At 39.0% G+C, this 229,267-nt stretch overlaps 20 protein-coding genes and 3 long non-coding RNA genes across 27 annotated transcripts in view; 10 read left to right on the top strand and 13 right to left on the bottom strand.

Annotated features, from left to right (window-relative positions):
• Positions 1-10,734: 10,734 nt before the first annotated feature.
• On the bottom strand, positions 10,735-11,450 carry LOC128261610 (dynein axonemal light chain 1). Its single transcript, XM_052995392.1, has one exon. The coding sequence runs from the start codon at positions 11,362-11,364 to the stop codon at positions 10,816-10,818; it is 549 nt and encodes a 182-aa protein (XP_052851352.1). The 5' UTR covers positions 11,365-11,450; the 3' UTR covers positions 10,735-10,815.
• Positions 11,451-31,426: 19,976 nt separating this feature from the next.
• Positions 31,427-94,610, top strand: LOC128261396 (uncharacterized). Its single transcript, XM_052995076.1, has 7 exons — positions 31,427-31,911; positions 56,237-56,879; positions 91,089-91,300; positions 92,520-92,655; positions 92,732-92,988; positions 93,049-93,220; positions 93,973-94,610. Exons 2-7 carry the CDS (start codon positions 56,831-56,833, stop codon positions 94,098-94,100), a joined length of 954 nt encoding a protein of 317 aa, XP_052851036.1. The 5' UTR covers positions 31,427-31,911; positions 56,237-56,830; the 3' UTR covers positions 94,101-94,610.
• LOC128261397 (uncharacterized) lies at positions 32,869-33,799 on the bottom strand. Its single transcript, XR_008268255.1, has 4 exons — positions 33,576-33,799; positions 33,412-33,514; positions 33,167-33,354; positions 32,869-33,105 (listed from the first exon to the last, which is right to left on the bottom strand). It is a non-coding gene; the product is annotated as an uncharacterized LOC128261397 (long non-coding RNA).
• Positions 34,700-36,441, bottom strand: LOC128261394 (uncharacterized). The gene is made up of 5 exons (XM_052995073.1): positions 36,241-36,441; positions 36,084-36,188; positions 35,629-36,027; positions 35,071-35,402; positions 34,700-35,007 (listed from the first exon to the last, which is right to left on the bottom strand). Exons 1-5 carry the CDS (start codon positions 36,279-36,281, stop codon positions 34,766-34,768), a joined length of 1,119 nt encoding a protein of 372 aa, XP_052851033.1. The 5' UTR covers positions 36,282-36,441; the 3' UTR covers positions 34,700-34,765.
• LOC128261398 (uncharacterized) lies at positions 36,573-37,146 on the bottom strand. The gene is made up of 3 exons (XR_008268256.1): positions 36,917-37,146; positions 36,798-36,865; positions 36,573-36,730 (listed from the first exon to the last, which is right to left on the bottom strand). It is a non-coding gene; the product is annotated as an uncharacterized LOC128261398 (long non-coding RNA).
• Positions 52,752-54,503, bottom strand: LOC128261395 (uncharacterized). Its single transcript, XM_052995075.1, has 3 exons — positions 53,867-54,503; positions 53,153-53,448; positions 52,752-53,094 (listed from the first exon to the last, which is right to left on the bottom strand). The coding sequence occupies exons 1-3, from the start codon at positions 54,409-54,411 to the stop codon at positions 52,889-52,891; spliced, it is 1,047 nt and encodes a 348-aa protein (XP_052851035.1). The 5' UTR covers positions 54,412-54,503; the 3' UTR covers positions 52,752-52,888.
• On the bottom strand, positions 72,044-74,018 carry LOC128261393 (phenoloxidase-activating factor 2). The gene is made up of 2 exons (XM_052995072.1): positions 73,759-74,018; positions 72,044-73,708 (listed from the first exon to the last, which is right to left on the bottom strand). The coding sequence occupies exons 1-2, from the start codon at positions 73,978-73,980 to the stop codon at positions 72,614-72,616; spliced, it is 1,317 nt and encodes a 438-aa protein (XP_052851032.1). The 5' UTR covers positions 73,981-74,018; the 3' UTR covers positions 72,044-72,613.
• On the bottom strand, positions 78,679-81,436 carry LOC128263343 (uncharacterized; the record flags this gene model as incomplete). The annotated part of the gene is given in 4 exon segments (XM_052998367.1): positions 78,679-78,824; positions 80,711-80,935; positions 80,938-80,958; positions 81,367-81,436. Coding segments are annotated over 4 exon segments (462 nt in total), but the record flags the coding sequence as incomplete, so codon positions are not given.
• A 919-nt stretch (positions 94,611-95,529) lies between the features above and the next one.
• Positions 95,530-100,406, bottom strand: LOC128262003 (uncharacterized). The gene is made up of 3 exons (XR_008268305.1): positions 100,282-100,406; positions 95,647-96,522; positions 95,530-95,589 (listed from the first exon to the last, which is right to left on the bottom strand). It is a non-coding gene; the product is annotated as an uncharacterized LOC128262003 (long non-coding RNA).
• LOC128262002 (retinoid-inducible serine carboxypeptidase) lies at positions 97,554-99,010 on the top strand. The gene is made up of 2 exons (XM_052995995.1): positions 97,554-98,558; positions 98,620-99,010. Exons 1-2 carry the CDS (start codon positions 97,592-97,594, stop codon positions 98,916-98,918), a joined length of 1,266 nt encoding a protein of 421 aa, XP_052851955.1. The 5' UTR covers positions 97,554-97,591; the 3' UTR covers positions 98,919-99,010.
• On the top strand, positions 99,550-101,856 carry LOC128262001 (retinoid-inducible serine carboxypeptidase). Its single transcript, XM_052995994.1, has 3 exons — positions 99,550-99,739; positions 100,341-101,252; positions 101,522-101,856. Exons 1-3 carry the CDS (start codon positions 99,664-99,666, stop codon positions 101,815-101,817), a joined length of 1,284 nt encoding a protein of 427 aa, XP_052851954.1. The 5' UTR covers positions 99,550-99,663; the 3' UTR covers positions 101,818-101,856.
• A 2,316-nt stretch (positions 101,857-104,172) lies between these two features.
• LOC128263260 (uncharacterized) lies at positions 104,173-106,014 on the bottom strand. 2 transcript variants are annotated; one of them, XM_052998170.1, is made up of 5 exons: positions 105,719-106,014; positions 105,606-105,662; positions 105,160-105,558; positions 104,597-104,907; positions 104,179-104,496 (listed from the first exon to the last, which is right to left on the bottom strand). In XM_052998170.1, the coding sequence occupies exons 1-5, from the start codon at positions 105,796-105,798 to the stop codon at positions 104,288-104,290; spliced, it is 1,056 nt and encodes a 351-aa protein (XP_052854130.1). In that variant the 5' UTR covers positions 105,799-106,014; the 3' UTR covers positions 104,179-104,287. The 2 variants fall into 2 exon arrangements, with proteins under 2 accessions (XP_052854131.1, XP_052854130.1); XM_052998171.1 differs by lacking the exon at positions 105,160-105,558 and having other exon boundaries at positions 104,173-104,496.
• A 7,393-nt stretch (positions 106,015-113,407) lies between these two features.
• LOC128263256 (alpha-2-macroglobulin) lies at positions 113,408-119,706 on the top strand. The gene is given in 10 exon segments (XM_052998165.1): positions 113,408-113,566; positions 114,608-115,798; positions 115,865-116,126; positions 116,183-116,408; positions 116,465-116,485; positions 116,553-116,615; positions 116,680-116,788; positions 116,847-117,307; positions 117,310-117,956; positions 118,529-119,706. Coding segments are annotated over 10 exon segments (4,080 nt in total). The 5' UTR covers positions 113,408-113,507; the 3' UTR covers positions 119,570-119,706.
• A 7,610-nt stretch (positions 119,707-127,316) lies between these two features.
• Positions 127,317-130,823, top strand: LOC128263257 (aminopeptidase N). 2 transcript variants are annotated; one of them, XR_008268425.1, is made up of 5 exons: positions 127,317-127,925; positions 127,982-128,137; positions 128,189-129,545; positions 130,029-130,253; positions 130,315-130,823. XR_008268425.1 is itself a non-coding variant. In XM_052998166.1 (4 exons), the coding sequence occupies exons 1-4, from the start codon at positions 127,420-127,422 to the stop codon at positions 130,134-130,136; spliced, it is 2,127 nt and encodes a 708-aa protein (XP_052854126.1). In that variant the 5' UTR covers positions 127,317-127,419; the 3' UTR covers positions 130,137-130,823. The 2 variants fall into 2 exon arrangements, 1 of the variants encoding a protein (XP_052854126.1); XM_052998166.1 differs by having other exon boundaries at positions 130,029-130,823.
• Positions 130,824-139,369: 8,546 nt separating this feature from the next.
• LOC128263262 (uncharacterized) lies at positions 139,370-139,902 on the top strand. The gene is made up of 2 exons (XM_052998174.1): positions 139,370-139,528; positions 139,601-139,902. The coding sequence occupies exons 1-2, from the start codon at positions 139,421-139,423 to the stop codon at positions 139,766-139,768; spliced, it is 276 nt and encodes a 91-aa protein (XP_052854134.1). The 5' UTR covers positions 139,370-139,420; the 3' UTR covers positions 139,769-139,902.
• A 3,161-nt stretch (positions 139,903-143,063) lies between these two features.
• LOC128263263 (basic salivary proline-rich protein 1-like) lies at positions 143,064-143,585 on the top strand. The gene is made up of 2 exons (XM_052998175.1): positions 143,064-143,222; positions 143,292-143,585. Exons 1-2 carry the CDS (start codon positions 143,115-143,117, stop codon positions 143,457-143,459), a joined length of 276 nt encoding a protein of 91 aa, XP_052854135.1. The 5' UTR covers positions 143,064-143,114; the 3' UTR covers positions 143,460-143,585.
• Positions 143,586-145,294: 1,709 nt separating this feature from the next.
• LOC128263261 (mitochondrial import receptor subunit TOM40 homolog) lies at positions 145,295-145,990 on the bottom strand. 2 transcript variants are annotated; one of them, XM_052998173.1, is made up of 3 exons: positions 145,820-145,990; positions 145,737-145,763; positions 145,295-145,706 (listed from the first exon to the last, which is right to left on the bottom strand). In XM_052998173.1, exons 1-3 carry the CDS (start codon positions 145,964-145,966, stop codon positions 145,530-145,532), a joined length of 351 nt encoding a protein of 116 aa, XP_052854133.1. In that variant the 5' UTR covers positions 145,967-145,990; the 3' UTR covers positions 145,295-145,529. The 2 variants fall into 2 exon arrangements, with proteins under 2 accessions (XP_052854133.1, XP_052854132.1); XM_052998172.1 differs by having other exon boundaries at positions 145,295-145,763.
• A 7,734-nt stretch (positions 145,991-153,724) lies between these two features.
• On the bottom strand, positions 153,725-156,407 carry LOC128263258 (tektin-4). Its single transcript, XM_052998167.1, has 3 exons — positions 155,853-156,407; positions 155,073-155,347; positions 153,725-155,009 (listed from the first exon to the last, which is right to left on the bottom strand). The coding sequence occupies exons 1-3, from the start codon at positions 156,210-156,212 to the stop codon at positions 153,887-153,889; spliced, it is 1,758 nt and encodes a 585-aa protein (XP_052854127.1). The 5' UTR covers positions 156,213-156,407; the 3' UTR covers positions 153,725-153,886.
• Positions 156,408-156,569: 162 nt separating this feature from the next.
• Positions 156,570-158,163, bottom strand: LOC128263259 (uncharacterized). The gene is made up of 2 exons (XM_052998169.1): positions 158,007-158,163; positions 156,570-157,945 (listed from the first exon to the last, which is right to left on the bottom strand). The coding sequence occupies exons 1-2, from the start codon at positions 158,008-158,010 to the stop codon at positions 156,732-156,734; spliced, it is 1,218 nt and encodes a 405-aa protein (XP_052854129.1). The 5' UTR covers positions 158,011-158,163; the 3' UTR covers positions 156,570-156,731.
• A 17,086-nt stretch (positions 158,164-175,249) lies between these two features.
• On the top strand, positions 175,250-176,950 carry LOC128261428 (phenoloxidase-activating factor 1-like). Its single transcript, XM_052995123.1, has one exon. It carries the CDS (start codon positions 175,264-175,266, stop codon positions 176,905-176,907), a length of 1,644 nt encoding a protein of 547 aa, XP_052851083.1. The 5' UTR covers positions 175,250-175,263; the 3' UTR covers positions 176,908-176,950.
• A 1,336-nt stretch (positions 176,951-178,286) lies between these two features.
• On the top strand, positions 178,287-180,301 carry LOC128261471 (uncharacterized). The gene has a single exon (XM_052995186.1). The coding sequence runs from the start codon at positions 179,261-179,263 to the stop codon at positions 180,083-180,085; it is 825 nt and encodes a 274-aa protein (XP_052851146.1). The 5' UTR covers positions 178,287-179,260; the 3' UTR covers positions 180,086-180,301.
• Positions 180,302-202,021: 21,720 nt separating this feature from the next.
• On the top strand, positions 202,022-202,988 carry LOC128261427 (uncharacterized). 2 transcript variants are annotated; one of them, XM_052995121.1, is made up of 4 exons: positions 202,022-202,253; positions 202,316-202,516; positions 202,662-202,676; positions 202,797-202,988. In XM_052995121.1, the coding sequence occupies exons 1-4, from the start codon at positions 202,059-202,061 to the stop codon at positions 202,821-202,823; spliced, it is 438 nt and encodes a 145-aa protein (XP_052851081.1). In that variant the 5' UTR covers positions 202,022-202,058; the 3' UTR covers positions 202,824-202,988. The 2 variants fall into 2 exon arrangements, with proteins under 2 accessions (XP_052851081.1, XP_052851082.1); XM_052995122.1 differs by lacking the exon at positions 202,797-202,988 and having other exon boundaries at positions 202,665-202,718.
• A 25,037-nt stretch (positions 202,989-228,025) lies between these two features.
• LOC128262376 (uncharacterized) overlaps positions 228,026-229,267 on the bottom strand; it is a 5,413-nt gene continuing 4,171 nt past the window's right edge. The window contains exon 3 of the mRNA XM_052996580.1: positions 228,026-229,267. This exon is cut by the window's right edge and continues 1,811 nt beyond it. Within this exon, the coding sequence (XP_052852540.1) occupies positions 228,181-229,267 (1,087 nt within the window). The 3' untranslated portion in view covers positions 228,026-228,180.

Genomic DNA, 229,267 nt, shown 5'->3' with positions numbered 1-229,267 from the left:
TTAACTCCCATTTATTGATTATTTAAAGAGTTATTCATTTGGCATAGAAAGTAAATTTGCAACAATAATTAAATGGTAATTTATAAAAGAGTTTGAATAAAAATTTAATATTTTTAAAATTGTATTTGTGTTTATAATAATTTCACTAGCAAATTAAAATCTACGCCACTGTTGTGTATTAATGTGTGGCCTCAATTCCTATGCGTGTGCTCATTTCGAATGCGCATTACAACGGCAGCAAGAACATCTGCAACAGTATTTTTTAGCCTCTCGTGCCGTTCGGCATGTCAATTGAAATGCAACCAAGAGTCGAGCTTTTCAAGCCAACCACCCATTCGCTCTAATCCACACACACAACCGCATTGCCTGGGTGCAAATTAAAAAGTGAAAAATTGCATACATGGCGTATGTGTAATATTTTTATTTTACTTGGCTTCTAATTAGGCAAGTCAGCTGTCTCGCTTTGACATTTGAATTTCGCTTTTAACTAATTTGTTGCCGCCAGAAGGAGATCCCTTCGCTGATTAATGCGCTCCGTGCATTTGGGCCAAGCAATGACAATGATCCACCCACAAGCGGCTTTCAACGAATGTGGGACAAGAAAATTGCAAATATTAGGTCTAATGTCCAAGGAATGGGGTTAGTTAATGTGGCACATGTGTTTCATTAGGAAAGTGGAGCGAAGCTTGACTCTATTTCTGTTCGCTGTTTTGTGTTTAAATAGGGTTGTTACTTAAACAATTACAACTAACTCCAACAACACTACTCAAATTTAAGTAAACTTACATTTCACTTCTAAAAAATCGATCTCAACTCAATTTGTTTGATTGCCAAGGTGGCTTAGATCAAACGAGCCAAATTCGGGCCACGTATTTGCCCCAGCCCCACACACACACAATCAAATAAAACGGTCGAGCAATAATTGCGCGTGTCGTTTGCTAACCAAAAACGAAAATCCCGTCGTGTGTGCGCATCGTACCTGTTTCTCATGCGAAATTAGTTTCAAATGGTTACCACTAATGTGCAAAGCAGCCCGCACAGACCATTCATTTTCCCGGTTTTTGTAGCCTCGACTCTTACCCACATTAACGCCTTTTGATCTTCTACTAAAGGTGAATCACTTTCTTTTTGAGGGGATTTCAAACGCAACGCTTTAAATTTTATAGTTTAAAATAGTCGAAAGTTTTTGTTACTTATTATTATGATTAAGAGATCTTAATAAATACTTATATTTTAATACGAAGGCTTTCTAGTTATTTTTAGAATATTGTTTTTGTTTACCTATAGGTCGCTTATTAAATTAGTTTAAGAAATACTTACCCCTGCAGCAACACAAAAATTAGAATGGTAAACGATAACTTTCAATATTCCTTATTATTATCTACATTTATCAACATGCTTTTTCCTGTATAATAACTTTTTAATAAAAATACATTAAGAGCTCCTTTTTAAATTTATGGCAGCTATTTTCAAAGTTTTATTGCGTCTGTCCAAATGAAATTTAATTTTATTTTCCCACTCACTAAAGATGATGTTTTTCTAACGCACAGTGAATTGTCTTCTTAAAAAGTAAACAAAACCCTTTTTCCCGAAAGAAAGAGTACTGGCACTTCCACCTTCGCTGCGACAACAGAGATATTCACTTTATCTGCGTTTTTATTGCCATAGCCGGCTTTATTATTGCCGTTTAGCGATTTTTTATGGGCGGGACTTTGGCTCTGTAGGCGGCGGCATGCGCTTTTTATGGCGTTGCATATCCTGGCCACAGGATGGGAGATGGGTGGGAAGTAAACGGGAGTTGGTGGAGGTCATTTGTTTGGGTCCGCTAGCTTTTTGAAAGCCATAAAAATCGAATGGCGTCGGCGGCATCGTCGGTGGGCAGTGAAACCAATCGATTTGCTAAATTGCAGTGCAAAGTACAAAAGCATTCACACTGAGTGAGGAGGCTGGCTGAGTTAGGGAGTGGGGCGGCCACATGTCCTGTCTTTTATACGAATGTCCTGTTGCACCGCTGTGGCTCGATGGTTCCAGCGGTTGAGCTCGGCGGTTGCACGCACCAACAATCGGCCAAATGGTTGAGCCTTCCGTTTCCCCAAAAATATTTATAAATACTTAAATTTGTGTTAATTAACCAAATAGATGGAAAGCCGGCGAGGGGCGGACTTTAGTTTGAGCCAAATACTTGGACTTGCTCAAAACTTTTAATTGCACTTTGTTTGGGTATTGCATGGAAAACTTATCATTAAAATAGTTGTTAAGCTTGTTTAGTTGCCCAAGAAAGTGCAGCAGCTTACTCTTTGGCGCTTGCCAGAAAATTTTCCGGATAAATAGTTGCCCCTAGAGGGTTTCGATGGCAGAGAAAATTTTCTTTGGCAGGCGAAAATTTTCGATTTTAATGAAGGTAAGGATGAGCATAAGACATTTAACATTTTTCTATTTTCGGTCTCAACATGCAAAGCGAAGTCCAGGTGTTGAGTAATGTTCATAAATGTGACAAGTTTGGTAGTTAAAAGTTCTCGTAAATGAGTTTGTCATTTTTATTTATTTGTTATTGAAAACCTGTGCCCCAAAGAAATTAAGCATACTTTACTGCAGTTCAAGCTGCATGACTTACCATCTTAAAATATTTTGCTGGGGCATACAATTGAAACCCTGAACTACATTCCCGAACTATGGGCGCTTTTCAAAAATTTCCCTTTTCATTACATCGCTCGGACCCGGCCCTTTGACATTCCACTTTTCCAGGCCAACAGCTGTCAGATTCATTCCAGCTCTCCGCTCCTCCTATCAGCATATTTCTTAGTTCATCCGACCACAAAAACCATCTCATTTAGCCATGAAAATCTCAGCTGCCAGCAGCAGCAGCAACAAATACGAGAAGGCACCGGGAAGAAATAAGCAGAAAAAAAGAAGGCATGACGACCTGAGCCGTATCCTTTTCATTTTCACCCAACCACAAAGCACATTTCGCTTTCATTCCATTTTAGAAATTGTGAAAGGCGAACCGAAATGAGAATGATGAAAATGCAACTAATTCCTGACGGCTTACGGTTATTATGAGACCGCCTTCTAGGGCTCCCAGTTATAATAATTCTCCTTTTTATTTTTGCGCCCGAACAGGCATTAAATCGAAAGCGACCGCAGCGGGGATTAACCTTCAATGCCACCCCTCTGCATTGAGCTTATTTAATTTTTGTGCTCTAAGCCCAAAATCTGGGCGGTACCGAAGGGTTAAGGTGGTAGAAACTGGGATTTGTTTTCGGTGCGGGCTTTAGTGGAAATTTAATTAGTTGCAGGAGCTCAACAGGTTTTCGGGGAAGAGGGGGCATTTAGCCGACCATAAACCCGACTTGGCCCCGACTAAAGCGCCGCTCAAACTGCATAAATCACCATTCAAATTAGAAATTAGTCCAAACACTCGCACACACGCACTCGAACATCACTTCTAGACAGACCAGGCCACTTGGCATCCAACCAGGGCTGATCTCTCATCTCGCAGCAGCTCAGCTAGTCAGCCACTCAGCCACTCAGCCACTCGTCGGCACACTCATTATTGAGCTCAAGTGCAAATTAGTGTGTTTGCTAGTGGGTTATTAAGGCCTCCCCTGGAAACCCCGACTCCAACTTGGCCTTTTGTTATGCTAACTAAATGAGTTTTCTGCCGCTGCCATACACGTTTCGGTGTCTGTTCGCCTCTGCTTTGCGCCTGCAGTAAAACTTTAGTGTACAAATTTCGTTTCATTGTTTTTCGAGTGCGCAACAACAATCCGAATAAGTGTTAAGGGCCTTTAGGATAGTTCTTCTTTTTGCATTTTGTTTTTCCTTTTTTTTTGATATGGGAGGGTCGGAAAAGTTTTGCAATTAACATGAACCGAAAAAAAATAATCACCGGAACAGCCTAAGAGGCTCAAAAGAAGCGAAAAAATATGCGCCGACCACGCTCTACCGCAATTACCACGTGCCAATGCCTCGGGCCTCAGCGCCCAGCACTAAACATTGGTTATAAAAAATTAATTAAAAACAATTAAAGCGGCAGAAGAGTAGAATTCACAGATAATAATGAGTGGCATACGGGGGAGTCAGCATAAAATCACCTTAATTATGTTTTCGCCAAACACAAAAAAGGGAATGCTTAACAATATGCAAAGCGGCAAACCAAAGCGCGTCATCATAAAAATTCAATCAGGCCGCAAAGCAAGTGGCAGGAAGCTCTGAACCCGAAAAAAAAAATAAGAAAAAAGTCCAGAAACCGAAGGAAAAACACCCGAAAAAATCGCGCCCAAAATGACATTAATTTACACATCAGCGAAGCGCGTAACAGGAAGGCGGAACGAGGAATGAGGAATGAGGAATGAGGGGAGTTTTTGGGTGCCGAGCGGAAACAGGAAGTTGCACAACAGCCCGGCGACAAGGAAGTAGGCGGTCGACATCCCGCGTCCAGATGACAAAGCGGGCAATAAAAAACAATCAGAACGGAGCATTGGGAAAGTCCGAAAGAAAAACAATTTGTTAAGTATCTTGAGGGCAAAAAATATGGGTTCGCAATTCTGCGGAAATAAACTGATTTAGTAGGACACATAGCTATTAAAAGCTTTCTTTTATCTGTGCTATAAAGTATTTTTTTTTTGTTCATTTAAGTTCAACGCTTTACTTAAGTTTTAAAAGTTTACAATACCTGAATTTAAAAATAAAAGAATTTCAAAACATAAATCGGTTTTAAAATGGGAACGCACCAATTTAATTCAGATTAATAAAATCGAACATGAAGTTGGAAGTAAATAAATAAAATCGAGTTTAATAAAGTAGAAAATAGTCTTGAACATTTGTAGTTAAAAGCATTTCAAAGTCTTTTTTTTTTAGTTGTTTTAGTTGTAATTTATTATACATTGTGCTTAAGTAAAACCAACACTCCCGAGTAGAATAATATTTGCAGGACCAATAGCAGCTCCGCCTAGGGCGAAGTTATGAAAACTGTTTAGGTGAATGTCTAAGCAAATCAAGTGCAGGATAATGGCAGGATCAACGATGGCCGAAAGAAAATCAAACTGCTTGTCCACTAATCTCAAAGGCCAGCCGCAAGGCGAGCAAAAGGCAAACAAAATTGCCAACAAATGCTGAGCCAGATTTTCACCGAATTTGCATAGCAATATGGACAAGTGGTTAAGGATGTTTGCATTCGTACGACTATCAAGTGTGCCTGGGAGTATGCATAATTGAATTTTATAACCCGAAAGATTGTTATTGCTGGAGATTTGTGTGGTGAGCGGCGGTGAGCGTTTCGTCTGCATTTTGCAATTTCCGAATTCGCAAATTGTCAGCCGAAGCCAGTCGCCTGGGTCCTTGGATTCTCCTTAATCTGTATTTGCTTTGCTGCCTGGAGAGCCAAATTCAAATATTTCCCGAGCTTTTGTCCAGAATATTAAATTGGTGCGGACCAAGACGAATTATCAGCTCGGTGACAGTCTGTTGTCAGTGAAAACAAATTGTCCTCTCCGATTGTTCTTGCGACACAACAATTAATCACAGCATTAATAACAGTTCCAGCTAGAGATGAAGACAATCTCTCTCTCGAAATTAATGCAGAACTGTGTGAAATTAAATGCCTTCTATGCACACTAGGCATATACGCAATGCCGGAAATTAAACATACGCCGTGCGGCAGCAGAAGGATTGTGAGACCCCGGCTTGAAGCGGAAGTTAATTGTTATGCGGAAAACATAATACGAAAAGAGGAGCCTCGGGCGTCGACAGGGGGCAGCCAAGTCCTGCCCAAGATGATGCACAGCATAACAAAAACTTTAATATTTAAATATGAAAAACTATTTATGTAAGACGCATAAACAACAGAAACAGACACACAAAGGATCGGGCCAGCCCCAGCAAAAACAAACATACCAAATGGAAATTATGAAATGAAAGCCTCGGCATCTAAAGACCAGTAGATTCCCTGGAAAAGGCTTACGACTAAGTAAAACCAAAAGCGAGTTTGTTGTCTTACAAAAAATAATGGTCCGTTTAGTAGTATAAGCTTTAAAAATACATAAGCAATTTGATTTTCAGGAAACTACATTATTTGGAAGCTAGTTTAAACTGTCTCTCTTCTTCTCCAAACCAAAATGCTTTTCATGTAATATTCCTAAAACAGACTCAGAGCTGCTTCACTCGTTCGCTTTCATCTTTTACACAGAGAAAAATGTCCACTAGAAAAAGCATATTTTGTTTTTGAAAAGCTACTTATTAGTAAGTCAAATATAAAGTTCGGTCAATTACAAAAAAAACAATATGTTCTTCCATTAGAAAATTTAATAATCTTTGATTTTATGTCAAAACATCATTGCTATTTGAAGACCAATAAATCTAGCTCCTATAGAAAACTAATTAAACAATGCTTTTTTCCCTTCCTAAAATGTTGTTATCTTTCTCAGTGTACACTCTTTACTTCGGACGAATGCAAAATTTGCCATCCCCAGGCTAGAATGCCATGCCCCATTCTTTTTTCAGCCGGGCCGCATCTTTTTGGTGGCCACTGCGCGATGCGAAAATTTTAATTTATACATTTTTAGCCACGTCTGTATGGGTGGGGGCCACGTCTGTGTGCGTGCGACTTCCTGTTGCAAAATGGAGTTTGCTGTATGCAGAAGTTTGCACAACTTGTTTATGATTTCTCATGTCAAATATGCTGGTAAAAGTGCCTCGATGAGGGCGTGTCTGCAGATGCAGTTGAAATAAGTATCTACAAGTGGAGGCTGAACGAGATGGTTTGCTCGTGCCTCTATTTCGCACTAGAGAACTTTTTGATTTACTATCTGGGTGTGCGTTTGCATATGTACCATCTTGTGCTGCATGCTTTAAGGCGCCGGAAGTGCAGTTCACGCTGCCATTTGATGGAGGAAGACCCGCCAACAACCATGTTAAAAATATACATTTGATGTGCAAAGTTATATGATTTCAATTTCATGTCAATGGCAAGAGCACACACTTTAAGTTTTATTTCTGGTACGATTGAAGTGAAGCTTTTCGTATTTAATACAAAAGTCACCAATTTCAAGTAGTTATGAATGTTGAAAAGCTATTGATTTGGGGCGAACATATGTATATGTATCACAATCGTTGCAACCGAAAGCTGAATCGCCAAATGTGCTTTATTTCTCATTAAATCGCTGCCTGTCTCAACACATTTAAAGTCTAGACAGTCAGTCATCCAATGCAATATCATTACCATGTTTGCCTTTTTTTTGCCAGCTGGAGAGAGACAGGCGGGCAGACTGCCGCACAAACTGCAACTTCAAACCAGAAAGTTTTTATGATTGCTTTTTTTGTTTGCATTAAATACACTTTATGCAGGGAAATCTTTTTATGCGCCTGAAAGCACGCTTCAGTATAATTTGCGGTCATGTTCATTGATCTCCTGGGAAGCATTAAAATTTAATGATTTATACAATGTTGCAAGAGGGTGTGTGGAATGGACGGTTTGGGGGCCCTGGGGCGGACGCAAATGAATTTATGTTATGTCTCTGCTGCTATTTTGGTTTAAGGGTTAACATTGTGAAATTAACAACAATTTGACTTATGCGCGAGGGAGAACCTCAAACGCACACTCGCATGCACCGCACCCATTCACGTTTGGTAACAATGTCTGAAGCCTAAAAGTATGCTAAACAGCCAGCAAAAGTCATAACTCAGCCTCAGCGGAGGGCCAAGGATGTGGGACTTTGGGCCAAGAGAACTTGGCGAAAGGTGGAACGGCTGGCGGATGTGGGCTGCAACTATTAATCAGGCTTTAATTGTTTTTGTGTGCGTCGCTCGGCTACATTTGTGGTGCCAGATAGACCAACACACACACACACATACACACACACACAAACTCCATACACATGGATCCTCGCCACGAGGACCTCCCGCTCATTGCCCGAGGCCCCATGCATCATGTGGGCCGAAATCTTTTTGTAATCTCTGGCATTTGTCTGGATTTTTCGTAAAGACTTTGAATAGATTTATGCTCCTTTGACAGGCACAAGATGTGAATGCGAATCTCTGGGAGAGCAACCGTCTCACACGAGGGAACGGGCGGGCTTAAAGTGTCTTAAAGATATGCCACTGCCGAGCAAGAAATCACCCAAGAAAATGTATGGTCTTAGGGGAGCAGAAAATTAAGTGTTTGAAAAACTAGCAGAACTAGTCAAACAGGTATTGAAATCATTTTTTTCTAACTAGCATATTATGATATAAGGATAAGTGTTTTACCTTTATATTTTTTTGGCTTATCTTCGCTTTCATAAATTTATTAACAAATTCTTACTTATTTCTTAAATTTGATCAGCTTGTCCAAGTAGTGCTTTTAATTTTTAAATGACTTTTAAACTTGCAATAGAAAATAAAGCTAAATTCAAACCCTGTAATTTAGGGAAAGTTAAATTTAATGTTCCTTTTTTCCACCTGCCTTTCCGTCTGTTAACTCTCTTCTCTTTTTCTCTCTCCTGCTGTTTCTTATCATGGTTGGGGCATAAATCACGCGTTTAGCTTGCCAAGTGGCCTTTTCGACCGTTTTGCGTTTAACTGTCGTTTTGGCCACTCTTACGGTGGCCGCCGCAACTGGCCAACAAGGGCGAACCAACATATTTAGAATATATGGCAACACTTTGGCAACACCGACACAACCCTTGACCACAGCAAGTGCAAAAATGTGAAAAATAAAACCCGGCCCGCAGCACAAACACAGACGATTGCTCAACCACAGCGCAAAAACCACTCCAAGTTTCGCACAACCGCCCACACTAACATATCCGTGCGGGATTGTTCGGGGAAGAGAGTGTTGTAGCTCGGTTCGGTGTTGTCATTGCCAGAGTTGCCAACGACCAGAACAACACGGCCAGAGCTGGCCACACAAACTTGTAACGTAAATTTTGTATAAGCCCTCGCAAACACACACCCACAAACCTTTTCGGCATTTGGCATTAAGATTGCTCTCACAATATTTTTCAATCGGTCGGGGAAACAACGATTGTTACATTTTAAAGGTTAAATTCAATTAATTTGAGGACAGCTTAAATATTAGTATTTGTTTGGCTTGACGGAGGAAGTGCATTCCCGAAAAGAGATAATGAAGTTTCACGATTTATTACTCCCAGTCAGTTCCCTGTTTTAAAGTTTAATATTTGATTTATAAACCTAAAAGAAAACCATATTTATTTGAGGCTTTTTAATATAATGGCAACAGAAATATCATTCAAAACTTTCTCTAATTTAAAATACCCAATTTTAAAATTTTATTGAATAAATAAATACAAATCAATGCACAATGAATTTATAATACCACAATTTTTTGTCTAATTTACTGAAGCTCCGAATTGTTAAATTGCATGTTAAACGAAGTTTTCTACTACTATTTTAAAACAAGTTTTTATCTTCATTTTGCTCGCCTAATCAGCCAAGCGACAAGTCTGGCTGCCAGAAAATATTTTTGTGTGCATCCAATTGTACAATTGTCTCGTTGGCTGTTTGTCTGCCAAAATGTCGAACTATGGACGGCCTTCATGTTTACATTAATATTATTGTTTATCAAATAACAACAGCACCAGCAGCAGCAGCAGCAGCAGCTAGAACAGCAAGAACAGCCATAATGGAGAAGTTGTTAAATCGAAAAGACATAAAAGTATCATTAAACTTTCGTGTCTGGCAATTGGGTTGGTTTGCATGGGTTTGCTTAGATTTTGGCTGGGATTTGGCTGCCGTTTTTATGATTTTATTCAACGTTTTTATCTGGTGTCCTTCGGTTTGGCAGACAGAAAATTCACATTCGCATAGATTTTGTTTAGTTGTCTGTTTGCCAAAAATATATGACCAGCCGCCATCTCTCTCCATTGACTTTGTTGATTATTTATGCACAAAAACAAATGCCATGTGCAGACAGAAAGCACAACTAGGCAAACCTATGGATCGCCTCAATTGTTTTCACTTTTTCTTAATATTTTTGTTGGCTTATGTTTCAGTACTAAAAATGTATTGTTTGTTGATGGATTATGTGCTATTGATTGAAATAAATCCTGTGTTCTTATTTACTTAGTCAGCAAGTAACAACGGGGTTTGTTACGAAATATTCAATAAGCTTCTTTAGTTTTTTACTTTAATTTTAGAACTAACCACATTTTTGGGGACAACACGCCCCCAAGTAGCAAAGGTTAAGCTCATTACTTAACAACTCCAGAATATGCAAACAATGCAGTACACGAAAAACAGGAGCTCAAACTTGTTCAACTTAGAAAACAAAATACACAATAGTGAAAAAAGATTTAAAGGTAATAGAGCTGGCGATACTCTTCTAAAATACTCAAAATATATTGTGCTTCATTATTATGATCAAAACTAAATTCCAACGATGATTAGAAAGCCTGATTGGAAATCATAAAACAATAGTTTGATTTACTTTGTAATTTGTAAGAAACTCAGATAAATACTGCGGTCAGAGTATTCACATTTCCCTAAGCAAAAATATTTTGCAATGGGTTAAGGTTAGCAGTCTGGGGCAACAAGAGACAGCAAAACAATGGAGCTCATCAGCAGGAACAGAAACGCATTGAAAATTGGAAAATGCCTTTACAAGCCGTGCCAAAGCGAAAAATAAGAAATTCAATGGAAAAATGTTTTCTGCTCAAACGCCTAACCTATCACATACGAACAGCCGTCGAAGTAATCCTTGATTTTAGCCCTGTATTGTTGGCAGTGAATTAGTCGAACACTAGTGTCAAAGGTTCTGCTCGACTTTTGCCTCCCCTTTATTTTGAACATAACAACATTGCAGTGCGTAGTGTTTTCCTTTTAACGAATGACTTGTTCCCCGTCGAGCTTCTTCAGATTTGGTAGACGACGCACTGCCTCGGCGGTAAAAGCAGCCGGTTCCATATTTTCGCTCAGGATATTGCCAGTGAATGTGATTTCGATGAGGTTCGGTGGAATGGCCATGCGCATAAACTCCACCCAGTCCTTGATAACGTTATTGGATATATAGAAGACTCGCAGGGCCTTCATCGATTCGATGGGTTTGATCTTCTCGATGTTGTTGTAGCTGACCCACAGTTCCTCCAGAGTTTCAGCCAACGGTTCGATGCCATTGAGAGCCTTTAGATTGTTGCGGGCCAGGCTGAGGACCCGCAGATTCTTCATTCCTGAAATTCCGCTAATTTTCTCAATCATGTTTGACGACAAACTGAGCTTTTGGCACTCGGTCAGACTGTTGAGAATCGGATCCATTTTCTCGATCGGTGGATACTGGAACTGGAGACCAATATCTGTGGCGGTGCTGGCCGGCTGTTTATTGCGATCCTCCCACTTGGCTAGGGCATCCTTCAGGCTTGTGGGCTTCGACATGACTAGTATCGGCTTGACTTTCTATTCTCTTTTAATGTTGAGTCAGGAAATTTAATAGTTATGGAATAAAATTCAAAGTAAAATAGTTTTTCAGGGCCTCCTTTTTTCTCTTTTATTGCTTAATTCATATAAAAAGGTTATTCCAATAAACAATTTCTCGATTGTAAGTTTTTTTTATGAAGTGGTGTGCCGAAATGGCTAAATCTACTTGTGCCAAAAATCGTAAGTTTTTGCATATAGAAGTTTTTAATTCTTATTCTCTTAAGAGTTCTTGCACATATAAGTTGTTACAAATAAAACAATTTTATTTAATCAAATTACAAATTGTTGATGAGATAAGTTAATAATTGGTTTCGTATTATTACTTATTTACAATTACGACAATGTTGAGTAAAGCAAAGAAGAAGTTAAACTATTTCATGTAAAGTGAGTCTTATTTACTCGCTGTCTTCAAAAGCTTAAAGTTTTTTTTTTAAATTTTTGGTTTTTATTTAACATCATATCAACTTGATCCACCTGTGAGAATCAAGTAGCTGACTTCCCAGCCCAGGGGTAATTTATTTATTTGCGCATGTGCCCGCCGCTCCCCAGTCGCTGTCTGTTCGCCTGTCTGGCGCACAATGATAACTTCATTGGCCCGAGCCTTTGTTCTGGGCGGGATTGGAGACTGGGCTCGAGTTCGGGTTCGAGCTGCTCCCTATTGTCATATGCTACCCTTCGCTTATTTGCTGCCTCTGCGTCATGTTCACTGGCAATTGTGGGGGGAAACGAGCTGCTTTGTGTCAGAGGCCTTCGCGGCACTTTGTTACACACATTTGAGGTGATAATACAGTTCACATTTCGCCCCAAGGGGCTGACTTTTTTGTTTTGCTTCTTTTACTCGAAACCTTTCTGGTCCACTTTAAATTGTACACACTGTTTTGATTAAATATTTGCCGCAGCTGTTATCGGGAGTGTAGCAAGCTATTTTTTGGCAATAAATTATTGAATTTATTTGTCCGAATATCGTCAAAGAGAAAATGTTTAAATTGGGCCAAGCGTTTTTATGCTATTTTTCTTGATAATCGTCCAGAAATTGGTAAAAACATATTTGATTTCTTTCCGCTATTTTCGGTTTTATTTTTTGTAATTCAAATGAAATTTGTGCTCTCATAAATTGCGTGTTCAATGCGGCAGAACGAACACCACTGAAAAAATATATAGACAGCTAGAGGGAGCTGGGGTGGATGGGAAATCAGTCGAAATTGCATGCAAAGTCTAATTTATGAATTGGCCCAAGGCAAACCAGCGATGAGAGGTGCTCCGATGAGTAGGTATCTATGGTTGGCAAGTGGAACATGTCAGTGGAAGGGCGTGGCCAGCTGTCAGACGAAAGCCAAAAAAATGGCCGGAAAAATTGGCCAACGAGGCGGCTATTTTCATGTAAGTATTTGCGATAAAATTGCCGAAAAACGTGAACTAAGTGTTCTCAGTGTCTTACAAATGTGCCAAGCTGTCACTCTCAATGTTTTTTAGATCGTGACTGCTTTGATCCTGGGAAAAATAAAAATATTATGACTTATACTATGTTTTTAAGAGCAGGAAAAGTGAAACAAAACATAATTTTGTAATATCTGTGAACGCAATAATAGGAGTATGGAAGAAAATAATTAAGGTTTAAAAGTCCCGATGAAAAGGACTTTTTTTTCATTGCAGTCATTTCAAGTTCCTAGCCATTCTGTGGCCCAAAAATATTTGTTTATTTTTCAGACCAATGCAGTAAAACCTTACCTAGATTTTGACAGCACCCAAATTTAAACGTAGCATTCTAAAATGCATTTGACCAATTAAGCAGTGTCCTTCTCTCAGGCAAAAAGTGGCTGAAGCAGGCTGGACTCCCATCTGACCATTGGGACACTCGCATATAGCACTTTGGGGGTGATGATGAGGGCAGTGCGGTGGCGCCAGGAGCCACAACATGTCCTGTCACCCAGCGCAGAGCTGGACGTGGACATGCGGTAAATGTTGCAGTTGTTGACAGTCGTGTTTGTACTGTTTAGTTTCAGTTAACAAGGCAGATGGTTGCTGCGAGGGGGAGTAGTGCGTAAAACTAGCCAAATAGCTAACCAACTGTCATACATTTTGTTTAATTTTTTCCAGCCCGCCATTTGCCAAATTATTTGTCTTTGCTGCCCTTGATTTGCATGTGATAAAACCTTAAATCCTTAAACTTCTGTACAAAAGTTTTTGCAACAAACTGACAGACTTTCCTATTTTTTTAAAAATATTAGACAATATTGATTTGTTTTTGTGCAAATAAATTTCGAAAAAAGCATTTTAAAATCGGTTTTTGTATAAAAACCCAGAGATATAATGGCCAAAAGTTGGAATGTCATACATCGTTGAATTCGTCGTGAAATTTTCAATCAAATGACTTTCTTTGCTAAAAATTTTCAATTTGTCGAATTTTTGCCAAAATTAATGATGTAACCCGTTATTAAAAATGCGAAAATTGGCCATAAAATTAACTTATGAAAGAACGCTTTAAATTATATCCAAAAATCTTTGTTCCCCTTTCTTGTAGCATTTAACTCGTTTAAAGTTAAGTTTTAGTCCAAGAAACTATGCCATAAGTGACAAAACTCAACCAAGGACACCTAGTTTTTGCTGGTATCTCGAGTTTGTGTTGTTCTTGCCGTAAAACTTTTATGTATGAAAATATTTTTCCGCATAAAACACCTGGCTATACTCAGGCCGATATTGGGCGGGAAAAGGGGACAGAGACTGCAGAGTAGCACAGAAGCTTTTGCATATTGAAAACTTTCCCATTGGACAAACAACATGGTGGAACATTGTCTGATAACAGAGAGGTTCCTGTCGAGTTTTCCTTTGTTCGCAGGTTACAGTTTTCTCGCGCAGTCTAGTAAAGTTCTATACATTGTTAAGCATATTTTGAAAGCCTTAAATGAATAATTACTGCAAATGGATGCTACTTTGCAAAGCGCAGAGTTGCAACTTCATTAACATCATTGCCGTTTTGTGACACATCGTATTAAATTGAAAGCTTACACCCTTTGAAAGTTGAGTTCCATATGAATCTTACGAATGTAGGCGACAGTTTAATGGGTAATCGATAAAACAGTTCGATTCGCATTCAAAGGCCTCTGCAGCGTCAATTGGCAAATATTGCCCAACGTAATTATCAATTTCAAGTGCAGTCATCGAAGCCTTTGTTTGCTGCAATCATAAACGTCAGACGACTGTCTTGGCCAAAACGGTAGTCCCTCGTCCCTGGAATCCTGATGACTCAACCGGAAGGACTGCTTGTCTATTTGTGGTTGTGTAACTCAAAACTCGATTGCATGCGCATGAGTATGAGTGTGTGGGAGTGGGAGTGGGTGGCTCAATTGTCGGATGATATATGAAATTTCGGCTTCTCCCCCTTAGCAAGCTTGTATCGATTGGGGAATTTGTGGAGTTCTGCAGCGAATCCATTGAAGAAAGAGCCCAGCCTTGCAGTTTCCCCCCCTTCAATTAGTGTGTTTGTTTGCTGTTGCGGTTCGAAATACTCCATCAAAGCCTGGGTATTATCTTGGTTAGTCCGAATAATATTAAGGATGAGTGTAGACCAAGACAATCGCTTGTTATAGCCAAGATTAATGTTAATAATCAAAATCAAAATAATCATGCATTGTAAAATTGAATATTATCCGACAAGGCTTAGTTGATTAGTTGGTATAGATTGCCTGTTTATAATACATAATTTACCTCTATGCAGCAAAGATCTTTAGTGCCAGTATTTCACTGTGAAGACTTATGTTGCTATGCATTTCTTAAATAGTAGTTTTGCACTATGCGGATATTTTTCACTGACACCATCGTTTTAAAAACTTACACTGTTTGGGTGTGGTAAAATTAAAAATGCCTATAAATATTCCTGGTCAAAAGACTTTCAAGGATTCACCATTTATCTACTTATGATAACTTACATGAATATTTGAACCATTACAAATATCATTCATCATTTCCTTCTAAAACATGATTTGACTATATGCTCTGCCAATTGCAGCTGCATGATGTGACCCCAATTCATCTTGGTTTTGCTAATTTGATTACGAGTAGGAAACAGAAAATTAATGCAGCAGGACCCATCGTCTTATGGCAAAATGAAAGGCCTGCAGGACATGACTTGTGTGATGTGTGGAAAATGCGGCAGGGCAAACATTTTATAATTTGCTGCAGCACGACGCAGCGCATAAGTCAGCAGAAGTCCTGGCAGCAGGAGGCGAAGGGTCAGCGAAGTGGGTTGAGGACACTTACTAGCCGAATCCTGCAAAATGACAGGGAGCAAAAACAAGGACAGCCGCATCAGCCAGCCTGCATGCGAACTTTGCTCCGAGTCCTTACCGCAAATGATTTTGCAGCTGACAGTTGTCCGTTGCCATTTGGGGAATTCAGTGTTAATTATGGTCGTAATAAGTTATATAACATCAGGCAGTAGGCACTCAGCCCGAAGACGCCACAGCTTGACATTCAGTCAGTCAGAGGGACTGAAATGAAATAGATTCCACACACCACAATAAATCGTAGTAAATGTTCTGTGTTTAGGTAAGCTAACGGACCGTAGACCGTTTATCCATCAGCACTCATGACTGTGAAATGTCCTCACCTCAAAGTTTGTCCCAGTTCCGCATTTGAGTCCTTAGCAAATGGACAGGTTTATAAATAATCCGGTTTGGTGGATATCGAACCTGCCGGAAATATTTTACAAAAAATCTGTCGAAGGGAAAACTTAAACAGCCAGTCATAAAAATAGACTGAATATTACTAATTTGTTGTCGCTTAAAATTATATTTTCAAAACACTAAAATGTTCCCGGATTGTCTCCTGAATTTCCATATTTCTATTATGTATGCAACAAAAATCTTTATTTAAAAATGATTAAAATAATGTGACAGACAAATATGCAACTTTTTTCAATTTTATTGTTGGCTAACGGCTATGTGTTTTACGTTTTTCTCCACCGCCCCAATAAAATAAATAATATTAGAAAAAAAACATTTTTTAAAGAAATGAAATAAAACTCCCCAATGTTTTTTCGTTTTTGCTTTAAATTTATGAAAGTTAAACAATAATTAATCTGCTAATATTTATTCTACCTTTTTAATATTCTAAAGATCCGTTAACGCTCCAAGTTCAAATTTCATTGAGCCCATAGTTAAAGTCCCTCTTTTATAAAAATGCACATTAATAAAACTCCAAGGCTAAGTACTAATAAGATATCGACACCAAAGGGTCACGAGGAACCTTTGCTCGACACTCAAGATGGGTAGACCAACATTTTCTAACTGCAATTTAATTGCGTCTTTTCATGACTGCAAAATATAAAAGTTGTTCCTCTTGTTTCCTGGCACTATGCCACCGCAATTACATGCAACTGTCTTCCACTTAGCTGTTTAAATTTACATGTTTAATTCACGCCCAGCTCCTCTCATCGCATCGCATCGCATCGCATTGGCTCGGCATCGTCATCAGAGACCTCTTCAAAGTTGAGAACACTTAAGACCTTTACGCAAATCGCTTGATAATTACTTAAAATAATCTGCAGACAAGTAACCACAGGCGAATGCAATCCGGCCCAGGGCCACGCCCACTCGCCCACACGCCCACACAGACACGATGGTCTAAGAAGTCGTGCAAACAGAACAGAACTCGTGAAGTACACAACTGGGGAGTGGTGATGTCCCCAGAAATAAGGAGTGCAAATGATTCCCCTAAAAAAAGGCAAAAGGCAAATCCCTTTTCAATTTCCCTAGCACGTTTCAGCAGCCAACAAAAAGGACAAAAGAAAGGAGGCAGGCGATGTCCCCGCTTCATTCTCCAACCACTTTTTTATGTGTGGAAACTCGAAAAACAATTAAGCGACAAGTGTCTCAATTTCAACGTCACTTACAAACATTTTATGCACCGTTCTGTGTCTGTGGGTGTGTTGGTGTACGGTTGTGTGGGTGCATGGGTGTGTGCAGGACATAAAATGCAAAAAGTTTTTACCCATTGAAAGTTACGTGTCGAGGAGCAGGATCACAGAGACAACCAGAACCAACTACCAGGGCACACCGAAAAAAGTTAGAGAAAAACTTAATTATTTGTGCCTCTAAAGTCCTTCATGGAGATCTGTGTGTGTGTGTGTGTGTGTGTGTGTGTGCGTGTTTGTGTGAGTGAGTGATTGTGCGAATATGCGCATAAAAGTATGCAACGCATTTTAATCGAAAATGTCTGCAGAAAATGTGGGCACTATTCCAAGGTTCCAGATGGAGATTTTACTTGACGAAAAAACAGACAGTAAAACAATGCATTCGTTAATGGTTTTAATTAAAAATAAAATTAAATTATTACCAAAAATCGGACAAAAACTTATATTTATAGAGCTAGTCACAAGCCGTATGTCATATTGTTTTTATACTATAATTTGATAAGTTCGGAATTAGCATTAGGGTTATTAATAAACTTATATAAATATTTTGCATTAGTTTAGAAAAAATGTTCGTAATTTTAGAAAAAATTGCCTTTTATATGAGCGTTCGATAAAAAATTAAGAAAAACATGACCTAAAACGATTCTTAATTAAATGTTCCTAGAAATAAGGCACTTTTGTATTATGTTTTACTAAAATAGAATTAATATCAATAACCAATACCAATAATATAATAGCTAGCTTAATGGCATGATTTCTTATGTACAATACACCTACTTGAAGAATTTTTTACCCAACGCTTGGGATTAAATTCCATGCGCCCCCAAATATGAATTAAGTTTCGGTTCAAAAATATATATTTATTTCTATTAATATCGTAGTACGTAATCTATATATTGGTTGGCTTAATGTCGTGATTTAATAAACATGTTTTGCCTTCTTGAAGTATTATTTACCTAACGCCCAAAAATGAATTAAGTTTCGGTTCGAAAATATATTCCGCTCATAGAAAATTTGTAAGTCCCCCGGCATCACCGAACGAACTTCTATGCGCGCCATTCGCTAAGACAAATCCCCTGGGATTATGTGATTTCTGCCCGTAAACTCTGGCAACAGCAACAAAGTGACCCGGAAATGCTGAAATCTGTTGGCCAGGCCACAGATTTCGAAGAACCCGAGACGCCCACTGATGGACACACAGGGCACCTCAACCGGAACACCACGGCGCCATCGGGAAAACCTGCTGTGCGGTTCAGGTGGGCAATTCAGGTGGGCAGAACAGGTGCCGACCTGGTCAACCAATTCAGGAACGCCGCACACACACGGACATTCCTGCCAATCGCTTTCCATTTCGTGTTAAATTACACATTGAATCGGATTGCGGCAGCCGTAACATTGTGGCCAAAAGGGAAGGAACGAAACTGCGGTCGTCCGGGGCGGCCCTCAAATAGGTTTCTGCGGTTTTTTAATCAAGTTATTTGCCCAGCGATGGAGAATCGGAGATTTACCAGGCAGAGAGAACCGAAGGCGTCGGTCCAGCCAAAGTCGCATAAAATAAATATATTCCGATGGCAATTTATTAAATGTTTGCGCAAATAAATCACAAATGTTTTTTCCAATCAAACTTTTTCGGGGCCCACACAAATGTCTGGCCAACAAATCTTCTTGTGGCCCTTTTGTTTGCCGGGCATCAAATTTATTGCGTTAATTCGCATGTAAAACATTTCGGCGCACATTTTCTAAGCATTTATCAAGCGTTTTATTATTGACAGTGCTTGGCCTGCCATTTGCCAATATACATATAAATATCTCGTCTGCAAAGGCTAAAGTTTTCGCTTAAAATAAATACATATATAAATTATATTTATGTTCATCTTGGTCAGCGATAAATTTGGACTTGAGTTGAGTTTAGCGTAAGTTTTGGGTTCATAAGTATTAAATAATGTATGGCGTTTGGCAAATTGAGATTTGATTTTGATTTTACTTTAGCCAATTGGTTGGAGGGCAGAGGTCAAGGGTCAGTCCAAACTAATTGACTTGGTCGATGGTAATTCAACTTATCTGGATTTTGTGTCTGTGAAATATTTTCAATTAACTTGCTGTCTTAGAATTTTGTTTGAACAGTTAATTCACAAAGATATTAAGAATTACTTTATTACTCAAACAAAGAATAGTGTTATATTTCTTTATAAACAATATTTTTAATATTTTATAATAGTTACAAATGAATTTATTAGTAATTGAATATTTTTTCATAGCATTCTGGTGCCCAGAGATCAATACAATGGAGCCACGTAAACTTGTGGTATATTCATTTTCTGCTTACATGAAACAAACTCAATAAATTCTGGTTGTTTTTGGGATCCGGGATTGGGGCTGCAAGGGCGTTGTTACAAAAATTTCTGAACAAATTGAAAATTCCAAAATTTGCTGAGGCGTGCGAGCAGAAAATGATAGAATCTACGATGAAATGCACAAAAAGAAGGGGCGGGCATTAGGAGGAGCAGCCGAAGGAGGATGCACACGCAACCAGCATATATCCGTAACTCCTTCTGACATCAACTGCACAAAGGTCATGGGGGCGGTGAGCGGTGGGCGTGGTAGTGGGTGGTTTCGCTGGATGGGTAGTGACACATTTGGCGTGGCAATGGCATCAAAGTCAAAAGCTACATTCGCTGCCGAGCGGATGGGGAGGACTGAACAAAAGTCAGTTGGGAAAATATTTTGTCATGTCATCAGCGGCATCAGCAACTGAAAACTGGCAACTGTTGCAACGGCCATGGCCACCAGCACCACTGCCACTGCCACCACCATCGGCAGCTGTACCACAGCACCACCCCCAACCCACACCCACACCACCACCGTGCAGACTTCTTCCTCGAATCGCTCCACTGCTTTTCTCTGTCGCCGCCAAATGTGGTTACAATAATTTATGCACTTGTAATGACTGACAACAAAGCGTTCAAGAAGCCAGGAGTCGTCATCCGAGAAGGACCCAAAAAAATAACGTGAAAATAAGAACTTTTCTTTACCGTACCGAGACTTCAAGTACCTTTCTTTTTTAATAGCAGATCTGTAATTCATTAATTCATTCAGTTAAGTTTTAAAGTTATAGCATTTTGTACACTTCTTTTGTTAGAATAAATACTTGTATTTTGTTGGGGATTTTTTGAATTTAGTCTTGTACTTTTTTTATTTTAATTGAAGCCTATAATAAAGAGCAAAATTACAAAACAAATAAGTGTATTGCATAAAATATGCAAAAACTCTTTCATTAATTTTCGACGCGACATATTTAAAAGATTAAATAGATATATTTTTAATAATTAACCTGATTAGGATTACATAGTTTTTGCTTTTTTTTTTGATGATCAATCAAGCTCGAAATATCTTTAAAACTAACTTATGAAAGGGTAAAAAAATAGTTCATCCGCAGAAACGAAGGACTCCGGACTCAAAGCTTCCATTCGCTGTCAGTTGCGGCGACTGACGCGCAATAAAATGCGTGTCATGTGTGTGTCGTCACTATGCCACGCCCCCTCCCATGGCCGGCAGTGGGCGCCACGTTGAAGGGTTGCCGTTGCCCTTTGCCGAATGCGCGCCGACGGTTTCGGAATCATCTCTACAACTCTGAAACGCTGCTGCTCCGGCTGCACTTCAAAATTAATTTAAAATTTATAGTTGGCGCTATTGCGTTAAACGATGTTGCGGATAAACGGGGATGAAAGGACGAAAGGACGTAAAGGAGGTGTTTGCAGGAAGCATCTATCATGGCGTTGAGTGATTTGCGAGTGTCAAAGGAGTCAAGGAGTCGGGACGAGTCGAGCGCAGTCCTTCGCCGCTCATTCGATTTATGTTAATGCACGTCGACCGGCTTAAAGCGTTGTGGTTAAAGTACTTAACCCACGAAATCCGGCTCCAATGAGAGATTAAATTGGAGTTTTGCCCATTAATAATAATTTTATATAAACAAAAATTGTAGAAGCTTAAATCAAACTGACTTAAAGCCAAAAATCGAACATTTCGCTCAAACTTACAAAAAAAATTTCTCATACGCCATGTATACCGAAAAAAGTTTGTATGACTATCACTTTTTTTATAGGCAAATTTAATTTGTATGTGTTACAAAAAATTTAAATTATTGACTTGTTTATTTACATAGATATAACAAGTATAAAAAAAATAAGCACAGTGTGTGTTATTTTACGAGCTCTGAAAAAAGTATTTGGTAAAATATTTGGTATAAGACAACAATGCCTGCAAAATATTGTTTTTTAACTGATTTATTGCTAATCCTTTCAAAATATTAGCAATTTTACAATTTTTTTTTTTTAAACAAGTTGCATATATGTATGGTATAATTCATATACATTTTACCAACTTATAGTGAAGGCCTTTTGTGTTTTTGGACACATTTTTGTAGGGCAAGGTTTGACTTCGCTGGGATTTTCATCCTTGGTACTCCCGTCGATCCTTTCACCAGGCTCGTTTTAATCCCCAGTCCTCCAGCCAGCGTTTATTCCACTTCATCTGGTTCTCGTGTGCGCTCATATTCAGCTCGTTTGTCAACACTGTAAGTGGGGTAATTTTCAATGTAAACGCATCGCCTACAGCAGCTGCTTCTCGTTTCCGAAAGTAGCGTTGTTTTAGGGGCGTGGGAGACTTTAGTTTGGGCGTAGGCCTTAAGGGCGTGGCCCCTGCATTTGCATTGTGTGGGTGGTTCTGGGTGGTGGTGGGTGGTGTGTAGCGTTGGCTGGCGAAGGACGTCGTCGTCGCGTATGGCAATTGCATTTAAAATGCACCGTGCCACGCCCCTTAACCTTTCTCCACCGCTTGGTAAGTAGGCTCCGCTCGCAGTTGTCGTTCTTGTAAAGCTGAGCAACGTTTTTACAGTGCCAGCAAACATATTTCTGCCTCACCCGCTGCCAACCGACCCACTCAATGTTTTCCTCTGCTCTGCTAATATGCAAAACTCACTTGGCCCGAGTTTCTTTCTTTTCTTTTCTTTTCTTTTATTTTTTTTTTGTTTTGTTTCTTTCCTTTTTTGCCACTTTTTCTTTTTTATTTCGTTTTGTTTGTGTGCGTAATAATGCCCACTAATTGTAAACATCGGGGATAAAGACTACATAGATATTGAAAAATCTAAAACAATATTCATTTTCTTTTTTTTTTCCATTTTCAAATTGTATATACACAAAAAATTCACATTAATAAAAATAAACTTCTGTAATGATTTAATATAATAGTCATAAGCAAGAAGTGAGACTAAATTTTTCCTTTTTTTAAGCAATATTCAATATCCGAATTGGCAATTCGGCTAGAGAATTTCAAGCACTAAAATCACTAGTATTATGTTTTCAAAAATTTCTAACGCAGTGGAAACTGATTTACTCTATTAAAAAAGTATAACGTTTTTTAACCGTATATTGTATATTGTTTTAAAGAAATCTTAAGTAATAGCTTATTAAAAAATGTCACTATGGGGTAAACTAAAGCCGAAAGGAGCCAAAAAGTGTCCTGTTTTTTTATTTTCTGCCCTCAAACTTCAAACTAAGCATAAAGTGTTGCCTAATGGGTTTTGAGTGTTTTCGACTACTACAACTACGCCAATAGCAACAAGAAGAACATCAGTAAGGCCAGGAGAAGAAACAGGACGAGAACGGGGAGGGTAGCAGGATCAACGCTGCAATGCATGGCATGCATTTTTTGTTTGCTGCTTGCCAAAAGTTGGTCATTAGCGTTGTTTTCCAGCACTGATGTTGTTTTTGCTGCTGCTGCTGCCACGGGGCAGCAAGCGGAAAAGTAAATAACAATTAAAACAATTTTTGTGTGCAATGCAAAAGTCTCCTAATGACTTCGAGCTCTCTGAGGTCAAGGATAAAAGCTGAGCTGGCTTCTGTTGCCCGGAGTTGTTGCATATTTTCGAATATTTATCGAAAAGTGATTTCCTCTTTCCCCTTGAGATTAATGAAGGAAGTTTGTGGCAGGTTCCTGAACATGAATGTTCCCAGTGCTGGAGTGGATTCCAATTAGCAAGTAGTTTATTTTTGAAACAGATTGCTTGTTGTTATAAATTTAAGACTGCACCGAAAGAAAATATTGAAAGCAAGGTTTATATAAAGATTATTTACTATTTTCTCTTTGAATCAATTATTTTGTTTTGCTGTGAAGAAACAAAATGTTACTCAACATGACTAATAAGTTAAAAAGGTAATCCTTTGACTTTAATTTAAGAAATTGAAATCATACTGAGATACAAACCTTTTACATTATTTACGAGTCCCTTTTCAGGAAAATTTATATTTTGACCCGCTGCCGAATCGTAAATTAAACAATTCTATGCGGCGCAAAATGCCATACCAATCGCATGACCCTCGTCGAGCCACAGCCAGCCCAAAATAAACATTAAATTTCACCTTTTGCCTCCGATATGCATATAAATCTATTATAATCACTTCGACGCCACAACAAATTATGATTGAGAATGTCCTCCAGCCCCGTGCGACGGCGGTATAAATCTCCTGGGAAATGCCAACCCAGGGCCCCAAAAATAAGGAAGAGGAAATGTCAGGCCAAGCAAAAGATCTAAGGGATATGGTAAATCAAGCAACATAAATCATTTAAATGATTACAGCTTAACTTTTGACGCTTTTGAGCGAAATTAAATGAAGGATCAGTCCGAATGGCACGGAATGGATTGGGGTGGGTGGGGGCTTTGGCAAGCCAAGCCATCATAAAAATTATTTATTTGCTTTGAAGAACCAGAAATAGGAGCGCCAGCAGAAATGTAACCCAAATCTATGTAAGTGAATCAAGAGAAATCACTTAAGTATATTTTTATGCTGGACATGCCGTCCGGAATTACAAATACAAGGCGGCACGCACGCACGCACAGGAGAAGGAACACAACCACAACCAGAACCAGAGCCCGAACCAGATCCTGCAACTGAAACTGAAGCTGAGGCAGGACGACGGCAGGACCTCGACAGTCTGACGGTCGGTCGGCGGTTTTGTGTGGCTGTCATTTGCCCCCGGGGGCTTTCGCCGATACGAGGGGAGGATTGAGGATTGAGGATTGAGGACTAGGGATTGGGGACTGGGGACTGGGGACTTTGGACTGGGAGCCAGGAGAAGAGCCATCAAAAGGACATCAACACGTAGCAAATAAAAGACATGCCACAAGGATATGGCGGCGCTTCTTCGGATGCTCTTTGGCCAATGCTACATTGCAAAATTATTATGATTTATATGGCCTTTGGGAATGCGCACTAAAACACACTAGCACACTCTCTTTTGGCCGAGAGCGGAACAGCGGGGACAGGCTACATGGGACAGACAGTCCGACACTGCCGACACTGGTGAGTGTCGCACAAAGGATTCTTGGCCCGGCCAGGATACGTAGTATACTTTCAGGCGAGTCGTCGCATTGGCCGCAAAACTTTTGCCCGCTGCGACAAAATAGGAAACTTTCTTGGCATAATTCTTTCTATTTTCCTTTCCTTTCGCCTGTCGTCGTGCTTGCCTTTCTAGTTCCCGCCAGCGTCGCTTTTGCCTTTCTACGAAATTAGGTTAACACTGACGAATTAAGGACATTAGCGTCATAAAGAAATAAGTAATGAAAAGAGCAGCCAGTTGGGCATTTTTGCCGAGTGCGTAAAGCGCCAAAAACAACAAGAAAACAAAAACCAGAAAGTTTTTCTGCTTCTCGATTCAACTGCAGTCCAGATTTCAAAGGATTTGTCGGACTAAAAGAAAACTAGGCTGTGGAAAAGCGTGATGTGAGGCTAGGTTGCATATAATTTTATATAAATAACTCGACAATTGTGACATAATTTTATTTTTATTAATGATATCAAGTACATTTTCTAAGTCATTATAAAACACATTTAATCCTTATTACTGAGATGATTTTAATATATTTAATTCGTATAAGAAACAAAAATAACAATGTATGCACTAAAACAATCTGATAAGGACATTTAGATTTGTAAGTTTTTATTCTTTGTTAAATACTTTAAAACTTCTTTATAATTAGTTTTGACACTTCACTTTTAGACAATGTGTATACTTATAGCTATATAAAAATATTTGTATATTAATTGGAACTACTTTTTCTATCTTCCTTTAATAAATATTTTAATAAACCACTTTTCAAGTGCGCTGTTGGGCATTTTTCCACATCCGCTCGCCTTCTTATCATCACGCCAGCCAAACAGCCTCCTCTGCCGTCTGCACACGCATATTTTCCAGCTAATAAAATATTGATTTATTTAATAATTCCCCAGCAACGACGATTCGCTTGTCAATATTTTGCAAATTTGTGTTGCCATCAAGCCCGTCGAATGCCGCCTGCTGCCCAAAAAAAAAACCCCGCCCCGTTCCGCTCCTGTCACCAAACACACACACGGCTTATAGTGGCCTCCGGCAGCTGCCACACCCCCTGTCCCCGACGCCCATCATCCAACAAGATCTTCTGTTGGCCTTCGTAAAGTGCTTTTTAAAATCCCGCCCGGAGCATTTTGTTTGTTTGCATCATTGGCAGCTGTTGGTGGCCAGCTTCGTTCTTGGGGGCGAACGGAAATCGAGGGAAGTTCGGGGCTCGGCAGCCGCACAACTTTAAATTTGTTGGGCACCCCTTTCTCCTCCGGACTTTGTTTGTCCCGCTCAATAAAGCATCTTTGACGTATGGTTTACGCCGCCCACGCCCACGACCATGCCCACTTGTGCCCCATCAAAACCCCTTCTAGACTCGATAAAAATATGAGCGGAAGCTTAAGGGTTCAGCCGCAACCTCAAGTCCAGAGTTGTCCCTTGAACCGCACTGGAAAACAAAATCTATTTAATATTTCCGAAAGACACATATATGTCACACAAATCTCTTTTATATTATATTTTGTAATGTAAATATTTTATCTAAAAATAAAGTCTTAAATGAGTTAATAAATATTTTCACAGTTTAATTAAATGTATTGCTTTTCTTTGAGTGCAGTTTTGGCTTGCCTCTCTGTCACAGCAAATTTCATCCTCTCCTTCTTGCACTACATCCCAGCAACTGTCTTTTACACTGTTTATTGATGCTTTTGTTGTAGTTTTCTGCTGCTGCTGCTGTCGCAGACATTTGCTGACGTCTATTATGCCTTTTTATAGAAATTTTCTTGGGCTCTCGAACAGCAACAACTTTCCGGGAAAAGCTTTTGAAAGAAAAAAGGGGTGTCAGGGGAGCACTGGTCTTAGTTTACAACATTGTCTTGCGGTTGCTGCAAGCAAAATGGTTTTATGCAAAAATTTTCCATCTCAGTTTTTTTTTGGGTCTATTTTTGGGGAACTGTTTAAAAGTTTCTAGTGGAAAATTTTGGACATTCCGACAAGGGCCCAGTAATGGGTTATGATCAATCAGCAAACTTAAAATAAGCCAAGTTTCACAATTTGTTAGACATTTTCCCGTTAAAAACTGTATTTTAGCCTACATTTGTTTTAGCAATATATATATATTTGCCAATTAAATGTGCTTAATGTTTCAGTGCATTTACAATTATATGCGAAAAACATTTTACAATTTTCATGGCTATATGAAAGTTATAAATACACTCGAGGTTGTTAATGTAACGTTATTTATGAAGTAAATATTTTAGTTTTCTCTGACATCATTCAACAATAAACTGTGCACAAAATGTTTTTAATTTCTCTGTAATCATCACTTTATCTCTTCCTTTATTTTGCTGCAACGAAGAACGCAATTAGACAACCTAATACCCGAGGCGACCGCAGACTAAACCCGAAATACAACCGAATTTTTCCGCTCCCTACATACCTGACTTCCGGTCCAAGGGATGCAAGACCTGGCAGGACCATTTCCCCTGGCCACAAACTGCAGTCGAGGGACAGACAGACTGCTATTATGGCACACGATAAAAAGTAAATGGCAGAGGAAGGAAGAAAAGGCACTGGCTGGGGGTGAAATAAAAAATCGGAAGCCAAAAGCGGGCGCATAAAAATAGCATTAAAATTGCCACGCGGACATCCGCAATGGACCCCGAACTTCATTTGTGGGACGATTCTGGGATCGGTGGCCAGGTCGTCCTCCGAAACGGGGCGGAAATGCAAAAGTAGACGGAAATGCAAGTGGTGCAAGAAACTCTGCATCGAATTCTGGCAGGGATGGGCGCAAAATTAAATGTTTCCGGAAAGAGTGCCGAAACACAAGCCAACGACAGAACGACAGACCGAAATGGAGCTTCAAACAATTTTATTGTCATTTGCCGGACGACATTTTGACAGTTTATTGCATACACTTTTGCCCCCCCATCCCCCGATGAATGACCCCAGAAAACCACATTTCCCTCCAGTCCGTGTCTAATTTGGCACATCATTTAGCGGCAGCAAATCCCCAAACAGCCTGACTTGGTCACTTGTCACCTCGACGCTGGCGCCTGACATCCATTAATCAATCAAGTGGCTTTCTTTTGGCGGCATATTTTCCTGACTTTGGTCGCAGGACGAGGGCCCCCAAACCCACACGCTCGCTGCGACAATTAGCGCCGAGTTCCATGCCTTATGCGCTACTTTGAAGTGTTTCCTGTTAATGAGAGTCAACTTTTGGTTTTTGGCCTGACTTCCTGGTTGTTTTTTAGGAGCTCTCAAAGCAGAGGTGGCGTTTCAGAGAGGGACGCGTTTTGATTCTAACGTATTTCGCAATTCAACAATAAACAATATCTTCATATATCAGACTATGATGGTACAAGACTGTACATATACTTAGTATTTACTGAGTTTCACGCTTCTATAGGTTGCATTTACAATTTATTTTCTTTTCGGAACAAAACAAAATTCTTGGAGTGAAAAAATTTATTTTAAACATTTAATTTAAACATTTAATATTACAAAGTGTGACGGTGTTTGCATCTCAGGGAGATATTTTAAATTAAAAAGTCTAAGAACTACACAAAGTATAACCCTTTTCAGTGTTATAGGAGCTATATTTTTTGCACTTAAACATGCAATGTTAACTTTTTAAATTTAGTATGAACATAGCTTTAAGCACTCGCTGAAAACTTAGATCGGGATGGATTCTACAGCCCAACCTTTGGCCCACAAAGTAGCTACTCAGCCAGCCCCCTCGCAACGAACTCTGCACGCCTCTGACCCAAGTTGCCTCATCAACTCTCGCTTCATTAGCTGCACACTCCAAAGGCCAATGCCAAGAGGTGAAAACAAAAAGAGCCATACTACACACGTATATATTCGGGAAGAAGCTGCTACTACTTGCAGACAATAAAACAGCGGGATAAAAGAAGCACTGCGAGCTGAGCAGGTCAAAGTTACACAAAAGGAAAAACTTGAAAGGAGGCAGTAATAGCAACAAAAACCACAACAAGGAGCGACAGGAACTGCTGCTGCTTTTTCCACGCAAAGTCCACCTCATCGCAACTGTTGTTGCTGATGTTGCCGTTGTTGCTGATGTTGATGTTGTTGTTGTTGGATGTTCTGTTTCAGCCTGTGGCTGATTGATCTCATGGGAAATTTTGCACAGTTGATGCAACCAACAGCAGCAGGGACAAAAGAAAAAAGTACACAAAAAAAGTTGTGGGAAAAACACAAAATACGTAAAATAAAACGTAAGTTTTTCCCCCCTTTATTGCCACTTCTTTTGTTTCAGCTCTACCGTTTTGTTTTTCATCTCGTTTATTCCTTCGCTGGCGCACACGAAAATTAACTTAATGTCACTTACACTTTAGTGCTTTGGGTTAATTTGGTTAGATTATTGTTAATATCCTTTGGGGTGCTCTGAGCCCGAGTGTTACTTTCTGTGAGAGCGTGTGGCAGTCCTGGCCAAGGAGTTTTCCTTCCCCAGCTGCGCGGCACATTAAGCGCTTAGACTGTTCACATAAAAAATATGCATAGGCGTGGGTCAAAAGTTTTAGGATTGTTTTTGGCAAGAGATTTGACAAACACATTAATATATCCATAAAGAAAATGGTGGTTGCAGTGGTGTGATGAAAATTTAATGTACATTGTAATACATTCCTTACTTTTAAGCCCAAGTTATGTTTTAAAAAATGAGTTTCGATATATATATATATCGAATATATTTATGTGATTGTACAATTTACCATTCTTTTAAAGACCCATCTAATTTTTCTAAGCCCCAAGCAGAAATATGAATACGGCAAATAATTTTAAACCATAATCATCGGCTTTTAGGCACGTGCTGGCTTTAAAAACTTTTCATGGGAAAAGATTTTCCTCCATATTCATAAGTCAATTGAAATTTATGACACAACACATGCCGTCCCACGGCGCAAATACTTTGTTTATCTCTAGAAAAATATTTATATAGGTGGGTTCTAGCACCCACACCGAATTCAGACTTGGCATAATAATTTACAAAGCATTTTACGCTTCGCTTCGCCTGCCATTTGCATTAGCCGTGAAGTCAGTTTCGCTAAGAATTTCGAAGCGAAGAAATAAATATGTTTGTAAATAAGGTAAACATAGATATGGAGGTCCTGTTTTTCTTTTTACTGCTTTCAAGGTGGCTCAGGTGGTTTCTTATAAGGTGCAACAGGAGTATTGTAAATTTCGAGTAAGATAAGATGTGCACTTGACAAATATACATTAAGAATTGTCAAAACAATTAGTCAAAACATGCGTCCCAGTTTTAAGGCACTGAGTGGGAAGTAAGCATTTAAAAGGTTTTGTTGTTCTATTTTTAAAGGAAAATAGTTGACAAATAAAGTGTTTTAGCAAGTTGAGTAATGAAAATAAGTTTGTGTAACAAAAGCCACTGCTTTAAAAGTTGAAAACCCATCTTTAAGCCCTTTAATTAACTGACTTCTTTATGCATTCTTTATTTTTTCGCGCAACAATAAAAAATCGTGTATGTTGTATATGTTTTTATGACAGCTCCAGGTACGGAAGTCCCTCAGCATTTTTTACAACCTCGCACCCTGCCTCCTTGTTGGAAATTACGCTTTCATTTGTATGCAGGGATGCGGTGCCCTTCTATGCGATTCTCATAATTACATTAAGCATATTAAAGCTCGCCAGCCGTCTGAGTCGGTACTTCCCCTACATGTTTCCCTCCGCGGCGCACAATTCGCGGCTTTCCCTTTGCTCAGGGCCAACTAATAACGTGTCATAAAAGATTTTCAGTGCTTCAAGTGGGTGCGGAGTTGGTGGGGTTTGGCGGCATAAGACGAAACATATTGAAGCATCTTAAAACCTTACGTAAACCCACTGGCTTACATTAATTCCTTGACTTTGCACTAAGCGGTAAATGCATTATTCCTAATTAATGGCAATTAATTGAACCTCAACCACGATTTAATTTGCATATGAGAAACAATTTTGTGTGCATATGCGTGTAATGCAAACAACACAAGGTTATTAATTAATGTGCAATATTTTATTTTTTTATTACTTTATTCTTACAATATTGATTTTATACAACTTTTTAAGATTTTTAGACATCTTTCAATAAAAAGAAATAATAACTAGGAATTATTTTTTAAATGCAAAAAAATCGATATGTTTTTAATTTTTAGTTGTTTTTCCAAAATTAGCTATAAATATAAAAACGAAACTAATTATATTGTAATTTTTAGTAATAATGTAAATTAAAGCTGTTATTTTTCCCCCTTTTGCCATGTTTTTACAGACTGTCATACAATAAGAATAAGGAAAATGATTTCCCCTTATTTTAACACTTTTGGGACTTGCCACTGTTAACATAATGAAATAAGACAGAGCAACACAGTTATGTGATATGTAAATAAACTAATAATAAAATAATTGGTTAAAACTAAACAAACAAAATTAGTTGACTTAACTCATTAATTAAATTAAGTAAATATTTTTGTAGCATAATTTAATATTCTGCTAAACCGACAACTGAAACAGTTTTAAAAAATGTTCGACCGTTAAATATCCCTGCGCTCTTTTTCTCTGACGAACTTCGGCACCTTCGTTGAGTTGAGAAAAAAGGTCCTGCCAGAGAGAGAACGAGAGAGAGAGACAGTGTAAAAAGCCGACCAGCCACGAACTTATGTCCTTTCTGGGGCGATGCTGGCGACGATGACGAGAAAAATCAGCAGTTTCATTGATAACGCGCAGCGAATTGGATCTCAGACAAACGCCGGCCAGCTGCACTGTCCAAAAAGTCGTGAACAAGGCTGCAAAAACAAGGAAAAAAAAAACAAAATGCCCAAGTAGAATAGGTTACACGATGCTGTTTGCGACCTCCGTGGCGTATGAGTGATATTAAGTGAAGGCGTATGAGTGATGCTCAGACTCAACTAAATGCTTTTTCCTGGAAAAAATGTTCTCCTTCGGTTGACTCGTCGGTCGTTTTTCGCAGCGCGTGTGTTTAATTATAAAGCCGCATGCGGAGGATTATGCCACTGGCAATAATAACAACGGGAATAATAACAATGCAAATTAATTAAATATCGTGCAATCTGCATGTTGGTATCAATGTTGTGCTCTCTTTAATTAGTTTAATATATAAGAGACAAAAAAAAAACATTAAATGCTCTCATTCCATTTACGAAATCCTTAAAAAAAACAAACAGCCGGCTTTGCCAAGTTTTCAAAAAGTAAGTACAGCATTTTGTAGTTTTTATTTCAGTTAAATCTAGCCGTTAACTTAAGCTGGATTGCGGGTTGACTTTTGCCTTTTGCCTAAAAACTCTCTAATATAAATAGCCTTATTAAAAATGTAAACTTCTATAAACATCCCTATTTACTACATTTCAATTAAGTTCGTATTAAAATTTAATTAAACTGGGAACACCCACAAAATGGCCACTAATTAGTTTGGCCTGCCCTGACCATTTGGCCCCCTAAGACAGGCCTTGACCTTCGCACGGCATAAAAAATTGAAAACAAAACAAAACTCCAGGCTTTTCTTATGTAGACAAAAAAACGCAAGCAAAATAGGGGAATCGACCCAATTAAACTTCGAGCCAAGAGGGCGGGACGAATCAGATTTTTGTTGATTTTTTTTTTTCATTCTAAGCGCCGACATTTTCATTCCAACCTTTTCAGCAATTTTTTGCGACCCCTGCTGATTTATCTAAATACGTCAGGGGCCCGACTCTGTAACACCTCCCACCCATATTTTATTTTGTTTTCCAGCTTCATAGCTATGTTCTTGGTCGATTCGAGAGGGGTTCGGGCCTTGTTCAGTGGTCGCCTTTCGTCCAGTTGGCGTCACATAAATTTATATATATATTCCACCAGCTACCCGCCACGGGGGCTGACAGTGACTTAATGAGCTGCGGAAGTTAATGTGCAACTTGGCTCAGACTTGTTTCCATTTTTGTTGGCAAATTTATTTGCATATTTGGGTTAATTCCGTTTCTCCGTATTTTTATTTTCTGCTGCCATGACTAGCATTATTTTTAGCTATCGCTCTTGCTGTTTTCTTGACCTACTTTTGCCCTAATTAACTTGAACCATTATTTTTTACAGATATTTGAACATATATATGCCTGTATTTGAAATTCTTAAACGTTGAGTTGCTCCGAAGTACAAAAAAGAAATGTTTCAAGTGTATAAGTGTACATTTATTATAGCATCAAACATTTTAGTATTATATATTTCTCCAGTGAGATCCAACAAGCGAGGATTGAGAAGTGTGATTAAACAGTAACGTTTCCAAGAATCCAGTAATTAAGTCTTAAATGTGCCATTTTTGATCAATAGACTACAGGAGAGAGAGGGGACCTTGCACCAGGTTACTCAGAAGTGTACGAAGATAAGTCATGTGGGTGAATTGAACCGCTTTACTAAGAAAAAAAAACAAAGATTAAGGATCTTTAGCATAGAAGGTCAAATAAATATACTTACCGAGATGCCACCTTCCCCGTGTATAAGTTTATGTTGTATTTATCTGGTCAACTCGTTCAGTTTGGGTTTTATACTAAAAGTATAATTCTTGCATCAGGTTACTCAGTAGTGTACGAAGATTAGTCATATGGTTGTTCCAGAGTGTAGAGCAAAAATCACTTAAACCTAGGGTGTATTGAACCGCTTCACTAAGAAAAGAAAAGATTTAGGATATTTAGCATAGAAGGTCAAATAAATATGCTTACCGAGATGCCAACTTCTCCGAAGCAATTACGTGTATAATCTTATGTTGTATTTATCTGGTCAACTGGTTGTTTATCTCGAGTTATATGCTTTAAATATAATTCGCTTTAAATCAAAAAAGAAGTATTAGGACCATTAACATAGCAGGTCAAATAAAAATACTTACCGAGTATAAGGATGTTTATGGTGTTTTGTCTTGGTTTTATGCTTAAAATATAATTCACTTTATTCTTAAGCCTAGCCGGAAAATTAAAATTTTTTAGTAAACCGAAAAATCACAGAGAATTTGGAGCTTCAGTCCGGAGGTGATTCCTGTTTGGGCTCCAGAAACAAACTGAATAATATTGGTCGCATTCACAGTCAGGTAGGAAATCGATTGACAGCAAAAAGCCAGTGCCTACTTGTTTCATTTATTTGAAACAAGTTGAGCCTGGCTGCTGTTCTCTATTCCCAACAGACCTTTAGGGAATCGAGAAAAGGGAATGTATCCGAGAGCTGTTGACTTTTGTGGCCACACAATGGCCAACCCACGAGTTTGCCATATGAGAAAAGAGAGGAATGTGTAAATACATATAATCAATAGCAAAGAAATTTTTTTTGCAAACACGTTCGTTGCTTCTAAGCCAATTTTCTTTTATTTCTACCGTATTTTTTCCTGCAGCTGCCTTTTATCTTATTGCGCTGGCATAGGAGGTGGGAAAAAACTCTTTAATGGAAGCCAGCGACACAATCGAATGTCTGGCAAATCTTTTGGGAAAATTATTCTGCACAACTCTGTGTTGCCCAAAAGTCTTGGCCCCCTGCTCGATCCCCATTTGTATGCTCAAGTTCATTAGCGTCAGTTGGTAAATATTTACCAGAGTTGGCAATTTGTGCTTCGCTTTTTGCGAGGGCCTTTCTTTTTTGGCTGCAAGCAGCAAACATCATTAAATTTAATTTGCTGCCAATATTGAACTTACTTATTCGTGTGTGTGCGGAATAAATAAAAATAGAAACAAAGTTAAGCAGACGAAGAAAGGGCCGTGAAACGTCTGGCTTACAAAGCTCAAGATAGAAGAAAATATTAGGTTCAAATCTAAAAAGATTTCAATTTAAAATTTTTTTTTTTTTATCCAAAAATTTTGAATTACACAATTTTAAATTTATGACTTTCTCAAACGAATGGATAGCGATAAAAATAACTAACTCTGAATCGCTAACACTATTTACAAATTCCACAATTAGTCAGATCGACTAGATGCTAATGATCTTTATTAAAAGATGTGATTTGCCATAAACATTTTTTAAACATTTAAAGTACTCCATATTTTTAAGCCTTGCACTCAATAAAAAATATACAAATCTAAGAATAATTTCTTAAAGATTTTCAAGGTAGGATAAGTCCTCGGTTGTGGGACAAACACACGGTTCTAGTTGCCCAAAAAGAGATTCCAGGGTCTTCTTTGCATTGTGCAGCACTGCATCCAGTTCATTTTTCTTGAATATGGCGCTGGGCAGAATTGGTTCCCCATCTGGATGGTGCCAGTTTTGCATTTCAAGAATAATGCGCCTAATGAAACTTTTTTTGTTGTTGTTTCGCTCCTTTGAATGCTTAAGTCCTGGACATTTTGAAAGATAAAAGAAGCTATTAGTTCGTGTACATATTGAAAGAGTTAACTTACGAAGTTCTTCCACCGCGGAGGCTGCAATCTTATCAAGCTTAACCGTTACTGCCATATCCATCTTCCGATGACCAGCCAGGAACGTCTGAACCAATTCGAAGTGTTCGGGTTCCGTTGCGTTTAAATTCGCAACGGAATAGTTCCGATTCACGCACATGCCCTTGTCATTGAATCCGGAATATGGTACATCGGTGAAATCGACACAGCTTCCAAACGCCTTACGCCCCTGAGCCACCGTTGACAAGGACTTGTTCATTATGTAGCAGGCCTGAGCGTTAAAGTAGCGAAAGCCGAACGTTGACATCAGTTGCTCCAATGTTTTAAGACACATGCTAGAAAGGACGATATAGGAACCTTTATAGCTCTTCCACATATAAACAAGTGCTGAATGTTAAAATCTAAATCTTTGTAAACTAACTAAATTAATTAAGTGATATATTTTTTAAATTTTGTATTAGAATAAAAGTGTTTGGCTTATGGCCGAATCCTGAGTTCCATGATAAAAATTGGTTATTAAACTTTAATAAAAGTTGTTTTTTGTAATATCTGAACACTTACCCCGACTCTTTTATTGTGTAAATTCCTGGCATTAGATCAGATCGCTTCATAAGGTACATATACTTGACCAGAGTGTGGACGAGGTCCTTTGCCAGAGTGTTTTGTAGGGTCTTGAGCATGGTGAGGTCGAAGACGTGTTTTCGCGACCACCAGCCGCGATAAAGGGTCTGGATTAGGGTGGCAGACCTGTCATAGTGGGCCAAAATAGTCGATTGCAGGACCTTTTCGGCCACACTGTTCAGATTTCTTTGGGCCTGGAAACGTCGCCACCATTTCTGGATGACAATCGCCCACTCCTGGGCTTTTCTGAGATGATGGCGCACCAGCCAGCCGCGTACGAAACGCTGAATTGTGCGAGCTGCCTTGAACTGTCTGTAGTCCATTAACACGCTCTGCGTGCTATCAAAATTGGACCTTTTTGAGTTTTCGTCAAATATCTTGACTTTTTGACTTACCGCGTTAGGCTAGCGGTTAGGCTGAATCGACTCATTTGTTCAGTGCCTTCTTCCAGATCGTCAAATTCATCATCTTCAGGAACCATCGACAAATTACTAGACCCCCTTTACCAAAGCAATTGTTACCATTTCTGATCTGTACGGAATGTTGTCTTACCTTGAGAGAATGTAAGATGTATCCACTGTTGGCTTCGGCATTTTGTTTTTTCAGAGACTTTTGTACTAATAAGCTGTGTAAGGTTCGACTGTCTAAATGTTACTAAGAAATAATGCCAGCATCCGAAAGATATACAAGAAAATTTTAAGTCAAGGCTATGGTGATTAAATCAAGATTTAACCAAAAAGTGCAAAGTGCAGATTGGTTTTCAAGGTTGCACTACTGAAAAATTTATTGCAAACCTAGGATACTCTGCGATATCAGAAATTTCAAACTTCATTTTGTTTTCAAATTACTTTGAGTATTTACTTTTATTTTGAATTCCAGCAAAGTGTATAAGTGTATAAGTGTACATTTATTATTTTCGAGCATTGGTATTTTATTATTCCAGTGAGATATTCCCAGTCAAGGATTGATATGTATTCATTAAACTTTTTAAGAAACTTTGCCAGTGGTGTGCCATCAAAGAAAACAAGCCAGGAATTGTGGACTGCAGGAGAGAGGCGATCTTTCGTTGAACTCACTTTAGCTAGAAAAAACGAAAATTATCAGCTTACTCAACATTATACAGTCTTATCATGTTTTGTGTTGATTCTTCCGGTTCTGGTTCCTTAATCCTAAAAAGCTTAAAAAAGGGTATATTATTACCTTTAAAGAAGGATTAAAATATACTTACCAAAGCCCCGATGTAATTAACTGTGTTGAGTAAAATATGTCCAGGCCACCAAGCGCTGACTGTGTCGTTGTCTAGGTCAATAAACGCCAACTTTGTCGTTATTCTATAATGGTTATGTGCTTAAGTTAAAATTCACTTTATTCTTAAAACTAGCCGGAAAATTTTAATTTTTTTTTAATAATACGAAAAAATACTGAGAATTTGGAGCTTAAGTCTGGAGGTGATTCCTGTTTGGGCTCCAGAAATAAACTGAATAATATTGGTCGCATTCACAGTCAGGTAGGAAATCGATTGACAGCAAAAAGCCAGTGCCTACTTGTTTAGTTTTATTTGAAACAAGTTGAGTCTGGCTTTTGGGCTCCATGAACCGGTTATGACTTTCTCCATTATCACCGGCAAAAATATCTGTTTCCGTGCGTAGGGAACAGATTTGTACCAGTTTTAGATGGTATCACTATTGACGGCAGTGCATGTAGTGACGATAAATTATTATTAATATTTTATATTTTTTTTTAATATATGTGTCCAATGTTGATTTCATGATATTTTTTTATTTGTTTACCCACAGTATATTTAATTTGGGCGGATTAAAGCATTGTCAGGTGCAAACTAAAACATGTCTCTTTTTTCTCCGCCCGTTTTCTCCTTCGTCGCCTTCAGCAAAGGACTGTGTTGTGAATTTAATTCATTTTTAATGCCAAGCCGACTTTCTCGATATTCTCTTGAAAGCGCAACTTTGCCACTCCATGCAATCATTTGCCAATGCACTCGAGAGGGGTGAAGGCATTGGGTTGTGCCGAAAAAGGCGGAAATCAAAAGTTAAAATAAACTTCGTTGTCCTTGCCGTCGTTGTCGTTGTCGTTGTAGCTGTCCTTTTTTGGGGAGCTCCTTATAAAGTTCCAGGATATCCGGTTGTTGTCTTCGGTGCTCATTTTTCGTCCTTATGCGACGGCCCCCTCTCCCTGTCCTCTCCCCTTTCCCACCCTCGGGCAGCCCCTGTTCCCCTTTGGTTCAGCTCCTTGTCTCGTTTAATGTTTCATTTATTTGTTTTCTCGTGCCGAGGCACGAAAAAGGACTCAAGGAGTGGAGTACAGTGGAGTGGAGTGGAGTGGAGCCGGGACTACTGGGAATTGCATTGTACTTGGGTCCGCCGTTTTCACTATTTGACGCTTGTTTACTCATTTCCGGTTGCCGCTTGCATTGTGTTTCGTCCGGAGGACATTGCCTCGCCTTGTGGGTCGTCTGTCGTCGGCAAAGACTGCAATACTTTGTAGCCTCCATTACGAAAATGGCTTAGCGTTGGCTCGGCAGCCAGGAAGTCCTTTCATATTTAACAAAGCACCCAGCGATACCCGCGAAATGAAATTTATGCTGTAGGTAGCAAAGAAAAATCGCCAGAAAGAAATATTTATTGGGTTTTTAGACCATATTTGCATAGTTTTATTGAATAAAAATGTATCTTAACTGAAATACCAATTCCCGATACATTTTAATAGGATTTTAAACGTGTGCAGTTGATATTGAAATTTCAATGAAAACAAAACAAATTTTAGTCTTTGCCCCACTTTTATATTTCATAGCCGTATGGTTAATTTGAAAAATAAAATATTAAGTAATGTATGTGCAACTATGCAAATAAATGAGACTCACTTAAAAGTGTCACAATCTCCTTGTCTGTTTTAGTTTATTACACCAAATCTGGGGTCAATTAAATTGATCGCTTTAAGTTGAATTGAATAGGAAATAATTCCAATCCAAATCCGCCCCCTATAAAACTGAAGGCTAAACTTTAGACCGCCCACTCGCCTGCGGCGCACAAATAAAAACTTTGTCGATGCGGTTTGCGCTTCTAATTTGCCCCAAGGCAAAGGCAATCAATCAATATTCATCAAAATGCTATTTAATTTGAATGCAACCGCCTTGCCACTTGACGCCGTCACGTCCTCGTCCTTCGTCCTTCTGCGTCCTTCGGCGCTCTGCCATCACATCAGACAAGGAGGCACGCAACTTTCATTACCCGCCGAACTTGGCGACAACGCGAACTTTGAAGTGTGGCACAGCGACGTTGAGGAAAAGCCTGTGCAAAAGCAGGAGGATCTAGCCTGAAGTGCCTCAGCAAACTAACGAACGTTTCAGCTCAAATTTCAATTTATCAGGCTGCTCAAGTTCCATCTTTGTCATCTGCGCCCGGGCACTTTGCAAATTCTTTGACTGCACTACGAACTGTAGGCCCGGGATGCTAATTGTGGCTGTCGAAAGCTGCAACCGGCTCTTCATTGAACCAAATTCCGCACGCATTTCAATTGGCTTAGGAGAAGACTCTTCGTTAACCTGATTTCGCAGAACAAACAGGGGTGGAGGTGAGTGTAGAGGTAAACATTTCTCAAACTGCATTTGTATGGCCCACACACATATAACGAGGAAATAAAACATCAATTGCGAGCCCTTTTTCTGGTAGCATACTTTATTGGTTCACTGATGAGCTAAAAGAAAAAAGGGTCAGACGGGTTCTGACTCCCAAATTGGCAGCTGTAAATTTGAAGTTGCCCCAGACAAGCCAAATAGGTAGGATTACGTGTTTTGAGCAGAGGCAAGCATTAAGTTAGAGAACTGAGGGTGGAGGTAAGGTTAAATAAATTCAATAAAATGTAAGGTGAGATAAGTACGGAAGGAAATAACAACCTAGTAGATATTAAGCATTTTCAAATAATGTTTCGGACATGTTGATTAAATCTTAAGAAACTTTTACTTTTAGACCATTACTAGCGAATAAAATTGAAAGTCTAGCATTCTAAAAACCATTTTAAATATATAAAAAATGGAAAAGCTTATATTTGTTCCCCAGTCCCAGCACCAAGTATGTATATGTTTGGCATTATACGGGCTCCCAGACCAATATAAGTTTTATTGACTGCACAGACGTACTTGCAACAGCACTATACCCTCGCCTTGACTGCTGGTAACAAAAAAAAATTTAAAAGACCACAAAAAGCATGTCCTTGTGTGGAAAGTTAAGACCACTTAATGCACGCCAAAAGCAGTTAACATGCATATGTATTACTTTGCTTGCTAGCTGTATATAGTATAATATAGTACAGTGGCTCATAAATACCCTCGCACATAGAGCCACTTATGCAGACACACACACACACCAGGACAAAAACAAGGACAACGACACATGTTTTGGGTTTTTGGCCTCTGAGCCTGCTTGAAGGCATCATTCCGAATCCCTGCTTGTGTATGCGGTGTTAATAATGCCTTTGATGTGTGTTAAAGACAGCTTCAGACGACAACAAGCCAAGTACATGGCCAAGCGAAGCCAGTTTCGTGTCCATTGTTGTTCTTCTCGATCTGACTGCTGCAGATGCTGCTGAAGTCTGCAAAATTTTTGGCAAATGTAAACGGAATTGGTAAGCAAACCGGGGTAAGGGAAGCGCTTTGCCAAAAATCGGGCTAAGTGCACTAGATGGTGGCTTTATACATTAATTTCTTCCTGCCTTTAGTAATTTAGGTCACAGCTTTATTCACGAAGGAGCCAAGCAAATCTTCCCAATATGGTTTTTTTTTTGTGGACGAAGAAACGGCATCCATGAAAGTTTAGCTTATAATATTTTTGACCGAAAACAAAGTGCAGATGTGTGAAATATTTACGGAGTATTAAAAACTTTTAAACTAATAAGATGTATTGCTTAAAAAGGATCTGTATATATAAATTAGATTATATTATTATAGATAAATAACTTTAAAATGCAAAGAACCTAATCATCAAAAGATCTTTCTATTTTCGCTTGCTTTTTTAAAGAGCCACCCAATCGCCTTAAATAATTGACCATCAGGCAAAAAGCTTTATAATTCCTGAACCTTTTAAGGCTCAGAAAATCAGTTAATGACCCAGCGACCCTGGTAAAGTCATTAAATATTATATAGACCTTCAACTATTCGCACATAAATAAAACGGTATTCGCGCATTACGTATACGCGGCGTTGACCAATTCTTTTATGACCAGTTCGTCTCAGTCTCAGTTGGTCAGGTGGGCAGTTGGCTTTAATGGTCCGTCGCCACTTTGCCTTCAACACTAAGCCGAAAAGGAAAAGTAAGTCTATTAACGGCAATGACAAAGCACGCGAAAAGCTAATAGAGAGACAGCCCTCGAGGAAGGAAAATAAGCCGCCAGGGCGGTGGCTAAGTAGTTTGGCAAGTCTATAAAAATGTATTAACTGCCGTCGAGAAGGGGAGGCGAAAATAAAGTCATAAAGCGAAGTGGTAAAGCGGGGTGGTGAGGTGTGGCCCACCGACTTGCAGACACAATGGCCGTAATATGATAATCATTGCGTAGGCCCACACACTCGCACTTAGGGGCGTGTGAAAAGTGGGTAAATGATGCAAAACAGACGAGAACCCCCGCCTAGGCCAACAGCAAATCCATTAAACCCTTATGATGCATGAGTACAAATAAACTGAGTGAAAGCCGACAGACAATGGAGATACCATGGGGAGCAGGGAAGGTTGCAAAATAAAAAAAAAAATACAAAAATAAACAAAAAGAAATACAAGAAAAATCGTTGGAGAACAAAAACATCTGGGCGCAAAAAAAGAGAGCGTGTCAAAACATATGCGAAAAAAAGAACAGTAACCTCAAACCGAAGCGGTTACGGCTGGGAGAAAGCGGGAGAAAGGTTCTCGGGGAAAAACAGCCCGCAAAGTGAGCAAACACTTGAGTGAAGTGGTTAGCTGGTTAAAGCGCTCCAGCCACCAACGAAAGTGGATGTGAGTGGGTGACAGTGCGAATGTGAGCGAGGCTGGGCAAAAGTTCACTCAAGTGCAATGCCAAATAGGCCCAGAGGTTCTTGGCTGAAATTATAAACAGATGTTGGAAAGCAGATTAGGTGGATCACGACAGAACAAGTGGGTAAGTGGGCCAAGTGGCTCGCGACTGGGCCAAGATGATGAGCACATAAGACATTTTATTTGCTAGCTAGATACACAATTCGACCAAGATGAACCGACATATTCGAGCCATAATATTTTAACAAAATACCTACCATCCTAAGTGAAAGGAGTGCACATATTTTTCGGAGCCAAGAACACTACACAACAAAACAGAAATAAATAAAAATTGTTTTATTTAGGGCACCATAAATAAATTAAGAAACAAACTAAAGTATACAATGCTATACTGTTCTATCAAATTATATAAACTCATAATTTTTATACCATAGCATAGCTTATCCTTAAGTTTTGTTTTTAAAGCCCACAATAAAGGCCTTGGCCTATATTTGCTAGATTGCCAAATGGCAAAAATATAAACGCCAGACATCACAAGCAAGAAACAACAATTTCAGTTATGCGTTTAAATTGAACGCAATTCAATAATTTCATACTTAGTTCAGTGTCTATTTGAAATGAGACTGAGACACTAAATGTTTATGTTAAATCAAAATTAATTAACACAAATGTGGATTTACTATCGTTTTGAGGTCAAAGCATTCGGACAAATAATGCTGTCAAAATTGATAAATTATTTACGGTCGAGCAAACTTAAACGTCACTTAGTTAACACGGATTAGTTATAAGTGGGGCTTATTTTGTATTTAATATATTCCAAAATGTTTAATATATAATTTTGTGGGCCTTTTATATAGTTAAATAAATAAATAGTTTGGTAAGGCTGGTTTAAAAATATATTTATTTTAAATTCGCCTCAATATCATGACAAAATATACCTGCAATCCAATCTCCCCACCTTGTTTTCTTGTCATCACACAATAACGCCCATTAACTCTCCCTTTCATTGTCAGGGTTTTCGGAACAGCTTTTCCTTGAAGGCTTATCTCATATCCAAGCCAGCAGGCTTAGAATTTCAATATGAAACCGACAAAAAAAAAAACAAATATAGCAAGGCGTTACAGCGGTCCAGATTTCAATACCTAAGTGCATTTTTTGGCATTTTCTACAATGCCAGACCTGAAAGCGACACTGTTGGAATAACAACAATACAATGTAATACACTTCAGCGGCAACAAACTGGTTTGTGCATAAGCATAACGTATACGCGAGAAGGGTTGGAAAAAACAGGAAAACCAGCAGAGAGTTAAAAAGAGATACTTGCATTTGAGTCCTGAGCAGCACCATCGGGCATCTAACTAACACAGGCAAGTTTTTTTATGTTCGAAAAAAAACACCAACAAACACCTAAGAATGTACGTGGCTGGCGAAGAAAGTTTAAATCAACTTGTGGGAATTTAGACAATTTTATAAACATGCATACGACTCGGAGGACTGTGGCTAGATAAATCCGCGTACATATAGACGTACGACCAAAGTCGAAGAAATTGTACCAAGGGAACACATACTTATGTGCACTGAAAATTAAATATTTTACTCTGTTTTATTTCTTATAAAATGGGATAAGGAAAAATTACTCTGTCCAATTCATTAAACATCAAAAAATATAAAATAACAATTAATGCAATGAATAATTGACTTATTTTGATTCAAACAAAATTTTTTTTCAAAATTTTATAGAGTATTATTTTCTGGGGAAATTTTTTCAGTGCTCCCGCATGCACAGGATACATTGCATATAGTACAAATTTAAAAGTAAACCAAGCCGCATCTCATAGCGCTATCTGCGGATGCCTTTCCCACCTTGCCCGCTTTTCCTTGGCCAACCCACAGACATATCTTCTTATTGTTGTACGCTGGTGCTTATGCAAATTCTCGCCCTGTGTGTTGGGACAGCGCCAAAAGGGAGATACGTGCTTTATATATATTCATGAATGTATGAATATCTTGCCTGTATAAACAGAGTAACTGAATAATAATAACAACAGCCGCCGCCATCGGGCGGCGAGCCACGACAACTTGAGGAAAATGTCGCAAGCGGAAAAAGTTTTCCCCATCAGGTAGAAGAAAAAAATGTGAAAAAAATAAATACAGCATTCCGTGGTTTTTCTTTAAAGTTTAAAATGGGTTGAGGGTGAGGGCTGCCTCCCTATCAAAATAAATCATTGTGAATGAGCATTATATTCTAAGCTCTTTTGGGTGATGAGTGAAGTTGGTGAAGCCAGGAACTCGTGCAGGAGTTCTAGGGAAAAATGGGGGTAACGCTACCGTAAATATATAATTACTTAAGAAGTCGGCTACATTACTTTTTAATTAGTATTATTATTTAAGCTTTGATGATAGTAGAACGAATAACTTTATTTTCGAAACTCTTTATGTAAGGGCCATACTGCAAATTGTTGTCAATCTGTCAATGAGAGCGGCTAAGAAAGAAACTAAAAATAGCAGCAAAACACCAGCATATTGTGCTTTTAATTTTCTAACTCGCTTGCCACCAGCCAACAGGTCAGTCATCCGTTGGCGATATCCTTGCGAAAACCCCAACCGCCCAACACCCGCACATTTGCCATTCGGTTGCACATTGGAGCGTGAAACTTGTGCGCTTGTCACAAAAATGCTGCCCGTCAGCTTTCGTTTCGTTCCTTGCGGTTGACTTTACAATAACAACTGGTGATCCAGCTGGAAAACGGAGGTGGGTGGCGAAAATGTCGCCAAATAAATTACCAAATAGAGCAAAACCAAGTTGAACGCATCGAGTTGCCAGGCAACAAACCGATTGCATTTCATTCTTTTTCGCTCCTTCCACTCGACCTCCTGCCCCATTCGCCACATTTTCCCTTGGAATTAGCATTTTGACGTTGGACCACCCACTTTTGGTCCATTGTCTGAGCATTTTTTTTTTCGCTGCGCGTGCTGTTGCCACTTGTCTCATTTCGAGCGCTGTCAAGCTGCAGGAAAGTAAGTGCACAGCGCCATCTTGTGGCCAGCAGTCGAGGTAGCCCCCGCCCACTTCCGTCGACTTCCGCCCACTTCCGCTTCCTCTGGTGGCGACTGCAATGCTGAGTGTATTCCACAAGTCCGCACTTGGATATTGCTCTATTTTTCCATTCCGAAAGTGATTGTTTGTTGCTCTCTTTGTTCTCTCCGGTGAGTTGCTTTTGTTTTCTAATTAATTATGCAGAACTGTGGTAGTGTTGGAAAAGCAAATGAAATCAAAATGCTTCCTTATTAATTCAAGTTTAGTTTGCAACGTTGGAATAATTTCCAATTGTGCTAAAATGTGCCTTAAAACATATAACTATTATAATGAATAAAAATTATTTATTTTATTTGGTTTGATAGTTATATTATATTTTCAAAATATATTTATATATCTGCCATGTTTTAAAATATAAAATTTTTAAAATATTTGTGTAAAAAACTTTAAAAGAAAATTTCTGAAAGCTGGATAAAAAAAAATATATGTTTCGAACACTAAAATCTTAATCTTGAACAAAGTTTTTTAAGAAAAAAAAAAATCCCTCAACTGTCACTATAATAAAATTATTTATTAAATTCAAATAATAATGAGAAATGAAAAGTCTTAAGAAACATTAAGGATAAGCTTGCTTGCGCATAGGGCCCACTGTATCCCTTAAGTTGCCTGATCCTGGACAGGACTTTTTGTCACTTCCGCTTTGTTTTTGTTTGTCGTCTGCTGTTTTCATAGTTCATTAGTGCGCTGGCCCCTCTCCAAAGCCCCTATTTTTTGCTTTCTTTGACCAGGACACTTTTCTTCTCTCGCTGCTTTTCCGTGTCGGGATTTTCCGTAACATTTAACAGCTGCTGTCAGACATTAGAAAAATATTTGCACTTTGTTTTCATTTTATAATTTCTTTTGCGACGTCTGGCAGGCTCTTAACTTGACAGCGTTGCAGTTTCGTTCTGCCCCTTCCACCTTTTTTCCAGCGTTTTTTTCTAGCAACAAGCGGCTGGCATTGATTTTCCTCGAAAGCATCTACTTAAAGCCAGGATGGCTAATGACTTTAAAGTGTATAAAGATAAGCAGCAGGATGCAGGAGCCACTTTCATGCCGGGCAAATGCAGCGCGTACAGGGCGCAAAGGGAGCACAGGGAGCACAGGGAGCAAAGGGAGCACAAGGAGCTCAACGAGCCAGTGAGCGACGATGACGACGACAACTGAAATTTGTTTTGCCCCCATACCGAGCAGCTGGGTGTCCCGACTTGAAGTCCTTGCAGCTCGCCGCCCTCTTCTGGCGGCTGCTTGGGTAAAATAAACGACAGCTAATAATGCGCACAACGAGCAGCCAGGACTAAGGAGCAGGACCAAGATGCAGGAGGGGCAACGGCAGCAGCAAAACCAGGAGTCGAGCCAGCCACTTGGGCACCTATACACTGCACTTCGCAGTGGAACTTAGAGCATTCAGCCTTCTTTGCTTGGTTAGTTCTTTTTCTGCAAGCTGACTTAACAGCAGGTCTACAGAAAATCAATGCCTTTACTTGGATTTATTTTTGATCCATGCCAGCTATTGGAAGAACAACTATAAGAAGCTTACATGTTTTTATAAGTGACAGAATAATGTATTACCAAAATACTTCTTAACATTCATATTCGGGAAGTGTGTACAATGTTCGGCTTAAGTCTACTTTAACAATGTTTTCTCCTTTAATTTCATATCCCCCTTTTTCGGTTAGTGGGCGTGGCAGCGACTTTAATTGGCACACATGACATAAAACGCGGGCGTGACACACTATTCGAGGAAAATGGGGCATCAGTGGGTTAAGGGGGTTAAGGGGCACAAGGAGAAGGCTAGTGAGGACAAAGTTTCTCTCATATGCATAGACACATTTCGAGTGTCGGAACATCCTTCTCGAGAGGGGGCGTGGCGCCTGTAGGCGACTGAAAATGGCTCCCCAGTTGATCTTTTGGCTGGTAGGCAGCAAACGCGTCCTTATGCAAATGAGCCAGAATGTGGCTAAGACAACGGGCCGAGCTCAAGTGTTAAGGGTAGCGCTGCTTAATTTTAATTAGTCGCAGGACTTGTGATTTATTTGATTGTCGCCCCGGCAATAGTTGCCGAATGGTTGTGGGTCAGACCTTTACGCTAAGCCCTCCCCAGTACCACAAAACTCTGGCCCAAAATAGTTTCCCAAGTTGCAATCAATAAATATAAAGTCTGAATTGAGCCAGGGGGATTGCGCGAATATTAGTTGAGAAAACTGAGCTTCAATAAATTGTGCAAAGAGCTTATTAATATTCCTAAGAAAATTAATAGAAACTGGAGGACAGAGTATGATTTACAAAAAATATATTTTTATCCCTAATTAAGTTTCGGAACAAAGTAAATAAGCTGGAGCTAAATATGTGTTACAAATATTAGAGATCTTACTTATAACTTTTCTCTAATCAAAAAATTTTACTCTTTGACTTAAGATTTCGCATGTCAATTAATAAATTGATACCAATATTTTATTTGTATCTCTCGCTATTGTGCGAAAACATGTTTCAAATTTTAAATGAATGTCAATTTGGGAAACTTTTAAAGTTCAATATTTTATTGGTCAGTCCGCTGCAGATTGTCCAGCTGGGTAACATGAATAAGAATATCTGTCAGCAGAGTGGCAGCGGCTACTTTTCATTGTCCGCCAAGGTCTGACCTTACGCCTTAACTTCGCAGGCAGGTGATTCAGTGGGGTTGGGCAGGATCACGATGGCGGGCAGTGGAGACCGCCGAGTCCTGCCCACTGAGTAGTTCTGCTAGTGGCGGCTCCACAAAAACCTGTCACTTGCATTCCCGCACTGACAGTTGGCGTGCAGCTCTGCTGCCACTGACAGATGCATTTATTTATCTCCTCTTTGGTCGGGACACTGGGTCAGGGATGAACCCGACTTTATATTTTCTACTCCCGTTGGCGCAAACTGTAATCTAAACATAGATTTCATTAGCCCAGCGAGTAAATGAAAATTTGTTTAGAAAAATATTTATCTCAACAAGTGAGAACTTGCAAAGCTAAATTAATACCGATGTAGCTCAGAGGAGGGCATACTGGTTTTGCAAAACTATTTAATTATTCTCTTATTATAAGTTGAGTTCCAAATGCGTTACATACCACTTTGGTTCCCCAATTTCCCTAATTAGTGTATATTTTCTCCAGTGGTTGTAAAAATGAATTGTTTTGGTGTTTGCATAGAGAAAAATGTTTACTATGACTTTGCTAAAATGCACGTTTTAAGTAACCGAACCAATAACAATTACACCGTCCAGAAAGTTCATAACATTTTAAAATTTTCTGATTAATTACTATACCAAAGTACAATTCATAGTTTAATTTATTTATTAAGATACCTGATAAGTTGCAATTTACACATTTTGTTAAATTCTCTATGGCATATTTAACTTGCTAAGAACGTTGACATTTATTTTATAATGTACATTAAAACTTATTCAAAGATTTTAATAAATAAGTAAAAAAGTCCTACGTAAGAACAAGGGTTTCTTTTGAAGAGGAATCAAATTATTTATATACTCTAAAGGTATAGGCATGCAAATAAATAAAAACTTATCAGAAGACTGCAATTCACTTTACTTTTCCCACATTTCCAGAAACCCTTTTCCGCCTGTTGATGTTTTTATTCCAGATATTCCACTCCGCCTGCCACTTTAGTTTGCCCAACAGAAGGAAATACAAATTTCTTCGTCTACAAAGGAAATTATAAATAACGATTTATCATGAGCTGCAGTGGCTGTTGCATTTGCCAATTGCCCACCTGAATGCGTTCTCGAGTGTCTCCGCATCCTGGCTGGAAGGAATTGCCTTGGCCAAGGACAAAATCCATGAGCTGGTGGAAATAAATTGCCATTGGCAACGAAAGCCTGGCTTCACCTTTTGTTGCTTGACTCTTCTGTATTTCTCGTATTTTGTGCCAGCCAGACATCAGTTCCATATGCTGAAGTAGATTTGTAAAATGTTTCTGGTCGAACTAAAGGTACTTTTTGGCTTCCCTTTTAAGGAGCTGGAAAATAATATTTAAATTGCACTGCTCGCAAAAGTGGGTTTCGAAACGAACTCGGCACATTTGCCGCTAATCGCTTCCCCACAGACGCATTAACAATTTATCTTGCCTTATTTTATGCGAAAACTTTTCGCCAGCCCCCAGTCCGTGTAACCGCATCTTTCACCTTCTGCCGCCGAAATCGAATCCCCGAAAAGAAAAACATTTGAATTGAAAATCGTGCCGAGCAGAGAAGGAAAATGCCAACGACATGCGCATAATTTCAGCACACACAGGCATCGCTTTCCACGGGGAAAAGCGAGTACGTGAATGCGGGAGTATGGCGAAGGGATTGGATGGGGCGTTTGGATCTGGATATTGTGTCTGCGCCTCGCCAGCCGAATGTGTGCGGCTTAGGTAGACCTTTGGGTCCTTCGATAAGAGAAATGTATATTCGGCGGCTTTGGGGGGGAAAAAGTTTGATCTTCGCTTTGTTGTCCCGTGTGCAAAGGGAACACCAGTTTATAGAGGAAATAGAAAGGTGCACTCTCTTGCAAAAATACATTCAACATGCTTAAATGAACTAAAGCTCTATAATAAAGTTAAGCTATGGAATCAAATAAGATATTTTGATCTACAGTTCCACCTAATTAAGATGACTTTTAATCCCATTATATAGTTGTTTCAACATTTTTAACACGATTTTCGAAAATTCCCTTTTATCCATGGACATTTGCTGTTCAATTTTTTCACAGCTGGCAATTGCCATCGACTCGAGTACAGTTCATTCCAGTTTGGCCCCATCAAATCCAATAAATTCGTAAAATAAAATGTGCCAATAAATTGCTGTCTCCACTATCCGCAAGCTGCAAAACTGAAACTAAAGTTAAATTGAATTAAAATTCAGAGCGCTTAATGTGCCACAAACACACAGGACACTCGCACACACAGTCTTCACATGTCGCAGATTTTTCAATAAACTAAACAATTTACGAAAATTGAAGTTTATCTCAATTGTGCAGCTGTTGTTGACAACGCTCCCTACACTCGACGCTTTGTCGCCGAGGACTCAATTTGGCAATAAACTGGCACTCAGAGCTCAGGGCCGATTGCCCCGCCCCCGCCTCCGCCTCCGCCACCGCCAACAAAACCGATACTATATATAGTATGGTATGGTATGGTATGGTATATATGAGGCACGATCCGGGTCCTTGTGAAGTGGTGCACAAATGCGCTTAGTTGCTTTATTGGTCAAGCTGTTGTGCGTGGATAAAACCCTTTTAGTGCACAATTGCTATAAATTCGCCTGCCCCATTATGTATTGTGCGATGGGTGGGTGCGATGGGGGTGCGGAGGGTATTTTTTGGGGTGGGGAAATGGGAACTTGGATACCCGGCCATTGTCATATGGGGGATGTAGCAGCAGTCCAAGTCGATGATGTCGATTGACGGAAGAGCTTATTTTAATCTCATTTGACAGCCATGAGCGAAGGAACTCAAGCGAAGGAAATCGTGGGGGGAAACTATTCTCAATTCTCCAGTCAACAGCTGTTGCGGGGCGGGTCATTTGATAAACGGACATTTCGCCAGGGTCAAAGGGTTGGCCTGGGGACGGACTAATATAATTTGCCATGATTAAGTTTGAAATTTGCATGGACCGACCGACCGCCCTGACACATTTTGATGACCCAAGCAATTGGTGGCGCTCAGCAGTTTGGTGTTAGTTTATTGTCCAATCGGGTCGGCTGTGGGTTCATCACCATCTTGGTCACTTTCGCACATGGCCTCGTTTTTTGCATAATTAAGACTGGGGTTAAGGAAATGGAGCGAGCGCTTCCGGGATGACCTCTAATTGGAATCCCTTTGTGCCTTCGCATAATGGTCTGTTGGGCAGAAAAATGCGTAAATAAATGCAAATTGAAAGTCTTTAAAAAGGCAAAGTGGGTCTTTTAGAAACTATGCAATAGGATGTTGTTAAGCCATGAGAGGAATAATCATTAAAACATATCTGTTTGGATGTCTTTCTAAGAGGTTTAATGACAAAGGATTATAATTAGCTCGTAAATAGAAAGTTTTACTAATTTCTATGATGTTCATGAACATTGTGCGTTTATATAAATGGGACAGTTTTACAAGCAACTTTAATGTTCATAAAATAGCGAAAAGCATAATTTAAAGATTAGATTTAATTTAAATTCATAATAAGGGTAATTTAATATTTTTAGAGGTTGTTAGATATACGGTTATCTTTAATATAATTAAAAAAGTGGATTGGATCATACAAAACCCAATATTCAATTGACAAACAAGCGAGAAGTGAATATTTTTATTGGGAAACCTTTTTAAGAAATTATTTATTTTAAAGAATACATTTATAATCCAAGTCAATGTGACTATATTAAATATGTTTTGCTTCTGGGACTTACATTATATGTTATTAATTTTTGGTATGAATAGCACAGCATATCAGTCACAGTACCCAAGGCTGATATTCGATCAAAAATGCTTTTTAAAAAGCGTTCTTATAAGCGAGCCCTTGGGACACGTTTTAGATGTCTACAAAATGGGAGAAACTTCAGTAGAGTTGATTTTTTTCCTTGAATTGATGATCCAATCGAGAATCCTGTAAGCCTTCGATTTTTTTCCCCCCACTGTGCAGCTTAATTGCATTCGTGTGTCCGATGAGAGCAGTGGGGAGTAGCCAAAGCCAGGCAAAATGGGTAAAATGGCAAATAAACAGAAGGCGAAGACGAGGAGAGCTGGCAAAATTCATTATGTCCCGGCGCCCCGAGTTAGTGGTAAACGTATGTATGGCAAGAATCTTGGCCAGCTCCGTTCGAGCCAAGCCAATCCACTTCAGCACCTCGGGCTTGTGTTGCGGTTTGGCGCTTGTTAATTTTGCAGTGAAAATTGCTTTGGTATTTACAGTGCACTCGGCCAAAGGCGCATTACGGCACTGCCTCAAGCTCCTTGGGCCAGAGTCCTGCTGCTACAGCTGCTACAGCTGCTGCTCCTTGCCGATTCCCCTGATGTTTGCTTTATGCCACGAGTATTTGCCCTGCCATCGACAGCTGTTAAACATTTTCACGTGCAGTCTGCAACCGAAGCTTGATTGTATTTGCCCTCTCGTCCTGGCCAGTCAAAGTCATCCTGGCATCTGCACGGACTAATCAAGACAGCCACTTAATGCCACAAAGTATGCTACTCGAAATTGTGTAACCCACTTATCTTTAAACTAATTTGTTTCCCAGCTTGGAGTCGAGTCGAGTCGAGTCCCCTGCGATTGCTCTCCATCTGACAGGACCTCAGCCAACAACCTTTGGCGGCTTGTTAAGCTGCTCGATGGTGGGGCATTTCATTGGCAACAACGACGCGACCATAAAACAATGCAGCATAAAAAGTGACCCCCTACTTTTACCGTCTCCATTGCGCAACACGCAAAAGTACTCAAAGCGAATAAAACAAAAGTAACTATAATAAATGTTTGCAAATAAATTGCGAGCTGCTAAAAACGCACAGTCAGCCACACAATGGAGATTCCGGAATTCGTTTTTCTGCTCAATTTTTGTTGCCTTGACATTAAAAAAGTTTAAGCGCTCTGCTTTATTCGTCTTCCGTTGAGGGACAAAATCTGTTTTATGTCGAGGAATTTCTGAAATTTTGTGACTGATGACAATGGGGAATGGAAATCTTCTGTCAGTTTCCCCGGGGCACTTTGAATGGTCAAGAGGAAGGTGCGGCAGATGTTTAAAATGTATCTGAAGGAGTCTTTTTATCTCTGCCTTGTACATAAGTATGTAAATCAGCCACAAATTATTGCCAGAGCCTCTCGGCTTTCTAGGATCTTGGGAATTTCACGTTTACGCCGAAAAACCAATAAAAGAAAGCCATCTCTTCAAATACTTAATTTGTCAAAAATTTTAAATCTGTGAAATAACTTGCACGATTATGAAAACTTATTGACAAATGCAATAAAGCATTTACAACCAAAAATACTTGTATAACTCAACAAAGGTTTATTATAAACTGAGTATCGCTTGGACCAATTAAAAATTTATAGCAATCGAAAAAATTAAGATCGTATATGGAAATAGATTTTCTCAGCACTGTTTGATGTATAGTGCTGAGAAAACCTATTCGCACAAACTATCCATTGCGGTCTTGGGCTTGCAAAAACAACTAAAGTCTTCGGCGGCCGTTAGAAGATCGTCAAGAAAAACCTGAATCATTTTGGGGTCAAATCGTTTCATTTTCTTATGGGCCACAATTCTCCTAATAAAGTCCTTGCAAAAAAGGTTCCGCATATTCTCACGCAGGGCATTCATGCTCTTACGACGTCCTGCGGTTGGATGGTGAACTTTAGTAAAAGTTGGACCCGAATTTAAAGTGTCACTTACTCTTTGAGTTGAGATCGTAGACCTTCTTCACATGCTTATCTCGTAAGGACTTATCGTACACCAAAATCGTTCGCTGCAATCGTGGGCCAATCTTCTTGGGCATGGTGATCTCGGAATTGGGAAGGTTTTCTGAGTTGGGTCCAGGATACGGCGCCATGGAATAGGAGTGGGCCCCTTGGAACTCCTCCCGCCGGTCGTTGATGAAGGCTCGCTTCTTTGCAATGGCCGCTCGAACTCTGCCGTTGTGAAATCGGTAGTCAAAGGTGGCAGACAAGTCCTCGATCTTCAAAAGTAAACTGGCGGTGAAATTATAAGATTAAGGTAAAACATTTATGGGCACAATAAAACACTAAAGGTATACCCTTCAAATTTTAAAAAATTTAGAAAGCGTTATTTTGAACATTTTTGCAAAATATAATAGAAATAGAAAAAGTTTTCTTTTATAAAAATGGATTTAAATTTTCGTTCTTCTTAAGGTTATAAATTAGAGAGAATAACATTTTTAAAAAAGCATATACATATTATAGAAATTAAATTTTATGAAGTTAAGAGCTTATACAATATACAAGCGCCATCAATGGCTTTAATGTTGTCTCTAAAAAATATAAATATAATTAAATGTAAATTAATTTTTAAGACTTTGTTTGATATTAAAGGAACATGAGCACATTTTTGGGGCTGGGCATAAGATTTTTGCTTTGTAGCTCAGCTTACTCAGACTCTCGCAGAGCGTAGATTCCCGGCAGCAAGTGATCCTTGCGCATTGTGCAGAGCTTCCTGAAGAGCGTGCTCAGCATGTCCTCGGCGTACTGCATGCGCAGGGACTTCATGCCCTCGAAGTCCTGGAAGTACTGGCGCGTCATCCATCCGCGGAAGAGGGCCTGGATCTTGGTGGCCATGTCGTGGTGGTACTGCATGATCCGCATGTGCAACAGCTGCTGGATGTGGGCGAACTGGAAACGGCGGACATAGTAGCCACGCCACCACCTGATAACAGTGGTGGCCGCCTGATTTTGGTGGTTGAGACGCCTTCGGGCCAGAAATCCCCTAACGTGGCGCTGAATGGTTCTGGCGGCCATGAACTGTTTGTAGTCCAACACGACTGGCTGCAGGTGACAGGATGGTCCATGGCAGGGTTCGGAAAAGTCCTTCGACTCCTCCCCATCCTCGCTCGAAATATCAGAATCTTCACAAAGCTGTTCACTGAAAAGGTCTGTAGCAGTGGACCCTACAATGTGTGAGGGACATTGTACAAACATAGTGTTATTCCGTATTGTTTTATATTTTTATGTTGTAACGATGTAGTGGTAGTGTGATGTAGTGTTGTGCTTTATGTGTAGTTCCGATGGTATTTGTGAGACATTTGACATTAAATACAAAATATTCCTTGGGTAAGACCTAAACAAATATTCAAAGATAAGGGAAATTTAATATTCGTAAAAATATTTGGGAAACTGAAAGCTAATTTCCTAATTTTCCTCATTTCTTTTCCTTTTTGAATTAATAATAAAGAAGTGAAATTGTTTATCAATTTAATTGTGTAGTATTCCTAAGGATAAACCCAATCTCATTTAATTAAATAAAGTGTTGATATTTGCATTTGAAGACACAAGTTAAATGCAAAACAGTTTTATTGTAATGTTTTTCGTAGTTATTACTTATAATAAATTAATTAATTAAGTATATAGATAAATGTTTGTTTTATATAAAGAAATAAAATAGTCAAGCTTACCATTAACTTTATTATTTAGTTTTTCTAAGAAATTCCCTTATGAAATCTTGACTACTTGACATTATTGCATTCAATTTAGTACCGAAATACACCAAAATATATGCGAAAACCTTTTGCCATCGACGAAAGCATTCGGCCAACTTACCGCGAATAACACTGATTCAGTCAGAAATGTTGGGCTTACTTGACTCTGGTATTTGTGCACAATATCGCTTCTATTCTCGATGATGAGCATTAAGTTCTCCCTTCGCTCCGCCAGTTGGCACACATATCTTGACGTGGATGGGTATGGAGCCCCCTTGCCCGATTTCACCAGATCCAGGTCGCATTTCGCTTTTCCGCCGCAGAAGCCACCAAATATGGGACAGGAACAGCACTCAGAGCCGCAGTCAAGCTGTCACTCAGTCGGGAAAATGTGGCAGAGCGAGTCTCCTTTAAGGCGCATTTGCAGCTTAAAGGATTTACATTGAATACTGAATGCTGATACTTCATATCAGTTTAGTTTTCGTTACGTTCTCGCTCCCTCGAAAAAGAATGGAGAATGGCCCAGCGAAAATCTTCGATTTCCATAAGTGAATTTTCCCTATGCACACACAGGCATGTCAAGTAGGCAACGGCTACGCCAAGACAACGGCAACCATCCGGGCGCCTTACACACATGTGCCGCACTGTCCCACTGGCAGTCGAAATGGTGTCATGTACGAAATGTGAAAATCGTGTTGTACAATTTCATGGCTTGGCTTTTGCCAATTTCCCATGTAAAGTCAGTCGGCTTTTGTGTGGCGCCAAAGTCTCAGTCCCCAGTCCCTGCCACGCCCCCTTTTTGCGGTGGCAACAGCGCGTATTTGGTTTGCTAATGGGCAACTTTGGATTTTCAAATCAGTTGGAAAATGCACTGTGCGTGTGTTTTGTTTTTCCCAAACTCCAAAATCCGATGCAGCTTAAAGCGTCCGTCAATGATTTAGTAGGAGTCGCAGGATTCTCCGGAGTCGAAGGCAGTAAATCCTCATGGGGATATTGAATTTGATGATGATTGGAGTTGTCAGGAGAGGAAAGTGCCACGAAAGCCAATACCATTTGATTAATTTAATTTGTCTTTCACAAAACTTCAGAAATTTGGAGAAAAAAAATAACAGAACATACCCTATTTCAAAAACACATCAACTAAGAACAAAGACTTTTCAATACTTTTATTAAAAATTAAACCAACCATATATAGTCAAAGCGAAGTAAAAATTAGAATCAAATGCAGTTAAATTGCAACAATCTGGTATACTGGTACACAAGGCAATAATAAAATCAAAAAATCCTGAGTCTAATCCTTTTTCCCTCTCTGCTCATCCATTTTTCAGGTTGATTCGGAAGCCGACTGCCGTTCAATCATCGGCCAACAACATTGCGGAGGGAATCGAAGTCATATAAAATACATAGCAGCAAAGTGGAAGAATTGTGGAAAACAGGAAATGAATATGCAAAAAAGGCAGAAGGGATATGAAAAATGCAAATAGCCAAATCGAGTTCAATGAGAAATGCAGCTAACCCGAACGTATTTACACAGTTTCCTATGCAAGGCATTCAGGTGGTTCGGGCAATGGCACACAGGTCCGAATACAAATGCGACTCACTGTCCAGATTGCTAATTGTGGCTGACTGGTAAACCGAAGAAAGCAGGAGCGCCGAATGAAAAATGCATTAAATGCAACCGCAAAATAGAGTAAAAAGTAAAACCAATCAAGCGTCGAAACAGAGGAAATTGCACACACTGAGCGCAAAGCAAAACAAAAGGATGACAAAACCAGTTAGCGAATGTAAAAATTGATTTTTGCGGTCTGGATAGCGGATATTGCTCATATATGACTGTAATTCGCTTGCGAAGGCCAAAGCGACATTAAACATTATTTGATTCATAAATAAACAATTATATTTGCGGGCAAAGGGAAAACAAAATGCGAAGACTCTTCATCATCACCGCTGTTTACATTGCCAGCCTACCAGGTGAGTTTGCTTAAAGCCCAAATCAAACATTGTCACGCCCTCATCAGCAATTTAAGGCCTCACCTTTTACACTTTGACCGCATTCGAGCTTTAATTTAAATGTCCCTGCGCACACGGTTTGCCTGAATTATTAATCGAAAATTATGGCCACGGGGAAAGTTGTTTTCAAATTGAACAGGCAATTTACCACCCACAGGCTGACTGCTCTACCCACATCATTTGCGGTTCAATTATGTTTGCGGTTGCCATTTGTGAAACCGTTTCAACTCCGGACGTAAGCTTCTTGTTTTTTTTCGAACACCGTGACAAATCAAATTAAGTCCTGATCAGCAGGAGCTCAAAAATAAATGAATATGTAGCTCAAAAAAAAATTAAAACAGGTTTTTCAAAAAGTATACTTGTCCTACATATTTGATAGGCAAATATTAAATACAAAGCATAGATTTTTTTTTAGTTGGGGAGCTATTTCAGTTAACAAAATGACTGTGCCAACAATTGTTCGTAATCCCATGGTTTTCATTGAATAACAATCGTTTTACCATGTTTGAAATAAGCCATAGAAAGGGATTTAAATTAAAGACTATTATTTGCAGAAGTTTTTGTTCAGAATTATATAGATCTGGAATTAAAACTACATTGACTGACATTTGACGGGTGTTTTGTCTTCTGCCAACTAAATCCAATTAGTTTTCTTTGGTAGATAGACTTTCAATATGCAATAACCGGCTTTTTATTAAAATTTTGGCTGCATTTTAAATTAATATTTGTGCCTAGATAAGTCATGACGTTAGGGACAACTGTTTGTTTGTCACTCTTCACGTTCCCCCCTTCAAATGCAATGTGATTCGGATTTCATTTCAGTTTTCCGGCTTTTCTCCGGATTTTTTTCCATTCATCTACATCTCCGTTAGGCACTCCGGGCAAAATAGTTGCTGCAATGAGTTGTCGCTTTGTCTGCATTTCCGGCAGCTTTAATTTCGTTTCATATTCCTTTGGCTTGTCGACGTACCATCCTCCATCCTCCCTTCTTCATTCATTCATTCATTCATTCATTCATTCACTAGACATCGTGAGATTGGGGCATAATAAAGTTGTAAAAGAGGCGCTCATAAATCCCCGGCATTTTATATTAAAAACTGAAAGATTCGAGCGGCGATGTAAGCTGAACTTGAAAGTCGTTCCGGCAAATTGAGGGAGCCGACTTTAAGAGCACGGAAGCGGCTGCTCCTGCTGATGCAGGGCAATTCATCACAGCTACTTCCGGTTCCGGTCTGGGCCAGATCTACACTTTGGCTTGCTTTTAATTCGGACTCCTCTTCTTCCCCCTACTCAAACTCCTGTCTGGCATTTGGCCAAGGGACGTGGTCCGGTGCAGACCCACTCAAATTGCACCGAAACAACGGGGAAACGGCGACAGGACCTGCTAAAAACTTCCAATCACGTCTCGCGGATCCTTCACTAGACACGCATTTCAATGGCCAACATTGAGGCGAGCCTGCGAATTGCAAGTGTCTGGGCGTGGAGCACATTTTGAAACAAATGCAAGGCCCAAAAATAACATACGAGGGGGGATTGAGAACCTGTTTTGATATCACATTTTTATTGACTATAAATTTATCATTTTATAGAAAATGTGTATAAATTAAAACTAATGGACAACCTTATTAACTGGAATGAACTTTCTAACTAAGAAAAGAAATCATACTTTTTACATTTATTACATTAACAAAATCTAGTACAAGAATAAGGAAAGTTCACTTAATTAAAATTTTTTATTTAGGGCAATTCCATTTATGCAAACTTATTTTTAGAATACATGTTTAACTATCCATACATATTGTAAAATTATTTAATCTTAATGAAACCAAACCAAACCAAAGAAGGACGAAAAAAGACTAAAAATCTTTATTTCTATTGTATTTGAAGTTAATTTTAATTTTGGCCAGCAATATCTACGTCGCATCTCGCAGTCTCATTCGCTGTGTGCCCCGTTCCGCTTTCAATGGCTTATAATTTCTGTTATTTTTGTTTAGCGTTTTGCTGCCACCCACTCGGGTGGAAATTTTCAGTGCTAAACTTTTGACACCCACATACATACACACGTCCGCCAGCACACACTCGTGCTGTTGTGACACGCACGCGATGCATGTGGCGTCTGCCGGAAATGCCAAGCTCAACGTCCAAGAGCAAGAACAACAAAGCAGGGAATCAACTGTTGGCATGTTGATGTTGACGCTTTCCACCAGCCCAATTGCCACCCCCCACCCACTGGCACCCACAGGCCACCACCCAACGCTTCTGCTCCGCTTAGCTGACATTTTTGCCAGCGTAATCACGATTAAACTGTCAACGGCATACTAATTAGATTTTTATTTTTATTGCGCCATGACAACGCCGCGTGACGTTGTCGCGTCCTTCCGCGTCCTGCAGCTCCCCAAAAGCACCCAACTCCACCCACCACCCCAAAGGGGGCCGGGCTCCTGCCTAGCTACTCATTTCATTCTCTTGCGAAGGGTATTGGAAATATTACCTTAAGAAAATGACATATATGCAAATGTTTTGTTTAAATGATTTAAAATTTATATATATTTTTTTTAAGTTTTTTATATATATATATGCTCCAGAGACAATCAGACCAAATTTTTAGTTTTAAAAGGAAATACAATAAAACGTTTAATAACTCCACATATAGTATTTTGCGCCAAGGATCTACCAAAGTTATTTAACTTTAATGGTAGTGTAATACTATTATAGATGTAGTCAAAAGCTTTACAAACTGACTATAAAATGTTCGCCATTAATTCAACTATGCCAACTAAAAAATGTCCATTAATAGTAGTGTATATAATATTCTGCTTTCTTTAATTCGTTGTTTTTCCTTTTTTTTTCCACTTCTTTTCTGTTGTTGTCATTCTCCGAGGAGCGCGTGCCTCGCATGACCAAGTGACATTGCAGACAATGGGTGTTTGAGGGTGGTGATGGGGTGGGGTGGTGGGGGGTTGACCCGAGAGAGGGTCCTGCCGGCAGGACTCAAATCCAGACCCTTGGCCGGGCACTTTGTGGCGCCTGCTACTTTGTGATTTATGTCTTATCATATTTATGAAAATTATTGTTATTGATGGCATTCAATATTAAGTGAACGAGGAAAAAACAAGCCAAGCCAACCAATTCACATTGATTGATTGAAAGATTGGGCGTAGCATTTTCGTAATTGATTTAAAATGTGTGGCTTCCTTGCGGCATATTAAGTAGGTCAGATGGCAGAAATTCTAGTCTTCAAAGATGGTTTTTGAAGACAACTTGCCGGAGGTTTTGTATTTATTTATAGAAGCCTGAAGCTAAATCAGCACATTTAAACATAACATTTAACTGATTTTAAAGGACCCTATTAAGTAATTATTAATTTAATCACTGGATATATATGAACAAGAAAATGTAATCTATAAAATGAGCGTTAATCTATTTAGCTCTCCATATTCATTCTTGATCAGTACAATTAAGTGTAAAACAAGTGTACAAAACAATGGCTTCCTGTTTCTGCCGCGTAAAAACTCGCAAATCGTATGCCTCAAGGAGTTTTTAATTGTGCTCGTCTTCAAAAGAAATTCGCTGGCTAAGTTCTATGTCCTCCTTAAATTTCTAGACGTCCTTTCTTTCGTATTTCCCCTGCTCTCATTAGTACTTCATTTCTAAGGACAGAGCCCTTCTTTTTGGGCGGGGAGGCTTTTTTTGTTTGGTTTGTTTGTTAGGGTCTATTACTTCCAAGCTGTTGAGTGCGTCATCAAGAAATCGCCCAAGCTGAGTTTCAACTTTAAGCCATACACCTGTGAACTGAAGCTCCTTTCGCCCTTCACTCCCTTTTCTTTGTTTACATTTTTTCAGATTTATTTTCATGAAGTTTCCGTACAGGAAGAGAAATGCTTTATTGTTGCTGCTGGCTGGTGTTGTTGGTTCACTGGACCAAGTGCTAATGCGGCCAGACAATGGGGGCGTGGCATGGCTGGCAAAAACAAAAGCCAATACAAAACAAAAAATGGGTATACACATATATATATAAATATATATATATATATAAACGAGCAGAAGGTAAATTTAATGAAAGGGCGCAAATTGTAGAGAACACAATACCATTGCCAACACATAGTTGAACTGCCAATTATGGAAGTGGAAATGCTTTCCATTAAAACATAAAATAATAATTGGGCTTAAAAGTAAGAAACAAAGCTTTTTGGCTATGTTCGCTTTGCAAAATATTTTTCCAGAAATAAGGATGTTTTTATTTTAGAAGGGATACGTTAGGTATCAAACCCTGAAGCCGTCTATAACCAAGCTCATAAATAAAATACAAGCTCAATAATAAACCCATATTTTACAACCTGTTTTTGAAAGTTTTTTTTTTTATATTAATTGATTAATTACTAAATGGCTAAAAAGAGTACGGACATGATCCCGTAAGCCTCTTGAAAAACGTACATGGATCGCTTTTTTTTAGAAGCGTCCTCCAAAGGCGAAGGAGTGGTATTTGTATGGTCAGCGTGCTTTCCTGACCTAATGATATTGGTACCTCCAAAAACAGTTCGGTATGAGTATTCGTTTTCTAAATCTACAGCTTTTAAGCCGTCACTTGGTGGATCATTCAGAACTTGGTATCGCTGGTAAAATATATACGATGTTGATTAAAATCACAAGCTAAGCAATAAAAGGAGCTGCTCCATACCTTAAGTTCTTCGTAAGCCAAACTTACAAAGAAAAGATTTAATGCAAATTGCATAATAATTGCTATGATTGGACAACAACATGTGCTTATTATAAATATAATTTGAAATAGTTTGTACAAAGAATAAAAATTTGGTTTTAAAATCTTAATTGGACCTGGAGATAAAATTTGTTTGACTATTTTGAAACTATTTACTTGAGTCATCAATTCAATAAATAAAAAACAAGTGTTACAAAATGTGTCAGAGAAAATATATTTTTAGTCCTTATAAAAAACTTTTCTTATGAATCGTGAACATTCAACACCATTTATTCTATAAAATTTATCTGAGCACGAAAACCATTTCATATCAATATCAATCTCAATCTCACATCAAAAACCATAAAAATCTACTCAAAGCCATAATTTGGATTATGAAAAAGTTTTCGCTCAAATCAGCTGAAATAGTTGCACACAGAAGTAAAACAAAATTAAGCAGTAAACATTAAATATAAATATGCGAGGGTCCTCACTTTTCAGCGGATATATAGTCATTTATGTTGATTTTTGTTGAATACGGGAGAATTAGAAGGAGCAAACTTTTCGCCGAGGCAAGTAAGGGCTCCCAATGGAATTGATATCAGCGGAAGCTTCATCACCATCCCCATCATTATTAAAGTGACGTCATATGTGGCCAACATGACGCATGAAAAATAATATATACCCACACACATTTTTGCTTTCGAGGACTGATGCCCGAGTTTCGGACCGAGCTGCCAAACAAAGCCATAGAACCTGTTCCATGAATTTCACATTGCATATTCATAGCTGTGGAAATATTTTGAATAATGTTAAATTCATTTGGAGCGGTGTTTGAGTGTTTTTAGCAGCTTAAAGGCATCTAAAATTCTGTTCTGAGTTCTGAGCTAGGTCAATCAAAATTTTGCTTAACTTAAAGCGGTGTTCGAGTGGAAAGGCTTTGGGCAATCGAGAAAATTGAATATTAATCGCGGAGAAGTGTGGATGTGGATTTGTTGTTAGTAATAAAAATAGTAACAATCAAATGAATAAAAAAGTTTTGAAGAATGAAATGAGATTTTTTAGTCTTCAGTCTCTTAAAAAAACCTAAAACGTTAAAAATCCTTTACGCATAGAATTCACTTAATAAATCGACGGCACATTTATTTGGTAATTTTCATAAAAGGGACTCATGGACTTTTATAAAAATGGCCCTGCCGTGGACGAACCGCCAACACGCCGCAATCGTTTTCCTTCTATTTTCCTTTTTTTATGATTTTCCACAATGAACGCACTTGGCGCACATTAAATAAACCCGCAAGAAGCATTTATCAAATTTTCCTCTTTATAAATGCTTCTTTTTCCTTTGGACTATGACTGTGTAGTGTTTGCGTTCGTTTTCGCTGGCTGGGTGTATTTTTAAAGCATTTACAAAACGCCAGGTGGGCAGGCAGCCAAAGGGCAACAGGCGCGGGATCCTGGGAGGTCCTGAAACTGGCAGGTGGGCAGCGTAATGTGCGCCTAATGACAGCGATGAAGATGCCAAAATGATAAACAGCAAGAAAAACAATGGCAATGCGACAAAGCAGAATCGCAAACAAACAGAAATTGAAAATGTGTTTGGTCATTAGGACTTTAAAGGAAATATGAAATTGAAGGTACTTAAAGAATATGTTTGGAAATTTCAAAAACTAAAGAGGAAATTTATTTGAAAGCAAAAAAGTATATGAAACTAAAGTTTTGAAAATGTATATAATAAGACTTAGAATAATATATACTTATATTTAAAACTACATATATAACAATGTTACCAGTACAATTGCTATCATTTTCATTACTATAATGACTCATCGATTAGGTTTTTATCAGAGCCAGGAGTGCAAACATTTCATTCAAATTCCAAATGATTCATCACTCCAGCGACCTCTTGAACAGCAATCATTAGTATTTGGTTCTATTTTTTCCCGGGCACACTTTAAATGTCAATTAGTTGTCAAATGTTTGTGTGCCCCGATGGAAGTAAAGAAGACGTAGAAAAAGTTTTCTGCATTTAGCTCCAGGAGAGAGCACAATGTCGAAATAATAATAATTTATAACTATCAATGTCATAAGTTCATGACATGCTCATCAATCAAGTCATTGGACAGCTCAACAACATCGTCCCTTTGGAGAAGGGCGCTTTCCATCGAACTCCGGTCCAAAGACGTTGGCTGTCCGAGGCTTTTCCGCCCCCGCGAAAACTTTTCCCGATCCCGCTCATAATTTTGTGTTGCATACTTTCCGCACTACAATTGACAGCAATTGCGTGGCTGTCTGCTTTTACGTGCTGGCTGACGCCTTCAAGTGTTTGGTAAACTTGGCGAAATGTTGCTGAAAACTTATTTCGATTTAACATGAGAAGTTTTGGCGCGCTACACGAATTTTGGAGGTGTCTTTGGGGGCAAAAGAAGTGACAGATACTAGATGAATGGCTTAACTGACAACTGATTGAATTTAATATTGATGGGAGATGCACAAATAGCCGCAGCCTGTAGAATTTCAAGGTATTTAAAATTTCTAGGCTAATTTCCTAAATTAGCTATGGTAAACGATTTAAGGAGTAAAATGCCTTTACAAGTCAATAGGGATTTTTTGTATAGATACCACAAAATAAATAAAAGACTGTAATTTGTCTTCGAAAAAAAATATGGTAAAAGGAGCTTGTTTAAATCAACCCTAGGAAAACATAGAGAATAAAGAATCTCGTATAATGTAAATAAGTCAATATTCAAAGTTAATTAAGGTTTTAAGGTATAAATGCGTGTTTAATTAAATCATAGCTATTATTAGTTTCCGGTGAATAAATTTGTTGTAAATAATCTTACATTAATACATTTACTTTTAACCCTCTTCAAAATTCAATTACCTTTGTCATTGTAGTGTCAAATATTTGGCAGTAAATTTGTTATTCACCTTGACATAGCTCTCTCATATTTTCGTTTTTTTTTAATATTTTTCGGTTTGGCTTTTATATGCATTTTGCATTTATTGTTGTCATGTACTTTCGACCCTTTTCTGCAGCTTGCTCTTTTTTCGCAGCTTATTCAAATTGAGTCAATTTTTTGTTAAATTTCCGTTCGCTTCGCCTTGGCTTCCAGCGCATCTCCGGGCCACCAGTTTTTGCAATGGTCTGCGAAGTGGGTGTGCTCTGGGAACTCCTTTGAGCTGCCCTTAATCCTGGCCAGCAGCGGACACATCAGCCGCACCGGCAGCAAAAGCGGAATGTGTCGGCCCAGAAAGCCAATTTAAAAATGCCAACAATGATTTATGCCCACCACCTTGGCGCCTTTTTTCCTGTTTCGCCCAACTCATGGACACGTGGTGTGAAATAATTTAAATAGACGCTTCGTTCGGCTTTAATTTATGCAATTAACCCATATGCTTAAACCCAGCCTGCCCGGGCGCGTTGTAACTAATAAAAGTAAATGACTTAATGTCCCAGTCGCACACTTTTTGCCCTCTTGCGTGCCTTAACCCCAGAGTGCCAAGGGTCGTGTTATCCGCAAAAGCAATAACAGCGATTGCGCCGTGTAGAGCCTCACTTAAGCTAGTGGTAACGTCTCTATTTGGATTTTAACCGCTCAACGTTCGCCGGCAAAAAGTCATTGACTTCCGGTCTCTGTATGCATGTGTTTGTGTGTGTATGTGCTAACAACATTTGCTGCAAAGGCGCAATTAAAGAACACGACCCACGGACACGACAACAACAAAGTGCAGCAACATAAATGACAATAACAAGGGAATAACAGAGTGAGGAAAAGAGAAAGAAGAAAGTGGACGGATGAAAGGCAACAATTTCAGCAGATCAAGAAGACTGAATTGGGAATACCCTTAGCTGTCATTATTATGACAGAAAGAAATATTTAAAAAATATTTGAATTTACGTTCATTTATTTCATAATCTAACAGAATCTAACATTTAGCAATGATTATAATGATCAATTAAAATTTCTAAAAAATTATATTGTTTAATATTTGTGTATAACGTATTTTTTATTGATTCGTCGTTGTATTTACTTAACCTTTACGCTACTTGGTAAAAATTTTAAGAAACTATAGAAAGATCAAACTAAGTTTTCCGTATAACTTAGCTTATTAATATAAAGAATCTTAGAATAGAGTTAAGTAACTTGCGTCTTAAACTATGTTTTCAAAGCACTTTAAAGCCCTAAAATAATTTTACCTGCTTATGGCTATGTACTTCCTGGCCAAGTCCAAGTCCATGTCCTTGCCGATTAACTCCATAGATGGCAATAGAAAACATCAGCGACAACAATGATGACTCGACAGCGAGGACTCATGATGTTGGCCCTGCGGACGTAGTTTGTTGGTGGTGAATGTGAATGGTTGGTAGTTGCTAGTGCTTGGGTGGATGAGTGGCAGTTGCGAAATGCCATTATAAGCATATGTGCCGGGTCTGGGAAATTCTGGGCGGGCTGCGGAGCTCCTCCTGCTCCTGAAGTGCTTCCGCACTGAGTGAGTTTGCTCCCCGCTAGGCAGATGTGTGTAATATTACGGGTAATATGTTCAGCTCCCTCTCTTTCGGATACTATCTCCATTCCTGATCCCATTGAGGGCCGCCTGACAAGTGGGATACTCCATGTAAACTCGTATTCCCCACTCATCGTATAATGGCAGACCTTCAATTCCCTCACTTTAATGGCATTCACCAGAACTTGTTTGTATTTTGATAACTATTTTACAGCAGACACATGGTAAACAATTGCTGGCTGGCCGAAAATTCACAAAACTGCTGGTCGGTTCATGGGTGTTTGTTTTTCCTGAGGTGCCAACGGCATGATTCAAAAAAATCGTTTACCTAAAATATTTCATCATGCTGTGTGAATAAGGGATATTTTCACAGCAGTCTCCGGCATTTTGCAAATGCTTTGCATGACATTATAAATGTATTTGCATGTCGGCAATGGATATCTGTAAAAGTGGCGGTAATATTATGCAAATGTGTGTATGGTTATATTTCAAAGCACACAACAATTTAAGGACACAGAATGTTTAACCGGCTCTCATGCTGGCTTCAAATAAAAGCATCTCACACCATCACTCGCCGCGTAATTAATTACGCATAATTAATAAATTTAAGCAATCTTATGCGGCGCTTAACAAATAAATCACTCGTCGCAAGACGAACTCAAAGTGCCGCCTCAGAAATTTAATTACACTTTCATCAGCTAATCACACAATTTGCGCCACCACCCGAAAGGGCTTTAAGAAGCCATCACCATCGCCTTCGTCATCGCCAAGACGCAAGCGGCGGCACTCGTAAAAGATGCCATAAATCTGCCCAGGATACGTCACTTGCTCCGGCCCGACTTTGCACTTGATGTGGGAGACCGATCCACCCAGATCCGCACCCCTCAGCGGCATCCAATTATAACTCACGCCAGACGTGATAAATCAATAAAAGTGTCCCAGGCAGGAGACTCATGACGGGAGGTGTTTACTCGCCTGATGGCTTCCCTTGTCGATGTAAATATGCCAAAAAGGGGAAGCATAATGTGACATAAAGTCTGGCTCAAGATTAATCTCTGGCTTAATGCAAAGTGTGGGGAGGCTGCTTCATAGTGAAGTAGTTTAGGTGGCGTCTCAACTTCAAAATTAAATCTTCATGCTTGTCAGAAGGGAATTTTAAATAAATATATTTATTACATTTACTAAGAAAATTCGAATAATTATTATTAATGTTACGATACAATAAAATGTTTAGCACAGAAAACTTGGTTTTTAGAAAACGGTAAAAACATTAATTGAGTGTTTATGTATAAAATGATTCATTTAATGTTTTGTACTTAAAAAAAGAATATTTTCGTCCTGATACAAGCTCAAATTGAATTCATGTCTATTTGGCCCTTACTAACACATCTCCCGCTTCATTCTTCTTTCTCATTTTAGGTAATTGATTGCAAAATAATATTAATTTCTGCGCTCCTGTGTGTCGAGACTCGCTTGAGTGAGTAAGTACTGGCCATATATCACATATTTGAGTAGATGCCGGCGCAGCGAGCGAGGCAAAACAACTACTAAATAATTGTTAATGTATTACGAATAATTTATGACACCATTTCATAAAAAGCAATAATTTTTCAATATCAAACCGAGCGGCAATCGCCGTCCCATAGCAGGGTTTCCAGGGTGATGCACTTGCACAGTTGCAGCTGAAGGATCCGCATCCTCCCTGGTGAATGTGGATGCCGCTGCTTTCGTAATAAGCTTGATAAATAATAAAGTAGCATCGGGAAGGCAGGACCCATTTTGGGGTGAAGGAAACTAGAGGGACGGGCGGTTGCTACAAAGTGAAATTTATCATTTTTCATAGCTGGAAGCAGCAAACTGCATGCTGCATGCTGCACTTTCTTAAAACGTTTCACTCAGCCCTGGAGTTGGGGCTCGGAAACGCCACCCGTTTACATATTTTCGGACTCGGACTCCTTAGATGTCAGCATGCTGGTGTGTTGTTTTTTCGGCTGGGGCCACTGGCAAATGTTTGCGAGCGAAGATTAATTGATTCCACTTGGCTGCATCTAGAGTGTCCCTGCTGGTAACCCTCACAGACCATAAAACTGAGGAGGGTATCGTTTGTGGACGATGGGGAAAAACCGGGCTGGCTCGGGATCTGGCTTTGCTTATGGTTACGCTTCGACCTCGAGTTTCACCACGGTTAGTTTCGACTTATCTTAACTTCGACTAAGAATTCCATTTTGATTTATGATCGAAGTTTTTTCAGGGCTCTGGTCTTTAAATACCTAAAGCACTTTTATATTTCTTATTTGCTTTAACCCTTTATAATAATCGTTTCTAAAACACTTTAATACAAATGAAGCAACTTAACTTACATTAAGATTTTTAAAATAAGTAACTTACTTTAATATCTTATATTTTTATGAAATTTATTTAATGTTGTTTTAAAAAATATGCACATTAACGATTCAATACGTCCACAATCTTTTTTATTGTTACTGAAACTCCGTGTTGATTTATATTTTTGAATAAGTCAACTTAATAAATACAAATTTTTATACACAAATATTTTCTTAACTTTTTTTCACTATTTTCTTTAAAAAAACTCTGCACTCCACTCTTCATACATTTTGATTGATGTTGTGGAAGAAATAATCATTGATAACCAAATTTTGTTTGTGTTCTTCAATCAGTCAACTTATTGAGCATTTATGTACTACATATGACTTTTAAATATGATTTTTATATATAAAATATTATATGCAGTTTAATGTTAACAATAAATTATAAATTAAATCTATTATAAATTATACATTCCATTCTTAGGACATCCTGATTGATGTGTGCACACACAGTTCAGTATGAGTTGCTAATGCTCCACATGATTAAAACTTTATAAATTTTTACCACTGCAGTAAGCTGCAGCACAACAGGAGGGCGAAAAGAAAACTTCGCCAGAACTTGTCACGAGTGCCAGTTACGGGGCAACTTTATGTTGAGGTTGAAGGTTTCTTTGCCTTTGCATTTTCCGGGACTCGGAGGAGTTGGATAGAAGTAGAAGAAGTGGTAGAAGTTGTGCCGGAGATGTGGCTCGGTTTAATGTTCGGCAGTCCCACAGCCCGCACCACTCGATTCTGTTGCGGTTTCGGCAAGGTCCCTTGGTTGTCAGCCATTTTGAAGTGACAAATATATTTAATTGCTTGCAAAAGTTTGCTGCGCAAAAGTTTGCGATAATTTTCTGTTCACTTCTATTTTGTGCGTTATTCGTGGGATGCATGTGTGTGAAATGGACGTTTTTTTAATTGCTTGTAATTACTTTTTCTTTTGCAGACATAATGCAATTTTCGGCACTTCGTTTTTGCACAATAACACTGCTCGTAATTTATATTCGCACACACATGCATTTGTAGGCGAATCCAGAGTCCATCTTAAAAATGCATCAGCCTGCAATATAGTTTCTGCTGAATTAACATTTCATGGCCAGCGTGACTGCTTTATCTTTTTTCCATTACCAGAAACTCAAACGAGAACAGCGTTCCATCCAAATGATTATAATTTAATTTCATTTGCTTTTTAATGTCTGGGGAAGAAGTTTAACTTCAGCCAGAGAACATCTACATATGTAAATGCAATTTCCCAGTAATTCGGCTTTTTACAATACTTTCTGCAACAATTATTATTCAACAATTTGTGGTAAATGAGTAATTCAAAGCAAGTAAGTTATGCTTGCATGGATTTTTCTCATTCAAATGTTACTGATAAATTTGATGAGTTTCCCTGTTTATATGAAAACTAATAAATGTAAATGCTGGCTTAATGCTTAAGAGATCTGAGGACATTGGCTTTAAACAATTTGTAAATGATTTAATAGGAAATTAGATATGAAATATTGGAATCAAAATGATTGCTAGACTAAATAATATGGATTTTATGAATATAATGTAAAAATCGCAAGCATTAAAATGTTTTCACTATGTTAGTCAATCACTTTAATTTGCATTCTGATTTGCTTATTAACTTTTGAACCTATAATAAGTTTTATTTGTTTAAATTCCGATTTATTATTCTAAATTGTTTGTTGTAAAAAAAATAATCCCTTGCATTCAAATTATCAACATAAATTCCTCAGCATTATAGCGTTTTTTACCGATCCACTAAAAGTTATTCCATGTCTGACCTCAGCTCAGTTGATGTTAAACAGTAAAACGCAAGTTATGACTTTGTGACACATTAACGGGGGCAGTGCGGAAAAAAGGCGGCAAAACAAATACATAAATTTCACATTAATGCATTTTTTATGCAAAACAATAATGCCGGTTGAACTATGCGGACCAAGTTGTTGGGGGGCAAAAATCGCAGTAAACACTTTATCGAGGCCAATCGAAATGCCATTTCCACTGAGCCAGCGTGGATTCTCTTTGATGTTGTTTGGCGGGTGGGGGCGTGGCAAATAAAAGGTTTTCCTAGCGCCGGAAATCGTTCCAGTTGGGAGGTGTTTATGGGATTACCCAGGGCCCGATGATGTCGCAGTAGCCGGCACATCACCTTTGCCAGTTGCCTGTTTGTCAACACTAATCTGCTGCCAGCACAGGGACACACTCCCGCAGAGGAAATCGAACTCCTGCTGCGACAACACAATCAATGTAGAAATCGACAAGGATCCGGCTCCGCCCACTCGGCATTTGAGCCGGAAATCAAAATAAACAACAGCAAATCAGTCAAACAAACAAATAAACAAGAAGCGAACTGGGGCTAAAAGCAATAGGGCCGCAATGTGTTCCACATTCGACTGGCTCTGAGTGCCAATTCCCTTTTTCCTCTACCCCCCTTTTTCGGCCAGTTTTTGTGCGTTACGAAATTGGTTGTATCTGGGCTGCGATTTGGGACCAGCTTGGCCCGTAATAAGCTCCGGCCAAACTCGGGCACAATTAGCCGGGTTTTGTGTGGGCCACTGAATCAATAGGGCGAAAGTGTGAGAGCTTTTCCGATATCGGTTAATATTCCAGCAAATATATTAGCAGATTTGCAATGCATAATGCAAGCAGAACTGAAAGATATTGTTTTACGCAAACAATAAATTCATTTCACCCCAGATGAGTTATCACACACACATAATAGCATAATTAGCAACAGAACATTGATGTTGTAGGCTGGGCGAAATAGAATGAATTTATTAAGAAAAAGATAGAATACAAATTAGCACATAAATAGCTATGCAGAATTAATTATTTAAATATTGTATTGCAATATAATTTTATAACAGCCAGAATTTTTAATTTAAATGTTTAAAAGAGGTAAGAAACATATAGTGAATTATAAATAATATATTAAACATTGCTAGTACTGAAGATATATATACACTCAACCACAAAAGATATTTATTTACATATATCGCTGCCGTAGATTACTAATGACATTATTAAGAGCTTATCTCGTTCACGGAACATCGCAAATATATTGTAAGACTAATTCTACGATTTTTAGTATTATAGATTACGTTCATTGTTTGCATGACCACTTGTTTCACAAAAACAACTTTATCACAACAAAAACTATATACTTTTCAGCGAAGTTTATGTTAGGTTCAGGTCAAGTTCCAAACCTTTAAAAAATTGGGAAATCACCAAGCTAATGATAGCAACAAAAATAGGGAACAAAGTTCTAATCCAGTGTTCCGACCTAGAAAACAGTCGTGTTATAGTTGGCGCCATTTGTTGAACTGCACACATAAAAAGTTTGAAACCGCTATTAAAAACTAGAGGACTCTATCATTAGTCCTTTAATTTTTTAAGAAAATAAAAAATATATGAATAAAATATTTATAAAGCGAGCTTTATGAGTGCATAAAACCATGAAGTTCATTTTATTTTCCTCTTATTTGCCTGTTAGTTTTCGGTTTTATTGATTCACAGCAATTTAAACCGGATTTCATAAATTGCCTTTATTCAAATATATTATTTATGCTTTAAACAGTTTCGTCCAACATTAGATTAACAAATACAAAACAATATATGTTTTAGGCTCTAAATACTTCCATAGTGGTTTGTTCACCTGGTGCTGTGTTTTTTTTTCCTTATATCATTTTGTAATACAATATTTTTGTTATTGAATATTTCATTTACAGGCGGGTCACTTCTCCCTGGAACCGTGTTTTGACTCCCAGCTGGTTCATTTCTATCTCCAAAGAAGAAATTGGGTTCTGGGAATCTTCCTGGATCATACCTAACTCCTCTGTCTGCTGCATTACCACCCGCTGTTCCTCCTTCGCCTGTTCCTCCAAGTCCATTTGGCGGAAATTCATCTCTTCTAGCTGGAAAGTTCACTGGGGGTCTCCCTTGATCATATCTACCGCCTCCACCTGCGACGTTACCACCCCCTCCATTTGACCCTTCAAACATACCTGGTATATAGTTATCTCTTCTAGCTGGAACGTTCACTTGGGCTCCCCCTTGATTATATCCTCCGCCTCCACCTGGAATATATTCATTACTTCTAGCTGGAACAATCACTGGAACTCTTCCTTCATTATATCCTCCGCCTCCACCTGGAGTGGAGTATATTCATTACTTCTAACTGGAACGTTCACTGGGGCTCCACCTTGATGAAATCTAATGCCTCCAACTGCGTCAGTACCACCTCCTCCACCAGATCCTCCTAATCCACCTGGCACATGCTCATATCTTGGCCCATTGTCAACCCTAGCTTCTTGACCATCGCCCATAATCCGAATATTTCTGACGCCTGCACCTCGAACATTACCATTACCATTACCTCGACCTAGTGAATTCGCCTGGATCTGCTGCCTAATCCATCCGTTCATTTTGGAAACATCAGTGTAGACTGCAGGGATCGGTTCTCCGCATCCGTATCCAAAGTTGACGATGCCGGCCTGCTCGTACCGCTCGGGATCGCTTTGAAGCGGACAGGCCAGCGGAGCTCCTCCGTCACCCTCGCAGGAATCCTTGCCAATTTCTCCGCCGGCGCACATCAGGCTGTGATGGAGCCTGAAGTCCTTGGTGTAGGGGACTTGCAGTTGCTTCTCGCATGTAAGGCGGTCCACCACCGGCATTTGGATCTTCTTCATGATGTTCATGTAGCTGTTATCCTCGATGGTTTTCTTACCCCAGCCACCGACGAGGCATCGGCTTTGGATGAAGTTCCGGTTCGATGACGGCAGGCAGATAAGATTAATGTGGCGGGTAAGCTGAAGCGGTTTCTCGAGGAACAGAAGGGCCACATTGTATTGTCCATTGTCTGCATCAAACTTAGAGTGGCGCACGATCTTCCTGATGGCAACGTCGACATGTTTTTGCTGCTCTGTATCGGTATTAAGGTCCCATTCACCAGCTCTCACAAGAAGCTGTTGCTCGGACAGTTTCTCGGTCACATGGCTGGCTGTGAGCACCACATCCGGGGCAATGAGGGAACCGGCTGCCTTATATTGCAGGTTTGTGGCATCCATCAGAGCCACCACCCATGGCATCTCGGCCTCTTGGGCCAGCTCCTCCAAGCCCGTAATGGTGAATGTCAGGCCTTCCTTGTTGACGTGGCCACAATCCAGCTGAACCGGGTCATCAGAGACGGGAATTGAATTACCCAACTGCAAGGGGAAACAGTTATTATAAGATCCTACTTCCCTGACCGCATTACCATTTCTGTTAGGGGACAGCAGGTTTCCGTGGTAGGACATCCAAAGTTGCCGCCTTGTAAATGTCTGTACTCGATGATCGGCATTCCATTCTCAGAGCCGATCCTGCAGGACTGCCGTGGCACACACTTCTGATCCATTGATCCTCCGCAAAATCTTGCCTGTACTCCGTTAATGGCCAGGAGCAGGCCCAGGATGGAAAGTAATCCGCGTAGGCGAACCATTCTGGTCGCTGATATTGAACGAACTGTCGGATGCAAAGCGATCGGCAAAAATATATGGCGAGAGAGGTCACACTTCCCCTTGATAAGGCTTGTTGTGCTCGCTTGGCGATACAGGAAGATAACCCCGAGGTGAAAGCACTGTTTCCAATTGTTCTTTTTACGCAGTGAAGGAGACGTTTCCGACCCTATAAAGTATATATATTCTTGATCAGCATCACTAGTAGAGTCGATCTAGCCATGTCCGTCTGTCGTCTGTCCGTCTGTCCGTCCGTTTATATGCAAACTAGTCTCTCAGTTTTAAAGCTATCTGCATGAAACTTTCCCAAAAGTTGTCTTTCTATTGCAGGTAGTATATAAGTCGGAACGAGCCGGATCGGACGACTATAGCATATAGCTCCCATAGGAACAATCGGAAAAATAAATGAAAAAAATTATAACTTTTCTGTTTTTTATTTTTTTGTTTAGTTCTTCGACATTTAGTAATGGTTAAATATTTCCGATTTACGGATTAAATTTCATCAAAGTCGGACGACTATATCATATAGCTCTCATAGGAACAATCGGAAAAATAAATGAAAAAAATTATAACTTTCTGTTTTTTAATTTTTTGTTTAGTTCTTCGACATATAGCAATGGTTAAATATTTCAGAATTATGGTTTAAATTTTCTGTTGAACTTATAATCTAGTTGGGGAATACATATGGCTAATTCTTGGGAATTTTCATGCATTTGTTTAGCAAAAGGTCAGCACTTTAAGTATTAAAAAGTAAGCTAGCAAATCGACATAGTTTCGTTGTTTTTCAAAATATACACAAATAAGTTTGTCACGATCATATAGTTACCATAGGAACAACGAAAATATGTATTGCAAAATCTACATGACTTCGTTGTTTTTTAAACTTGAGTACTTGATGTTTTGTTGTTATCTATATCAAATTCAGCTTGCTATAGTTTGTTTCCCTTCTTATTATTGTTTAATTTTTATAAACGAATTTTGTATCTTCTTCTTGCTGAACTGTTTTATGAAATAATGTTTAGAATTCCATATATGTAACTTTTAGATTTTTAATGTTTAAGTCGTCGAGATACTGCCCTCTTTAGTTCACTAACAAATCACCGATTCGTTTAATATAAGTCGCGCTTTTAATTACGTCAAGTTGGCACGTTGGTCGCCCCTCCCCACTCAACATCTCATTAATTTACAAAATTTCCCGCAATTTCCTTTCCATTCAGCCCTCAACCGCAAACTCACCACCCATCTGCCGCAGTGCAAACGCATTACAATTTTATTTTTATTCAATTTTCGCGCAACGACATCAAAGGGCGGCAAGCGGAGAACAGCAGCGAGTGCAGAACTTGACTTGACTTCGTGTAATACAATTTGCACCTTCCTTTCCGTCGTTCCCCCATCATGCTGCCAAATGCCTTCTTATTTTATTTTTTTTTTTTTTTGAACAGAATTATATTTTTACATAATTTAAGAGGGCGAAGGGAGTTTCAGGCGCGAAGTTTGCTGGGTCAGTTGGCCTTTTCTTTATGGAGGCCTTCGGTAATGGTCTCCCGCTCCTGATGATGTTATTGCGGCAGCCATTGCATTGACCACTAAAAGTTTGCCATTAAAGGGCATGAAATTGTCCCATTTTTCAGCAGTAGCCAGTCGTGGCACAACTACGGCAAAGTGGCACTTGAGTGGCGGCACTTTGAATGGGGATTACTTCCCCGGGTCCACCCTTTCCAGCCTTCCGCCTTTCCCTCCATTTTAAGCGAAAATTATGTTGTAAATAGGATTTTTTAGCTGGCAAAATGTCTTCATCATCAAGTGGTTTGCTCAAGCATCCCCCCTATTTACCGCCCTTCGAATGGCACCATTGGTGTAAAAGCTACTCCTTTTGAAGGCCAGAAAGGTAGCTAAGTGGAAGTGGGGGAAGTGCCTTGGGGAAGTGTGCGAAAATATTGTTTATGGCGGAGAACAAGGGCACATAACAGGTTCTGGTGATGCAACTGCTATCCTAGAAAATACATTAAACCTGTCTGAGTTTAGTAGCAATTGAGGTGTCTTTACTTGCCGGTTAAAAGTTTGTCTTTCATTATAAGTCGAGTTCTAGCCATTAGCCAAAAATAACTATCACTCTACTGGTTTTCAATATAAACGAAATTAAGTCCTTCGTAAAAAAATGGAAAATATATATTGCTATAACTAAAATGCCAACGGTGCGAACATTAATAGCTGTTTATTAAATTATATTTTATGTGTCAAACCAAGTCTTTTTTAGAGCTTCTCCATTTGATTACGTTCCTCAGTTCTTGCCAAGAAAATAAAATTTATAGTGCTTTTTAAATAAACCGGAACATAAACAATGCCACATTACTGAACAGGTGACTAAGCACAAAAATTCGATTATCAATGCTTTCCAAATAACATAAATTCTTTAATAAGTTTCGTTGAAATTAAATTAAAATTGGAACTCCCAATTGACAACCTGCGCTTAAGGCTTACCCCAACGCACTTCATTTGATATTCAATTCCCAAACTTGCCATAATTCTCCAGAATATTTGCATAAATACTGAGCGAGAGATTATCAATAGCCCCAAGGCAATCGGCGAAATCCTTGCGGCCGTATTTAAACTCAAATGCGGCATAATAAGCCAGTTGGAAACTCCGGTTTGGCCAGAGAATGGGTCAGATTTCTCCCGGCGAAAACGTGAAACTGAAGACAAAGCTGGTTGGCTGGCTGGCTTTCGACGGAAAAATCGTTACCAGAAATGTCCTGCAGCGTCATTTGTAGGAACCTTTGGCACTCTGCCCTCTGAGAAAGAGACAGGGCGACGGTCTTAGAGGGAGGCAGCATTAGAGGGAGACAGCCGCTGGCCAGCAGGAGACACTTAAGTCTAATGGTTTTGTCAGCCGCGTCTCCTTCCTTCGCCAGGACATCCACAGACAGCCACTCGCAGGAACAGAATCCGCTTCAATGCGAACCGCCGCTGCACGCATACAAATTGACAATTTTATTAGCACATAAATTAGTAAAAATAATCAATAAGCAATGTGCCAAAAAGCAGGCTACAGAAGAGAAGACGCCAGCAAGTGCGTGTCAATTCGAAGGGAAGATACTCTTTGGCTAGGAAATTGCCCAATTTTATATAAAATTTTTAATCATAATTGCAGAAAAATATTTAAGATGTCAAACTAAAAAAATTTCATTTCAAATTTCATTAGTAAGTTCAGATTTATAAATTAAAATACCCTATAGATATTTAAAAAAATATGTTTTGACAAAAACAAGATTTATTTCATAACTTACTGATAGATTACCTTATTGAATTTTCTAAATTAGTTAGATAGATAGATAAATAGATTAGTTAGACTTAAAGCACCCTTATATAAAATAATTCAGAATTGTTCTATTATTTTTATAATTTTATAAAATATTATTTCTTCGAGTCCACAAAGATGTCACCACTCTCTTTTTTCAAGAAACCCAATGAAAGGGGAGCTAATGCTCAAAATTGGAATTGGTAGCTGGCTGAAATAAATTCAATTTATTGGCTGTATTTATGCTGTGTCCTCGCAACGTCTGGTTTCTCGGGGAGGAAGTGGAATGCCAGCGATTGCAATTACCATGCCAGTGCCAGTGGCCAACCGATATTGAAACCAAAGGCAAAGTCAAGACCCCGGGATGATGGCTATGATGCGAAGACGGGAATATTGGTCAATTAGCAGCGGGTCGGCGTCAGATTTGTGCAACAATATAGGCAACTTGGGATGTCGGCTTATTCGCAATTCCCTGCTTTTATTTCTTCTTTTACTTCGACTGGGCTAATTGCTTAATTCACGAGCACTTTTCCACTGCATACTTTTCGGGGCCCAGTGGGTGGCTGGGTGGTTTTCAGGCCAGGGGGCGTGGCAACCCTCCGCTCAGTTTTTCAACTATTTTGCGCCAAAAAAAAGTTGTGCGACTGCCGACTGCTCACAGCCATGATGTTGATGATGATGATGATAGTGATGATGCTATTGCTGTTGCTGTTTCTCTCCCAGTTGTTTGTTGTTGAGCGCTAATTAACTAGATTTTCGAAGGGAAAACCGTTTGCTAATTTGAAAACGAAATAGTTTCCCAGCCCCTCCAGCATCATTTTCAAATGAAAAGTTATGAAACATGCAGTGATGGTAGATGCGGTCATGAGAGATTTAACGCCAGTTTCGCAATTTAAAGGAACTTTTCCGCCAGACGCGGAAAAATGCACAACTCTGTTCATTACTGTTCATTAGTAAGTTAAAATGATCCAATAAGCATGTAAACAGAATACTTGAATCATAAGATAAATAAGAGAATGCCCTTTTAGGCTTTGCAATTCAATAACTAACATTAATATAACATACAAAAAAAAGAATTTAAAAATCTATATAAATAAATGCTAGAGGTGATATATATTTTTAAAAATTGCAAGCGTATTTTTATAGATTTATTAAGTCACTCAATGTACAAGTAATCAGGGTTCGAAATTGTCCTTCTGACTACCAAACTTATGCTTCGCCATAAATCGAGCTCATCAAAGTTTTAGCGCTCCTTAACATCCTTAAAACGTCCTTAAAATATCCCCCTCCGACTGCAGGTCAGTCGCCTTCATTGAATGCAAATTTTGCCGACTGGCACTTGGCCAAAAAGAATAATACAGCAGACGAAGTGGGAGTGGCCCACTTAAATGGCGGAAATGAAATACAAGGAGACGAGAAACGGAAACGAGCGGGTCGGGTCGGGGATCAAAGATGAGGATGAGGCTGAGGATGAGGATGAGGGATTGGGGGCTCCAAAGAGCGGCTCGCTCCATTCGCTGTCACACTTAACTGAAATTAGAACGTGATTAGATTTCATTTAAGCATTAAGCACAACTGACAGCCAACATGACATCAGGGAGCATCGCGGGGGGCGGACTGGATCTGGGGCTGGGCAATGATATTTTGAGCTGGCAAATTTATTGACAATTAGCCGGCAAGTGTGAGTGGGTTGGTTGGTCGGGGTGGATAGTCAGGTCAGTCCAGGATAGCGAACATTAATTATAACGTGCATAATTAACAAATCTGGCAATCAGTGGGGTGGGGGCTTTAACTCGAAAAGGGATTTAGCAGGACCCCACCCTCACACACACTCACACACACTCACACGCACAAACGCAAGCCAATAATCGTTTGGCCTGAGCCAAGGACGAATCCTGGAAATCAGGGGGCCTTGGCCATTGAGGCAGCGCTAATGAAAGCACAGTCGAGGGGAATTGGTTTACGGGCTGTTCACGCAACTAGAAGTTATTAGTTGAGCTCGGCCCACCGCCTCTCCTCCTTGGTTACTTCCACTTTCCGGGCTAATTTGCGGTATTAATGACAGCAGGCGGGCGGCCACTCAAATAGCCCCATAATTGGCAAAGCAATGCCATATCTCTGTCGTTAATGCAATTGCTATAATCTGAGTGCCACAGCCACTACACAGGACCATTGCTCAAAGTATCTTAAACACTCAAGGAGAAGCCATTCCGAGAAGAAGTTAATTGAGTAAGTTTATTAAAAAATTTAGTGAATAAATAAAGAAAATTATTAAAAAATATTTAATGTGGTTTAGTGGGCCGCATATTATCAGAAACTGTTATTATTTTCTTTCTTTAGTGAACAAAATTAAAATCGCAGTTAATTTCAGTGAAATTTCTGCAAATACGAAAGTTGCTATGTTATCCACTTGAATTTCTCTAAGTAAATTGTGGCACTAAAGAAGCCATCAAGGGCAGAAAGGAGTCGGAACCTCGACGACCTGCATTCCCAATTTTGCACCTGTCGTGGGGGAAACACAACACACACGAGGACACAACAACACAATGTCAGGCTAAACAAACACAAATAGATTAGTTCAAGAGTTCAGGGCGTTGTTCGAACGTTTGGATGCCAAAAGTCAAATTGTGTCAACTGCTGGGGCGTCGAGAAAAGACTGGCAGTGGGAAAATGGGCGGGAAAGATGTCAACTCAGTTGGAAATAAGTTGGTCGACGCGACGTGTGGGTGTTTCTTCGACAAGCTAAACAAATTGCCTACGAGTCGGCAGATTGACGGCTGGGCCTGCAACTTGGACCGGCTTATTGAAATGCCTTGGCTGGAGTTGAAGCTCGAAATGGGGGTCAAAGGTGGGCCAAAGCAACCACATTTGAATTGCAAAGTAGGGAAGTGGTTGGACCAATGCGAGGTGACAGTGCATCCAGAGTTCTGTGCTGATTAAAGATTTTCTTTCGAGTGGAAAATGAATGTCCTGCTCAAAGGGACTATTCACCTTCCCCCAGGGCACTCCCCCCTGTAGTTCTTCAATTACTTTGCATAAATACCAGGCAAACGACAACCTAATTAGCTCACAGACACGGATACATTTCATTAAACAAATGGTCCCTGGTGTATAATTTTAATACGCAATTACTGGCATTTCAACGACACTCAATGATGCCTGATAGCAGACACCATTTCCCCCGCCCAAGCTGGAGCAATAAATTTCATCCGACGGCTTAGGTTACCTTGACTCCTGCTCAATGGCAGGGCTTTAAATTATTTGACAATTTATGCGAAAATTATGTGCGAATCGGAGTCGAGTAACCAGGGTGACTCAGGCGGAAAAGCGAGAGATCTCTTTATTGCCACCCGCCATTAATCAATTGCCTGGGTTGTCATGCCTTCGACTCCTAGAATTCCGACCAGATATCCCACTCCTCTCGGTTCCCCAACTGCTCGGTTTCGTCGATTTCGTAGAAGATCTGCATGGGGCAGACGAAACTGTAGAATTGCCGCAACACGAATAGGACGGACTCCCACATGATCCAGCGATCCCGGAAAAGGAGCACAGGCTGCAGATCGAGCAAATGCCCAAAGATTGGCAATGGAGCTGGGTCAAGACACTCGCCTGGTGGAGCGGGCAGAGGGGAGGGGTGCCGAATAGGAGAAGGCCTTGCCGAGAACTGTAAAAGACAAAAATCATATATTATTTTAGTCAAAATTTATATTGACATGGCATAATAAAACCTTAACTTAGAAATCAAAAGGTGAATAAATTGTTAAATAAATGCAATGATCATTTCAGATTAAAGTAGAATATTATTTTTAATCGAGTTAATGTTAATCAAAAAATCTTACAGTTAATAAACCATTTTTGGTAGATTTTTAATTTGGATTTTCCCAGAACTAAATTTCAGCTTATTTATGTTTTATGAACTGCTATCACTGTTTGGCAATCATTGCCAAAACGGTTTCCTGTTTCCGTGAGTTTCTTCCACAAAAAACAAACAGTGTATGTGTGTCTTTTGACACTCTGCCACCCTCTTAATAAAATAGTAGTATTCCTATGAACAGTCACGTTCATTACTCACCACGTGCAAAGTTTCAAAGTGCTTGTTTAATTGGGTCGAGCGGCTGGTGTTCTTTTTGATACTTGAATTTCAATTTTCGAATCGAGTTTCAAAGCCGAGGGTCGAGCGGTGAGGTGAGGCCTACTACTACTCCTTTGAAACAGCTCACCTCACCGCTCCTGGATTCTAATTGGCGCAGAAGCCGACCTAAAACCGACAACCAGCCACCACAAGCCCTCAATTACACATTGTGGTTTGCTTGGCGGAGCGACTTCCGCTATGGTTTCGAATCGCCTGAGCAATGTCTTCTTTGATAATTTCTGTTAAGTCATTAAATATATTTAACTTTGGCTAAATAATTGGCAAAAACAAGTCAATTGCAACTAGATTTACTTAGGGCTTAGGATAGTTTAAGGTATTTCAGTGGTTTAAAAAAACAGCCTTTGAGTCACACAAATTATGGTTGTTGACAAATTACTTAAATTTCTGTCAATTTTAATCCCTGATAAATTTGTTCTCTTTGAAAAATGAATGAACAAAAAAACCAGTCCCTTATAATCTAACTAAAATTGGCCATTTAAACTCAAAAGCTTAAACGTCAATGGATGCATTTCATAAATGGACAAAAACCCACCTAATTTAACCATTAAAATCGCTCTTTCTTTTAAGCATTATGATTTTTTATCGATTTATTTACCAGTTTTAATTGCTGAAACGCATTGTTAATCCTCTTACAACATTATACCGCCGTTCCGGTTGCGCAACTCGAATTGATGGTTAAGCCCTCTTTGCCGAAGCGTTTTTTTTCCGACGATAATTACCCAAATGATCTGCCAGGACACGCCCAAACACACAGCAGTTATGCGTTTGAAAAACTTTCAGATCCTGGAAAAAGTAGCGAGCAAAAAGTGGATGCATTAAATGTGGCATACTCTTTGGCCGCGTGCAAAATTTTTCCCTTTGCTGCTGAACAAACACATTTAAAATGCAATCAATCGGTCGGGAAAACGATGAGGGCGTGTCGCAAAATGGAAATTAATTGTGGGCACATTTACTTATTTATTAATTGATTTCCCCCATGTTCTGGCCAACGCATTAATAAACTTTTTAGTAGCGAATTTCAGTTTAAGCCCTTCGTTTAATTCATACGCATGTAAATTTGCTTTTGACTTCAAGTAGTGGAATATATTACAGCATTTTATTCTTAAACAATTGAAGTAAATTGGTGAAAACTATATGTTTTTATTTTATATGTTATATTGAATACTATAAAATTTAAAAAAAATATAAAATTTAATTGGCTGTATTGTTTAATATTTCAAAGTGCTTGCATTTAATTATACTTTTCTTTTTATTTATTGAATAACCTCTTTTAAATTTTGTAACCCTTAGGATTTACCTGATTTTGGTAAATAATTTGTCTGTCTCGTTTTCATTTGCTTAATTGATTGGTAAAGCCCAAGGAGATTAATATAAAGAATTCAGAAGTACCATTCTGCCTGTGTTTTTGGTACTCGTCTTAGATTATTGCCTGTGCCTACAGATGGGCAATCTGCTGATGGAAACATTATCATCTGCCCAGCCCGAGGGCATTAGGCCGGTGCTCGTTCATTAACCAATAAAGCTCGCTGGATAATTGCAATTACCATTAACTGCTCTCGAGGCTTCCAAACGCAATCCTCTCGAGCTTGACAGCTACAAGAAAAAACTTTCCCTGCCGAGGACCATCACTTCATCATTCGCCTCGCATCGCCTCGCCTCGCATCCTTCCCAACCAACCGCACACTTTAACAATTATTACCAACCACACGTGGACATGGACATGGACAAGGACAAGGAGCTGAACCTGGACATCGACATCGACATCGACATGGACACGAGTCGTAGTCGGAGCTTGTAATGTGCTCAATTTCTCGCATTTTGCACATCCGTCGGCCGGAACAGTTCCAAGGCGAAAGCCCAGAGATGGAAGCAGAAAGCTGAAAGCTGAATGGCCACCTGCCAGCCATAATAATATTAAACAATATATATAAATCACTCAGCTGTCCGGCGCACACAGTGTCGGGATCCAAAGAATCCCACCCAGAGGATGGTGGCTTCATAAAAATTTACCGCCATAATGCTTATTTTAAAAGTCAATATGTTCGGTGCCTGTTATTTTAACACCCAGCGTGTCCAGGTGTCCCGGTCGCATCCGCTTGTGAAAAGTACGAGACAGGCGACAGGAGCCGGAAAAGCTGAGCCCGGAATGGAGGCAGCAGGAGTCAGCAGCAGGAGCAAAGTGTCAGTGGCCAACGTCACAGCCCACAACACACAACATAAACATAAAGCGAAAAGCCCGGCGAGAAATAAGTTGGAAGGTCCCAGGACTCTTTGCCCTGTCTTTCCCATCCTTTTCCCTTTCCCTTTCCATTTTCCTTTTTGCCATTTTATTTTTATTTTTGCGGCCATCTAAAGCCAAGCGTCACATGTCGCCTGGATGAAAGGGAGCGGCACTTTGTTGTTCATATCCTGCCCTGCCTGTCGTCCGTTTATGTGACGTGATTATGTGCAAAAAGTGCAACAGGCAGCAGGACCTGGACCCGGAATCAAAATCAGCCCACCTGACACCGTGTAAAGTAGCCCTCGAGCAATGCGGATGACGAGGGCACCTGACGGAGGAGGTGTCTCACCTTTGTCGACGGCACAGGCTGCAGGCTCGTTCGGCTTACACGTGATTTTTGCGAAAATAACGTGGAAAGTCGAGATGCCAGCGGCGGCTGTCAACCAAGTTATTCCGGTCAATGTGCTTTACTTTAACCAGCCACAGCATTCCACGCACAGGCTGTTATTTCACTACAATGCGGGCGAATTTTAATTTGTATACCAGCAAAATATAATAAGACCAAAACTAACCAGGTATAAGTAAATTATGAATTATATCAGTATGATAATAATTGAATCTAAAACTATAACTTTTTCCAAAGCATATTAGGTTTAATTTAGCTTAGAATATATATTTTCATGGTGTTAATAGCCTTGACAACAGCTTAAACTTTAAATTGAACTTTTTATCTCAAAATGATGGTCTCTAAACATTAGATTAATTTTCTAGAACCTTGTCTTGATCTTCCCCCACCATTATCATATATAAATAAACGCCGGCACTATAGGAATCGGGCCAATAGCGGGCTGGGAATCGGGCCAAAGGCGGGTGGGAATCGGTTGGAAATCGGTTGAAAAATCGGGCGCATACAAAAATGGAGGCAAACGATAGCCCCACGATCGCTTGCTTATCACTTCTAGCTTTTGTTGAGTTCTCGGCGGTGGTGACGAGCAACTTTTACCGAAAAAAAAACCGAAACCCAACGGCCACCAGAATGTGAAATTCAATTCGTTGACCGGGTGGCTTTTTCGGTGCAACCGTCAGCTATTTCGATATGCTGGTCGCCTGCTCCGTTAGCAAACTATTTAAAATGTTTTAAACTTTTTCACTCGAATTGTTGTTAAATTTTTATATAAACAAAATAAAAACATTTATACTCAGCGGCACAAAAAAAAAACACTTGTTGAAGGCACATGTTTATGATCGAGAAAACGGAGCGTATGAGTTATACGCTCGCTCGCTCATTTTTTCCCCCCATAAATTTGTACTGAACGAAAGGCGTACTAAATTGCCCTTTTGTTGTTGCTCTCTGCACTTAATGCCATCTCTGTTACTCTCACAGTGACAATTACGGCGTAACTGTGAATCCGTAAACTTCTAGGAAATACGGTATTATTTTGTACTAATTCGAATAGGCGAGCAGCGTTCAAAGAGCGTATTGTTGTCATTTTACTGATAACTGACAAATTGTGTGAACGCACACCACCTACATACGTTTGCATATGTGTGGATATATATATTTATATATGCTTTTGAGTGTGTGCAGATAATGCTTTTTGTGCGCAAACGTGTACATATACACATGCATATATTTAGTATATATTTGTTTGGTTAGTATATCTTTGGGGTCTGGCATTGGACTTAATTTGCTTATTGGCACTCTCGCTGAGCTTTAGATTAATTTGTTTAAACATTAGGTGCACTGGGAAAAACTAGTTCATGTACTTACTTATTTTAAAGTTATGAAAACATAGAAGTTAGCTTTAGTTTTAAAAAGTTAAATCAGCTTTAACAATAATATTAGTCTTACGTTTTTTTGCTAATTAATAGTGATACAAATTTATTTCAAAAATATTAAATACAAATTTATATCAAATTTTGATGCTATTTTAAATTTGTGTAATATGAATATACATAGTTTCCAGTTCAGTTCAGTTAGTTCTGCCAAGAAATCAGTTTTTGTTAAATATTTTACTTACAAAGAAATTTGACTGGAATATTTAACACAAAACGAAAACTTTAATTTGGATACCAAATAGGGCTTAAAATATACAAAGTTGTACATTTAAGTTAATTTCACATTATTAGAACTTCGATAAAATGTACACATACGGATTAATTACACATCATTTAGGTCTCAAGTTCTTATCTGAATATTTTCTTCAAGTGCACAGTAGAAATCAGTTTTTATCCAAACCGTAAATGCTGCCACTAGATCACTGAACGCCTGGGATTTTGGATAAATGGTCAGCATGGAAGAGTGGCAATCGAAACGGAAAGTGTTTTCCGAGATTCCCGCGGATTTCAATCGGGAGAAACGATCGCACTCGGGAACTCTGCTGGGGGCGGATCCACTTTGTAGTGCTCGTAGTGCCCACATGGATCTCGTTCCAGCTGTGTGTGTCATAGCTTATCAACTGTGGAACGCCCCGCCCCGCCCCGCGCCTCCGCTCCCCGCCACGTCACGCTGCTCAATTACACGGGCGTTTCCCCCCACAAGTCAACCTTGGCACTTATCCACTCGAGTGGAGCGTGCCAGATGCACTCGACAAACGACTTTCAAACGATTTCTGTGCGCTTGTTACAAAAAGTTTATAATTTCGTATTTAACAAAAAAATTAATGTTTTATGCCGCAAGAGGGAGGCGCTCACTAAAATTTATAAACATTTCCAGCGCTGCTCTCGCTTTTGGTTGCGCGGTTTGATGGCCGACAAATATGAACAAATTCAGACGGTTGCTTAGATGAAGTAATGTATTGAACAATTTGTTTCTCGGTAAAATTATATGCAAAGTTTTCTTCTCACTCAGTGCAGTGAACTACAGATACAGTTTTATATGGTGAATTTATTAACTAGTGAATTAACAATTAAATTAATAAGAACACGTTACGTTAACATTTTCAATTTAAATAAATTAGATTAAATTGGTTACCAAATTATTTTTATATTTTAAGCTTAAGCTAAAGGGCTCTAACAATGTTATTAAATTATTAAACAATTTAAAAAAAAACTTATCTGATTTAATATTGATTTACATTGGTATATATATAATTTAAATATGCCTTAAGTTAAGCATATCGAGTGCGTACTGTCGTTTGATTGCCGATGTCGTCAAAAGTGTGTCAGCGTTTCTCTGCCTCGAAAAACTTGAGCAGCTTGCCTTCTCTTATCAACTGACCCTCCCTTTCGCACTTCAGTGTACCCATTTGCTTGCTTTCTCACTCACACCGCCAATCCGCCGATCGCCGTCTCTATCACACACCCACCACCTCTGCGGTCAACGATCTCCAAAATTTGAAGCCCGGGTTCGTTGACCCACAAAAAAAAAGAAAGCACCACTTTTAGGGTCGCTCGTTGAAATTTCTGGTCGCCTGGTTGACGCAACAGGCGTCTGATTTTTCTTTCAATCGTCGATCGGTGGTGCTGGTGGATTCCGGTGGTGCTGGTGGTGCTGGTGGTGCCGGTGGGTCAGGGACGGGCCCTGAACGTGACACCGTTGGCGGCCGCTCACCTTGGGGCATTGAACCTTGGGCTCCGGAGGTCGGCGAACGCGCCCAAAATCTGGGTCAAGCGAAGAGCAACCGACCAGAGGACAGCGGACCCACTCGGATGAAATTCACTTTCGTTTTTTATGTAGAAATCGATAGCCGGCTTTGCTCGCCGACCAGGCGACCAGACATCCTCAGCCGACGAACCGTATCTGAGTCCGCACTGCGTTTGTACCCGTATCTGTATCTGCGACGCACAGTGAACTTATGATTACGAAAAAAAATAAGGGCAACGTTGTAGCTCTTGACTGGTTGAATTTAACAGTTTTTTTTTAAATTAATAACTTAAGATAATTATAAATATATAAATCGTCTTTCAAAATATATATTCTTTTTATATTTGTTTTATTTTATGCTTAAGTTATCAATTATCATAATCATAATACATATTTGTGAAAGTAATTAATAATATATTTTTATTTAATTTCCATTCTAATTTATATTTTTCGAGCCTACCCACAATTGATAAATATGTTTTTTTTTTGGGTAGAAACATTGTCAATTTAAAACATTATTTAAATGGGCATATATTCTCTTTATTAATGAGCCTAAGTTTTATCCATTACTTGCCGCATTTTAGTATTTAATGGAATATCATCACACTGTGCGTCGGCGGATGAGCTTGTTGGGTTTGTCCGACTGCCGCCTTCACTTTCGCTTTCAAAACATGATCGATAATATAGCGGCAGCGGGTAACAGGCCAACATAATGCCAAGTGGCTCGCACTTCAGTTGGCTGCTCGCTTCTGGTGACCTCGTTTTCCTGTTGCTGGCTTTTCGGTTTCGTTATGTTTTGTTGTTTTTATTTGTGTCGAAACTTAAACAATGGTTTGGGACTGAACGGAGGGAGGATGTGGAAGAAGCGTCCGGGGCAACTCGGTCGTAATGCGGGTCTTAATGCTGTATTTAAATGGCAAAGGAATCTGGGGCCTTTCAGGTTCTAGGGAAAAGAGAGAGAGGGATGGGAAAAAACTGCGCATCTCAACGAACGAAGGGTTTTTATTTGGAATCAGATGAACTTTACACTTTACTTTACCTTTGGGAATGGTATTATTGGCTATAAGACGTGCCATTTGCTCATTTCCCACACCACACATGAACGTTCGTATTTTTCTTTAAATACACTTTTCTTTTTTCTTTAAATAGCAACGTGAAATTAACGACTAACTTACACATGACTCTGTTTATTTTACTTTTGTTAAAAAGCTAAGGTATTAAACATAAGGGAACGAGGATCTACATTCACCTTTTTTTACATACTATATGATATCTCTATGTTAATAATATAGAAACATATTACTGTTTGGGTTTGTCAATAGAATCATTTAAAGTTTAACAACTATTTAGAATAGTTTTTTAAATATTTAACATATATTTACCCCATTTAACCATCAAAACCTCATTTAGTTCAATACAGACTATTTATATTTATAGTTACCTAATCTATCAGTTAGTACAATACTTATTGTTTTTGATTATGGGTACCTACTCTATGCTATCCATTCTAGGTGCCCTTTCAGTGTTTATGGGCTCCTTGCCGATTCATTGTTATTGGAGCGATTTGCAGTTGTTTTTATTTTTTTCCACGCCGAACCCCACTGCTTCTGGTTTTCCAAGGTTTTCCAGTTCGATCGAGACGACGAGCCCAAGGTTTCCTTGAATTAAGTACGTGTGCCGTCAAGTTGGCAGCAGCAACAGCAGCGTTGTTGGCCCTCTTCTGTTGGCCTGGCCAAAATAGAACAGCAACGGTTTCTAAATAGTCTGTCGGTGGATGTTCGCTCGCAGTTCCCCGTCCCGAAAAGTGCGCCCCTCGCCATTCGGCAAAACAAATAGTGCTCTGTTTACGCAAATTTGTGCTGGCCAGCGGCAGGCGGCCGGCTAGAAATGCCGGCCCGGCGGATGAGATTAGTTTTTTCGTACTATTTCGATCCGGCGCCCAGCGATGACAGGCAGCTGCGCATACGGGCAGCATGAAATTTTTATGCTGATATGAAAACAACGACGACAACGCGCTCCGTACGCAGCGAGTGCCATTAAAATCAACGTGAAACAACAATTAGTATTCAAGGTTAACCAGAAACGAACCGCGATCCGGCGACGAACTCAGTTACCAACTGGAGACAAGCAATTGTTTAAACAGACCCCAACGTTGGGCCCCTAGAAACCGGTTTACTGCTTTGTTTTTTTGTTTTTTTTTTGTTACAATTTATAAATAGCTAGTTTAGGATACCTCACCTAGGAACAGCATATCGAGTAATGAATCCTAGTGGCGAAAATGAACTGGTTTTGACATCCTACATTTTATATAAAAGTTTTGAAAAATCAAATTAAATGTGTAGTTTTTGGCTATAGAAATAGTTTCTGTAACGTTACATATGCGGTTTTACTCGCATTTTATATACAGTTTCCGGATGGGATAAACTTTCATTTTAATATGGTTATTGTTCAGTTAGCAGTAGTATTTAGTGGTACATATACATGCTTTAAATTAGAATTTCCATTTTTATTAAGGGCTAATTTTTGTGGTCAAGCATATTTATTAAATTTTAACCTTATTTTTTATTTGTTAAATAATTATTTTTGATGGTAACTTATATTTAATGCTGTGAAACTCTATCTATTTATGAAATGTTAACCATTGATTTTGTTTGTGGTTATTACTATAATATCCTAAATTACTAATAATAAAGTTACGAATAAATAGTAGCATTATTTCTGTATAACATAATTACTTTTTTGTTGAAATATTTTTATCTATTCTCTCAAGTTAGAAGTTCATCCAGGCAATTCTCTCATAAAACCATCACAACTGAGTCCATCGCATACATAATGAATTCAAAGGGTGCCGGCACAATAGAGAAACTTTCCCAATTGAAAATAAATGAGATAAGCAAACACTAGCCACGCACCCATAAATAACCACTCATTCGGTGCGGTCATCTGTGATGATGACAATGAGGGGGTCATTGAACTCGGGCAGCTGCCCAGCAACCTTTGACAGAGAGGGGTGTACCTAAAGTTTCTGGGCCCCGGGTCGGCTGCCCCAACTCGATTTCCTACATGGCAGACTTGTTCGTTGTTGGTGGCTGGAAAAGAAGAACGGCCGGGCCCCTTTTATGATTTACGGCTCTCTCGAGGAGAGTGAGCCCCAACCATCTGACGCGTTCACTTTCGACTTTAACTTTTCTAGGAAGCTTTTTATAATTTGGAGCAGGCGAACAGCTTGGGGCACTTCACTCCAACCGCTGATCGCACAATGGTATTTTATAATCAGCTTTTTGAGTGCGGCTCTTCCGGTTGTCTCTTTCCCACCCGCGGCCCATCGATATGGTCGAGTTTATTTTTTTGGTTTTTTTGTTTTTTTGGTGGGTTTTTGGTGTTTTCATGGTCGGTGACCTACTTTTTATTCATGGCTGACGATATGCGGTGCACTGTGCGAAAAAATAATTTCACAATTCGTTTGAGTACTTCTATTAGAATAAAAAACTTTTAGGAGCCAGTGAAAATTTTTTTATATTTATTTTTTTTATTGTTTTATTGCTTATTGCTACTTGGTTTAGCAATAACTTTTCATAACTTTATGTTGTTCCATTCGACTGTTCAAAGTTTGTTTATTTTTGGGCTTACATTCCATGGCTTGCCCCCTTGTAGGGGCACAGTTTAAGTTGCTGCCGTGCGCATGAAATCCCGTGTAATCCTCCTGGGGATCATAATTAAGCCACAATAACTTGTCATATTTAAGCCGCTCCGAGCTGCTGTTCTCCGCCCTCCGCACTCCGATCCCATGGCAACAACTCATTACACCGCTCCCGTGTCGTCCTCTTTTTCCAGGTCTCACTGTGGGACTGCGCGACGTCAACGTTCGCATCCCGTCCGCCGTAAAGCGCGGCGATAATGCGCTCTTAATCTGCAATTATGACATCGAGAACGACACGCTGTACACGGTGAAGTGGTACCGCGGCAGGCGGGAGTTCTATCGCTACACGCCAAAGGAGAATCCGGCCTGGAAGATATTTACCAAAACGAACGAAATCGATGTCGAGGTAAGTGTTGAGCTGTCAACTAACTAGCTAAGAACTTGTAAATTAAGTAGACAGAGAACAAAAACACATTTCCTGCCTTAGTGTTTGAAATTTATTGTTTCTCTTTATAATTTTTTCGTCAGTCTTTAAACTTTTAACTGCAATTTAATTTCAAATATTTACATTTTAAAATACAATTAACATACAAGAAGAACAAAATAGTCTTGTTGCAATCATTTTTAAAATTAAATGGTTACGACTTTGTACTTAACATAATTTTGTAATAAAACTAATATTTTCAGTTTACTTGTTTAAGTTTTGAAGTGATGTGTTTATCGTAAAAATCCAAATGACTTATAATATTAAAAATAAACCTACTTGGCTAGCAAATGGCTAAGTTGGCAACACTTGCCATATGATACAAAGGCTGTTGATAATGATGATGATGATGGCGTTTATTGAAACTGAAAAACAAAGACAGGGGAAAAGAAACGAAGTGAAAGCAACAGAGTTGCCAGTGTAAATTGCTTTAAATAACTGAAGGCAAAGTGCTGCTGATGGGCTTCTTTGTTGCTGCCGTGCTGTTGCTGTTGCTGCTGTTGCTGTTGCTGCTGTTGCTGTTGCTGCTGTTGCTGCCGTGATGTTGCTGATGGCATTAACGACAGCAGCAACTGCAGCAGCGGGCCTGTGCAAACAATCGACCTGCTTTCGATGTTCATGTGTGCATCCATGTTTATTTTATGCATGTTAAAAAGTTTTAATTAACAATTTTGACTTTTCATTTGCTGCGCTCTTATTGTTGACTTTTGCTGACATTTCGATATTAAAAGCGACGTTGCAAAAGGACACGAAACCGCATGAAATAAAAAGTGTATATTAAAAAAGAGGCAAAGTGCAGCAATGAAGGTTACGCCTATCTTATGTAAGCACTTACGTAAGCGCTGAAAGCCAATAGCTCTTGTTGTTCAACTGCAACCAATAATTTCATCGAAATGATTCAAACCCATTGGCTATTTAATTGAAAATCAAGATTGCTTTCCTATCGGCATTTAATGGAAATAGTGTTCAGCAAAATGAATGCCAAACTTTTGAAATTACTTCATTGAATTTCGTATTATTTGTTCAGTTCAATAATTAAAAAGAGAGAAAAAAGAACTGTAACTTATAATTTAAATCATTTTTTAAGTAAATAGCCTTATTTATATAGCCCGAAATTTCATAAACTTTCAACCTTTTACAGACTACCCAATCGAATGCCAGTCATGTTCTGTTGCGAAATGTACCCACCTCAATTTCGGGCAAGTTTGCCTGCGAAGTGTCCGCGGATGCACCCACCTTCGATACTTCCATTGTGGCTGCCGACATGGAGGTGGTTGGTGAGTAATCAAGGGCTTGTCCCCATCCCCCCCCCCATCCAATTACCACCAACTTACCCCTTGTTTTTGGCCCCAGAATTGCCCACTCAACGACCCATAATTACGGGCATCCATTCGAGATACCGTCTGGGCGATGTTGTGAATGGCAACTGCTCATCGGATTACTCCAAGCCGGCGGCGAATCTCACCTGGTGGGTCAACGACATCCAGGTGCCTCCCAATTATCTCCGCATCTACGAGGTTCAGCGGCATTTGGCCGAACATCTGGAGTCAGCAGTTCTGGAGATCAATTTCGTGGTGACTACGCACCACTTCATCAAGGGTCGCTTGAAGGTGAGTTGGCATTCTTTTCAATGTACAGAGCTTTAAAACAGGCTAAAATTGATTTCACAGCTAAAATGTTCGGCTCGAATACACGAAATTTACGCCCAGGAGAGCGAGAAACTGATCGAGGAGGATAAGCCCAGGATTATGGCCTCGGGCAGATCGCCCGACATGAATATGTATCCTTTCGATCAGGCCGGCGATGTGGATGAGCATAACGAACTGTATTTGATTCATGCAAGTGAGTACTAGTTCAAATGGAAGACTACATTTAAGTCTGGATCGATTTAAAAACGTCAAAAGTATTCGTTATCTAAAAACGGAAAAATTTTTCATAGTGGTTTTGCATTAAAAATATTTTAAATATAAAGGGGTTGTTACAATGTAATTAAACGAAACTAAAGGAAGTACAAAAGAAATAATACACATATGTATAAATAAAGTCTAAGGTAAAAATACAGTATTCAGTGATTTTTCTGAAACACCCATGCCCGTAAGCTTGCTTCAAGCCAATCAATATTCCATTTGATTAACTTCCGGTCATTAGAAGGCGAGCCTTGTCTGCAGTTACTGTTTAAAAATTAGCCCACAGATAGGCAATGGCCACGCCCCAAAAGGCAGACAACTGACCCAAACAAAACCGGTTCTACAGATCTTGGGATGATTGTTTTTACAAGCCAAACATATGCACAGGGGATACATTAACACGCACGCCATTACAGTGATAAACTGTGGGGCATTAAATCAAAGTTAGCGAAAAAGGACCGACCGACCGAGCACCTTATTAGCCCGATTCGTATCCTGGTGTGTTGCGGTCCCTTTGACCGGCAGCGATTTATTAATGCTCTGCGCTAAGCTGGGAGCAATTAATTCAAAGATTAATTTGACCGGCGGGTGCCCTTCCCGAAGCGGATTTCAATCTCTTGCCCCGATGCCCCGATGCCCCGATGCCCCCTTATCTAAGCCAATTTCTTTTGTTTTGTTTTATTTCAGATACCGCTGCCGGACTATTTGCCTGGAATCCCACCCCGTTGGTGCTTCTGCTTCTGCTCCTGCGGCCAAGTGTTTGGGCTTTGGGGAACCTGTTGGAGGTCCTGGATTTCGACAGGGCGGAGCGGTGATAAGCCAAACCCCTGGCAGGAGAGATGGACTTCAGGCGGGACTTTGGACAGAAGGAGAGGAGAACCCCTGCGCGGGCTCGACAATTATGGAACCCATATTTAGCGAATCGAATAGCAAATCAACAGTGAAGGAGGTCCTCAGCATACCGAAAATACCTACTCACATATACCTATACCTATACCTATACCTATTTTAAGGACGTAACTGTAAAGACAAACGCATTTCTATCCCCCCAAGTCAAGTGTAAATAGGCATCGCATACTCACCACACAAAAACTATATATATACCTACTCTCTAAGCGGGATTCTAAATGTTTGCTTTCGTTGGGTTTTGTCGAGGATTTATTGTTAAGATTGTGGTTTCTAGGCAGATTCACTGTTCTGTTCGTCTGTGTCTGTTTGAAAAACTGTACAACTAAAATGTTTAGCTATAGCGATAATTTTAGTACGAACCTAAGTTAAAAAGTGTGCGTATGAAATATTGATGGAAGCCAAATAAAGATGGTTTTATTTGATCACTTATGCGATGTGTGTATAACAAGGCAATGGGTAAAATAGGTAAGGTATTAAAAGTTTAAGTATATCTTTATTTGACTCTCAAAATCTTACCCTTACACTCATTACAATAACTTATTGCGGATGCCTAACTTTCCAAGATTTTCATTGTTTTGCCGTCTGGCTGAAAACCATTAGCAGCATTTATTTTTGATATTTGACTCCCACTGGTAAAGTGTAAAATATGGCAGAATAAAACGAAACGAAATGAAGGGCCAAGTTTGCCAGCCACAACGCAAATGAAAAACTTGTAATTTACGTGACAAAAACAATGCACTGCCAGCGACAGAGAAGGAAATTTGGGAGCTACAATTGGCGGAGTGACATGAAAAACAGCGGCAGTGTATATGTGGATTTGACAACACCCACTGTGCACAGTGGGTTCAGGGCTGGTCGTCCCACCGCTGCTTGCAATTTCGCACTCGAATGCATCTTGTGCATCCCGACCCCTTGCGAAGGATCTGCATGTGGAGGCGGCAGTGGGCGGGGCACTGTTGCAACAATTTATTGTCCATGTGAGTGCGCTTCTGGCAGCCACTGTGCGGGTCTCACATGCACGCCAAGTGTGTTCCGGAAATAAGTTCATGGATTCTTGGAAGTATTACAATCATCCTAAATTTCCTATTTTGAAGTACATTTAATATTTTGATTAACTTACCTTTAAAATAAGTCAATCAATTTTAAATGTTAATATTATTATTGGGCCCAACACAATTTTAAAACTCAACCAACATCAACCTTTCTAGTATAAAAATAGATTAATCCATTAATGATTAATGGATATTGATTATCTAAAAATGATACTGATTATAATTTAAGTTAAATATAAAGTTAATTTTAGTTTATGAGATTTATTTTCTTTAACGTTTTGTCCAATTATGTGGCCTATTTATTCATTTCAAGGAAATTCATTTACGGAAATGTTGGCAACGTCTACATGAAATTGAATTGTAAATTAAAGTTGCGATAAATCCGTTTTTTTATAGTTACCATGGAGAGGAACTGTATGTTGGAACACCCTACTCCTTTCTGCTGGTTTCCCTGCATCGCCGGCATTTGTATCTGCAGGATTGCTGTGCCAGCCAGGCCAATTGCTTGAAAATGACTTTTGGCAGCGGGCAAAAAGCGATCTGAGAGCTGCACGAGCTGCACGGGCTGCTTAATGGACAATCGAAAAGGCATTGAACTGGCAATTTTGGTTTTGCTCCCGTGGCAAATTGATTTCCGTTTGCGGTCGCAACCCAGCGTCAACTGGCCTCCGATGACAGACGCCGCCGCCAGGTGGCGCGCTCATTAAAACTGCACTCCGACCCGGTCAAAATTGGCAGTGGGTTTTGCGTGGTGCCGGGTGGTGCTGGGTGGTGCTGGGTGGTGCTGGGTGGTGCTGGGTGGTGCTGGGTGGTACTGGATGGTGCTGGGATGTGTATCCTGCGAGATGGTTGGTTTTGTGGGCTCCAAACCACTTGCCGTTGTCAAAAGCAGCCAGAACGAGCCGTGGACGAAGGAGCTGCTCGCTTCATAAGCTTTTTTTGCCGTTCTGCTTTTGACTTGCGTGGAACAAACAAACATTTGTTAATTACTTTTCCGGGTGCAGCCACAGAAAACAGAAAACAGAAATCGGATTCATTTACCACTCCTTTTTTTCGGGCTTCTGGACAGCCGGTTCTCTTTTTTCCTTTCTTTTTTGGCACCCACAGAGCTGTCCATTGTTCTAGACGCGTTGAAATCGTAATGAAGCAATTTTAACTTTGACAATTACGACATAAAAACATCGGCGTTGGACATGAAAAGCAGACAAGCTGCAATCGAAAATAAATGTAAATTTTGAGTGGTGGCTGCAAGCGAGATTTCGGAACAACTTGTCATCTGTAATCAAAGAAGAAGTTTACTGGATCAACAGATGACTGTCAAATCTGTAAATCTCATTTTACAAAAGCACCCGAAAAGTATGCTTCATTATATTGCGATTTAAACTTGAGATCCTCAAAGTATGTTTTAACAACTCAGCATCTTTATAACTTATAAAGCCAACAAAACTGTCTGAAAGTTCAAAAACAATTAACTACAATAATTTATAAATATATATTAAGAATAATATTTGGTACGTATTGGTATTTTATCTTAATAAATTGGTATTTTATGTTAATAAATACAAAAACATTATTATTACATATGTAGTTAGTTAAAAAATCAAAATTTTGAAAGCGAAATGACACATTAGTAAAAGGGCATTTAAATACTCTTAAATATGTGCGAAAAATTAATTTTAGGACCGGAAGAAAAGGTGCATTTATTTTCTACAAGAATACTTATAGGAATAAATAAACTCTTTCTTGGTTGTTATATTAACTTGTTAAAGGTAAATGTTTATATTCGTACTTGGGATATGATGCTCCTGCTGTGTAATGGTAAACAAATGAGAGGTACGTAGCCGTGGTCAATCAAATAAATTAAATAAGTAACAACAAAGATACGACTATGAGATACCTTTCATTTGGTGCTTTAAACAAGTTCGATTATATTCAAACATAAATATATAAGTTATTTTTTCAATGGGGTTTTTCTTATTAATCATTAATATAAAAGGGGTTTTGAGAAGTTTCATATTTGCTTCAACTGTGAAATGTTCCGATTATTCAATCATTACTTTTTATACCGATAATGGTTTTTTCTCAGTACAAATTTTTAAAAATTTATTTATCATTATCACTTTTTTGAAAACGAATAAATTGTTATTTAGAGGGTGTTTGGCCGAGTGTGAGCATAAATGAAACCCATTTGATTTTTCTAAAATAAAATACAAACAGATATAGAGCAGCTCTTAAATTCATGGTCACGTTTCATCCAGGTTGGAAAATTGTGTGCTCTCCAGTCCGATAAATAGCCGCAAATCGGATGGCGAAGACTCCAGTGATTTTCGAACCTACCTGTGAGAATGTGGTGCGGTTTCTTGGCGATCGTGTATCTGCTGCTGGGAATTTCTCAGGCCCGCAAGGGATTTGGACCTGGCGAGCAGGACTGGGGCTACGTGGATGTCCGGGAGGGGGCCCACATGTTCTACTGGCTCTACTACACCACGGCCAATGTGAACAGCCACACGGAGCGACCGCTGGTCCTGTGGCTCCAAGGTGGACCAGGTGGCTCCTCCTCCGCCCTGGGCAACTTCCGGGAACTGGGACCCGTGGACTTGAACGGTGCACCGCGGCAGGGAAACTGGGTGCAGCATGTCAATGTGCTCTTCATCGACAGTCCCGTGGGATCGGGCTTCAGCTATGCGGACAACACCACTCTGCTGGTGACCAACAACGATGAGCTCGTCGACGACCTCATGACCTTCATGTTGCACTTTTACAAGTTGCATCCGGAGTTCAAGAGCGTCCCGCTGCACATTTTCTCGGAGAGTTATGGTGGCAAAATGGCCCCTGCATTGGCCATCAAACTGGACAAGGCCATGAAGGCTGGTGAACTGGCGGAGCCCCAAATCCTAAAGTCCGTGACCATCGGTAATCCCTGGATATCAACGCGCCACATCTGCAAGGAGCACTCCAAATACTTATTCGTCAACGGGCTGATCGATGAGGATGGGGTGGCGGTGATGGATGCCCAGGAGGAGCGAATCCTCAGCGCCCTCAAAAAGCACGAATTCGAAAAGGCCACCGATGAGTACTTGAAGTGGTACGAACTCATGGAGAAGCTCACGGGTGAAGTCTACCTGTATAACACACAGACCCACTTCGATCCTGCAGCGGATCGCACTTACGGCTATGGAGATGAACTAAATCGCCTGATGGAGGAGGACGTGAGTAAGGCCCTGCAAATAAATGGCAGTGTCTATGCCTCCCAGGTCATCGATGTGCTCACTATCCTGCACGGAGATCGCCTTAAGTCGGATATTAATGCAAGTACGTACAAGTATTCTCAGTTTATTAACTCAAACCCGAACATCAAATAAAATTCTTTCAGTTCCGCTCCTGCTGAACGAGACCTCCGTTAAGATAAACATTTATTCCGGTCAGTTGGACATTCTGGTGCCCACATCAGCCACTCTGGCCGTGATTAAGGACTGGGCCTGGAACGACAAGTCGGAATATCTGCAGGCCAATCGCACGGCCATTGTCATCGATGACAAACTGCAGGGCTATGAAAAAGTTGGTGGTAACTTCGGAATGTACTGGATCATTAGGTCGGGACATTTGGCACCCGCCGACAACCCAACCGCCATGAACTATGTCCTACACTCCGTCACCGAATATGACAAGTAGTCACTCGAATAGCTTTGCTAGCTAATAATTAATTGTTATACTAAACATTTTTGTTTAATGTACCCCAAATAAACGATCGATTTTGAATCTAATTTTACGCCTGGAAAGGCATCGTCTGCCAGATGCCAGTTTTCAGTATTTTCTGCTGACGTCTCAGCCAAATGCAAAGCTAATATTGTGCTGGAAATGGATGGGTCTTTCGGCTGGGGGTCAATGTTTACTTTATGTCAGTGAACAAACAAATTCGATTTCGTTTAGAGGTCTACTCTTCGGCATTGCGGCCGCAGACACAAAGGCTCTTCTTCTCTCAGATTTCTTTAGTATACTTTTATATGGTATTAAAGGTGTGCATTTTTTTTTAAAACATTTAGTTATGTTAATAAGAAATTAATTTTATACATCTATATATTTTAGATAACTTTGTTTTGTTTGATTTAAAGTTATTTTTTTTTTTTTTTTTTTTTTTTTTTTTATAATTATTATTGTCGCCGGAATCGTTCTCAAGGTATGTATATGAATGTGTGCATTTTAATTGCAGAAGTATTGTGCTTAAACTGATAAATGAAAGGGTAATTTTTCTTTCGATCATCACATACTCTCCTTATTGTTAGTGTTTATCGGAAAACTGAATGTTTTTCCAAGTATAATTAGCAAGCAGCCGAAAGCTGCGTCAGATCAGTGCGCATTTCCCGCCGGAGCAGACAGTTTAGTTCCACTTTCCTTTCCGTTGAATAGTGAACGCGATATGCAGTTCATTTTGAATAAAATTCATATTTGGGTGTGGGCCCTGTGCTTTTTCGTATCGTTGACCTGTGTTCAAGGTGTGTACCATCAAAAAATAAATTGTGTTTGGCACACAAAAATATGTGTTATTATTATTTTGAGTGAAATCAAACCTCACAAGCACAAAATTTTATGCAAATTAACTTTTTTACACTTATTTATAAATTTTTCAGAAGTTTAAGAACCTTGGCTTAATATCTTTTTATACAATTTCATAAAATTCAGATTTCTAAGAAAAAAACTGCTAAAATACAAAAATTGAGAAGTAAAAATAAACATCTGGCTATTGAAATTGTCTATTATGTATATAAGTTATATATAAATCTTAATGTAAAGTACAATGCATTTAATATTGCATGACTTATAAATACAACACTTGATTTAATGTGGGAAATAGTCCCAATTTGATCTAATAGCATTAATATAAATTATTGGATTTTAAAATGTGTTTCCTAAAAAATTAAATAATATTAAATAATTCCATAATTAAATAAATAGTACATTTAAAACTAAAATCCGCAACAAATGAAAATCAAAGCATTAAATATATAAATTTACTTGGACATACAATGTTTCTTACCAGTGCAAATGACCTTGAAAATGATATGCCATTCCTGAGATCTAGTTGTATTTTTCCAGGACGTGTTGGCCTGGGACCCGGAGTGCAGGAGTGGGACTACGTGGAGGTTCGCCAGGGCGCCCACCTCTTCTACTGGCTGCTGTACACCACGGCCAATGTCAGTCACTTCACGGACAGACCGCTGGTGATCTGGCTGCAGGGCGGACCCGGCGTGGCCTCCACGGGCAGTGGTGTCTTCGAGCAGCTGGGGCCCATCGACATCGAGGGCAGGCCACGGGAAAGCAGTTGGGTGCGGCACGTGAACGTGCTCTTCGTGGACAGTCCCGTGGGCACGGGATTCGCTTATGTGGAGGAGCACGGAAGGTATGCCAGAACCAATCGGCAGATAGCTCTCGATCTCGTCCGGCTGATGGAACAGTTTCTTGGGCAGTATCCAGCGTTCCGAAGCGTCCCAATGCACATCTTCTCGGAGAGCTACGGCGGCAAGATGGCCCCCGAGTTCGCCCTGGAGCTGCATTTGGCCAGGAAAATGGGTCGAGTGGACTGCCGCCTGCAGTCCGTGGTGGTGGGCAATCCCTGGACCTCGCCGCTGGACAGCATCCTCTCGTACGCCCCCTTCCTGCTCCAAATGGGCATTGTGGACGAGGATGGATACCGCCGAATATCGCGGCTGGCTGGTGAGCTGGCTGCCCTCGTCTATGGCGAGAAGTGGACGAGTGCCTTGGAGAAGGCGAACGAAGTGCAGGCGGAGATCACCGGCAGCACGGGCGGAGTGTTCCTCTACAACACACAGCGGCGCGTGCACGAGGACGAGGACTACCGGTACGGCGAGGACCCGCAGATGAGCCACTTCATCCGCACCAATGTCACTCAGGCACTGGGACTCGGCAAAATGCCCGTCTGGATGGAGCAAAACTCCACGGTCTTCGTGCGCCTCGCTCCGGATATTTTCAAGCCAGCCACCCATATAGGTAACTAGAATCTTTCATTCTAAAAAAGTGTTTTTGTAAGTATATTGTCAAAAATACAAAAATTACGCTTATACAAAAATTTGAGATTTAAAACTATGAAATTTTAAAATTTAAAATTTTAAGAAGTCTCTTCCAAGCATATCCCTTAATGATAGTATCAAAGTTTGAAGAAATTATTATAGATGGTTTTTTGGTTATCCAGTAAATACCAAAATATTTATTTATTTTATTTAACTCCCCGAACCCTTACCTTAATTTGTTTTCTTCAGTTACCAGATTGCTGGAGGAGACGTCAATAAAGGTGGGGATCTATTCGGGAATTCTGGACCTACTTTGCGCCACCCCGGGCACCGTAAACTGGATCAATCGACTGAAGTGGGGTGGCAGATCAGAGTATGCGAAGGCACCCCGTACCGCTTTCAGGATCGACGGAATGCTCGAAGGATATGAAAAACACGGCGGACGACTCAGCATGTTCTGGGTCTATCGAGCGGGACATCTGGTGCAGCAGGAAAACCCAGCGGCAATGGGATACATTCTGAAATACTTCACTAAATACGGATAGTCTACAATGGCCTTAAATAAAGTTCAAGATTTTTCTAAACAGTATTTTTTTACAAATTAAATATGATCACCGATAACCCGCTTATACAATGCGATTTGGGCAACGAAGGAATAAGAGAACTAATTCGTTAATAAAAATGCCCATGGGCTTTAAAATGTATCACTCATACGTACTGTTGCCCCTTATCAAAAATTATATATTCACTGAGTATGAGTAATTTTTAAAAACTGTTGAAACTGTTACTCACGCCTTAAACTTTTTATTAGCACATCAAGTAATATATATCAAAGCTTTTAGGTTTTTTTTTTTTGACTAATCAAATGAAAAGAAATTAAGATATACACATTAATTTTTCGAAACCAGGAGTATCCCAAAACACTTTGTAATTAAATGCCATAATTCTCGAGCCAAGGCCACAAGTCACCCACATAAGGGCCTCGCCCAGAAGCATCAGCAGCAGCAGCAGCATCAGCAGTAGCAGCAGAAAACAATTCTCTAACAATTTACTCAAAATTAACTGAGTCTCGGTGGCAAACTCCCGCCCAAAGTTTCTGGCTGGGATGCGGTCGGCCGCATCACACGGACAGACATTCGTCTGGCTCAGGCGGCCCCATTGTTGGAACGCTTTACAGGTGCACCGCATCAATTTATTTTCCACACAAAAGCCTATTAAAAGTCTTACACACTTGGGCATTGATGAGCGGCTGGGGAACTTCACGTTTCGGGTCTGGGTAAATGTTTGCCAAATGAAACCACTTAACCTTTTTTTTGTTTTGCTCCTGCCGCCGAAGGAGAAATGATCAGGGCGGTAGTCGGAAAGATGCTACGTTGTGGCAACCGGGACCGCAGCAAAACAAATTAATTAAAAACTTAAAAGTTTGTCTACGGCAACGCCTCAATTGTACGGAAAAAGAGGAATTCGATAAAAGACAAGGAACGGAAGGACCTTTTGACAAATCCCTAAAGACTGACAATTGATTTGGCTTAATATGTGTTCTCCTTTTTTGACAGGCACTCCTTTGATATTCTTTTTGTCATTTTCAAAAAGTTTAAGATCGTTGCTATAATTTTAATACTACTAAATTTACAGATTTTAAAATCAACACCGAAAATACTCAAATGAAAAATTAAACAAATTTTTAATATTTTCATATTTAAAATAATCAAAAACCGCAATGGATTTTCAACTCAAAAAATCTTTAAGCTGAGTACGTACTTTTTGGATTTACTACATTTTTGTATCAGTGAAACAACTGCCTTAATTTATTTTAGCGGATTGAGTGTAGATCAACCCAACTTAAGTATTTCCAATAAGCAATTGTTGTTCATGTTTCTTAGAAAACCACTTAAAGTAAATGTATTACTTTCTATTTTTTAGCTGGGTGAATCCATTCGAAATAATAACCTTTACCTTAGACAATCGGATTCGCCTTGACTAATTTGAATTAATTTGATTTGATGGTAAGGCAATTTGACAATTGATTTTGGTGGCACAGCTTCTTACATATTTAATTTCGTGCCTCACATTCGCAGGCAGCCCCACACTTCAGAAATCACTCACGTCCCTTTGTCATCAACAACTAATTAGGAAATACTTACGGGCGAGAATCGCAATCGAATGGCAAAGGGTCCGCCAGTGCCGAATAGATAGATTGTAATTGGAGTCCATGGTTTTTGTGCTCGCGTTCCACACGAACCGCGCTCCGTCACGTCAGGGAGCCGAGTAATTTTCACACAAGTTAACGCCACATATCGTGCATATTAATTATAGGCAAATCTAATTTGCCACCGCCGCGAACACCCCGTTGCAGGCTCAGCAGACGGCAGTCACGTATGAGGACCCGCTCCAAGTATGCGGATAATGCTCCTGCACGTATGCCACAGGCTCAGGGCTCCGAACAGGCCAAGTTCTGGGCGGCGATGGCTGGGTCATGTGTGGCTGCCACGTCTCCAGGCCGAGGGACGGCTATTGTAGCCATGTCAAATATTTATAGGTAAGCATGCCAAGATTTACCACGCCGCTCACAAATTGCTCCCGTCTGCCGGCTCTTTCTTGGCCCGGCCGAGAGTAAAATAAATTAAATGCCTGCTGAAAACAAAGGAAAATTCTTCGCATGAAAAATGTGGATGGCTGCTGGATGATGTGGGTGCAAAGGCGAAAGGCGAGTGTAGAAACAAAATTAAAGAAAGCAAAGGTGAACAAATAGGTACTAATTAGTAAACAGTCAAAGGCAGATGTTGCCAATTCTTAAGGTTTTGGGGTGGGAACTAAATCACAAAGAGAAGCTGTCCAAACTCTAATTTGGTTTTCTTCGATTACCTTTTTTGGAAAGTCTAGCTCGGATATAGATTTTATGATTTAATAATAAAACATTTGAGTATTTACTGTGAGGTGTAAAAATGTATGCTGTAACTTTGAATTTATCTGATAGGGTATTCTTCGTTTGACCTTCCCAGTTCACCAAAGTCTTCATCGTTTGTCGTCAATCAGCAGATGGCCCACTCTATTCAAAAATCCTTGCATATTTTCCCGGTTGTGGAAAATATTTGGCGTTATATTTACATTGGCGTCACTCCAAATTGTCCATCTTCGCATGCGTTCTATGACATCCGCACAGAATTTGCGTTTCGCAAGCTTTTCTTGAGTGATTATGTTGTTTATCTGCTCTTGCCGTTTGCCTATGAAAAAAGTAAAAAAATTGTGAACCAGATTTACATAATAGTTTTAATTTTTTTTATAAAAAAATGAAGTAAAATGTATAGATGGAACAGTGCTCACGATTTTCAGAACACCGATGGGTTTCCCTTAATTTTTCATCCAACAGAGATTCCTCGTACTCGGCGATAATTTTGGCGTAGCGCTGATCATTAGGTATATCCTTGACCACCACTCTTTCTTCGTCGGTGAAAGGACATAGTTCGTTGAAGTTGGGACCAGCATAGGGTATCTGGGTGGCGAGCCTGCCGGATTCAAAGTGCCTGCGCTGGCTTTCCTTGAGGGATATTCTGGTGGCTACCATCGATAGCACCCGATTGTTGTGGAATCGGAATAACATAGTTGTCATCAGCTTCTCGACTTTCGAAAGGCAGCTGCGAACACATAATTAGTATACTAGACCATTAATATTAATACATTTTTAAAAGTAATTTAAAATATGCTTCGCTGAATTCAATTTTCAATAATTTAAAGGCGTCTAAGGCTATAAGTGAATATAAAATTCAATTTAAATTGCGTACACCAATATGAGTGATTTTAAAATCAAAGTGGTCTGTTTTTTACAGGTTTAACTGTTGCATCCTTAGTCTTCCTGATGAATCTCAGTTTTCGAATGTGATGCTTACTTTGTGTTCCGCAGCGAGAGGCTCCCCGGTAGTGACCCGTTCCGCTTCACCTGATGCAGCTGGAGGATCAGGCAGCTGATCAGGTCCTCGGCGGCGGCGGTCTGCATTCGATGCAGGTTTCGCACGTCGTGGATGCACCGCCTGTCCCACCAGCCGCGGAACAGAGCCTGGATGCGGATGGCCGCCTGGCGGTAGTGCTCGAGGAGCGTGTCCTGCAGCCGCCGATCCATGTGTTGCCACAGGAGGCGCCGAGTCCGGAAGCCGCGCCACCAGCGCTGAATGGTAATCGCAGCCCTCCAGCGCTGAAGGAGCAGCTTTCGGACGCGGTGGCCACGCCAGTGGGATTGGATGCGACGAGCGGCAATGAACAGCTTGTAGTCGATCAAATGCACCGTGGTTCTAGGGGACATCATGATAAACGATTCTACACCTTTCCGCTTCCTCACCTGGATAATTTAACCACGAAGGGAAGGATGGTAGATTCCTCCGTCACATCTTCAATTCTAAGGACCAGAGCGTTAATCATACGAATCACAAGCTTGGTTTACCCCCAACTTACTCCGACTCCGATTCCGATTCCGTTTCCGATTCTACATCCACTTGGTACATGGTGTTGCGGTGCCTTCCCAAATGCATCATCTTGGCTCTAAAGTTTGGTGTTTGTTTTGGGTAAGTGTAACCAGTGTTTTGTGTTGCAGCAACAAATAAAATAAACTTAAGTGTGAAACTCAAGTGTAAGTTCAACGCATTCCTTGTAGTTATAATATTGGCGTATATTTAAAAAGCAACTTTGACTTTGTCAAAATTATAATTTAAATAGAAGGTGTTAAAAGAAAAAAGGAACGCTACTGAACGCTACTCATTCATTGACAGAAACATCAAAGCTCAGAGACAGGGACAACTATATAGATACTGCTTGAGATTTTTTTGGTAAAATGTTCACGGTCACACTGCCTTTTTAACGTTAAACTCAAATTTTATTGTTTTGTTTATTATATTGTGTTTATCCCGCTAATTTGAACGTCTAATGGTTTTCAGTTGTTACCTCTAAATGGTAAAAAATAGTTTGTATAAATTTTTAGTCTCACTTTCTTATTCCGTTTTGTCGTCAACTTCAATGAATGAGCAAAATTGTACTTTTTAAATTTTAAATTTTTAAATTTTGCTTATTGATGTATCGGCCCCGTTGGTATTTTATCGAATGTTATTCTTTTTTACCTAATTCCGTCATGTATTTTACTATCGGTTATCGGGTTCTTTCCATTTACCTTATTCACTGCTCTTTGGAAACGTCATACGTTTGTCTTGCTCGCACTTACGTAAAATCCTATAGTTAAAAAAATAAATGAGCAATGAATGAGATCCACAATGTAGTGTTATTTTCGCCTTCAAATTATTTGATCAAATTTGGCAACATATTTGCATTTGCATATTTTTAGCCGAAGCTCAAGCCAGAAAACGTGTTAATATGTGTCGAGCTGAACACCCGGGAAATAAATTAAATTCACGTCAACGGAAAATCGGTTTGCTTCGAGAGAAAGACAATAAAAAGTCAAGCGAAATTATTTAAAGGTGAAAAGTTGTGTGATAAAGTGGGAAAAGGGGCTTGGTGGCATCTTTGCTTCTTGGCATTCCAACTCAGAGGTGTCATTAGCGCCCACCTTATTTTTGAGATGAACTCACCTGTGCCTCGCTTCATGCGCTCAATCAACTTCTGTAGATTTTTCTATATTTCTTTTTTTGCACTTTGCTTTTTGGCACGGCTCACGTGTGGACTTCTTTATTATTTGCCGAAGCTGCCAAAGCTGTCCTGTCTCCAACGCTCTCGCATCGGCAGTCATGATGTCGGCCTCCCGGTGCGCTGATGTGTGTCGATATTTGACACTTTATTGTGTGCACATCATCAATTTTCAAATTATTGTCAAGTACAGCGAGCGAGTGATGAGCAAGCTATTGAAGAAGTAAGAATGGGAAGGTTTAGTATTAGTTTAAGTACATGATTTGCATACAATAATTATTATCTATTTTAAAAACCAGTTTTGTTTGTTAATTTTGGTTAGGAAAACCAAACCAAAACTGCACTGTAATTCAATTAATTTATTGCAGTTCATGTTTTCTTACTATGATTATTATGATAAAAATATATTAAAGTTAAAATCAAATGAATTTATTTCATTCAAATTGATTTCAATATTATTTTATATTGTTAAGTAAAATATTAACAAATCAAATGGCAGATCAAATACATGCTTAAGCAAGCATTTTTGTTTATTTTTAAACTCAACTCCTAAACATCTACACCAATTTATTTGACTAGTACTCACACAGACATCCGCACACAGTCAGCGCACACTTGGTGTGCCGCAAAGTATGCAATCAATTTTTATAGCCCACATGCAGCGCCAAGCGAAGGAAACAGAAACCGGCAACCTTCCAGCCCACGCCCACGCCCACTCTGGACGCCTCCAAATCCACGGGAGTCTGATGCTGCAATGTTTCACTAATAATTTTCAATATAATCAGCACCTGCGACGCCGCCCAAGCATTTGCACAAATGCTGCTAATGTACAAACATTTGTGGCCCCAAGCGAGAGAAAATAAAAAGTCCTGGGCGTCCAGGATGCGCCCTCGTAATGCCTTGGCGGCGGTAATTCCACCACATGCGGTTATAGCACAGTCTTTAAACGTGTGTGAGTACACCAGCGAAACATCAGCTACTTATATTGCTTCAGTTCAATTGTTCGCATTTTTGGTTGTCAAATGAATCATGCAGGAAATTCAATGCATAGTATAAAGTCATAAATAATAGTCACAGATTAGTTTGCCATGAGAGTAACACAAACAGATTATATGTCATTTATTGATAGGATTTTTTCTTTGTTTTGTTTGTAAATATATCTTAAAAAAATGAACGGGGTTAAATGTTAATTCTTCCCATTTTTCTTGAATATAATATAAGTTAAAGCTTCAGAATTTCCAAATAATTAATTTCTAAAGAGGTTCAAAATTTGAAACAAATTTATTCGCCATTAGCGTGGATTTTATTATTTTAATCATTAAGGAAATTCAATTATTGGAATAAATAATATTAGCAGATTAGCTCGCCATGAGAGTAACAGAGACAAATTATTTGGCAAACATTGAAAAGATTTCCTCAAATCTCATTAAACTTTTTTCTTAGTTTTGTTTGTAAGTCGAAGTCGAGCTTTTGCAAGCGTAAGACGTGTTTTTTTTTTTGTGCATTCATCAAGTGTATTTAAATACAAATCCCAAGGCTTTCGGGAAGCTATCTCACTGTAGGACTATAGTTGTCCTACCTATCTTCACGTAAGCAATCAAAAAGTGAATCAGCTATAGGTGATTCCACAGTTTTTTTTTCACAAACATTGGGCCCCGGCAAATGCTGGTGGTCCACTGATCTCAACGAGGCGATCAGCTGTTCAAGCTTTAAGCTTTCAACAGGTTTATATCTGAGCCAATCAACAGTGACATACCTTGGCTTAGCATCTATCTTGCACTTTATTAATTACTCAACTTTATTTGGTAAAGTTTTTGCTAATTACTAAAAATGGACCCCCCTCTTCAACAACAACCCATCGATCTGAAATCGATGAGGAAGACTGCTGGAGCAACTCCTGCCGAACTACGGGCTATATTACGAGAAAATATAATGGACGGCTTAAAAGCCGGCAGTACAACCAGATGGGCTCCCACAAGCTGCACCACAACCTGTACCGTAACATCCTCGATCTCATCTTCATTGACGTTCTCAACAAGCTCGAATGGCAGTTTGTGTTGCGCTGCATCCAGCACGGGGCAAGATCCTGCTCCTACCCACACACCATCAGGCAACTCCACCCCAGAGTGGCAGCAAGTCACCTCAAAACCTAACAAAGGAGCAGCAAAGAAGAGAGCAGGCACCGCTCTTTCTCCCAAGGTCAGCCATAAGAAGACAAGCTCTACTGCCAACTCCGGAAACCGCTTCATAACCCTAAGCGATGAGGAAGAAATGGACATCGAGCCTACCTCTTCGCAAGCCGCGTTAAACCGCGCCGCAAAGAAGTGTGACGCAACTTTACAGTCAGCAAAATCCAACAGCTCAGGACAAGTCCAAACAGCCGCACCACAAGCCGCTCGATCACCCAAGGTCCCAAGGATTATGGTTCCCGGTGTAGTCAACTTCTCTGCTTTCCGCAGTCAGCTGGATGCTCTTATAGGAGACGCCTACTCCATTAAAGCGCTGAACTCAGGTGAATGCGCCGTTCAGTGCAACTCCTCCGACGCCTACAGGCTCGTGGCCAAACACTTCCGCGAAAAAGGACTTGTTTTCCACCACCACCAGCTGCCTGAAGACAGACCCTTTCGCATGGTAATGAGAAACATTCATCATGACGTCCCATCGGAGGATATCATTGAGTGCCTGCAGGAAGAGGGTCACTGCGTTTTGCGCATCTATACCCCTCGTAACAAGGCAACTCAGCTTCCACTTAACATGAGGTTTGTGGACTTTAAAAAGGCTGACAACAACAAGCTTCTTAAAAACATCACTGCTGTTTGTAGACACATAGTGACATGGGAGAAGCCACGCAAGCAAGCCGGTCCTGTACAATGCCAAAGATGTCAGGAATACGGGCATACAAAAGCATACTGCACACGGCATTACATCTGCAGGGAATGCGGAGAAAACCACCCTACCCCAGAGTGTAAGCTTGGAAAAGACGACCCTAGGTGCTGCATTCACTGCGGAAACTCTCACGCGGCAAACTTCAGAGGATGTCGTAAATATCTGCAAGTCGCATTTAAGCAAAGTCACCAATCGAAGATCACAGCAGCCTCAGAATCGAACACGATTCCTCCAACCCATCTCTCACCCAACGTTGGTAAGGAATCATTTGCTAGTGTAGCCAAAAGGAACCTACCCATCGCACAACGCAGCAACCCTCGCAAAGAGATGGAAATTACTCCCCCTCCAACTCTTTCCACCGCCAATGCCGCTATGGATGCCAAACTGGAACAGCTTTTTATGAGGCTCGACAGGATGATGTCTCTGGTAGAGACACTAATGCAAGCACTCCTGCAGACGCGTCCTTCCTCCTCTACTCTCCACAATGGGTGTGCTTAAAATAGCCTGCTGGAACCCCAATGGGCTAAGTTCGAAAGTTAACGAGGTCATTGCTTTCATAGAGCTACACGAAATTGACATCCTCTTGTTGTCAGAAGCCCGCCTCTGCTCGCGGTCCACCTTCAGGGTCCCCGGCTTTACTTTTCACAAAGCCGATCATCCGGACGACCAGAGACATGGGGGCGCAGCGATCCTCGTCAAGTCGTGCATATCCCATCAACTCTCTTCCACTCTTTCGGAAGAGCACATTCAAGCCGTCTCCATTGAGATTTCCTCAAGAAGAGGGAGGTTTAACGTTGCTTCGGTATACTGCCCTCCTGCTGTCAGGTGGACAGAAGCAGACTTCATGGCGCTCCTCTCCAGCCTCGGAGATAAGTTCCTTGCTGCAGGTGATTGGAATGCCAAACACAGATGGTGGGGCAACAACAGAATCTGTGCCAGAGGCCGGACCCTCAGCTCTGTTCTGGCCAATGTCAATGTCGATATTGTTGCAACTGGAGAAGCCACCTACTACCCCTATCGTGCAAACGCCACCCCCAGTGCCATTGACTTTGGCATCTCAAAAGGCTTCAGACAACAGCAGGTCTCCGTTAGAGTACTCACCGAGCTTTCTTCTGACCACCTCCCATTGCTTTTCCTGATAAATGAAGAAGCTCAATTCTTTAAAGGAGTCCCCAAAATGCTGCCGGCCCATGCAAACATTGCCACCTTTAGGTCCTTCATCGATGCTCACACTGTGCTCAACACACCAATAACAACCTGCAGCGATCTAGATGCATACGTTGATAGCTTCACTTCCACAATTACTGAAGCCGCCCGGAGAGCTACGCCACCTCAGCGCCAATCTGGTCACCCACATACTCGGAGGGCGCCCTTACTAACACCGGAGGCAAGGGCACTGCTGGATCAAAAAAGGCACCTAAGAAGGCAATTTATTGTGTCAGGCGATCCCGATACCAAGCAGCTACTATCAAGCGTTAGCAACAGACTGCACAGGCTGCTAGCAAAAACTCGCCAAAAGAACATCGACACCCTGCTGGAGGGAGCTGGTCCAGACAATTGCAGTGATTTTTCGATATGGAAGCTCACGAGAGGAATCAAAAGACAGCCGCTTGTCCAATCCCCAATACAGAGCCACAGTGGCCACTGGCTGCAGAAGGACTCAGACAAAGCAAACGCTTTTGCTGAACATCTGTCTGCTACCTTCACTCCTCTCCAACTTCCAGACGCTTCGCACCGCGATGAAGTTGCAAACTTCCTAAGTGATCCCATCCAGCCAGCGCGCCCCATTAGGCACACCACGCCGCAGGAAGTCACGCTGCAATTAAAGGCACTCAATTTAAAAAAGTCTCCTGGACTCGATGGAATCGACAATCGAGCGGCAAAGGCTCTTCCACTCAAAGGAGTGCTAGCGCTGGTAAAAATTTACAACGCCATGTTATGCCTGGGACACTTTCCAAGGCAGTGGAAGAAGGCAAGGATCATCATGATCCCGAAGCCAAGCAAGCCACTGACGAAAATCGATTCCTACCGCCCAATCAGTCTGCTATCCACTTTATCGAAAGTGTTCGAGCGGATTCTACTCAGTAGACTTTTGGAACTGCCACAAGTAGAAGGCCACATACCTCAACACCAGTTCGGCTTCAGGAAATCCCACGGCTGCCCAGAACAAGTCCATCGCCTGGTCAACCACATCACCCACGGACTCGAGCACAAGCTGCACACTATAGGCGTCTTCCTAGACGTCAAACAAGCCTTTGACAAGGTGTGGCACGAGGGCCTCCTTTATAAAATCAAGGAACTTCTTCCTGCACCCTACTTCGCCATCCTGAAGTCATTTATTGCCGATAGAACCTTCGAAGTAGCGGTAAGGGAAGCACGATCCAGTTTGGCATACATACATGCAGGAGTGCCCCAAGGAAGTGTACTTGGTCCGTTCCTATACACCATGTACACAAGTGACATGCCAGTTCCGTCATCCACCTCAAACGCTCGTATGCTTCTGGCTACTTACGCTGACGACACGGCCCTGCTTGCGTCCCACACGTCCCAACTGATAGCTTCGGCTGCAGTGCAAGACTGGCTGCGTGCGATGGAGCGCTGGACCAAGCAATGGAATATAGCCATAAACTGCAGCAAGTCGGCATGCGTCACCTTTACTCTTAGGCTTGTCATGGACATCTTCCATACTTTTAATGGTGACACCATCAAAAACACCACTTCACACTGCTACTTGGGTGTACACCTGGATCACCGTCTCATTTGGAACACCCACATAACGGCAATCCGAGCCAAGTGCGTACGCAAGCTCCAGAAGCTCGATTGGCTCCTGAGTTCCAAAAGCCTCCATCTCTCAACGAAGGTCCTGCTGCTCAAAGCAATCCTTACGCCAACCTGGACATATGCGATCCAAATATGGGGCACCGCATCCAAGCACCAGCTAAACAAGCTAAGGATAGTGCAGGCACGTGCTGCTCGACGGGCATCCGGGCTTCCGTGGTACGTAACAAACCAGGCCATCCTAAACGATCTGCGACTTGTTCCTGTGGGCGACCTCCTCAACCAACACAGCCAACGGTATTCGGACAGGCTAAGAACCCATCCAAACCCACTGGCTAGCAGACTGACCGACCCACAATCTCTAAGAAGATTAAAGAGATTCCACCCCAGCGATCTGTCTTCCCGTGTTGTACAATAATTTTGTAATCCTTGTTAACAATTTGTAAATATTTGTAAATAATTGTATATAGTCTAGGTTCATATCCCATATGTACCATATATACCCCATCCTCTAAACGACCGGTTATGTTCAGATGGCCCTGAACGATTCCGGCGACAATAATAATAAAAAAAAAAAAAAAAAAAAAGTTTTGTTTGTGAATAGATCTTAAAAAAATGAACGGGGTTAAATGTTTATGCTTCCCATTTCTCTGGAAAATATAAGCAACTGGGTTAAAGGTTCAGACTTTCCAAAAAATTTACTTCTAGAGAGGTCCAAAAGTTGATAAGAATTATTCACCTTAAGCGTGGTGACCACCCCCTGCTTTTGTACCAATTCCCAGATAAGCCACTGGTACAAACACATATGTATTCACTGTAGATGTCGGGGTATAAAAACCTATATTTCCCTGGGACGAGCCATTGTGTGGTGTTGCTTTGAATTGATCGGTCGCAAAAAATCCAGTGCTCTTTTAGTGAAAAAATACAAACAAGAAACGATTGCAACATGCGGTTGATTTTGATTTCAATTTTGCTGCACTGTGTGTTGTCAATTAATGCCGTTGGGTAAGTACATCAAATATTCTTAGAACTCAACTTCCGGAGGATTAATGCTCAATTTAAATATACATTTTCAAATACAGTTAATTGAAAATCCTTTTTTATTTATTGCTAGTTAACTGACACATTCAGCACACTGAAATTAAATTACAAAGTGAGAGCTTGCTAACATCTGTGTTATTATTCTGCATTTCGATGAAAAGACTTATTTATGAAACTTAAATGGACATAATTGTTCCAGTATTCCAGTAAAAATAAAAGTGTTGTGTAATTATTAAGGTTCTTCCGACCTTTAACAAAAAACAATTTTATTGAGGTAAAGGTACATACATACATTCACACAATATTTAAAAATACTTAAGCACATAATTTTTATACTAGTAGTTTGAATTTTTATCTGCCAGCCTATGGTTCAAAAGAAGAAAATAATAACATTTTTTATAAAGGTCATAACAGTGAATGGAAGTTAATCAAATTGTTGCTGACATAATTTTTGTTGCTTCTGTTTCAAAGCCATATAGCTTAGTGCAATGCAAAATGGGCGCAAATGTAATGGCTAAAAAAAATTTAAAGATTTTTTGTTAATATTGAATCCTCAACGTTAAATTTTTGTGTAGGTTGTCTTGTTCCTCGATATGCATATATACATTTATTGTACATTCATAAATTGAGGGTTTTTACCAGAGAACAATTGCTTGTGATTCCCATATTTCTATATGATAACCCGAAGACCCGATAACGGATGCCATGCGTCTATGCCCGGCGACAAGTAATTAAATTAAGAAGAGAACGTTATCAGTAACTTTTTCTTTGGAAATTGAGTTGCGATTGAAAAGAATAAAACTATTTATTTATGTAAATACATATATTAAATGTATGTCTTTTTCGTAGAACTTAAATTCCGAATCAAAATTAATTTTAACGACTTACAATGTTTAAACTAGTGATAAGCAAATATGATTTTTTGCACTTTATAACATCGCGCTGTCGCAATTTAGTTGCTTATGATTTGCTAAAAAAAATCAATGTTATTTGTTTATTTTGCAGCATTTATTCCGTTGTGGGGCCCAAGACAATTCGACCCTACAGCTCATACAATGTGGCCGTGACCATGCATAGTGCCCCTCGTCCCACCCAAGTGACCGTCAGCCTGAAAGGACCTTCGTTCAGTGAGATGAAGAACGTGGAAGTTGCGCCCATGTCCTCGCAAAACGTTGCTTTCGACATAGCCAAGATCACCAGTGGCGATTACCAGCTCAAAGTTGAGGGTGTTGGCGGTGTTGTGTTCCAGAACTCCACCAGTCTGGAATTCGCCGACGATAAGAACTGGATCTACATCCAGACGGACAAGGCCACCTACAAGCCGAACGACACTGTGCAGTTCAGGGTGCTCTTCGTAGATAGGAACACCAGACCTGCCACGATCGACAAGCCAATTACCATCGAGATCCACGATGGGGCCAAGAACATGATCAAGCAGTGGGAGGATGTCAAGCCAACCAAGGGCACTTTCACCGAAAAACTGCAACTGTCCGATCAGCCGGTGCTGGGAAACTGGACGATGACGGTCAGGATCAAGGACATGGCCGAGGAGACCAAGACGTTTGTGGTGGACAAGTATGTGATGCCTAAGTTCGAGGTCAAAGTGATAACCAAAAAGGATGTGGTGCATAGCCAGGGCTATATTATGGCGACGATAGTGGCCAAGTACACCTTCCGAAAGCCGGTCAAGGGCACAGTCGTCTACTCGATCGAGGGCAGTGGAATCGAGGAGAGCCTGCCCATCGATGGATCTGTGAACGTGGAGCTTCCCTTTGCGGCAACGGCCAAGAGTCCTCTGAAAATCACTGCCATTGTTACGGAGGAACTGACAGACCTCAAGCACAACGGCACTGCCTACGTATCGCTCCACCAGCATCGCTACCAGCTGCAGGAGTACCATTGGCCTACGACCTATACGCCAGGAATAAACTATAATTTCACCACTGCGGTCAAGAATGTGGACGGTACGGCTGTTCAAGGCCTGTCAAAGATGGTTAGGCTTGACGTGTTGTGCTGTCAGGATCGAAGGACCATAAAAAGTGCCTTTCCCCAAGGCATCGCCAAGCACACCGTAATGTTTCCCGATAACTCGTGCCTAAGTTGCCTTGTGACTGCCAAAATCGGGAACGCAGCCGATATCAAGCAATATACGTATAAGCTGAACAAATCACTGCAGATCGAAGTTATTACCAAAAAGTGAGTACAATCAGAGGTGCCACCATGCTTTCCAGTGTACTCATTCTAATATCTTTCAATTGACAGACCCAAACTGAGGCATCCTCTGTCAATCAATGTTGTGTCCTCTAGCTATCTTCCCTACTTCATGCTGGCGATTGTCGCTCGGGGTAACATCATCTTCAGTCGATATATCCGAGTGGAAGGAGGTCACAGGAACAAGACTTTGACATTCGAGCCCAAGTTCGATATGGTTCCTCAAGCCACCCTTGTGGTCCACTACGTTGTCAACGGTGTTTTGTTCACCGACGAGAAAACCATCGATGTCGAGAAGGACTTCGGCAATACGGTAGGACATCTAGTCGAAAGTTTAACCCCGATTAAATCCTTTGAACTCCCTCACAGATTGCAATTTCCGCACCGACAGATGCAAAGCCCAAGGAGAATGTGAGCCTCAGGGTGAAAACCGATCCCCACTCCTTCGTTGGTCTCCTGGGAGTAGACATGAGTGTGGATCTGCTTAGATCAGGTAACAACCTCAACCGGGACCAAATATTGAACAACCTGCTTAAGTACTCGACCGACGTGGTGACCCTAACCAATGCAAATGCCGACATCGGTAACGTCATCTGTGAGTAAATCAATTGGCTTGTATCGCTCTTTCTAAACTAGTTTCGCCCCACACAGTTGGTTGTTACACTGATCCTGGTAAGGAACGATCATATGAACGGAACATTTACTTTACTTCATTTTACTTAATACCTTTACTTATTAGACAACAATGGTTGTACTGTTTCCCCTCCCAGTCGCAGCGTAGATATGAAAGGTCCGGCCGGCGGTAAGATATTTCATACTTATTTTATTATCTACATTTTCTTCTATTACATATTTTTTAATTCCAGGAAAGAACTTACCTCCTGCAACTGCCGTTGGATCATCCAGTGCGCAAGATTCAACTCCACCAGTTCGTAAGCTGTTCCCTGAAACCTGGTTTTTCGAAGATGTATCAGAGTAAGTTTCTGTACTTGGCAGCAGTACAAACAGACAAATATTAACAACAATCTAACAGCGTGGGTGCCAATGGCGAATTTAAATGGGATAAGGTGGTGCCCGACACCATGACCACTTGGATGATCACTGGCTTCTCGCTGAATTCCAATACGGGCCTTGCCGTAACGCGAAGCGAATCCAGGGTTCGCGTGTTCCAGCCCTTCTTTGCCACCACCAACCTGCCGTACTCCGTGAAACTGAATGAGGTACTCGCCGTTCCCGTGATCGTGTTCAACTACCTTGACAGGGCAGTCCGGGCAAAGGTGTCGATGGATAACTCTGAGAGGCAATACGAGTTTATCGAGGCCACCAGTGCGAATGTGACGAAGGAACTGCGGCAGCTGCGGAGGGGAAAGTTTCTATCGATACCAGCCAACACCGGACGAAGCATCTCGTTCATGATCAAGCCCACGAAGGTGGGACTGATCACGCTAAAGATCACCGCCAACGGGGGTCAAGCAGGGGATGCCATCCATGAGATCCAGTGGAGCCCAATGGCGTAACAAAGTACGTCAACAAAGCCGTACTGGTCAACGCTCGAGGGCGCAATCGTCGTAGTGCGATGAAAGGGCTGGGGTTGGGGCCGTTGGAAAAAACTTTTGAAGTGGAACTACCCGATGGTGTTGTAGAGGGCTCAACATCCTTGGTGTTCAATGTGGGCGGCAGCATTCAGGCGCCCCAGCTTGAACATCTGAATGGTCTGGTCCGTTCGCCATACGGCTGCGGCGAGCAGAACATGATGAACTTTGTGCCCAACATCCTGGTCTTGAGGTACTTGGAGGCGAGGAACCTCACAGATGCCGAGGTATCGGTGCCGGCTAGGACATATTTGGAGACCGGCTACCAGAGGGAACTGACCTACAAGCGTAATGACGGCTCGTTCAGTGCCTGGGGCCAAAGCGATCCCGCGGGAAGCACTTGGCTAACCGCCTACGTGATACGATCCTTCCACCAGGCGGCTAAGTTCGCATTCATCGACCCCAACGTCCTGACAAGAGGCCTTGAATTTCTCATGTCCCGACAGAGGCCCAATGGCGAGTTCCCCGAGCTCGGCAGGGTCATTCACAATAACCATGGCAGCCCCTTGGCTCTAACCTCATTCGTCCTGTTGGCTTTCTACGAGAACGAGGTGAGAACTATTGAAATTAACACAGCTTAGTAATTTTTGACAGCTTATAAATTATGATTTTAAAACGGATTTAAAAGAGGCTACCCCAAGTTCTAATTATTTGACTTTAAGGAACTTTTTAAGTACACACCGCACTTTATTTAAATACGACAATTTGTTAATAAACTATTAAAGTCAGAGGCTTAAACTATCATTAAACCAGAAGTCCAGCTCTAGACTTGCTGTTAAAAATCTCCTAAAAACAAATATTTGAGACTATCACCACGACCTTCCTAAAACTAAGTTGTGAGGGAATCTTTTGGTTTCGAAATGCTTTTGTTTAAAAGTTCAGATTTTTGCCCACTGGAATATATATTACAAATAACAAAGCAATTTTTAAATTTCATTTTGCATTTTCCCAACATTAATATTAATATAACTAAAAACTAAATGTCGATTAACGAACTAAGACAAAGGGTAACATTATAAAAGCTTTATCAGATGTTTTACATTTCAGTTGCTCCAAATTGAAACTAGGCAGTTTTTTTTACAACGCGTTCTGACAAATACAACCATTCTTCATTTATCCGCAGGAGACCATGTCCAGATACCAGAGCGTGATCAGCAGGGCCGTTCAGTTTGTGGCCCGGAAGGTGGATGAGTCTAACGATCCGTACGATCTGGCCCTCGCCGCCCTGGCACTTACATTGGCCAAACACCAAAAGGCGGAGCAGGTTCTGACCATGCTGGAAAGCATGGCAAAGCGGAATGGCGACCAAAAGTGGTGGACCAGGTCGGACAATAGTGTTAGCAACGATGTCGAGATGACCGGCTATGTGCTGCTCGCACTTCTAGAGAGTGCTACATCGGAATCGACCGACAAGATTGTCAACTGGCTAATTAGCAAGCGAAACAGCAACGGAGGATTCTCCTCGTCCCAGGACACGGTCGTTGGCCTCATGGCCCTGACCAAGTACGAGATCCAGACCCACTCTCCGATTGGAGCGATCGACATAAACTATACGTTTGGGAACAATCGAAGAACTATACAGGTCACGCCCCAACAGGAAACGAAAGTGCAGTCCCATCCCCTACCGTCAGACACTCGTGATGTGAGCTTTTCGTCTTCGGGTCGAGGTCAAGTTCAAGTCCAACTCTCGTACCGCTTCAACGTGGCCGCCAAGGAGAAGAGTCCCAGCTTCAAGCTGACGACAATGGCCAAGAAATCGGACAACCAACGCCTGGTTCTGGACATCTGCGGCGAGTACACACCCGTTGAAGCCTCCGATATGGGCAAGCCCACGAACATGGCGCTAATGCAGATCCAGCTGCCATCCGGCTACGTGAGCGATCCCGAGTCCTTTGCGAACATCCAGGCCATCGCCCAAGTGAAGCGCGTGGAGTCGAAGAGCCAGGACACCGAGGTTCACATCTACTTCGAGCAGCTGAGGCCCAATGACCGCAAGTGCCTGTCCGTAAAGGCGATCCTCACCCAGCAGGTGGCCAATTTGAGGCCGTCGTGGGTACGTCTCTACGACTACTACGTCATGGAGCGCAGTGCCACGGAGTTCTACAACGTGGACACTTCCCTATGCGACGTCTGCGAAGGCGAAGACTGCGGAAGCGGATGCTAGAATGCTTTAACCAAGTGCATGATGTTGTATATACCTGCATTTGAGTAATGGGTAATGATTATATAACATTGTGTACCTAAATGCATTCAATGTCTTAAAAAGTCTATATCACTAAATAAAATGACTTATTAAAGGAATACTTTCTCTTTTTTTCCAATGTTAAAAAATTCATTCAAAAATGTCTTAAAAAGTTTAATTTATTAAAAATATTTTCTCAAATATGGGCTCAAATATTTATCACTTGTCTTGTGAAACCCGAAACCCATTCTAAATTTTAAGTTTGCTTATGTATCAAAAAAAAATTTAACTTACTGAACCTAAGCTAAGCTAAGCTTAGTTTCAATTACATATCAGCAGAGAAATCATTTTTTAACATAACATGTCTAGTGTTGCGCACTTTAGATAAAGGGAGTTTTCAGATTAGACTAGGCAATGCGATCCACAATCTTCAAGATATCACACTGATTTGCAGATCACGTTTTGTTTTAGTATTGTGCAACAAAAACCTCTGCTTAATACATAAATACAGTAAAACTAAAATGTGAGTCGTCTTTGCGAGTACTGACTCGCTCGTATGAAAACCGCTTGTCTTTTGTTGACAGCAGATAAAAAGATCATAAAAATATATATATATTTTACAAGTAAAATGTACCTACAAATAAACAAATAAATTTGTATTCTAATTGATACAAGGCTTTAATTGACAGCTCTATCATATTAAGCTTTGTATTGTAAATATAAAGAGAAATAAAGACAATCAATTAATTCGTTTTCAAATTAAATCAAATGCGTTAATTTTTTTTAGGTTTATATCTATAAAAGTTCTTCAATTATCACTATTCCGCTAATAAGTATTTTTTTGGCGAGTCTGTCCACTGATTTTTATTTGTTGTGTTGCTATGTTTAGTCAATATTTAAATATTTTTTTCCGATGGAGCTTTCTAAATTTATGGAAGCCTGATAATAATAGGAATTTACATTTCTGAGAAACACGAACATTATTGACAACGCCTTATCAGTGCTCGCTTTCGAATGATAACGCATGTGAGGTCTCGGGGAATATTGATTAACCTCTGAGGTTAATTGCTTGAGTTCTCGGATGAGCAATCACTCAAAGTTATGTGGACCTGGTTGTACTGCTAATGTTATTATTATTATTCAAAATCTTTAAAAAATATATATATATATATATATATATATATATATATATATATATATATATTTATTAATGGACATGTTCTTCCTGTCTATCAAACAAATAATGTTATAGTACACTTCTAAACTAAAACTATAACAAACTATAACTACTGAACTTAAATGTAATTTCTGCTAATAGGAGTTTAAAGCTTCCACTAATACTGCTATGCAAGACTCAAGTGAACGTTTCCCAAATAGGGTATTAAAAACTGTTTGAGTTCCTGCTTCCATTGGCTGACGAATGAGCTCCACTGGGCAGGGGTTGCATCAGTTGACAGCCGGAGCTTCGTCCTTCGTCCTGCGTCCCTTGCCTTCCCCTTGCGCAGTGCCCCTTGCAATTTGAGTAGACGTTTTCTAATAAACATTAAGTTGACATGAAATACACGCCAAACAAATGTAGCAAATGCATTTCAGCCATGAGGGGGGTTGCCGGGTTGCAGGGGCGTGGCTGTGGCCAGATGCTGGCTAATGCCGCCCCTTTCAGACCGGCTTTCATCGCCGACACCGCAGGATATGTTTACAAATTGAAAAATATAGCATGCGACCGAAAGGACGTGCAGCGAGAAGTGGACAGTGGAACGAAGTCCTATAAAAGCAACTCTAATTAATTTATTAAATCCAATTGGTATTTCTTTAAAGTTCTTGAAGTTGTCAATTTAAACTACATTATATTATAAAACACATTCAAATAATACTTACTTGTATTTAAATATCTTTCATGTTTATATTTAAGCACATTAAGTAATTATTTAATTTATGCTTAAAATTATTATATAATATTTAAATAATAAATATTAAAATACAATATTAAAGAAAATTCTTGAAGTTTTCAATGTGAAGTTTTCCATGTGAAAAACCATAAGAAAATGCGACGTTCTAAATGGTTTTCACAACATGATCTATGGATCTCGAGGCACTATGGCCATCTAGGCAAGTTTTGCTGCAGAAATGAGTTGTTACATGGGTCAGTTGGCTGTGGGCAGGCAGACTTCCTGCAAGTGGACCGTCGACGTGCAGCGCGGTTTTCCACGAACACGGCTCTTACATACTAATGCTGGAAACATATAATGGTTTCTATGAAGAATATGGCAAACTGTGCACCGGCATGTATATATATATGCGGTTAAAAATGAATATTTCCTGCATTAAAGCCGCCGGAGGAGGGTAAATCTGACACGAAACATTTGCGTGACAAGCAAAATGTCGGCACATCCGGGGGCATCGGAAAGTGTGGGGTCGAAACTCACGTAGTCCAGTGCATTTCAAAGAGAACCAGGAAAATAATTATAGCCCAAATCACAGTAAGCACAAGAGAAAAGCGCAGCAGCAAAAAAAAAAAAAAAGACGAGCACAAATTAGGAGTGTACACAGTGGTAAAGTAAAAGAAGCCGGCAATGTCAGGAGCATGGAGTTAAGCCGCAGGATATGTTGACAATTTTCTGTACCCATGACATTGAAAGATAACTTTTCTGGTCGTAGGGGTAAAGTTAGACAAGCTTGATTGATTACAAAGGCATAGCACTGAGCAACATGGATATCTTTTCCTTTTAAATTACGTTTAAATAATAATAAATAAATTTCAATTTTGATTTTGATATTTACTTCAGTAGCTTAGATAATTAAATAAAAATTAATCCGAACTGGAAGACAGTGACATATACAATTTATTTCAGGAATCAGAAAATTATTACCCATGGGTAGCAAAGTGCATATAATTAATCCTGGCAAGGATGTGGAAATTAACTGGCGGCCAACCAAAAGACAAAGCTGGCCCAAAAGAACAGACACTGCAGTCAGCAGTTCCAATTTGGCAATGTCGGATTGACAACAATTAAATTTGCCTCCTGTCTGCCGGCGCAATGAGACGGCCAATCAACTGCCGCTTTGCACCTCCGCAGATGTCGACGTCGTGAAATTGTTGACAGAATTCAAATCAGTGCCGCAGGGCAAACTGCACCGCCTCTCGTCAGAGGAATGCCGCCGCTGATGGAAATGATGGAAATGATGATGTCGTTTCGGCAATGTCTGTGTCATAAATGTCACTTTCAATTTCGTTGACTGGCTGGCAGGACTGTGGACTCCGTGGGTTCGATTAAAGCGTGTTTTGAATGGCAAATTAGCTAAACGTTCTCCATCAGCCTTTGAAGCAATGGCAAATTTAATTATGTCAGCGAAGCGCTCTGCATCAAGTCATGTGGCAAAAACGACATGTGTGAGAAATTCAAAAATATTTTCTTCATCTGCTGCTGAAAGGCAAGCAGTTTTTTCGAATTTTAAAACAATTTCAACATAACATTTTTAAAAATTTTGTGTACTTTAATGCAAACTTATACGGACTAAGAATTGGAATAGTAAACACAACTACCTGAATATAAAATCCAACATTTTAGAATTCGTATTTTAATTAAATATAAAATCGTAATGTTTATTACAATCTTACTAAATTAAATTCCTTAAATTTAACATTAAAATACTTAAATTAATATAGAAAATATTGAAATTTAAATATGTTAAATCTGCTGTTTCTTTTGATTAAATAATGTATTTGAGATACTATTCTATTCCAAAATAGACAAATTAAATAATGAAAAAAATTTTAAATTTGCATGTTTAAAATTAAGGCCAAAATGGTAAATATTTTAATTGAGTTTCACGAACTTGGACTTGCTACTTTATTTTGTAAACGTTTTAATCTCCTTTAAAAAAGACTTCTGGCAAATGGGAAATTTTACAAATTTTAAAAATAAGTGCTAATTGTGTAAGTGTTAATAAAAATTGAAATGGACTTAGGCCCATCGAATCATTGTATCACGCCATAAATTGTGTGAATTAAGTGGACGCACAGGACGCAAGTCAAGTGTCAAAGAATTCGTTTTTCCAATCGCGACGGCTCTTCTCGTCCTCGCCAGCATCCGGCACCGTGAATGTCTGGGCCGGCAATGAGTGCTTCCTGCTTCCGGCAAACCGACTGTCTCCAGACAACTGTACAAGCAACTATAACTGTCGGCAAGTTGGCTTTATTACTTCCACACTGTTGAATATGCATATAAAAAGCGAATCGGCAGTGGAGGGCTGCTTTGACGACTAGCGGCACACGCCCACTTTGGTTGGTTGGTTGGTAGGTTGTTCCTTTGTGCTCCTGCCAAAGGCCAAGGCAGCCCATTTGGAAGAGGAGGAGGACCCGGACAGGGACCCCGTTCCGAGGCGGGTGCATTATCACTTGCCAGCCAAGCAAAATATTGTGGGTGCATTAAATATTTTCCCTCTTGCCGCAAGACAAAAGAAACGCTTCACGAACTCTGGGCGGAGGATGGATGAGCTCCGAGCTGCACAAACTATGCGGGCAGGCCTTTGTCTGCGTTTTATATTAAACTATTTATGCCGTGCTCTCCGTATCCTTGGCTCCTGGCCACCGGATCTCGAGGAGTCCCGGCTCGGTGGCGCTCGAAAGCCGAGACTCAAAAATTTACCTACTGCCGCTGCTTTGGGGGCTGTGCGCCACATTTTCACAATTTTTATCGAGCTACATTTTGCGGGGGAATTTATGAAAAATTTGAAACAATTATGTGGCTTTGGCCGCATCGTTCCGGCTGCAGGATGGGTCGGTTGGTCAGTTGGCGCCACCAGAATTTGTTCAGGGAATTCCTCCTTGTCGAAGCAAGGCATACCAAGTATGCATTGATTGGTTTTCTTTAAAAAAAGAAGGAAAAGCTGTCCGAAATACAACCAAGTGAGCAGAATGTGTTATTTTCTAAAACATTATCATTAAATCATTGAGGAATCTAATACTGTTCAACACCTAAAATATTAATTAATTAACGAATACTTATTTTAAAAATTGCTGTAATAACTTTGCTATAAGCTCCGGGAAAAGAAATTGTAAAAGACAAATATTTGCAATTGGCCATGTTGTTAAGACATTTTAAAAATAAGAATTCGTAAACTTGTTATAAGGTTTCTAAAAACCTTCTTATCCAATACCTATTGTATGAAAAAAATTCACAAAATATGTCAAAATATACAACTATTCTTCTAGTTTTGATTTATAAATAGCAGACTTTGAAAAGTTCTACAACTATGCTAATGATTTGAGGCATTATCTCTAGATCCTGTTTTGCCCCGTTGCGGTCAGCTAAAAATGATGGCTAAGTCGGACAAAAATCAACGAACGAAACATTCCGCATGACCGCCTCTTGCGATATAACTGATTCGACTTCCGGTCAGCAACTGTGATGCATTCTGGTGGCCGGAAATGGTGGAAAATGCTGCGGCATAGACAAATTTTCGGTGGCAATTTGCAATGGGCTTGCAATGGCAGTGGTGGTGGGGGGAAAAACTTAATTAGCCTGCCGAAACCCAAAATCCAATTGGATTGGTGATTGTTGCTGGAACCATAGCAAACATTTTCGTGGCAATTGTCTCCAGGGAAAATCGATGGCAGCATCCTTATTTGGGAGTTTGATGAATGGGGCAGTCGGCCAACTTGTGTGTGTGTGCGTGTGTGTTCGTGTTCGCATGTCAAACAATATTGCAGCAGGCAGAGATTAGTTGCTTATTTTGACAGGAGCTGTCAGTGTTGCGTTTAGCACCGGTTCCGGGAAAGCCAGGATCTTGGACCGGGTAAACATACGAAAATATCTGCAGCTCCATTTCCTTTTACGATGGCATATGTGTGTATAGTGGATGTGTGTGCCTTAGCCAGCTGACGATGATGATTCTCATATCTCTGGTGCAGCTAGTGCATGCACTTCTGCTCGAGTGCCCTGCCACATCCGTATCCGCATCCACATCCACATCCACATCCGCATCCGCATCCTTGTCCGCACCCTTGTCCGCATCCACATCGAGCATAGTTTTTCTTTGGCTTCTCTCATTTTTCATGCGCGCCAGCTAAGCTTTTAATTAAATGCAAGAAAATTCAATTTTAATTAAAATTTCTCAAAAGTCTCTGGCCTGGCATTGCATACGGATAGCGCAGCGATTGGATGGGGATGCGGATGCGGATGAGGATGCGGATGAGGACAAGGATGCGGATGGGAGTGCGGATGAGGATGAGGATGAGGACTAGGTATGGGCTTTCGGGTCTTGTCCTGTTTTCGATTCTGGGCTCTTCGGCTCGAGTGTTTGCCAAACGTGTAAAATTGAAAATTAGGAAATCGAATTGTAATGCCACCAGGGGAAGACAAGGACGCTGGGGGTGGGGTTGTGTGCGGGAGGGGCATCCAGATCCAAGTCATCAGGCACACAAAAGCAAAATTGTAAAGTAATTGGAAATGAAAATTCATTTAGGATCCGCATCGGGATGAGCAAATGCGCCGGCAAAGGGCTGAGGGTCTTACACTTTGAAGAGGGCATACGGCATAATCCGATTGAGCTTTGTCATTTCGGGGAGCCCCTCAAATGGACACAGTTCTCAAACAGCAGATATTTAATTTCATGGTATCCTTTGTATTAAGGGCAAATTATCACTTTTCCTGCATTGCAACTAGTTCAATTTATTCGATTTTATAGTTGATGGCTAAAAAAAGCAGTCTCTTAAAAAGAATTGCAATTATACTTTATAAAAACCACTGGTGGAACAGTATTTATAAAGCTGTTTTAAAACAGGTATTAAAGTTATTGAAGTAATTTAAAGGAATAACAAGCAAAAAAATATTATTTTTACCATAAAACTAAAAGTTAATAATTTATTTATTTTAATGGTTTTATTTTTCATGAATCTTAGTTTCAGAAACTTGTATTAGCAGTTGTAAATTCATATATTTGGTAATTATACATATATCTTTAGGAGGAATATCCGTTTTATTCAACAAATCGATTCAGCACAGCTTTGGAAAATATATATGTATATACCCCCTTACCAAACACAAGCCCAATAACTAATCCACACGTGACTGTCAATATTTTGATATTCGCAGAGGGACTGGTGGCAAAGTTTTGAGTAAAAGTTTGTTAGCCTCCGAAAGCCAGCGAGGCTTTTGTGAGCGTTTTGCACATAATTTAAGCGCTCACATCCCGTCAGTCATAAATTACACATATTACATGCACGTATAAATCGCAAACCAGATCCGAATACGTATCCGTATGCGTATGGGTATGGGTATGCGTTCGAGGGTCCTGCTGGGCCCAAAAGTGCGCCTGCAAACTGGGAGCAAAGTGCTTAACATACTTTTTGGCGCAGGACCCACAAACACGCACTCACACAGAGGCAAACAGATACATGGGCAAATCGGGGAACGCACGTAGCGCAAAAAGTTGCAAAACTTCTGCCAGCGCGCAAGTGAAAGCTGGAAAGTAAGTCAAGACGCTGCCAAGTCGAGCTGCAAATGTGACTTTTACTTAGGACACCTCTTTTTCCATCCGGAAAATCTAGGATTCCAGCACCAGTTAAAATGGCCCATTATAACACACACAATTTCGAGGCCTCGGGTCAAGTTAAATGCATTTAATGGATTTCTGTAAACTTAAGATGCCTGGCCATAAGAAAAATATATCCTTAAGTACCACTGTATTCTTAAAATAAAAACTGTTAAAGTAGACAAATCTTTGTTTGTCAGATTGTCTTAGAATAAGCATTGTTACAAAATTAAAAATTTTCACTTTATTTTCGGCGTACCGTGTATAAGTCTTAGAATCTAGTCATTTAGTTCAGCATGCTGATATGGTTATCTGGTGTTCATAAAGTCTACAATCCAAATATTGCACTGCTTCGCATTTTATTCGTTTTGATTGCATTTCAAGTTGCGGGCTCCGTCAAAGTTTCGCTTTATAATGAACCCCGTTTACCGGAAACTATCACTCCCTATCACTATGACATCAAGTTGATAACCCACCTGGATGACCTGTCTAACCTGAGGTACAATGGTTCCGTAAATATTTCCCTCCTTGCTCAGAAAAGCACCAATCAAGTGGTGCTCCATGTGGCCAATGTTTCCATCGAGGGCAGAAATATAAAGCTGTATAGTGAGACGTCGGACTATCAGCTGATGAATGTCAGATTTAATAAGCTTCGTGATTATATGGTTCTAACTTTCAACAAGCCCTTAAAGATGGGCAAGTCCTATGTGCTCAGTATTGAATTCGGTAGATCAATGTCGAGAAAAAAGGAGGACGGTTACTTAGTACTTCACTATATGAATGCAAGGACATCGGAGAAAATGTAAGATATCGACTTGTGTGTTATTCTGATCATAGTTTATTTGATATACTTTGCAGTTGGTACTCCGTGTCTCGTTTTCATCGGAACTTCATAAGGAACACCATGCCCAGTTTTGATGAGCCAGCCTTGAGGGCCACCTTTAATGTGACAATGGGCCATCACAGGCGATTCCAGAGCTACAGCAATATGAATGTTAGAGCTGTGCTGCCAAAGTTAGTAATGCAGTCCCTCATTAGTTCTTAATTATTTTATATTTTTAATAGCCACGAACTTCAGGACTATGTGTGGTCGGTGCATGAAGTGACCCCCCTCATGCCCACCCACTCGCTGGCCTTCTCCGTGAACAATTTCACCTGCCGGTTTACCCAGGCGATCAGTGCGAATCCCGTTCGCATTCGCACCTGTTCCAAGTCGTCGGATGTGCGTGAGACCTCCTTTGCCGCCGAAAAGGCTCCCCAGCTGTTGCAGTTCCTGGATGGGCTGTTGCAGGTGCGCCTGCCGCTGGAGAAGATCGACCAGCTGGTGGTGGACGATTTCCCCAGCTCGGCCATAGATAATTTCGGCCTAATCGTCTACCGCAGCAGGGAAATTTTGCGACGAGAGGATGGCTTAATGAATAGGGCCAAATTGCAGTCACTCCAGCTGATGGCTCACGAAATGGCCCACATGTGGTTTGGCAATCTAATGGGCATTGACTGGTGGTCGGATCTCTGGCTGAGGGAGGGTCTAACCGGCTACTTTGAGGCCCTGGCCATGGATCATTTGCAGCCGGGAATGGGCCGTCGAATGCTGCTACGCTGCCGCGAAACGGCCTTCATGTACGAATCGCAAGTGGATGGCATGTCCTTGGCGCCGCTCTTTCCGCCCGGCAGTCCAGAATCGGAGGAGCACCTGTTCCAGAAGGCCACCTCTCTGATTGGCATGCTGAATGGCTTCCTGGGCAACGTCACATTCTACGACGGACTTCAGCGGCATCTGTGGCAAAACTCCTTTGCCACCAGCACTGCCGATCTCTTCTGGCGATCACTGCAGTTGGCCAGCGAAAGGCAGTCTGCCAAGCCCATCAACTGGGATGTAAGGGCCATCATGGACACGTGGATCACGCAAAAGGGCTATCCACTGGTCACGGTCATTAGGGAAGGCAGAAAGATGATCCTAATCCAAAGTCAAGCGATCAAGGAGAGCGGAACAAAGCTCTGGTGGATTCCAGTCACCTACTTTATCCAACACGAGACCTCCAACGAAGACCTCAAGCCGAGGGCCTGGCTCACTCCACTTAATGATCGCTTGCAACTGGACGAGGAGGTGCCCCAAGATCGTTGGATCCTTCTCAATCTGCGGGCCATCGGCTACTACAGGGTCAACTATGACGAGCACACCTGGAAGCTATTGGCCAAAAAGCTTTTCGATGACTTCCGCAGCATTCACGTCCTTAACAGAGCTCAGATCGTCAGCGATGTCCTTTTCCTGTGGAAGCACGAGCTCATCAGCTGGAACACAGCCTTGAATGTCCTTAAATATATCATCGACGAGGACGAGTACGAGCCCCTCATGGCGTTTGTTGTGGGCGTGACACATGGCCTTTGGGGCGTCTCGCCAGAGAGTTCCATTTACATTGCGGTAAGCCATATGCCAAATAAATTTCGAAATTTCTTAAAAGCTTGAAATAATTAGTTCTCTAAAAATGCTTTATATTTAACAAAGACTTTATTCATACACAATCTGTATATGTAAAGATTTTTGCTACTTTTCAACTAAGTATTAATATATTTTCCTTCTGTTTTAAATCAAACATAGACAAAAATAAAAAATACTTGTATTGTCCTTACTAAATCTTTTTTTTTTTAATCTGAAAATCTTAATTTTTTAAATTTTAATGCAAGAAATAACTATATGTAAAAATTTCAAGTCAGGCTGCAATTTATTTGTATTGGTTAACATAATAGATTGATTGGCCTGTTCTAGTAATTATCATTGTTTCTGAAACTAATCACACTTAATAAAAAAAGTGTTTTTGATATAAAATTTTGAATGAAATTTGAATTGCCTTTTTATTGAACTTAAATCCCGAATGTCTGCTATAATTGTTTGCTTTGCCTATAGAAATGGCTTGGAATTGCTGGCAAATGGTATGCGGAGTTCATCAGTTATACGTTCGACAAATTCGTGTTTCAGGATGTGAGTTGGAATAGCCTCGACTACCCGGACTAGCCGCCATTCCAGCACCACAAACTAATGGGCCAGACCAGATCCACACCCACTTCCCCATCCGGGCTCCTTCTTCTCCGGTGGATGGCGAAATGAAACCGCCATCAATGAACCGCAATTGTATTTGTTTGCAAATAACTGAGCGTTATCTGAGACTATTTATCTTTATCTGCAACAACAGCAGTAGCAGAAGCAGTAGCAGAAGCAGCTTCGAACCGCTCCGCACAATGCCAAAGGACTCGGGAAGGAGCAGCCACTGGGAACTGGGGCTCCACTTACAAGGCGCCAACTGAAATAATGATGCAGGCGAAATAACAATAAAGGCGGTGCCGCGAAGAGGACCGAGAACTCAGAGGACTGGGCACGAATAAAGGACAGTATCAATGCTCCTTTCCGCAGTGGTAAAGACAATGCCAGACCACCCCAAATACTGCAGCAATTTCCATGGCAATGGCGATGCCAATGCAATGGACTCCTCCTGCTTGCCAAATCACTTGAACGACTCGAGGGTTAAAGTCTTTAGATGGCTTTAAGGTCAATGTAAAATGCTAAGAGAGAAATGAATCGATAAAATATAAATTAATGTAACCTACCTGCGGAAAATATTAAGTAAAATTGTGTGATTATATAAATATTTAAAACAAAACCAAGGTCTAAGTAAAGTAAAAAGTATCAGCCAAATGCAGTAAATGGAAAAAAATAAATACAGTAACATTGTGTGAATATAAAAATGTTTAAAACATAAACAAAATCGTTAAAAATGCCAATATCCTTAGCCAGAGCATGGAAAATTGAGGGGGAAAAAGAAAAGCATATTTTACGCTTAATGAAATTTAGCCACAGCCATGGGAGCCAAAAACTCAGTCGGAAGCGGTTTGCGCCTAAAACCATGCAAATTAAATTTAATGGAAAATATATATCCATTTTACGTTTTGGTTATTTTTTCGGAGCCCCCTTTTTTTGGCTCTTTTGGATCGTTTATGGCCAGGGGCAAGACAAATATTTATAAATCCAATTTGCCGCTATGCATTAATAACGTTGTTTGCAGCAACAAGTTGAGGCAGGCTTAGCCGGCAGAACTTGATATTGTGCTCAGAACACAACTATCAACAACATGTTATTAAAGTAAACTGCGAATGTAATTATTTCTTCTATTGTAAAACATTTAATTTTTTTGATTGCCTTTGTGTCAGGTCTTTTCTATGATTATCCTTTTGAGTGGAGTTTTATATGATTTGTATGATAAATTTAAATGTCAGAATCGTGCCGGCGAACGTTTTTTTTTAAATCTCCTTTGTTTGTGGCCATGTTTAAATGCGGAAATTCATTAAGGTTGCTATTTATTTTCATACTTGTTAAATAAAAGGCACCAAAGCGTCCACTTTAAGCGCAATAAAAACAAACAGTCTTATATTGTGTTAAAAAATCAATTATTGTAAAAGTAAGTACAAAAAAATGTCATTATGTGTCAGAGCTGGCCATAATACAGTTGCTGAATGCAGTTGACAGTTTTATAATGACGTTCATTATGGAAGCGGGCAATTAATTTCTTTTAATTGCCCATGTGCAGCCTTGCAAAAGGTAACAGTTGCAAAAGGTCGCCAAGTTTAAGCATGCAATGAAAAAAGATCGTCGAGTTTAGGTATTAATACCACGTATTTTCGGACTTAAAATATATTTTTGCGTTCTCTTACACTTTTTTTAAGGTAAAGACAAAACTTCTGTAAAGTCTTTTATATTATTTAGGAGAAGTGTTTTTATGAAAGCTTATTATATTTATTTACAATCGGGGCAAAGTAGGGAACAAGTTATACCATTTAACATACTTTGTAGCTTAATTCATAACAGCCCTTATGAATACATGAACAGGACATATTTACCCCATTTCAAACTCCTGACAGCTGGTTAACCAGCGGGCAACATTCGTTTGACACATTCTCATCTATCTGCCGGCATTGGAGCACTTAAAGCACATGTCGATTGCCCCCATAAAAAGGACAACGGCAGCAGGATATAAAAACAACTTTCAGCAAATAAACAACCGACACACTGGGACTCGAATCCGAGCTGTGTTGAATTTTTTACATGAATTATGCAAAGGAGTGTGTTCCACTGTTGTGGGCGAGTCTGAGTTCCCAGACTCCCACAAAGGGAATTCTTAAATGGGATTTGGGAAATCACAAGCCGAGCAATGAGATGGGTAGGCGAAATTAAATGGGGATGGCGAATGGCCAAATCAATTTTTTTTTTCGCTTTGATGGCATATCCAATTGCATTTAAGCTTAGTAATATTATATTTGAGGATACTCGCATACGGGTATGCAGCTTATAAGCGCTTACACAGAAAGAAACCTTAAATGGCTTAAAAATTAAAATTCATATTGAAGGTAAGTTTAAGTGCCTTCATATATAAATAATCAATAATATATTTCCACCAGCAAACTCTGTATTATAGTCCTTAGTGCATATTTTACCCCATTTGCATTGCATGCGAGTGCAGCTATTAAAGCCTGGCCAATAAATTCTGGGTGCGTTAACTACGTGAAATCCCATGCCCATTTACTTCGGCCCCACGTCCATCTTTGGCCATGGATCCCCGGTCACCACCTGCAAAATTGCAACTTAACAATGCTTCAGAGGACCGAGGCTCCAGAACTCTCCCTAACTTGGCTTTCGTACCCCATGTGGCAGCGACGCATGCGGCGTATAAATCAATATTGGCAATTTAAAATTGGCTGGCGGTGTATGAAGCCAATATCCGGCAACGCTCAGCAGCTCGAGTGTTTGTGTTGGGTTCTGGAAGGGCGGGGAAAAAAAACTGTTCCGGGTGGCGGCATTGCGAAAAAGAAGTACCCCGTTTTGGTGGGTGGCTGTGCCCAGAGCAGGCCCTTTCAGCTTGACAGGGGTGTAGTTAAAAGGAATTTCATGGGATCACTTAATGATCTCCACATTTGATTAAAATATCTTTAAAAAGCCATACACAAACTATTCAAGTATGATGTAAAATTGTTAGATCCCCCTTGGAAAATGTTTCTGGTACGCCACTTAATCAAGGGACATCACTGTGTATCTTAGACAAACATTATGTGGCACCCGAAACGCTCGTTCGATTTGCGATTTGGCATGGGTGCATGTGTATCCGATTGTACCAGGAGTGGATGTTGTTGTGGAGTTGAGTATTCCGCGAAGTCCATTAAAATGCTAGTATGTACATTTGTGGTCATTTTTTGCGGCCACTGTCAAAGGGGTGAATAAAAAACGAATAAATTCGGGACAGGTGGAGAATTCCGCTAAAGGGTTGGACGGTAGAGAAAAAATCAAAAACGGTGGTTAAAATAATAAGAAATAAGACTCAAATCTCAGAAAAAAATAGTTTTTCATTAAACACAGATATCCTCTTTAATATATCATTAAAAGAAATCAGCAGAACCTGTAAAAAAAAACTAAGAATCAACGGATTAGATTAGAAGAATCATCATTGGAAATTAAATTTGAAAATTTCTTTATTGGTAAATATTGAGCTGAAAGTCAAATAACAAAGCCCACACCCGCGGACAAAACCCCCTAATTATGCGCCAATAAGTAAGCAAAATTAAAATATTATGCAAATTACATCAAATGCGTATAGATCGTTGAAATTTAAACGCTTTTTGTTTTGACTTTTAGCCCGGCAATAGCAGAGCGTAATAAAATTATGACATCATCATCGGCGTCGTTATCGGCAATGCGTCAAAAACAAATTACCCCGGCGATGAGGGCAAAGGTGGTGGGGAAATTTTGCGGCATCAAAATCCTTGTTTACCCACTAAAAATCATAGGAACACCGGGTGTGGGTCTTCAAAACAGTTTCGTGACAGCAACGAGCAAAGTGCGTGGAAAATAAAAATACTAAAACTGCGTTCGCATCTCTAGTTTTATAGTTGTTTGTCTGTTGTTATAATAAAAAAAATTTCTGGGAAGAAAACAGTCATACTTAATGGGGAAATCAGTCGAGCATAAAGTATGGTAAACAGAGATAAATACCAAATGGCCAATGGCACCCACTTTCTACCGAGAAAAATGAATAATAAAGTTTTTGATGCTAAGAATTGTTCTTTAACTATTGGCCAGATATTTATGTTTCAATGGCCGCCAAAAATCGATAAATACTTAAAAAACAAAAAAAAAAAACAAATGCAATCAATGATAATGAACAACCGTTCTGAAATAAATAATCTATAAATGAAATCCAAATATTCAAACGCTGATATAAATAAATCAACATAGTATTATACAGCAATAAGTGGTATAATTATTATTCAATTTCATTTAATGTTTTTTATTGCTCAGACTTTAGTTTATTTGTGGTGTGCAGTGGTAGAAATTAAATAGCTTGAACCCAGTTAATTGGTGCCGTTTTTGTCTGCCATAATGGATGTTCCCGTGGAATATTTTACTTTAAAATCAAAATATTGACATTCACTCCCAAGCACAAACTTTAAGCTTCAATTTTGCACTTTGTAAGGGCGCCAAGTCTTCCGGGTTCAATCCTGCAAGGCTTACCATAATGTTATTGGAGTATAAAACACTTTTCCTAATTAAAACCAATCCCCTCCCTCGCTGCACTTCTGTGTTTTTTTTTATTCCTTTTTTTTTTTGCCCGCCAAATGCTCAACTATCCTTTGGGCCGTGCCAAGAGCTTAACATTAATTGCCGTCTTTCATTTCCCTTCCGTCTTTTTGCACTCACCTGCCAAGCGGCGGAAAAAACGAGGGCCAAGCGAACGTAAAGTTAAGTAGGCAAACTGTAAAAGGTCTGATAAAAAAATTCGGCGAATTGAAATGCCGCGGAGAGAAGACGGCGGAATTGCAGAGCTAATAAAAAAGTTTTCGCTTCCTTTCGAATTAAGTGGACAATCTTCTGTTGCTGCCAAACGCCGGCTTAATTCCAAGCTTTGGGACCCAAGAAATTGCAGCATGCAAATTGGACAATTTTTTGGAAACATTGCATTCATAGTTCAGTTTATTGATTCATTGAGCTGTTAGCGACAATAGATCGGTTACCATTTGATCACAAAAATTAGGTATCGGGCATTTCCTCCAACAAAATTATAGTTATAATTATAAAAATCGAAGATTTAAAATATATGAGGGACACGAGTGCCATATCCCTATAACTATTTTAAAATTTAATAAAATATGCAAGTGTAAGGTCCAAATTAAACCTGCAGTTAAATAATATATGTGTGCTTCACTACATTACATTTTTACAGAAATGTAACTTATTAATAAAGCTGTTAGCTGAACTTGAACATCAATGTGACTAAGTTTGCTTCAACGGAATGTAAGTATGTTTCAAATTAGCTTTCTAATAAAGAGCCAAGATCTGAATCTGTTAATTAAGGCAAATATTTTACGAGAATATTTCTGCCACAACGCATACCGGAGGTAATTTTCCGAATTCGAGTTTTGCTTATCGATTTACAGCCCATTTTGCCAGGATTGCGAGACACAACAGCACATATATATGCAGGTCGCCTAAAGTTGTGCTATTAATTAATTAAATTTTGACTACGACCATGCAATCAGCATCCCATGCCACATGCCCCATGCCCCCCATTCCGAATATACTGCGCTTTTGTCTTTGGCTCTGTCTGGCATTGTCGCTGCACAAGTTCTGGTGCACAATTAATCCTTATTAATTATATGCTGCCTGTGGATTTATGGCAAGTTTTGTTCGTTGGCATTTGGCCAAGACATACACACGCAAACTTACACACACACACACACACACACAATCGAGTGCATTTCTGGGCCAAGTAGGTTGCAATGGTTGGCCTACCAACCCCCGTCATTGATATGCCCCCCGCATCCTCGACAAACCATTTGTCCCATCATAGTGGCCCCATCTCCGACCATCTCTCCACCTGCTGCTCTTGACAGCTGAGACCCCGACAACAAGCCAATAGCCAATGGCCGTTAGCCGATTGTCCGGCAGGGGCCGGCTCACGTCGTTACCTAATCGCAGACAAAGGAGTCCTTAATTGCTCTCACCCGTTCGAATGTGCCCCAACAAACAAGGAGCAGACCCGAACACACATAAGGACAAACATCAATATGGCTTAAATAACTAGCTGCGATAAACAGATAAATGATAAATCAAAAGGGAGATCTGGTAAATAAATGTTCTTTGAGGTTGTAAATAAGTAATATCAGGTTTTTTTTTATTTATTTATTTTTAATTGAACACCTTTACTAAATTCCTTAATTTTTAAATTAAATTTCCACGGACTCAATATTTAAGTTCCACCTTTTTAACATATTTGATAGAACACTTTTTTCTGTTTAAATATATGCAAATAGGGGTAAGAACTTTCAACAACGCCAGCAAGTAACGTTTTATTACATCCTCAATTCCTTGGCGGCTGAATTCCATAAATAAACTCACGGAATGTTTCTATTCGGGCAACTTTTTGTCGCCGCAGGGACTGTCATTAACTTAATGCTCGCTGAGTCCATAAAAGTCACAGATTGTTGCATATCAGCATCTTTGCCTATTATCAGTTGGTATCCTCATAGGAATGCTCTGTGCTAGCAACAAAAATACTTCAATTGAAGTCTGTATATTCTTGAATATTTACTTGGCAGAAACAGAGGTCATTATAGTTCAAAATGAATTCTGAAAATAATCTGCGTAACAACATTTTGTTTTGTATTGATTCTCTTGAAATATAGGTTGCAATATGTAGACAATTAGAGGTGATAAGAATTTTGATTGAACCATGATTCGTGATCTTGTTTCTCAGGAAATGAAATATTAATATATTTCTCTTTCAAAATAAATAATAATAACAAATAATAAATAATAATAAATAAATGCATGCTTTTATACTATTGATAAGGTTTTAGCACTGTGCAAATTAGTAGTCTACAATATGATTACGTCAAAAATATAACTTAAATCACCAAATCACAATTTATATATAGTTCTCTTCTGAAAAACATTTTTTAAGTTGCGGTTTCAAGAAATTTCTTTCATTCACAGTTTTTAAAACGGACTTTCTAGGGAATCACAAAAAGATCGAAATCAATGCTAACAAATAATGTGGTTAGTTTTCGCACATTTCACGTTTTATCCACTTTCCCACGGACTGCGGCCTCACTGATGTTTGACAGCAATCAGAGCTATAAAATAGATTGTCAATATCTGCAGCGGGAGATTGGGTGATTTCTTTTTTATGTGGCCGAGTGCATTTTTTCAGTATTTGTATTTCATTTAAAATCAATTTAGCAATCAGTCAGGCGCATTCTGTTAAACAGTAATTAACATAAATCAATTTGAATACAGCTTGGTTATGTAAAAATGTTTATCCAATGACCTGATGAGTTCACAGACGACATTAATTAGCCCAAATAAGAGAGGTTGGCAAACACAATGTGAGGGGAATATAAAAACGAAATTTATTCATTCAGTTAATTTAAGTTAAGCAAGGGTGAATTCTGGCAAATAATAAAACTAAAAAAGGGTTTCTTTTGTTTTTGTATACTCTTTGTAGTCCTTGGCTATGCTATTTTACAACAATGTAAATGCTTTTTCATCTGCGGCAAATTAATTTCACATTAATTCCAATAAACCTCTAAGCAAAAACGTAAAAATTAATTAAACCACAGCAAACTATACAAATTTCTGTTTCGTCTTTTTAATGAAAACTCCAAATAACTTATTTATGGCCTTGCAAAAAATTCAACACTGATTTTTATGGTATTTTTTGCGCTTCTCTAAATGTGACAATTGCCTCACAAAAACTAAAGCTGCGTAAAAAAATAAATAATTAATTTGTAGAGTGGCATCGTGGTATGGCCAAACAAAAAAACGCAAACAAATATTGTGGGTTTTAAGTTAAGGCCGATAAAATCGATTACGTGTGAAAATGTTGAGGTGGAATACGTGTTAATTATAAATGGTCATATCGGGAGCGTAAGTCATTTAGCTAATCATTTATTTACTTGTTTCGCTATCGTTGAAAAAAATGGCTCTAGTGAAAAAAAATTGGAGAAATAATCAACAAGGGTCATTTATTTTGGTTCGAGACACAACTGCAGATAGTCAATGTCCTGTATTCCACAGTCCCTGCCAGTCCTTCGATACGGATATTCCATTATTCTTGTGCCAGGCAACCAGCTCTCGAGGACCATTTACTTGCGAGGCACACGACCGGAGCCATTAAGTGCAATTGTATTGCGTTTTCGAGACAAAACACTCATCGCCTGTGTCCTCTGCAATGGCACATATATATAGAGAGAAAACATTGCAACTAAAAACCAAAGTGTGAAGATATTGAAAGCCTTGGCAGGCAGGCATTCTCCCACTATAAAATACCCATTGTAAATAACCTACGCATCGGCATGGACCCTCTTTTCTCCTCTCAGCGACTGTTGCTCCTTGCAGATTCTGTTGTTTTTCTAGCCGCTTTCACTTTACACCCAGGCGAATAATTTCTCCCATATACCTATGCATATATGTACTAGATATAGAGGCCAGGAGCAGTGGCGAACGGCAGAAAAAAAATACTTCAAGTGTTCGCAATAAATTCTTTTAAAGCTTTTAAGCCGCAGCAAAAAGGTCTGGTGAAAGGGTGAGCAGTGGGTTAAGAGACCAAAGGCAGGGCTCTGGAATTACTTAAAATGCGCTTTTAGGGCTAAGCTTGAGCACAGCCCCGCTTGCATCCATATCCATCATGGAGCGCTTAGGCACTTAAGCACTTCGGTTAGACCCTCGGGGTTTGGGTTTCAGGGCCATCTTGGAGTGCTGCCTTTTTATGGGCGGATGTCACAGATTTAAGTTCATTATGGCACCGTAAATTATAAAGGGAACAGGGCTTTAACATAGGTAATGCAATTTGTATTCAATTAGAAATGCCATATTATTCAAATTATAACTTAAACAAATGTTTAGTTGCAGAAGCTTTAAAGCTTTTAAATAAAAGTAAATCAAAAATATTGCATTGAAAATGTTTTATGGTTCCAGACATATTCATTTCTTCGAATCAAGTAAACTCATTTCGTTTCATCTTGATTAAATGGACTTAAGCCTTCCACATAAATAGACCCTGAACTGTGATAAGACATTCTAAAAGACCAAGACTTCTGATTTTATTTCTCAAGAAATACAATATGCACTTATTCCTTTTTTCCCTTATGTGCAACTGATAAGGCTGATCGGTTCATTATCAGAATGGTATAAAAGCAGAACAATTCGCAGGCAAAGTCACAGTGTCTTTCAGTCTCTCTCACACCAAAGAACTAAAGATGTCGCCCAAATTCGCACTTGCAATTCTGCTCTTCAGCTGCCTTCTCCTGGGAATCGCAAATGCCCAGCAATACCGGTACCCACAACAAGTCTATAACAGGCCATACGTAAGTATAATATTAATTTCAGATTAATTTACTAAACTTTATACTAAATTGAGCTTTTTTATTCTCTACTAGGGTGTTCGGAATTTGGGTGGCTCAGGCCCATTACCGCCAAACTTCCCCCCTCCGGAAAACGCTCCTCAAACGGCTGGCCCTCCTCCAGAAGCAATGGATTGCTTGCCCAATCAACTGGCCGCCAAAACTCCTGACAACAAGACACCAAGACCCAGGCCCCAGGGCTAGAAACAAATCCGATCTAAAATAACTATGTAACCTTTCAAGCATCAACTCATTATAATTGATTTGGAATGTATTAATTGTAAATCAGCAATTCATTGTTGGTTGTAATAAAAATATATACAAATTTTGAAAATACAGAGTTAAAGATCCATAAAATTCGTATTGTATTTTAGGTAAGACTGTTCAAGTATTTTTTAATTGCCTCAACTTTTTGTAAAATAATAATACAAGAAATATTAGGAAAGTTTTATCAACCAAAAACATTAAACTTTAATTTGGGAAGTCAGAAATTACGCAGTAATTAAAATCAAACATAAATTTTGACTTTGACCAAAAGTTCCACAATCCTGTTTAATCTTTTCACACTTGCCCTCGGACAAGCACAACACACAAACACAAATGTCAAATATGATGAAACCCAATACCCCAGAACAGCGATAGATGGCATTCCTTGACATCAAATTGAACAATGTAAGTCTCAATGCAATTGCCGCCTTTGTGCTTAATTGTAAATATTTTGCCATACACCTGATCCATATATAGTATATTTGTCCACACCGAAGAAAATATGTAGCAATATGATTTATGTAAAGAATATTTCAGAATATTTAACGGCTTAAATTTATGTTCCAGCATGTTATGAAATTTTGTTCTAAATTTAAGTTTTAATATAGATTACACAAAGTAAATAAATACAATATTACTTAATGTTTTCTTAATAATATTGCATGGGACAAATGGAAGAAAAGCTACCTAAAATAAATGTTGTCCCTTCGGGAGTTTTTCTAAGTGAAAATATGTATGCGAACAAGATTGTGTGAAACTTGGAGGACTTTGTTCGCCATTGATTTTGGCCCTAGGTGTTAAGATTACACAAATTGCAATTTATTTGTTTGGCCAACCAAAGCCAATGCAGGGAATCGCTTATATATCTGGCCACATCCCGCCGCCTCCGACTCAATCTCCGTCCCTCTCCTGCACTGATTAATATGTCTTGTGTTTTGTGTGCTTGTGTGATTGTGTATTTGCCTTTGTGTTTATGTTTGCATTTAACTGGCAAACTGGATTGGAATCGCTGCGAAGGACCGACCGCCCGCCCACTTCTCACCTGGGGGGCGCTCACCTTTCGGAACAAGACCGGATTGCGATATGCATGACCTAGACAAATATTGTGCGTTTGCAAGCACTTTGTCATTGGAGCACCTAACCCTACGCTGCACGGCAACCCAATGGACACATTTGTTATTTTGAAATATTTTGTTGATTTTGCCCGAGAAGAGTTGCCAGCAGGAAGGTTTCACATTTGAGGTTTTCATTTGGCTAAAAGCGGAGACGCAAGCCAACCCATTTCTCATTTCTCATTTCTCACTTCCCTTCTTCCTTCTTCGCCGCAGTGAGTGACACACTAATTGTTCGGCTTGTTGTGCCCCGAGATGCATTCACCATTTGCAATTGGTTTAACCTGGCGTATGAGTGATTTAATATTGAATTATGGCTTTTGATTTATTTCGCATTCACAATCTGTAATGGATTTATGTCGCCCTATTCGTTTTCTGCGTTTCTTGTGTCTTCTGTGTCTCTGATTGCCAAAAACGGGCAGAAGAAGAAGGTTAACGAAAATGCCAAAGCAATTGCAGCACATTTGCCGGGCGGCACTTTGCCAAGAAAAATAAAGCTCTTGCCCAGTTCTTGGCGCAGTCACCGAAATTACGGCTCTGGGGTGTGAACAAAATGCAAATATTACACAGCTCATTAAGCCTGAATTGGAATTGGGCATCCACGATTTTAGCGCCTAAAAAATCTTGGCATCGTCGATTTCTTAAGCAAAGGCGAACTTGGTTGGGGGGTAATATTAAATTTAATATTTATAATTATAAATCAGTGAAAACGTGTATAACAATTTGAAGAGTTTAATTAATTTGGTAACATTTTCTAATAAATTTAAAAAAAATATATATAAATCATAAATAAATAAATAAATTGTTTGTAAGGAGAATAAATTTTAAAGAACAATTTTAAATTAGCTAATAACAAAATTAGCTTTGTAAATAGTTTTGGCATTAAATAAGTACAATTTGAGCTGCCGAAACATACATCTAGGCAGCAGCTCCTCAAATCCCCATTCAATTGGCATTCTCTTTCAGCCAGGTTTCCGAGGTCGTCTATTGCGGCCTCTAGTTAATTTATAATGCCCGACTTCAATGTTAATTTACGTTTAATGAATTTTAATTGGGCCCTTCCTAGTCCCAAAGCCACAAACTGCCCGCGCTGCCACCCAACAAAATTGACAAATTACATTCGGTTCGCAGAGTCCCTTCTCTAAAGTGACGGGGAAAAATGGAGTTTTGCCAGGGCCCAGAACATTTTCGTCCTCCATGTCCTGGGCCTTTGCCATTTCGGTTCATTTTGTCGCCGCCGCTGTTGTTTGTTGTATTCTATTCTATTTCATTTTATTTTTGTTTTTTTTTGTCGTTGCTACGCTTGAAAGGTCCAAAATCGCGTTTTCAGTGTTTGTATGTCCGTGTTTGCCTAATCAAAAATTTCAAACACGTTTTATATTGGCAACGCAAAGTCATTTATTCAATTTGCAAACCAGTTTAACGTTGCGTAATCTAATCAAAAAGGTTGCGACTCAACTCGACTCCACTAGCTGCGCCAGTTCAATGCCAGGACAATCCGGGTCTACAAATGTATATGGCTCTATATGAAAGCCGTCATTCGGTAGGCCCTTGGCCGTTTGCCAAAACAACAGCAGCAAACAGCAGCAAGGGGAAGGAGGGGACTTTGGTCGGCCCGCCTGAACTGTAACAAAAATAAACAAAGTACCCGAAAAAGTTCAAATGTTGAAAACTAAAAATAGTAAATGGCTGACGTCACGGAAAACATTAGGGAAACGTAGATTTACAGAGAGAATGACCATATATAGTATACGGAAGGCGGCGCTCTGAAAAGTGATGCAAACATGTTATGAAAGGCATTACTCAATGAGATTTTGTCACGGCACCAGTTTACTGAACTCGGATTAGGCGAAAGTATTTAAGGGATAGGTATGAAATTCACTTGATAAAACAATCTGAAGAGTCAAGCTCAATAATCGGGGACTGCAAATAATAATTGTTCATGTGTTCATCTTGATTAATTGTAAAAATGCAGTTCACATAAATAGTCCCTGAACTGTGATAAGAGATTCCAAGCGTTGTAATTTCTCAAGAAATGCAATATGCATTTATTTTCTTTTATGTGCAACTGATAAGGCTGATTGGTTCATTATCAGAATGGTATAAAAGCAGAACAATTCGCAGGCATAGTCACAGTGTCTTCCAGTTTCTTTCTTACTAAAGAACTAAAAATGTCGCCTAAATTCGGACTTGCAATTCTGCTCTTCAGCTTCGTTCTCCTGGGAATCGCAAATGCCCAGCAATACCGGTACCCACAACAAGTCTATAACAGGCCATACGTAAGTATAATATAGTGTCATTAATTTACTAAACTTTATACTAAATTGAGCTTTTTTATTCTCTACTAGGGTGTTCGGAATTTGGGTGGCTCAGGCCCATTACCGCCAAACTTTCCCCCTCCGGAAAACGCTGTTCCACCGGCAGGCCCTCCTCCAGAAGCAATGGATTGCTTGCCCAATCAACTGGCCGCCAAAACTCCTGACAACAAGACACCAAGACCCAGGCCCCAGGGCTAGGAAATAATTGCATTAAAAGTAACCACTTCCGTTTGACTCTTGTAACTTATTTGCAATGTTTTGAACATAAATGTACATATTTTCGATGTAAAAACAATTATATTAAATTCTCAAGGCACACCATAAGTTATGTTGACTTTAATTATGAAATTGTTCGAAGCTAGGAAAATACAGTACAGGACTGCAAGGTCGACTCCACGTTAACAACATTTCATCCAATATAAATACAAATTAAAATAAACGATACTTCTTCCAGTTTGAAAGTTTTAACAAAATTAAGGTAACGACATAGTCGACATTTGGAGTGCAACCGCATTGTTTTTGAACCTTGTTTGATATTATGTATAAGTGCTAATCAAAATATAACATGCAAACACAAATGTTTGAAAATTATGAATATGCTAATTAGGAAATATACCTTTTCTTTAATGTTCTGCTTTCATTTTCTCCGTAATTCAAAGAGCCCAAATTTATAAGTAGAAGGTATCATATTCAGCCTTCCACATAAACTGTTAATTAAGATTTCAAGAAATTTGATCAAATTTCTCCAACCTTTTATAAAGTACTACCGATAGAGCAATAACTTACTAATAAGAATAAGTTACGGTAATCCTAAGCAAAAAAAGTTACTCATACGCCCCGTTAACACTATCACTTGTAGCTGCAAGTTTATTGTATGATGTCCAATTATTTCGCCAAATCCACTTTAAAATCTTTTTGCAATGGCTTGAGGAAGCACGCTTCCCCCGACAGCGATAAATCGCAAAGCTCTGTCTCCGGAATCGTGTGAATGCACTCGGCAACTGTCTGAAATAAACCCATCGCCATCCCCGCTCACTGACACCTCCCAGAAATAGGGGGTTCCCGCTGTTTCCCATCCCCGATACCCGATCCCCGGCTCCCCTGGACAGACGGACGGTGCCCGATTAGTGCTGCGAACATGAAAAACAGATATGCTAACGTGGCAAACAGCCGCAACAATCGGAGGTAGACCTGCCACGCCCCCTGGCGGTGGGCGAACGGAGGGCAGAGCCAATAAAGTGTTTAACATTTTCGCCCGTACATTTTAATGGGGGAAATGAAACAATTTCGGTGCCAACGACATGCAGACGGTGTGCTATGGGTGATGGGCGGTAGATGGTGAGCTGGGAAGGTGGGCGTGGCACGGCATCCACGCCTATATGCAGATTAAGCGCGCATTTAACAATTTTACGCTGCATACATTTAGGCGGCGGAATCCTCAGCCGGAGTTTCAGTTTCCATTCGCTCGCCACTGCTGTTGCATCAATAAATTAAATGCAGATTTCCATTTTCGCACATGCAAGGGAACCAACACCAGTCCAGCGAATCCAGCGGTTCAATATCGCCACGAACTCGGCAGTTAGGAGTGGCAGGGAAATTGTTGCATGCAGTTAATTATTTTGCACAGGTTTTTGTGCAGTGCAACTTCCACTTGCCCCAAACGACTAATTGAAATAAAACATGCCCGCTTTCCGGTTTAATTAAATAAGGCCCAAAAATGGCACGAAGTTGTTGTTCGACGAAGACTTCGGCTGGCATTAATAAATTTCTTTTTAATTGCTGCGGAAATTGCATTATGCAAGCGAGTGTAAGGCAAAATGTCATTTTCCGATTGCTGTCGTTCGCCTAGCTTTTAATCAACTTGATGTCCCGTTTTCCACAAATCAAATGGCAAATCCCCCGCTCAAAGAGAAAACTTGATCGGAAGGCGTCGAGGAAATTTTTCGTTACCATTTTGCGGCAGGCGTGAAATTTTGGGCAACATGGAACATCAGGAAACCAGGCAGACACTTAGGAAAATAAATATTTAGTAGTCATATTTGGATGTGTAAATGTATTTTTTTGGAAATTTAAAAATTAAATTTAACAGCAATTCGCTGGAAACTATTAAGTTGATTGTTTTGGAACCCCGCAAACACATAAAATATTGAATTTCCTGAAATTTAACATTGGTATTTCAAAGTTTTTCTTTTGAATGTTTATATTTTTACACATTAACATCGTTTTTAAATCAAAAACATTTTAGTTAGAAAATCAGCAAACCTATTGCTAACCAAATCTGTCTTTTTTATTGCCGGCCAGTACATTGGGACCCCCGCAGACATTGCAGCCACCCGATGAAAGGGGTGGACCAAAACCGAGTGGTCCACCTTTCGGAGGAAGTTCGACACCAGGAGGAGGTCCGAGTACTGGTGGAAGTCCGGCGTCAGGAGGAGGTCCTAGAACCGGTGGGAATTCATCTTGGGAGCTCTGTACATTTCCCAAAGTCCGAACTCCGTAAGGCTAGCAAAACGAATATAATACGATTAAAATTTTCATATTAAAGAACATATTCTTACGCTTCTATTTTGAACTGGTCGTGGTTGAGGGTAATGATATTGTCGATTATTGTACGGGTATTGCTGGTACTGGTAGTGCTGGCCATTGGCGATTGCGAGAAGAACGCAACTAAGAAATATAATCGTAATGTTCAATTTAGACATCATCTTCAGTTCAATGGGAGGACTGAAAGACACTGCCATTTCAGCAGCAACTCGGTTTATATTTATATGTTTATAATAAGAGATTTGCAAGTCTTATCATCTTTACTCAGAAAAACGAAAAAAAGTGCAATGGCATTCATGAACATTACAGAATTCTTTGAATTTAATCAGTTTTTAATTATTTGTAATGCACATTTCCAGTAAATCAAGATGATAGCCCCACTTGGAAAATTGTAATTTTAGAGTATTGTTTATTTTTATATTTCTCAGAAGTGCGATCTAAACAGTTTTTGTCTCTCAAGTTTTTTTTTGTATTTTGTTTATGTGAATGCATTACTTATCAGGCCCAAGTAAAGCAATGTACAAAATAAATAAAATAAAAGTGTTCTTATGGAAACTGTTCATTTTCACAGTGCAGTGAAAGAGAGATGTGTATCAGATGAACCGAAATCTGGATAAGGTCCATTCAAACACACACACAGACATTTGGCGAACTCTTGGGCTAACCAAATCCAATTGGCCAACATTCGTATGCGATTTCAGCAACCTAATCTGGTAATGGAAGGGTGAGAATCGAGACCGAAACTATACGTGTGATAAATAAGGCTTTCAGTTGGGAAGGTGGACGATGGGCGGTGGATGCGGTTTCTCTCTTGCCTTAACGTTTTCCGTTTACCTGGCAGCCATTTTGACCAGCCAAAAACTTTCAGCTACCAAACTCCAACTGGACAACAATTTTCCTTTCGCCATTCGTTTTTTGCATTTTTTGTGCAGGTTTTTGTGGTCTCCGCTTTCCTTCGGTTCGGTTTCGTCCTCAGCTTTTAGTGAAATTTGCATTTTGCTTGATTTACGGAAAGATTTGAGGCTATTGCAACGCAACTTTGATGTGTGTATCAATTTAGCCAAGTGTTAAGGTTAAGGATTCGGATTCGGATTCGGATTTGGATTCTGTTTCGAATTGCATTCGTCCGGGCTCCGCTTGTTGTTTGTCCTGGCAAACATTTAGTTATTGCATACTGGGGGTTTTGGAAAGCGGACAATTCTCCATCTATCCAAACAGACTGAGAGTGAAGCAAACGCTGATGGAGTGACCGCACAGATAAGTCAATTGGCATTGCATTTGATTGCAGGCGTTCCGGATGGGGATATTGTGGATGTGGAAGGTTGGTTTGTCTCTGTGAATATCGAACAGGTATGTTTCATAGTTTAAGGATGGTTTTAACATGGCTTTTAGTTGATCAAAACTTGAGACAAAAATATTTATGGAATAATCCTGAGGTGACAAAAAACTTTTTAGCTCTTTAAGATTTAAAAAAAAATAAATATTTTGCATTCGTCCCAAAAAACCTTTAAGCTCAAGAGATATAATTTTTACTTGATTTACGATTTAATTTTTGAAAGACTTAAGACTTAAGCCTTTTTTGAGAAGCTTTTTCAACAACTTTATTTTACAGGCAAAAATGTTTATTAAAACAAAAATGGTTAAATGTAGTTGCAGAATGGCAAAAATTTTCCTCTTAGTTTGGTGGTCCTAATCCCGGTATCCAAAATGGTTATTGCTGCCTTGATACCACGAATGCATCATTTTATGGATGCCCCCAACTCAAAAGCGCATTAATCCGGCGAAAAAACGTGCCACACTTTGTGGCTGTAATTTGCTTGAGCGCTCTCCTAACGACTTTTCTCACAAAAGTCATAACCTGCCAGGCAGACAAACGCAGACGAACGAACAAACAAACAAACGACTTAAGTGCAAACAATTAAAAGACAAACAGCTCAATGCTGGCTCACACCCAAACACACAGGCAAACAAACACCCACACAGTCGAATTTCAGGGCACACATACGGTTGCGCAAACAAGGAATTCGCAGGAGTTGAATTTTTGGGACGCGGCAGAAGAAAAAGTTTTTTTCAGCCGGCTCAAAAGTCGAGCCATGACATCTGAGTCAGAGTTTTAACTTTCGGGGCTTCTCTTTTTTACACCCTTTGTCGGCAGAGATTGTAAATGAGAAGTTTGGCGCAAGAGTTAAGGGGAATTCGAGCTGGGAGTGTTATATGTATGTGGACAATTGCAGGATTAATTGTACACACTCATATGATCTGTTTGAGGATTTAATAAAACAAACATTTTATCGTTTAAATTGTTTAAATTTCACATAAACAATAGTAACAAATTTAAAAGTCTTGAAAATTTATGAATAACTAAACAGAAATTTAAAAATATTAAAATATTAATAATATTTAAATTGTTTAAATTTCACATAAACATTAGTAACAAATTTAAAAGTCTTGAAAATTTATAAATAAATAAACAGAAATTTAAAAATATTAAAATATTTAATTTATTTCTGGTTGAGCTAAATAATCTTTGTTAAAACTATGTACTGTGATATCTACCTAATTTTAAGAATTTATTTCTTATATATTGGTGATTTTAATTAAAGCACATAATCGGTAAGCAAAAGAGATTTTATTCAGATTTATGCAAACAAAGTGCTAAAAGGGAGCTTCTGTCGAAAATATGCTTTGCATTTAAATAGCATTCCCCTTTTACCATTTGCTCAGACGTCTGTGGAGGACATTCGGGCGTAATTTCCAGAGAATTTCAGCCTTTCGTTGTATTAAAAAACCACCTCATTTCACTGCATATATTAAGTGTGTAAAACGTGTCAGAATCTGGGACTGTCTTCCCCTTTTTTATCGTACCTTTTCTTCTCGGGCATGTCATTCAATCATTTCTAGAGGTGGAGCGTCAACAAATTCCTGGTAATAAAATGCCCGACAATCTGCTCGTGCTGGAATTTGGAATTTTGATTTTTCAGGTAACGTCAACACGGTTCAAAGCTGCGAGTGTGAGCTGGGGCGCAGCTAATCTTTTGGCGACCGCCAAACCGCACATTAGCTGGGGTGCTGGGATGCTGGGATGCCGGGATGGTGGGAATGGCCCAGGATGTTCAGCAAACATTTCGGCCTGACAGCGGCCGAAAAATCGTGCATTGCCGATGATAACGTACTGGCCTGGATCCAGCTGACGCAGCCACGTCCATCTACCATCCACCATCCACCGTCGACCATCGTTCCCTGCATATTCACGCCGTATTAGCGTTTGGTGGCCAAGCGTTCCGGGCCTGCAAACCGGACATAGAGCGGCGCATTCGAGTTTGGTTTCGTTTGGGGTTTGGGCTTTGAACCGGGTCCGCAGCTTGTGGTTCCCCTTTGGGTCCTCGGTTGATGCGTTTGACACGATCCACTGATTTCCGGCCCGCTTTACCTTTTGCCACCACCCCAACCTGAAGTGGGTGGCTCTTCGTTTGGCAACTTGCGAGGTAAAGTACGATATGCTAATCGGCTTGTTTGGGGCAGGTGGGGCAAGGGACATGAGCAGGTGATGTTGCCTGCGAAATGCATCAAATATCTGCGGCATTGCTTCACCGGATGGCAATCATATCTGTACGGAGCAGCAGTAAGCTCAGTCTAAATTCTTTCACAAAGAATAAATAGTTTTTTTAATTATCTTGACCTTAAGGACCTTGCAATGGGTTTTTAGAAAACAAATAACCAGCAATATGGAAACTCCAAGAAAAGAAAGCCTAAATACACAAATATTTCTTTGTTATAGAATGATAGAATTTAATTTGATATTAATAATAATGAGCTCGTCAGTTATTGTTTTATTTATTACAAATTTCCTTTTTATTTCAATTAAAAAGCAAGCAAACATTAAACCGCAAAGGTTCCACGTTCAGGCCAACCAAAGATATACCCCCGTAAAAGGTATAAATAATATCTTTTATTAGCATAATGAAGTCATAAACATTGCAACAGTTAACCCGCAAAGTCAACAAGTCAACAGCAGCAGATAAAATCAGCAGTCGCCCACATTAACTTCAATTCTCTCCCTCGCACACACGCACCATTGCATTCCTGCACTTTTGAACCCCCTTTTGAACCCAGGTTTGAAATCCCTCGTGAACCCCCTTTTAAAACCCCTCTTGCGCCCGATAAGCGATCGTACACAAAAAAAAAATAGAAGGAAAGGGTAACCCCATTTACATGCAACGCAGGCAGGGCGGAAACGGAAGTGCCGAGGCAGCTCTGAAATAATATCAAAAATGGCTGCCGGAGGCGGCAACAAAAAGTTGCAGCTGGTCACAAATCATCTTAGGAGCTACGTGCTGCAGCCGATGCCAGTGTTGTAAAATGCTAACGAGCCCCGGCAACCTTTGTTGTCCTCCCTCGCCCACTGCCCCGCCCCTTTTAGCCCATCACCCCATCACCATTATCATCATCATCATCATCATCTTCATCGTCGTCGGCGTACTTGTCGTTTTCGCCGATGTCGTCGCTTTGAGTGACTTTGGCATGAATGCGGAAGGTGGCCGGCAACTAATTTAGCTCCCTTTGCGAAGTCAGCGGCATTTCATTTCCCCGGATTATCCACGGCTGGTGTTCTCAAAAAAATATATTCTTGAAAGGAACAATAAAAAGTATGCTCGAACTAAAATGTAAGCCCTTTTAATCACGACTACAATTTATTGAGAAATGATGTGATGAATGAATTCAAAATAAAGCACAAATAAATAAAGAAAAATTTGCCTAATTTATTATTATTGTTTGAAATTAATTTAACACGATTTTTCCACTATTAAAATATTTTACATATTTGCAAACACAAGCATCTATCAGGCCTGTCCCATTGTTCATTGAAATGCTTTAAAATGTATCCAAAAATATATTGTGATTTCTGGCACTGTAAAGTCACTAAAGAATGCAATGCGAAAGCGTTTCCTGGAATCCCCTGCCAAGGTAAGCGACTTCGTCTCAGTTTCAGCGAGGAGCAGCTGCTGGCACCTGTGTGCAGCTCAGCCAGCAGTTGCAGGCTGCAACTATAAAATACCAATTTACTCCGCATGCAGTTAGTATACTTTCTTGGCAGCCAGGCCCGCCCGATCTCGATTCCGGACCCGGACCCGGACCCGGACCCGAACCCGAACCCGGACCCGAGCCCGGACCCTCCTATTCCGGCTGGCATTACCATTCTCTGGCTCTTTGCCCTGAATCTGGGATGCTCGGATGCTGATGCTGATGCTGAATCTGGGGGAATGGGTTTTTTCGCTTTGCTCTCTGGGTTTTTCTTTTAGCCGGAGCCATTTTATGTATTTTTATGGTAGGTTGCAGCCACTGACGCTGCTGCCGCTTGGCCCGGAAAGCGGAAACCGAAAATTGCTACTTATTATGTTACTAACTTTGTGTTGCCAACACCGCTCGACTCCTTCTGTGCCAACTCCTTGTGTGTTTGTGTTTGTGTGTGATTGTGTGTGCTTGTGTGTGCTTGTGTGTGCTTGTGTGTGGAGCCGGGGCCCGTTGTTGGCTGGTGTGATAATGTCAGGTTTTGTTAAAATTAAATTGCATGTCTTGCTGCGTTGAAGTTAAATTATGGCCTCCCAGGGTCGAAGGTGTGGCATTCAACTTTACATCTCCAACTGAGAATAGTTTCACGAAAAGTTTTCACCTCGAGAGTGGCAGGCATACAACTTTAAACGGGTCGCAGACTAAAGCAATGGTCCATTAAAAAAAACCCACGCAAAAAATCAAACGGACATCAAACAATTTTTTAAAGCTTCAATTTTTTCCGTTTTTGGGACATTTTTGGGTTTTTTTTGCACAGTTTCCCAGCGGGATGGCACAAATATAAAATTTTTTTGCGTTTCGCCACAAACAGTATGCAACAGATTTTTTCTTAGCCACATGGTGCCAGGATAAAAACAGTCGCCCATTTTGGCGAGCGCGCTTCAGCGCCAAAATGTATGCAATGTTTTCCTTTACTTGCCTCTTTTTTTTTTGTAGTTGACTGCGATAACCACACGCTGTGATTTTTACCGGCATTACGAAATATTAACAGCATACAGCAAACATAAGAAAAACGATATTTCCTTTTTAAGACAGCCCAGGACTGAAGGAGAGTAAAACATTTGAGTAATGGCTCTTTGATGCCCCAGAGACTGACTTTGTGGTAATGGACTTGTTGGAAATTCAGATTCGTTGGAAATTTAAAGTTCAAATTACTTGTGCTGAAAGGCAGCAGTTTAAATTTATTTTGAAATATTGTAGGGAAATACGAGAAGACGATGTGAATGTTATATTTTTGAGTAATAAACTTTTAACTTATTATCAAGAGATTAAAATATAATAATGGCATTCCCTAAAGAGTTACAAAATGTTGCCTATTTGTATGACCATTAAAAACATTTTTACCCTAATGTTTAATGTTATTTGGGATGAAGCTTCTGATTTATCTTATATATATTAAGGAATTATTTGTTTTACTTTGTTTATATATTTGCTTAATAATTAAAATTTAACCCAAACAAAATCCCTAAACGATTCATCATCGAATGACTGTCCACCACAAACCTTGACCTTGGCATTAGAAAAAATATGTAGTTCCTCTTAGAAACCCAACTAAAAATGTTTTCTCACATCAACCCTTTGGCAGTCTTGGCCAACATGAAAAACAACACGTTTCCTGGCAATAAATCTTGGTCGACGAGTGTCTTGCACGTATGCGAAAGTAAGGAAAATACGAGAGACAAGACCCTGAAACACACGCAATCCAAGACAGACAGGAGACATGTCACATTCCTAGGCAGTGTTTTTGTTTCGAGTGTATTTAAGGTATGACAGAAATGAATAGGCAAATATGCAACTACAAGGTAAAACGGAAAATAGCCGCAATGAGGCATAACGTTTTCCATTTTCAATTGGAAATTCCAACATGCTGCCACCCAGTTCGCTGTGTAATTTATTGGCTTCCCAGCAGAGTCCCACATGTATTCCGAGTGCCCAGAATCCGATGCAGGGAGATCGGGCCAAAGTGTCCCTACATTTGCTGCTCCGGGGAAGGCAAACATTAACGAATGTTCAACTACCTCCGTATCAATATCAATATCAGCCCGCTGCCCCGCCTCCTTTTGGCCGGGCGTGTATCTCTAAATTGAGTACGTGTTGTTCTAGCTGTTGAACGTGTTTCGGTAAGTACTTGGCCCAACACGTGTGTGTGCGGAGGCCGCCGGGAAACTTCCAACTGGCAACATATTTCTTTCAGTTATATGGATTTCCAAACGTGTCTGATTGCCCTCTAATGGCATTTTATTACATTTATTAAAAAGAACTTAAGAGCTCGGAGGCGAATACGAAAATCCGCAAATTAGATACTTAAATGACATTGTTTTGAAAAGCCTTCAAACGCTCGGGGCGCCCAAAATAAATTGGCGTCGTTTAATAAAAATAATCGGCTTGAAATGATTCATGTTTACTTAGATAGAATGGTAGGACGGATTTTCTTCGTGGTCTTATAAATTATCGACCTTAGTATGTATGTAGCTGCTTAGACTTTGTTAAATGTTTAAATTAATGTTGGAATAATTTGATTAATATTTTAGGCTGCAGAAATCATGTTTAATTAATGCGAAAAATAAATATTTAAGTTAAATATAGCCTAAATTTATATTAAAATTCCAAACCGAAAAAAGTCAAATAAAATATTATAAAAAAATAACTTAAATAAATATTTTCATTATTAAAATAACTAAAAACCTCAAATCAAAGGCAAAATATTTGAATTGTTTTTTTTTAAGCCAGGCTATATACACATTTAATCCTTATTTACATGACAGATTTCTGGGACTATATAAATTATTTTAAGAAATCTTTAGAAAATATAAAAACATAAAATAATAGCAATCATAATTTTTGGTTTAGTCAAAAGGACTACATTTATTAACACATGTAAGCAGTTGTAAATTTTGAATACCCCTTCAGTCGGAAAGTTATTATAAAAGCCCACTGCATTCTTATTGAACACTTGTCAATTTGGACACCCCTATCTGAAATTGAAAAGACTCCACAATTTAGACACCCTTCTAGGATGTGGCAGAGCCACTTAGGGTATTCGCCGAGGGATAATGCGATCGCATTTGCATGCACCGCTCCCGATCGATGAATAAACTGCGCCGCTTCAGCATGATTTCGCGCTCGAGTCGAGCCCGGGAATTGACCATGTCCGTCTTGACCCGCTCCGCATCCTCGAGTTCGTGGAGCAGGGCCGAAACGCTGCTCTGGATGGTGTGCACACCGTCGATGAGCTCCTGCTGGGCCAGATCGCGGCAGTTCTCCACATTGGGCCGATAGCTGCGGTTGTCCATGCGCGTTTGGGCCACCTTCATGGAGGCATCGAAGGAGGCAATGCGCCGCTTCATCTGCTCAATGCGATTCTCCACATCGGCCAGGCCCTGCAGGATTTGCTTGAGGTCGTTCTCGAATCGCTGCACCGCCTCCTGGGTGCAATTTATCCTGGAGGTCAGTGCCTTCTCCACCACATCAGCTTGGCTGCGAATATCCCGGGCCGCATTCATCAGGGTCGAGTTGAGGGTATTCCGCAAGGCCACCGATTTGAGGCGACACTTCTCGCATTCGTCCAGCGTTTCCTTGCTAAAGTGCTCCCAGTACTTCTCGGATGCCTGCTCCGGTGGTTGTCGCACGGCTCCTGGTCGAAACATGATTATCCTGGAGCTGTTGTTCAAGCCCGTATTCAGGGTATCGATCTCGTAGGCCTCCTTCTTGTCACTCCAGTCATATTCCAATCGCTGACGAGCCGTTCGGTTCTCCACCTGCTGGGTGTCAAAGTCATCGAGCGTCTTCATCAGCAGCCTGCGAATCTCGGCAATCAGGGCCAGCTCATTGACCAGCTCTTCCTCCACCTGGTCGCGAACCAATTCGGTATCGGGCCTTGTGGCCCTCTTCTCGATGCACTCCTTTGCAATGGACTCGGGGACACCCAGCACCACCATGGATTTGCGCAACTTGATGCGCTCCACCTCCATGGTGGAGATCTCATCGGCCATCGCCTTGATCGCATTCTCGAGAGTGTTTTTCCATTTGCCAATCAGTTGCGAACGGGTTCTCAGCTTGTCGGTGGTCTCATTTTGCGACTTGGCCACCAGGGCAGAGAGCCTCAGGAACTCAGTGGTCGAACTGAAGCGGTTTCTGTGGAATGGATTTTGGAGGCTTAGCGGGTTTTCTGAAGTTTGTATACTTATATTTACTTACTTATCCGCCTTGTCCAGACTTTCGTTTACGACCTTCACTGTCTCGTGATTCCTGGAGCGCCATTCGTTGGGACTATATCGGGTTATGGAGTAGCGATCAACGACGGGCCTTGTTCCCGTAATGCCCGCCATGGGACTCCAATCCACTTTGCCGGATGCCCAGGGACCAATAGGACCCATCGGCATCAACTGGTCCTTGTGCGGCAGCTCATCGCCCTGTTGTGGCAAATAGCACGGCGGATTTCGCAGATCATCCGCTTCGGGGTCCATTGTGCGCTGTAACATGATTCATTATTATTAGTTCAGTACGACCGTAAACCATAAATAAAATCAAACAGCGGTAACACAGAAATCATAATGGTTTTTAAATCACTTGTAAAAGAGCCTTAAAAGTATTCTTTAAAAAGTAATTCTTATAAAAAAATTTTAGAAAATCCAACCACATCATAAATATAATATAAAATAATACATATTATTTGCTTTGGATTTCATCAATGCAGTTTTAGTTAACCTAAAATATATATATCGATTTTTAAATATTTTATTTATTTTATTTATTTTGTTTAATTTATATCTAAATTAAAACTTAAATAAAATGCATTTCAAAACGAATAGGACACATTAAAATTGGTTTTATTTTACATTAATTCAAATATTTGAATATTAAATAGTGTTCGTATTGTGCTATGTATTTTACGAATATTATGAATTAATACCTATATTATTTAAATTTAAAATATAATATATTGGATTTGTATTACCATTTCATTTTTGAACTTACCGCAAATTGCACCTGCTCCATTCTCAGGGGCCCCTGCGACTGTTTGTACTGTTCTGCCCGAATGTCGGCCATCTGCAGCTGCTGCTGGTCAACTCCCGCCTGAAGGTCGCTTTGCAGCTTCTGATGTTCTTGGGCGGGACCAGTTATGTTTAGCAGCAGGTGCTGCTGAGCGGCCTCATCGGGGTGAGGGGTCAAGGCGACGAGGGCGGGCTGCGGTGGTTTCCTTAGGCGGTGGGAGGGCGGTTCCTCTGGCAGGGGACAGATCAACGGGGCCGGACACGCCGATCCCGGATTTAACTCAATTACCCTGCCCTTGCACTCGGCAATCACCTCCGGCGACTTGTTCTCCAGGCAATTCATCTTCTAACAAATCTTGCAAAACTAACAAAAATACAAGTGAGTTTTCAGGAACTAGTGTGTTTCGTTTGGTGTTTTGGGGCAGACTAAAACTGAAAATTTCAAGCGATTGTTTGAAGGTCACAAACAATTCAATGGGTTGCTGGGTTTCCTGATTGCTGGATTCGGCGTAATGGCAACGGTTACTATTGTATTGATAGAATACATTTTTTTTGAAGGGTAAACACATTATATGCTCATTAATTTTCTGGTTTTTATTTGTTTGATTAGTTGTATTTTTTTAAAAAGCTGTTTAATTTTCTTTTTTAATTTTTAAAGATTTTAATTTTAAGTTGCCAGAGAAATAATGACGATGAATAATGAAGGTTGTCGTCCACTCTAATTACTTTCTCATCAAGAGCAAAATTTGACGTGTTTAACTTTAATTTAAAACCAAGAAACTTTTAACAAGAAATAGAATAATATTAGCACGGGTAGAACTGCTCTAAGCACTATGAATTTAGAGAAACACCGGTAAGTAATCTATCCTTTAGCCATGTTCTGGAAGAACATGATGGAGAACTCGAGGACATTGCTGGGCTTGTAACGCAGCAGATTAAGGACATAGTCCTGCATAAAATCGGCCAGTTGCGAATTGCTATTCAGATATTTGGTGGCATTCTCGTAGTTGAGGGCCTTGAGTTCTCGAAACTTTCGTGACAGCTGTTCATTTTGGCGCCACATCAGCTCCAGTTTGGGCAGAATGGTTTCCTTTCGCTTCGGCGGCACACAGGCGGCGTGCAGGAGATAGTTATAGCCTCGCCAATAATGAAGCACTATCCGACCCTCAGGGGTCATGAAGGTCTCGGCCACATCCTGCAGCTCATCATTGAAGCACTGCTGGGTGAGAATGTGCACGACATTCTTGTAGGTGCGGTAGAAAATGCGCACTACCTTGCGCTCCTTGGAGACGACTAGATTGCACCGCAGGACCCGGCCATACAAGTTCATTGTGTAGTACTCAAAGTTGCCCACAAAATTATTGCAGACCAAGTGGCGCATCAGCAGCATGATGCCTCCGTCCAGGACAAAGATATGATCGCGATCCTTAATGTCGATGCGAGCCTTGAAGCGTTGCACCTCCTCGTTGATCTTCGTCTCGCGAATTGCGGTGAGCATCAAATCAGCATGGTTCCTCAACTCCAGGGTCTTCTCCACCCGCGTGCTATCGATTCGATCGAACTCTGACCTCTTCTCGCAGATCAGCAGGAAGTTGTCATCGTACTTGCCCTTCAGCTGATGGCCACAATCGACCAGGCCCTTGCCCTTCTTCATTTTGCTGCTGCTGAAGATCACGTAGCCATCGTAGGCCTCCTCCACATTCAGACAGAAGCGCCCAATTTGCTCCAGTTCGCGCTCGAAAAAGATCTTTAGGTTCTCGTTCAACTTGCAATTCGTGTTGCGCAGCTTCGAGATGAACAGCTGCTCCTTGAAGATGACCGCCTGTTTGGTGGGCAGGAACTGCTTGGGATTGATGCCCCAGTCGCACACCTTGTACTGATCCTCCGACGGCTCAATGGGCTGCAAAAGGGCCGAGATGATGCTCGACACACTGATCTCGTCCTGGGCATCCAGCTTGTCCAGCTCCTCGCAGGCATCGTTGGCGGCGCGTTTCTTATCCGGATCCCGAAATTGGTCCAGGTCACAGGTCACAAAGAGCGGCGGATCCAGCTTCAGTTCCTTTTTTCCATCGCCATCTATAATGAATTGTTATGTGATAATTGAAGGAGGCCACTTTAACTGTATAGTATTGCTTACCCATTCTTCAAAATCGAAACAGTCAAATTTATGGGATACAACTCTTTAAAATTTCGGTTTCCCTAGTTCTAGCATTCAGGAGTGTTTCAGCGAACAGAGTTTTCAATCACAGATATTATGATTAGCTTTAAGTCATTAAATACATTGTTCGCCTCATTCATTGACGAATTCATTGAAGCTCAGAGACAGAGACAACTATATGGATACAGCTTGAGATTTTTCGGTTATAAAATCACGGTCACACTGCCTTTTTAACGGTCAATTCAAACTTTATGGTTTTGTTTACTATATTTTGCTTATTTTGCTATTGATTTTCTGACCTTATGTAACTCAAAAATATATTATTCCTTTATAAATAAAGATGACTTCTGTTGAGGAGGAACAACTAGGCTTACAGATTACCCACTCACTTAGGGATTTAAACACAATTTTAGTTTAAAAAAATGTAATATTTTTAAAAATAAGACTTTTGTTGGGAGATTTTAACTTAGAGCTTTAAAATACCTCTTACAAGAACCCATAGCCAAGACAATTGTTTTTTTTTTGAGTACCTCTGTTGTTGTGCTGGCCAAGAACTTGACATGGCAATTAGTCGGAGCACCTAAGTAACGCTATCCGGGAAGTTCTTCAAGTGAGCAGTTCCAGCTCTAAAGTGGCCCCAGGGCACCACGATGCCATCAAAATTGGCGCTGCAACAAGCGAAGCAAACAAGAAGAAAGCCTGACATGGCTCCTCAACTAATTGCAAGGCCAACAGCACTTCAGACGACTTAAAGAGCGACAAACAGCATGTAACACAGCCGGAGTTTGGGGGTTGACAAGTGTAAATAAGACCAAAAGGACGACTTTGTGTGTGTGTGTGTGTGGGTGTGTGAGTGTGTATGTGTGTTGTGTGCTGAAACTTCAATGGAAGCGACTGTGGACGGCGAACGAATGGACGGCAAATAAAGGCGTCGCAGGACGAAGGAAATTGCTCATTGTTGTTGCCTCATTAAAAGGCAAGGAGCGTGTGCGAATATAAACAGTTAAAGGTGGAACCCCACACACACACACATAGAAGAAAGGCAAAAAGGGTAAACAATAAATAAAATGACCGGCCTTCGTAAGGCCGAGCAATATTAAATTTGTTATTAAGCTTGTAATTATTTGCTGAGCCGGAAATGTAGGCATCTGCCCGCCGTCTGCTCCTTCATTTTAACAACGCGAATTACGCCCGATGAAAATGAAAATATAAATAAATTATGCAAAAGACAAAGACAATGCGTTTTATTTTCTTTCACTGCCTTCCATTCAGGCTGTAGATCTCTCGTTGTCCGCTTATTTCACAGTCAAGTAAACTTTGAAAGAGAGGATACTCGACAGGACAAAGGAGGCCCAAAGCTTTGGGCGAAAACCGAGTCTTGAGTTCTTTGCCTGCACTGAAAACTTAAAGCTGATTTAATTACCATATATGTTGATCTTTAACTTGGGTCGAGAATTTATGACCAAATAAAATAGAAGATTGGTTTATTGTTATAATTTCATAATGGCATAATCCCAACGTTACTTACAACCATGCATTGCTGACTCAATCATTTTTAATTTTTTTAATAATTTGTATTATTATGTATTTCTTTCTAACGCCTTAAACTTATTAATTTGCCCTACTCACATATCAAATTGATTTTGTTTAAAGTACCCGTTTGATCATCAATTAATTAATATAATTAATGTAATCTCATCAGAGATTTAATAATCGAATTCTCTCAGTGCTATTATTTACGCTGGAATTCTCATTAATTTGTTATGCATTTCTCTCTACGCGTAAATTAACTACAATTGTTTCTGTGCGACGTCCACTTACTTTTAATCTTCGTCCTCATCTCCACACACTTTTCATTCGTTTGGGCCATTCATTGCGCATTCATTTCAGGCCTCGTTCATTTCCTTTGCATTTGTTTTGCATTTCTCGTCATTGTTCGCCCTTTAACCTGCCCCCCCAACCGCCCACTGCCCCGCCCCCTGAGTGCTAAAATAAATCAAATGTACGAATGTGTGTGTGTGTGTGTGTGTAGAGCCAAAAAGGAACTGACAAAAAAAAAGTCAAAAAAAAAACGAAACTAAAAAAGCGAAAACAAATCTTAAATGAAAATTGTAACCGCTGCGGCTGTGCAAAAAGCCATTGGGAAAAGCGCTGGGAATGGGAAAAACGGAGGGAAAAAGGCAGGGCGCGAAGGGGAAAACTGTTGGTAATCTCCAGGCCCACATGTATCGGGCTTGTGGGCTTTGGATTGCGGATTGTGGATTGTGGATTGGGTGGCGGTGGGGGCTTAAGGGTCAGTAATAAATGTCATGATATGAAATTTATTTACGCGCTGCGAAAAACCAAAGCAAAGGAATGCAATAACAACAGAGCCAAGGACCAACGACCAACGACCAAGTACCAAGTACAAGAATCGGAATCGGAAGGACAATGCCACAAACAATCACACTCACATAGGACACAATGCTTGGCCAAATCGCAAAGGACAATTAAAATGGAATGCCAAAGAAGAATGCCGAAGGGCCAAAACGGATGATAGAAAACCTTAATTCAAGCAGGTTATTGAGAAGGCGGAATTATTGCTTAGTGCTTTGCAATTTTTAAAAACCCTATATTCACGTGCCAAGAATATTATGTTTACCTAAAACGATTTACTGGTGGTTACACCAATAATTCGACATTGCAGGCTTGGCAAAACAAAAATTTTATTTATAAATCTAAGATTTGGTTTTTGTTTTTATATTAGGCTGACGGTAGGCTTGTAACACAATTTTAAAGCGTTATACTTTTACAAATTTTAGTCATACTTTAAAAGAAATGTGAAACTATAAGAACAAATTTACCTTTTGTAAATAAAATATTTATAAAAATAGAGTCAATACTGTATAATAATAACGCTTAAAAATAAGTTAAGTTTTATTAAAAATATGCATACATTTTTTTGATTAATTTGAAAAATTAGATAACTAGTTTGGCATTATTGGAAGAAAATATTTCGGAGCAAAAAGCATTCTTAAAAGTCACATGAAACATAGTTTCCAAAATACTATCTCTTACACTTACACAGCAAAAACTACCTTTAACAACCATATTTTACAATAATAGTATTTAAATAAATAAATCCCTCGTTTAACTAAAAGCTTTTCCCAGATAACCCTAAAACAAAAATGTTAAAGTGACTGAGATTTCCCTGACAACTTCCTTCACAAACACACCTGCTATTATACAGGAGACACGCAACAAGAGCCGAACAAAGAAAAGCTCAGCTTCAGTGCTGATAGCAACGTAAATAATACAAATTCTCGCAATTTTTCTGTAATTAACACATCCCCCAGTTAAGCAAGTCACACGTACCATATATCATACAAACTCTTGCTCGTTCGGACTGAATGTCGAGCTGAATGTGGGCAGGATGGGGCAGGAAGGACTTCAGGACCGCTACGGGCATGAAACCCCTGCCAGGTGAGATGCGTTGGGTGGAATGCGATTAGGAGGTGCTCGGCTCACACATAAAGCACAAAAGTGTTGTCAGCTCGCATCGCATTTTTATGAGCTGCTCATGTGAAAGGACATGCAAGCCATCTTCTTGTTATGTCAGTGTTTCGCTCATGTCAAGTTTAAGTGCCAACTCTCGACATATCTTCAAACCAAATTGGCATGCTCCGCTTGTTCCGACTTTTGGCCGGGAAAATGTTTACATTAATTAGGTAATGAGCCATATAAAAACGTTTAAAAGGTTAACATTTTTAGAATGCTAAATAACGAATTTTAAAAAATAATGACATTTATTTTTATAAAAAATAAAATATATATATTTATTAGATGTATTAATGAAATAGAAAAAAGACTTATGTAAATGTATATAATTTGTTATTTTTTATAGAAATAAAATAAATAAATAAAAGTTCCTTTTTACGAAAAAAAAGTTATTCTCTTACAATATAAAACTTAATTAAAACGTTTAGCAATTTTAACTTGTGCTTCATCTGTATAAATAGCTATTATAAAACAAATTAACAACCAAAAACTATATGTTTTGCTTCATCTTTATTAAAAGCAAAAGTGTGTAGGCATTGCTTGACCATTGTAAAACGAACTACTAAAAAGGTATAATATATACAGATAAGCCAAAAGCTTTTGAAATAAAAACAATGGCAACTCATACCCAAACTCTTACATCTTTCGCTTCATTTTGAGATGAACACAAAAACTTTATTAAATAAAATGCAAATTATTTTGCAATTTGATTTCATTATACAATCCCGGCGAACATTATCAAGTACAGTCGCTCTTTGTTTTTCCCTTTTGCCATTTTGCATTGACAAGCAAACAAACCCCGAAACTCGGTAAAAACTGCAGTGCAAATGAAAAACTTGAGGCAAGGCGTTGTATTGTTGGTGTTGTGGTAACAGGTGTGTTGGGAAAACTGAAAAACAAGCGAAAAGCTGCGAGTGCACAGTCTGTGCGAAAAAGTTGATTGTTGTCTGGTTTTGTTTATTTTACAATAATTTCGTTTTTATTCTACTTTTTATATCGAAGTTTGCTCCCAACACTGCCTCTATCTTTGTTTTTGTGAATACTAATTTACATTGTATAATATTCCAAAAATATGGCAAAACGCCAGCATTGTTTATTGATTTTAAGCTAGATGGGTGAAAAGTTTTATTTGCCTAGCAAACTGGATAACAATAACCAAATTTAATGCATGCATCTGTAAGAATTTCCATTTATCTTTATTAATGAACAGATGACAGCCTAAAATAGCCAACACAATAGCCTTACAAAATTGTGAGATGTACAATTTCGAAGATTATTTTCATTCGCAATATGCAGTCAGTCAGCGTCAATCAATTTTACAACTTTTTTAATTATCTCAGGTAATCGACTTTTATAAGGACTATGAAACGCCAACCGAGAATATTTTACCAACAAGTTGATGGGAACTGAAGGCTGGTTAAGATAGACTTATTAACAAAAAAAGGCAGCACGCCAAAAAATATATTAATGAGAACCACGGTTATGATTAAATAATGGGCCAATCACAGACTGTATATGTTTTTTTCTTGGTGTGAGTGTGAATTCACAAAATAAAGCCACTACTTGTAAAGGTAAAGGTTTGATTTATGTTTCTACAAGGTCAAGCGGATGTGAATAGATAGTTCCAATTACCTTTGTGGGTTCCACACACATATGCACCTTATCCAAATCCTTTTAAGGCCTTCAGAAAGGAGCATTGAATAGCGCGCCTCCAATTAAACTCATAAATATGTACCCTTTCCATTCAGTAAATCCGCCACCAAAGTTGTTTAAAAAACTGTTTGCAAAAGTGTAAAGTGAAAGCAAATATATTTGCAAGCGCATAAAAAAGCCATGAAAACTGGCGAGTGACATGTGAAAGGAGTGGGAGGATGGGGTGGGTGGGAGGATGGGAGGATGGGTGGTGGTTGAAAGGATGGGTGGCAGGCAGTTGGGCGTAAACCACTCAAAGGCGCAAATAAATACACCGCCCGCATAGGTGGGCCAGCTCCTTTGTTTGCCCGCCTGTGTATATGTTTGTGTAGGCTCACGTATGCCCATGAATGTGTGTGTTAATTTGCCAACAAAGACACGTACACACATGCAAACAGCATTTAAGAGATTTGCCAAAAGAGAAAGTTCGCACCTGAAAGACATCCCTGGGCTGAAGTGTTTACCCTGTCATTGCTATTAATTTGAGCGCGCTACATAATGGCTGAGTCAATATTTTTCAAACATTTTCTAAAAAGGTGCAAGTCCTTGAAAATACTAAACAGAATATTATGCTTCTAAATACAACTTAACACCATGTTAACGTGGGACCTAAAAGTCGTTAACAACTGGGTTTACTGGTATGAAATATTGTCTATTATAAAAAGCTAATTCTAAATACAATCTTAAATATTATAAATCCTTAGTAGCCGAACCACAGTTAATATTTAAGACTGCAATCATGCACTACAAATGAAGAATGAAAATATTAAATTTTTAAAACATTTTCCTTTGCTCGTAGACCTGCACTCTTTCATCTGAGAAAAAGTCAACAGGCGAGGAAAGAAGCAAATACGCCTAAATTGCGACAACACATAGCCAAATCTGCAGCGGGATAAAATCGCCCCGTTGGCAGGCAGGGCATATCAATCAACGTTCTGAAAAGGACTCCATTGTGCGTTAACAAGTGGCACGTTGTCGGATTGATACACAGGCTCAGAAAAGCTAGCTGAGGAATAGAAAAGCAGGGCAGGGCCAAGCCAAAAACCGAAACCAAGCCAACCATGATGTATCTATAACTGAGCCTTGGCTTTTCCCAACGTTTTCCCAGCTTCAGCTTTGTGCAGAAGGATCTCCCTACAGCTCACAGGCCACATCCAAACGACAGTTGTAATACACCGTAATAAAAGGTTTCGTTTTGGATAACATCCATGTCGATTTTGTGCCTAAATAATATTAGAAAAACAAATAATGAACTTGTTAAAATTGTTTCAAGAGACTAATGTAGTTTTATAATATATAAAAAAAATGTTTAAATCATATATGTAAATATGACAATATGAAGTTTACATAATCATTTTGTTTAAATCATATATGTAAATATGACAATATTAAGTTTACATAATCACTTTCTTTCGTTTTATAAAAATATATTTCTTAGCTTAACATAATTGTTTTATATCTCAATTTGTGCTTAGATTTTTCTTGTTTCTTTTTGAGTGTAAGTTTGTGATTTGCTGGATTTCGGGTTTATTTTTATTCCGTGTGTATATGCCGGCTGCTGCACAAACATCAACAGTTGCGCTGCTGCTTGCAGGTTCCTTCAGATGGAGCTGTAGCTGTTCTCGTCGGCGAAGTACGTCACCGACAACGTGGCCTGCACACACGAGAGTTTGGCAGGACAAAAGATGGCAGAGCGGTTGGGGTTGGGGGCTGGGATCGAAGGGGATGGTGCTCGAACAAGTCATCAGCCATGTACAGGAAGTTAGTTAGGCGGGCCCAGATTCCCATCCGAGAGAGTCTCATTCCCAGTTGATGCTCTGCCAAAATGTCACCAGCGACAAGTTGTTCAAACAGCAAATTACATGCAACCTCTGAGATGGCTGTCGAAAAAGGACGATTTGCCTTTAAAGTCGCCGAGCTCTAGAGATTTTTCTCTGGCAATTCCCCCAACGTGGCGGCATTTCTGAATATGCCTTCATTTTGCATTTTCCACCTTTTTGCCCCAGCTGCATATGGCTGCTATTGTTGGCGTTGATAATACCTCGTGGCCCGCGCTCTCGAGTGTTACTTTTGGGCTTGTTGAGGCACAAAAGTGCACTCGGCTATTGAAAATCTAACAACTGATAGCAGGCGCTGCATACAAAGCAGCCAAGGGAAAAACAACTGGAGGAGCAAGTAAAAAAGACGGGAGCAAATGACGAACTTTGAATACCCTCAGTGCTAATGAAAATTTATTTAGCAAAGAGATTTAAATTTTATAATTAAAGTAAAACAACAAGCATAAAAAATAAAAATTTGCTCGTCATAAATCATAAAAATTATTAATAAACTCATTTATATTTTCATTTAAAATATTTAATTTATAAAGTTTTTTGACAATCACTCTTTTTTATTTGAACTAAGCTAGTTGACTAATTTTTAATATTCTCATAGTTAATATGCTTTTTTTCACATCTAAGCCAAGATTATCCAGCTGAATGACGTTATAACTGGGACTAAAAAAAAGGATAGGGCTCACAAAAGTCAGGAAAAAAGTGAAAAAAAGTCCAGCAAAAAAAATGTCGTGATAGGCAGAAAAGGAACAACAAAGTCTTTGGGGACTTCCACACCATACATAGTCTAACTTCCTTCCTGCTCTTTAAAATGAAAAGTCTTAGGACAAATATCTGCTTGATTCATTCATCATCGTTTGCTGACTAATTGATTTAAGTTTCCTTTCAAACTCATTAGGTTCTTAATGTCCCCGAAGTTGAGAGAATATATGAAAATCATTTTTACTATTTTTGCCAGCAAGGACATGTGAAAAGTTGAAGCAAAAGTTTTCGGATAATTGATTTGCATTGGGAATAACCCAATTTGGGTACACACAGTTCCTTGCTTGATTGCAAAACTCAGAACTTGGAACAGAGATTTTAGGTGTTTTGAAGGATTTTTTGTGCACTAGTTTTTAGATTTAAATGCTCATTATGGCTATTATAAAATATATTTAACTTTAATTTAGATTTACCAGAATAATACAATTAATACTACAAACTAAAAAAAGGCCTTTTGTTGGCTCTATAAATCGATATTTTAAATACAAACTTTGAACTACCTCACTTTCCGCAGCGCATTGCAAATAAACACATCATACGTTTTTATTACGAAAAATGTGTCAAACATTTCTGATACGCATCAGGCAATGTAGAGCAGTAAAAAATACGACAATAATAGCAAAAAACGCAAATTGCCTGCAAAATTTTTGACAGGCAATTTGCCTACACACTTTTCCCCCCAAAATATTCTCGTAGTTCCCTCCTCGTTCGAGTGTTTGGTAACATTTGAAATGAGCAATTTGCACATATTTGTATGACAACATTTACGGCACACACTCAGACAAAGTTGGAGCAACATTAAGTCATAAAAATAAATAGTTGGACGCAGAGAACGACGATACAGAGCAGTTATATTCGAAACGGAGTCAAGGCAACGCCCCATTCGGAAAATGTTGGGGCCAAATGTTGAACTGGACTTTTTAATGCTGATGAGGCTGATCCCTCGCCACTCTCCTCTCTCCCCGTTAAGAGCAAAAATGTTTAAGGAAAATACTGTAAAATGGTGACATTTTCTCGGTAAAACTGGTCTCCAAAAATATTGTCACAAACGTAATTTCCAAGATAATGAATTTGAGAGTTAGAGTTGATAAAAACTACTATTTTTAAATCTACGTAACACTGAACCGTAGAATTTTATATGTTATTAATAAAGATTTCCTCAAGCCAAATTAAACAAACTTTTAACGCTTACTCTGTAAGTTTCATTTCTATAATATAAGTAAAAGAAAATGATTGGTTGTTATTAGTTCACTTTTGACTTTCTAGTTTTATTTTAATTTACAGTGACGCTGTTTTATGAAGCAGGAAACTTTCCAAATACTTTACGCTATAAACTAATAACCAGACACCATCCGTTTTCTCAACTTCTTAAAACTTCATCAATTCATTTACGATATGAAAAGAATGAAGTCAAAATAAAAATCACAAAACAAACTTCTCGATATCGCAGACAAATTAAAAGTAAGCACGGCAAAGTTTCAAATAAAATATGTAGAAGTTTTGCGCTGCAACTAACAGAGTATAGATGGGAAAAAGTAACTTTAAAATAATCCCGTTCGGTCCGACAAGACAATTAATAATCGTCGGGGAATCGGGAAAGCGAGTGGGAAAGTAAAGTGTTTGAGCTGGGATATATAAATTAACAGGCCATGTCAAAGTTGCACTAGGCGATGCCACTTGATAATTTTGTTTTGCTTCCCGCTTAATCGCTCCCCCGAGAACAATGCATCCGAGTTGGGTCCTAGCCAGGTCTGGCGCCTCTTGAGCAGACGGCAATGTTGGCAGCATCACCGGATAACTGTCGAACGAATTGATATTGTTTACTTTTAATTAAAAACAATTTGCTTCGCTGGCTTCTAGCCACAGCACATTGAGAAGGTCCGGCCAGGACACGAACTCCCATCGATGGGTAACCAGAAGCGAGATCCCAGCAATCTCGAACAAGTGCACAGACAAAAATGCATTGCCAGTTATTGATTTCAATTGTAATTATCATGCCACATATATTTCAAATACTACTAATTGTGAAATTATATAACACAAATTGACTGGCTATTTGAAACAATTCTGAGTTGGTAAAAGATAATAGAAGAAGATAGATAAAAGATTAGTACCAACTAGCTAATGAGGCTTTATTTTTCCTCAGTGTGAATACACTTGTCGATCGAAATCGTTACCCGCATTCACTTACCTCCTGGCAAGACTTCGATGTCCGTGTCCTTTTTTGTACTAATGAAAATCAAACTGTCTTTGTGAAAGAGTTGCCTTTAATCGCAATCGACGCTATCTTTGCCTCCAGCATTTCGTGTTATTGCTCCACATCTTAGTGGGAATTTAAAAAAGTGTCGACAAAAACATAACTGAAGAGGAGCAACTACTTTGTATTCAAGACACCCAGTATTTGACATGCAATTGAACAAAGTTTTCAATTTAAATAGAAGCTTATCTTAAAAATATGAATTTGATTTAAAAACAAATTTTTTTGGCAAGACCTTTATACGATTCTATCCCTAACCCCTTAATATTTAAAGCGCCCAACTTCAACCTCCAGTCGCCGAAGAATGTCAAGCAGGAATTCTACATATTTTATGACCATTTCCCGCCGACTTCTAATTAAAAGGCCGACGCCAAGGCCCTAACCCTTTTTAAACGGCTCGAACACAAGTTTTCCCGCCGAAAGTGTTTGGTTGTGAAAAAAATGTACTTAAGAATTTATGTCAAGAAAAGTTCTGTCACCTTCAATGTAATCCAAAGTCTTCGCGAGACTTAACCAAAAAAGTTACTCGTAGTTTTTGGGGAGGCCTATCTCTTTAAAGTTTCACCTGACCAGATATTGTCGCAAACTTTTGCGTTCATTTCAAAATTAATTAAACGTTTAAGGCTGGTCCAGCGCCACTCTTGAATAAGTAAAGTTCGTAGAGATTTCGATTGGCGGAGGACAATGGCAACATTTAATTGGGGTTTTCGATAATAATTGGCCAAAAGCGGCTTAAGGTGTGAATACACACATTTTTGCTGCAAAACCTTTGGCTCGGAACGGGAAAGTTAAGCTTAAAATCCACGGCATTGAGGTTTTTTGTGTGATGGGGCTTTGGTCAACTTATCGCTGGCCAATGGAACTTTTTCGCAGACAGGCGACTGAGAACCATGTACTTATAATTCTATATAGACGTAAGTATAAACTTACGGGTACATTGAAACCAGGGTTTTGCACCCTTCGAAGGGAGTTTTCCTTTGTTTGTCGCAAAATTAAGCGGCTTAAGCAATGAACCTGATTGTGTCTACGTTGGTCTCAGTCTGCGATTGATATTAGTTCTGTCAAACTTATAAGCCAATGAATATATATTGCCAACGTCAGATGAACTTCAGTTACTGACCGATAGGGGATTATACCACAAAATATATATGAACTTTGAGTCACTTTAACATTAATACATGTTTTAATTTCAAGCTTCTTGTTCTGAGAGTGATTAATAGTTTTTTCAGTCCTACAATTTTATTACAAAAATACATTTTGGCATTCTAATGTGTGAAATGACATTGAAAATATTCGTGCATACCTTGCTTACCATCTTTACAAATAGAACTAAAGTTTTTGTACTTTGAGAAAGCTTCTACCTTCGATAATTTAGTTGTAACGTAGATCTTTTTCGGGTGAAACCACGATGAACCAAAATCAGAGATATATGTGCCATTGGGCTTCCACATCAGCTGTAGTTCCGCCAACGTTGGACCAATAAGCTCGCAATTGCAATATTTAACTGACCAAAAGCATAATAGGCATTATCCGAGAACTGAGCGCAATCAAACCATAAAATTAAACTGCAAGCTCATCAAAATATTTGTACATGAACTCGACAATGCAGTTTGATTGATAAACCCCTGCATGGCTGCCCTGGCTGCAACTATAATGAAGTAACTTGATTCCGCAATTTAGGAGCGCGGCGAACCAATCGACAACACTTCATGCAATTTGCAGCAAATCAAACTAAATATTGCACGAAAGTGCTCGGTATTGATGTGCGCCGGGATGTGTGCTTTGCAAATAGTGTGCGCAGATTTTACCAGCAAAATAAATTGCAATAATTATGTTGAAAACGGTATATGGATATATGAATTTGAGGAACGGGAGGGCTTAGGTGGGAATAACCCTTGGCAACTAACGCAAAACTGTTTCAGTTAAATACAATGTAATTATTCAGCCATACAATGCACCCATACACGCACCCATCCGTTCACATACATATGCAATCAGGAATTTCGTAATTATATTTGGGAAGCTGTTAATCACAAAATGCGTGGCCTATGCAAATATCAAAGCCAGGTGAGCTGAAAGTTAGTCTCGAACGCAATTCACACTCTAAATAATTGATGCTCTGAGAGAGGTTAAACGGCTAGCCTATAATGAACTTTGACATATTTTTACTTCAATTCCCTTTGTAAGTCTAAAATATGTAATTATTTAACTTATTTTTATATTTTTATAATTTTTGATCAATTAAAGTTTTCTTAGAAAACAAAAAATTGCAAGACTTAAAAAGTGTTTGATTTAAAAATAACATAACTTAGCAATTAGTTAACTACAATTTTAAGCCTTTCTAAAATTAAAAAAAAAAATACTGTAAACGTGAAAAGAGAATCACTTTGTCATTAGGGTAACTTTGAACCGATAAGCCTTGTGTTTGTATAAATATTTTATCACTTTATTATACAGGGTTCAAATACAGACTCTTTGTAGTTTAGCTGCGGCAATTTGCATATGCTGTTCTGGGCCCGCTAGCTTGCATATTTGGAAATTAACCAAATATGCCGCTGATTTGCTTCAAATTCTGTTAATTTATTTGTTTATTGAATTTATAACGCATTCAATAGCCGCTTGTATGTAGTATAAATATATGAACATATGCTGTAATAAGTAAACGTATGCAAATTAAAATGCCACCTTTATAAACATTTGTTTCAGGCTTGCAGCCTAGCAGCCATTCGTTTATTTGCCTTTGACCCCTGTCATCATTGTGACAGCATGCTTACACGCGTAAAAATTTTAATTAGAAAATCTGTAAAAATATATCAAAAATGTTCACACATATTCAGACAGCTCAGCATACACGAGAATTCCAGTTGTTTGCTGATTTTTGACAAGAAGCCAATGGGATGTCATAAATGCTGACAGAGTAGTCCATTGGTATTTATCATATGCATTTATTTAGTTTAATGAATACAAATGAGGTAAAATTCGGTCTGGTTATAAGTAAATCGGTGATATTGATCTATGAATCTTATTAAATTCAGTAATTTTTGACATAAAAATATGCTAATACTTTAGCAAACTAAAAGTTTTACAGTCCCAACGAAAGAAAACAGAGATTCTTAGGTAACATCGAGCTAATTTAAAAAAATGATTTTCATTTCCCTGTTGTATGTTTAAATAAATAATATTTTAAGCTAAAACAAGATTTATAAAAACAGATGTCTATTCAGTGTTAACATTTAACCTCTTGGCAAACTTAATAAGAAAATATGTAAACTTTTAACTAACATGGAATAAAAAACGTAATTTGGAATGTCTTTAATGTCTTTAATGTCTTTAAATTCTATAGACTGGTAAGTCAAAGAACTCGTTTCGGGTCTTTCCCACTTTCACAACTTGATTAATTCGATATCCCTACCAATCATACCGAAGTCAATTGGCCACATAACCCTCGACGCATTAGGTCGAAGAGCCTGCGACGAGAATTAAGCCCCAGATACCGAAAGGTGTGAAACGGTTATCATTGGCGATAAAGGACTTGCCACGCCCCCAACACGCCCCCTGCGAAATGCCTCCCCTGGGTGACGTGCGAATAATATGGCTGATGCTCTTGCGAAGCTGCCACAAAATTCAATCAATATAATTGCAACACTTTAGCAAAGGACTTCGCCAGGCTCACACACACACTCATACACACACACACACGTTCACATTTACCCACACTTGCACACTTTGATAACTGTGACTGTTACCAAGGCAAATTGCGTAAACAATGTAAAGCGTTTCAAATTTATACCTCGGCCCCAAAAACTTGCCCCAAGGGAACCGGCGGCAACAGCAACTGATGACGAGCTAAAAAAGGAGTAAAAGGACCTAAACATAAACCTGCAAATATGTGTGTGTGTGTGTGTGTGTGTGGGAGAGAAAGTGGGTATAAAGGTGTATCAACAGAGGTAGAAAGGGACCTCAGCGTGTATTTTCGCCTAGAAGTTTATGCACTTAATTAAGCTACTACAGTGCACACATTCGATTGAAAGAGAAATGTTCACTTAGAAAAATAGAGTGTAAATAAAAAATTTTGAATTTTTAATAACATTTTAAAAATTGTATTGCTATATTTTTTTGATTGATTGAAACTACTTCAATATTTCTTTAAAATAAAGTTTTTAATGAAATATTGTAATACTAATATCTGCAAATAAAGAAGCGATTTTGCAAGTGAACATAACTATATATATTTTGTTTTAAAACGAAACGTATTTAGCTCATTTTTTTGGCAGTGTAAAAAGAATATAACCGGAGAAGTAGTCACAACAACTATTTTGTGTGGGAGGGAAAAAGAGTGTCTACTACGCCCGCCTTAAGTTTTCTAGAACAAAGTTTGTCATTTCGTTGGGTGGGCGGAAAATGTGTCGCTGAATTACTCAAAACTCGAACTCAACTTTTCACCAACACACACATGCAATGCAAGACGTGGAAAGTGCGGTGAACTTGTAGCCACAGCTGTGACTTTGAAAATACATTCAATCATTTCCCGAAAGTTTACCCGGACGTGTATTTTATTTATAGTTTTCAACTCATAAAACTGCCCTTCTCTCGCAGTAGGAAATCCAATTAAATTTAAAATTATCAATCAACCGTGCACAATAAATGCTTTGTTGTTTCATGAAGTAAAAAGGTTAACTGACTAATTTGCTTAATGGTCCCAGGTCACGGTGCGATTCACGCCTAATTAATGCAACCAATTTGGCATCATTTTTGTGGGTGTCAGCATTAATTTAATTTTATTTTTAGCGAGTAATAATTCTTGCAATAATTAAATTGCCCATAGAAAGTGTCACAACAAGCGGGATAAATAAATAACATGAATTGGTTTTAGTATTGAATAATAAAATGTAAATAGTAGGTCAAATAAATTCAAAATATAACAAATATGCATGAGATGTTCATAATCGTTAAGCATAAAATGTACTCTGAAACTATAATTATTTATCTACAATATTTTATATTTTTTTTTTAAATATTTTTTTGTTTACAATAAAACATTCATAACATATATATTGATTTTAAGATACTTACATTAAAGCATATAAAGTTGAAATGCCCCTTTAAACGTAATTTAGTTTTCATTCAAACAAGTAATATAATAGAATTTTCTTATAATTTAGGCTAGTAACTCTTATGAAATAGCAAATACTGAGAAGGGAAAATTCCATGCTAAGCACTTTAATTTTTAGATACAAAATGTAGTCCCAATGTATTCGTTATGATTAAAACAAGTAATTCTAATAAAATTGCTAGATTCTGAAAGTATTTTATTGCATTTGCTAGTCCCCCAATGTTGATTAAGGAATGCGAATCGCACGTACGGCGCATTCGCCTTGAACCCTCTGCGAAAGTGCTTCTCGTGCCAGTGTTATTATTTCCTTATTCTTATATAAATCCATTTGAAATGCAACTTTTGCGCTAACGCATAAATCTTCAACACAAATTGCAAACAAGTAGGGCTGGGGCTAAAAAGAAGGCAGCAAAGCGTAGCTGCGAAGCATGTGTTGTGCCTGCGCCACTCCATATAGATATGTACTATATGAAAGTGTGTATCCAGATGCTTGTTTGTATATATTGTCGCAACATCAGTCAGGATTAGTTGTAGAAGTTTACCAGTACGAGACTAGTGTCCCCCCACCCCATCCCCAATCTTGTTTGCCATGCTGTAACCGTCACGCAGAACGCTCCAACATGCTGCCACTTGTACCGCCCATCGCCCACCTCCCACTTGGCCACCACCCAAAACCACCCAAAACCACCCAGAACACCCTACCACCCACCTCCCAGACGCTGATGTTAGCCTTGTCCTTGCGTTGTGTCTTGTCTTGTTGAAGTTTTCTGCACCGACGTTGTTGTAACTGGTTTTGGCTGTTTGTCTTGTCTATCCCATCCAAATGGGTGTGCGGGGAAAGTTGCTCGCATTTTGTTTGCTTAACTCATTCTCGTTGAAAAGGCCAGGGGAATTAGTTAAGCAATTGCGCCGAAAGTTCCTCCAAATGCAAAATTGAAATGTTCCACATAAGCCTGATTCAGAGGCATTTAGAATTGGCTGTCTTCCAGGCAAAACACTTAAGTATAACCGGACTCTCAAATTAAATCTCCAATTTCTTTCTAATATATGCATTTGTTTAAATTGACCATAATCAGCGGATACGATATACGTAATGATATTTTTAAATAGTTCCCTTAATTTTTGTTTGCGGTATGAAAACATAAATCATAAATAAATTTGTGCTTGTCCTTATAGATGAGGCTTGGATATATGGCACCTTAATACCGATACCGAGCACCAAAAAACATGTCGACGTTGCCATCAGGAAGTTCGTGCGCCATCCTGACTTTTCTATAAGAACTGGAACCAACAATGTGGCTCTTCTGTTCCTCCGGAAACCGCTTCAGCTTACCCGCCATATTAACATTATCTGCCTGCCACCGCCGCACCGGAACTTCCTTCGAAACCGATGCTTTGTCAGTGGATGGTGTAAGAAAAACATCGAGGACCACAAGTACATGAACATCATGAAGAAGATCGAGGTGCCGATAGTGGACAGCTTTACCTGCGAGCGGCAACTGCAAGAACCCTACTCCTTTCACTTCAGACTCCATAACAGCCTGATGTGCGCTGGTGGAGAGATCGGCTAGCTTTCCAGCGTTGGCGACGGAGGAGCACCTCTGGTCTGTCCACTTCAAAGCGATCCCGACAGGTACGAGCAGGCCGGCATCGTGAATTTCGGAGCCGGAATCCAAGGCCCGATTCCTACAGTCTACACTGATGTTTCCAAAATGAACGGATGGATTAGGCAGCAGATCAACCTCTTTTTGGAGCAGATCAACCTCTTTTATGTATAAATATATACACTGATAGAAAAATGGAATAATAAAAATAATTATCTGACTATTGAATTTAAAGTGTAATTAAAAATTTTCAAGAATAAGTCATATTTATTCGACAAAAACACTTAACTTAATCTATATACAGTATATTAATTATATACTGCACGGAAATCTGGGTTATCATCTCGGGTCACGTTATCAAGAGAAGTCTGATGTCTATCGCCATATATGTTTTCGCACCCACTTACAGTCGACAGTGTGTTGACAATCAGCAATCCGAATGGTTCCCCTACACGGGTTACTTTTTTACTTTATCCTGGGCCTTCAGCTTACTATTTCCGAAGTCATGGCCAGATTTTGCGGCGGCTCCTTGGAAAACGAGTGTGTGCTGCGGCCGAACTGCAAGATTGGCACCGAGAACGGAAAGCCGATCATAGACTTTCAAGAGCTTCAAGGCGGAAATCGGGGATGTGCCACTACGGAAACCTGCTGTCCCAAATCAGAAGTTCGGAAGATAAGTTCTATGAATAACTGGTACCCATTTCAGCGGAACTGCGGCAACGTCAACAGCATGGGCCTGACTTTCACCATAAGGGGCTTTGATGACCTGGCCCAGGAGGCCGAGCTGCCCTGGATGGTGGCTCTGCTGGATGCCACAAGACTGCAATACAAGGCAGCCGGCTCCCTTATTGCCCCGGATGTGGTGCTCACAGCCACGCATGTGACGCAAAAAGTGAACGAAGGCCAGCTCATTGTGCGGGCTGGCGAATGGGATTTCAATACTAAAACCGAGCAGCAGAAACATGTCGATGTTGCCATCAGGAAGATCGTTCGCCACCCTGACTTTTCTATATCAACTGGAGCCAACAATGTGGCCCTTCTGTTCCTAGAGGGACCGCTCGAGCTATCCCGCCATATTAACATTATCTGCCTGCCGCCGCCGAACCGGAACTTTATTCGAGACCGATGCTTTGTCAGTGGTTGGGGTAAGAAACACATCGAGGACAACAATTACATGAACATCCTGAAGAAGATCGAGGTGCCGATAGTGGACAGATATACCTGCGAGCGGCAACTGCATGAACTTTTGAGGTATTCCTCAGACTTCAGGCTGGATGACACCCTGATGTGCGCCGGCGGAGAAATCGGCAAGGATTCGTGCGACGGCGACGGAGGAGCACCTCTGTTCTGTCCGATCCGAGGCGATCCCCAGAGGTTCGAGCAGGCCGGCATCGTGGCCTTTGGAATCGGATGCGGAGAGGCGATCCCTGCAGTCTACACTGATGTTTCCAAAATGAGCGGCTGGATAACACAGCAGATCGAGGCGAATTTAATTGGGAAGCAGCCGCAGCCGAATTATGGGTGGAAAAACACAAGTATCCGTCAGGGAGATAGACATGCACTAGATGGAGGCAGAAGAAATGTTCCAAATGAAGATGATAAAGCGGCTGGGATTGTACCAAACGATTCCTCAAATAGTGACCAAGAAAATCTGCCCAGTGAAGAAACTGGGAATTATTTTCCCAATGGGGGTAAAGAGCAAGTTGCAGGCGGAAAAGATGTGCATTCGAATTATGGAGACCCTAGACCAACTCCAGTTAGATATAATCCAAATGACGGTCGAGCGAGTGGATATGGTTTAGGTGGAGGCGAAAGGTATCCGGCAAATGAAGACCAAAAACATGTTCCCGCTGCAGGCAACAGATATGAACCAAAAGATATTCCCGGTGAAAACGAAAGACATGTTCCAAATAGTCGCATAGAAAAAGTTGTAGGTGGAGACCAAGAAAATCGATATTTTTCAAATAGTAAAGGTAACCGTATTGTAATCAAAAAATCCATTCAAAAAAATGTAATACTTAATGAAAGTACGAAAACTACAGCGCCGAGCTTACCTGTTTCCATGATACTGATAAAAGCTTAAAACTTTTTTCAAAAATTATCAATAAAAATGGTTGCAAACATTTTCGATTAGTTTTAAGTATTTTTATTGGATGCAAATTATTAGTAAACAAGAAAGCAGCTTAAATATCCTTGCAGCTTTCCAAAAAAGAAAAACATCATGAAAACATCTAAACTTTAAATTACATGAGCATCCACAAAAACCCATTGAAACTATGATGATTCTCTCCCCAATGGTTTCTACATTCCTATGGCAGCTATATGATATCGCTTTCCGATAATAATAAATAAAATTAAAAGCGTAACTCTGAATTTTCTGAAAAAAAATGGAAAATTCCTGAAGTTACAATATATTTGTAATTTTTTCTTTAATACTGCGATTGTTCCCACGAGAGCTATATGATTAATTATAATACCCTCCGCAAGGGTATAAAGACTTTTAATATACAATACTTTTGTTATGGAAAAAATGTTGTGAGCCTGAATAGTAACTCTTATTTTAAATGATATACATGTACGAGAAATAACCTTGAAATCCAGTCCATATTCCAAAGAAGCTTAACCCTCAGTTTGAGCAGCATGGGAACATAAGAATTAATTAGCTTAAAAAGCTAGTTCAAATAACAGGAAGCTTTTGTCGCTCTCGTCCCGGCTAATTGTGGACTTGTGCTGGTCGTTTCATTGATTTATGGCTGCTAATTTCAACGCATGGCGTTCAAAGTATTAAATAACAAGAAGGAAAGCAAACTTCGGCAAGCCGAAGTTCATATACCCTTGCAGCTATTGCATTAATTAAATACTTTTGAAAACATTTAAATTATGATTTACTTGAGTATGTGCTAAAAAAAACATTGAAACTATGATTATTTGCAGCTCAATTATTAGATAGTTATTTTATATATTTTTATTATTTCTATGGGAGCTATATGCTATAGACGTCCGATTTTGATAAAATTTATACCATAATTCTGAAATAATTAAACATTGCTATATGTCGAAGAACTAAACAAAAAATTAAAAAACAGAAAAGTTATAATTTTTTTCATTTATTTTTCCGATTGTTCCTATGGGAGCTATATGCTATAGTCGTCCGATTTTGATGAAATTGAAACCGTAATTCTGAAATATTAAACCATTACTATATCTCGAAGAACTAAACAAAAAATTAAAAAACAGCAAAGTTATAATTTTTTTTCATTTATTTTTCCGATTGTTCCTATGGGAGCTATATGCTATAGTCGTCCGATTTTGATGAAATTTAAACCGTAAATCGGAAATATTTTACCATTACTATATGTCGAAGAACTAAACAAAAAATTAAAAAACAGCAAAGTTATAATTTTTTTTCATTTATTTTTCCGATTGTTCCTATGGGAGCTATATGCTATAGTCGTCCGATCCGGCTCGTTCCGACTTATATACTACCTGCAATAGAAAGACAACTTTTGGGAAAGTTTCATGCAGATAGCTTTAAAACTGAGAGACTAGTTTGCATATAAACGGACGGACAGACGGACAGACGGACAGACGGACAGACGGACAGACGGACATGGCTAGATCGACTCTCCTAGTGATGCTGATCAAGAATATATATACTTTATAGGGTCGGAAACGTCTCCTTCACTGCGTTGCAAACTTCTGACTGAAATTATAATACCCTCTGCAAGGGTATAATAAACTCTAGCCCGCCAAGAGGCTCTCGATCCCGCAGTTTGGCTCCGCCCCCAACATTATCCCCATCGAGCACCCTGCTGAGCTGCAATTTCGGACGAGGCGCCACGGAATATGAGACTGTGGCCGCCCGCCAGACTTTACAAGTGTTTTCCGTCCATTTTATGGACCAGCTCCTTTCCCCACTGGGTCTGTAATGGAATTAAAGGCGTAATGCAATACAGCTGGCAAAGTTTTTGCAGCGGTTATTTCCATGGGCTCTCGTTACTGTTCGTTCTTTTGCCTGCCAGTAGCCGTCGTCGCTTCTCTAGACAGGCATTAAATTTAATTAATATCTTCTGTTTTTTAACAGAGTGAGGTCCTCAAAAAATGTGATACTGTTCGCTGTTGTTTCTTTTGGCGCTTATTGTTATTTAATCTATGTCAGATTGATTCAGAGAATTGATTAAATTTGTTTAAGCCATTACAATTAGTTGCAACCTAATTAGTTAAGTTTCTTAGAGCCGTTTCTGTTTTAGTTTTGCAAAGGGTATTATAATTTCAAAGCAGTAAAGGAGACACGTCCGACCCTTTAAATTAAATTTAATTAAATCGCACACTCTATTTTTAGTTGGCCATGCATTTGCCTTTAAAATCATTAGGCTACAGCTAATCCAGAAGTCTACAGCTCACCCAGAAAGCAAGCTAATTTATATTTTTTCAAAATGAAAAAGATTGCTAAAAATTCTTCAACACCTGAGGCTTCTTCCATTTGTACTGCCCAGCCGGCGGCGACATCCACGCCGACTAACTTAATCCGTAGAAGTCCAAGGTTGATGTCTCTCCGAAGGGATTCGACAGCATCGGGTGACTCGTCTTTGGTGAGCCGTATACCACTAACATTCGCGGGTATCAAGGGTCGAAGGCCGATTCGTGCATATAACACCCCAAAGAAGACCACTCAGAGAGCGCCGAGGACCCCGAATCAACCGAGTTCCCCGGTGTTCCCAAAGATTGTCAAAAAGACAATGAAGACGCCAATGAAGACATCAAACCACTCACCAACCGAGTCTCCCAAGAATTCGCCAGTGAAGTCTCCAAATAAACTAGAGTTTTCTCCTAAGCCAGATTCCCCTGAAGCTGGCACCAGTTCAGCTTTGTCGGCACAACAGAATGGAAGAAAGCGGACTCTATTCCAAGGATCCTCAACATCGACAGGCTTCGAAACGCCCACAAAACGAGCCCGACTCTCAGTTTTAAAAGTGAACATGGTATCGCCTTTCTCCATGAATCGTAACAAGGAAATAAAGTCCGTGGTCGTAGATGGTGATAGCCGCTCTGAAGTGTCCTACGAGATCCCACCCAACGTGGACCAGCAAGTCGTGTTGCCGGAACTTCATGAGGGGCTAGTGGAGCCAGAGAACCAGATTCAGGAGGATTCATTCCCGATTCAAATTGAGGCAAGGGAGTGCCGCGAAACGTCAACCAACACAGACATTTCGATTCCACCAAATGGAAATACCCTTCGTAAGGGATGCAGCATCATGTAAAATCCAAACATTACAGATTACATAGTTGAAATTTGATTCTTCAAAAGCACAGACATTCCGGATAAATACCTTCCCTACTTGTCTCAAGAAAATGTAAATTTTGTTCAGGATCATGAATACATTTAAAAAGAAGAAAACGATACATATCCACCTGATTAACTTGTTACGCAAATTAAAAAATAATCGTATTCTACCAATTCCGGAGAATCGATATGATACCCCGCATTATACTAGTGTTCTTTCGTTTGTTTTTCGGGTTTTCAAATAAAGATTATCATTAGGTTGCAGCAGGCCTCTAACAATTCTCCCTTCTGCCGAGGCCCAGCACTAGCATGATTATATAATCTACACTTTTGCAGACAATAAAGTTCTTTCAGCGCACTTTGTAAGCTGGCGAAATGCACAGAAATGGCATTATCACGTTGCACACAGCTAATTTGCAAGCGAAGGAGGGCGAGGGACAAAAAGGGCGGCCAAAGAGAAAAGAAAACTGAATTATATTTGCACAATAAACTTGGCAGCCGCCGTCTCTCTATATTATTGTGCTGCTAGTTGCTTGTTTGCCTGTGTGTTCACTGGTATCTACAGCTATCTGTGGGCAAAAGTAATAAGATGCCAGTACGCCCGCTTTTGCTAACCTACCAAACACACACTGTAGGAAAAAATGTATAGCATTTTCATTTTAAATACTGATTTTGATTAGGAAAGAGTGGGCTCTTCAACCATTCCGCCACATTACAATAACATCAGAAACACTTCCAAGGACAAACAAAATTTGAAGATATCATGGCCGAATTACACCACTCTCCCTTACATTAATTTCTAGAGCATTTAAAGTATTAAAACAAGTACGATCAAAATCGAATCATAAAATTACATTTGGGAAATACCGTTAATTAAAAAGTAAGCTATGCAAAATATTATATTAACTTACTGAATACAATATAAGTAATTTTCAAGTGTGAAAAATGTTATTAAATTATTTTGATTAACCCTCTTTCGACCAGTGTGGATGGGAAGTAGAGGAAAAAATGGGCGTAGGAACTGCGGTTCAATGGGTGAAGCACTTTTTGGGGCGGGTCTGCTGGGTGCATGCAAAGAAATTTGCATGGATTTTGAACGTAATAAGCGAAATGTGACTGCAAAATCCAATTTGTAATGAGAAAAGTAGTACGAATTGTCTGTGTATCTGTGTGTGCGGCAGCTACAAAAATATAGCAGCATATTTCTAGGCGTATTTATGAGCTGCGCTTAGTTTGCCGTCACATAGCGTGATGATTGTCGGGGGCTTGAAGGGCGTGGCATCGGCGGGGAAAAGTGCGCGTGCTAAAATTATGCAATACAATTATGCGAACAGGCCTGCAACTCAGTGTTTGCATGTGTGCCCTGCGCCTCGAAACGTGACTTGTTTTTGGTAGGCTTACGCCGGCGATCCCCCAATTTGTTTGCGGCTGCTTCGTGTTGTTTTTCCTCGTTTTTTGCTTGCAATGGAACTACAATGGAATTTGTTTTTGCAGCCATGGATAAGTTTTCGGACCATCTGCACACTGGAATTGAAATATGAAAAAAATTAGAATATTTAACTATTATGATCAAACTTGTGAAAGGTTTGGCTTGTTTTAGCCAGCTACATGACCTACTTCTACATATCCTTGAGCATAACTTTATGTTGGTAATCCCAAAATTATCTCGAAATTAGCTTCTACAGGTTCGGATTGGAATCCTATCAGAGAAACAATCTTTTAATTTGTTTTTTTTTTACAGTACATTGATGTTACAAAAGAAAATATGTCAAATTAGAAAATCTTTTTAGTTTACATGACCACGCATCCCTTAAAAAATTTACCATGAATGTTTGCTTTCGGAGGTATAGAAATTTCTGTGTTGGTTGACGTTTCGCGGCACTCTTTTGTTTCATGGGGTTGAATCTGGATTGAATCCTTCCGAATCTCGATCTTTTGCTCAACTTGGGGATTCGCAGGAAAAGGAGATACCATGTTCACTTGCAGATTTCCGAGTTGACTCCGTTTTGCCGGCGTTTTGACTAGAGGACTTTTTTTTTCATTCCGTTGTACTGTATAAGATGAACTAGTTCCTGCTTTAGGAAAACCTGACTTAGAAGAGATCCCTGACTTCATTGGTTTCTTTGCTGGTGAGTTCACTGGAGACTCTACTAGTGACTTCACTGGCAAATTTGGCGTTTTAATTGGGGTCCTCACTGGCGTCTTGACAATCTTTGGGGACTTTGGGGAATTCGTTTGACATAAGTTCCCCGACGAATTCTCAAGGGTCTTGCAAGCACGAATCGGCTCGAACCGCCGTACCAACGTCGAGTCACCTGATGCCTTTAGATTTCTTTGGAGAGTCTTAACCTTGGTGCTCTTTCGTATCAAGTTACTGGGCGTTGATGTAGCCGCCGGCTGGCCAGAGCGTATAGAGGCAGCCCCGGGCGTAAAAGAATCTACTCCATCAGTTTTCTTTAAGCCTGGATTGCCTGGTGAATTGCTAGCAATCATGACCGTTTTCATTTTCAAAAATTATAAAATATACTTGATCCAAGTTTCCAAATGCAAATATATATGCTTATGAGCGAATAAGCATTTCCAACTAGATTCCATTTTTGCGAGATAATAAATTCCACAAAAATTCGTAGTCACAAGCTCATATGAACTTTTTGCTGCAAAATACACTACATATCTATAATTTATATACTTAAAGAGCTCTTCAACAGTGCACAATAAGCCAAAAAAATTGTCATATTTGTTGAAAATTTTAATTTCATTTTATAAGTTCCCCAAAAATACTTGTTATTTAAATTTGTAGAGCTGTAAAACTAAGTTATTTAAGAATAGAGTTCTCATTCAACATATTTTTACATTAAATTTGATCATGTTGTCTTTACACTGCCATTCGTTCGTGTCCATTAAATATAATTTCCAGCACGCGCCTGAAAGTATGCTATAATTCACACGTAGCACAAACAAACTGGCCAGGACCTGCGGTTGCTCCTGGACGGGAAAAAGCCTTCCTGTTTACAATTCATAAGCAATTTCGGACTGGCGACAATCCGAGGCGAGGCTCCCATGTTGGGAAATCAACCTCTGCACCACACGATTTTTAATTATTTTGTTGCATTTTCATTTCAGTTCTGTGTTTTGTTTTGCTTACCCAAATAAACAAGGTCCGTTGGTCGCCTGTTTTTCATGGGGAAAAGAACACAAGCCTCTCAAGGATGGCAAAGCTCCTTCCCTGGCTGTGTGTATTCTCTTTTGTGTAATTACAAAACGTGATTTTCTCTTTGTTTAGTTATCCTCTTTGGCCAGACAACATTCCTCGGTTTATGTTCATTTCTGTTGCCTGTCTTTTCTAGCTTACGTTTTTTTCAGTGGTCAGTGTATTGCTGCAGCTGGAATGTTTCAGAGGTGTCGTAAAATAAAAATCCAATCCATCAATATTTACTGCACGTTTTATTAGTTGCTACCACGTTGATGCCCGATGGCTTAACCCCGGGGCAACTCAAAATCATTTAAATTTGTTTACCCTTGCGTAGGGTAATAAAATGACTCCCAAAAGTTACCCACTCAGTAAAGGTGACCTCTTTGAAATGTATTTTTAATACTGAATATGTATTTCATTTGTATATATTATGACAAATTTTAAATCACATATTGGACAGACCACTAAAATTTGATCCAAAAAAAAACAGTAAAAAGACTAAAAGAAAATGGAAATTTATAAATTGATTTTTGAACATACATCGGTACCTAAGCTTCATTTCAAGCTCAATTTTGTTGAAAACATTTATGGGCGCCGCTCTGTTCATTGCTGTCAAATTAAATCAATCATACGCACTGTGTGCCCAACACATACAGCATTTAACATATCCTGTGCGAAAATCAAACCCATTGAACCGCAAATTCGATGTCAAGCAATTTTATGCCAGCGAAAATCTTTCAAAGTTAATTTTCAACACACGAGCAAACAGAAGAGTGAAGACAGCTACTCAGTAAGGGGCGTTAAAATTGTATGACTTCAACGGACTTCAAAGCGTCAATAAGCAGACAAATATAGACGAATGTGTAGGATTGTATGATTGTTAGGGAGTTGAGGACAGGGGAGGCAGAACATTTTGGCCAGGTGGGCGTGTCCAATGGAAATAGCCCGGCTGTCTGGCAAACAAGCTGACTGATAACGGAAGCTGGCAATGCACGTGTTTACCTCTGGATATTTGCCGGCTCCCATGGAACAGGATGGCCTCGCCACCTCTCGCTCCCTCCAGCTGTCTCAGTCTGTCTCTGTTTGTCCCGCTGCAGGACGATAATGACGACGACGGTGGGCGGGGCAGCTGGGGGCTGGAGAAGGGCGGCAGGGGCTGCTGATGTCACACATTCATGGTCATTTTGCTGAGTCAATCGTTTGAAAAATTTATGTTGCCTTGAAAGGAAAATTTGCCATCATCGTCGTTTGATTCTCAGCACTGCACACAACACAGTGGCACGAAATTATCAAAACTGACTCTAATATTAAACAATATTTATAGTTGATAGCAAAATATTGAAAAAATTTAATAATTTTAATTCTATTGACCAATAATAAAGATTAATTTATATAAAAAACTGTCTTCTTTAAATAAATTCAATATAAATCATTCTTTAATAGACATGGCTTTCAGCTTTTTGTTTGTGTGCTTAAATTAAGTAATCTTTGGAAATAAATATCAAAATCAAGGGGTATTTCATAACAAATAAGCTTTACTTTTTTATAAAATTTTATTGTAGCATATTGAATACAATTGAGCTAAAAAATTAATATTTTACGGATATTTTCTTACGATTTTTAATAGATCTATTAAGAGCACTAGGTCGACGATACTTTTGAAATTCTTGCCATTCAATATGCCACTAATTTTGCGAAAGTTTAACCAATGTGCGACAGCGAGACAGAGGGAGATCGAAATAAAGCAAGAAAGAGAGGGTGATAGTCAATAGATGCGGTTCATTTAACTTGACTGAATGTGCATCGCTTGCTAACCTGGCTCCATTCGCATAGTCTCCTTGACTGTCTGGTCGGATCGAGTTTCGGCCTTTTCGACCATAGCCCCGAACTCTATTCATGTTTATGAAGTGCTGATGTGTGTCTGATTTAATTGAAATTTGATGCACTTTTCGATGTCTGCCCTTGAAGTCAGCAAAAGTGTTTCATTAGACTTCAGTCATGTTTAACCACTTAATTACGGCACTTTGGGGAAAACATTTGTTTTAGGTTGACTTTTAGAAGAAACAAATTGTTTAACAAGCTTTTTCTAAATAAGAAGTAAAGTGTTTTGTATGCACTAACAATTAAAAGTGTTTTTAACAAATAATGCACAAACTATCGTCCCAATTGAACTAGATTTAGTAAGGAAGCTAATCGCTCAAATCAGCCAAACTAAATTTCTTAATTAATACCATAATTTTTATTACCTTACCATAAATTGAATTTTCGAGAACATCAAAATGTAGAAAATTTCTTTTAAATTATATTTTAATCTTAAGTCTACGGGGAGACTATTGTTGTGGTCTTATTGGTTTATTTTCTACACATAAAATGCAGATCATCTCCGTGCAAAATGTAATTACATTCTGTACGTTTCTCTGCTCACAACATTTAAGATTTTAATTTCCCACTCAAATGCAGACAATATCCTCTAAACGCGACAGAGTACCCTTTTTAATGCGCTTAAAGCTGGTCGCGGAACGGGAAAAAAATGTATGTGGGCAGCCAAGTGTCAGCGACAGCCAGAGGCGAAGCAAAACCTAGAAGTTGCCCACAAAACAACAGACCTAACTTTCCACAACCCTTCATAGAATCGCCCCTAACTTAGTAACGAAAAAATGTGCCGAGAAAGTAGAAGAGATGGAGAGAAATATAGGGGGAAACGGCGGGTAAAACTTAACAAGTTCACTTAGAAGAAATTAAGTTTTCAGCATTTATGTTAGGAGAACTGTAAAGAAAAACTTTCTTAATGAAGCGACGACAATGTGGTGAGCAATGAAGAAATGTTAGCAAAAAAAATCGCACTACTGTTGCGCAAGAAGAGCACAAGTTTCCAATGAAAGCATACTAAATGAGGTCCCCCAAAGAGTCACGAAGAGAGAAAAAACTTTAAAACTTTAACCCATTTGGTATGGCTTAAATTATTTATTTATTTTTTGTTTAAATTCGAAATTAACTTTTCAAAACTCCAATTGTTTTTAAAATTTCAAAAACATTGAATTGAAAATGATGATAACAGTTAAACCCTCTAAAAGAATTGTTATTTGTATTTCTATATTGTTTGCGTTATTATAAATATTTTTATTTATTTTTCAGCACCATTGTTAGGAAAAGTAAATTTAAAATTAAATCAATTCTCAGAATCCTTGGCCTTAGCTAAAACCAAAAAAATTTTCCAAACCTTTCCCGCTGCTGTTACACGTCCAATGCTTATTAATTATTTGCCAAGTGCTTTTGGATGGGGACTCATCAATCCATAGCACACCCAAAATTAAGCTAATTTTTTACCCACTCAATGTTTTGGGGTGTGCGAAATGGGTCTGAGTCAAAAAGGTGAGCCCGCCGCCTTGTTTTCAAACTCTTGGTAATTTTTTACATCCGTAACTCACACACACCGACCTGTGGACCTGGACCCCTGAGTATATTTGTGAGAAAAGCAGCCACAGTTGGAAAACTTTTCCAGTCGCTCCCTTTTGCCCCGCAAAGCTGTTTTGGATGCTGTGGATAGCGATTTTCCACTGCTTCCACTCTTTTTTTCTGGGGGGAGAATTTACTCTCTTGAAGATAAATTATATAAGCATTTCCCAAAGGTTAACGTGATAAATTTCCGGCAGCGTAAGCAAAATATCGCCAAAGAAAAACCCAAAGTCTGGCTTCGATCTTGCGGCCGATTTGCAGCAAAAGGACTCGGCGCATATGTGTGTGTGCAAGTGTGTCAGATAAATTGTTTATGTGTCTGTGGGGAAGCGATTAGTGTTAATGGGTTCCTACCATCCATTCCCACAAACTTTCTTAAAAAATGTGTGATTTTTGGCTTTATTTTTTCTTTTTGTTTCCTTTCTTTTTTTTTGGCGATATTGGACTCAAGTTTTCTTTTCAAACACTTGGGCTGCGCCGCGTATGAGCAATCGATAAGTGCACGCTCAGAGAGGATGAAAACGGTTGGACAGTTGGACAGTTGGATAGACAGTCATATGGGAACCAGTCGTACATCGGGATATATATTTTCAATTTCTTTTTCAGCAGAACGCACATAAAGTTTGCCAAGCAATGCTGCCAGTGCCGAGATTGCAGCCGGGCCAGGGATTGCCAGGACAACGGGCAGGACATTCCCAAAAGTGCCCTAGCCATTGTCATTGCATCGACTTTTGCTGGAGTTTCATGTTTAAATGTCAATTTCTCTACGAGCCAAAGTGACCAACGAGCGAGCCACCGACATCCAGTTGTTGCTGCTCCTCCGGATTCTGCTCCTTCTGGTCCTTCTCCTGTCCAAGTCTTTTTTCGCCTGTCCTTGCGCATTTCACAGGCACAGATGTAATGTGTGTAGAGGCCATGGCATATATTTTTTAACGCCAGAGCGTTGGTATGGCTGGAGTTATTTTTTCAATTACTTCATTGTTGATAGCAGGCGGACAGAGGGACGGGAGAAAGTAGCTGAGATTGTGGTCAGTTTGGCTTTGCCATTGTTTACCCGACTCGATTAGGAGTCCAAGGTGTTGTGATTTGTTGGGCCAAGGATTTAGTTGGACAAATATTAAAAACTTGTGCTCGAAGTACGTCGGATGGTGAAAAGTGAGCTAAATAAACTAAGGGGATTTAGCTTAACAAAAACTTCAAAAACATTGCAAGGAAGAGGCAATCATATAAATAAACCACTCAATATAATTGAACTTAAATTTAAAACTTAAAACTTCAGAAATTTTTAAAATTTATTATATGTTGGTTCTTCTTAAAGGCTTAAATATTTAGAATTTTTTCGAATTGGGATACATTGTTAGGACAGTTGAGTTATTATTTAACCGCAAATCCCTTGTTGCCACAGAAACTGTTAATTAATTAAAAATTAAAATTAATTTAAATTTTAGAAAAAAAATTCAAAGTCTACTTTTGGTTGGTTTAAAGTCGTTTAGTCAAAACTTTAAAGGTTTTCGTTGACCTCAGAGACAAAAATAGTACAAGTCTCGATATATTTCCTCAACTGTGTTTTAATAAGTTGCCTAATGCTAATAATTAAAGCAAGACTCTCAGGTCAGTAAGCTAGAGCAACCTCTCCGGTTCCCATAAACATCGAACAACGCCGGACAACCTAAACAACTCAATAAATCAACTGTCGAATGAGTAGCCCTTCCTGTCGCCAGAGAAAAAACTGTAAACAAAACACACAAATGTCAATCCTTTCGCCAGCGAACCGAACTGGGCGGCGGGGCATGGCAATTAGTCCTGCCAGAGTGTCCTGACAGAGTGGGTGGGGTCAAAGGCTTAGTGCTACTAATTTTCAATTTGCATGACACCCAGCCTGCCATCGATAGGCGGTTGATGGTGATCCCCATGACGACGATTACATCGGGCAGCAAAATATAAATAAGTTTGGCAATTTAATTGAAATGGGCCGGGGGGTTGAAGAGCTCACGGAAACGACTATTTTGAATGAATTAAATGGCCGTCGAAAATCTTTATTTATAACAGCTGCGAGCCAACTCCGCTGCCCTCCTGTTCACCGACCAAGAACCCCTGCTCTTCTGTGTCTGCTGGCATCAGAAATATTAAATGAAACGGAGTAAATCCCATTGTCACCCGGTTTCGGGATTCGAAATTGGCAAATAATTGACAAGCTATTTGGGGCGTGTTGATTGGCAAAAACTAATGCCAGCAGGGCGCTACTCTGCGCAGCGAGACACAAGGGCGGCGGGAAATCGATATACATTTGACTGATGGACATCGTGTGCGGGGCCAGCCAGAACAAAGGACATTGGGCAGAGTCGTCAATTTATTGCCTTATATAATAGTTTATAGCTTATGTTTAGAAATAGTTGTATTGTGTATGCAACGTACAAATATATTCAATAACATGTCATTTTTAAGAAATATCTGTGAATATGAACAATGCTTATTAAAAATATTTTCAATTTATTTGTAAAACCTTGAACAAAAACACTCTGAAATTAAAAAAAAATTGAGGATGATGATGTTACCCAATGTTTAAGACAATAAGCATTACAGATAACCGAATATCAAAATAATTTCTAAAACAAGTTTGGTATTAGTGAATTTATGTTACCCAAAAAGACGACAAATAGTTACAAGATAATTGCATGTATCATATAATTGAGGACATATACAATACAAACAAAACTTTTTAGGTTTTAAAATAAATAGTAAAATAAAACACACTCTAATTATACATTTTTATAAAAGAGAAATATTTTAACGTAAATTTACGTTATATAAAAAATATTTGATGAAAATGTCAGAAACCTGAGGTATTATTTAAGGTTCCTTTAAAACTAACATACCCGGCCAAGTTTGTATAAAAAAAGAAGACGTGACAAGACCGCATGAAACAATGTGACATTAAGCCATTTCAACGCAAAGGGGATTTGCTTCGCCCTTCTGTTTCCAGTTTCTTTACTGGCTGATGGCTTTTTTTGGCCAGGACATACAGGAACCAATACATCAGTATATATTCATGTTAAACACATATTCGTAGGTAGTCAGATCCATGAACCTCCCATGGATAAATACGTCTGAGCCGAAGCCTCGCCATGACCATACATGGACCACAGTCCATTGATGCGTTTCGTCTTGTTAAAATAATTGACAGGTGGTCCATGGGCAATCGCCAAGAGAAGCCTTAAGGCCTAAGGCATTAGTGCCATTTATGACAATGTTGGACAAATTGCGGGCATTCAAATTGATTGGCCAGCTGTCCGTGGACAGGTGGTTTAAATGCGGGCTCTAGTGTGGGTATAGGTTTATATGCTAAGACATAATTGAGTAGGATAGGTATGACAATAGAGCCTTCAAAGACATGACAATATTAAATTGTTCATGTCGGCAAATTTAATTTAGGATTTAAAGTCATGTCTATAATTAAAGTGAAGGTTAAAAACAACATATCTCAACAATGCAATCTTAAATTAAAATTTAAACAAACTCTGCAGTATAACAAAAACCAAATATTTACCCAAATGAGTCGAAAAAGTTAACAATGAGAAGTTTTCAGGACAGTGACATAAACGACAAGATGAAACGCTTAGACTAAAGCGAAATCACCACAACATCGGAATCAAATGTTTTCATTGAATTTCATTCGAGACGTGTTCATGCAATTTTAATTAGTTGCCAAGCTGTAATTTATTCAGGGCCACGCCGTTCCATGTTCAATGAAATGGGTGTCCTCTCTGCCTTTTGATGTTCTACGCTTTTCATTTATTTTCTTTTCGTAATAGAATGTTGGGAAACCGAAAAAGAATAAAGCAAAGTATGTAATTATAAAAAAAACTACATTTCTTATTTAACTAAATCTTAATCTTTAAGTATTGTTCAGCAGATTCAAGTGTTACAAAATCTTATAGACTCGCATCAAGAACGTCTCTCAAATTCGTATTTGAAGTTCTTCTTTTTTGCCGAATACACTTTCATTAAGAAATTCAACCCTATTGCCTTCTAAGTTACCAATTTGCGATAAAAGCACACTGTCCGCGTAACTACTCAATGTTCCCTAGACTTTCATCTAGCTAATATTAAGTTTTCAACTGAAGAAAGCCCCATGGCAGCCAAAAGAGGTGGCAAGTTTTAATTGACTTGCCCCATGCGAAATTGTTTTGTATGTACCTGTGGTATGTGAATACCACAAATAACAACTTCGGATCTGGACTTTAGAGGAACTCTCCAGCTGCCTTCAGCGACATATAAGCACTGAGAATATAGAAGTTAGAGTTAACAAAATTCCAATTGAAATATAAATTTAATTTATCTTTTAGGAATAAACAAAACCAAATTGGTTTTTTTATAGCTTTCAGTTCTTTACCCTAGGTAAACTATTTGAAACATTTCTCTCATTTCCAAGTTGCTTACCCAAATACCATAACTGCAACTCTCTTCCTGGCCATTTTATAATTAAAATAATAAATTATGCATTTTGGAACACATTTTTTTTCCGAGTGTAGCTGCGGTTTCCTGCATGTCTGTAACTGTGCGTGTTTTATGCTTTTGCGCCCTGCGCCAACTTAAATGCTAACTTATGTTTAGACTTTGCCCAATCCCGAGTAGCAGAAAAACGACGGTGCAGCAAAAGGGGGAAAAGGGCCAAAACAGCTAAGCCGGTTGCCACATTGTTTGCCCGGTTGTATGTCGGGGTTTTTGGCAACTGCAACTGCAACTGCAACAACAGAGGGAGCAACATCAGCAGCAGTTGCTGTGGCAGCAGCAGTCAAATTGCAAAAGTTTCTTGCTTTAAGCATAAAATATTTATGTCTGCATTTAGTTTAGTTTTTGGCTGGGTTTTTAGTTACTTTCCCAGTTGAGGAAGATTTCTTTGTTGCAAGTTTGTCTGGCTGCAGTTTTATTAAAACGATATTTGCCCGGTCGGAATGGAGAACCCAAGGCGGCGAAAGTCATGGCCTAAAATGTTCAAAAATGGTTTATTTTTAATTAAATGGCTTGGAAGGCCACTTCAAAGAGGGGTCTTCATGCGCTTGTAATGTCTATTGCTAAATGGAAATTTCAATCAATGTTAATTAAGGTGCATCGAATATCTGGACTCAACTTTACTCCAGGCGAGCGAGATGCATTCACTAAAAAATACTTTTTAAACAAGCATCAAAGTGTTTGTTATTTGATAGGAAATTGAATTTTTGTTTGAGATTCTTTGGCTTTAATGGAGCTTACCAAACTAAAATAAAAACTCAGGTGGAATAAATAAATTAATGTAGAAAAATTGTCGTATACATCCTGAAGCGAGAATAATAAATGTTTTGGACTTACTCCCTCCGATTTGTCTTCACTTCATAAGCAGATAATTAATTGATTCTAATGCGGTCTATTTATTAATATCTAATTAAGTAAGTTGAAATATCATGGTCATATATATATATATATATATATATTCATTCGTGTAAATATATAAATTCACTGAGTAATGAAGTCTTAACGTTTTTTTTATACCAAATAAATAAAGAGAAAGCCAAATAGTGTGTTGTAAAAATAAATTAATCATCTTGACTTTAACTAAAACAGTAAATTGCCAAACAGAAACTATGAACTAATGTTTTCTTTTTACAAAGTAAATTGTAAAATATATATATTTCTTCCTTTTGGTGTAAAAATTATCTGCCCAAGAGATTAATTTACTTCCCACCACATTAAGCATAACCAAGATCCTTGTGGTTATTCCTTTCCAGGCCGTTTGTCAAACCTATACTTTCTATTTGCTATTGTTCTGCGTTCTGGTGCCCGAGCAACTTTTACGTAAACAAATGATTTCTGTTTACACACTCATTTCTCAACATGTTACCTATTTAAACTTTTGTGGACAGGAAAATTTAATTAAAAGCAAAACACAGCTGCTTCTCAAGTGAGCCCAAGCCATAGAAAAATCAACAAAAGTGGGAATATCAAGACGTAACCGGTGAGGGATGTGAAATTCGGGTAAAACCCAGCCACTCACAGCAATATTTTCAATTATAACTCAAGTTTATAACGGAAAACTTGTGAGTGAAATGGCAAGAGAGAGATAAAAACAAGAAAACCATGAAGGGAACGGGCTAAATAGAAAAGCTTTAGACGATTTTGGCTTAACAATGGGAGTGAAAAAAGGAATACAGTACAAACCCCAAAACAATAAACTGTAAAATGAAAACTGTGAGAACAGGATATTGACTCAGATAAAAAAAGAACCCGGTTCGAAATTCAGTTAATTTGAAGAGTTCGTTTTCCGCCTGCTCGAGCAAAGTGGAGCAGGGCAGGACGGAATTTCCATTGTGAAATAAATTTACTAAAACAAATCAAAACTTTTCATATAACTTTCGCATCAATCGAGAGTGAGGTGTGGGAGGTTGGTTGGGTGGCATGTATGTCGATAAAATCAAAACAAAAAGCTGCAAAGAGCCACAGAAAATTGTTGGATTGTTGATTTATAATAGTACTACTCCCCACTTTCTCACTGTGAAGTTGGGGAAGGCAAAACCATAAAGACGTAACACAAATTTGAAGCTTAAGTTTAACCAACAGCGTTTCGACCTTGTGCATTGTCCTTCTAACACAATGTCTTTTTGGAAAAGAAGGGTATATTGTAGTTGTGAAGGCATTTTCAGTCCTTAATAGTTTTTTTTTTCCCCTCTGAAACTTTTACTAAAGATGTATATTTCCGATCTGAATGGTGTTTCCATTTATTTATTTTATTTACTCAACAGTTTACACTTATTTTATAATTATATTTAGTATTCTTATGATAGACACCAGTTAACCAAACCATTTAAGAAATGTTGTAAAAATAAGTTCCTTAAACTGTGTAATATTGGAAGTATGGATTTGTTAAGATTAGATAATGATGTATAACACGATTTATTTATTTATTTAATTTAAGATTTATTGGCATGTAGTACTAGTATATTTTGTGGGGTAGCCCACGGCTTTGTTACTTGAAAGGAATTTTTTTATATTATTCATCATATGACTGGCAGTTTCATGCGCTCGGTTTTCAATGGTACATTTTAAGGTTGGCTTCCATTTGGAATGAGCCCAGTGACTGTGGGTGGGACAGCAACTTCTTTGTGTTGATGACGTGTCAACTTTTGTGGAACTGCAAACTTTGCGCAAAATGAAGCGACAAAGCGAAACCTTCACAGTATAAAAAGTAGGAAAAAAATCGCACTGAAAGGAAAGAGAAACTGCACGATAAAGTTTTTTTCTTTTTCTTTAAATTGAATTAACTTGAGAGCAGACCCAAAGAGTGGAGTACGATGCCCTTTACACCGGCGGAAAACTTACGATGATTTATTTGCTTCACATGGCAAAGTTGAGTGTCACTTTTTTCTCCTCCTCGTGAAGTGCGAGGTAAAAAGAGCTGAAAAATATTTACAAAAGAATGTGGGAGACAGAAAAAAAGGGTGGAGAAATACTTGCTGACCGTTATTTAAATAATTGTTTAAATAAATTCATACATTCAGTAAAATGTTTTGATTAACGATACGAATATTAAATCGGAAACAAGCTGTCAACCTTTTAATATATTTTCAAAAAATTAAAAGGTCTCTGAGTGTTTTATTATGTATCATATTTATGTATCTTTCCTATGAGTATTTTAAATAAGTGGTGACACAAGAATAACATAACATTAACCATGGCCTCCCAATTATTTGTATAGTACACTTCAAACCTTGTTCCTCTTTTTTCTTTGTCTTTAATAAAAGATCTTCTGCGCTTTCTTCTGAGAAAAATATAAATCTAAAATAAAGAAAAAAATATTTCAAATCTATTTACCTTGCATATAAACCGAAAATCGATGTCAAACCATTATAAAAATGATTCAGCGATATGCATTTCATAAAATAACAAAAATGGCGAGACCACAAAGAAATATTTTCTGTCATTATATATCAAACTAACAGCTGCAAGTCAAAAGCGTTTAGATATACCATCTTCAGCAGTTGGAAAAAATGTTTCCAAAAGCTGAAGATCAATCTGGGCTGGCAGAAAAGTTGCCTCGACAGCTTCCGGCTTATCTGGCAAAACTAATTTGTTAAAATGTTGCCTTGGCTTATTTGTCGTTGACGACGTCGTCGTTGTCCTCGTCGTCGTTTGGGAACAATTTTGAAGCTGATGCCGAAGACACTGACAAAATCCTGAATGCCAAGCATCCATCATAGAGTTGGGTGGAGGGACGCAGTCTGCCGCCGACTTTTGGCGTCTGCATTTTTGGTTGGAAAATAACTAAGGCGAAATAAATTCCTGTAGCAGGGACGCAGTGTCGCCATCAACTTGACTTGCTCAAGTCAAGTGAACTGCAAGCCAAATGCTTTTTGCTTTTTTTTTCACTCATTTTTGCACAGTATTTCTTTGTACACCGCGTAATGCGGAAGCTAACGGGTATACCCTTGTTGTAATCTGGGATATTTGAATTTTAAGAACCGAAAGTAAACCCACAGAAAAATCATTGTTACACTTTCAATTGTATTTTTTAGTATGGAATAAATAAATTTTAAATTAAAAGAAATATGAAATTTTAAATCCAATGAAAATGTTCTAAATTTGGAATATATAAATATGTTTAAGAACAAACACGCTTAAAATGTTAAAAAAATATCCCAAACTACAAAGCAAAAAACTTTGGTAACTTTATTTTATTATTACTTTTAATTAATTATATTTTAAAAGTTTGACTATAAACTGTCTAAAAGGTATCTTTCAGTTTGGTAACTTTATTTATTTATTACTTTTTCGCTGCTGCTTTTTGACCGCGCTTCCATGTTTATGCTTTGTATCGTTAAAGGTTTTTTATTCCTTATGTACAAAGCTTATTTGCAGACCCTGTCCCATCATTCTGCTCGGTTTTAATGCCAAAGCAATCGGCCCGCCACATATTAAATTTTTAAGTGGCTTCCGCTCCACCATCCACCCATTTCGGGGTGCAAAAACACCACAGCCAAATGCGGTGCGTTAATGGTTCGTGCTACATTGCCCAGGCGAGGTCATGGTGGTTAAAGCTCAATGAGGTGTTGCCATGATTTAGTTGGCTTAGCTTACTTTAACCTACAGTTCCTGTTCCTTGTTGTGCCTGCGGTTGCATTTTGGGGTTGAGCAGAGATAAATGCAAAGCGGGAAAGTCATAGAAATAGAAACTTTAAGCTATGCGGTCTTAACGAAATCCAAAATAAATTTAAACTTGGTTTAAAATCTCTGGTTAAAGAATAAGACAAGGTCAAATTGCATTGATTTTATTATTGTAAAAAAATAATGGCCATGGTAGATGGTAATAAACGGTTTATAGATTAAATTTTTCTATACAAAACAGTAAAATTTAAGTAGGTAGTAAGCATGCTTTCTGCTGATTAATTTAATAAAAAAAATTTTAAACAATACTTTCATATTCGCTGACGCACAACACTGAACGCATTATTCATTATATCGGTCAAAGAGCAGTCAAACCAGAACAAATTAAATATTTATAAATGCAAAACGTATACATTTTCAAAAAGTAATGAACTATATTATTTTTCCACGAGCACGGACCATCAACAAATCTGAAAAAGCAACTTAAATTTTAACAACTTTGACCTTCGGCTTCGGTTATAATAAATTGTGGGTGCCGAGAAAAAGTTTGGTGCTTGTCAGCGAGTTATCTATGTGTTGTGCTGTTGTGAAACTATGTATTTGAGTTTCCAGTGTTTTGAAAAACTTGCAACTGGCAAAACCCGAAAAAAAACTTTTCCCTCCTGCAGACATATCACTCTCTAGTGTTTATGTGTGCGTGTGTGTGTGTGCCAGTTTTGTTGTAATATATTGTGGTCAGTGGAGAGTTTCATCCTTCATCCCGCCATATCCCTTCGCCTGCACGGCCAGAAAAGTTTGCCAACAATGCCACATTAACACATTTGTTGAACGTATAATCAATTTGTAATTTGTAGCCGCAACAAATTCGTCGTATATAAGTTCAAAACAAACATGAGGCTGGAGGAGAACAAAAAGAGACGAGAAAAGTCCTTCAATCCGGAAAATCGGAAACTTTCATGTCAACAAGAAACCCTCACAGAAACCGATAAAACTGGTGTAAGGTACAGCTAAACTTTACTCACATGGGGACCAGAACAGAAGAATCCGAAATCAATGCAGAAAACACTTGAACTTATGTAGTTAGTTTGGTCAAATAACCTATTAATTGCCTTTTATCAACAATCCCAGCATATTTAGTTATTTAAAAATCAATATCCTTATCCTTATCTTAATAATTTTCGATCAGAACTTTTCACCTATCCCAAGAAACGACAATTGCACAACTTCATATAAATCACCTCCATCACACTTTATTCTTTTCAATATTTCAATATGTTGACAAGGGCAGACTTTGACAAAGAATAAATAACCGATTCACAAATAACGTGTGACAACTTCACAAACTGATTTCAAAAAAGTTTCATAATTTATATTGCTTTGTATATCCATGTGCAGAATTCATCGCACATTCGAGTGTATAAATTTGAACATTTTCGCTTTCACACTTTTTTTTTGCACCCAAAGCGTGTGTTATGCAAATTGAGTGCAGCTGTTATCTCTTCGGCAGCCGCAAAAGAAAAAATAAATATAAATAAAGAAAATAAAAGGGAAGCGGGTGAAAACAGATAATGCTTGATAAATGTGTGTAGTCCCCATATGCAAACACCCACACCTCACCCAAGTCAATGGCCACCAGATGACAATCGGGATAAAGAATCCTCGTCCTCACACTTTCTTGACAACATAAAGCGTCTTTTAACAGCCTGTGCTCCCCATCCACGGCGCCCTCTTTATATGCAAATTTGCGAAAGGGTTAACTTTTGACTGAAGGTCAGTTGGCATTTTGTTCGACTTTTCCAGAGTATATAATAGATTGTATATCATTTTTCTCCCATTCGGTCCTGTTCATTTTTAACGACAGAATTGATTGACATTTTGCACCCTCGAGGCGGCTGTATTCAATATTCCGAATAAACCAAAACGGAGATGAGTTTGTGTTGATAAACCCTTTAAGCCATTTTTACTTGATTGTTGTGGGGCAGAGAAACATAGGACTGTGGAGAGCAGATGGAAAATTATAGTTTATTTGGTCGTCTGTAGAAAAATTGTATCATATATTAAGAGAAAACAGGGACTTAAAATTAATTTCCCTTATACCTAAAAAAGATATGGCATTTTAATTATCTGTGAAGTTTAGTTAATTTATTATAAATAAATAATACAATCTTGTGATTTAATGGGATTTAAGATAGAACAATTAAAAAGCGATTCGTTTACCTCTTATAAAAGATTCCTTGTTAAAATAGTCGTTTTAAAAAGTAATCTCACAATGGCAATTTATCGTACTCGCGACTGTGAACTACTTTAAAGGAAATCGTCTATATATATCAATAACTCTGTTATTCCGCACTTGTCCAGCATTCATTTAGCAATGGTCATTTCCTTTCTAAGCCCATAAACCAGGCCAGGGAACGGGGCCCAGAACCGACTAAAACAGAAACCAAGGGCGAGGTGGACCACCTGTAAGCCGCTTGCCAATCGCTGACAGCCAACGCTTAACGTGAAAATCCCCTAAATCGCTCCTGCTGCAAACGAGTTTCGCCCTGGATCTGGCTTTAGCTTTGGCTCTGTGTCCGCATCTGTATTTGTATCTGTATCTGTATCTGTAGCTGCCTCTGACCGGAACCCAATTGAATCGAGTCGCTCCTTTGGCGGACTTGAGGCTGGGCCGTTTGGCTTCCTGTTGCCATCGACAGAAAGGTAAACAAAAATGTTTTCATGGACACAACTAGGGGCATTAAGCTTACCCTACCAGAGGTAGCGGCGGTGTGGGGCAGATATCTAACTCTCTCTGGGGTATCATTAGCCCAGGTGGTTATAAATACTGTCTTCGTTGTTATTTGTTGGTCAGCCGCTAGCTAACCAATTGGTGAATAATGTGCTTAGCTAGGTTTATAGACCAGGAAGACCCAGCTGCCTCACCAGTCGATTATAATTCCTTATAGGTTAATGATGGCATAGTGCAGTTACAACAATTATGTTTGTAACAGATATTATTTAAGCTGCAAAATGTTTGGCTTCAAATTGTATAGCTTTTAGTACTAAACAGATTTTCTATTTGCCCGATATTCCGAAATATTTTTGTAAACTACGCCAGCGAATTTCTAACTACATGCAACTTTTCGTTGAGCGCCGAAATGGAAATCGGTAAATGAGAATTGTGAAACGGCTAAAACGAAATGAAATCATCAACAAAAGCATAATTCAATTTTACGGCCCGTTGAACGCACTAATGAATTATCACACAGAGTTCGATAGGACAAAGTCGTGGATTTATACAACTTTGTATGTACACATCTAGATATTTAGACGGGCCATGGAAATCGCAAATAGTTTTGCTGTTTTTATTGCATTTCCATTACATTTTGGATTTTGTTTTTGTGCCCAATTCTGTATGCTGTTTGTCTGCGTGCGATGGTTCTTTGCCTTTTCCCGCTTATTTCTTTTTCGGTATTTCTCGCTGTCTATTTTTCCTTCACTTAATGAGTAATTTGATGCCAGACTGAAAAAATATTTTGAAAATTCGATAAACTCGACGGAAAAATCTCGTTACATCTCCAGCTAAAAAAAAAGTTAAGAGAAACAGCATATGCTATAATTCATTTCAACAACCGCCATATTGCGATGGCTGAAAATTTCAAAGTCGCTCATTTAAAATGCAGAAGTAAACCAAATTTGTAAAGGCACAAAGACTTATACACTTTTTTAATAAACTTTAATTATACGTACTTCTTAAAAACCATTTTTTTGTTATAAAATAAGAGCACACTTCAAAACAAAATATATGTGGTATATATTTTTTAACAAGTTAATGAGTCACAAATATCCTTACAAAATGTAAATACTTTTTCTTTACATATATGTTAGAAAGACCAAAACGTACGCAAAAAGTTTTAAACAAGTAATTGAGGTTGAAAACAATCTGATATGAGGGTTCCAAGGTTATAACTTTACAGACGAGAGACAGATAATAAGCTGAAAAACAAGGAAAAAACACGAGAATGGGTAAAACGTGCAAAAGGTTGTCTCCTAGTTGATTGTAGCTATTTTAACTGATTTATGAAATTTTTAGCCGATTTTAATTTTGGTGCAGCAATAGAAAGTACTTACAATCACTAATTGAAAGCAATTTTTTATGTTATTATGGGAAAAATACTTTTATTCAATTATAAATGCTATGCATTTTTCTTCAAAATAATAATAACAATATAATCACAAATGCCGTTACTGTTAGACATTTTTGTTGGTCTTCTTAAAATTAAGCTACTTTAAAGCTGTCTCGTCCCGAGAGGCCTAAAAAATGTTTAATGCAACATTTAACCAACGGATGTGCCCACCACACCATCAACTACGGTATAACCCAAAAAAAGGCATAAAAGTCCAATTTGGGGAAGGGATGAAAAAGGGTAACTGAAAAGGGTAAAAAGCAGCTTTGATGTTATTGCCGCAAATTAGCTAGAAATCTTTTGCCTACAGGTCAGCGTTTGCCCATTCACATTCGACTTGCCACTTATTCTGCCCAGGTTGTCTTGGGTTTCAGTTTAGCCGATTATTTTTACGTACACCTGTGCGTAACAAATAGAAATTTGCCAAGAAAATAATTTAACTTCAATTGAGTGCGAGCATGTGGAGAATTTAAAGTATACTATAACCCGCTTCACAAATAGAAAAAGCACAACACATATAAAATAAAATACAAAGTTTTTGAGTCTCCGACTTTGGCAGAGTCCAAGCTCAAGTTAAAGCGGATTCCCATTTTGCTTGCCCATATTTTTGGCTCTGCCTTTGGGGAAGAGAAACAGCACATTTTTGCTGCATCAATAGTTCAAATACTATTTTATGCTTAGTTGATTATTGACTGCAAGTTGAAATTTACTTTTGCTTCATCGAGAAAGGACGAGGAAGACAGAGAGACTCTCTTTTTTGGGTTAAGTCTGGCATAACGTTAAAAATTGGCAGACGAGAGAATCTTGTTTGTTTTTCAACTTACACGGAAATTGTATTTTTGCTCGGCAAAAAAAAAAAAAAAACAATGTACAAATCTGGCAATACTTGAAAACAAATTGTGAGGGTCCATAAATATAGCGTGCCTTTATGAATACACGCTTTTTGTACGATAGATCTATACCTGTAAGCTTTGTTTCTTCTGAAAACCCTCACAATCAGATTTATTCCCGTTGCATATTTTTTCTATTCTGTGTTTTAGCATTGTCATGAACGCTTCGTAGTTATATGATAGATTTTTGTTATGACATTTTTTATTTTCAATACCCAATTTTGAAATGTATATATGCGCTAACGACTTTAAATTACTGGGAGTTAAAGTCTTTCTCTTAGTCGCGAATCTTGTAATGAAACGTAATGAACACCATAAACGCGTATGCGTATGCGTAACTTTAATCAAAATACAGCCTTGTAAGGTAGCTTTGTGTAAATTATGTTTGGGCTTTACTCGATCCGATTCGGGATACGTTATGGTCTTCTCCCTGTAGTTTTCTAACAAAGCGAATCGCATTTGCGCTGCAGTCAAGTGCACCGCCACTGTATCCTGCACTTTTGCGGCCAGTGTGCAATGCTCTTTCCTTGCTTTTCTATTCAGGCCTTTTCCATTCCATCCCTAACTAACCCACACTTCAAACTCTCGCTTTCAATGCGCTCTCCATGGAAATGCTGTTGCCGTACAATCTGGGTTAACGAAGGTTCCTTAGAATGACGATTTTGTGGGTCGCAAAAAAAAAATCAAGAAAATGTGACTCTTTGGATGCCCTTCCATTGAATTATCTTATTTTTTTTCGATTCAAAATTGTGTTTTGGTTTTGTTGAGAAAGTGCAAATATATTAATTTTCCTTGCCAAACTTAAAGTATTTTTTATACCTAAGATTTGCACTATGTGTTTGATTATATTGACTTTGCAGTTGAAATGTAGTACTTAGTAATGAGACAAAAATCTAGTTTTAATTAATCAAACAATTTAGTAATGGGTCACGACTAAATTAACTTGACTTTTAATTATTAATATATATTTAACACATATATACTTCGTTGGAATGCGAGCTGATAAGATCCTGAGCACTCATTTCTGAGAAGAGATAACGATTTGCGCAATATAAAGACGAGATGTGATTCGATGCAAGTCAATCTTAGCTCTCAGTTTCATAGAACATTATGTCACTGCACTGGGCATTGGAAGTTACTCTTGTGAGCTGCGTTATTTTTAGTAACGTCGATGCTGGATCATATTGTGGACAAAACAGAATGTTTGCCTGTGTACCTACTCGTTTTTGTTCCGAAACTCGCGGCATACCATCAAATTACAATAAGCACTGCTTCTCCTTCGAAACTTGCTGTGATCTCAATAAAGTAATTGCAAAGAAATATTTTTTAAACAATACTTCTACTTCGTACTATTTATATATTTGCAGATCATTTTTGGAAAGCGTTACAGTGGAGGACAATTCCTGCCAGGTCCATACGATCAAAGTGTTTATACCAGTGAGCTTCCCAATAATACAGGTGGAAAAACATCTACCACAATAGGGGAAAAATCTGTTGTAGTTAATAGTAACAATCGTGACAATGCAAGGAAAACGGCTACCACTTATAATCCAGGTCAGACTGCCTCGGTAAATAGTCCAATTCACAATAATTCGAAAGTACTATTAAAGCATGCCCTGCTTTGACTTATATTTAAAATATTTTAGGCTAAAATTTCCAATAAAGATATCCGTTACTTATCCGTTAACCAATTTTAAAATATATATGTTTCAGCAGAAAGTGCAGATTGTAAGTTATATTTGTCTGCCTATTTGACGTCATTGACGGCTTTTAAAGTTATTTTCTCATAAACTTACTTTTGATGTGGATCGATTGCTATTGACAAAATAATTAAAATCCTTTTCTTAGTTTACTACAGTACAAATATTTTATTGAAGCTCTTACTTAAAATAATATATATTAACTAAAATAACCCAACTCAACTCAACCCAAATAAGCGGTACAAATCGTTAAATCTACTGGAGAAAGTGAAAGAGAGGTCTAGGAAAGAGAGGGAGAGTGATGGAGAGAAGGGACAGCTAGACCGCTGCAGCTGTCACCATTGACAGGAAGTCAAAAGTTGGCATCCCCCAAAAACGGAACTGAAACTGACAGCAACAAAAACACTCACACAGGCGCCGCAAGGACAGTCGAAAAGAAAATCGTGGCACAACAAAATAAAAAACACAAATCTGTAAAAAAAAAAAACGACAAAATTTGATTTCTACAGACAACTAAAATATTTTTTACCTCATCCTTCGTAACCATCGAACCGAAGCCAGCTGCTGGAAGCAAAAAAATCAAATTTTAATATAAAAAGGAAAAAAGGAAAATAGGGGAAAGAAAATAAAAGGACCTTCCGAGTGCGTTTTCCAGCTGTTTCCCTTCGACGGGAATTTGTCATTGCTCCGTCTCATTCTTTCTCTGTCGCATTCTAAGCTTGTTTGCATGTGTTTCTCTGTCTGTTTGTGGTTCGTCCTTCCTTTGTTTTTATTATTGTTTTCAACAGGAAATTCGTTTCCGTTGTTGTTTTGTTTTCTCCGTATTTTGGTTACAAGTTTTTCTCCATTTTTCAATTTCTTCGACTGTCTGCGGCTGATTGGGAAAATCGCCACACCTAAAGAGGAAATTCTTTGAAGAGTCTTTAAAGTAAATTCACTAGCTTAACTCAGTTCAAATTAATCAATTTTTGATCTTTTAAAAGCGTTTTCGAAATAAGCTTATAAGTAATTGCAGTAAATAAGTTTGTAAAAGAAATCTAAACCAAACCCTTGACAAAAACGCATATATTTATATATATATATTTGTAAAGAAATGCCTACATTTTAATCTTATAAGTCTTTAAATTTATTTTATATATAAGTCAACCTTGCCTTCAATTAAACCAACTTATTTTTGGTCAACTTATTTAACATAATGCCGGGGAAAAAAGAGAAAGCTGCTGTGAGGCAGAATCTCAAGCTCATTAATTTAACTTACCGAAAAAAGGAAAGAAAGTGGGTGTTGGTTGGGGAAATTCAGACCAAGCAATACAGAGATAGAAGACCAGGAACAGGATGTGCGACCAGGTAAGTGAGGAGGCAAAAATAGCACGAAGAAAAAGTAGCACGGAAGCGGATTTTCATTCAAGGTAAAAGCAATCAATCAATATTCATGAAATCAGATTTAATTTTAAGCGCATTTAAGTTGCCCGCCAGAGAAGGATGCCACCACCTCCTTCTTCTCCTCATCCTCCCACGCCGCCCACAAATTTCTCCTTGGTAATGATTCAGCATGAAATTTCGGGTGACTGAAGAAAGGCAAGAAACAACAAAATCAGCAGCAACAGTAACAGCAAAAGCAAAAGTAACAAAAGAAAATCAGTAAAATGAAACGTTGTCGACGTCAAAGCAAATGAAACTGAAGATGAGACCAGAGAGAAATTTCGGACGAACATCATCAGAAAGTTACTGGATTTTGGTCGGAGCTGGGTGGCTATATCCATCCGACCTTGCTAATTGTATGACAACAGACGGGGGAGTTGAAAGGTGGGTGGCACCTGGGCATGGCCACCTTTCCTCCCCTCAAGTAGCTGCGCGCATAAAACTAAGCTGCCAATTCAATTTCGTAATCAGAGTGGCATGAAAAATTAAATAAAACATGCAAATAAAATTATTACGCATAATTTGTGTTCACAGGGGAGATGAAGGGCTCAAGGTTGATTTGGGTTGGCAACACGATTTTCGGGCGAGTTTTTCCGTCGCAGAGGAAGTGATTTTATTTTTTTGAGGATCTTGAGTGACTGGCGGTTAGAGGTTTCTCTTTGTAAGGCATAAAATAATTGATGTAAATATAACCACTAACCATACAACATATATAAAAATCCACATTTTTTTAATGATAATAATTTATTTTAATAATAATAATTTTAGATTTTAATTGTACCAATATCTTGAATTATAACGAATTGTTTGACAATTAAAATAACAAGACAATTAAATAACGAATCATTAAAAAATAAATCAACCATTTACCTTTTCAAAAATATTAAAAGTATTTTATTATTTATTACTTGTTTAAAGACAATTAAAATAACACTGCGAATCATTAAAAAATAAATTAACCAAAGATCACTAAACATAACATTTAAAACAAGTGTCCTAAAAGCCCGCTCCCCTTAAAAGCAATCGTCGGTAGGGTATGCAGGCACCAACCGCTCGCAAAACATCGACAAAAACTGATTTAGTTTGAAGTTTTCTCAACCACTGAAGAGCAGTCGGTGTTTCAAGTAACACGACTGCGATATGCCCTGTTCCCATCTCAGTGCACTGATTTCTATAAATTCGAATACATACATATATGTAAAACATTTTACCGCTACCACTGATTTGAATTTGTAAACAAAAATAAAATGTATGCTGAAATATTAAATAAATATATTAAAACATATAATATTCACATTTTTTTCATAACCCTATAGTAAATACGCCCATATTCTTAGGGTACCAAGTTTGAAAAGTGGCAAAAGACAAAATATTCTTGATGCGCCGAAATGAAATAAACGCACACATGCTCCCGTGTATGAGAATGCATGATCACGCATACATACAAAGACGAATTCAAGCGCAGGGCAGCCTTCTTCAAAAAGCGCCTCTCTGCGACTGAACGACTGAACTCGTGCAATGAGTGCGCGAGCATAAAAATGAGAATAAGAATGAGAGAGTAAAAAACCCGAACGCACACGAAGTGCATGGACCTGCTGCTGTGAGAACGGTGGACCTTCCGCGGTCCGTTTTTTTGTGTCCAAATGCGTCGTATGAAATGACCAGTCTATATGTTGTATGGTTAGTGATATAACATACCCAATACTTACAATATAACAATAATATAATAAACAGTCAAATCAATATGATTTTATATTATATTTTAAATTAAGTTTATATTAAATCTTTTTGCCAAAAAAAAGAAAGGGTGCAAAAATATTTCATTTGATATATTTATTTTCTTATTTTGTAAAGTGAAAATACCACAATTCTTATGGCAGAGCTGTGCTTGACCGAACGAAAGGCAAGAGTTAATGAAGCTTTTAATTAAGTTGTTTTTATATAACCGACATGTATGGTTGTATGCAAAATGCGAGGGTAATACTTGTGTGTGGTAAAGCTTCGGTTGTTGAGGCCAAAACTATTAGCAGTATGTCGGGAAAATAAACCAAAAGTTCGAGAGTAATGAGATCGTAACGGCGCAGATTTCCCTGAAAGTCGAATGGTGGGCGGCTAATCTAATATGTGCATCTGGAAATTGAGGTTGGGGGGAGCAGGGCGTAAGCCTTTGTACCGCCTCATTTTTCACAAAACATTTTGCCGTCGCTGACCTTTTTCTGGTCTATACACCCCGTTTTTCATCCATTCCCCCTTAATCGACCATTTTATCTCTCCCAGAGATTTGTAAATTTGTGAAGCATTTTTTAATGTTCTTAATTTTATTTCAGCTTCTGCCACTGTATTCGGTGTTTCCCTGTTTCGGTTTGAACATGTGTTGCTGGACAAACTTTTTCATTGTTGCCGTACATCACACAAGCGGCTTTATTGGTCAGCAGGGGTTAAAGTAGCCGAGTTAGTTTGTCAGCCTTGGCATTAAAACCCATTCTCCCCTCTGTTCGCCTCATTTCCATCTGGCAGAGCTGCTGCGCCGCGGGTTATTTGTTGGGTTCAAAGTTCGGGTCTAGTCTGGTCGCCCCGGGATCGGGGATTGGGGATTGCGGGTTGGGATTGCGGGTCCGAGTTCGGAACCGGGTCCGGGTCTGTGGGTCTCCGGGTGGGCGATGCCCCCATGCTGTCGCACCATTTTTCGCTTATTTAGTGGTCTAATGGGGCATAAGTGTGATTTGGCCAGTGTTTAATGAGCTTTTCACTTTTTCCCTAGCAGTTTGAATTATTTTATTTCCATGTTGGATTTAGAGCATAAGTTAGTTGACTGAATAATAGTGCCACAAGGGAAGGAGCTAAATATTTTGGTTGTTTTATATCAGGTATGAATCTGGTTTTTACTTGCATTATTGCTGAAATAATTATCTTAAAGTTTACCTTTTCCTAATATACGGTATTACATATCTTCGTGATATCATTACATAATATTCACTAATTTTAATTATTCATTAGTGCAGTATTGAGGCTATCAAAATGGAATCCAAAACAAAAAAATCCATATAAAATTGTAAATTGTGATATAATGCATAAATAATTTTGTATAGTCTACTTAATCCTAACCAAAACGAAGTCTCCAACCATCTATAATTCGAATTGACATTTCCATATACCGTCCAATATAACTACCAAGATAAATACACATGTTTGTTTAAGCATAATCAAACCAACTCCCCAACCATCTTTAGTTCAAATTAAAGTTGGTATTACCGTATGATAAGCCTAATATATCGACCAAGATAAATAGCGTGAAAATTAAAAATTCTATCAAATCTTGGCCTCCCCTCCTGAATTCACTTTGAGCCACCTCATTGAAAACAGACTGAGCCACGACCCACTTGGTCGTACTCGTATCTACTTGGCCCAAAAGTGCTGCTGCGTGTCCGGAGCAGAAAAGCAGCCCGCAACCTATCACAACATTTACTGAAGAACGTAACTGACTCGAATCCAGACGCGACTTGGAATCGGGAATCGAGAATCGGACTCTGGGCACTGGGCTCTGGATTTTTGGGCATGGGCATGGGCATAGAACAAAAGTAGTAGGTCAGTGGGAAATGTGCGGCCAAGAGAGATATTCGTCAAAGGGAAAATGGCTCAGTGAGAGAGAAAGAAACATTCCTGAAGTCGGAGCTTTTCCGAGTATTTCGAAGTCGAACTGTCGAAATGTCCCACAAAAGTGGGAATTGGTCCCAAGAAAAGCAAACGGTGGGAAATGTTAGGATTTCCTTAATGGTAACTAAAAGGCTCGGCGGCGACATCAACGAATGTTAACATTCAGATAATTAACATAGTTTAAGTATACCCACAAAAATAGGAGAACAAATTTTAAATTCTTAATTGTCTTAAAGATTTTGATAAGGCCAAAAACCTAAGCTTGATGAACTAAGCCAACAAAAAAAATCTAAAAAGTAAGGAAACATGAAATACATTTCCCTCAATGAAAAATTAAAGTTATAATGTACATAAGTTAAGTATAATTGTTGGTTGCCTTAAATTTATGACCCTTTTAAGTCCATGATTAAATATATATTTAGTCCATAATTCCTGGACCTTCTGATTTTTTTTTGACTGGGTGTATTACTTCCTTATAGGTTAAAAAACTAAAGAGCTTAATATTACAAAAAATATAAATTATTTTACTTGCAAATTATGAACTTTAAACTTACTTTCTTCAAGTTCTGAAAACGAAAATGTGTTTCTAGAGCAGAGTGTTTAACCATTGGTTTTTAGTTTGCGCCTTTCGTTTCTTAATGAATCACTTTTTTATAAAGTTTGCGCCTTTCTAAGTAGTGAGCTGAGGGTATTTACTGGTCGGTTCCTTGGCTGCCATCGATTTTTTTACTTGATTGAAGTACTCCTTTCTTAATCAGCAAAACAAACCTCAGAGATTCTTTGGAAAATACCACCTGATCTCAACGTAGGTATGCAGCTGTGAAAGGCCTTTGCCGTAACTCTATACTGTACACGCTAATATTTGCACTAATTTGATTAAAAGCATTTTAATGGCTTGAAGACTTGGCTGCCTCGCAGGTGAATGCTCGCACATTCGTTTTGTTTGGGCTGCCGGCGAAATCTCTCCGGAAGTTTAGCCTGCTGCAGCGGAAGTACACACACCCACTGGTATACAGTGAAGCCTCTGCTGGTACCCAAAACTCCCCATCCCATTCCCCTAAAATGGCCGCCCATTTAACGCATGTGTTTGCACGCCACAACTTTCCAATCCCCCAAGTCGAAGCAGCCTTGCTTGGTCGGCGAATACGCCAAGGAATTTTTGAAGCCCGATGGCGATGCTTTACGGCAGCTGGAATGGTACGGTTGGGAAACCCATGCCCAAAACTCAACTCCAAGGAATGTTCACTCGTCTTTTCTGGCTTCTATTTTTTTTTTTTTTTACTTTTTGTGCTCTTTCTTGTGCTTGGGTTTGGGCTTTTGCGCCATTTCAGCAGAAAACTCAACCAACTCGCAGCCCAACCAAAAAGGCTAAAGTTCAAATGCAGCAGCAGCAGCTCTGCCATTTCACCTGACTGCAAGAAAGTTTTTCATTTGATTTTTCACTTCCCATCCGTTGAGGTGGTGGTGGTTGGTTTGAGGTGGAAAACATTTTTCTGGCATTTTGGGTTGGGTTGCCTGCGGGCCGCCCCCTTTTCCCTTCCCTGCTTATCGTTTTAGCCGAATGTTCGAACTGTTGGCATTGGATTACTTGCGGATTTGTCCATGTCGTTATTTCGCCGGTCAGCTAAGCCCCCTCCTGGCACCGCCGTTGGTGGGACCACCACATCCCCATTGGATCGTTCTCATTACGGAACAGGAACAGGAACTGAAACAGGAGCAGGCAGGATAAGACCCCACTGCGGGAGTCCGTCATACTTTATTTGTTTTCCCAGCTAAGCGCAGAAGTTCAGCCATCAACCAAAACTTCAACTGCAGCGCAAAGTCAAATTTCTGACCAGATCCGAGACCCAGTAAGTGGCGTCAAACTTTCAAAACTGAGCGTCTTGGCACTTTTGCATATTTCCACCGAGGAATACGAAAGGGAGGTGCCGAAATGGTTGGTTGGCCAGGAACATTTGCTTAGCCAGAGCGAAATTTAAATACTCTCGAAAAAACAAAAATTGTGTACTGTGTGAATAAACGAAAAACCATTGATTTAATTATAACCAAATATACAAAAATTTAGCAAGACATAGTTTTCAATTTCACAAATAAGTTAAGTGTAATTTAAAACTTTTTATTAAGTTGAAGCTTTGAAATAAAATTAATTAAATAAAAAACTTTGTTTAAATTCAACTTTTAGTTTCCTAAACAATTAATACAAAAATAAATCTGGCCCAATTTAACATATCAAATAAAAAATGTTTTTGTCCATTTTTTTTTGGTCAAATTAAAAAAGTTTATTGGATCGATATAAATTCTTAAGTTTTTAAAATAAAAAAAAAATGTTTTTGCAAAACCAACCTTAAAAGCTTATACTAGCAATAATGTTGAATCAAATGGTAAAAACATTTAAAATGTATGTTTTCTTAATATAATTATTTACAAAAAGGTTACCTTAAGTCTCGGCAAGCCTTTTGGCAAAAGCCTAATGCTTCTGGGACGCTGGACATTGGTGGCCTTACCCGTTTATTTTTATTTCCTCAGACATCGTTTATCAGAGGTCTGGTGCTGTCTTCGCTCGGCTGCATCTTTCTTTTAAACACTTACTTAAGTGGAAATTTATGTTGTTTTTCTAACCGTTCTTAGGAGCTGCCAGGCTATTGGTGCGCAAATGTTGCATTTGATATGTGCCAGACAAGGGACCTAAGCACAAAGTCCAAGTCTTGGCCATTTGTTGTTGCACCCGCTGCATACCCACACCCACACCCACACCACACTCCTACGCAGATAAAGAATTAAGTATCTGTGTGAACGTAAAGACAAGTTGGCAAAGTTAAAGTTTTGCTTTAACAAGATAAAACGAACCAGCATAAAAAACTGTGGCCAAAACTTTTTCCACAGTAGTTGGAAAAAACCAACTAAGAAAAGCAGGAGAAAAATGCTTCTTTCAAAAGATGAATTAGAAAATACCAAACACATCATCAAAATAATTGGTTAATTTACGGTTATCACTGGAAATTAATTATGCATACTATGCGAAGTTTATCAGCGTTTTTCGTTAATAAAGTTCCGAGGAAAAAACACAAAATTCCACTCACACTACACAGAATTCCATTTCACAGGTCGTTCGGCCGGTACTTAAAAAATAACGAAACACGATCTCAACTCATTGAAAATAAAAGTGGCACAAAAAAAAAAAAGCGCCAGTAAGCTGACAGTCATCAGACAATGCTCCAAAAGTTACCCTCTTCGGCGGCAGGAACAGCTGAAACAAAAACATCGTCATCAGCAGCGGCTGGGAAACTGCTAAAAACGAATCGCGAAACAAAAAGCAAACAACCGAAAAAAATCACAAAACTTCACACAAAAAGCACTCAAAATATTGTTGATTATGCCAGCACACCCACAGACGCGGGCAAACTCACAAAAACAACCTAGCCGGTTCCCAATATCACATTCAATTTGTTTGCTATATTTCTGCTTTTTATTTAGAGTTTATCTTTAGTAAATCTTTAAAAAAATATTTGATTATTTAATTACATGAAATAATAATAACTTCAAACTTCTTAATCAATTATAAATAAACTTGCATACTTTAATTTATGGCTTTTGGTAATATCAGCTATTTTAAAACAATAACATGCGATTTTCGAATAATGCTTCTTAAAATCGTCAGCTATGCCTGAATTTTCCTTTTGTTACCAACTTGATATATGTTATTGCAAATATATTAACATATATTATCAGTGATTTAAATTCTAGATAAATTTTAAAAGAATTCTAAAGTGTGTTGACCACATTTAATTTAATAATTTAAAATTGAATACAACCACTCTAAAGCCGAATCTTAAAAGGAGTTTTAAAAATTCGGAACAACCTGATAGTCACAATTCCGAGTGCAAGTACAACAACAGCAAAACGGTCGCAATGAACGTCGTCATATGGCTCTATTCCCGACCCCTTTTTTTCCAATGAGCCCCTGCAACCATAAAAACAAAACTGAAAAGCACGGCCGTAATGTTTTTTCAACGTCCGCACAATCGTTACTTTTTTCACTTTTTTTTTAGTGTCTTCGGTGTTTAGTTTTGGGTCATTGCGCATTGCTATTGTTTTGCCAGAGAACGGGGCATCGGCTGCATATTTGTTCTGCCGCCTTCGCCCCCAAATTCCACGTAGTTAAGGGGCGTTAGTACTGGCAGAGCGATACTGTGCACTGTCTCGTTATCCATTGAAAACTTTGCCTCTGTACGAATTCTGTTTGCATTTCTTTTTTGGGCCTGTTTCCTTTTCGAGAGGGTACCCTTTCCAAACAATGATAAACACAATTAGGTGAGAGGCACGAATGGTAGAAAATAAAGAGTATTTTATAAACAGAACTAGGAATTAAATAATAAATTAAGTACACTTAGAATTTAAGAAGAAAATGTTGTATAATTATTAACTTAGTTCATAATGTGCATTCAAATATTAGTTTGTTTTAAAATGATTTCGATTACAAAAATATACAAAATATATTGTTTTAAAATACAAATATTTTAAGATTGTTCAAAAAACACTTGCTAAAAATTTAAAGTAAAGAATGAAGTTGAAAATTTAAAGTATCAAGAGTATCAAACATTTGCCTAAGCATTTTAAAGCCGTCTTTTTGTGCACTTTTCCGCATAACAGTAATTGCTGCCATCATGTTTTGTAATATGTGTGGGTTTGAGTGTATCGGCCTACATGTATTTGTTTGGGTGTGCGGATAAGCATGAGTGTGGGTGTGTGGTGCTCCTTGAATTGCATTGTGATAATTGTTGTTGACTTGCCTCGCCTCGCCGCTTTCACCTTCGCCAAGTTTAAAACCAAGTCCTTATCAGCCCCATTTCGAATTCCCTAATCGCCGACAAACTCGATAAGCTTAAAACTATATTTTAAGCCTTTTGTTTGGGCGGACTCTTTTAATTAAAGCGGAAGTTGAGAAAGCTTTTTAGAGTTTCGGACCCGTCAACGTAGTTAGAAAGCTAACTTGGCTTTTAATGACTTTGACTTTTAATTTCATTAAGGGCACCTAAAAAGTCAGCACTATGTTTTGCACCTTCCAACCCTTCATTGCTATAACTTCGTAAAATGCATTTGTCTTAAAGTTTGTTTAAAACTTACAAGCTTGGCATTATTACTAAAGCTTACTTGTTTCTAAATGTCAAACAACATTTAGAAAAAGATTTAAAAAACTTCAAAAGATACAAAACAAATGCTTTTCCTATTATATACAAAAGAAAACAAAAAAATTACCTTTAACTTGGTTGTAACTGTTTTTAAACTTATGTTTAACTTAAAAGGCAGAAACAATTCTAATTTAATTCACATCTGGGCATTTTTTAATTAGTCCCATATACTAAAAATCTTTTTACAACTCTTTTCCCCTTTCTCGTGGCACTCAATCACTTTCGCTTAATCAGCGGCTTGTTTTGAGGTCCAGGTAAACAAACCCGTCTAAAAAGCCAGCTTCTACAGAGCCAAAACAGGGGTTGCAGAGACCAAAACAGAAGCTGATTGCTTAATAATATTTTGTGATGATGTGAATTTACTTTTATTTCTCATTTGGGAGAAGGCCAACCCCCAAACTCCATCCCTAAGCTGGTAACCAAAAATGCTCCCTTTCGCTCCATACCCATATTCATTGGCTTTTGGATTCAAATCAGCTTAGAGACCCAAAACAGGTGACAAACATTTTTTTTACTTTTTTTTTTTTTGTTTTTTGCAAGGCGTGTGAAGAATGCTGCAATGTCAAAGCATGTGTAAATATTCATGGTTGGTTGGTTGGTTTCCCTTTTGTTTTCTTATGTGTTGAATTGGTTCCTCTGTTTCCTCTTGTGGGGTTGAATTTTCCGACCCCAGTTCCATTTTTCTTGTTTTTTTTTTTCCTGTGGCATTCGTTTGCCGCAGCGATAAAAATGTAAATTTATGAAGTTTTAATCAATTTGGGGAATTCTCGCTTTCCTTCTTTATTTTGTCCCTCTTTTTTGCGCTTTGTTTTTGCCATTTGTTTGTTGGCCCCAAAAGGCAAACACAGACAGCAGACAACAAAAATTTCGTTTTTGCGAACATTTAAAACATATTCCCAGTTTTTTCAAACTGGCTCTCCCTTCTGTGTTTTATTTTTGTTCTTTGGCGACGCACAATAAAGACCCTAATAAAATTTTAATTTAGTGTTATTTGTCACCAGAGGGCGAGTGGGCATATATACCGGCAAAATAATGCAGATGGATGTTTCGCACTTTTTAGGCAGCTTTTCGCTTTGAATTGGGTGTTAAGTTGTAAAGTTGAATTTAGAATTGGCTTTTTGCTTTTCTAAGAACATCTTAGAGCGCCCAAACAATTTATAATATTTTATTGAACTAATTGACACCCCACGGCAAAGCACATAAATTTGAAGCCACGTAATACAGTATTTATTATTTAATTACCATAAACCAAATGCAGCAATATCCAGCCGGCTCTCTAACAAATTGATTGTTTATTGCGAGCACACATTAGCCGGGGCAATCAAATTCGCAGTTATTGTATTTCGGCATTGTCACACGCTACGTATACGCAATGTGGCTTGGCCTCCCAGAGGCAAGCCGAGAACCGCCACAAATAATACTCAAACAGGCGGTGGTTGGTTGAGCAGTGGGTGGGTAGTTATGAAACAGGACCGCAGGCGAACGCGAATTATGAGTGGGAGTGGAGTCTTGGTGGGCAGCCTAGTGGGTGGTAAACAGGAAAAGCGGAAAAGCGAGACTCTGACAACTGTGGCAACGGTAATTGCCAATGTCCACTGTCCACTGTCCACGAGAGCAGCAGCACAATCCTGTCGACCATTTGGAACGCGCTGCCGTTCTCCTTTATTTATGTTCTTTACGGTCGTCGGGAATCGGGGGCAAGTGGATGTGGGTGCGGACTAGGTGCGGACTACATTACTCCGAACATAATTTTAATGTGCGTAGCAAGCGACGGCAGCGGGGAGAACCAACTAAACTACAAGCATAAAACCAACAAATGGAACTATACGCAACAGAGAATGCCCTAAAAAGGCTTTAAAGAAATAAAAACCTTAAAGAAAATATGTTTTTTTTTAGGATTTAATAACCAAAAGTTTTAAGGATCCTTTTAAATGGCAAAAGGTTTCTATATCTATGTAGTAAAAACTATTTTAAAATATTAATAATATTTAAGTAGATCTGAAAAAAAGTTTGTTAATATCTAAATTTTGTACTATAGGAGGTCATTATTAAACATTTTTTTTTTATAATTTAACATTATTTAATACGAATAAATTGGTAATATATTTTATGCTTTAAATCGAAGACTTTTACAAATTATTGTACAGATATTGCCCAAAAATAACAACAAAATGGAGTGCGAACGCAGAGAGGCCAAGTTTTGGCGCGCGTTGTCACTTTTTAGTTAGTAGTTGTTATTTATGTGCCATTAGTGAGTGCCTAAAACGCATTTGGAGGCCCAGTAGGTGGCAGAGTGCTCTTTCTCGTCTCGATTTATGCCCTCCGACCGGCACTGCGAAAATGGTTCATAAATTCTCGGCCGTGCGCCGAAAAGTATGCAACTGGTTTCAATATTTCGCATGCTCGTATTATCAGCGGCAATCATTTATACCTTTCAGTCTTCTTCCTTTTCGAGTGTTTTTCCCTCTTTTCACCCGGTTCGTGGGCCTGTTTTATCGGCGTTTGTTTTACTTCCGACGTCGGAACCAGAAACGGAAATTTCTCATTTCAGTACATTTCCGACTCTCGCGCACTCGCGCACACACTCTCAGATAAACACACTGCGAGAAATTGCTACATATGCAGATAATATGCATAACAAGCCGGGTGGGTCGGGCTCGCCTTCAAATGGAAAACAAACAAGGGCATTGTTTCCAGAGGGGCGAGGGCGAAAACATTCATTCTATAACAAATATGCGAGTAATAGCTACGATAAAAGGATACAACGGCTGCAAGAACAGAAAACAGCCAAACGAAATCGCCAGCAAAATGTTTTAAAAATTGCCAAAGGCATAATTTTCCCTTTCATGTCTTTAGCTTTGTCTTTTGCTTAGGAATTTTCTGACTCTGACTCTGATATTGCGAAGGAAGGGCTTTTGGGTTAGAACGGATTGGAGGAGTGGGTTGTAAATAGTAGGTTGACGTAGTAGTTGACATCGGGCTTGCATTTTCCTTCCTTTTGATTGTAAACTCTTCTTTGTAGTTTACTTATGTCACTGATATTGCTGTGATTTGTTTGCTCTGTGTCCTGAAGGTGGTGTTGCAACCCAAATAAAAAGGGTGGCCAAGACAAAGTGTTGGATGTAATAAATGTCTTTGACTGTTCCATTTAATCATCCAACTATAAAGCACTTTCATAAACATGCAAAATAAGGTAACATTTTTTTAAAGGTTGGCTTTCTTTAAGAATAAAAAAGGCTTGATAGGGCTAAGAGATCTAGAGTTCTTATTAAACAGCTTTTTAACTTTTTTTCCCAATTAATTTAAGAGCCTTAATAAGGTATAACTCAAAATTCTTCACTCAGATCCCAATTTCTCACACACCAGAATATCTGTTGTACCGAAATAAAAAAGGGTCGCTCGAATTTGGCGTTAATTTGTTACGGCGGCTTACTTGACATTCACCTGCGCAACTCCTTTTATTTGGCCAACAGCACTTCCACTTGGGTGAGTTCTTGTGAGAAACAAATTCAATTTGCATATTTTGACAGCAGAACCGACCGAAGAGCAAAAAATGTTCTCCAAATGAGAAATGAACGCCTGGCGCTAATTACAAGAATTTATTGAAATCAAGAGTGTCGACTTACGCAGTGCGGGAAAATGAATTGAATGCGGGGTCGGACCATGGAAATCGGCTTTGCCTCAACTCGCGTTTCGCGGCACGGGTCCTTCGGTCTCCAATTATTGACACTTGACCAAACGGCCAAGCGACCAAAATGGTAATTTCTATTAAAAACTTTACGAACAATTTTTGTTGAAAAGAATTTTTTCTTTCACTTTTTGGGTCATTTTTGTTTGAAGCCATCGAAGTAATGAAAGTGCTGGGACGAACAGAAAAGTTTTCGATTTCAGTGCTCTTACAAATTGGCATTAATTAATTTTCAATGTTTTTTCCCTTTTTTTTCGGGGGCACTTGAGACTTTTTTTAGGGAATTGCATTTCATTTTTAATGAAAAAAATATTTAGCAATTAGTGCGCAAGAAAGGAAAGTCAAATTGAAATTGTTTCTACGCTAACCAAAATGCTTATTTTTCCTATTTCAAAATCTAAGCCGTAAAATTAAATATAAGCTTTGATTTTAAACTTAGCCCAGGCTTAACCATCTGTTCAAATTTATCAAATTTAGTTTTCTACGTAATTTTTCAGAGCCGCAACATAAAATCATTCATTTCACTGGAACCCTTCTATTCAACTCTGCGAGTCATATAAATAATTCCTTTTCATTATATTTTTGAATGAAATTTCGCGGGTGTTCATTTTTGTACTTATTTCATATCTTCTTTTGCCGGCCTTGTGCCTAATATGAATTTTATGCAAAAAGCGCTTTAGGTCGACGAAGGGTGGCAGGGCTTTGGTCATAATGCTTACCAGGTTGGGTTACCCTTTTTTTCCCTCGGCATGTGGCATTAAAAAATTTAATGTTGTTATTATGGCACGCGAAACTGTAAAAAGAAATGCGTGGAAATACGGGAGATATTCAACAAATTTTTGCGTTCATTTAAATCTAATGAAAAAATTCAGCAAAGTCTTAAAAGAAAAATAATTCACAAAAGTATATGAAGCCTTTTATTAAAAGAATTAAATTAAACATTAATTCGTTTTTAAGATTACTAAGCAAGCAGCTTAAATCGTTCGATTTTTATAACATTATACTATAAACGTATCAAGCTCTTACCGATTTATTACCATCATGTCAAACACTAGGAAAATTTTTCAAACTAAAACAAAACTTTATTCTTTTAAATTGTATCCAACTTAAGTTGGGCAAATATAAAAACTTTCCAATACATATATTTATATATATATATGGATAAAGTGTCCACCAAAGTCGTGTGTAGAAAAGTTACTTTTTTTCGCTCAACCGAAGAAAAGACGAAGACGGTTGAGATGGCAATAATTTTGAGTTTACCGAGTGTTTTTGTTTTTCCTACACGCCTTGCAGTTCGATGTGGTCAAGTTTTGCGCACTAAGCGAAACTAATGTCAAAGTGGCGAAGCGCGAAAAGAGTTCTTCCTTTCCCACCAACAGCGACCCGGAAAAATGTTGGAAAACTAAGAAAAACGAGACGATAATGGTTGCGATATTACTCCAAAGGCGAAGTGCTCTTCACTCCCCATAAAGAAGTTGGTTTTATTGCACAAACTTCGACAAGACGACCAAAGTAACTGAATTCGCTAATCATTGAAATTAACTTTGCTAATAGATAAAGGTAAAAGACAGTATAGGAATTTAACAGAAATAAGTTATACTAAAAGCGATAAAATATACATGAATATAAAGGTTTTTCTGTTTTCTATAATATTAATTAAGCATTTAAATATTCAAAATAATAACAGTCAACGTACGTTAATCTCCCTTGCTATAAATCACTTTGTACGAAAATAGAAATCAATTTCAATGGATGCGCCAAAGAACTGATAATTTGAAATCATCGCAAACAAAGCAAGACTATAAATAATATTGGATCTGCCATTGTATTTCATTTCAAAAGGGCCACTTTCTTATTTCTTCAGTTCTGCGAACGGCCATTGTTTGGACCACTTCAGGCCGCATTGACAACTTGGCGTTAAATTCGACCACGTGTAACGACTACATTTTATTGACAGCCCACACAATTGATTGCGATGACAAAGACCCGGCCCGAAAATGACGAACTGACTCTTGAGTCATCGGGAAATATTAAGAATAACCAATAAACAAATTTACTTAAATTCACCTTAAAGCCAAGTCGAAAATCTTTAAGATAAACTATAAGGTAAGTCCGAAAATTTTGTATGCCAACCATATGTCACACAGTTTTGCAGTGAAAGGTGTGGCAAAAAATAAAGCCACATATTTGGCAAACATAAATTTCCAATGCCATAAGTCAAAAGCATACCAGTTTCACAATATTATTTGTTTGATTTTTTTCTTCACAGTACGACCCAACGCAATGCAAACGTTTTTACAATGCCTTCGGGAAAAGTTGGAGTCTGAAATAAAGAGGAAGCCTTGGGCCAGATGCCCAGCTTTATGTATAACCAACATGCTAATGCCAAGCCACTAAAACACACATTTCGCTCACAACTAAACGGAAAAAATAGCCAGCAAAATTGGAAAGTACGTTGCTCGGCTTTCTCGCAAGTTTTTCATATAAATCTGGAACATCTGGCACAATGGGTTCTATAAGAGGTGGGTAGAAAGTGCCAAAAAGCGGTTCACCAAAATTGCAGGTAAAAAAGCTTCATACCAAATAAGAGCCAAAACAAAAACCTAAGAAAACACAATCTTTAAAGTCAGAAAACAATTTATTTGTAGAGGTGAGAAAAACATTTTTTTTAATATACTTAAGCATAAAATTGGTTTTAAATTGATTTTTTTTATATATGTAAATGTAAAGTACATAGATGAAGAATTATGTTAACAAGCAAATTAATTTTATGTTGTTTTTCTATTTGAATTTTTGTATGTAAAAATTCTCCCAAAAAATTCAGTTCGTTTTTATTAACCTTTTCGTTGAAGCAAACTCAAAAAAAATTCGTTCAATTATGGTTTCACTTTAGAGGCTAATAATGTAAACTAAAGGATAAGCCCTGCCACCATGAGCAGAGGAATCTCTGAAAACCAGGCCCAAGTGTCATCAAAATTGCTGCCAGAGTAACACGATTGAAAGCCCGGAGGGCTCATATGGCTTTAAGCCGACAAAAAGGAGAGCTCACACACGTCTATCACATTCGAGAGAATGTGTACCCCCGAATCTTAAAACTTCTTCTTTTTTTTGAGAAAATAAATAAACAAGAAAGAACGCTCAACTGAATTTAAGCGCTTTTCAAATACGCCTTCAAGCACCGCCTCACCCCAAGCCGTTAGTCCAAGTCCCCACTTAACGCATTTATGTTGAGAACGTGATATAATAAAGAGAAAACAGGCAAAAAGGCGAGGAATTCTAAAGGAAAAAACCCTAAATCCTTCAAAGCAGACTTACTTATTCTTCCGCTCGCGACTATCAATATCAGCGATTCCCGGTAACCCTTTGCGCAAATATTACTCATACACTGGACCACGCCCCCGTACTCGTAGGGGGGCGTGATATGCCGCCCCCACGACCTCCCTCCATTCATCTCAAGTCAAACGCGGCGCCCGAAAATATGCTATAGAAATTTTTTCGCACCCTTAGCGAATGCCTTGCCTCGCAAATTGAATTGAAATTCGATGGCACTTTAGCTGAAATTGGGATGGATATGGAGGGGTTGTCGGCACTTTTTGGGGCATGTCTTGTGCTTGTCTATATTAAGGTCCCTCAAAAGCTCAGCTGCCTTTCGCGTCATCATCATCGACATGGCCATCAGCATCCTCATCGTCAGCATCATCGTCATCATCATCATCGCCATCGCCATCCGAAAAGGGGGCGCATTAGGCGCGCATTTTCGAGTGCCTTTTCAGGGATAAACGTAAATTTTATTAGTTTTTTTATGCCACCCCCCTCCACCACTCTCACTCGACTGCCGCTTCTTCTTTGCATTAGCGAAAATTAGTCAGGCAACGGAGCTAGCAACACAACTCAAAGGTTATTTGATCAGGCCACGTATTCCCTGCTTTTTATGTTGCTATACTAGTTTAAAATCTGAAATCGGAAGTCTGACAGACTAAAGGTCACCGTATTTGGCCTTCGGGTCCAATAAAAGCGATTGGATATTTCAGTTTTGTATGATTTGCCATACATGAAAGTCAGCCGAACAAGCTCTGTCAATATTGAAAAGGGCCGCACGCGCCACCGAAACATGAAATCCAATAAAATAGTAAACTAATAAAATGTAATAAACTCCCAAACGTCAGGAAATTAAAAATGGAAAAATATTGTACAGCACAACAAGCAATAAGAATTTTTGGCATGGGTGCAAATAAACAGTTTTTCTACTGGAAAAAATTCATTATTAGGCATATCTGTTAGCATTCAATTGTACATTTTAGGCTCTTCTTCCTTTTGTGTAGAATTTTGTTTGTTTCGTATTGAACAAGGGATTCGAAATTAAATTCTGTAACGCTAATCGTTAGCTACTTTAAATAATTTACAACCAAGGTAAGCAGCTGGCAGCTCCCCAAATAGAATGTGAGCTTGCAAAGGGAATCCAAATTAACGTGATGTAATTTGACACTTTTGCATGTCAAATTCACAGAAACTTTTTCCAATCGTTAAATGAATAGCGATGAAAACACATTTTAGTCCTTTTATCAAAGACTTTTTTTAATGAATTTCCTTCGAGACAAGTGTCGGGAATGTCGTGAAGTGCGTGATTATAGAAAATTGAAATTGGATATCAAAAGGCATGCCTGACATTTATTGGACAGTCGAATAGCACTTGAGCAAATGCATTGTCTGAGATACGTTTAATTTCCAAATATTTTGATAAAATTTCTTTATAGAAATTGAACTGGAGTTTAGAGTAAACACCTTGAAACAACCTTCCCATCAATGCACCCTCAAGTCAGCACTTGGCACCCTTTTGAAAGCAAAGCTGGCAAATCCCCGTACGTATAACTACGCACATGCTACTTTGGTGACAAAAAATGTGTAGCATAGATTAAGGAGCTGTCCTCGCACACATTTTCAAGCGCTGGGCAAATACAAGAAATTCCAACTAAAACCTTGCACACGGTCTAAGATAAAGGCGGCGAGAGCAAACATTACAATTACACTTTTGCGGACAGTTTTCCTCTGGCAATTGTGCAATTTATTACGTATACGCAGTGTGCACCGAAGACATTGCAGTAGCAAATTCGCAGAGAAGAAAGCGAAGTCAACCGTGGGCGAACTAAATGTGGAGAACAAATTTTACCCGCTGACAGGTGGAGAAAATGTGCAATGGAAAAAGAACAACAAACTTTACGCGGGATTTGTTAAGTTTATTTCAACATTTAGATTGCGTTTGGAGTTTATGCTGATTGTCCGCCCTCTTGCAGGTAAACACTGCAAGCTGTGCATAGCTTATACGATACAATTGTTGCGCTCTCCCAAGATATTCAAACTTATCAGGCAAATGTGCGTAAACATCTTCACTGAAATCCCATTTACGGACCAAAGTGATTTAAGAGCCAACTTACTTTTGCCATTTTCAATTGTGATTTGTTGCGGTCACACCGCACAAATTTTTCCTAACATATGCGCCATGTGGTCGGGCGAACAAGCCCTTCAAATGAAGTTGCAAATGTGGGGCAGTTAATTTACCCAAGGTATTACAAAGGGGGATACCGGTTTGTGGTTAGCTGCTAAAAAATATGCATTACAAAGTTTACAATAAGCTTTGTGAGGGCTCTTTACAGTAAATTGATTTTTATAAATTTAACATTTAACTTTAAAGAGATTGTCTTAGACTGACATAAAAAATAAATATAGTTCACGTAATTTTTTTAAATTATTTTGTATTATTTATAAACGATACAAGTTTTTTGTATTTTTATACCCTTGCAGAGGGTATTATAATTTCAGTCAGAAGTTTGCAACGCAGTGAAGGAGACGTTTCCGACCCTATAAAGTATATATATTCTTGATCAGCATCACTAGGAGAGTCGATCTAGCCATGTCCGTCTGTCCGTCTGTCCGTCTGTCCGTCTGTCCGTCCGTTTATATGCAAACTAGTCTCTCAGTTTTAAAGCTATCTGCATGAAACTTTCCCAAAAGTTGTCTTTCTATTGCAGGTAGTATATAAGTCGGAACGAGCCGGATCGGACGACTATAGCATATAGCTCCCATAGGAACAATCGGAAAAATAAATGAAAAAAAATTATAACTTTGCTGTTTTTTAATTTTTTGTTTAGTTCTTCGACATATAGTAATGGTAAAATATTTCCGATTTACGGTTTAAATTTCATCAAAATCGGACGACTATAGCATATAGCTCCCATAGGAACAATCGGAAAAATAAATGAAAAAAAATTATAACTTTGCTGTTTTTTAATTTTTTGTTTAGTTCTTCGAGATATAGTAATGGTTTAATATTTCAGAATTACGGTTTCAATTTCATCAAAATCGGACGACTATAGCATATAGCTCCCATAGGAACAATCGGAAAAATAAATGAAAAAAATTATAACTTTTCTGTTTTTTAATTTTTTGTTTAGTTCTTCGACATATAGCAATGTTTAATTATTTCAGAATTATGGTATAAATTTTATCAAAATCGGACGTCTATAGCATATAGCTCCCATAGAAATAATACAAATATATAAAATAACTATCTAATAATTGAGCTGCAAATAATCATAGTTTCAATGTTTTTTTTTAGCACATACTCAAGTAAATCATAATTTAAATGTTTTCAAAAGTATTTAATTAATGCAATAGCTGCAAGGGTATATGAACTTCGGCTTGCCGAAGTTTGCTTTCCTTCTTGTTATTAAAGATTTTATAAAATCCTAAGGCTTTCTTTAAACAATAACAAATTTTATTAAAAATATGCACTAAAATATTAAAAATTCGAAATATATTTTCTTAATTATCAATTGTTTGTTCTTTGCAAAACTCATCCCTTGTTTATAAAGGTCTTTTGAACTTATGTAGCTGAGATAATTGGAATTTCCGGCACAATAAATTGGCCTACTTAAGAACCTAGTGGTACCGTAAAAGATTTCAGTTAGCCCAGCTTAACCAGAAAACCCCCATAGTTCGCTGCCATATACCAGGCTCATTATAGTTAACCGCACATTAATGAAATCTCCTTAGAGAGACGCTTGTGCGTACGGCTGATTATATGTGTGTTGCTTGGAGAAAAACAGCTGAAATTTATATGCCACAAGATGCACACAAAATGAAGAAGTGGAGATAATACGAGGACGTGGGAAGTCGGGTGAAGACGACGCCGATGACTTGTCCTCTCAATTCAAAGACCCTCCTCCAGCAGATCCCGTGGCGGCGTCTGACTCTGATTGATTTGAATAAACGCGCGCATATTTATCAAATTAGCCACAAACACCGCACAGCGAGACATATCGTCCTGGCCAAGTTGTAGATGGGGAATCTACCCATATGTATTCAAGCACACTCAAACAAGGAAATATATGAAATTCCAAATAAATACATACCAAGGGTTTAAAAGATTTTCCTTAAATGGCACTACATTCTAAAGTAAACATATTAATTCTGTCAATTTCATAAAATATATAATTTCATACAAAATCGTTAAAACGGTTTATTAAATAACAAAAGTTTTTTTTTAACAGTCGTCAATATAAAAGCTTGTTGGTAATTTAAGTGTCAAAATTAAGTTATAAAATCTTTAATACTTAAAATAAATATTTATTTTTTAATTAAATAAACTATATATAATTCATTTAAACTTTGAAGATCTAGCCTAAAAATTAAAAACACTCTGAAGTTAAACAATATTTTGTTTAAGTGCTTATAAGCATATATATGGCAGATGCAGGGCTCAGTCCTTTGCACAAAGTGTCATCAACTAATCAAGATGGGGTGGTTGGGCGATGGGCGAATGGGTGGACCTTGTAGTTGGGCTTGGACAGATGAAATGAAGATGAATCTTTTGTGGTCAGTGAAGGCATAAATTCTATCAAAGCGGGGCCGACGCCACTCCAGCGGTGAAAAGTGAAAACGTCATAATAAATAGGCTTATCAAATTGATAAAATGTTCAGCATGCTTGCCTTGATTTTGATTTAAATGCCATGCCATAAATCAATAAATAAATGAATAAATATTACATCTATTGTTCGCAGCGGTGGCGGCGATAATAAATAATGTCCACCGAAGAAGCAAACTCTTTCAGCGATCCCGCGCTGTCCATTAGCGCGGGGCATAAATAAACAACCATTGTCCGGCAGCTGAAGCCATTAACTGGCTTTGTTTAGTCGGGGAAATAATAATAATAAAATGGCCTAAGCTCGCTCTTTTAACTCCCACGCTATCTACTGCCAGAAATTTTAATATTTACTTAGCGCCTTTTAATGCATTTCCTAAGATGTTACTTTGTAAGGCCTGGCACTGGGTTTAATAAAAACTCGGAAAAGTATAAAAGTGTAAAGGCGGAAAATAAGTGGTAGACCAACAAGGGTTAAGTTACAAGCGGAGGAGAGGGAGGCGCAGAGTTGGCCCATAATTTTGAATAATTTTGTTATTTATTTCTTTTTTTTTGGCCAAGACATAGCAGCCACAAAGGCAAGCCAACAATAAAAACAGGCCCCTGGAGAAGGGGAGAGGGAACGAGTCCCTTTGATGGGCATTGCATTATATTTTCATTAAAACCTATAATATTTAATGGTCTTTTAGAGAAACTTAACTTTTAAGGTATTTTCCATTTAATTAAACGGGTCAAATTAAAGACATAAAAAGAAAGAGAATTTCCCTCAATAAATACAAAAAGTTTTCTAAAACAACGGAAATGATGCTAAATAATTGTATAGTACTGAGTAAAAACTAACGCAAAACGTAATGTAAAGTTATGCTGACGAAACAATAAATGAGGTCACTGCATATACGTAATGCCAATAAAACGTATAACACACAAAGAGAGGGAACTACAAATGGAATAAAGGGAAATACCAAAAATGCCGTTTTATTGAAATTTATGACTAAAGTTTTTGCTCACTTTCCTCCTCTTTTCGCCGTTTCCTGCAATCCACATATTTCAATTAGTTTGAATTTGGCTAAAAAGCCGCATACACAGGCATACGGACTAACAGACATTTCAATTGTAGAATCAATTTTTGATTGCCACAAATATCCCCATTTAGGATAGTTATGTAGGCTCTTAAAAATTATAATAAAAACAATAATCGAACATTACGCTTTGGCATCAAAAGGTCACCACCCTTTTGTTTACCGAGCTAGAGCTGAAAATATTTATATAATGCACGTATGTGAGTAAACGTAATACGTATATCTATGTCCCAGTCCAACATCCGTTGAGCATTTCAACGACGGTCAGCTGCATTGGCCATTGAAACGGAAATGAGAACTCAACGCAGCGGAAATTTAATAACGACCAACAATTTAGCCATCGAAATGGGCGAATGGAGGGAGAATGCCAGAAGATCGTTCACACAGGACGAGAAGGACATATTTATGCGGCCATTTTGACTGACCGCATCCAGTATCCACCACCATCGAAACCAGCTGCGACCACGCCCTCCAATTGTTGTCCATTGACAAATGACCATTTCATATGTGAAATGGCAATTCAATTGATTTCTCTGCGCCAAACCGTTTGCAATTGAAATGAAAATAGTTCGAATATGTTCCAGCCATCGGCCGGTCCCACAATAATGAGAAGTATTTCATAAAGCCCCAGAACCGGCCACATAAATTGCTTCGTGTTTGAGCGACAAAAACTGACAACAAATGACAATAACATTGACTGGGGTGTGGAGCGATGTTGGGTGAGCCCAAATGGCAACTTTGTAATGGAATTTATTGCCTAGAATAGTTCAAGAATGACAACGGCCATAATAATAAATTTAATAGTTTAATTTGACGCAACGCTCAAGCTTTCTGCTGGGCCAAAGATTAAATCGACGTTGATATCGGTTAGCCATTAATTAATACCAAGCTGAGAGAAAAACAAAAGGAAGGAATTATTATTTGTTAATTAGATTATTAAATCTTTCGCCAGAGATACCACTGAAATGAATGTGCTTTTAACGCGTTTATTTAAATTAAATTTTTTCACGTACACTATGAAAAAAGACATAAGCATTTTAGACGGATTACAAATACAAAGGTGTAGAAAAAAATAAATATTATTTGTCGATTAGATTATTATATTTTTCGCCAAAGAGAAAAGAGAAACGAATATGTTTTATTAAGCCTTTTTATACACTTATATACAATTTTATTATAAATTGTGTTATTTTATATGGATATAAATTTTTGAAAATGAGTTTTAATTTTTATTTCTCATAATAAAATCAACTTTTTTTTAAGGAAACAATATTTTGCTTTTCAGAATAACGAATCTAAGTAAAAATTAATTTTAATGTTTTCCAAGTGTTAAAATAGAAAAAAAAGTCATCCACACATCAGCACACATAATAAATGACTCGTTTATCAACCAAAACGCATCGGAGGCAGGCAATTTCCTATGAAATTAATTTCCTTAATCAACAGTCGAGCAAGTCACCCAGCTAACTTTTTTTCAAAGTGAACGCATGTCAGGACCTTGTCAACCTTCCCCCCAATGTCACTCCTTCTTGTCTTTCCAATCAAGTTTATTAAATGCCTGCTGCCTGGGCTCAATTATCTTCTTGACATTTTCTTTTTATTTTGATTTTTTTTTTTTGAAAGCGGCTGTGCTTTATAATTTATCCAGCTCAGTCGCTGATATGTGGAGGACTTGCTGAGATGACTGCCAGCTGTGTTTGTCAGATAACAAAAGAGCTCAGGACTGGGCCATCCTTTCGGCATTGTTCAGTTCTTTGGCAGAGATTCGGGCGCAAGGCAAAGATATTTCCATGAGGATTCTCGGGAAATGAAGTTATGCAGATGGAGAGCTGTTAGAAAAGTGTTGGCATAACTTGTTAATAAAAATATGAAAAATGAATGAACCCAAACTTGATTTAATTTTCGCCGAGCAATTACAATTCTGACGAATCCAAATTCCCAACTCGTTGGCTGCGTTGGAGAAGGAAATGCCGTTTGGCCAAAGCTTAAGCCAAAAAGTAAATTTTCCATTATTTTCTTTAATTTAAACGAACCCACAGTCGTTCGGTGTGTCCCACCCATTCTGTTCCTATTCACACGGGACTACAATATAAAGAACATTTGCATAACAAAAGGCTTCTCCAGTTGCTGCACAATGCAAACATTGCTAAGTCGATTCTTAATTTTCAATTAAAATCCAATTTATATATAGACAAAGCGTCAAAAGAGTGATTCATCCTGCATTTCTTTTTGCTAAATGAATTATAATTTGAGCAAGGAGTTTAATGTGATTGAAACTGTCAATTTTGAATGAGAAATTTATTTCTAAAAGCTGTTTATCTTTAACAAGTCGATGATTAAAAGTTTATTTTTGTAAAGTTGGCTCTAACATTCGTTTATTTTTTAAGACTTTTTGCAACATTTATTGTGTTTAACGAAAAACACAAATATGAAAATGTATCCCGTTTATTAGATCAATTTAGAGATTTATCCAAATTAAAAAATATGTACAAGACATACAGATTTTATGTTTTAAATTATAAATAACTCATTTTGTCGCTTGTAGAAAAATATACAGAAGAATATATAACAGATAAAGTTGTTAGCTGCTGTCTTCCGAACATCTCTTTCGCGCCTTCCTCTTGAACTCGAACATTTGCACAAGACCCAACCTGGCATCCTTATATGTATAATAGCTTTTGGGATCCAACCTTAAGGCCAGTAATCTTAATGAAGGTTCATCTGATAAATGCAGGCTAAACAAAAAGTTGACCATTGCCAGGTGAAATTTTTCTTCCAGATCCTTGATGAAATCCGTGTAGCTTTCACAGGACCATCGAAACTCCTGTATTCGACCTTTGTAAGAACTAGAATTTGAGACACCAGCTTCCATCACATAGTCCAGTAAAATCTGGGTTAGCCTGTGGAACTTTTGCTGCTGATGATCGAGATTTAGTACGAGACCATAGAGTTTATCTAGGTATTGATTTGATTTTCGTAGAGCTTTCGTTTGCAAGGACCCTAATTTGATGGTCTTCAGGTAGGTTCTATTCGCCTCGAGGATGTCGTCAAGGCTATTTGCCTTGTTACAGGCCAACAAAAGCTTTGCGAACGCTGGCTCTAATATATCACTGAGAAAAAAGTGCCTCAAAACTTTCATTACTCGCAGAACAATATTTATCAGATGGACAAAACACCTGTTTGTTCCTTCGAGGCCTTCGAAATATTTGAGGTCAATGCGATTTTGGAAATGCAACTGCTGCCGAACTATCCTTTTGCCGAGCACGTAGTTGACATAGTTAAATCTCCACAAGCCACCAAAGATCGCATCATACTCCTTAACATCCTCGCCGAGAAGAGCTCTCCAGTGGTTCGGAAAATTCCAGCGAAGAACAAGAAGTGACCAACACTTGGCTCCATCGCCTTTAGCTTTATCTATATAGAAGCTCGGAATCGGCTGGTGCAACATTTGATCTTTTATTTGGTTGAAAAGTTCAATATTAAAGCAGCTCGCTGGTTCTTCAAGGATGGGTTCGAAAACTTCAAAAAACCCTCTGGTAAATTTTGAATCCGTAAGCATTGAGTATTTGTGAATCTGAAAGAAGAGATCCTGTGGATTGGGTTTTATTTCCTGAAGTGTAAGCACTTCATTCGATATTTCAAAGTGCAGTTTATGGACAATTTCATAG

This window comes from Drosophila gunungcola, unplaced genomic scaffold (assembly GCF_025200985.1).
Source record: "Drosophila gunungcola strain Sukarami unplaced genomic scaffold, Dgunungcola_SK_2 000001F, whole genome shotgun sequence".
Classification (NCBI taxonomy): domain Eukaryota; kingdom Metazoa; phylum Arthropoda; class Insecta; order Diptera; family Drosophilidae; genus Drosophila; species Drosophila gunungcola.
This window is presented reverse-complemented; position numbering and strand designations above follow the sequence as displayed.

Excerpts from the sequence above, each read along its gene's own strand:
- LOC128261471 (XM_052995186.1), top strand. The coding sequence starts at position 179,261 with ATGAAAAAGATTGCTAAAAATTCTTCAACACCTGAGGCTTCTTCCATT.
- LOC128263260 (XM_052998170.1), bottom strand. The coding sequence starts at position 105,798 with ATGATGCATTTGGGAAGGCACCGCAACACCATGTACCAAGTGGATGTA. Across the intron at positions 105,559-105,605 it reads TTCGTGGTTAAATTATCCAG|AACCACGGTGCATTTGATCG; the intron begins GTGAGGAAGCGG and ends GATGTCCCCTAG. Across the intron at positions 104,497-104,596 it reads CCATCGGTGTTCTGAAAATC|GCAAACGGCAAGAGCAGATA; the intron begins GTGAGCACTGTT and ends CTTTTTTCATAG.
- LOC128261394 (XM_052995073.1), bottom strand. The coding sequence starts at position 36,281 with ATGCCGAAGCCAACAGTGGATACATCTTACATTCTCTCAAG. Across the intron at positions 36,189-36,240 it reads ACATCTTACATTCTCTCAAG|GGGGTCTAGTAATTTGTCGA; the intron begins GTAAGACAACAT and ends GCTTTGGTAAAG. Across the intron at positions 36,028-36,083 it reads CTAACCGCTAGCCTAACGCG|CACGCAGAGCGTGTTAATGG; the intron begins GTAAGTCAAAAA and ends CAATTTTGATAG.
- LOC128261610 (XM_052995392.1), bottom strand. The coding sequence starts at position 11,364 with ATGTCGAAGCCCACAAGCCTGAAGGATGCCCTAGCCAAGTGGGAGGAT.
- LOC128261393 (XM_052995072.1), bottom strand. The coding sequence starts at position 73,980 with ATGGTTCGCCTACGCGGATTACTTTCCATCCTGGGCCTGCTCCTGGCC. Across the intron at positions 73,709-73,758 it reads GCTGTCCCCTAACAGAAATG|TTGGGTAATTCAATTCCCGT; the intron begins GTAATGCGGTCA and ends TTCCCCTTGCAG.
- LOC128262001 (XM_052995994.1), top strand. The coding sequence starts at position 99,664 with ATGCAGTTCATTTTGAATAAAATTCATATTTGGGTGTGGGCCCTGTGC. Across the intron at positions 99,740-100,340 it reads ATCGTTGACCTGTGTTCAAG|GACGTGTTGGCCTGGGACCC; the intron begins GTGTGTACCATC and ends GTATTTTTCCAG. Across the intron at positions 101,253-101,521 it reads CAAGCCAGCCACCCATATAG|TTACCAGATTGCTGGAGGAG; the intron begins GTAACTAGAATC and ends TGTTTTCTTCAG.
- LOC128263261 (XM_052998172.1), bottom strand. The coding sequence starts at position 145,966 with ATGATGTCTAAATTGAACATTACGATTATATTTCTTAGTTGCGTTCTT. Across the intron at positions 145,764-145,819 it reads GACCAGTTCAAAATAGAAGC|CCTTACGGAGTTCGGACTTT; the intron begins GTAAGAATATGT and ends TCGTTTTGCTAG.
- LOC128263262 (XM_052998174.1), top strand. The coding sequence starts at position 139,421 with ATGTCGCCCAAATTCGCACTTGCAATTCTGCTCTTCAGCTGCCTTCTC. Across the intron at positions 139,529-139,600 it reads AAGTCTATAACAGGCCATAC|GGTGTTCGGAATTTGGGTGG; the intron begins GTAAGTATAATA and ends ATTCTCTACTAG.
- LOC128261427 (XM_052995121.1), top strand. The coding sequence starts at position 202,059 with ATGTCACTGCACTGGGCATTGGAAGTTACTCTTGTGAGCTGCGTTATT. Across the intron at positions 202,254-202,315 it reads CTTGCTGTGATCTCAATAAA|ATCATTTTTGGAAAGCGTTA; the intron begins GTAATTGCAAAG and ends ATATATTTGCAG.
- LOC128263257 (XM_052998166.1), top strand. The coding sequence starts at position 127,420 with ATGCTGATATGGTTATCTGGTGTTCATAAAGTCTACAATCCAAATATT. Across the intron at positions 127,926-127,981 it reads GCAAGGACATCGGAGAAAAT|TTGGTACTCCGTGTCTCGTT; the intron begins GTAAGATATCGA and ends TATACTTTGCAG. Across the intron at positions 129,546-130,028 it reads AGAGTTCCATTTACATTGCG|AAATGGCTTGGAATTGCTGG; the intron begins GTAAGCCATATG and ends CTTTGCCTATAG.
- LOC128263258 (XM_052998167.1), bottom strand. The coding sequence starts at position 156,212 with ATGAATTGCCTGGAGAACAAGTCGCCGGAGGTGATTGCCGAGTGCAAG. Across the intron at positions 155,348-155,852 it reads TGGAGCAGGTGCAATTTGCG|CGCACAATGGACCCCGAAGC; the intron begins GTAAGTTCAAAA and ends ATCATGTTACAG. Across the intron at positions 155,010-155,072 it reads AGTCTGGACAAGGCGGATAA|AAACCGCTTCAGTTCGACCA; the intron begins GTAAGTAAATAT and ends TCCATTCCACAG.
- LOC128262002 (XM_052995995.1), top strand. The coding sequence starts at position 97,592 with ATGTGGTGCGGTTTCTTGGCGATCGTGTATCTGCTGCTGGGAATTTCT. Across the intron at positions 98,559-98,619 it reads TAAGTCGGATATTAATGCAA|TTCCGCTCCTGCTGAACGAG; the intron begins GTACGTACAAGT and ends AAATTCTTTCAG.
- LOC128261396 (XM_052995076.1), top strand. The coding sequence starts at position 56,831 with ATGCGAAGACTCTTCATCATCACCGCTGTTTACATTGCCAGCCTACCA. Across the intron at positions 92,656-92,731 it reads TGCCGACATGGAGGTGGTTG|AATTGCCCACTCAACGACCC; the intron begins GTGAGTAATCAA and ends TTTTGGCCCCAG. Across the intron at positions 92,989-93,048 it reads TCATCAAGGGTCGCTTGAAG|CTAAAATGTTCGGCTCGAAT; the intron begins GTGAGTTGGCAT and ends TTGATTTCACAG.
- LOC128263263 (XM_052998175.1), top strand. The coding sequence starts at position 143,115 with ATGTCGCCTAAATTCGGACTTGCAATTCTGCTCTTCAGCTTCGTTCTC. Across the intron at positions 143,223-143,291 it reads AAGTCTATAACAGGCCATAC|GGTGTTCGGAATTTGGGTGG; the intron begins GTAAGTATAATA and ends ATTCTCTACTAG.
- LOC128261395 (XM_052995075.1), bottom strand. The coding sequence starts at position 54,411 with ATGTTTGTACAATGTCCCTCACACATTGTAGGGTCCACTGCTACAGAC. Across the intron at positions 53,449-53,866 it reads TACGCTCTGCGAGAGTCTGA|TTTACTTTTGAAGATCGAGG; the intron begins GTAAGCTGAGCT and ends TTTCACCGCCAG. Across the intron at positions 53,095-53,152 it reads CTACGATCTCAACTCAAAGA|GACGTCGTAAGAGCATGAAT; the intron begins GTAAGTGACACT and ends ATCCAACCGCAG.
- LOC128261428 (XM_052995123.1), top strand. The coding sequence starts at position 175,264 with ATGGTTCCCCTACACGGGTTACTTTTTTACTTTATCCTGGGCCTTCAG.